The sequence below is a fragment of the Pezoporus wallicus genome, unplaced genomic scaffold, assembly GCF_028554395.1.
Source record: "Pezoporus wallicus isolate ANWC-B61680 ecotype Strahan unplaced genomic scaffold, APGP_CSIRO_Pwel_v1 contig_7293, whole genome shotgun sequence".
Taxonomy (NCBI): domain Eukaryota; kingdom Metazoa; phylum Chordata; class Aves; order Psittaciformes; family Psittacidae; genus Pezoporus; species Pezoporus wallicus.
In genome coordinates, this window is record NW_026637242.1 from 1,284,045 (window position 1) to 1,572,402 (window position 288,358).

At 39.5% G+C, this 288,358-nt stretch overlaps 5 protein-coding genes across 11 annotated transcripts; 1 reads left to right on the plus strand and 4 right to left on the minus strand.

Annotated features, from left to right (window-relative positions):
* Positions 1-27,373: 27,373 nt before the first annotated feature.
* On the minus strand, positions 27,374-37,573 carry CTXN3 (cortexin 3). Of its 2 annotated transcripts, XM_057404395.1 has the most exons (3): positions 37,440-37,573; positions 36,271-36,370; positions 27,374-27,983 (listed from the first exon to the last, which is right to left on the minus strand). In XM_057404395.1, exon 3 carries the CDS (start codon positions 27,937-27,939, stop codon positions 27,646-27,648), a length of 294 nt encoding a protein of 97 aa, XP_057260378.1. In that variant the 5' UTR covers positions 27,940-27,983; positions 36,271-36,370; positions 37,440-37,573; the 3' UTR covers positions 27,374-27,645. The 2 variants fall into 2 exon arrangements, with proteins under 2 accessions (XP_057260378.1, XP_057260380.1); XM_057404397.1 differs by lacking the exons at positions 36,271-36,370; positions 37,440-37,573 and adding an exon at positions 32,447-32,848.
* A 24,220-nt stretch (positions 37,574-61,793) lies between these two features.
* PRRC1 (proline rich coiled-coil 1) lies at positions 61,794-90,078 on the minus strand. 5 transcript variants are annotated; one of them, XM_057404392.1, is made up of 8 exons: positions 90,033-90,078; positions 82,754-82,900; positions 78,884-79,026; positions 75,159-75,261; positions 70,872-71,035; positions 69,441-69,544; positions 67,343-67,445; positions 61,794-63,724 (listed from the first exon to the last, which is right to left on the minus strand). In XM_057404392.1, exons 2-8 carry the CDS (start codon positions 82,878-82,880, stop codon positions 63,515-63,517), a joined length of 954 nt encoding a protein of 317 aa, XP_057260375.1. In that variant the 5' UTR covers positions 82,881-82,900; positions 90,033-90,078; the 3' UTR covers positions 61,794-63,514. The 5 variants fall into 5 exon arrangements, with proteins under 5 accessions (XP_057260375.1, XP_057260373.1, XP_057260376.1 ...); XM_057404390.1 differs by lacking the exon at positions 90,033-90,078 and adding an exon at positions 89,840-89,921; XM_057404393.1 differs by lacking the exon at positions 90,033-90,078 and adding an exon at positions 89,395-89,443.
* A 3,632-nt stretch (positions 90,079-93,710) lies between these two features.
* On the minus strand, positions 93,711-192,390 carry MEGF10 (multiple EGF like domains 10). Of its 2 annotated transcripts, none has more exons than XM_057404398.1 (25): positions 192,293-192,390; positions 166,012-166,143; positions 163,376-163,477; positions 161,868-161,968; positions 154,927-155,019; positions 142,389-142,635; positions 141,659-141,779; positions 139,648-139,784; positions 136,067-136,279; positions 129,793-129,967; positions 128,866-128,986; positions 126,590-126,753; positions 124,194-124,296; positions 114,553-114,699; positions 112,227-112,361; positions 111,727-111,855; positions 108,559-108,687; positions 106,770-106,898; positions 104,676-104,804; positions 103,911-104,147; positions 102,359-102,486; positions 102,078-102,201; positions 101,002-101,046; positions 97,363-97,569; positions 93,711-96,449 (listed from the first exon to the last, which is right to left on the minus strand). In XM_057404398.1, exons 2-25 carry the CDS (start codon positions 166,125-166,127, stop codon positions 96,289-96,291), a joined length of 3,393 nt encoding a protein of 1,130 aa, XP_057260381.1. In that variant the 5' UTR covers positions 166,128-166,143; positions 192,293-192,390; the 3' UTR covers positions 93,711-96,288. The 2 variants fall into 2 exon arrangements, with proteins under 2 accessions (XP_057260381.1, XP_057260382.1); XM_057404399.1 differs by having other exon boundaries at positions 192,289-192,361.
* A 34,320-nt stretch (positions 192,391-226,710) lies between these two features.
* LOC130596616 (uncharacterized) lies at positions 226,711-228,897 on the minus strand. The gene is made up of 2 exons (XM_057404426.1): positions 228,874-228,897; positions 226,711-227,508 (listed from the first exon to the last, which is right to left on the minus strand). The coding sequence occupies exons 1-2, from the start codon at positions 228,895-228,897 to the stop codon at positions 226,711-226,713; spliced, it is 822 nt and encodes a 273-aa protein (XP_057260409.1).
* Positions 227,634-235,776, plus strand: CUNH5orf63 (chromosome unknown C5orf63 homolog). The gene is made up of 4 exons (XM_057404400.1): positions 227,634-227,665; positions 231,716-231,836; positions 234,765-234,821; positions 235,564-235,776. Exons 2-4 carry the CDS (start codon positions 231,720-231,722, stop codon positions 235,741-235,743), a joined length of 354 nt encoding a protein of 117 aa, XP_057260383.1. The 5' UTR covers positions 227,634-227,665; positions 231,716-231,719; the 3' UTR covers positions 235,744-235,776.
* The last annotated feature ends 52,582 nt before the right edge of the window (positions 235,777-288,358 follow it).

Here is a 288,358-nt window from a genome sequence, read left to right on the forward strand (position 1 = left end):
AAACTTACTCATGCTTTTCCCTGAAATTTCAATGACTTTATAAAATTTCATATATTACGTGATACCAACAGTGTACCAACAATTACAATCGATTTAGCCTATGACCTTCCAGGGTAAAAATAAAGACCACACTTTATACCTATCTGCAAGAGCCAATTGACAAAGAGTAAAATTCAGGTTAAGCCTTTTGAAATGTATGAAAACATTTCATCTTTATGTAATACATGCTTTCAAAATATGAAGAATTCTAACAGTCTCTGTTCAGCCCTGAAAAACATAACTGTTAGAGCAGCAGATTAGGATGAATCTTTTCACAGACCAACTGCACTGCTTCTTGAAATTGGCTAATATCAATCTGACTCAATTTAGATCAAATGAGGAGGTATAGACATTTATTGTAATTATGTAATAAGTAGCATTTTCTGTCCAAAGAGTATCCAGCAAAACCTTTTCCATCGTTCAGTAGCCTGATTACTCCAAGTATCTGGGATACTATTTCTTAATTACAAATTATTAGAAGGGTCATATGCCAAATTAAAAGGTGATGAGGGATAGTACACTGAGGTGATATTTCATATTCATGTGCATGAGCTAAACTTGCCTTGCCTATGCATAAAGCAGTAACCTCTGTAAAAGTACTTAATCAGTTAAATACTCAGATTTAAAATTTTGTCTCAGATAAAGACTTAAGATATCCCAAATGAATCAAAGGGTCAGAGAGTACAGAGGTCTCTATAATTTGTCTTCATAGTTTAATTATCCTTCAGCGTACAGTTGTTCAACCTCCTGGTGAAAAGCAGAAGGCGAAAAGCGGAAGTGAAAAGCAGAAACTTTTAGAGAGGTCATGCATTTGAAAAATTATTTCAGAATTATTCCCAAGATTTTTCTGCCCTTAGGTTTAGAGGTCTTCCTTGGATAATTTTTTACTTGCTTTAGTGGGCTAGTAAGAAAAATACCCTGTAACTTTTAAGGATTTTTCCTCTGTTTATGGACTGTGGGAATATCCCAAGACAATAGAATGGCACTGGCATGAGTGCATGAAATATTGTTTCCCATGGGCTTCTGGGTGAGCAAGGACCATGCTGCTTTAGCAGAATACCCTGTAAGCATACACATTATTGTATCACATGGATGTTTGCTAGTGGTTTACTGTTCTGGCAGCAACTTGCATGTTTTAACTCGCTTTCATGCACAAATCTTATCAATCTATAATCTAAACATTACATAAATACTGGCTGTGTTAATTTATTCCGTCCTTGTGAAGCACTCCCTAACTGGGAAATGTTTATTATAATCTTACAAACACTTTGTGCAGACTGCCTGTGGCTTACTTAAGATGGGTTTGGGATTTTTTGTTTGGTGGCAGAAAATTAAATGCAGCATCAGTTCAGAAGGGAGCAAAGCCACCACACTGCTCACAGAAAGTCAGCAGGGTCCTAGGATGCCAGTTTTGGGGTTTTGTTTTGTTTGTGTTATTTTAGTCCATAAACAAAACATTGACAAGTTTGTTGAATACTTCTCAATACTAAGACTATTCAGAATTTTTCCTTTGATAGGTACCCTCTTCTACTTATTTCTCCCAAGAGAACTTCTGCAAGAATCATGCTTTTTCTGGAAAAACAGCTTTTTTTGGTGAATGCTTCAGTAGGAAATTCAAAACATATTTTCTGTCAGATTTTCTTAAAATATATCAGTATATATCTCTATTGACTCTGAAGCTTCATAATATGTACTTGAACTTGAACTTGTACTTGAACAAATCATTTTAGTGATTTGTATATTTTTCTTCAAAGATCTGGCTAAATAACACTGCAAAATTTGAGCAGTCGTAAAATGATCTTATAAGTTTGGGGTTGTTTGCATCTTAATAAGAAGACTGAATTCAAACTAACAAGCTGAAAAAGTGAAAATCTGTATAATAGATTCACAGAGAAAAATAAGGATTTGAGAGGCTTTTTACTTTATCCCTGCCCCTAAGCAGGATTATACCTAAACTATTTTTAACTTGTATAGAAATGAAAACTAGTGGGAAACCATTGCTGGAGGCACACTTTTTACAAAGTATTTTTCAAGTTATCACACTTTTCTAAGCTTTCTGAATTAAGTCTTTAGCAGTTTCAAAGTATTTCTTGTGCTGGTCTGAGTCAACAGAACTGGGTAAGCTACAGGGATTCGCTTGTTTGCAACTCATTGACTAAATTTATAGCTCCCTCAAAATAATGTTAAAGGGGGACAAGCATTTTCTCAGGTAGACTTAGTTCAGTTAATTGCTAAGAGGGTAATTTGCAAAAATTCCACACTAGAAGCAATAGCAACTAATTTCCCCTTCTTATTTCACTTCCATATTAAACCAGTTTCCTTTCAGGTACTCAGAATTAGTTTATTTTCAAGTCATTTTAGGCTAACACTTCTACTTTTTGCATGTGATCAACGCAGAATATGCCTCCCTATCTGTTAAACGTGTGCTTGTTTGTTTTTTAAAAACCCACATTCTTACAACGTTGTGTACATGCACTTGTCTGTTGTAGAACAATTTCAACTAATTAATCGGTTTGCTTTATACATGGAGTATCTACAACAGTTCAAACGAAATAATATTTTCAGATAAATGAAAGACAATAGAAAATAAAGCAGAACTTAAATGCATCCAAGTAAAAAACCTAAGGCATCCACTAATTCTCAAATTCTCTTTCTGCAACCAGTATGGAATCTATCTGTTTCTTACCATCTTCAGGAAGACAGCAGATCAGATTTAGTGACAGTTTTGTCTTTCTAAATCAGGATAGCAGTGAGGTCTTGGCAACACCTTGAAGGCATTTAATTCCTTTACTCAAAGGTTGTAAACAGTTTTCTCTCTTAGAAGCAGACACTATATATTATGGAAAAACTTCTGTAAAGAAAGAGGTACTAAAAAATTGCTTGCCTGCTACTTCAACTACTGCAAAAGACTACTATGAAACTAGAAGATTTGTGAATGTGAAGGGCTTACTTTTAGCTAGACATCACTCTACACAGAGAGGCGGATGGACAGGAGCAGGATTTTATTTGCTTGTAAATAGCAAGGTCTATTTAGAGCCATAGCAGAGATGTCTTTTCCTCAAATAGAATTGGCAGATGTTGTAGTAGCCTATGCAATGAAAATAATTCTTTTCTCTTCAAACAGCCCTCAGGTTAAAAAGGTGAGATTTTACATGTTCTGTCACATTAAATACTAAGAAGTTGCAAGAATTGACAAATGTGAATTTACCTGAATTGTACTTAAAATAAACCTGGGACTGAACTAGAAAACAATCTTAGTCCACAGCTTAGACCAACCTTAGAGAAAATCACCTAGTATTTTCCCTGAAATCTAGATACCTATACAGATAGGTATCTAGATGCCATCATTTAAAGCTTCTGAAAGAGCCAGTCTCCAAATCTGAAATTAGATTTTCTAAAGATTTACCCTCCTGTTCATGTTCTGGAATAAGCGACAAGATTTCTCAAGAGGGAGAGGTATCTGGCATTTGGTCACTATATTAGGTCATATAAGGAAATTGGATAAGACCTGGGCTTCAGGAAGCTCATTGAGGGCTTCAGGAAGCTCATTGAGGGCTTCAGGAAGCTCATTGAAACTTCCAGGCAAAGATTTTAATTGCAGTAAACAATTAAACCATATTGGGGGAGGAGTTGGTTGGGAGAGGGGAACATTTTGTCTTTGTAACTGAAAATGACAGCACAGTACTAAGTGTGCTATTTAGCTGCCAGAGCAAGTAGAAGAACATGGGATGATGATTGGTCATTATTCACACCACCTCCAGGCAGCCCCTGAAATTCATATTTAACTGACCTGGCATGCCACAGCTAAGATGAAAATATGCTTTTACAGAGTGTAAATAAGCACAGAAATAGAGAAATACAGTGTTCCTTTTGTCAGCAACTGAATCCCAAATAAACTTAAACAATAGCTTCTTTGAAATTTGGCTAATGCCTGTAAAGAAAAAGAGGAATGCAAGACCAAAAAATCCATCCACAGTCTCACAAGCTGATAATTAAAATCATACTTGTTTACAATTCCAATCTGGTTAACCTTTTTGTTTTGCTTACCCCTCCAGACTCCCACATATTTTATTGCAAAAACTGCTCATTACAAAGCTGATATATTAATTTAGATGGACATGGTTCTGCTACCTTTGAACTCAATATAAAATTTTCCATTTTATTCAGTGAGGGCAGGATTTCCCCTAAATCTGAGCTATGTTCTTTAAAATGTGATTTTTATGTGTGAATATATATATTTATGCACAAACACATAGCCACATTCCATTGGTTTTTTTCCAATCTAAATACTTAAAAAAAACTGTCCCTTAAGCTAATACTACAGGAAGTCAAACATATATATTGTGTTTGGTGTTGCCCAGTGTAAACATGACTGAGGTTGTCCTCTGAGGTGACTGTGAAAATATTTCATTTCTCAGAAGAAATTGAAATATATAAAGACATTCTGAACTTCCTCACCATGTTTTTTCTCCTCTCTGAATGAATAAATTCATACTAACTGCAATGAAATCTTAGAGACTAAGAATTCACTTTTTCAAATATACTTCCAGACAACATATGATGTGTAATTGCTGTGTAATATTTTTTTTTAAGAAAGAAGTGATAGAATTAAAATTGTGTGTGAAATGGGTATATCCACACTTTCAGCAAAGTCTGTAATGTAGTTGAAGGTTCTTGATCCAAAAGTTAGATTCCTAGTGAGTTACCATTTCTAAATTTTACCCTAGTACAAGCAGCTCAAGTAAATCGTAAAATAAAATTCCTTCATATATTAAAAGACTCAGGAACCCATTATAACTGTGCCTTGGCTGACACAAATTTCAGGGACTTTGAGTTGGAATCTATTTATATGAGATGGGTATGAACCTGAAAACAGCATCTGTTGGGTGGTAAATGATCATCTGAAAAATGGCTCATTTCTCATCTGCAAGTGCACAGCCCTAAACATGCACAAGCAAGGCAAGACAAGCTGCAATTTTGACAGACGGATCTAATTGGAGTGTTGTAAAATAGCTTCACTGAAAAAAGGGTAAGATAATAGCACACTCCAAAATTAGCCAGAAAGACTGAAAGAAACTGAAGAACAATTTAATGAAATCAAAATTGCCTGTTATTATGCCAGTGAGCAGAACTTCAGGCAAACAGCTAAAACTCTTACATTTTCTTCTTGAAATTAATAATTATCTATGCGTGATTGTTAGATGGCTTGTTTATGCTGAGAGATAGCACTTTAGCACAACCATAAATTACTAACATTAAAAATAAAGTACACTGAACACAGCAAAATAAAGTAGAAGCTTAAACGATTGATCCAGAAAAGCTGCATTTTGGGTTTTTTTAAATCTCTTACATTAAAATGTTATTCTGTATTATTTGCAATAGGTGTTTTAACTTCTTTTCATATATTTTACTATCATGATGAAAGTAATTTCCTTTTCCAGTTAAAATTAATTTCCCAAATCTGCAAATTGGAATCTTCTCATACAAACTGTTTTAATGAGCCTTTTATCTTGCCTTCTGTAAAAGAAGAGTAAAATATGAGGCAGATGTAGTTCCAGGTTTTGAAGGGATAATTATGAAGGCTTTTTTACTTTCTTCATATTCATTTTAATAATAATCTTTTATGTTCCAGAATAGTACAGCTATGGCTACAGAAGCCTTCTGCCAGTGAAGTAAATGAGAAATATTGCACCATGGATTGTAATATTTCTGATGGGTTTCGGATAAAGCCCTCATTTAGCTGAACAGCCTCAGAGCCTTTTCCTAGAAAAATAGGCTATTTCAATAGAATGAAATCAATGGTCACTTGCACTGTCACAGCTACAAGCCAAAAAGATCATTGAAAATACCTATTATTAAAATAATACTTTGCAAAATGTGAAACAGTTGGATTCTTGAAAAATTATTTCACTACTGCTCACATCCTGACAGCATGTCAATTCCCAGAGGAATTACAGCTCACCAACTGTTTGACAGAACCTGATTTTATACACAACACATTATGTGCACATTACAGGTGTCTAAGGTAATGCTTTACTTCTTGGGTCTCCTGTAACAAGAAGCTAAAAGGACACTCTTTTATATAATAATTACCGTATCTGACATACTGGACAGTGGCATATTATATGCACAATGACTTTGTTAGAATGTTAAGAGAAACATTCTCAAACGAAAGGAAAGTTCACTCTTTTAACTATTGTATAATCACGTCCTCTTGCTTTCTGACCAGCGCTTTGCTTTTGGTGTCTGCGTTTTTGGTATCACGGTGACCTTGCAGTTACAGCCTGTTACCACTGGAACTGCAGCTCCCATGCAAAATAACCAGACAGATCTGGTTAACAAGTCACCTTTGCTTTTAACGTCATTGTTTCAAAGTGTTATGGTAGTTTCTGATCTCCTAACAAACACCCAAGGAAAGACAGCAACTGTTATATAGCCAATGCAAGGTTCAGGCTCTTAACAATTAAATGTTTAGCAAGAAAAATGTCTTCCACTTCTCTGGGAGCCTCAGAGTTTCCTACAGAAAAGGAAAAAAAACAACCAAAACCAAGCAAGCAAACAAACAAAAACCCCCAAAACCAAAAAAAAAAAAAAAAAATCCAACAAGAAGTAAACAAACAAACAAACAAACAAACAAAAAAGAAACATAGCCCAAAAATGTTATTTCCTTGTTTAATGCTCATTCTCCAATCCTTCTGGCTCCTGCAGGTGAAGTTTTCTTCATTTATCTCAGGATATCGTAATTTTAAAACTCAATGCAAATTGTCCTCAATGAGTGATAAGATTATGATTTTAAACCAAGCAATACTTTGCATGAATCTTTGCCCTGTGAATCTGGGCAGAAACTATCTCCCATCTGTTCACAAACAGAAAGGAACCAATTGAGGCTATGGCTTTCAACCTAGCAGATGTCTCAGCTCCTCTCTTTCTAACGCGCTGCAAAAGGCAAGATAATAACTAGGCCAATTTGAAAGGTATACTTATTCTACCTGGGTAATAAAAACCAACTACTTTTCTATGTGGTGGAACTGAATTGGAAGGATAAGCAGAAACTGCTATGCATTACAAATGCATAGTACCTCTGTGGAGTAAGTCGTCCTGAAAAGGATTAGGAGAAAAGGTATCATGAGTCAGAAATATAGCTCCAAAGGCAAGCTGAAATTCAGGCAAATGCTAATAGCCAAATTGACTGCAAAACATGGTTTATTTAAAATTTAACCCATGGGAATAATATGCCAAAAGTGATTGTTTCCCCACAGTAGGTACTGAGAGAACATGAATTTTCATGAAGCAAAATATTTCTTTAGAACTGTTTTGAGCTTTCATAACAATGAGAAGAACTGTCATGACTCAACCCACACACACTCATAGACAGCAAAGCTCCTGAAGACATTCAGCTTCAGTATTATACCATTTTGCTTTCGGGGACAACATACTTAGGACTGAATATTTAATTTTGGCTGATCAGAGCCATGTGTCTTTCCATTTGATTCAGTCACTGATCTGCAGCATATGAATTCTCAAAATATCTTAGAATGAAAAAGCAATGTGTCTGTCTCCAGACGTGTTTCCAGACAGAAAATTTTTCATCATAGGCCTGAAGTATCACTTCCTTCAAATAAATTATGTAGATATGTTAATTTTTTATAAAATTGAGGTGTATTTTTGTATATTTTGTGCTTTGAAAAACCTTTTTTAATATTCATTTCTATTTCCTGTATACACTTTTTTAAAATTGTGTAGCTACAATCTAAAAAACACTGTAGTCCAAAATCTCACTTATCTTTAGGTTGCCTATTCTGTCACTTCTGGGAAAAATTATAAGCAATCTACCCTAAGAAAAGAATATTGCTGTTGTGGAAAATCATATTCTACCTTCTGTTGCTGTGGAAACTTATTTGTAAGTTTTTTCAACCTATTTAATTTCATTGAAAATTTAAATCAGATTTTAAAAGTCAAGGGAGATGGATAACTGCAAAAGCTTTGTTTCTTAGTGTCCTGGGTTCAGCAGTAGCAGTCATTTTTCTCCGTCTTGGTAGCTGGTGCAGTGCAGCGTTTTGACTTTCGGCTCGGGAACAGAGGTGATAACAATGATGTTTTGGTTTGGCCAAGGACTTTGTGAGCCTCATGCTCTGCCAGGGAGGAAGGGAAGCCGGGAGGAAGCAGAGACAGGACACCTGACCCAAACTGACCAAAGAGGTATTCCATACCACAGCACGTCATGCCCAGGATGTAACTGGGAGTTAGCCGGAAGGGCTGGGAGACTGCGAGGTTGGAGGAGGTATCAGTCAGTGCTTGGTCAGGCTGGGGGGGGCGAGTTACCGGTTGGCTGGTGGTGAGATGTTGTATTCTCTTCCCTTGTTATTCCCTTTATCATTGTTATTATTGGTGGTAGCAGTAGTGATCTGTGTTATACCTTAGTTACTAAACTGGTCTTATCTCAACCCGTGGGAGTTGCATTCTTTTCGATTCTCTTCTCCGTCCCTCCGGGAGTAGGGGGAGGGAAAGAAGGGGGGGAGTGAGTGAACTAGTTACCTGACTGGGTTTAAACCATGACACTTAGCTTAAAGTTTCTGCAATAATCAGGTGTATTCAGTCAAAACACTCTCCAAATGGCAAGCAGCCATTCTGGTTGTGAAACTTGGATTAAGCAATGTGTTAGCTCAACAGACAACTTTTTTTCTGAGTTTCTGTCTAAGGAGAGATTTCTGGCAAGTATGTGTGCTGGGCATAGTGTTTTTTCCATGTCTTCATAGAAATTTCTAAGAATACAACATTACTTTGTTTCCCACTCTTTCCTACCCCTTTTTTGGTTGACTTCTCAGGGGTTTTGTTCACATTTTAAGGAATTAATATTTCATTGAATTATACATAGTTAAGCTCTGTTATATTGTTCTCTCTAATTAATAGTTTCTCCCTCCAGCTTCAAGGCAACCAGACTGAAGTTCATTTTTAAAGCAGGGGCTTACGTAATAAATTGCATAAAACACAGGCAATTTATGTAATTTATCTGAACAGTTAGTGTCTGGATCAGCAATTCTTTCAGTCAGGTTGCCTTCCTGACCTACCTAAAACAGAGGGATCCCAAAGGTTCCTCACAGGCTTCTTTTTATTTCACTTGAAGCAAATATACAGTCTTAGCTAAAAAGTATCAGCATTCTTACCTAGATTACAGCTAAAGAAGCACAGCTGTTTAATTGCCTGCTTTGATGGCTGATTTTCCTAAATGACTGGAAAGAAGTTATAGCAATAAAACCAAAGAAGCCTAGTGGTACAAAGGAAGCAAATTGTTGTTTCACTTACTAAGGACAAAAGCAGCACTTACCTCATTCCTCTTTTTCTATGTCATTGTATTACGAACTTTTCAAAATCAGGTTTTAAGTAGCTAAACCACAACCACTTACATAAGCAAAATTGAGATTGAGCCTGCAATGGCAAGTTCACAATTTCTTTGCAACAGACAGGCATTTATAATATGCTTTCACAGCATTAATATTATTGCCTTTTCAACTTCAGAAAGCAAGTTTGGCAGAGTAATGCTACCTGTGGAGTTTTACATACGAACAGAGTTCAAGTAAAATGTAATCAAAACACCGGGTGACAGATAAAGCTTTAGCATGGCAGTCTTCGTTGCTACATAACACTAGTTTAACTATTGTTGAGATACAGCTCCAGTGATTCATTGCTTTTCCATTTCCCTAACAAGTATATTTATAAAAACTATAAGCACACGTTTGCAAAGCACAAACAGATTACAGGCCATATGGATGGGCATTCAATGAACCACCCTCCATGAAGGTTAAAAAAAATCACCTAAAAACTTTACTAATTTCAGTAGGTAAAGATCCCAGAAGAAATGGTTTTACATTCAAGCATTGGTGTTTATATTTTTTTATTGGAAGGCTTAGAAAATTATGTGTCCTCTTAGACTAGCTTGTATGTGTAGAAACCCTCTAATTTAAAAATGGCACTTATTGTTTGCAAATCAAGCAGGGATTTAAAATGTTTGCTCATTCATATTCCACCCTTGGAATTAATTATTCAAACTCTCTAGAGAAGCATCCTAACATGAATTTTGAAAGTTCTTTGGCTCTTCGTTTTAGTTTCATATTTTGGAAAAGAGGAAGACCAATAGCTACTTACAACACAAACACCCTCACTCACATACACCAGTTCTGCCTCTCCATGGGGCAACATAAGTAAACTGGGAACTCTGAGATGGAGAGTTAGGCACAGGAAGATTAAGCAATTTTGTTTGATAGAAACTGTATTAGTTTCAAGCTGCAAAAACTAATATGTATACATACATGCCAAGAATCCTGCCTGTTCCTGATGGCTGTGGGCAGAATGAACATTTTCCCCTCCAGCTTTACCTATTTAAGATTTACATAACTTATTAAGAAGTGCAGGAAAAGGATGGTCTCATGAGCTTTATGTAGAAATCTGACAATAGAAGTTATACCCAGTAAAAAGTCCATATACAGCACATTCCTTTGACCAAAATGCAGAATTCATCAAACGTGAAGTTCAGTGCTAAAAATGGCTTAGCAATTACTACTAGTAGTTCATTAAATAGAATTAAATATGTGCAGGGAAAGATAGATTTTGTTTTAAAATACTATTTGTGCCCACATCACCTTATTGTATCTTCTGACATCTTTAGGCATATTCCTTGCTGAAAGCTCTCTTTAGGTGACTTTCAACATTCCAGCATTTAGGTGACATTCAACATTTCAGCATGTCCAGTAGAATATGCATGTGATACATCTATTTTCTTTTACCATCATCATGAAAAAAGGATGCCCCATCAAATTCTTAATCCCTCAGCTTCTGAGGGAGATAGAAGAAGGATTGTGTAGGTAGATAAGTACTCAATGTTAAAAGAGTAGAAAATCTCCATAAATGTTTTAAACACAAAGAGGCACTTTTATAGTAATTATAATAAAATTTAAAAAACAGCTTGAAGACAAGCAACAAGACAGTGCTTGAAGAGAATACAGAATAGAAGAAGTATTTAATAGAATAATAAAATGAGAGAAGTTGTAAAGCACCACATAAGAGAAATATTGTACATTTAAACTGGAGCACAGTGTAGAAACCAGTGTTGAGCAGGACCAAGTAAAAACCTCAGCAGACACTTCTTTGTAAAGTCATAGCAGAGGCACCATAAATGATCTTCTACAAGATTGTCTGCTGGTAAGCATGGTAAGAATGTCGTTGTGCTAAACAAAGCTTGAAAGTTGTAAGTCAATTAAAAAAGCTAGAGACCTGTTCACTTGTGAAGAAAATGATGAGGATAGCAAAAATGGAGACTGCAGGCAGGTAAAAGAAGAATAAAATAGCATGGAGCACTACCCATGCACGTCACATTTCTACCCCTAAACCAACTGGGATTTGCACTGTTCTCTTATTTAAGGATAATTTTCACTGTTTAACAAGTGTTCACAGCTCAGTGGGAGATCAGTCACTCTTCCCCCCCCAATAAGTTCTTTTCTGTGGGGTTTATTACTCTGCCCACTGCATTGTAGTTATGTGCTCCAACAAAGATCTTTTTAAATCATCACCTACAGAAACTGTCTAGTTTTTTGGTAATTTGAGACAGGCTATTGCGAAAAATGTAGCATCCTTGTATAATAGAGAATACTCACACAGAGGAAACAAGGATTCATTGCAGACAAGGCAGAAGAACAATAGACTCACTGTTGAAGAAAGGCATAAATAATTGAGAACGTCTGCAAAGGGACTAAGTTCTGAAAGAAATTGGCTTTTAGCCACTTGTAAATTAATTGTGCAGCACACAGAAGTAGGAGGCAAACAAACCTGAAATGGTTAGGCAAAGAGCAGCCAAATACTAGCCTCGGTCAAGCAGTCAGCATGTTAGCCCTAGCTGTATGCAAGGCACAGCAGACATTTTGTATGAGTTCATAACAGCAGGCTACAGTCTTGTTTCACTGCATGACTTAAGTATCCATGACCTAAGTATGTGCATGTGAATACATATAAACATACACGCAAATGCATGTGCACACAGATGTATACATAAAATCAGGCACACTAAAGAATCTGTACATCAGTACAGGACACTACTTGTGGTCTCCAGATGGGTGAACCCCAGAATATTCTACCTAAAGGAACATATCTCACAATATACATTCAGTATTCAGAGTTCCTTAACATAATGCAAACCCTCAAGGTCCCATAGCCTTTTTCTTCCAAAAGCTGCAACTTGCCCAGTATCTAACACAAGGCACCATTTGCTGGGACCTTTATCACCTTAAGCTACAGCAAATACAGGACTGTCATTTCTCCTGGAGTTTATACCTCTTTTGCTGATGCTATGAAAATAAAAACAAACAAATGTAGATCAGTTCTATGTTTCTCAGGAAGATTCTTTGAGTGGGCAAGTCCATAAGCACTTTCCTTTCTCCTTGTTCTTCCTCCCCGTGTGGGAGGGAGGAGGAGGAAAAAGAGCACTCTCTGCAATCTCTGGGGTGACATATCCATTTTGTCTATGGGCCACAGTACTGCTGCAGATGCTGAACTTCCATTTTACAAGAGCAGGTGGAGCTTAAAATGGTGATCAGGCACTGGCAAGCCTCTGTCAATGAAAACTAAATGGTTTGCAATGATGAGAGTGATCCCTCAGTGTAACAACACAGTTTCCTATGTTTTTTTGTATAGAGGTATACTTCTTGTACTCTGCTTCCTCTCTTTTCTGTGTGTATACATTTCAGGTTTGGTCCTGTTGCACACTTCTCTGTGTGTAAGATTTATTGTTTCCCTTTTCTTTCAATCTACATTTCTGTTTCTGTTGTATGGGTTGTTTTGGTTTTTTTTCCTGACACAATGACATGGTCTTTTTGGCTTCTGTCTATCACTTTCCAAGACTTTGTAGTCCTTACTTCTTAAAGACAGGCCACTCACCCCAGAGTGTCATCCTGTTCATGTCCATGTTCCAAGTATGGCTGCAGGAATTGCTAGCACTGTTCTCTGGGTTGTGACTGGGAAAATAAATGTTTCTTCTTCTTTTCTGTTCAGCTTACCTTGGGTGACATATTTATGTGCCCTCAGAAGAGACCACGACAGAGAATTAATCATTTTCCTAAAAGCAACTCTGAGCAAAGGACTATCCTTCTCCTGGGATTTCCAGTACACTCCAGCCAGCCAGGAAGCAACCTGTGGCAATGTTGTTCTCCTTGCACCCAGGAAATATATGGTTTTAAATTAATCAACCTGCTGTCAACACACAGAAATCTATTTCACACACTGCTATGCATCTGCACCAGAACCTAACTAGTTCAGCATCTCATTGTTTAATAGAAATACATGCTTCTGAAGTGCTACAGACAAAACTAGCATCATTGTTTAGGAGGATACTCTCATTCACTTGTTAAGTTCAGCCACCTTTACCATCAGTAAAGCCTAAGTAGTACTTCCAGAAAAGGACGCCAAACCAATCTGCATGAGCCTAAGACTTTTTCCTCCATGCATCCCACACCTAACCTACTGCGAAGAGTAATTTAGGTGACAGTTACACTAGCAAGTAATTGGATCACTTTACACTGGTATATCTATCTTTCTATTTCTTAATTTATTACTGCTACCTTTTACTGAATCATAAATTGTGCAAATTGTTGTTTTTATTGAAATTACTGTACTGCTGATGTAACCATTTGGGTTTGAATATGGACTCTTCTGCTCAGGAAAGACTGAACGTTAGTTAATCTCATAAACGTCAATGACAGGCAAAGAAATTTTGTCTAAAAAAGAGCATTAGATGTCTCATACTTACAGTCCAGATGTAGCATTGTCAGTTTTATATTTTGTAAGAAGAGGCTGAAAAACAAGTAGAACATGAGGAGAAATCTGCCAATAATAGCACATATACAATGCATCCATCCCGGACAGCTTAACTACGTGTGGCAGCCGATGCCTGCTGCCTTGTCCCTCAGGCCAAGGTTTTCTTTCAATGATTTTGTTTTATCTTACCCTCAATTAAGCTTAAAAAGATAATAAAAAGCTCAGCGTAAACTCAGAGTATAGGAAACAAATATTCAGAAAAATTGCTGACATACACAGAAACTATTTTCCATGGCACAGTGCTACACTTCTTTCTGCAGCAGTTAGCGGCAAAGCAACGTGCTTGCTCTGCCCTCCCAGCTGCTCTGCTCTCCTGTCAGCTGAGTAATTCTAACCTGTTACTGCAGGTCTTTCCTCCCTTTCCTCAGGCCATGTTTTCAAGAGCATCCTTTCTCTAGCAGGGGGCATGCAGGGGAACACTAGTAGCAGCAGTGAGCCTCCTGGGCCTGATCCAAGCATGACACGTTTGATTCACCACTTCACTGCAGCATTCCCTTCACATGGGAGGATTAAGTGGGCGTAGGGCTTTAGCCATTTTCCTCATAGCCTCAAGAGGAAGGTGCGTGTCTGACAGTGAGGCACAGCTGACGCAGTATAGCATATGCTGCTCCAGCTACTTCTGACTGACAAAATTGTTCCTTAGGGCTATAGAGAGCTCTAGAGAAACTGAGGCAATCTACCTGCACTTCTGTGCACCAAAAGAGACACCAGTTAGTTCCACTATTAGAAAGATACAAGAAAAGTCTTAAATCACTGGTATTTTCCAACCCAGGTCTTAAAATTTTCTAGTTTCAAAGGATAAATCTGGAGTTGTTAAAAAAATTCCTGTACTCAGGGACTCAGGGACTTTACTGCATATTTAGCAAGAACAGGGAAGCAACTCTCAAGGAAATAAGAAAGGGAGTCAGTCATGAAATAACAGGGTCACAGAACAGCCTTGACATTTACACCAAGTGAGGTGAGCACCTCCTCAGAAGTCAACTGGGAGACCACAGACAATGGTTGCAGCAGCCTAATGTCTGCTATGAGTGTGTATTTAGTTTTTCAAAGTCTGTCCCAATCCCAAATATAATCCCACAATCAGAAAAATTTATAAACACCACCCAATTTTGAAAACCAGCACTGTGAAGATTGAAAGTTGGGCAACATTTATAGATTTATAGACCTATATTTTCCAATTTTTGCACAATATTCTAAAGATAGAAATTAGTTACATAAAAGAACACTGGACATTTTTTTTCTATTTCAGTTTCAATTTTACATTATCTAATTAGAATGGGTATATCTAGCACACCAAACTAAATGTTGCAGACGTGAAATATTGCACTGTGGAGGGGAAACGCATAGACTAACTGACAACATCATGTGAAATAGTTAAATGGTTCAGATATACTGGAAGTTTGGTTTTTTTTTAATCTTGTTTTCCAAGTTATCACCAATGTCAAAAGAGCTGTATTATTTGTAAATTTTTAGAAGCAGGAAAAATCAAATTACTGGGTAATAACTTGTGCATTGTAGCCACCTGAAGTGGCTGTTATGGCTGATATAACCTTTGATTTTCCCCGTTTACTTTCCACACAGAAATATTACAGTAGAAATTGTTTAGCTTGAGATTAATTGTATATTGCATGTCAGTGCAGCTAATCAAGCACAATAAACAAGTGTGATATAAGAGTGTTAAGAAAATAAACTGTACTTTGAACTGAATTGTTAGACAAGAAAAGGAACGATTTCCACAAGTTATAAGCTTTTTTTCTGCATGATTTTTACTGGTAAACTGAATAAAAATGAATGGTCTGAAATGGATTCCACTGCATGTGGAATGAGCCCATTAATTTTAAATAAAACAGACAGAGTTGTTTTTTTAAATTACACTATATATTCTGATCCCATCAAATCAGAAGTGCATTGCAATGAAGTGTCAAAGGTAACTGTATGCTCCTGAAGTCTTAGGTCAGCTAAGAGCAAAATAGTTCCCTTTTCCAAGGCTGAGTACTGCATTCAACACCAACAGTTCTCCATGATCTATCAGGTTGTATTGTTCCCTGCTGCTTAACGCCTCTGTAATGTCCATTGTGTGTAGGATGCAAGAGTTAGTATTTGTCTCTGTCTTTCTCATTTGTACATGCACTTGTCAGAAGAGGTTTTCAACTGTTTCACAGAATATTTTTCATCCTGATTCATGCTGCTTCTAATACGTCTGCTTTAAGTTGGCAGTTTGATAACGCACTCCGGTAGAGCTCTGAAATCATGGTTTATTGATATAAAGCTGGTAAAAACAAGCAATCAAATAACTGATACTTTGCTGTTATCAAGATGAAAAAAAAAGATTGCTTGATCTGGTATTGAAAGTTGAAGAAAGGGTTTTTTGCCTTAACAATAATGCTTAACTGGTTCAAATTATACAAAACCTTAGTTTTAATTATCAAGTTCCCAGCTGCTTTTGTAGGCCAGCAGTTTGTATTGCCCTCAATTCTATCATTAAGCACAGACGGATATTTGTGGAGTCCAATTTTGTTTTATTGTACGCAACTCAAAGGAACAGATGTGTGAACAAACAGAACAGAATATCAGTGCTCCCACCTCTACAATAACCCTGACAGAAAACACACTGAAAGCTCTACTGTATAAAAGCCTGAAAGCATTATAAACATTTTGGCTCTACAAAGGAGCAACCCTTGGCCACTTTTTAGAAGATAGGCAATCCTATCTGAAAGAAACATGGTACTCATGTCTTAGAGTCCTTCTTAGGCTTTGTATGTGCTATGAATTTCAGGTCTGTAACTGCCAGCATGTCCAGCTCTGCTTTTGAATCTGTATCAAGCAGGGCTCAGCTGGCAGAAGGTGCCTTCTATTCACCAGCTACTTTGCGTAAGTTCCTTACATGCTCCCATCTCTGCACATACTGTCCAAGATGGGAGTTCAGCCTCTAAAAATACAATTTGTATTCAGTGTGACACAGCCTGAAGCTGAAGGCATTCAGCCTTAGCCACACAGAACTGATCTTATGTGAACTTTCTTTACCCATAATATAAGTCCATTAGTTATATTATAAAAAATCAGTAAAAATCAGCTATAGTAAAAATCAGATATAGACCTGGGATAAGTAAAGTCAAAATACAGACCTTAAAGACTCTTCTTGATTTTGGAGCAAAATTTTGACAGTTAACAACTTTTTGAAAGTTGTCCAATGTTCTAGATCAATGATAACAGTTAAAAAAATAAGCTTAATAAAATTACATTAGCAGTCCACAGCTCATGAGCAGATCACCTGGTTCTGCTTCACAGTGTATTTGGTTAGCTTATTGATTTTTCTATGATTCTACAGAGATTACATTTTCTTGTCAGTGGTGGGCTTGCAGATTTCAAAATTCCATTCCCAGTCAAATAATGGATTTTTACAACTAATGAGGGAGAAGGTGGGTCCTAACTGAGACATCTCCCTTCAACCCTATTCTCAAACCTATGAAGGATTTGAGAAATACCCATCTCTTTTCCCCTCCTATTCCAAATTTTTGAAAGGAAAATAGCAGAAAATGACAGCTTCTCAATAAAATACATTGTTTTCTCTGAAAAAAATGCATTCTGGAAATCCATAGAGCAAAACCAATTAATTCTCCTAAAACTCAGGTATGTGGAACTAGCTTCACTTAGCACAAATCTTTCTTCCTAGTAAATATGCTATTAGAACTATAGATGGTAGCTGCATTTCTTCACATTCAAGAAATGGCACTTTCTCTGGGTGCATAGAATTTTTGACAGGGTGGGGAAAACAGCTTTACGGTTACTTCTAGGTGGATTTACATTCCAGCAGAGATAATGACTTGTCATTAATCCTTGCTCTCAAAATCTAACTCCTGAAATGCAAAGGTACATAGGCAACACCCATAAAATCATTACATGGGAGGCTCTGTTATTCTTCTGTGGAAGAGATCGCTTCTGTCATCAGTTGCTATGTAATACCTTGGCATTTGATAGCTTTAATGTTGTTTATGACAAAATGATCTAAGCATGTGCAGAAGAATACAGAAAGAGGTAATGAGCTATACTAAAGTAACATAGTAAAATACTCAAATTTTTTTAAAGAATTTACCCAATAGCTTTATGAAGAGGGAGTAAACTATGAATCAGTCCTCCTCCCTTTTTCAGCTACCAATACTAAGATAAGAACTATTTTTGCATGCCCACATGGTCATGGAAATTGATTGCAGAAAAGATACTTTTTTGGTGGTTGTTGGATTTCTCTCTGTGTTTTGTTGGTTGTTGTTTTTTTTTTAATGGGTAGGGACTGCAAGGAAGGTTTGAAAGAGACTATAAGTAAAAATGAAATAGATTTTTCTTACTACCATTATCGAATCATCAAGTAAGTTCTGCTGTACTTTTCCACAAAGAGAAAATTAGAGAATTTAGATTACCTACAATTGTCTCTCTGGATTTCTAATTTGAAAACTTACACATGAAAATTTCAAAGAAAAAATCCACTTACTATTTCATTTTGCCTATGTGAAAAAATAAAACCAACCCAGAAAATGATCTCCATGACAACAAACCTCAGGCACTTAAACTTCCAGTGTGATCCTTGCACTGCAAGGAAATGCACTTGAAATTACAGAACAGTGTTGCTGTGAAGAAAACAACGTAAGCCATCAGTGTGCTCTTGTGGTGAAGGCAGCCAACCACATCCTGGGCTGTATTAGTAGGGGTGCAGTCAGCAGGTCCAGGGCACTAATATTTCTCTATTCTGCACTCTAGGGAGACCATGTCTGGTGAACTGTGTCCAGTTTGAGGCTCCCCAGGAATGGCTATACCGGAGCAAGTCCAGCAGACTCCAAGCTGATCAGAGGGCTGGAGCACCTGGTGTGTGAGAGGAGGCTAAAGGAGCAATTTGTTCAGCCTGGAGGAGGAAAAGCTCAGCTGCTTACAGCTGATGCCCTTGGTGGATGCAGACAATGGAGGTGCAAAACTGAAGTTTGGCAGATGATAACACACATTTCAGCATGGAAAATTCCAACAGAATTTCTCATTTTGTTTTGTTTTGCTTTTTAAAGTGAGGACTATCAAATAATTATATGATTCTAATTGGTCAGGTTGCCCAGAGAGGCTGTGGGAACTCCATCTTGGGAGATACTAAAAAATCAGATGGAGACAACCCTGAGCAATGTGGTATAGCCAGAGCTTCCCTTGTTCTTTTTAAACTTTTGTGATTATGTAACTCTGCATGTTTGCCAACAATTTCTGCTAATGCTGATACTAACATTATATATATATAAAAATCCTTTCTTGATCTCCTGTGTTGATGCATCCTTTGTACACTAGCATAACTCTGTAATTCTCAGACACTGCTTTTGTTCTATGAGGAGAATGAATGGATCTTTTCAAGGTTTTTTTGTTTGTTTGTTTTTACATAATGACAGCCATCCAAATATACAACTATCATGGAGTGAAGGCACAGAGATATTTTACGCTGAGAGTTACAAGGACTAAGGCGAATACTACAGTCCAGAGGGATGAGGATGCTTGTGAGATTTATCCCATTTAACTGCAAACTCTGTATCTTAGAATCATAGAATAGTTAGGGTTGGAAAGGACCTTAAGATCATCTAGTTCCAACACCCCTGCCACGGGCAGGGACACCTCACACTAAACCATATCACCCAAGGCCTCGTCCAACCTGGCCTTGAACACTGCCAGGGATGGAGCATTCAGAGCCTCCCTGGGCAACCTATTCCACTCTAACAGGAAAGAATTTCCTCCTTATATCCAATCTAAACTTCCCCTGTTTAAGTTTGAACCCATTACCCCTTGTCCTATCACTACAGTCCCTAGTGAAGAGTCCCTCCCCAGCATCCCTATAGGTCCCCTTCAGATACTGGAAGGCTGCTGTGAGGTCTCCACGCAGCCTTCTCTTCTCCAGGCTGAACAGCCCCAACTTTTTCAGCCTGTCTTCATACGGGAGGTGCTCCAGTCCCCTGATCATCCTCGTGACCCTCCTCTGGACTTGTTCCAACAGTTCCATGTCCTTTTTATGTTGAGGACAGTAGAACTGCACACAATACTCTAGGTGAGGTCTCACAAGAGCAGAGTAAAGGGGCAGGATCACCTCCTTCGACCTGCTGGTCACGCTCCTTTTGATGCAGCCCAGGTTAACAGTATCAAATAATGACAAAACACTCAGGAAGGTCTGCTGAACCTATTCACGATCTGTTCAGTGCTGAGCCAAAACACAGCTTTTTAGTGCTGTGCCTGGGCTACTAGAAGCATTTGAGCTTGCTACTCCAGAGTGTAGCTGTGTTTTCCTACACAAACTGCAAGCACAGTAGACATACTATATAGATCTATGTAATAAAGGTATAGCTATAAATTCCACAATGAAGAGCAGAGGAGTGATTTCAAGTAGATATACTGAGGTAGCAGGCATTGTGTTTGTTTACATTAGGATTTTATGCTGTTCAATATCTTCTTAGAGAAACATGCTCTATGGATTATGTCATAGTGGTGATTGCTTCAGGTAATACTGTCACATGTTTAGTTACATGTGATTAACCATGTCTTTCTTTATGTAAACACAATGGATACTTTTTTGCATTTATGCAATCAGAAAAATTGAGTCTTTTAGTAGTGAGTTTGAACAGATTAAGAATTTCAATGAGTGTAAACAAATTTCAGCTCGCTGATGTCAATGGAGTGCTTACATACCCAAGATGATAACAGCTTTTTTTTTTAAATGTAGTAACTAGCAATTGTGAATAATTATTTTCTAAACACACAGGAGACAGCCTAGTCTTGATATGTCATCCTATATGGTATTTCTACATAATCCATTTGTTTTAGGCAAGAGCTTTTTCAGTCCACATCTTAATCTCCAGGCTATATTTAGCACATTGTGATTTTGTTTATTATTTCTGTGTCTGCTGCTATGTAACCAGCAACACATGTACCAACCAGTACTTACTGTCAATTAGATTTCACAAAATTCTACATTGTACTCATCTCAAAGCTTTCATTTTAATTGTTGTATACATAAGCAGTGTCCTACTTTAATCACATCCATTTTCCATATGGGCTAGAGAAAAGCTCCAGAAATGTTGGAAACATTGCATCATATGGCAGCTTTACCCTGTTCATTGCTAGTGAGTTATGTAGGGACAACATATTACAACCCTGCAGGGGAAGAAGCTACATTTTTGTACAGAATCCACCATCTTCTGAATTTAACAAGAATTAATGGAAGCTGTCAGTCAGTGTTTGTGGTGAGAGCTATAATGGCTAAAAATAACACCTTTGACCAGGTAGCCCATAAGCTATGTCATGAGGATATGGAAGACAGAGACAAAAATCACAATTTTTCAACTGTTTTAAAGCTCTGATTAATTTCTGCAATTTTTTTATTGTATATTTTGTTACCTTTGCCACTGCAGCGTGACTTCTTGCTTAATTACACCTGGCAATGACCCCTTCTGGGAGAAGTAAAGCTTTAGCAACAAGCAGACAGGGGCATCTGAGCTTGGAATCCCAAACAGAATGAAGAACAGAAAAAAAACCCCACTAAGGTAGAAAAATCTGAAATGACAAGGTAAGAAGAGAAAAAAATATCTTATGCCACTCATTTGTAAGAAAGAGAAACACTAATGTGTAATGCAGACTGTTGGCATCAAGAAATACAGATAGTAAAAAGACAAGATGTCTCATTTCACACAACTGCCACATACACACAGTAATGTTTTAAGGCAACTTCTTTCTGGTTATCAATCTTGGCACTCTGTTGTTCAACATAAAGACAAAATACAGAGAGTTTCAGCAATTTTTTTCTTGTAATAGATAAGATTTAAACAAGTGAGACATTTTGTATATATCCAAATTGATTAGAAGGCAGTATTATGTTCTAATAACCTTAAATCAGGTTATAGGAAACAGAACAATTTTTAAGTCTCTGCCAAAAACTTTTCAAAGTGTAAACAAATAAAAATGCAAACCAAACACCTCAACCAGTTGTAAAACTTAACCAAAAATAGAGTGACAGAATAGAAAGGATGCTATCAATGGTAAATTCAATGTCTGCTTTATGAGACTTTCCCCTTAATTAGCGGTCAGACACCAAGAACAAAGATATGTTCTGACACATCAGGAAGCCCTCACCATATTAATGCTATGGCAGTTATAGGACCTGTTAAAGCTTAACAACCAATGATGTTGCTACTAAAAATTGGTTAAAAAATAAGTAATAAATCGACGGCACATGTATTAAGCATCAGTGCAGCACTACCAATTCTTTGATGCAGCTGTATGTATTTAGAAATTTGGGGTCTGATTTTTAGTTACACTGATGTAAATCTAAAGTAATGCAGCTGAAGTCTATTGTATCAAGCCAAAGCCATAGGGAATCAGCTCTTAAGAAGGTGACCCTCCAACTACAAAAACTTCATAAATACACTTACTTTTCCAGTTGTAAGGTTACTGTGGCTAATGTTACATGATCAAAGTCCTTTAGGTCTGCTTTGATTTACACTAGAGTCTGAAGTTATTACCAGCATTAGCTATGAAACTATGAAGATAAGGAGTGTCATTATGTCTGAGTCTTTCTCCTGTCTCAGGCTGGGGCTTATTAAACATAGTTTAAGATGTAATCCCCTAGATGTTCTGACTCTGGCCTTTGTTGTTTTTTCCTCATATGGAAGAAGTAGTGAAAAATATTAGTTTTGGTTTTTTTTTTGCCATGGCTTCATTGTGTAATTCTGAGTATCACTTTTCTGTATTCAAAACTGTAATACCAATTCTAAAAGGCAAGTTAAGAGTTTAAAGCAACACAGATAAAAGTAGAGAATCTCTCTGAAAATCAAATCAGTAAGACAGAAGTACATTCTAGTCCAAGCACTGGTTATGAAGTTGGTGGGATAGCAGCACTGCACCAAATCCCCCAGTTCCCTTGGAGAACTTGCACCGGTCTAAATAGCAGGTTGGGTGCATCTGCCTCACCACCAGCTCTCCTACAATAAAACGGGATTTATACAAAGTAGAAGGAAGTGTGATAGGACTTACTATATTATAAAATTATATCAGAAGTGAAGGATGCATTTCCTACTCCTGTGTAAACTAGTACAGTGACCTCAACACAGGACAGAAACCTATGCTTCACAGATCCTACCGTAGCACTGATAACTTCAGAGATGAAATCTCCTTTGTCCCTGCCTCCAAAATGATCTTTCACTCTTCGCTGCTCCTTCTCATGAAGTTAACAATGTACCCAATGCATGATGGGGATTGATTAGTTGGCATGCCAAGAGGGAAAAAAGAAAAATTACTATAGTGTCAGCTGCTTTTACTGTGATCCTGAGAAAAGAAGAGCCATGAAAGCCTCACATATCAATGCTGCAGAAATGATACCAAATGTATAAAAAAAAAACAGTCCAAAACTTTGCTGCAGAACTCCAGAAGCACTGAAAACAGGACGCAATATGTGGGAAATCAACAGCTTTATCTTCACACAAATTACATCAGTATGATGCCACCTTTTACAGACTAATCACATTTCAATAAACCAGGATTAAAAAAACCAAAATATTTTATGTTGGAGAAAATACCAGTCATGGCCGCAGACCCAGTCATGCTGTAGATTAAGGGTTTTCAGTTTCTTTTGTGCAGTTTTGGAGGTTTTCAGGCTGCTTCTCAATGGTCACTGACATAGGCAAGTTTGTTGACCTTTGAACCAAATGGAGTATAAATTCCTACCAAATAGTCTCCAGATCAGAACAGAGTTGCAACACCTACGCTAGACTTGCAAGTGTCCTAAGACACCACATCTGAGACATGTAGACCTAGTATCTCTATGTAGAGCTGCAAACCTGCAAACCCCCTGTGTAACAATCTTATTAGACTCACAAGGCCATGGAGACACACATCAGATACCTCCAGGCTTTCTGGGGACATTTGTGGTAAAAGCTGACTATGCTATGCTCCACAGACGGCTCTCTCAAAATCAAGCATTACACATTTGCTCAGAATACATAGCAGGCAGGAAATAAAAAAAAAAAAGTAAAACCAAGATGAGTTTCTATTTACACTTCCTCGTATGTACACAAAAAATCCTCCTCTTGGAAACTTTAAACTCCATTCAACTGTATAAACCCCATCTCTGGCAAGGGAGAAGTTTGCTGCCAACTGCATCAGTTGGTTGGTGGTTCTTTTTCTCTCTCAGCACAGCTGTACTGCTGGATCCCAACTTCACCTGCCTTTAAAAGAGAGCCCAGATCCTGCTATTTGCATGGCAATGACAAATAAATTTCACTGGAGGTGCAGCGTGTGTGTACATATCCAGCAGTAACCCCTACATGGCTCTTGCAACGTGCACTGAACTATGGGTTTCTGTGGCTGTACCATTCCTGACACCTGAGCTAATTTAAAGATAGTTCATGTCTGCACAAGTTGCACACAAACCTCTGATTGCAGTGGAGAAGCAGCACTGGAGCTGTTCTTGCACACATGCACCCCAGATGTTGCTGAGAACAGATTCCCAGCTCAGCTCTATGCTGTTAGGTCAGCACTTCATTTAAGGGTCATGTCCAAGATGAAAAAGTCTTGAAATCCCCACTGGAGTAAAACAGCTTTAGTCCCTGGTGTTTACCAATACAGAGTCTTATCTCTGTCCTTATTTGGCTTTATCTCTCCCCAGTAGCCCTTTGACTTAAACTCCTTGTAGCTAGATTAAACAAACTAACATAAATGTATTTATTAAAAAAAATACACATATTCCTTCTTTCAGTGCAGTATATAAGAGTGTATTTGTTTGAAATGTATCAAGAAATATTCTTTTAAAAGCATTTTTTAAAGATTGCACAGGATTTTCTACAGAAACTGATATATAAAAGCCTATACTAGAGTGATACACAGCTGCAGAGCTGCCTTAGCAGATCTGCATTAGCACACAGACCCTCCCTTTCCAGGCTCATTAATATTTCAGTTCATTCCACAGTGAATACATGTTTTTCTGAGGCACAGTGATATGCCAGAAGCTACATTGTGGATTGGAATAATAGTCTTTCCATTTGAAGTCTGCTCTGGTCTCTCCAAGCAAATGAAAAGTGAGCTATCTTGAAACTGAATCACCAGCATGTCTTTAGAAATCATCTGTTAGCCTTTGAAAGAGCAAAGGAAAAAGACTACTGCCGGGGGGAAACTGGTCTGAACTTCCTATCTTTGCTATAGTCAATTTAGCAATATCCACAGATAGGCTGACTTAAAGTGACTGCCCAGCAGTATTAAATTCCCCTTAATAGACTGACTTACCCCAGTGGTTTACAAAAATATCTTCCTGGAATGCTTCCAAACATACCAGCGATGCTGGCTGGCTAAGCATCCAAAATAGTCCTCAGTTAGCAACTTCCAAACTCCACACAAGAATCAAATTGCTTCACTTGAACACTGTACTACATTCCCTTGATCAAAGTCATCATCTCCCTCTTTGGGTGCAATTAGGGAGGAAAGTCTTTTACTAGAAAATAAAATTTATGGAGTCTTCAACAGACCCTGACACAAGAGAGAAATATTAGAATCACAGAATCATAGAATACATACTCTTTCAGTGTGGCCTCATATTCAAATTCTTATAGGATCATAGAGCGCTTAGGGTTGTAAAGGACCTTTAGATTATCTAGTTCCAACCCCCCTGTCACCGGCAGGGACACCTCACACTACACCATGTCACCCAAGGCTCTCTCCGACCTGGCCTTGAACACTGCCATGGATGGAGAATTTACCACTTCTGTGGGCAACCCATTCCAGTACCGCACCACCCTCACAGCAAAGAACTTCTACCTTATACCTAACCTGAACTTCCCCTGTTTTAGTTTAAACCCATTGCCCCTTGTCCTATTGCTACAGTGCCTAATGAATAGTCCCTCTCCGGCATCCTTCCCAGGTCATACAAAGAAATGAAGTTACTGCTGCTTCATAAATACTGGCAGCACATTTAAAGACCACTGGTGCAATAGGAACCTGTCGTTACCTTTGGGAAGTCATCTGAAAGTTTGATTTTGCTTTGATCTAGGTGCCGTAGGACTGTAGATAAGTAGCTAAAGCTGATACCTCATGGCTTCTAGAGATCACAGCTGCGATCCTGTTCCCTTCTGCCCAGTCTACCTCAAAGGTTACGACCCCTGGAACAAGCTGCACTTGTATTTCAGCAGTGAGAGCACAGCCACTTTCATTCTGCGACCTGGCCAGTGAGCTGTGTTCGGGGGGGATGGTTGCCCTCCTATGAACTGTGATAACCAGTGTGCAGCGCCACCCCTCCTTCCACTGACTCTGCTACAAATAGCTGCAACCTTCAACCAGTGGACAGGACAAGCAGCAAAGGGAAACAAACAGCTCTGACTGTCACAGCTAGAGTCAGAGCTTCAGCTCAAATGAGTCAGCACAGCCCCAGCTGTACTAGCTGTGGGCTGGCTTTGTTTCTCCACTAACAGGCTGCAAGTCAAAGCACAAAGGAAAACTTCCCAACTGCTTGTCGTAAAGTAAAACAGCTAAATCTAAAGCCTTATCTGAAAACAGGCAGCATACACCTTCCCTTCCTCACTCCATGAGATGTTTAAGAAGTCTGGCAGCACTAGACTTTTTTCAAGACTCTTCTCTGTTCAGGAGCGTAGTCTTCTCCCTCCTGGCAGTACATCAAATGCTCTTACCACTATAATATTTCAATGCTGCTAGAGAATGCGTGCAAGCATGCACTTGGACAGTAAGCAGTTCTACCAAGTTTTGTGTAATCTTTAAAATCTTTCTTTCCTTGATCGATCACGTAGGTAGTTTTTTGTTTGCATTGACTTCTAGGTATGGATTTTCATTGTACAGATAAACTCAAAGACATAGATAAAGAAGGTGATGGCTATTTATTGATTCTTAGCACCAATGTTTCAGTGAGCCAATTACAAAAAAAAACAGTGCAGTGTAACCTACACACCAAGTAAATAGACTGAGTGAATGCTGGAAATCATAGCATCATAGAATCATAGAATAATTTGGGTGGAAATGCAGGGTGTGAAACACATGCAAGACTGAAATCTGTTTGCAAAAGCTGTTGTAAGACCAATGCAAAAGCCTATCTTAATAGAAATTAGTTTTAGCACAAAAAAAGACAAAGAAAAGCCAAAATCATTACATATTTTATTTCCAACAAAGATTACAGTCAGTTATTTGTCAGTATTTAAGCACTGGTTAATGCTATGAAAGATCATCTTACTGAATATCTGGGAAAACATGGAGGAATTTCTTTCTCCTGAAGTTCTCCAGCTCTTTCAATCTTATGGTATGGGAAACTTCCTCATTTGTTTTTAGAGCAAAGGAGATAGAGTAAGAAGAGTCTTGTGGAGCTTGAAAAGCTAATTTATTACATTCAGATCATAAAAACGCATTCTTACATCCTTTGTAAGACACGTCCCTCCACAGACTCGTGTTAATGGTAAAAAGGCTATGAAAGAGAAGATGTGCTCTAGTGTCTTACACTACATATTGTTCCAATGAATTCTGAAGAAAAGTTCTGCTAGTGCAACCTTCATCTTTTTCCCAGGGAGAAGATCCAAAAATTTAATTTGCTTTGGTATTTAATTAAAATAAAATTCATTATGTGCGCATTTGTATGTTGCAAGTCCTGTAATGTTTAAAAACTACAAACCAGGAAAAAAAATACAGACATTCCTGGATTTTTTTTTTTTTTTTTTTTAATCAGAGTGATAAATAAGCCTACATACTTTTAAGTCTCTAGGCAAGAGCACAGTCAAACTGGCCTTTCTCCAGCCCATCAAGTCCCTCAGCCCAGGTTGAGGTTGGCATACTCCTGTAAGGGTCAAGGAGAATTCGGAAGCAATGAGCAATGATTCCCAAGAATATAAATAATAAAATCACAAAGGCAAACGCTGTTTTCTGTTCCAGGGTCATGCTGGAATTTGGTGTCATGTTCCCAGATGGCACAAAAGTGGCAGTGAATACCTCTCCATCCGTCATCAAGAGAAGGTGAAATGAATAATCCCACAGTTGCCTTCTTTTCATCATCATTTTGCTGAGGTCAGAGTAGAAGCCATTTAGATGTACTCTGCTATCTGTAGGGCAAAGGGGAAGCAAAGTTAACTGCAAATAGCCCTTTTTTTTATTTACTTCAATACAACTTTCTCATAATGGAGAAAAATTAGATGAAAAGAACTTGACAGCAGGGTCTGTTTGCCTCTGTGTCATATTTGAGACAAGTTAGAAATTCTGCAATGTTCTGTTGGCAGTACAGAATCCAGCCACAAATCTTAAAAGTCGCCCAACCAGAGCTGGCCGTAACCTCTCTCTAACCTACCATGTAATTTGGACTGGAGCAGAACGTTTGTTTCCTGCAAGGGGAAAAATGAGGGGTTTAGCCACAGTGGATAGCACAGAGAAAAGACAAATGTCAAGCCTTGCTGCAGGACAGGCGAGACGTAGTTGATGCTACTCTAAGATGGGTCTGAAAAACACATGTAGTTATGGTTTTACACAATGACCAAAAATGTTTTGAGGTGGGATGGACCAGGACCCACTGCAAGCCAACAAAATGTGTGTGTCCCCACAATAGAAAGCAGCAATCATTCAATGCCTGAAAACATTGAAGCACTAATGAAGAAAAGCCATAAATAATTTGTGTTTCAGAGATTTAGAAAGGCAGCTTGAAGTAAGTCAGGTAGAAATTTATCTCAAGGGCAAATATTTCTAAATGCTTTCTGATGTAAAATCAGATTCAGGCTTACAAACACAGTTAGGAGAAAATGGTTTTTATGTTAGCAGCTCTGCCACATCAAGAGAAATGCCAGGATTTGGGATTTGTTCCTAGACAGCAGTATATACGCTGTGCTACTTCCTGCCTGGCACATCTGCTCCCTTGGCTGTCTATCTGGGTGTCTGTCTACCATTATTTCCTCCTCCTTTGCACACTGGATTTTCCTTCCAGCAGGAGGGAAGCTGGATGCCACAGCTTAAGCATGGTCATCAACACCACTGAAATTACCTGTGAAGTGTTCTTAGGAAAAGAAAGACTTCAAAATTGGTTGAAAGACAACACTGTATTGGCTGAACATGTTGAGTTAATGGAAAGAGGAAGAAAAAGAAATAGAAGAACACAATGCAGTATGTAGCACACACAGAAAAAAACTTCACATCATTATAGCCTTCATATCATATATGCTTCATATCATTTTATAGATGGAATCATTAGACTGATTCCATCACTGGACTGGGATCAGTAATTAGGTGTAAGTAGATTAAGAAAACATGGCAATACTGGGATATTTCTAGGATTATCCTCAAAACTGTACCTTAAACAAAATAGACAAAGTATTAAAGCAACAAAAAATTGGAATTGGGTGGCTGTTATTGCCTGGTGTAATTTATGATGGAAAAGATAGCAAGATCAAAACTGTTATCTTTGTCTTTTGAAAAAGTGTCTCAGCTACCAGCTGATAAAAAAGTGATAGAGAGGATTGTAACAGAGAGAGCTAAAACTTAGGAACAACTGGTTTAATAAAGCCAACATATATTTGGGGGTGGGGAGGGAGTAATATCTGGTGAAGGAAATAATGAATTCTGGCAATAAATAATCTGATTATAAAAAAGAAGAAACATATAAACTGAGTGTACCACTGTGGCACTGATGCTGCAGTGGAGGCCAAAGGTGATGGTGTCCCATTCTAAAAGACCTTTGGCATTCTGATTTTGGAAAGCTTTTCTGTACATACATTATGTCATAGTTTTTAATGTTTAAGCATATGTCCTCAGCTAAACACATATTATACACATGTAACTTTAGTCTTTCCTAAAACTGTAATTACACAATACAATAATTATGCTTGCTTCCACAGATCAGAGTGTTTTAGGAAAGGTTTTCCTGAAATTTTTCTAGGCATTACCTGAATACAGTTAGCAACCATGGGAGAAAATGAAAAAGAAGGAAAATCTGTGAATGTCAGGAAAAATGAACTTTTGATACATTGGTTTTAAATGCCAAACTTAGAACAGACAAAGTATTATGTACACAGCTTTGAAGAAACTTGATTTTGACAATGGATGAGCTTATTAACCACTTCTTTTATGAGAAAATTATGTTTAAATATCCCCACTGATATAAGCACATGAGTACTTGAAAGAAGAAGTTAACTAGCTAAAGACATTAGTTGGGCATATCTACACACAGAAGTAATAAGGCTTGGAAGCATCTTGACAACTCCTGGCTTCTGGTCATTCACCTAGAGCAACTGGTATAAGGGAGTCCACGGGTCCCATATCTTTCTGCCTGCCCATCATTTTCTATTGTGTCAGCAGACTGCCCTGGCACTAAGCATGAGAGTTGCTTTCCAACTGAAAACATTCCCTGTACCATGCACACTGTACATGGCAAACTGTATTTTCTTGTATGAGAACCTGTGCACACCTTGCAAGGGTTCCTCCATCCTTGCGTGAGCTCCATCCTGCCCTGATGGTAGTTATAGCAGGCTGACAGGGAGGACAGGAGCCTGGAAAAGGGTGTTGAGGAGCTGCAGAGAGAGGCAGAAAGGCTCTTCCCCATGGCATGAGGGAGAGTTCTGCTACAGCTCTAATGCAGATCCCAAGAGGCCAAGACAATAGCATGAGTGAGATGCACACTATAAATATACCCATTACAGCACAAAAGCATCCATGCAGCCAAAACAAATAAATAAAAAATACAGATCGTAACAAGGGAAGTGGTAGAAAGCAGATACTAGTAATAATAACAACACAACCTGACTGTGATTCTTTTCAGGTTGTTCCAATCACTAAATGCTGAGCCAAGTTATAGCAGGGGTGGAAGCGCCTCAAGCTTGTTTAAAAATTCATTGATGTAATCAAGATTCCTGTAGGTGCAGACCTGATGCTTTCTTTTTTATTTCACATCTCAAGTAAAATCATAACTGACAGAAAAAACATGTTATCCTTCACTTAAATGTCTAGCCCTGATTTTTTCTTTGTTTGTTTTTGTTGTTGTTGAAGGCAGATGTGCCCCCTTCAGTTACTTTCTGTAATGGATTCCTTGCAGATGTGTTTAATCCTTTGTTTAATGAGTAAACAGTTGCACATCACTACATCTACATCAGGTTGTTAATATAATTTCTCCTTGCTAGTGTGCACACATCCATTAGATAGCTCAATTATAGCTCTCCTTGAGGTGGTGCTTACAGTCTAAGATAGTAAATTTATACAGAAATGAAACAGAGTAAAACTTGCATATTATTAATGGTGTTAAATTGACAGGTTAGTCTTTGGCATATCGTAAACCTTTACAGCCTTCACAAAGTTTCAGGTATTCACCTGCAGCCCTGCAGCTGAACTATGACCACAGGGCCTGGTCAAATGCCACCAAAACATAACTTTTCTGGCCAAGCCACTATTTGAAGTTAAAATGTCACTGGATTAATTAGTTGATAGAGCTATATGCACATTCACCTGAAAGATACAGATTCACAGGACTCTGAATAGTTAAGCTTATTCAAAGATCCTTTAACTGGTTTTTCAGTTATTTTAGCATTTCTTTTGTTTCAAATTTGACTTTAATTGAAAATTGTTGCACATTAAAAGGATTTCCTCAGGGCTCACAGTTTAAAGCTTCTGACTTTGAGAACAATAGGACTGGCTTTAAGATCTGTACCTCTAGGAACAACATATTTACAATTAAACGTGGTTTTGTTCTGCTGTTTAAACTGCTCCCTTTTTATAACCATGTACATAAATTGCATTTTGCATCAATACCCATATGTTTATGTTCTTACTATAAAAGATTTGCATGTTGGTGAGTAGTCACAGCCAAAGAGACTGTAGGAAACCACATACCAGTTTGCTGAATAGAATCTTACTTCTACCCATTTTGCCAGGTTCTGTATTCTACCCGCTCATAAACTTGCGTTATCATCCCATCCCTGCAGCTGCAGTACTCTGAGACACAGAGCAGCTCTGGAGCTGACCTTCAGTTGCCGTAAATTGTTCCAAAACAGTTGGAGATATATTCAGATTAGAATTATTGGCCCTTTGTCTTTAAAAATACTGAGGAACTGGTAATTCAAGAAACCACTGATGACATCCAGGCTGAACTGTGACATCCACAATCTATGTGCACATGGATTCAAAGCAAATGTTTTAACTAAAAATATTAACAATCAAAACAACATACAGAATGACAGAATCTGTTTATTGCTATTTCTTGACAAATCATTCACTCTGTTCCATGTAAATCACATAAAACAAATAGAAAAGCCTCTGAAACAAGCAAGGTCAAAGGAGTAATTTAACTAGCAGAAAACCCTTTGAGTCACAGGGGCCTGCAGCCTGAATAACTAGACACAAGGCCAAGTTTCCTGCTACTGCAGCAAGCTATGCTGTTCTGTCAACTTAATCACCATCTTTCCTACTTACACCTTTGGTCCTGCAAAATTTGCTTGATAAAAATTACAGTTAAGCAACAAACAGCAAGACATTAAAGATCAAGACATTTAAAGAGATTAAACAAGGTATTTTTATCTCTCTTTTAAGTCAATACCCAGAGATTTTCTTTCGCCCTTCTTGTTCACTCAGGATTTACTGGCCTGATCTGTAAGGTCCTGTGACTTAACTGGGTGCTTCACCCCATATGCCTGATATCCAGGTATCCTATATTAGTGGAGCAATTGGTTTTCCATTATGAAATATCTCATGGAATGTAGCAAGCAGACAGCTGTGCCAAGACCATGTGCCTGATTTTCCTATACCACCCATACTAGTTTCAGTGATTACTCACTTCCTTAGCTACAAAAACACATGGCAAGTTTCTTCAGGCTCAAACATCTATACACAAAATATTTGAGAAAAGATATTTCCATGCACTCACAGCTCAGTTGCTGTGATTGACGTTTTAAACCTACCTTAAATAAACAAAATTTGATTACAAAAAGTACCAGGCTAGCAGATTGAATTACATGTGCACTTCTTTTGTACTGAAATGCTTCTTAGGTTCCTTCATACTGTTGCTTGCTGCACCAGAGTCTCTTTCCAACTGTATATATTTGATATATCAGCAATGCCCTTTTCACCTATACTTCATCTTTTTTTCTTACAGATTTGATACCAAGATGCCATTGCCCTTTCCCTGCAGGCACATATCTTCATCATCTCTCAACGGCTTTTAAGGACAGATCTTTGTGTGCAAAGAGCCCCGTGGTGCACTATTCAGTAGTTAATATTGCTAAAGCAAGTTGATGGGGTTAATTTTAGCAATAAAAAATGCTAGAAAGGGACCTGTTATTTTTTTCCATAGACCCCCTCTAATACCATGCACATCACTTTTACTTAATGCACCATGGAATGTTTAAAATGCAGGCTCACCTTTAATGTGTTAATGTACACAAATAATATTTTTAATTCCTCTACATAAGCTGTGTAAGGATGATTTATACAAAAAAAAAGGTCAAAGTTATTCTAAAAACTTGAATTACTCACTGCATTTTCTAGAGTAATTGACAGCTTTTCAGCAGTTACTGAAGGCATGAATCTGTGAAACATCAATATATTTACATCATTCAGGGATCTGTGCAATGGTCTTAAATATGCACCCAAGACTGTTCTCCTTCCTCAGTATACATTCTTCTTTCAAAAAGAGGGTGTACAGATACAGAGGTGACAGTAATGCAACCCTTCTCCACAGTGAATATTTTAAAGGTATAGCAGTAATAGGCTAGCCAAAAATGCTAAAGCTTGTAAAGCCAATAACATGGCTAATATCCTCATGGGCTGCATCCTACATGAATCAGCAAGGTGAAAAATTGTCACCATAACAATCATAAATCCTTACCAAAAGAAATATTTCCAGCTCAAAATGACAAGAAATGGATTTTATACTAGCCTGACATTAGTAAAAGATGAACTGTAATATACTTTTCAGAAAGTAAATAGGAAATACATAACAATATAGTTAGTATATAGTAATTTAATTATTGTTATTTTGAAGTCTAATGTCAGTATTCCTGACCTGGTATGGAGGACATAATAGAGAATATTAGCCAGGTATATGCAATATAAAGATTATAGCTTTATTAAATAAGAAAATTAGACAATCAATTTCTGTGAAACAAATACCTTCATCTAGTAGAGGGGAAACTTGACCCATTTCCCACTGCAGCAGTTAGAGGTTGTTACAAGTATCTTTAGTTTCCATTCTTCTGCACCTTTCTTGTATTTCTAAGCATAAAGGATCAGGGACAGCCAAGAAACTAGCGAATACCCAAGTTCAAAAGCTGCTGTTTGAAGGCTTAGAATTTTACATGAAAAACCACAAACTCGACTGAGAATCCTATTTGTGTGTTAGAAGTAATTAGCTGACAATACTATTGCTTTTTAAAGTGAGGCTATAATTTCAGTTCTGCCTCAGCAACACTTCAATGGATTCTGCTTGGCTGAGTACAGCAGTCGCCTTGCAGCCTGTCTGAAACCATCTTCAGCAGAACATTAACATTCAAAAGGTGTGCCAAAAAATAAACCAACCTAAAAAAAACCCTACAGGATACTCCCATGCCTTTGCAAAGTCAGACCTATAATCTGCTAGTGCTTCTTTCTTCTCTATAGATTGTTGTCACTAATGTGTTTTTTTAACTCCAATTAACACTCTTTTTTCAGTCATTCCAAATAATGATTATAATATCTTACTATTATAATATCTTAATCCTTTATACATCTCAAAATGTAGTGGATTCTATGAATGCCAGTGGTATACTTTCTTCAGAAAATAAACCAACATTGCAGTGGGAGAGGATATAGTCAGTAACATTTAATGCTTAACTTCTGAACTTGTATCTAGGGATTTTTGTCCTGGGAGTTGTACTTGTTTCCACATACTAAAGCTGCCCTTGATATAGTTGCTTTTTATTTTGAGGGAAAATATCTAACTAAAGCGAGAAGGTTCCTGTTTTCCTTTCCCATGAGAAAAATGAAGTCAGTTTTAGAATGTCAGTCAGATAGGCTGATTAAAAAGTGTAAGGGTTGTTTTTCTGAGAGTTTTTACTTCAAAACAAGCAGGCACACATATGCATACATTCACACTGAGACCCCAAACCATTTTAGTGTGATGGAATGTCATCTGTTTTGATTTCTTACAAGGAACTTTAGTTTTAAGATATCCCATATTTTCATAGACCAGAAAAAGAATATGCGATATTATTCTGCTCTCACATTTCCTTCAGGCTTCTGTTATGGACAATAGATTTAAAGCTCACAAGAATTATCTTCCTTTCTCTACCCCTTGAGGATTTTCCTGTGGAAACATTCTTTATCTTAAAACATTAACCTTGCCAACCACATTGTCTTTGGCAGGGTCAACATTATGGTTCATGGGACTATCGTTTTGTGCATGTAGTAGGACAAAATATGCTTGCAGGGATGAAGCAAAGCTGTCACCCAGATTACCACAATGCAGAGATGGTCATTTTGTGGACACCCATGCAGGCAACCCGAGATATCCATGCACTCTGGGTGGTCTGCCTTAAACCCATTGACAGTCTGGCTTTTCATGCCTTACAACCAAGAAGAAAGAAGGAAGCACCTCCTCTTGCTGTCACATAAAAATCTCCATGCAGGGCTCCCTCAGCACCTCGCTCATTGCAGGCTAAGCAGGTAACAAGGGTTATCCAGGGACTTAGGACTGGCACACACAAATATTCTGTATGTGGCAATTACTTGCCAGCAGGTTGCTTTGCAGAGTAGCTATACCTCAGTATAAGCCACAAGCCAGCCTGCAGTATGAATGCATTATGCTCACACCAGGGTATACCTCTGCCACTGAAGGAAAACATTCCAGGAAGGAATTTTCACCTCCTTGTTCTCCTTTGCACACATGGGCACAGGTCAGTCTGATGCTGTGTTCTTCACCCTCCAAATCCCTCAGGATCTATTCCTTTAGACAAGCTTTAAAAAGGGTGTCCTAGAACCCCTTCTTTACACTTCTCTTAATCCCGTCAGCATCTCTTGTTCTGTGACTTTAAAGAGCCAACTTGCAATTTCCCTTTTTAAATCTTTGGGGATTTTCCACTTTCCAAACCTGAGCTTCACACAGCTAGATTAGATCCACCCCATTACTGTACTCTGCAACTTTTGGAACAATAATTGACAAGGTTTAGTAACCCCTCCTTGTCTGGAATACTCATGACAAGACTTGACAAAAGAGGCTGGATTCCATTTCAAGAAGATTTCTGGCATAGGAATTTCATAACATCAGCCAGAAACTTTGTATTTTGTGTGTAAGTACTCTCAACCAAAGTCTTACAGACCCAGTAGCACATTACTGCAGCAGCATTGATCTGTGATCAAGGCAAGCTGGTGTGCTTTCTTGAGGTGTACCTTTTTGTCATGAAGAAACTCTTCATCACACTTTTCCCTTTAAACAATTCTCATTTTAATAGAAGTTGTCATCCACTCAGCTCCCAGAAACTGAGCAACTCTGCAAGAAAAGAAGGAATGATTCATTTCTTAGAAGAAGACAGATCATAAGAGTCTGAATCTGTAATTCAGCAATAAGGGAATTCCCACAGAAGGGGAGGTTTTCTCCTACCACTCTATATGCATTTTATGTTAAGTAGACATTAGATAAAAAAAAAACACAACATCTGAACCTCAGAAAAATCCACCTGGGTTAACACATAAAAGCTCAATGCTCAGTGCTGTTGCCACACTGTGTGAGTTGGACTCCAGAAGAGGCATATGCATCGCTTTTGCTAGGTTTTGGTCCCAGTAAGATTAAAGCAGGAGCCAAGAATCAAGTGGAAAATCTCAGGCATGTCTCTGACCAAGTCAGTCAGAGAGGGAAGACAGGAGGACAGCCTAATAGGGCAGCTATTGGCCAGGGACTACTTTGAGTGTCAGTTTCAGAACTAGATTCTGGTAGTCCCCTTAATGGTGCTTTAGGCAGTTTAAATTTTTGGGTGTGACTTTCGGTTTAATGGATGCTACAGGGTCAGTTCTTGTAGGGCTTGCAACGAGTGCATCATATCCTGGCTTCCAGCCCTAGAGGCTGCAAACTCCTAAATTATTTTATTTGAAAATGGCATGCTTCACATGTGCCTTTGAATGTAAATGATGTAAAATTCTAAATAAATATCAGAAATACATTGGTATTTCAGGTAATTTCCTACAGCACTAGTAATGGGATGAATTTGTATCTCCAGCTATTTAATAGGGAAGTTCCTTTAATTCTCTTCATAGGGAGCGTTTCTCAGCCAGTATCATTAAAATATTTTCCACAGCCTTGGCTTGCTTTGCTGTAGGGTTGTGTTTTAAGAACTTTTTGAAACAAGAAATATGAATATAATTATATATAATATTTAGTGCTTCAGTTCCAAAATTGCTGTCAATTTCAGAAAGTGTAAATAAGCGTAGCCTTTCAGAAAACTATCAGGTTTTGATTAAAAGCCATGAATGCAATCCTGAGACATTCACTGCAATTCAAAAGAGACTCCTGCTAACTTTTTTGTGTGCTTCTATTTTTGTCTACTCACAGATCTGTTACTTACTTTTGAGAGGTGGAGATGGGGACCCTGAAGTCCTGCATTGTACAAAGTCCATCATTGTACAAAGCAGCGACATGCCACACACTCAGTAGCTGGCATCTGTCTTGCAGGTCTTCTGCCACCATATTTAACACAGATGGAAGAGGATAGTGCAGACTTACTTTTTCCTGCGGTTTGCTCTCACAGATGTTTATACTGAGCTCCCATAAACTTCACAACTAATGTCAAGAACTGACTTTCTGAGTCAGGTCTCTAGAGATAAAGTAAGGTAGAAAGATTTCAGCTGATTCAACAGGATTTGCAGCCCAGCACAGCTTCCTCTTCTCCTGCAGAAAAGGGGGATAGGCCACGCATGTTTGGCCCAAGGGTCATGTGTTAAGTTGCTTAATACACTAAATCTTTATTTTCCCCTACAGGAGAATTTAATTGCCACCAACATCTCGAGGCATCCTTCCCTATGACATGTATTTGGCTGGAAGTATGGGCTGATCTTAGCAGGTACTGTGAACATTCTGACCACAGAGTCAGATCAGGCATCTCTTAAACAACGTAGTCTCCCATCCAAACTTTCTCTCTCAGGCCCTGCAGTTTTACCACTGGCACTCCACCACCTCCATCATGAAAGCCATCCTGCAAAATAAGCCTGTTTACTACATTCATGCCCCCACTGAAACCACACTGTGTTTTCAGGGTAACTCCAATGATTTTCTTGTTTTGTGCATGCATGGGGAAGTTTTCTTTGGCAGTCATGTGGCAGTGCCTGAATATCTTTCTTAACATAGGTCATTCAAAATAACAATGTAGTTTAGACATTTTCTGAGAGCGGTAGGCAAACAACATGACTGCTAACTTCTTCCTAGTAAAGCTATCTGGAGCACACATGGGTTCCTTATGGTAATCTCAGAGGAAGACTTTGACATGGCACAATCTGTTTCCCTGCCTTCTCTATTTAGTACAATTCTACACTGCAATTTCATCTCTGTGATCCAAATATTAGCCAGCGTTTTCCATAGCAATTACTTGAGCTCTCACATATATGTTTCATTTGGCACATCATTAAAACTATTTTTGTGGGACCAAGTAAACTGAAAAAAATAAAAACCTGGAACATTTCTAAATGGTGCCTCAGCCTAGACAGCAGGTATCTACCATTGCCAGGGCAAAGCAGGAAGTATAAAATGTTGGGGAGGGTAAAATATTCAGATGTCTGAAGGAAAAGTGGTATTATAAATGAGATTTACTTTGGAGACTGTGTGGCTTCCCTGCTTTCCTGTCCTAACATAAGTGGTTATCTCATGTTTGCATCTACTGCTGTAATCTTTAGCAACAATGGGTGCACAAACCGATGAGGCTAGAATCCTGGCTTGGCCAGAGAAAGCAATGAGAGATTTTGTTTTGCATTCAGTGTAAGTATTGTCCATATTCTGATGGTCGACTCTGACAAGTTTTATGATCCTAACCTAAAGAGACTCCTAAAATCTGGGTAAGAACAAAGTGAAAATAACAAATACTGGGGCAGGGAGGGCTGTTGTTTGTGGAGAAAGGAGAGGGAAAAGGGAACAAGGATAAGTTGTGGGGTGACAGCACCTTCTCTGGAGGAATCTAAAGGATCCTAAAAAAGCAATAGATTCCTAAAAGGAATCTAAAGTATGATACAGATAGCTCTAAATCAAAAGCTCTCACATTCCTATTTGTGTTGCTTACTTGTATGCATATATAGTGCTCATTTCAGGCATTCCATCCTGAGCATCTCCATCATTATTATACTCCGTTTGATTTGATGAACTTATGGGTCTTAACCTAGCTGATTATAGGATTCTACGATTGATTATGGTTTTGCCATAAAAGTTGACAAACCACATCCTGCTTCAACCTTCTTGGAAGTGCAAATTGAGTCACTCACTTCTAACTGACATTGAAGGATGGCAGGAATGGGGATCAGCAGAGTGCAGTATAATACCTATAAAGTGCAATATGCCATCAACTTAAACCAGAGGTGGCATTCACTTCATTAACTCATTGATACTTAGTACCTCAGAGGTGTTTGCAAATTATATTCATTAGTATTGATTTTTTATTTGTATTTCTAGTGTGCACCACAGCAATACCAAAAAAGGGGAAAATTCCTAACAAAATTTGCATAATTCACCATAAAAGCCAAGATTCCAAAATGAATTTACCTTCTCTGCATTTTTCCCTACTTCCCATTTTTCTCTTAATACAGCCTAGATGTGACACCTAACATAACATGGCAGCACTTCTGCTGCCAAAACATAAAGGTTTGCAACAACTTCTATTTCTCTTCCTACAGCTGATTTATGCAGGCAGCTGTGTAAAATTCAGATGGTGTCTGAACAAAACAGTACAAGATGTCTTATGACTGGCAGCTCCATAAGAACACTGATTTAAACTTACACATTACATGGACACAGGAGAATAAAAGTATATGGATAGTTATATCTTTAGTTATATCTATGGTTATATTTTTAATCCGTAGGCTTATTAGTCATTAAATAAGTGATGTGCGAATTTACTGCTATAACGCTGAAGATTAAGAGACTGGATTAGGATGCCTTTCAAAAGACATCAGTGCATTATTTAGGAATTGTGGTTTGGTGTAATGCAGTTCAGTAATGTCAGTTAAGGCACATTTTATGTCTAAGTATCATTAAAAAAAAACCAGCAGAGTAACACCACTGAACAGATTTTATTGTTTAAGAGATTATAAATGCTACCTAACATTCCCATTCCCACATTTGCTAGCTCGCCTTTAGAGTTACTTCAGAATAACATAAAGAAATTTAGAACAAGGAATATGAAGAGACATGTGAGAACTTAATGAGCAGGCTGCTGGCTCTCTTGATGCTTGATTTTGTCCTGATTTTCAATAACTTTGCAGAAATGACAGCTACTGCTGAGAGGGAGACAGGACTGTTTGAGCAAAGAGGTTGAATGTACAGGGATAGAACTGCTGACCTTTAGAGCAATTTGGGATGGTGAGTATGTTTTTCCCTTTCAAGAGCCCTGATTCCTTTATAAAAGCTGCCCCTTTTTCAAAATTATGTCAGCCTTTGAGAGTGTGTCATGAAAACCAGAGGTAGATCCCTTAAATAAACCCATACAGTTAAAATTTCTATACAATGTGTTACAGAATTCCAACCAAGGAAGCTGGTAATGCCCAAGTGATTCTTCTCCACTGTTTTGGTTAAATTAGGGCCTTAAAGGAATGAAAGTCATCTTGTTGGATAACCCAGAAATGCCAAAGGCAACAGTGTTATTCAGTAAAAACCACAGAAGTTCCATAATGAATGTTTTACACACCCAGCAGTGCAACAGGTCACACTGACACAACCAACATGGAACTTTTTTCCCCACAGCTAAATGTTGCCATTGATCTAATATTCTAAACAGACGTTATGTATTTACATCAGAAAACAGCAGAACACATTATCAGGTAATTTAAGGAAATGTTCATAAAAACAGTTATTTAATGCAAGATTATTTAATGTTATTAGTACTTGCACAAAGGCTGGAAACAATACAGTTCAAATATGAGCATAATGATTTCATGTGACAAAAGATTAGTTATGCAATTCTCTTTTCCAAACAGCATAATAACTAGCATATTGTAATGCTACCTCTTGCTGTCCTGTCTCATAGAATTTATAATCCTCAAAAAATAAAATTGGTCTCCTTAGTTAAAGCTAAAAGCATGTGAGCCCATCTAAAAAGACAGACAATAGAGCTATTGAATACTGCAGTTACTTTACATTCAAGATATGTTCACATTTTACATGATTGGGGCAACTGATTTAATCCTATTTTTAAAGGTGGTAACAAATATAATGGGCTTCATTTGAAAGGCCCTTAGCACATCAATTAAAATTAATCTGAAGGATTCTGTACAAAATGTAGCATGTTTTTGATCTGTGGCAAACCAGGCAGGAGTATGCCAGGTCCTCAAATGTGCACTAAAAAAAGGTATTTCAAAGGCATGAAAGCTCCCCAAAGTAGCTCTGCTACATTTTTTTCATGCCAACAAATTTGTCATTTAATAATAGAAATATACCTGAAAGTTCATAACCTTTAATTTGAACCCTTCTATATTCTTATTTTGGAAAGTGATTGGTTATATAGCCTTCACTTTTTTTATGCTGGTATTTCACAAATCATGAACTCAAATTACACTGGGGTTTTTTTTTCAGCCTTTTTCCTTAGATTTGAAACATTAATGAAACATTACCAGAATCACAAACAGAATCTAAGTTATTATAGACTGCTTTTGGACAGGCAGCAGCGAAAGGAAGTTAACGCTCCTCCTCTCCACACCCTCCTACATTCTCATTCATATCCCTTGGCACTTTCTTCCTCTGTAGCCACCAGGCATGAAGAGCTGATGACCTTTTCTGCTGGGAAAATCTGTAGCCAGCCATTTATCTCCCTACTTCTTGATTCAAGAGAGACTTTTCATACTGCAGCAAAGTCAGTGTGTGAGCTACTGCCAAAAAGGGGCAAATCTGCACACTCCCACCTTCTAGCCCTGAAAGTCGCCACCCCTCCCTTTGCATCAGATACAGCTATTGTGCAACTACAGCATAAATCAGGTGTGGAAAAATCCATCTGGGGAATAAAAAATTAAAACAAAAAAAGTTCTTAATCAGATCAGTTAGCATCTCAAGAGAGATGGGCACAGAGCGGGGAACCTGAAAGCAGAGGAGTAGGGCTGCCTCTTTCAGCAGTAGCTTATTATTAGATTGGCTTAGCCACAGCTTGAAATTGCATCCTAAACCTATCTGCAAAGCTGGGGAGGAAAATCTCTATGCAGTCATCTCTCCCTAGAGACAGACAAAGGGAAAGATTAAAACAGATGGGAGGAACCACGGGTGTGCCACAGCTGTGGTTACCTCGAGGAGCAGATATGCAAGTAGAACTGTAACAAATCAAGGTTGAAAGGGATTTGGTTACAGATGGACTAGAGTGATTTCAGCAGTTCACAGTTAGGCTGCACGTATAAAGAGAGGTGAAAGCAGCTGTAGAGGGAGATAGGGAGAAACTATAGGAAAGAAGGCTGAAAAGAGGGAAGATCTGAAGGACAGCTAATTGCAAAATTATGGTTTCAGTTAAGTGCACATGAAAGCAAGAGAACAGTCTAATGACTGAAAAGAGGGAACAGGAGTTTTCTGCATACCAGCATACTGGGAAAGAAGCCACAAGACAACATCAGCTAATAGGATGCGTGCACACATGCAAACACAAATATATATCGAGGTATTCAGATTGTAATCATGCCATAAACGGAAGACATTTCTGGTAAAGGAGCAGAATTCTTAATGCAAACTACAAGACTCCCAGCCATCCATGCCCACACCTCTCTACACTATTTGTGCATGCCCTGTCAGCACCAGCTGTCATACTGCCAACTGTAAAGTGCCCTGGTCCTGGTGGAGCTGCCTGTACACCAGTTCTCATGAAAAAGAGTAAGAAGATAGAAATTCAGCTTCTCCTAAAGGCCCTGTTTTAATTATATTCTCATTGTAAGGTCACAAGTACAAAAGTGAGGGGAAATCTCCAGTGCAAGATTTTTGGGAGGTGGCTTCTCTATCACATACCTTCAGAGTGAAAAATGGGAAGTTTCTTAATTTAATATCATGTGCTAAATCTAAAGCTAAAGAAGGTTACTTCATCCATTTGAAGAAAACTAAAAGGAATACCCAAAGGTTTTCCTCACTTCTCTATCCTTCTTCAATTACTTTAATAGGAAAGGGAAACCATTCCATCTGAAAATAAGTAAGAATTTTTCTACAGTGAGAACAATCAGCAACCTCCCCATGGACATGGTGGAGTCCCCATTGCTGGGGATTTTCAGGATGTGCTTGGATAGAATGCTGGATAATCTCAATACTCCCTTTCCCATAAAAGGATACACCAAATAAATTTCTAAGGTCCCTTCCAACCTGGGCTAGTCTGTGATTCTGATTCATTCAACACATCTGACATGTCAAAGGTGTAAAACAAAGAGACAAGCCTTGCTCTGGGATATTGCAGTACACATCATAAAGCTACAAAAATACCCACAATATTTTTAAAATCTTTCCAATGATTTTAAATTATTCTCATTAATCTCAACCACTACAAGATATAGTATTTTGAAAACCAACTCCCAGCACCTGGGCGCTCAGCCTTGTCAGAGGCAGACTGCAGTATTACTAAAGGCAGGCTCAGGAAAGGTACTGGGGTGATTTCTAACTGCAGATTGCAGCAATGAACACTGAAAGTGCTACCAAAACATTTCATTGCCCTCAGGAGCACAGCCTTCATGAGTACAAGCATTTGGCAATAAACCTTTCCAGTGACATTAGGCCTGTATAGCCCTTAAGGCTTTCCAGATGATAAAACCCCATTTAAAATGCATTGTATTTAAACCTAAGATATAACAGTAAAACAATTGTGAAGCTTATGAAAAAAGGTGGCTTAAAAGAACCGGAGGCTGCAACCTTTTGTCCCTCAGGCTCTGCAATGGTATGACAGTATCTCTCCCATGCTGCCTAACAAGATAACTTTGCTCTGGTTTCATGGGATATCCAATGGGCACAAAATAAATTAATATTGATTCATTAACTCTAATTCACTCTTTATTGACAGCAGACAGTGAGACAAATGAGATACTGTGCAAAATCCTTCTGTGACTTCAAACAGAAACCTCTGGCTTTTTGTTTAAAACAAAATGTTCACTGGGATACATACTGTATAACTAATACTGTGAATCTCACAAGGCAGTGCTGCTATAGCACTAATCAGCCAGTTTGTTTTACAAATTTAGTCTTTTTTCTGCTAACACAAATTCCTTGAGATATCTTTTTAAAGGGGTAAGCAATAACAAATAACTTAGCTGTGCCTGGTCACGTATCATAGCCTCTTCTCTTAGACTCAAAGCACAGCCAGAGGCAGTGCTTCTCTACCTTTTCTGAATAGTCTACATGCTTTGAGATCACCCGTCAAAGGGTTTTGCAATTACTCATTCAAAACAACAAACCTATTGCTTTACATTTTCTCCTTTTCCCCAGTCAATCTGAAAATCTGCATGCCTAGATATCTTCTCTAATCCTGCTGTCCCACCTTCCCTGCCATCTCAGAAGCATTTCCTGAAGTCCTATCAGAAAGCATTGACAAAGCTGCCACCCTTTTGATGAGTTTGCCACTCACAAGTGCATCTTCTAATCAGCAGAGACAACTTAGCACCCTTTTTATTTATACTTATAGTACAGAATCTGTGTAAATTAGCTGCACTAGAGTAATAATTTTCAAGTTAAGCTTAGCTTGACAGAGAGCAGCCATCATGTAAAACAACCAACCTGCTGTTTGTTAGTGTTGCACTGAGATGTGTGAGGAAAAGAGGATGCCTTTACAGGACTGACACAGCAATTCTCCTTGCGGTGTTACTCGAACTTTCCCAAGAAAGGCTCTGAAGGAGCTAGTACAGCTACTGCACTGGTTGCACTCCACCTGAACTAAGACTGTCTGCTTTTTAGCAATGCGATGCCCTCACACCACTAAATACAGCCTTTCTTTGCTACAGCTGCAATAATTTTAGATATTAGAAACAGCTGAAAAAAATCATTAATTTCTGTTGTTTATCCTGCTGTGTTGCTTCCCTAAGTGTCTTTCATTTCAGTGAATTCTGACTGCTCACATATTTTCTCTTTGACTTAAATTTAATTTCTTTAAGTTTCATCCAATTACCCATCACAGCTGAAAGCGCATGTTATTACATTCCCTGATTGTTTTTCAGCCGTAGTTCAGAAAAACCTGCTGCACATGTTTCTTGGTAGACTTCAGCAATTTCATTTTTCTGCAAACGATGCTAAGAAAATGTTACAGAGAGAAGGCCTCTTCAGTAAGAAGAAAAGGAGATTCTATTTAGTCAGATATTTATAATGACAAAATATAGGGAGGGAAGTGATACTGCTTTAAAGAAAGGAGAGCCCATCCTGAAGCAGTCTGTGAAGGAGCGCAGGTCAGACAAAATTCATCTAAGAGCAGGTATGTGGGCTGGAAACCCTTACTTCTCCAGAAAGGACATTGTTCTTTGATGGAAAGCTGGCTTGTTTGGGCACCACGACACCGTGGTTCAGACTCAGACTTACTTCACAGTTCTGGGGCAGCAGCCTTTTTTCTGTTTTGGTTTTCTGTCCCATGTGACCATCTGCTTAGTTTCCTTTTCCAGTCTATTTAAATCCACCAGGCATTTGATCCTTTCAACATCCTGGAAGGGCCCCAAAGTTCCCAACACTGGAGAACCCTCCAGGTATTTGTCTCTGCTCACACCCCAGCTAAAGAAGATATATCAAGATGACAGAGTCCTGCCCTGCCAAATCCTGTCCCAAGAAAGACAGTATCTTGCCTTTGTCATTAGTCAAAGGTGAAATGATGATCCTGTGTTCTGTGGAGTCTACTCCAAGATCACATGTAGATTACATCAGAAATTATAGATCTATTTTTATCTTTAGCTCAGCTATCACATCCCCACAAACCTCTTGTTCGGTCACTGCTGATGCAGTCAGAAGACAGAAGATATCCTTTTATTGTGGCAGCAAATGCGGGAGCCCAGGAGTCACAGGGGTTCAGCCAGTAACAGGGAATTGGCACCTACAACAGTCAGACAGCACTGATAAACTCTTCAAGGCAGGAATAGGTGGGACTTGGTTCCCCTTTCTCCAGGAAACACTGTTTACAAAGAAATTCTTTTGAGCCATGAGGAGAGAGCTGTGGCTGGCATTGGCTCTGCTGCCTTTTCCCCACAGACAATGCCCTTAGAGACTTGTGTGTGTGCAGAGATGCAGAGTGCCCCTGTGCCATGCAGGCTCAGTGGGGAGCCCATGGGGAGCTGCCACCGAGTTCTTTCTCTGACCCTCACTGTCCCTTGCCAGGGGTGGGCTCAGAAAGGTATTCAGACATGACCGAAAGATGGGAGGCAGAGCCTGCTACACACTCAGGCTTCTTGATGTGCTGGACCTTCCTGCATTGTTGCAGTTCCTGTCTTCTTGTCACTGCCTCTTCCTCTGACCAGGCCTCTTGTTTTTTCCTTCAGTTTTCATTTTGCTGAGGGGTCCTGCAAACCTTTCCATTCCACAGTGTGACCAGAAAGGTAAAGCCAGGATCAACTGGAATGCAAGGATTTAACCACAGCTGACCCATTTCACTTTCTTTCCTCCGAAAGGCTCTTTGACACATGCCAGCGAGCCTACCCTGCTCTTGGGGGTGGTCGAAGGCAAAGCAACGGGTGCCTAACCCCGAGACACTGGTGTCAGCAGGTGGCTGGGGATGCACTGGGGTGGTAAGTGACGGTGTGCCAAATTGCTGCGTCAGCTCTACAGAGAAGAGCCCTTCGGCTGCTTTGAGCTGTGCTCTCTGCAGGGATGGGCCTGGCTTTGGCACACTGTGTGCACACAGTGGGGTGACACTCCGTTCCCTGGTGGGGGCCATTCAGCAGGGAGCCTGCAGTCCCTCTCCAGGCCAGAAAAGGCCGGCACGCTCCTCTCTGCCAGGGTTTCTTCTGCCCTCCCGAGGCAGAGCCCTGAGGTTACCTCTCTGATGAAGCAGCACCGTCTGTGGTGGCAGGCTTTGCTTTTGAAATCTGTGTCTTGTAGGCGCTTTGTAGGTGTTTGCTTTGGTGGAGCACATAAGTCCTGTCAGTTGCCACACTGGTTTTTCCTTATTTGCTACTTCCTCAGAAGTCCATGCAGCTCTTGGAAAACACAAGATCGCCGGAGGAAAGCAGAATTGCAGCATTAGGAAAGAGCCATCCTTTCTAGCTCCTAACAGTCTGTCCTAGCAGCCTCTGCTTAATAAATTAATTAGTTTAATTTTTCCAGTTTTACCTCTGAAATTGGCTGAAATTCAGATTGTCATAATTTTAATACATTAAAAGTAAGCTAATGTAAAATTTGAGATGCAGATTGGTGCATTCTGATTTTATACTCATTGTAATCAATGGATGAGAGATTGAAAATTCTGCAACGTCAGCATGCTAGATATAGGTAATTTTCTGTTGCATACTGATTCCTTTTTTCTTTAAGATTCTTTTAAAACTGTTTCATTTTCATATTTCCCTATTTCACAGTATTGGAATACTTCCTGTTTAGCATTTCTTACCAGTACTTGTATGAACCTGTGATATGCAAATTCTAATGGCAAACTGAAGAAATATCCAAAAGGGAGTAGGCTGAATTCTTCGCAATGTTGTTTCTGGGCTGAAAGAAAGTGTGCATGATAGGGGATATACAGGTTTGCTACTGCAGATATATAACCAGCAGTAGAATGAATCTACTCATGGTACAAATTTCTGTCAGAATAGGAAATTTCTTGCAAAATTCCTCTGTCTTCATATATTTCACTTACTTTTATTTTGGAAGATTGCTGTGAAGTGTATTTTTCTTCCAGAACTTCCCTCTGTGGAGAATTCAGAGTCTTTGGTTTGCATTCCTATCCAAGACAACATGACATTCTCACTTGAAAAAATGCACTGGGGTAGGATGTGACTCCCATCTTCCTTCTCCTATCTTCCTCTGCATTCCAACACAGACACATGAATCTAAAAAAAAAAAATTAAAAAAGGCCAAAATTTGGCATGTAATTAAATTGTGTGTGTTGGGCATGGGTGTTCCCAATGGAGAGATCCATTCTCAAGCGCATGATCACTGGCATTTTCCCATAAGCATGGTTTTAGGAATAAGGTTTCCTCACAACCACTCTGAGATCAGGCAGCACCTCAGTCTTTGTCTGGAATGGACAAGAGCGATATTTCCTTGCCAGCTGTGCTTGGATCCAGGTGTTTCCTCTTGTTCAGTGACTGTATTGTGACTTTTTGTTAGCCATAACTTATATTTCCATGCAGTGACAGGATGGGAATAAATGCCACAGATAGTGCCTAAAACGTTCATTTTTGTGTTGTTTCCCAAGAGTCCCAGTCCACACTGAAGGAAGTGGAAGTTTTGTATCAAAGTGTACATTCCTGAGCATGAATAGGAATGGGGTCAATAGCAACAGAAAATAATCCAACATTTACTTTTTGATAAACAGAGAAATAATTAGCCTAGGCTAATGACTAAGCTCTGAATAACACTACCAGATACATCTGTCAAATGAAATGAATGGGCTATCTGTAAGCTAAATGCACACTATCTGTCTAAGTATCCTTGCAAACAGCCTCAACACTAAGATACTAAGTAACTTGCTTTTTCCTGTACATGTTTCTTAAAAATACTGAAAATTTTTTTATTTGATGGTTTTTTCTTTCTGATGGTTTTTTCTTTTCCATCTAGTTCACAATCTAAGAAAATAAAGTCCCTGTTGTATGAGAGAGTTTTGCAAATTTATGTGTATTATTTCACTTACAGGAGAGTCACTGCTCATGTAGTTAGCCTGCCATTGTCATAGCAGTTTGGAAAAGAAAGAAGCGATACTGATCAACATGATAAATATGATATATGATAAATATGGTTAGGGGAAGTAATGGGCATGAATTTTGTCTGCTACAGCATCTATTTAAGACCTCCCACTAAATAAGCTTTATCTCCAGCAGTTTCTCCAGAAGCCTGAAACAATGGGCTATATACTCTGTTACTGTAGATTAGCTATACTTTCATAACTTTATGCATATAAACTTCCTAAGGTTCTACAAGGCAGCACTTTGGAGTGGGTTAAATCTGAAATACAGAGGGCTATTAAAAACTGCCTTTTTAAATTAATTTCTTTAATTTAAAAATGCCTGTCTACCACTGTTGACACAGTGTGATTTTAAATTTGAGACGACATGTTAAAAAGTTAAAAAAAAAAAATCCAAGAAGGAAAAAGGGCAAGCAAAAACACTTCTGAGGCCTTGAAAACAGCTGAACTGAAGCAACTGAAGCAATTGACAGAAAAAAGATTCTCTCATGGAAGGAAGGATAAGAGACTGAAAGATCTCCTGCAGGAGGGAAGTTGTATCATCTTCGGGGAATTATCTTTTCCATTTTTTTAAATAAAGGAAAAATTAATCAGAGGTTTTGTGTTTGTACAGCTATAAAGCAAAACTGACTGAACACCCCCAGTTTTACTTATAAAACCTTCATGCCCAGATGATAATTATCTGACCAAATACTTTCAGTATTATAATGTATCTTCTCACTAAAACTTACTCTGTGGGCATTTCCAATACATTTAAGAGAAACATTCCATAGGGTTTTACTACATTCCCCTCAGACTGCAAGAGTACTTTTTACAAGTAGTTGATCTTGGTTCCACGCTGAAGGGCATAGATACCTGAGTTATCTTCAAGGTAATGTTTCAGGGGGCAACAACTCCAGTGGGAAACAACTTCTGAACACATGAAAACCTTAGGCAAATGTTACTGCAATGCTAGCATTAAAAGAGGCTAAATGTACTTTTCTATTACCATTATGGAGCATTTCTGTTCAGATCCATGACTGACCAGGAGATCTCAAGCTTTTAAAGCATGGTTAGCATGCATTTGTCACATTGCAGACAGCTCTTCTCCTTACTGGCTGGTTAAATGAAAGTTGTTTATGCCTCACAGAGCAAGACCCTGCTGACATCTAGTGCCATCATGTGGAGACATGAACTGTTACTCTCTGGCTGCCGAGAACATTGAGGAGTGTTTGTCCAAAGGCCTGCCGCTTTGGTTTGTAGATGCAGAGATCCTTAAGAAGCCTATCTGTGTATGGCACACCTCCCAGATGTATCTTTATCACTAGCCAAGACCCCAGGACAAAGTAGTACATCTACTTAGAAACTTCCGTTTGCAAAATGAAAGTAAGGGAGGGGGGGAGGGGAGTTCGGGGAAGGGGGAGTGTTCACATTAGTAAAATACTTGGCAATTAAGATCTTGACTGATCATCCTTAAGCCTAGATATCTGTTCAGCTAGCTGCCATATCTTCCCCCTAGATTAAACTACAACAATCCTTTCTCAAATGGAGTCTCTTTTGCTCTAATTGTCTAAAATAGTGTGAAACCATCATCCTCCGGAGTTTACTGGGTACTACACTTTTCAGTGGCTTTCCTCGAGGACAAGGCTACGGATTCCTTTCTCAAGAAGAAAAACACAAATCAGTTTTATCTTTCATTTGTATATAAATATGCACACGTATATACATATGCATACATACATAAACACCTGTGAAAGAAATATTTGACCTTCAGACAGAATTTAAGGGAGATGCTGGTCTTCTTGTGATCACCAGGCATTTCACTCAGACTTTCCTGAGCCAGGATTTCAGCCTATGTGGGTTCCAGAATAAATGGTGGCCTAAAAACATATCTGTACGAAGAAGTAGAACTAAACTAGTTTGTGCTCACTTCTGAATTGTCAGAAGTTTTGAATGATCAGCTGAAATGCTAACAAATACAGGTACAATTGAGTGTCCTATTAGCAAATGTCAGACACTGCTATAGACCGACTCTTTTTGGCCCATGTGTTTCCTGGCAAAGAACATACACCTTTGGCTGACAGCAAAGATTTCTAGGGAGGTCAAACTGACCTCCAGACAAGCAAGACACCAGTATTTCTTTAAAGCAGATCCAAGATGGGTTTTCCTGTCAGAATCCACTACTGAAAATAGCAACAACACATTAACTCTATTCAAGCCAATAGTCTGTTGTCTGCCTCCTTACTATGTTTCAAACATTCAATCTGAATATATAACACAAAGAAAATGAGTGGCTGTTTCATCATGTGTCAAACGCCCAGAAGATAACCCTGATTTGCCACATGATTTTAGCAAGAGTTCTTTCAATTAACTAGGGACTGAATTAGGGTCCAATCCATATGTTGGGAAAAATGAAATATGAAATTCCTGCTGCAGTGCTTTATGCTCCCCCAAGTGCATACGGCTGCTACACAGAACATGGTGTCCCCTGAGGGACACCACTTGTCTCTGGTCTCCTGCCATTTTTGCCCCATTTCCTTCTAGTCAGGACACAACACTCCTGTGTGGAGCAGGTGATCCTTGAATATCAACCAGCAGCCTTAGGCTCCCCTGCCCTCCAGGGCTATATCCCATGGAACCTTCCTAAGCAGGTTCCTGAAGAGGCCAAAGTCTGCTCTCTTGAAGTCCAGGGCAGTGAGCTTGCTGCACGCTCTTCTCACTGTCCTGAGGATCTCAAATTCGAGCATCTCATGATTGCTACAGCCAAGGCTGCCCTGGAGCGTCACATTTCCAACGAGCCCTTCCCTGTTGGTGAGCAGGAAGTCAAGTATGGCACCTCTCCTTGTCAGCTCCTCTATCACTTCCATCACTTCCTGATGAGAATACAATTTCTGCTCTGTTTCACCTAAGCTTCTATCAGTTAGGCAATTATAGCTTCTTCATTTGTTGGGCCAGTTTAAACCAGGCCAGTAACTACCAGTTGCCAAGGGTTGTGTCAATGGTAAATAGATTGGGAGGATTCTCTATCAAAGAAGCATCAGTAAACTGGTCTGTAGGCAACAGTTATATTAGTAAATAAGCAGAATTGAGGAAGATGCTCAGGCACAGCCCTGTAATGTGTTTAACCCCTAGAACACCCACAGACATCACTGGCTTATGCCATACAGTGCTCTGCCTCATGATGCCTGGCACAGTTTATGTCTAGCACATGGGAGCCAAAGCAAAGAGGTGTTTTTGATGGATGCTCTGTGTTTATCGATAACATTCTGTGTCCTGTTGGCTGCAGGAGGCAATCCTACCCTACTCATTTTGTTGTGGAAAGGAATAATTTGGGCCCATAACACAAGAACAACTCATCAAATAATTATGCTTCTTATGCTAAGGCCTCCAAATATCTGACAGAGGTAGTTTAAAGATACTGTTGTATCTGTATCTTTGTGATTAATGGCATTTTGTACTCCTCCATTAGTCTCTTTTTGACCCCAATTATACTTGCGGATTTACTACAGGATTTAGTTCACAGAAGACTATTTGTTTTGACTCTGCAGTTGATACGTATGGCTGTTAGTCCTGCTGGCTACTCAACAACAAAACAAGACTGCAATTTCTCCCTTTGTCTCACCCTTATTTTTCAAGAATGATACAAGAATCCTCCAGGAAATAACAATAGTTTTTCTACTTGTGTTTATGATATAAAGGACACGGTTCAAAAAAAAAATCTAGGTAAAGATATATATGCGTCTGCTCTGGACATCCTCAGGTTTTATCTTCTTGCTCACTTGGCAGGTTTGAAGCATGAAAGCCAAATGCAAGTAGAAAATGGGTGAACATACTAAAAACTTTCAAAATATTACTTTTTTAAATGAAATACATGTCTTTGAGTAGAGCCTCATACTGTCTTCTGTGCATACTCCACTCAGTGGTTACACCCTGAACAACACTGCCCTCCTCTATATGAAATCACAACTCCTTAGCTGTATGTCCCACTCTTGCTTTAAGCAAGTGACAGTGGTTCCTTAAAGACCTCCCCAGGTAGATGACAAAAAAAAAAACAACCAACAAACAAATAAGCAAACATCACACAGGAAAACAACATCAGGACAACCTGAAGCTCTATCTGTGACTGTCAGATCAGCCCTCCTCATTGGTGTTATAAGCTAAAGGCAAAGGCAGAGGGCCAATAGGGCATGAAGCTTTGACTGAGTTATTGAGTTGTTCCCCAAAGTATAAGGGTACAGTGAAGCACTGTCAAAGATTGAAGGAATCAGAAAGTCACTAACAGCATCCAAGGGGAGGATGAGGTGTACCACAGCATTAGGACTTCCCTAAAATGGAAGAAAGCCAATAAAACTAGGTGAAGAGAATTAAAAGAAGAAATGGAGGCGAGGTAAGGGAGCTTCAATGAACCAGACTAGACTGCGGAGAAATCAACAGAAAGATAAGTGTGTTTGGGTACCCAAACACAATAGGACGAGTATAAATAAATATATGGCAGATACAACTTCTCTTTGTTCTGATAATTTTGGAAGCAACAGTCACTTTTATGTAGCTACCTAGGTAGACTGTGCAAAACCAGACAGTGTTTGTGATTGCTTATAGACAACTGTTATGTTTTCTGCTTCTGAGCTGTTTTCCTACAGTTCCTGCTGCAGTGCAGATGTGAAGAATATGCAATTCTTCACATATTCTTTATGCAATTCTTCACATACATTCTTTACCAAGAAATGTTTTCCCCTGACTATACAAACCTAAATAAATAAAAAGATTTGCACTGAGACTATATTACTGTAACTGTTTTATTCATACCAGTCTATTAGGAATTCGATACAAGTAGCAATTTTGTGACTAGGTGATTTAAATGGCTTCAAAAAATTCCACAGAAATATGCCTTTCTTTTCAAAACTAAATTTAAACATAATTAGGAAGGGTATTAATGTTGGTAGAGGCAGGATGTTCTGCTCAACACTGACTGGAGACACCTGCTCTCACAACTCTCTGAGTGTTTATTCAGCTCTACTTTTTAATGCCAGATGAGTTCAGCTAGCAATAACTAGAAGGGTGGTTTTGATAACAGCCAATGAGTAGCCAGATTCATTTCTGAGGCTGCACAATAATAGCCAGAACATGAACAATCTTCAGTTTCAATAACTATGAGACATTTGCAATCTTAGGTTTCTTTGAGCTTCATCTGACTTCTTGATCTGTGGATTCAAATGCACTTTGTTTTGGTTTTGCCATAACACAAAAGTAAAAAAAAACAAACCAAAAAAACCCCCACCAAAACAAAACCAACCAGCCAAAAAGAAGAAAACCCAAAAAAAACACTGCAAAGAAAACATTTTTCCTATTCGATTATATGTATGGAAGCAATAGTTTTGTATTACTGAGTTCTGCAGAACTCTGAAAAAGTATCTTAGAACCTGCCATCTTTCAACAAAACCAAATCAAAATCATGAAAATGTGGTGCTGTTTCATCAACCTGCATGAACTGCTATGTTTCCACTTATGTTAAGAAAACAATATTGATTTAAACTAGCAAAGCATTGAGAGTTTGACTAAACCCTGCACATGCAGGGGCTTCCAAAGTTATTTTGGATAGGCACAGCAGCAAGAGAAGGCATTATCATGAGTGGCTGAATTTTGCATCAGCTCTGACCCCCATGCTTACACTTTACACTCAGTTCCCAAAATACATCTTCAGCTCCTCATCCTTACTGTTTTAATCTATACCCTCTTAAATCTGTCTTATATCCCTCCTTCCCTCTTCAGTTTTATGCCACGTGCTTCGTCATCAGCTAGGTCTTTGGAAGCTTCCTATGGCAAAAGTACTGTTCCCACCTTAGATGGATTGCTATAGAGGTACTGTGAACCAGAAACAAAATCTGAAATCTACCCGAAGAGAGCCATGGCATCCACAGGAATCAGCTTTTGTATCTTACTTGCACTTAAGAAAGTAGAAAACCAAAAGAAATTGGGAGCTCACTCCCAAGTTTACAGCCATGCAGAGCTGCTCACTTACTAATTTGTCATTGGCAGTAAGAGAACCTGCTCACATAGGTTCATAGGATTTGTAGCACTTAAAAAATCCCCAAACTAAAATACCTTATCCCTAGTAATAATTGTAATGTCTTAGATTTATCAATTTAAGACCAAACTGCCTATGTCTGGTATTACTGAGTTCCAACGTCCAAGAAAATAAGCTCTGAAGATACAAAGGACTGCATCTATATAGGACATAAAGAACCTGTAATGCTTGCAACCTTCTAAGGACAGGTATGCGCATTTTTATAAATACTCTCAGATCCACAGATTAAAAGACCCATGTAACAGTGGGTTATTAATTTAATTATTAAGTTATTAATTACAGTAGCTCCCATTACATTAAAAACAAATATCCTCCTGTCCTGTCCTCTTCAGGCACATTTTGTTGACTTTGCTTTGGTCTTAATACATTTTATGAGAAAACAAATTGCAGTATGTGACTTGCATGTGCATAACTGTACTCATTCATCCCACCACAATATATCTCAAGTATGTTGTAGATTGCAGGATAACTGTTTGGCCTATCTGGAAAGACTTTCTAAACCTGTTGCTCTACAAGATACTGGGTTTTATTCCTGTTGGGTGGCATAGCTATTTGAAAATCCCAAAACACTCTTCCTTACACAAGCTAAAAATTCCTGCACTTTTCCAAGAACTCATGGCACAATCACCACCTGCTTGCAATAGTTGCTCCTGCAACTGTAAGAATTAGATCATGAAAATGATCCCTAAGTGCTACGAGTTCATATGTGATTTATTACAAAAGCAAACAGAACAGCTCTCTGTTTCATATCTGAGGAAGAAGTGAATTAGGGTGGTTCTCACTGCAGTTAAATGCCGTTCTCTTCATGGCCTGTCCCAGGCTGACAAATTTGCCAGTCAGGAGAGTTTAATTAAGCCTGTATCTTTTATCTACTATCTCTTATCTACTGATTTTCTCACCAGAAGACATACTCTTCCCATTTTCAGCATAAAGCAGGGCTACAGCTATAGTCTTTTTAGTTACCTAGCTGATAAAAAAAAAACCCCGAGTTCCCTCTAGTATCCTGTTAGGTGTTTTCTTCCATTAGGAGATAGTCCTGTAACATTCAGAGTAGAATTGACTCAGGTGCTCACTATGGAAGGCATAAACATACAGATACTCAAACTATGAAAAGTGAAAACTTAAAACTCAGAGAATTTTTGATGGAATACAAGAGAAAATTGAGAGCAGAATTTGACTCAGTGGTTCAATGCATTGCTCAGAACAAAGCTACTAGTTAGTTAAAGTTTGGCCTTTACCAAATACATGCTGTTTACATTGATCTGACAAAAAATATAGAAGTCTGAAAGTCTTGATGCATAATTTCTAGCACCAGATCTCCATTAAAAGAAAAATATCACATTCACTCCTGTTGTGGGGAATACTTTTACATGAAGCATGTTTTTGTGATTAATAAAAACTCCAAAACTCAGACATAAAATAGAATTCTATGTAATTTTCTATTAAAGAAAACCGATATAACTTTGGAGAGCCAACTCATCTGCTTTCTCCCTAGTATATGAGGTACTTCCTTATTTTACAGGGAAGTCCATGGGTATGTTCACTTGCACTTGTAGAATGCAAACAGTTGGAAATCACTTTCTCAGCACAAAATATTTTAAACTGTTCTGTAACCTTTTTAAGCTCCATCTACTTTGATTCTAGTATATGAAAAATCACTGTGTTAGCTCAGAAGCAGTTAAGTGTTTTTGAATCTGTTACTCCTCTGCAGCACTGTGTAGTCACAATTTAATTGCCAGGTCATAGTCTGACTGCTTTACAAAGTCAACTGGCTGGAATATCTAAAGCTTTAACAAAATTCTGAACAATGAGATGATAAATCAAACCAATCGGCATTTTTTCCTTTTATGAACTGTAGCTCTATACACCATTACTCTTAAGCAAATAGTTTTTCCTTAATTGAATAACTATGGATGGAACAGAGCCATAAAGTCAAAGCCAAATGGCTCCAAGATCCAGGATGTCAAAATACAAGTTCCTGATAGATTACAGACAGATTTAATTATTAAAGCTAAACTCCACACTGGAAAATTAACCAAGTTTGAAACTATTTTATCCTGGTTTTCAAGTCTGTTGACAGCTTTTGATGGGGTACAGACTGTTCTCATTTCCTACTTGCTCCAGTGTCTGCTAACAGTAGGAAATGAAGAAAAGCTTTTAGCTTCTTGTTTTTTTTTTAATTTTCTTGGTTAAAAATTATTATTAAAAGTAACAGTAAACTAGACCCACAGAGTTCCTTCAGACTGAACACCATTCAGCAGTAAACATTTTCCATCTGCAAACACTACATCAGATCATACTACTAAGAAAAAAAAAAAAGGTTACTTATACAAATATCAGTAAGAATTTTACTAAAATTCTCTTTTTCACAAATTTAAATATGTAATTCTTAAAAATCCTCCCATTTGAAAAACTGCTCACTGAAAAACCTACCCTATGCTGCATGCAAGGGTAAACTTCAAAGGCAACTTGTAAACTTCATTGTATGCTAAACATCTCTACTGCAAGACTTGGCACATATGTGTTGGTGGTCTAAAGCTGGCCAAAGTCAGCAGTAGCAGACACACACAAGTTATTCCGTATTCCCATACAATTTTTCAGCCACCCTCTACCAACTCCTGTGGCCAGGACATTGAACAGAAGACAGTAAAGATGCTGTTCCTTCTCCTGCACTGCTCGCTAAACATTCTGACTTCTGTGGTACTCTCCTGATTGCTTTCACATCCTTTCATATTTCATTCTTGTCTTAGACTAACTTCTTCTGCCATTGTTCACTCTCTTTACCAAATTGAGCATGCGTCTAAAAGAGAAGACTGGTATTAGAAGGCATTTCTAAAATCCTTTTGTTAAAGGAGAACGTTCTGGAAAGTACAGGAGCAGCCACCGAGGCTGTTTTGTTTTTCATTTTGGATCAATATGCTCCACCAAACTCCATTTGCTGTTTCAGCAGGTCCCACATGCTCCATCCTTTTTTCGCAGATGTTCATGGCAAACCTTGAGAGGGGCAGCAGTGTGAAAGTTATCGGATTAGTTTCAACAAATGTGTGGGGAATTTTCCAACAGAACTGTGCCATTCCTAATGGTGCGGTGATGAAAAAACTGAGGCCAGGCCCCCAGCAGCAACTTTTCAACCCAGCCTAGCTACAGCCAAAACAGAGTGTGAGAGCAGCCCTAGGTCACATCAGCTGATTGTGAGTAGAGAGCTTATTATGCTAGAGGATCTGCAGGGGCAGAGACCTCCACCAACAGGGCTCTTCACCACCCTAAAGCCACTACAGCATAAGTACAGTACAGCTCCTTGTCAAGTCAGTCTGACTAAAGCCGCAGCATAAGAGCTGCGATAGGGATAATTATATACTTTCTAACTCAAAATCTGTCCAGACCACTGACTCTATGCAAATGAAATGCAGGAAAAAAAGGTTTCATCTGAGCAAAGCAGTTTTTGCATATTTGAATTTCTAGCCCTTCTCTACTGATAACACTGTCACACCCTCCTTTAGAATCATTATTAGTGACAGCATGCCTAAAATTCACCTATCTAATCTTGTAAAGAGTGCATGTCAGTGTATCTGTGGTAGAAAGTACTTCTATATTAAGGAGCTGGAAAGAGTAACATTATTTGCTGTTATTCATGGTGGGAATGCAGAACACAGCCTCGCTTCCGCCACCTGCACCTTGGCACAATTGGCAAGTGTTTTGAAAAAGCAGTGCCAAGGATTTCATTGCAGAGTATCAATGAGTACAAAAGTATCTAGAGCCAAAATACAGCCCTGTTTTCCCTTCTTTTGTCATCTACACTAACTAGAATAAAATCAGCACATGTAGGCTCATCTCTGCTGCCACCCCATGCCCACTTTGTTGCATGGGTACACCTGCAGCTGGTAGGCACATGTTCCTCTTTTTGAGGATATTACAGTTCGGGTTTTTTTGCACAGCTTTCAGCTTGGGCCTCTGTTGCATTACTTTTAAGCAGCCTACAGATACGTCTAAAAATACAGAGCATACTTTGTTGTTGTTTTTTTGGGTTTTTTTTTACAGAACAGGTATACTGACCGGGGGACCAGAATACTGGGAAAACACAACAAAACTAAGTATAAATATTGCAATCTCTCCTTAACACTCATTTTTTGAACCACACAGGCAGGCAAACTGAGTGAAACAGAATGCCTGCAGCACACCTTTGAGAAGCCTTCCTTTCTCATTTCTGGCATCCCAGGTTTCCAGTCATGCAGTCAGGTCCAACTTTCTCAATTCATTCATTCTGCTTCTAGGAACCTCTCAGCCCATAAAACTTTTAGCCTTATCACTGCATAGGAATATTTATGGGGATATTCCTCAGCTGAGCCATCCTATTACATTTACTGCTTAGTTTCTTTTAAACATTACCTTCTCTTGAGGGTGTTACTTCTTGTGAATTGGACCAAACTGAGTACTTTTATTAAAAAGAATAAATAAAATCGTAACTTCTTAAGCCCACTGACAATGAAAACTACCCAAAACTCCTATGACAAGGGGGAAAGCTTGATAATGGCCACTAGGAGTAACTTGTTACAGAAAGTACATGCGACAGGTTTTTAACTGTATGGCAGTTGACATAGCGCATCTTAAAGAGTCACTGCCTTGACATCTACAAATGCCCTGGGTTCAGCTGTAGCAGTCATTTTTCTCCTTCTTAGTGGCTGGTGGATTGATGTGTAAGGAGGGGCACAAGAAGCCAGGAGGAAGCAGAGGCAGGACACCTAACCCAAACTAACCAAAGAGGTATTCCATACCACAGCACTTTATGCCCACTATATAAACTGGGGGCAGTTACCCGGAAGGGCGAGATCACTGCTTGGTCAGGCTGGGTATCGATCGGTGGGTGGTGAGGTGTTGTATTCTCTTCCCTTGCTATTTCCCTTATCATTATTATTATTGGTGGTAGCAGTAGTGGTTTGTGTTATACCTTAGTTACTGGACTGCTCTTAATGTCAACTCATGGGAGTTACATTCTTTCGATTCTCCTCCCCATCCCTCCGGGAGCAGAGAGAGGAAGAAGCTGGGAGAGTTACTGGCTGGGCTTAAACCATGGCAACAAAGAGTGCACTTAACACTTAGCATGAGCCGGGCTGCACAAAAGCAGCAAATGTTGCTACCCAGGGCACCAGGCAACAGCAGAGATAATGAGCTATCTATCTCCAACATTTTAAAGACTGCCTCTGTTTGAAGATCATGGAGATCTCCTTCAATTTAATGCAAACACGGAGAATTTGGCTGTGTCTATTTACAATTTACTTTAAAAAAATGGTGGTCTAGGGGACAAAATAGATATTGTGGCTTGCACGCAGGCATGTGAAGGTTTTTAACCAGAACATCTTTGTCAAGAGTCATGAAATGGTGATTAGGCAATGCTGAGACATGCTGGTGCAATCATCTGTCACATTCCAGCCCCAGGGAAATGAACTGATCACACACTGGCAATGAATGAAATTACAGGATCATTACAAAGATGTGCAGCAAAAACCATCAGCATCACCAACACCATAACAGAGCATTGCTGTTATTCTTACGTTTTGGCTTACCTACAGTTGCAAACCACCTCTCACAGCCTGGCCTTCCGCTCCCTGGCTATTACAGAGATTTTACATTTGACTACTTCTTCTACTATTGTAGAAACTACAATAGAAGTGGGTCAGGCCAAAATATGTTCTTTTAACAAAAATATTTATCAATGTGCACTTCCTTGCTGAGGCAAGTACCTCTAAAATGTCAAGTACTAAACTAGCCATGGTCATGGGAAAATCGCCGTCAGTACCACTTGCTACAAATGATAAACAAAACAACAGCAATTCAAAATAAAAGACTGCAGGTAGCAATAACTGGTCAATTTCCTTATGGAGGTATCCCTGTGACCATTTATAACAGTCCTTGATATGCTCTGTCTTCCAATGTGGGAGCTTTCCTGATTTCTGTTCATGCTCCTATATTTGAGCAAATGTACCTATTCATAAAGCAGCAGAAATGGCTTCTGCAGCTGTATCCACAGTGATGACTAGCAGTCAAGAATTGTCCTTACATTTCCAAATGTGTTCTGATACCTGCTTTTCTACGCTGATTTCAATATAAGCTTAACACAGGGTGTTAGTGTCCTACCTGCCAAATTTCCTCCTCCCATTACAGCCCACATTACAGCCCAGCAGATGGTAAAAAGCTGAATGTCGTCTTAACTTGCTCCAGAATTCACCCATGCCAACTCAGACCCTAAGAAAGGCCTTCACTTAGGAAGTAATTTCAAATTTTATTAGCATTCCAGAGCATACTGCAGACATTTTTCCTTTCCTTGGCCTCTCAGAGAAGAAGCTGAACTCCTGGCTTTTAGATGAGGATGGGTGGGGATTTTTAATACATAAACAAGAAATGCTCAGTAAAGGAAGGAAACTCAATAAAGTTATCAAGATAAGCCATTTTTATTCTTGGGTGAGCTGTCAAAACTACATCAACAGATCTTTATCGAGCCAGAGATTCTGAATGGAGAAAGACCGCTTCACTTGACCATGTCATATCCCAGCATCCAACCACATGGAGAAAGCACGCAGAGAGAAGAGTGTGCAGACGCTCTCATTTTGGCATAAAGCAAGCAAGTTTTTACAGGAGAAAAGAGATGTAAAAGTTCTCTGAGGCAGGCTAAGGCAGCCTAGGAAAATGCAACTTTAGCAGCCATGCAAGATACCTGGAATGCTGGGCCAATGTCACCAAAATGAACCAGATGCTGCAAGAACAAGAAGCTGCCTTCTGTCTCCACTCTTACCACCACTGAAAACCAGTGAAGACCAAGGCCAGGAAAGAGAGAAAGAAAACACAAATTCTCCTTCAGTTTCTTCAGTTTTAATTTTAACTTAGGCCAGGGCAGATAAACCTATTGATGATTCCATGTCCTCTTCATTTGCATCAGGGAGGATACTGCAAGCAGAGGATAAAAGGGCAGCATTCAACATATTATACACTGCAAACTGAAATTACAATAAAAGTGAAGATGACTTTAGCAAAGAATGACAAACACAAGTCCCTGTATCATCCTTCTAGTTTACGATACAAAGAAGTGCTCCCAAGAGATCTCAAGACCACAAGAGTCAGATTCTGTTTGTTTGGGGTTTTCTTCAGACAAGACAGGCATTTAAGTATGTGCCAAATTCATAATTTAACCATGCAAAAATCATTTCAATAAACATATATTCATCACCTATATTAAAAAATAAACCTCTAAAATGGATACAATCCTGTAGGAAAATCATTTATTCAACTGATTTATGGAGTAAACCAATTAAGGCAAAATATATTACTTGGAAATAGGCTTTCACTGGGTACAAATATGAGCTGGCTTAACATCTTGTTATATATAAAAATGTCATTTGAAAGCATCAAAGAGCAGTATAAGATGAAAAACTGCTTCAAGGCAAACAAAAAGTATTTTTTAATTCTTTGTTTCTCAAAAAAGTATTATTACTGAAACATTTTCTTCACAATTACTTCCATATTTCTAAATACAGGTTTAAGATTGTGTAAGCATGGATAGAGGGCATTTGTAGCCATGAAAATAATCAGACACCAATGAAGCCTTACATGAGAAACAATGAGCTCATGATACCAGGAAGACATTTAAGATTTCAAAATACTTAGAAAACCCAGGAAAGCAAAGCAAGTGATACAGTTCTCACCATTTTCACATCAAAATGCTGACAACCATAACTTCATAGAAGAAATTACAGAAATCCGTAAAAAAGATGACATTTAGAAGCACTGGAGTAAATTACATTGTTGAAACTACTGAGATAATTTCATATGTATGTGGTACCTGATCTATGACCCACTGAAGCACTTAAAATTTGTCTAATGTTTTAATTGGACATGCATCTCATTACTGTTACAAAAAAAAAACACAACAGAAAAAAGATGGAGCATGGAACATGAAATTTCAAAATAATTTAGCAAAAATTTCAACTAATGAGGAACAGATTTCTGCTTTTTTAGCAGCTGACTGGTATGTGTTGAAAGGGCTACTCAGCGTCACTCCTGAGAACTTCTGTACTGACATGAAAACATATCAGGTGTTAAGTATCATCTAAGCACAGGCTCCAAGAAACCACCTAATACAGAAGATAGACTCTGGATTGAAATGCATATATAAAATACATTTTATGCTGTCAACATGTGTATATTACTAATATAACAGAAATAGCTAAACAATTATCCCCTTCTTTTAAAAAGTATACTAACTAAAATATCTCAGCAAATGCATAGTTCAGGTCTCAAATAACAACACATTCACCATACAAACTGTAATGCTATTTGTTCCAATTATAAATATGTATTTGTTCTCACTTCCCATTTTGTGAATCATATTGGAAATCATATTAGTTAAAAATTGCAATAGCTCATTTTTGCTATTGAAATTACCTTCACTTCTTAAAAAGTAAAATTCAGTTTAAAGTTAGATTACAAATGTGTGCTGCATCCACTGAGAATTAGAATGTGCAGCTTTCACTTCAATTCTAGAATCACAAAGCCAGTAGTGTCATGGATCAGCTTTCTTTCAAACAGTCCTGGGTGGTAACTGTTGTTTGTACATTCCTGCTAGAGCCTTTGCTGCACTGTAGATCATCTGTCGACGGGACATGCCAGTGAATACCACGTGCCAATCAGTCCTGTTGACATTCTGTATGTTCTTCTCAAGCACTTCACCCACGGTCACCAACAGGCCTGACCATCTCAGACTGTAGTCCTCAGGAGTGAGACTCTTCGCCTGTATAACATTTTGAGAAGTGATTACTGAAAGTTTAGAAGGATGTTTTGTTTCTATCTTCACCATTACCAACTTTGATACATAAACAGAATGTACATAGCAAACTAAAGGGTATCAAAATCCAAATTTCAGACTGCCCCATAATTTGCCTAGCCAGTTAATACTTTTTGGATTTGTATGTATCATGATCCAAACAGAATAGTGTAAAGCTAAAATACGATGCTTGAAAGAGTAAAGACATTCCACCATTACCAGGAAGTAGTTTTCTCTTTTGAAGCAGCTAACAGATGGAACCAATTATATATATTTATACAATAGCTCTTACCTGCCTAAGGTTTCAAAAATGGTTAAAATGTCCCTCTGAAGCAGGCAAGTAGCCAAATACAAGAAGAAAGCTGCAGCTGGCAGAAATGGAGGACTGAGCTATTTGCATGAGACATAGGATTACACACTTGTAATTCCCTGAAGCTGGAAGCAGAAGGGAAGCAGTGGGGGAAGTATCACTGCACTTAATGGCTCTGATGCTCATCCTAGGCAAACACCTCTGGCCATTGTCACATACAGTGAAATGTAGAAGACTTTTAGCCACACTAAGAGTGTTCTTAGTATTATTCAGTTCTTCATAGCATTGCATGTTGGGCCCAATTCTTCATACAGACTTTATTTTTACAAACACAGCCTGTTTCCAGTGCCTGTACAGCTGGTGAAGCTCATTACTGTGTTCCATGCTTCCTCAAACTACTGTCTTGCAACAATAACAGGATACGTAAATTTGACAGAAAACACAGTCTACTCCAATATAAAAATAACTTGTGATTATCAAGAGGTATGTAAAAAGCAGATTTCTGAAGCAAAGAAACAGAACTAGTGCTTACTAGTCAAAACAGTGGCAGCAAGAAGTAAATACAAGTGCACCTAGCTGCAAGTATGCAGTATATAAGCAAGTATCTCCACTATGATCCACAATTGCACATAACTTCAAAATTAATTATTTGGTATTTTTATTGCTAAAAATTTTAAGTGAACATCAAATAAAATAAAAAAGATCAACCTTGCAGTAGTTTCCCATCACAGCTGCAATTTCTGCCTCAGCTAAAAACAAGATGACAGCTGGTCTGTTAACAGAAAAAGTTTCTCAAAACAAGCCCTCCAGTCCACCTTTTTACCTTCTCAAATCAAGCAGTATTTTAGAGTTATTAACAGCCATGAGTCCCATTTTATGTGCTCAGAAAACTCCATGCTGTTGGTAAAGACATTAACAAAAGAGCATCAATTCTACAAAGACAGTTTTTTATCACTATTTCCTTATACAGAACAACAGAACACATAGCTAGCAAGAACTATGAGAAGCATAACTGGTTTTAATATTCCGAGAACTATGGAATGGCTGGGGTTGGAAGAGACTTCTGGAGATCATCTAGTCCAACTCCCCCTCCAATGCAGGTTCAACTAGAGCAGGTTGCCTCTATTAAAACTTTTGTACTGTGAATAAAAAAAAAGTAACACTGCCTGTCCAACATATTTATTCTCTGTTTTTAGTCTGAAACCCAGCTACGCAATTGTTGGGGTTTTTTCCCTGTTGTAATTTTGATTTTGCTTAAAGATACTGGACTGCATTTATACCAATGAGTGTTTCTTACACGCCCCTGAGAGAAATTCCCTCTGTTCATAAAAGAGATATAGTAGCAACAAAGGTATGAAACAAAGCTATGTTTTGCTGTTGACGTACATACAAGAACAGTTTTCTTTAAATATAAGAATTCAATCTAATTCAAATTTAAAGACTTACTAAACTGTGCTGTACACCAAGCTATACACCAAACGGGCTGCCTGGACATTTAAACAAGAATGTTTTCTGCTATCACAAGGTAAATACTAATTTTCAAAGTTACAAAATATGTTTACATAAGAGAAAAGAAATACTCAAAAGGTTACTATTAACTTATAGTTTTTAAATGAAAAAACAGAGTATTCTGTGAAACAAAAATTAAAAATACCTGTTGTGCTTTATGTTTAAAAAAATCATTTGGTTCCTATCGGTGCTCCACATAGAATGTGACAATAATTTAATTAGTAACTTCACATTGATTTCATAGCATCATAGAATGATTTGGGTTGGAAAGGACCTTTAAAGATCATCTAGTCAATTAAGTTGTATCTGCATTATCAATATTTTTTTTCCTTAGCTTCATATCTTTCCTGACTCCTTTCGAAAAGCATTCTGGAGAACTAAAGAGAGACTGAGCAACAACAGTATTTCTCCTTTTTCCACTTGTCAGCTTTTCAAAATTGTAAGAACTCTGAAATATAAGAACTAAAACCAATCCAAAAACATTCACTCTATTGGAGTAAGTAGTAACAAGAAAAAAAAAAACCACCATAAACAGTTACTATTTGTTTTCTCAAAACAGTCCCCTGAGGGTCAAAGCCCAGTTTGTTTTGAAATTCTTCACAGAAACATTTACTTAAAAATAATTCTCAGAGCAGAGTTAACTCATTTATGACTCATACGTTCCTTCAGGCAATACACAGTGACTGGAGTTTGGAATAATTCCTAGTGCATGTCCAAAGAAATGTAAACAATCTCACGAATAATTTCTGTTGGTGATATTTAAGACCTTCATACTACTGCATTATTTTAAATGGGATGAACCATGACATTTCCAAGATTAAAATCTCTCCATTTCAGAAATTTTCAATCCCTGTCAGGACAGGACAGTCAAGAAGAGGAAATCAGCCTTGAATTTTAGGTAACAGTCTGTTATGTTCATAGTGGAATTAAGTCCAAGCCCAACTCTGAAGAAGGGGTATCCTTTATTCATTTATTAGGGATAATTTTTCAGAATACTAATCAGTAAAGTATGCAGTCTGTTTGGTGGTAAATAACAACATAAATACCAAGGCTTTATGAGCTTTAGTAAAAATTGCATGGCAAAATCTCAATTTAAAAATTTCTGCCTAAATGAAGTGTAAGGTATGTCACTGACTTGCTAACATGTACATGTATGCACAGACAACTCACTATTATGCAGTTTTGTTGGCATTAACACTCTAATATATATGTGAAGTAAGTTAATTAAAGAAAACTAAGCCTTTGGATGGATAAAAGTGGTTACTGCACTTCTCTGTGCAGTTGCTTAGTGCATTTTGTAAGGTGCTCCTTCCACACCTGAGGAAGAATGAGTACTCTTACCTTATCAACATAAAGATTCATGAGGGTTAAGTCTAAGTCACTGAACCAGACTGATATTTCAATTCTTAAAATTATATTTCATTTTTCATGGAGTATTTCTTGGTGGTTAATTTCTTCTTAGATAATATTTCCTCTTAATTAATTTCTTCTTGGAATATTTCTTCGTTATTAGAAAAGTAAAACTAGTGCTTTCAAGTGCCTTGTATTTTAGAATGAGACTACTGAACAAAAATTGCTTTGCAACAAATGCCTGATGATTTTTAGGTAATACATAAATACGATTCAAAAATAGTTTTTATCCTAGTTTCATAAATTAAAACATTCAAGTGGGGTGACTGCAAGTACTGACATCTTAAGTGAAATTAAACCTTAAGTCTTATGTCTTAACTGTTAATCCAACATTTGTAACAACAGTGAAAACTCACCTGCTGAACGTACTGCAAAGGCACAGGTGTTGCTTGGGTAAAAGCTTCCAGATGAATTCCATGAATGGGATCCTCAATAATCAGACATCCAATGTCAAACCACCTGCAATGATATACAAGCTACTTTATTTCTGAGTACTGAGCATCACCCAATTGAAAAACAACATGCTAGCAGTTGAACTGTGACCATTTTACCAATTCTACCACAAATGTAGTAATAACGAGTTTCATCAGTTTTCTCGTATTTTTCAAGTAAAATTTACACATAGCTATTTTTATATATATAAAATTATACTGCATATGTATGCACGTGAAATACATAATATACTTTAAAATATATAAAATATATTTAAAATTTACAGATCAAAAAACCCACAGAAATTTGGTGGGGTAGGCATATGTGCAGATACATTCTTTTGGCCATAGTTACTATGCTTTTAGAGAATGTTTCTTATTGAGATAACCTGCCCTAACAATTAAGAAAAAAAAAATCTATCATTCATGTTCTATATTCAGAAGATTTTTTGGTATGTGTAATTTTATAACAACCATTTAAATGACTTATTCAGAGAAACACTTCCACATCTTTCTGAAAGGTGCCTGCTGTAGCATACACAGTAAAGGCTACAGAAGCAGTACCCAAAATGGTTCCCTATTTAGCCTGCAAAAACATTATATCATTTCTCCTATCAACAAGCTAACACACTGACATAATCCAAATAAAATCATGGACAATGCACCGACATTAACTCACTGTATTCAATTCCTGTAACAGTTTTACAGTTCAGTTGCCACAGGAGAAACATGCTCCAGGGAAAGCACAAACACAAAACCAAGGCCAAGTCTCAGACTTAAAAAGTATTATTGTAGGTTTTGTTTCATATATATATTATATACTGTATTTTGGGAAATAAAGGTGTTGTTCTAAAACGAAATGCAAGACTCTAATTTTAAGAAATGACTGGGTGAGCCATGTAAGTTTCATGTTAAGAGTTTAGTGGAGCAAGACAGGAAGAAGTATTTCACTTATGTCACCTATGTAGCAGGGAACAGAGCGATGATGCCCACTGAATAAAAATTAAAGCATCTGTTAAGTTATTGTTCGCTTCTATTGTAACTAATATCAAAGATCAAGGTGTTCTTGGGGCCTGTCATGTGTGGAGAGAAGAGTTATCATTCCCTTCAGTACACTTCAGTCATGGTTGAGCTCTTTCATGTTGAATTCTTTAAGCAACATTTTCATATTTAGGAATGACAGAATTCAAAGGACAAGAACAGCAATTACTCTGAAACAGAGATTTCACTGTCACATTTAATCCTTCCTGGTAATATGATAAAACATCTAAATCAGACTAGATGCAAATAAATCCTAAACAAAATCTAAACCACTTCCTAATTCTATTTACTGTAGAAAATTCACCATCTACCTTCCACTAAGGATACTAAATGTACCTTTAAAAATGCACAAAACATTAGAAAAAAAACATAGTTTGTATTAAAAACAACATGATGTTGTCCTTAATGTTTTGGAAATTAATTATAAAGCTACTTCAAGAACTGTCTGTCAAAAAGCACGTTATGAAATCAAGTTGTATTTGGAAACACCATTGTTACGTCTGTGAAGTGCAAATCAAAAGCAGTAAACACACTCTCAATGAAAGCAAACTAGATAATATATTATCTGATAAAATGATATTGCTACAAATGAACTACAAGTCACAGAACATCTCCCAGTGTACTTTCTGAACTGAATACAATTTTGGAGAAAGCAAAGAAACACGAGTTTTGCTCACAGGAGTGAGCAAACCACTAGCTAAATTCCAAGTTTTACAGCTATTTAGTTTTGTCATTTCAGTGTAACTTCATTGTGTTTTTATATTGTGAATCTTGAAAAAATCGATGAGGATTTTGTATGTTAAAGTCTCAAGGACAAAAAGCTGAACATCATCACCAAACTCAAGTCTGCCAGACCAATACTGAAGACAAACTCTCTCCTTTCTTCCGCTCAGAGTGATTCTGCCAGCAACAATTTTTTAGGCCCCTTTGAGTCCTTTCCCCTGCATCCCACCTTCCCCTGGAATGTATGTGAAGTTCTCACTTGTCAGGAAGCAATTCCTCAATGAAGCTTTCTGCTGATACAGCGGGCTGTTTTTCATGTATTACTCCTGTCCGACGCAAGCTGTCTATTCTTTCTTGGGCTCCCTAAATGATAACACAAGCTGTTAAAGACAACATTCTCTTTGAATCACAACATAGTACAATGCTTGCAGGTTAATGCAAAAAGAATACTAGAACATACTTTTCAAGTTAAACAGAAAACGTGATTTTTAAAACTTACTCTTATTTCAACATTAGAAAAATAAACAAAAAAAACCCAAACCTCATGAAAAGCCACAATGGAATCCCTAACAGCAACAAAAAATAGACAAACCTGATAAAATATTCTGAGTTTATTATTTTTCCCTGAAAAAGACCTAGATTCCTAACCTGTTACTGTGACAAGTTTCATTATTAGTTAAAGCATCAGTATGTATGACTGTTATTCATACTGACATTTTTGCAGATTTGTTGGGTCATTTAAGAGCACTGGACCAACTCTGGAAGAGTAAGGGAAAGAATCGCTTTCCTGTGTTTCCTATCCAACTAAGATGAAGGAAGCATTTGCTCCAAACCTCTCATTACTCTGAAGCTGTAATAGAAATACTACTCCTACCCTGCAGCAGCTAAACAGTTAAAGGAACAGTATACTCCTTACCTCAACATAAAATTGTATCAGCTAATATGCTGCTATGAGGATAGGTTTTACTCATCTGTGCGCACTGCCACAGCAGTTAGGAGAAAACTTTCTTTTTACTAAGTAAATGATTTGCTTGTATTTAAGAAGCAGAATACTAAATAGTTGTTTTTGAGGGTTTTAGTTACTGGCCAGGGAGGTAGTTACATATAAATATACCTGATGACCACGTACATTTTTAAAATCTGATGAAACAACTTTTGATAACACTTGCAGCCAGCACAGCTGTTTGCAAGGCTGCAGAGTGAATCCTCACTTTTAAAACACACCACAGATCTGGTTGAGAAGATACCTGACAAGTGCTGATCAAACTATTACTGATCTACAGAATTAGTGGGGAGAAAACTCAGTTTTAAATAAACTTTTAATTTCTAGCATTTCCAACATGTGTGCTAGTAAGTCTAAGAAATACCTGCTATACTTTGAAACTACAGTACTATCACAATGTATGATAGATGTGATGGCAATCAATGACAGTGTAAGAAAACTGACATGAATATCATTCGTTGTGAATGCCTTTGCAAAAAAAAAAAAAAAAAAACAAAACCCCTGAAACTATTTCACCAAGTAGCTTCAAACTGGTCTAATGACTCAGATGGCAATTAAAAAAAAAAAAAAGTATACTTATCTCACAATTGCCCTCCCCTTTACAGGAAATCAGATTTTTGTAGGTGAATGATTCTATGCTCTCTCTTTGCATTGGAGGTACTTCAGTGCTGTTACAGATCAACTTACTTTTAAACCTGCTGCATAGCCTACAGGTTGGGGTGCAATGTTAGACTGAGCCGCCTCTCCAGTAACAACCGCCATTCCAAAGACTTCTTGAAAGGCATCTCGAATTGCTGCAACTTTTACCTCTTTATTAGAAGTAACCACTATGTCCAGTTCTCCCCCAGTTTCTGTAAAATACATACATATATAATCATAGAATCAGCTAGGTTGGAAAAGACCTTTAAGATCATGAAGTTCAACCATTACCCCAGGACTGCCAAGACCACCATCAAACCGGTCACTAAGGGCCTCATCTACATGTTTTTTTGAATACTTCAGGGACAGTGACTCCACCACTGCCCTGGGCAGCCTGTTCCAATGTCTGATCACTCTCTCTGTGAAGAATTTTTTCCTAATATCCAATCTAAACCTCCCCTGATGCAGCTTGAGGCCATTATTTCTTGTCCTATCACTTGTTACTTGTGAGAAGAGACCAATCCCCACATCACCACAATCTCCTTTCAGGTAGTTGTAAAGAGTGATAAGGTCCCCCTGGGCCTTCTCTTCTCCAGACTAAACAGCCCCAGTTCCCTCAGACATTCCTCATCAAGACTTGCGCTCCAGACCCTTCACCAGCTTTGTTGCCCTCTTCTGGGCCCACTCCAGCATCTCAATGTCTTCCTTGTAGCAAGGGACCCAGAACTGAACACAGGATTCTAAGTGCAGCCTCACAAGCGCTAAGTACTGGATGCTCATGTATTTTTCCTCATTCACATTATAAACTAGTTCAAGTACATTCTCTCTTAAAAAACTATGCTTCAGAGTTGCTCTCCTCTTTCTTTGCCACTGTATCAAAGTAACTTAGGAAGTAGAAGTTAGGTGAAGAACTAAGTAATTCAAGAATGAAGGACAGACAACTGCAACTGATGTTTATTCAGCAACTGGAAAAAAAAAACCTCATACCACTCATTTAAGATGACAATGGATTTAGAAGAATAACTTGGACATCCATTCCTGAAGATATTTTGGTGTTCTGCAAAGGGGTAAGGAATGTTTATGTAACACAAAAAGTCTTCCTTATGAAAGAGATACACAGATGTAGTTCATAAAATCCAGTGAACAGTTATCAACCTTTAAAAGAAAGGCTCGTATTACTTTATAGGCATCTGTGGACTGTGAATTTTATTGCCTGTCTGCCTCCCTACAGCTTTATCCTGATTTAGACATTTATGGAACAAAATTTACGGAATATCTATAGAACAAAAAAGTTGTATTTCTGAATTACTTCCATATGACAGTACCTTCATAAAGAGGGTGAGTTTTCACTAAGCTTCTTTAGAATAAAACAGTTAATGAATTAAAACATTTCTAGAAGGAAGTAAATACTAAGGTTACAAATCTCTGCCCTATCTCCACAACCTGCAACTATAAAAAAAGGCAGTATTTTAATAGCCAAGATGTATACAGGTGCTTTCCCTAACAACATGACTTCAGAAAAGTTTGAGATAACTACTGAATTCACAGTATCACAGTATGCTAGAGATTGGAAGGGACCTCAAAAGATCATCTAGTCCAATCCCCCTGCCGGAGCAGGAATACCTAGATAAGGTTACACAGGAATGTGTCCAGGCGGGTTTTGAATGTCTCCAGGGAAAGAGACTCCACAACCTCCCTGGGCAGCCTGTTCCAGTGTTCCGTCACCCTCACTGAGAAGTTTCTTCTCAAGTTTAAGTGGAACCTCTTGTGTTCCAGTTTGTACCCATTACCCCTTGTCCTATCATTGTTTGCCACTGAGTAGAGCCTGGCTCCATCCTCGTGACACTCCCCCTTTATATATTTATATACACTAATAAGGTCACCCCTCAGTCTCCTGTTCTCCAAACTATAGAGACCCAGCTCCCTCAGTCTTTCCTCATAAGGAAAGCTCCCTTAATCATCTTAGTTGTCCTGCGCTGGACTCTCTCCAGCAGCTCCCTGTCCTTCTTGAACTGAGGGGCCCAGAACTGGACACAATATTCCAGATGCGGTCTCACCAGGGCAGAGTAGAGGGGAAGGAGGACCTCTCTCGACCTACTAACCACCCCCTTCTAATACACCCCAGGATGCCATTGGCCTTCTTGGCCACAAGGGCACAGTGTTGGCTCATGGTCATCCTGTCGTCCACTAGGACCCCCAGGTCCCTCTCCCCTACACTGCTCTCTAACAGGTCGTTCCCCAACCTATACTGGAACCTGGGGTTGTTCCTGCCCAGATGCAGGACTCTACACTTTCCCTTGTTGTATTTCATCAAGTTACTCCCTGCCCAACTCTCCAGCCTGTCCAGGTCTCACTGGATGGCAGCACAGCCTTCTGGCATGTCAGCCACTCCTCCCAGCTTAGTGTCATCAGCAAACTTGCTGATAGTACACTCAATTCCCTCATCTAAATCGTTGATGAATATATTAAATAATACTGGTCCCAGTACTAACCCTTGAGGCACTCCACTAGTTATAGGCCTCCAACTAGACTCCGCCCCATAGACTACAACTCTCTGGCTTCTCTCCTTCAGCCAGTTCACAGTCCACCTCACTACCTGATCATCCAGTCCACACTTCCTCATTTTAGCCGTGAGGATGCTGTGGGAGACTGTGTCAAATGCTTTGCTAAAGTCAAGGTAGACCACATCCACCGCTCTGCCATCATCCATCCACCGTGTTATTTCCTCATAAAAGGCTATGAGATTGGTCAAGCAAGATTTCCCCTTGGTGAAGCCATGCTGACTGCCCCTCATAACCCTCTTATCCTTGATATGCCTTAAGATGGCACCAAGGATAAGGTGTTCCATCACTTTCCCAGGGATGGAGGTGAGGCTGACCGGTCTATAGTTACCCGGGTAACTATTCATTTACTCTAACTGAATCTTACAAGCAAAGCATTTTATTAGAATTACTTCCTCTAGGTAATGTTATTCCATCCAATGAATAGTGTATCAAAACATCCAAACCACAACTGGATACTGTCAGATCCTATTTTAAAAAGGAATGGTCATAATTGCAATAGAAACCTTAAATACAGTTTGCCAAATTGTGCATAATTAACATTTACTCTGGTTTTGCATTGCATCCCTCTACTCAGAAACTTTCTCAGTTGCTGGCTGGCCTTCTCACTGATTTCATATCCCACTGTCTCCTCAGTAGTCAGTTGCTGAGATATTTTTCCTTAAATGTAACACAATTAACTACTCAATAATTCGGTTCTCCTCCTTTTATGCCACATATTGTCCACTGGATTAGAACAATAGTGCAGAAATGCAGTTAAACGGATCACAGAATAGGTCCACCTGAAAAACAGCTTAGAAAACAAAATGCAAGAACATTTTAATAGTTTGTTCTCAGTCTTATCAGCTTCATGACCAGTTTCACCTACATGCAGACAAAGGGCAGTACTGGCAGAACCAAGGAGGAAGACTGCTTACCAGACTGCTGGAAAAAAAAAACAAAACAAAACCAACAACAACAACAAAACCACCACCAACAACAACAAAACAAAACAAACTATCACACTGGACAATTTATGTCTGTTGCTTCACCATTATAAAGCAGAAATTTCACTTTGGCTATATGCCACATGTAATGTACTCTAGTAAAAAATGCTGAATACCACAACAAACTGTAACTGAAATACTGTGCTCTTCCTTCCTGGCTCAGTGCGTTTCAGACTTCACAAGACTATTTTAGAATTTTAAAGTTCCTACTAACTGAATCAGAAACTGCTTCAAGTTTGATGAATTTCTTAAAAATAGTGCAAATACCATTAGGTAGAAAAGTGCAACAGAGAAAAGAAAGTCTCAAAAGCTATGTAAATACCTCTGTTCTATACCTCTCAGAGTATGCCTACCTTTTGGCTTGTTTTAGCTCTAATGTGACACAGTACTATTTAAGCATGCGATCCAGCAGAAAACATACGGTGTGTTTAAACTCAGCTCCATAAGGCTTAAATAGAGACACAGTGGGAGAAAATAATATGCTGTAGAGGGATTATAGGGAAGTCTCTTGACTTTTATTTTTAACTTCATCTTTCACTATCTGAATCTGAATTAAAGGGTATTACTGTGCCATTATCTGAACTACAGCAGAATACAAAAGTAAAAGACACACATACAAAGTCAGCCTTCAAAATGAGTTTCAGCAGATAAATCACTTGATAAATCAATACAGTATTGTGACTGTGAATTAACACACTACATATAGAAACTTCAAGTGTAAAAGTAGTGTGCTATTAACCTCTCCAACATTTAAAGGTATTACTTAATGGTTTGTCATAAATACTTACTGATATATGGAACCATGCCAGGATCCAGTGTTGTGATCATGGTCTCCACTGAATGTTTGGTTTTGTCAAGAACAGACTTCACCATGGGATTCTCAGCTACACCCTAAATTTAAGCAAAAAATTTAAGCAAAACATCTTTTGTTTTGATTTTTTTTTTCCTTGAGAAACTCAAAATGTTACAGTTAAAAAAAAACCAAAACAAATAAAAAGCAAATATTAAGCTGCTTTGTGTTTTTCTTACTACATTTACACTTCATAACACCTACTGCATCTCACTCCTCAACACAAACACTACAGAATGTGGCTATCACTGCATGAGTTTTCAGTTAAAACATGAAGTTCAAATATCACCTTTACCATCCTTTTCTGCATTAATGCAGGAGCAGTACCACCGGTGATAGTGGGCAATAAACTTGATCTAGTTCTATTCTGGAGCATTTAAAAAAAATGTAGATTCCTAATGCTACTTATAGGTATCATAAGACTAAGTAGCTAGATTTAGACTGTGGTAACTCAAGCTGAACAGTCTCCTTTACTAATGTTCTTAAAGACAATAGGATCTATTTTTGAATGGCTCATTATTAACAAATATTTCTAGAGCAATTCAGCTGGAAGTCCTCAGTTTATAAATAGATTTTTAACATTGCTGGAAAAATGTTCAACATTCTCCAGCCAAGTCATAGGTGGAGCTGCTGACAGACCTAAAAATTCATTAAATATAAACCCAAACACTGCCCTGTGTCTTGCATAGTCTTAATTAATGTCGGCATCTCATCAAAAGCTTATCTGAATTCAGATAAGATCAACGGGTGAAAGAAGAAAAATACCAATGCTGAATCACTGGAAGATAAAGCACTGGAAACTATTTCACAGAAATCTTTTGGCAAACTTCTTCAGTAAACAGGCTGTTTTCAGTCCAATATTAAAACTGCACATGCTTGTATCTGTTTCATTAAATGACAAACATGACACAGGACAGCACTGTGCACATACATACATCTTTCCACTTGCATAATACACTACACAGTATTCCAGAGAACTGCAGAATCAGAGTAGTTTTAATTATTTCAGAATAAGTTTTGCTCAGCAAGCTTCTTTCCCATAAACAATACAATGGTTTGGGTTGGAAGGGACCTTACCTATTGCCGTGGTTTAAACCGAACCAGACAGCTCGTTCACTCACTCCCCCGCCTTCTTTCCCTCCCCCTACTCCCGGAGGGACAGAGAGAAGAATCGAAAAGAATGCAACTCCCACGGGCTGAGATAAGAACAGTTTAGTAACTAAGGTATAACACAAATCACTACAGCTACCACCAGTGATAATAATGATAAAGGAAATAACAAGGGAAGAGAATACAACATCTCACCACCAGCCAACCGATAACTCGCCCCCCCCAGCCCAAGTTCTGACCGATACCTCCTCCAAACCTGCCATCCTAGCCCTTCCGTGTAACTCTCAGTTACATCCTGGGCATGACGTGCTGTGGTATGGAATATCTCTTTGGTTAGTTTGAGTCAAGTGTCCTGTCTCTGCTTCCTCCCAGCTTCCCCTCCTCCCTGGCAGAGCATGAGGCTCACAAAGTCCTTGGCCAAACCAAAACGTCATTGTTATCAGCTCTGTTCCCAGGCCGAAAGTCAAAACACAGCACTGCACCAGCTACCAAGAAGGAGAAAAATGACTGCTACTGCTGAACCCAGGACACCTATCACCTAGTTCCATCCCCTCTGCCATGGCCAGGGACACCTTCCACTAGAACAGGATGCTCAAAGCCACATCCAACCTTTGAATGTTTTCTTTGTAGCAAGCTTAAAAACAACCCCAACCAACCAACCGAAAACAAAAAATCCCACACTTCTACAGACACTGTGACATCGTTTGGCTACTAATAATGATGATTATCTTATCCTATGTCTCACACTGAAACAGTTTACCACTGGGTTTAGGCACTCTTCTAAATGCTGTGCAGAACACTAAGCCTCACTGCAGAATTTGGTAAAGAAAACAGAACACTTACTCACTCATACACAATTAAGCTTTTTCAAACCAGAGCCCACTATAGCCACTGTTTATCATGAATACAAGACTTTTCTGAATGGCAGCATTCACTCAGTAATACATAAACTCTTGTGACTACTCATGTACCCACAGAATGCCATCAAGAACAAGGAAGTTTAAATTCCTCCTTCAGCTCTCCCACAACATGAAGTTTCTCTGTTGTTTTAACAAAAACAGAGCACTATGAGATCCTCAGAAACATTTAAAGTATGAATTTCCAGTTCTTGTATCATTCCAATAATGCAAAGCCAAGCAGTACTTCTTCAATCAGCAGTCTGCCTGCCTAACTAACACAAGGTCATTATACATCTCGCAAAGATAATCAGATTCCTGAGTAGCAAGAAGCAGTTGCTTCTACCTGTGGAAGATGCCTTTATGTTCATCAGCCTAGCACAAATATTGATAAATAGTCCATAGCTTTATACGAATACAAAACAGGACACCTTTTGGATCCTACTGGTATAAAGGCAACAGTAATATGGTTGAGATTGGCTTTTCAAGTAATTTGCAATGGCAAGCTCTAGTATTTTCAAAATGGCTACAGAATCATGTTACCAAAAAAATGTTCCCTTCTGAAACATTACCATCTATTATGAATATTAAGAGGTGCATAACTGAGAGGAGGATATTATTTAAAGGAAGACAGAAGATGTGTTTTTATGATCATGAAAACACATCTCTCCTTCAAAGGGGCAGCAAGACAACTTTGTTTTCACCATACTGACAGAGGATTATTCTTGCTTTTTAAGACTGTATCACTGTCAAGATGTGTATTCCTGGAGGAACAGAGGGCTCAGTCTGCCATAACACAACTGTTTCTCCCAGCTCTTCATGCTCAAAAGGGCTTGAAAGCCACTCCAAAATTCTGCAACCCCATCGAGATATCTTCTCCATTCTTCCTTCACTTCTAGTATGAGACAGTACAAAAAAACTGTTACTCTTGAAGACGTTTCAGTGTTCATTTGTAGCCCTTACACCTTTTTGCCACAATCTTTGACTCTACTTACATGTCACATTTGTCACAACTCCAAAAACGGTATAGGCTAGTGAAACTCTAATAAGCTGACGTTGCTGCTTATTTCCTCTGTATGATTAGATCATATCACAAGGAGTATCCGTTCTGCACTATATACTCCATGCCTTGCAGCAGAACAGAAAAATCCTACATCTCTTAAACACTTCTCAGGTAAACTCTTCTTTGATTGAGGAACTGAAGAAAATTTATTTTCCTCTCCTTGAAGGGACATTTTTGTTCTGTAACAGGCAAGACTGTATCCCACAGAAATCAAATTCAGCTCGTTAGAGAATAATAAAGAAACATGATATACAAAGAACTCTGGTGAGGTAAAACACACTTTTTCTACATCCAGTCACTGTAAAGTAAAAATTAGCCTTCAGATCTTAAAGGGGTCCTAAAGCTTCCCCAATTTAAGAACAAGTGACAGAACTTGTTAGGTATGCATATCTTCCTGTCACAGCAACATATCAACCTAAAACACCAGCATTTGTACACTCCTCCATCCTTCATACAAAGGAAGAGCAAAAGCATAGTTTCAGCCACCTTGCATATGAGGCCAGAGAGAGATTTATAGCAACATGCATTTAAAATATGTCTCCTAGTCAGCAAAACCAGTAATTCCTCATTAAGTGTACAGACAAACCCCCATACCTTTATAAATCCCCACAGCCCTCCTGTGGCAGTTGATACTCTGGGGTCATCATGCTCCTCAGGAAAAGTGATTGTAGAATCCGTTCCAGGAGCCAAAGCTGATGACAGATTTGCTTGTTGCGTAACAGGATTTGCCAAAGCACCTAGGAACGGGGGAAAATAACTCACAAGTGTTCTCTTATTTTACTGCATTTAATTTATTATACTGTAGGAACACACAATAGCTTAACAAGAAAATAAGCAGGAAGAACAGAACACTTGGCTGATTCACTTCATTTCTTGAAGGCCCCAGAACAATTCTGCTTATTAAAGGTTAGCAGATATAACTACTCTAAAAGACTTCAACAATACCTGCTATTAGAACAGAGACTGCCTGTACATTATGCATAAAATTAAACAGTGATTTTTTTCTTAGTAAGTTAGTCTAACAGTAGTGCTTTTTATTGTATTCAAATTTTCAGAATAATCCCTCATTAGGGATTATTAGAAGAAAAAAGAGGAATGGGTGTTGCTCTCTGAACAGAGATAAGAATGATCTCACACATAATAGAAGAAAGAGAAGTAGGAAATTTTCTAACCCTGAGTGCTGGAAATCAGTAGCAACAGAAAAAGAAGCAAGCAAATGAATAGCTTTACATAATTCAAAGGAAAACAAAAGAAACTCAAAAAAGGATAAAATTTAAGCATGAGCCTTTGCTCCATTACTCAAGTCTATTTTAACAGATTTTCCAGTCTGGCTCTCAACTGATCCTTAGATTAGCTAATTTTGCTCTCTAAGCCAAGTTTAGCTAGAAAATTATGTCAGAAAAATAGAAATGACCATTTTTTGTAGCAGTAACCTACTGGATCAGCTCAAGCATCTCACTAGTCTCAGCCAATGACAGTAAACTATATGCCAAGCTGCACTAATGCAGTGGTCTTCAAACTTTATCTCACACACTTATCAGTAAAAAAATTATGAGCATGCAAATCCCATGCAATTTCTAATTTATTTACACATATCACTGTAGTGTAGTATATTATGTGTATCACAAAACATACACAAATGTTAAAAGGACGTGATAAAGAGGAATTTTTTTTAATTATTTAACAGTACAAATCAATATAATAATATGTCAATAACTACTGACATGCTATATAATTATTATTAATAATATTTTATGTGAGTAACGTGATTGAAGAAGCCCCCTTATTTTTTAAACCTTGGTTTAACACCACGATGTGAAACTTTGGTTTGATGTTCAGACAATTCTGACACAGCTTTAATGGCTGCAATTGCTAGAAAAGATACCTCACAAAGGTATAGAGATCTAAATGGCAGAACTGCATCACTGTCTGTGCTTACTAAATCATGCTACTTATTTTCAACTCTCACTAACCAGTCATACAAAAAAATTTTCTTGAAATTCAGCTGCAAATTCCCATCTTCAGTGATATCAATCAATTTTCTTGCAACTAATCAGAAGGTAGTGCAACTTAGTATTTTTAAAAATGGGTTGAAGCCCCACTGAAACTCTTTGGAATTTTTTTACATAGGTCAGGAAGTCCTCTTTGCAAGTTTATGTAAACAGATGTGACAGCTTTTATATGACACTTGCACTGCTTATGGCAGTAGGACTGCATAATGTTGGAAACATTTCCAAGTACGGATTTTTAAAATGCTCTCTCAAAAGCATGACTTTCCTACAAAAAGTAGTTACTGCATCACTCTTTATTAAAATACTACCTTTACCTTGAAGGGACAAAGTACGAGTGCAATTTTTTTTTAAAACAGATACTAGGCAGCACACTGGTGACAGCTACTTGTCATGACAGGAAACATCAGCAAATCTGGGAGACTTCTCTTTATGTAAAAGAAAATTGTTCATGCCACCTTTAAGTCCAACAACTCTTTTAAACACCTTGCCATATGGCAACCAGCAAACCTTTATGCAATACAAAAAAAAAAATTCATAGTCTCTCCCCATCTCAAAAAAAAAAATTACTATTTAATTTTCATTAAATTAACTACATTGATGACATCCTGTAGCACTTTGTGCACTTTTGGCTCTTGTTTCTTTGTTGCAACAGCTTGCTAAAGAATGAGGCAACGAATAAATTTAACATATGGCGATACCTCTAACATTATTCCCTAGAATCTATTTTTATCCTAGTCAGAGTAACTGCTCCATCTGTGGTTATAATTACACAGTTTTAATAAAAACTTTGCATTTATTAAAGAAGTCATTTACTGTTGAGGATAAATCTTCTCTGGCACATCCCTCCTTTAGCATTTGACAATAAAATAGTTATTTCTGTATCTTATTACTGTAACAGAATTTAGCAAAAGCAGTAAGCTGAGACATGTTAGAAACATCTGTACTTCCAGGCAACTTTACAGGAAACCTGCCATGCTGTGTCATTTCTTCTAATACTTGTTTCTTCAAATCTTCAGCAACATTTTCTATGCTTCTTCCAACAGTATCTGCCGACGAATACATTTTAGCTTGTCACCATACCGCTTTCCATGTATTATTTCAGAAATTTTAACCATATCAGGAAGAGCAAGTATTTCCCCAATGTAAACAGCTTTTTATCTTCACTATTAAATAAGCAATTTCCAAAGAGGCTGATAAAGACTTATGAGAATGCATACTATTATGACTTGAAACATTTAAAAAAAAGAAAAAAAAATAGGCTTTCATATTCTTAGTTTTTAGATGTCTTGCTAATTATAGTGGCTTCATACTATCCTTACCTATTATCTCAAGACACAATGTACACTTAGAGTAAGGTATATCATTAACAATACCAGATGTAAATATATATTTCAAATAGTCCTCAAAAAATTAATATCTTTTTGCCAACTTTATGTCAGATCCAATTAGACTGTTAGCCATACTACAAGATAAAAACAATGGCCAAGAGTTCGTATTAGGAGTCAGAGAAGTCTCAATGTTTCACTTTCTTCCGGTTTGCCCATGCTTGCATTATAAGTAGTATTTTCAATGCACTGTCTTTTTGCAGGAACCTTTTTTGAGTCACTTGTCCATTTTGTGAGGGTTAATATAGTTAAAACTAGATAACGTAACCCCTAAATTGTCTTGAGCAGGCACACAAACTGCAAGGCATTGCAGCATAATGAAAGTGAGCAAACGAGTGATGGTGACGCTGTCAACCCCTTTGCATTGTGGAACACCCACTCTTCCCTCAGGACATGTGAATGTCCCAACATATGAATCGAGTGAAGACACTCATGTCAAGCTGTATATTAAATATCAGCAAAGCTTCATTTCTTATTTTTCAAATAAGAAGAAATACTAATGAAGGTCTAGTATTTTTTCCCACACCCCTGCGAATTGCTTTGCACACCCCCTGGGTTAAGGGCACTCCACTTTGGAGTCCACTGCACTTAGTGCAACTCATAAGAACAATATCAGGTGTGTCAGAAAATGAACTATTTGGGGTTCAGATTCTTGAAAAATCAGGTAAAGTGTTTTGATTACCACCCACAATATTAAAAACCAAGTGATTATTCATGTTTACTACAATCCCCTAGAATACTGTAAATTTCTTTGGTTTTAAATTCCCTTCTACATTGCCCATTCTAAATGTGCGCTGTACTGGAAGGTATTATTTGCCTTAAAAAAAACACAGGTGCATCCACAAGACTTCATTAAAAAGTTTCAAGAATAAAAAATTATTTAATATATTCTGTCAGATGTATGTCAGGTAACGAGCACACTTCTATGATTAAGAAACAATTTAAATTCTTCCAATTAGTCTGGAGAAGAGCACTGTAACTATGCTGATTGCAGTGGTTTTGGATGAACTGTTGTGCTTCAAAAAGCATGAATAAATGTGACCAAGCTGCTGAGAAAATTTTTGTACCTAATGAGACAGGTGTAGCAGTGGCAGCAGCAGCGGCAGCAGCAGCGGCAGCAGAATCCCTTGCTGTGCTTGTGCTTGGTGGGGGCGTGCCAGGTGGAGTCACTTCTATACCACTCTCTTCCATCATTTTCTTTCAGCTACAAAAAGCTGTGAGAAGGAAAAAAAAAAGACAAACAAAACAGCGTATCTTGAGAAACAAGGGAAAGATTTTAAATTAGAATGTAAAGGCCACAACACATTAATTTACATTCCTGAGCAGAGCAGGTGATTAAAATACCAACTCTAGAAAAAAGAAAAAAAAAATCTCAAGTACATAATTATCCACTATGTCTGATTTCTACTGTATGCTCCCTTTACTTTTAGCACCATAATAATACCTCAAACTCCAAGCCTCTTTCCAAAAACCTTATCGTGCACACCCACTTACTGTTTCCAAATATACACTGGCGGTACTTAGGTGAAAAATATCAAAGAAGTAATTACACTTCACAAAACCCATATCCCATCGCAAAAAACTTAACTATGGGGTAGTATTTTACTGCATTATTGAGTGGTAGTAACTCAAAGAACTGTTATTTTCAGTGCTGATGCATGACAGAATGCAAACTTGGCAAGAGACAAGACAGGGGACAGAGATCCCCCTTCTGACAGTGAAGAACCACAACTAAGCAAGAAGCTGTAGCCTGCTGAGGCTGAAGCACTTCAACAGATACTCCTGAGCATCACACCTGAGGGCAAACACCTTACTGAACACCACAGACAGCAGCATAGCTGGCAATGGCCCAGGCACCTGGACTCTGTGGCCTATGCTCTAACCATAACTTTGTCCACCTTCAAATAGAACTGTTTTGGGGCCAGCTGAATAAGCCTCCAGAAAACCTAAATGAAACCAGACGAAATTCACTTCCAACATAGATTAAATTACACTGAAATTAATTTACACTGAACAAGTTTTCCAGTACAAACACTTGCTGTAAAATGCCACACTGTTCTGGTGACATTATCAGAAGTGAAAGTAATTGAAAACTTTGGCTTTTATTTTGAAGGCTGGATTACGTTGAAATTATCTTCTAACATCTTTTGAGTAAACCCTTAAAATATACTACTTCCAGAAAAGTAAAGCTATATGCTTATTCAAAAACCTTAAGTACGCTTATTTAAAAACTAATGTAAAAGGGTATAGGAGAAGGGAAAACATTGAGACTTCAATGAAGACACAGATTTTTGTTTGTGAAAGAGGCACCTAACAAAACCCCATGCTTCCTCCCAAGCCTGTCAAACTAGACAGCAATGATTTGCACTACTCCAAGGTGACATTTCTTCATGAAAGAACAATCCTGTATGAAGTAATAATGTGTATGAAAAATAGATTCAAACATTTTCCACCATATCCATTACATCAGCAGCTACTGAGGACTGCCAGCTTTATTCCCTTCAACAATTTACAGAGGAAAAGGCTTAGATAACGTGTTCAATAAAAATACCCATATGTATATAAAAATAACTCCACTTAGAAAAACACTGGTTTTCCTCTTTCAACCCCCTCCCAATTGCCTCATTGTTGATTTAAATGTATATACAATTCAAGTTCAATATGGAGGAAAAATTACTGTTGTTGCCAAACTGAAAAATACAGAAAGGATGTCAATTTTGAAAAGCTTAGTCTCAAAACCAAATGCAGGTATCAAAATCACAAATTACATCTCCCTCTGACAAACCAGTATGCTTTGCATAAGCAATTCAAGCTTAAATGTTTCAGCTCAGCCTCAGAAAGCAAGTAAATGTGGTTTATGTGTATCACCCTTTATGAAAACTCTCATCACAGAGGGATTTTAGGTTCGGAGTACCTCTTCAATTCGTTTAAAAGCTTCTCCTCCAATAGGATGAAAAGGTCAGTAATTGCTTGTTGTGGCACTGACTGTCCTTGCAGAACGAGTACATCTCATCATCTCTTCGAAAAGAACTGCATGGTCTTCTGTTAAACTTCACTAAGTGAAAGATTATGTTTTTAATCAAGCTAAATGAGTTTACATTCCCCCTTGGACAAGTATTTCTAAAGTCATTCTTTCAATTATACACTGCAAAGCAAGAAAGAACTTTCCATTGTGCAGCTGAAATAATCACTGATCAAAACCTCCCAGACCCATTTTATTTTATCAAGGCTCTTTCAATCTGCCCCTTTATTTCACCTAATGCCATGATTAGAAACTGCTGAGAGGTACTTACTACTTAAAATAAATACTGTGGACATGCAGAATGACTGGAAAAGTTCCAGGCTTTTCAAAACACTCTGTACAAAGCTTTTTTGAAGCTTCACAGAGCTATTGGAAGGATGAGGGGCAGAACAGGGGAGGAAGGAACAAGCTACCCAAAATGTAATCTGACATCTGCAAAGTAAGGAAATAGAATAAATGGAAGTAACTCTATAGCTGCTTCACTCTATTAACTTTACAATGTGAAAAATGAAGTAACTATTAAACAAATACAGCAATCTTAAACTTGTACAAATTATGAGTCAGTTGCAGGAATACAGTTACCAAAAAAAAAAAAAAAAACACCACCCAAAAAACCAAACATGGAACCAACTTAAAATTTGAATCTCCTCTCACTTGTAAGCCTCTGGGAAAGCCAGTCAACTGTAAATCCATCCTGGACAGATGGAAGCCTGGGAGGGGAACCCTGCCAGTTGTAAAGCTTATTTCCATTCCCTCGGTCATTGCAGGCTCAGGTACACACCATTAGGCAATGTGTCTGAGTAAGCTTGATACTCTCAGAGTGATGTCCAGTCACAAGCATACTGCTGTTTCTCTTGTGTCTGGCTTAAATTCATTCTATGACACTAGTACTCTTTCATATATTGACCACTATAATCAACTGGCTTTTTACCACCAGCTGGGGAAAAGATGAACTCTACTTTTCACTGAAATAGTAGACAAATTCCTTTATCCTCTCACACAATGCACAACCACAATAGCCTGCAGTATTTTCCTCCCACTCTCAATTTTTCCTTCACTCTTTACCTGTCTATCCATTCCAATACCAATTAGAGAACCCTGAAGCCAAAATGCCCCCATATTCTTTTCCCTTTACGCCTCACACAACCACCAATCTCACTGTGAAGTCCTGACATTGCAGGGACTAACGTGAAGCCTGCACAAATAACAGCTTTCTATACACTGAGTTCTTAACATAAGCTAGTTGTAGTCTGCACGTGCTGGAAAAAAACACACAAATAACAGTAACAATAATTAAAAAGAAGTTTAAGGAGGAAGATAAGATATGGAAGAAGGAAAATACAAAAAGAAGAGACAGCAAACCGTTCAACAGGTGTAACTGGAAGCTAATAGCTCATTGCGTTGAAAGAATCCAGCACTATATATAATTAAAACTCATCCTACAGGATGTATGGTTTAACACTTGAATCTAAATGGCCTATGAAACCAGTTATATGTGAAAAACAGGGAAGCATTATGGTGGAAGAACAACATGGCAGTGGAACCCAAGCAATCCACAGACTTTTAATAGGATTCCATCCTCAGCAGTTTCCAATGAGAGTTTCTAACTGCTCTGCGGAGAGATGCAGGAAAACGTTCCCCAGTACGATCAACCTACCAATCCCTAATGCCTGACTGCTGGGTGTGGAACTGGTCTGTCTTCTCAGTCATTATAAAAAAAAACAAACAAAACAAAAAACAAAACCACATAAAAAAGAAAGCAATAATACTTCGTAGTCCAAGCCACAACCTCCCAATTTGCAGCAAGCGGCATCTGAAAATTCAGCCTAACTTCTTAAGAAAATGACATTTGTGCCCTCCTGCAAACTAGAACACTTTGTATTACTAAACTGAAGAAACAAAGGCGAAACTCTGAGACTAGCAAACTGAAGGAAGTACAATTAGGTGAAAATAACAGCAGTACTGCCATCTAGTGATTTGTGACCATAAATTAATTTCACCAATTTGATAATCTCACATTTAGCTAGAAGAAAATTCTGGTTTATGCAGATACAGAAAATAAAAATAGAGAAAAGCATAGAAAAAACACATTCCCAACGACAAGTCATTCTCAAAATAACCCACTGAAGATGTAGAAGCATGAATTTTGTTAGGCTTCTATCACTTATTTGGTTAAAAAATTAATCTTTGTAAGTACTAATGGAGACACTACAAGGATGATGTTAAACCTACATAACACAAAGAACAGGCAGCATACATAGTATATCACAATCACAGAACAGTTTGGGTTAGAAGGGACCTTCAAAGGACATCTTCAACTATCTCAGGGCCACATCCAGCCTGATGCTTTGGGATGTTGTTTCTTCTCTGCTCCTTCACCACTGCACTCTGGGAATCTGAACCTAAAAATGCATTATTGGGGTTTTGCTCTTTTTAATTACATTGACCTTTATGTCAGGAACATCTCTATAGCTTTCACTAGGGTTTGTTACTATATGAAACGTCAAGGCTTTTTCTCCTTTTTGACCCTGATTTTGTGACTTGCCAGGCATGCGCTTAATTTAAATCACAGAATCAGTAGGTCTATCCATAGCTGTCTAGTAACTATACTTTACAGACTCCTACCAGCTGAATCTCATCCATTAACCTAATTCCCAAATGCAAGGCCTGTGTATACTGAAAGGAAAACCAGTGTAAGTTCCAACTGAAAATTTTAACACGGCTCATGTTAAAATAGGAATAAAATAATTTGATTTAGAGACTAAAAGGCTGAACTGAAAAATTACTCATGTTTTGACTTAAGTTTAATAGGGAGTAATCACCTTTGCACTAGTCTTTTGCAATTATCTTAACAGCATAACCATATTCAAAAGCATTCTTCAGGTTATTACTCCAAAATATTCACAGTTAACAATATGATTACCTACAAATTGAGATTAGCAAATCTCACATGGATAAAAACATACTCTCTAGAAATCATTCATACTTTAGAATTTATAGTGAAGACATATTTTCAATCACCCTTAACCCCTTCTTGTATTTTTGAAGATGGTTCTGCTAATTAAAACAAAACATACACACACACACAAAAAAAAAAAACAAAAAAACAAAACCAAGCAACCCACTCCACAATACTTCAGAATTCTAAGAAGCAGAACTATTCTCAAACCCGAGCCTAAAGTGAAAAAAAACCTGGAAAACTAAATTCAAATGCTGTTAAACTTCTCCTGCAAATAGCTCTGCCTATTATGATTAATTAAGTGTAACAGTACTGGTTACACAAATTGTTAATGGCTAACCACAAGTTGAAGCTGCCTGGAATAAAGCACATTTATTTATTTATTTGAACAAATAAATTGTTTGGAGCCATTCCCAGCGCAACCAGATCTTCAAATAAAATGTTACATCAACTGATAGATTTACAGGCACATATAGGAGATTCAACAGGAGAGATCAAAGGAGAAATAAAGCCCAACAACTCACAGAGATACAAACAAGACAGAAAAAACAGAATGACTAGAAGAAAGCAAGAAAAAACATGACAAAAGTCTTCAGCTATTAAGCTGAAGCTGACACCTACCAAAAAGATAACACTCTAAACAAAACCAGAGTTGAACTGTTAGTACATTAAAGTTTCATCTGAAAAATCCTTCACATTGGTTTATTCCTTTTTAGAAAGGGAGAGCACAAAGACAGGGATAAAATTTTCATCAGATTCCAGTCTCCTAAATGCAGGCAAGTTCCAGAAGACAGTCTCCCTGAAGCCAAAAGAATGGCATAGGGGGATCATCAGTTTAATCACCTGGTGTTAAATGACTTGTTTTAAAGTCCAACGCCTTAAAGAGGGCTATGCAGGCAAGGAAAGAAAAACCAACCAACCAACCGACCAAGCAAAAACTCCCCCCCCACAAAAAAAAAAAAAAAAAAAGCATAAAAACCACACACACAAAAATAAAAAGAACTGCTACCTGTTTTATATTCATAGCATACTGTTGAGCCTTTTTCACCTAAAAAAAAAATTAAAAAAATTATCAAGCAGAATCTAGTAGATTCTGCCGCAGACCTTACACAGCACCAAGATACCTCAAAACACCAGACATGCCAGAAGTCGTTGGTCTTGAGACTACTGCAGTTATCATTGTCCATAGATATATTTCATAAGAACTAGGAAGTCCCACTGTTTTAAAAGCTTCCTCATAAATCCCTGAAGATTATTTTGTTTCCCACATTCTTAGTGCTACTCTCAACCATCAGAATTTGTTCTAGACCACATGCACCCTTCCAATCAAATACACATTTTCAAATATCACAAAGCTGATATAGTTCCATGGACTAATGAACCTGATGAAACAGCACTTCTAACAGATGCTAACAGATCCTCAAATGAGAGGATTTCCACTATGATGCTAACTCAAGCTCAGACCACAGGGGTTTACCAGAACCAGCATTTCCACCCATAGCTGCAAGGCTGGAACACAAGAGCCCTGAGGCCAGACATCCAACTTTCTACACAGTGCCTGGAAGAAGCTTGGTCGGTCTGAATGACTCAAAAGAGCAGAACAGTAGACATGGCCTAGCAAGGTACTAGAATCAGCCAGCTGTAAATTCGACGGAGTGCTGGCACATGCATTTGCTTGCAATGCCATCAGTCACTGAAGCAGTGAGTCCTGCTGTAAAGTCTCTTACCTGCCCACAATCCCCACCTTATGACAAACCCCAGGGCATGTTCCTGTCAGTAGGTAGGCCAGGAGCCACTACTGCCCTAAAAGGGCAAGATGGCTCTAAACATGCGGAATAAGCTGTGGTGCCCAGAGCAAGGTCAGGCTTCTGGCTGCCCTCCCGGTGAGGGGCATACACTGTGCAGCCTAAGCATGCCGCCCAAGAGGGAAACCTGACAGGTTACACGGCTACAGGAGCTCAGTCGGGGGCCTCTACGCGCTCAAACGCACGCACACGCCCGCTAGGGCTGGCAGTAGGGGGCACGGCCCCAGCAATGACAGGCAGCCGGAGCGACGCGGCCTAGGCCGGCAGGTCAGGCGGAGGGACAGAGAACGCCCCGGGAACACCTAAGCGCTCCCCCTGCCCCGCATGCCATAGCCTCCCACCTTGTCCCCGGCCCCTTCGCCCTAACCTCCAGAGGCGCCCCAGCCGCTTCGGGACCCAACGACACCCTGCTGCCGCAGCCGCCACCCGGGGGCTCGGGGAAGGCACTCTGCCGCCCGCCACGGCCCGGCCTAGCCCAGCCCTTCAGCCACTCCCTCCCCGCCGCCGGGGACGACGGGTGCCAGTGCGTACGTTTTGCCCACCACGACACGCGGCCTCACCGAGCTCAAGCACCGGAACCCGCCAGCCCTCCCGCCGGGTATCTCCCCGCGCCGCGGCCCACACGGCTGCGTTCAGTTTCGCAGGAACACCACAACCGACCCGGCCGGTGATTAATGGAGGCACCGACGGGCGTCAACTACAACTCCCAGCAACCCCAGCGCTCGACCCCGCCCCGTGCTGCCACGTCTCCGGAGGAGCTGTCTAGCGGCGTTACGCCCATACCCGCCCGTCCCGTGTCTTGCCGCCGTGCAGCGGTGCGCCCCCTGCCGGCATGTTCCTCTACCCCTGGCGGGGGTTGCGGGCTCGCGCTCAGCGTCCCTCGGCAGCGCGCTGCTCCCGACACCCAACATGGCGGCAGCACGGAGCGGAACGCCTCTTTTGCCACGTCGGCGGGCTGCCGCTGGGAGGGGTCGCAGAGTTGGCGCTCTCTGCCCGCCGCTGGGTAGCAGTACTGGTGCCGGTGCCGTGCGTGGGTTCCTTTTGCCCGCTCTCCCCCCGTTACATTTGCACGCCAGGTTAGAAGAGGGTGGGAGCTGGTAAAGGAAGAGCCAGGTGTGTGGCTGGAAGCCAGCTGGGCTGCTGGTGTTCAGTAAGCCGTCGTTCTGTTGCTGCAGGGCTGTGAGCAGTGGGATGGTTATGGAGCTCCTGCATGGCGGCTGGTGACACATGATGCCGCAGATGGTGTGACAACATGCTCCTCAAAGTCGTCATCAGCCCGCACAGAGGGCATGATAGAAACGATAGTCCTCTTGCAGAGGGGGCACTCAGGCTTACTTTCAGCGCAATGCAGGATGCATGGGTAGAATTGGTGGAGACATGGCAGTACACAGCTCTCCAGGCATGCTGGACAGCAGTTGTCCAGCTCTGCAGCCACGCTCTTCGTGGGCAGCAGTGAGCTGGGGCTGTGGTGAAGGTGGCTCTCATTGCCACTGCAGCAGGAGGCATCACACTAGAAAGGAAGAGACGCCGTGGTCACTGGCTGGCTTGGGGAGGGTGGAAGAAATGCCCAGGTCCCTCTAAAAAGGAAACACCCACAGCTCACCACCCCAGGTGAGGATTCCCCACCCAGCTCACCTCTGCTGCTGCTAGGTCAGCTCTGGGGGTCTACTGGCTTCCTGAACCTGGCCGGGCTGGGGAGAATCCTCTGACAGAGCTGGGGTCAGGCATGGAGAGCTGCACTGAACAGTTGGCATAAGTACTCCATGCCAACCACTAAGGCCTCAGTTGTGTCTTCTCAAACCATGTCAGGTCACTGTGGCCACGGCAGACATCTCCAGGCACATCTGATTCACTCAGCGACATCTGGTGCTTCCCTGGGTAGCTGCAGAACAAAGTCCCACAGGCCCTCCATACACTCCAGCACTGCTTGCCAGCCATCTGGGCTCCACTGCTCACTCCCACAGGGTGTCACAGGCCTGCTTGTGTCACAGACTACCTTCATCTCCTTCCCATCCAAACCACTCTATGTTTCTAGTATGAGTTCTTAATGTCAGTCTCTCATTGTTAAACTGTGATAGGAAAGAAAAATTTCCCACCTCATCTACCTGTAGCCGGTGTTGTAGATCCATGTTTGGGGGGTCAGAGTAATAAAAAAGAAATTATGTATGTTACCCCTTTTAAGTTGTGTTTGTATTTTGGTTAACTGTTTTTCTAAGGGTTAATCCAAGGCTAATATCCTAACAAAAAGGGAAAATACCTTGCTTTTGGCAACCCAGGTCTCCATCTTAATCAAGGTTAAAAGTATTCAAGGGACAGGCTGGAAAGCATCACCCTGTTCACATAACTAATTCCTTCAGGAACAGGCAGTAATCACAGAAGTTCTGTAGTTCAATATCAACCTTGATTTTCTGCATAGCATCTCATAAACTACCTGCTTTCTAAAAAAAAGGAAAATAAAATATATTGCTTGGTGGTCCAGCATGGACAAGGGTAATATTTTCTGTATTTCCCATGCTATTTCCATCCAAAGGAAATGAAAAACAAGGAAAAAAAAATCAAAGTATTTCTTTCATTAGAAACTTTATTACATTAACCTACAGGTGTGTGAAGTGAAATAAATGGAAGTGAAGGGCAGAATGATGAACATCAGTCATCTTTGGAAAATAGATATATTTTCACAACAAAACACTTTTTTTGTTACAGCTAAGAAAAAAAGCCAAGCATACTTTATAGGTTTTTTTAAAAATACATTACAGTTCAATCATATCAAAGTGAAGTCTTGTGGGCTAAAAAACTGGACATAGAAGAGTTAGGTTCAGTGCTCTAGCACTAATAAGAGTGTACCAAATTACATGATTTTCTATACATTAATTAACAAACATGCACCCTTGTGTCTTTAGTAATTTTAACCACTATATATATAATCTTTAATATAAAGCATTTTTGTCAAAATTAGCTCTGTATTCTTTAGTCTGGACTTTAGAGCTTCAGTTTAAGGATTATTATTTGGACACATATCTAATAAAAATTTCAATTGAAGTCACAGTACTTGAAAAATTCAGTATATTTTAAATAACATGTTCCCCACTTTTGATTTTATCCGAACTTCACTTCAGTATAAACTTGACTTTGCAGGTTGTCTCAACAGAAAGTACGAGTACAATGAAATCTTTCTCCTCTAATCTGCATGTACATCTCCAATTAAAATTAATGAGAGATAAGGACAAAATTTTATGTGTAGCAGTGTGTTGTGATTAAAAATCTTTGATAGAGTAAAAAGCTTTGAGGTTTACGATGCTTCTAAATGACCAGAATTAATATGCCTATATTATTTAAAACCTAAAGTTTATACTCACTACTTACTTTAAAACCAGCTATTAACTTTGTGCAGCATTTTGCACTTCATTAAACTGATAACAAGTTGCTAAGGGATAGCTATCTCCATTTTCAATGCTATGTTTCTTGTTGTAATGTGAATATATAGAGGCAAGGCATCTCTTTCCATTACTGTCTGTGGTGAAGCCAATTCTCTGAGTAGATGGTGTTTGCTAAAATTATTGTATCCAGGACAGTATAGCATGTATGTTCAAAGATATTTAAGTTCTCTTGAAGAGCATACTGTGATACAAAGAGGGCTGTGTGTCAGTCATAAGGATTGAGTCGGGGTTGTCTTAAATTGACGGCAGAGTATACACCCTAGCCATATAGGAAACAGCAGGATTGCTAATGTGAGTCCCATAAACTTTTTTCCTTTGGAATGATACACTGACATCATTTAACAAGAATACATTACCCCTGCAGGCAGTCTGTTTTCTAAGCGTCTACCAAAGATCATTCACTGAAATAAATTCACAAGCTATTTACTTCACCAATGTGTATTGCAAATCCTGCTCAGATATATGCAGGTATTGCTTAATGCTGACTATGCAGCAGGAGTTTAACCCACAAATAGAAAGGCAGACTTTGGTAATGCGTATATTTAGAACATATAAAATAGGCAAAATTATCAGAAACTCATCTGTTTTCACGAATATTTGGCTGAATATATCACTTGAGGATATGTGATATTCTGGAAATTTCCAAACGATTGTAGTCTATTCAGCTGTTCACTTTTTCACATGAAAAAGGAACTGGTTATATTATGAAGATCATCTGTGGTCTCCAAATTTTACACAGAGGAAGAAAAATAAGTTTGTTTGAGCTCACAGTTGCTAAATACAGCATTTGCTATTCATGGCTTGAGAGAAGAAAGGTTTTATTTTAAAGTCTGTTTCATAAGGTACAAACACAAGTATATACCAGTAGCTCTACATGTTATCTATATGCACACAAACCAAATCAATACTTTTGCCTTACAGAAGGATTAAATTGTAACTGGCTTTTGAAGTCTTGTAGTTAATTTCTGTACTTGCAAAATGCAAAGATAATCAAATTATTTATTCCAAAGATATATAAGAAATGCCCAGGGAATTGCAAAAGAGCCAGTGCTTATGGCTAGAAAGAACTAAGTATTTCACGGTGCACTTCATGCAGGCATATACATTCTCAGGCTTGGACACATCCGCAATGATGTCTTCAGTTGCAGATCTCTCATTTATCACCACTTCAGTGACAACAACTAAAAGCAAACTGTATTTCCATTTCAGCTCTGGGGTTCCTTTTAAAAAAAACAAAAATAATAATCCAATTTTTTTTCCAGTTTTTCTTCCAGTTGATCCTCTGTTGCATTTAGTATTCCAAAGGCAACTGGTTGTGATTTTCTTCAGAATATATCAATGTTCTCACAATAGCGATAAGACTTTGTCTCAGACTGTATTACAGTCCAGATGTAACAATAAAAATTGTGGCACTCTCTGTGCTAAGTTGGGAAGCACATACACAGAATTCTTAACCTATTGACTGCCTTTCCTATCATCATTATCACGGGTCTCATGTGCCAAAATGTGACCCCAAACGCAGAAAGAGGACTAGTGCTTTCCCTTATATGTCATATAATGCAACCACTTGTGTCCTTTCTTCATCAGTTGGGGATATACCAACCCCTAGGACAAGCTATTCACAAAAAGCTACAGAGTACCACCAGGGCAAGGTGAAAAAGCTTGCCAGGGTAACGTTACTGCCTGCTGGACTATGATTAGCAGGTAGCATCACTGACAGCAACAGCAGCTGAAATAATATTGCGACATCATTTTTAGGTTTCTAAAGGTAACTTTTGACAGAAAGAGAATGTCTAACCTGTATCGACCATTATTTTTTTTTAGGCTGACATGTCTGGGCAACAATTTTCCTTCAATACATGGATACCTTGGCAAATTTAATTTCCACTGAACTGTGCACTTAAAAAACAAGACTCTTTTGAAGGGAGAAAAAGGAGCCTTTTGGAAAGATTGTCTCCATCCATACAGTCAACAGAATGCGCTAAACTTCACAGAGGGACTGTTTTTACTTTTTTTCTGCATTCTTGTTATTATCCTCAAAAAAACCACCTTGTTGGTTTGGATTTTTTTTTTTTTCCTAGTTAATTTGTTAAGTTAAACTACTATGCTAACTACCTCTGACAGAGATCAGTATGACAGGAATTCTTACTTTAGTACTCTCCTCCTGCACAGAGGTGTCTATAACCAGATAAAATAAAGTCCAGTTAGCAAAAATGCAAAAGAAATGGACACACAGTGGAGTACTTTTGCAGTTACAAGACAGATCACTAAAAACACAGACACACAGCGTAAAAATGGAGACACAAGTTAATGAAGAATGGGGAGCACGTTATTAGCAATGCAAAAGACCAGCTTAAGCATGTTTCCCTACATCAACTATAAAAAAGAAAAGGTGCCTTTTGAGCAAATATGCACAGAGATTGCTTAGTTATTTCTAAGAAAGAAAACAACACTTTACTGTTTTTATTCTATATTACAGTCATTATTACTACCTGTTTATAAAATGTAAACCCTTCCTTGCAGTTAAGATTTACAGCAGTCATCACCTTTGTCCACTCCTTACATAAACAGTCCATGGTGACAAAAATAAACTGATTTAAGTTACATATTTCTGAAGTGATTACTGATATGTTATGGATTATTTGTATACGGCAGAAACAGTGGTCAGAACTGCAGCATATGAACAGTAGCAAAAGATTCATTGAAGACTGGTGCTGCAGTACCAAGAGATATTGAGACATGTAATATGGATGTACACAATGATTTTATCTGCAAAACTATTCAAGCATGGTATGCCTACCACCAGTAATGGACAAAAACGTGTACTGATGGATTTCCCAAACTGCAGAATTGTGCTTACTTATCCCCATCAGATCTTGTCTCTTAGTATTGTCTTGACTAAAGATCAGAATGGAAGGTAAAATTTGGCAAGGCAGTTTTTCTTATGCATAACTAGTAACTCAGATCACCTACATGAAGTGGTATTTGGTAAATTGCAGTGTCCTGGGAGTACTTCTCCTCAAACGTGACAAACATGAAGTCTATATTTAAAACTGCTGAAATGGGTTGTTATCAACACTGATCTGCAAACTAATGTTTTTAAGCCAGTATATTTCAGTATAAATGTGTTGCATACCTGTTTCTATAAAATTTACTGCCATGAAAAAAAAAGCGTGAAGAGGATCCCCAGAGTGTGGCATTTGTCCATCTGTCACTTGTATACACAATACAAACCTCATGTTGAGATTCTGTTTAATGTACAGCAATTGTCTGCTGGACAGATTAGGAGCCAAATATAATGGTAGAACTAGAGGAAGGAGCACAACCATGCCACTTTACCCCTTCAGAGTCCCACTGTGCTACACATCAGCTTTTGGGGTCATTCACTGCTGACTCCTTTTGCAGAGGATTTGGGGCTATCTCGAACTGGTAGCAAGTCATAATGACATGGAATATGGCTGTTTTTTGGAAGATCATAAGGATCCTGGCTGAAAGGTCCACTGCTGCTGAATGCTCCCTGGACAACACTCACCGTAGGTTCTGTGATAAAAGAAAGCACATTTAACACCAGAAGCGGCAAAAGAGAAGGCAAACACTGTATTTCATTTCAGTTCACATTAAAATATATCCCCTCCTTTCTGCATCAATATAGAGATTCCTTGTCAGGCTTAGTCCTGAAATACAGGTGTAAAAACAAAGGCTGATGTTTAGGGGTCTTGGCTTTAAATTAAGTTACACTTGTGGGCTTGCAACAGGGCCCTTCCATGAGTATGTTTACTGACAGAAGCAAGTGGACCAGCATCTGTTTTTTATGTGTGGACAAACGAAAAAGAAAAAAAAAAAAGAGACCTAAAAAAAAGGAAGCAAAACAAAACCAAAACCAAACAAACAAACAAAAAAATCCCAAAACACCCACAACTTTTATTCAAGATTTCATAAAAATCCTTAGAAACACCATTAGGACAACTACCTTTCCACACGAGCCCAAAGTTTTCTGTAACTATACTAAAACAGTAGCTAGATGGAGCCCATATCAATTAACTACTACGTCTGTCGGTGAAGATGCTGTTTTTTCTGACCAAGGGGAGGAAACAGATCTTTCCTATTCCTCCCATAAACTTAATCCAGCTGTATTCAGTACTTGACAGCCTAATCTAGCATTGAATTATATTGCAGTCAAATGCTAAGCTTATGTTATACTGTTGTTTAAACAGAGGTACATCCAGGTTACAAAACAGAGCCGAAGGTATTTCAAACTCTGTTCTTGCGAATTATAATGCTTATGTCAAAAGAATGAGATCGTTACAGCTTTTGAGCAGAAACCAGAATCTGAATGCATCATTTTTTTTTTCAGTAATTTTTCATGTGTTCTGTTTAGAATAATTCAAACAATAAAAACCCTGTGGTCTTTGTTCTTAGCCTTCCAACATCTGGAAGTAGATTTTGTACTCACCAACTTCATAAATGTTCTTGTTGGCTGAAGCAGAGCTGGCGATCTCAGCATATGGGGAGTCCCTGCGTGCTGGTGACTTCATTTCAACATATCCACATTCTGAACTTTTTGGTACAAGAGCCGGTGGGTCTTTTATAGTAGCATATGGGTTCTCAGAACTACTTAAAGAGCAATTACTTAAATTGTATTCTGAGTTCTTCACTAGATCTGCAAAAATTAAAACACGTTGTTCTCTCAAGCATGCTACATACTATGGACATTGCTGCTAACCAGGACATTCTTTAATTTTGAGTTCAAAAAACTTAGCCATAAATGATTATTTAAGTGGAAACCAGTTATAACACTTCAAAATTATTATAGTGCAAAGTACCTCTAATGGTATGCTTTTTCATGGGCTTGATCTTGCCAGCAGGAAATTTCTTTTACAAGGTCTGAGAACCTTCAGTTCTCATTAAAATAGTAGCCAGAATTAACTACAGAAAATGTGCAGAATCAGTTTTTAAGAGGAACTTCAGAATACTTTTTGCCTTTCTAATTGTTAAACTCAGGACACTATTAAATTAAGTGATCTAAGACTATTCCCAATGGCAGTGTCTGGGCAAATGGTAATGTGAAATTAAGGATGGCCAGTTTGATCATCTTAGGAAACTGAATGTGCACAAGCCCATGGGACCTGATGAAATCCATCCACAGGTCCTGAGGGAGCTGGAGGATGAAGTTTCTAAGCTGCTGTCCATCATATTTGAAAAATCATGGTAGTCACATGAAGTTCATGATGACTGGAAAAAGGGAAATATAACCCTGATTTTCAAGAAGGGGAAAATGGATGACCCAGGCAACTACAGACCAGTCAGTCTCACCTCTGTGCCTGGCAAAATCTTGAAGCAGATTCTCTTAGAAACCATTTTAGGGCACGTGAAAGACAATGAGGTGGCTGGTGACAGGCAAATCCTGCCTGAGCAGTTTGGTGGCCTTCTATGTTGGGGCTACAGAACTGATGGATAGGGGCAAAGCAGTTGACGTCATCTACATGGATTTGTGCAAAGTGTTTCACACTGTCCTGCTCATCCTTGTCTCTAAACTGGAGAGACATCAATTTGATGGATGGACCACTTGGTAGATGAAGAATTGGCTGGATGGCCACATGCAGAAAGTTGCGGTCAATGGCTGGAGAGGAGTAACAAGTGGTGTCCCTCAGGGATTGGTGATGGGACTGATCCTGTTCAACATCTTTGTCAGTGACATGGACAGTGGGATTGAGTGTGCCCTCAACAACTTTGCCAATGACACCAAGGTGCGTGGTTCGGTTGATACGCTGGAGGGAAGGAATGCCATCCAGAGGGACCTTGACACACTTGTAAGGTGGGCTGATGCCAATCTCATGAAGTTCAGCAATGCAGAGTGCAAGATCCTACACCTGGGTCGGAGCAATCCCAGGCACAGGTACAGGTAGGGAGGAGAAGAGATTGAGAGCAGCCCTGCGGACGAGGACTTGCAGGTGTTGTTAGATGAGAAACTGAACATGAGCCGGCTTCAGTGCGCACTCTCAGCCCAGAAAGCCAACCGTATCCTGGGCTGCATCAAAAGGAGTGTGACCAGCAGGTCGAAGGAGGTGTTCCTGCCCCTCTCCTCTGCTCTCATGAGACTCCACTTTTAGCACTGCGTGCAGTTTTGGTGTCCTCAACATAAAAAGGACATGGAGCTGTTGGAGGAGGGCCATGAGGATGATCAGGGGACTGGAGTGCCTCCCCGTACGAAGATAGGCTGAGAAAGTTGGGGCTGCTCAGGCTGGAGAAGAGAAGGCTGCGCGGAGACCTCATAGCAGCCTTCCAGTATCTGAAGCAGGCCTACAGTGATGCTGCCGGGGTGGGGGGGGACCCTTCATTAGGGACTGTTGTGACAGGACAAGGGTTAATGGCTTTAAACTTAAACAGGGGAAGTTCAAGTTAGATACAAGGAAGAAGTTCCTTACTGTGAAGGGTGGTGAGGCACCGGAATGGGTTGCCCAAAGAAATGCTCCATCTCTGACAGTGTTCAAGACCAGGTTGGACACAGCCTTGGGCAACATGGTCTAGTGTGAGGCATATCTGCCCATGACAGGGGTTTGGGACGAGATGATCTTAAGGTCTTTCCTAACCATAAGTGCTCTATAATCCTATCAGAATTTGAGTATGAGGCCACACTGGAAGAGAAACCAGCTTCTTAAAAGTTTCTGTAAGGTGCACATACAACTGAAAAGAAAACATCAGGTGGCTTGTTATTTCAGGATTTAACTGAAGAACGGATAACTGTAGTTTAAGAGATGATGTGTTTTCTTATGCTGGGAAGAGATTTTGTGGTGTCTGTGTTCCTTTGTTTTCTGTGTTGTTCTGTGTTATGCTATTTAAGCTCTGGAGCTGACACTTTCTCAGCTTGTTCCTGACTCTGAATATGTAGTATGAGACCAACCTTAGCGAACCTGTCAGTGGGTAGGTGCTTAACTTTGTGACTGCTTTAATATATTTTTAATTGGGCTTCCGTTAACCATATAATTGTTTAGGTTGGAAAAGACCTTTAAGTTCACTGGGTCCAACTGTTAACCCAGCACTGCCAAGTCCATCACTAAACCTTTCCATAAGCACCACATCTACACATCTTTTAAGTATCTCCAGGGATGGTGATTCCAGCAATTCTCTGGGCAGCCTATTCTAATGCCTGATCACCCTCTCTGTGAAGAAATTTTTCCTACATCCAATCTAAACCTCCCCTGGTGCAGCTTGAGGCCATTACCTCTTGTCCTGACGCTTGTTTCTTGGGAGAAGAGACTGACCCACACCTCACTACAACCTCCTTTCAGGTAGTTGAGAGAGCCCCATGAGCCTCCTCTTCTCCAGACTCAACACCCCCAGGTCCCTCAGCTGCTCCTCATAAGACTTACTCTCCAGACCCTTCAGCAGCTTCATTGCCCTTCTCTGGACCCACTCCACCTCCTCAGTGTCTCTCTTGTAGTGAGGGGCCCAGAACTGAACACAGGATTTGAGGTGCAGGTTCACCAGTGCCGAGTGCAGGGGGATGATCACTGCCCTGGCACTGCTGGCCACACTATTGCTCATACAGGCCAGGATGCCATTGGCTTTCTTGGCTGCCTGGGCCCAAGCTGGCTCATGTTCAGCTCCATCAGTCAGCACCCCAAGGTCCTTTTCCATGGAGCACCTTCCCAGCCACGCTTTCCGAGGTCTGTAGTGCTGCATGGGGTTGTTATGTATCTCTTTTAAAGCCTTTCAGAGGCAGCATGCAGCCTTACCTGGCTCTCTAGGCTGATTTCCAGGGCCATCCCTGTTCTGCTATTTAGAATAGGACTATTTTGTGACTCAGCTGTTACAGAAACATTTGATGGATGTGACACATAGGGAACTTAAAAAGGCTTGGCTTGCTGTTTTGTTTTTTTGTAGTTTGTTGGGATTTTTTTTTTTATTTTATTTTATTTAAACCTGCCACTCAAAAGAAAAAAAAATAAAAATTCATGCATTGATTTAATGTCTAGGAATAACTTAGTCCAAAATTATTTTATGTTTTCTTCACACAGAAACCAAAGATAAATTAGAAGAGTAAACTGACTGTCTACACAATTCACGTAAATGCATCAGAAAATCACCTCACCTTTCAGGGACTTTCCCAAATATCCCCTATCAAGTCCAAAAGCACCTGAGAAAAACAACACAAATAAACAGAATAGTTTTAGAAAAATTATTAGATAACGACTTCTAAAGCTTTTAAAATTGCCTTGGGACTAATTTCTACCTCAACAGAATAATTCTCTTATAAGCCCTGTGAAACTGCCTGATACAGGGGTACAGAAGCATTGTTACTACTTGCTTGCATGCTTTCAAACAGTAGCTTTCTGAACAGGGAAAGTGGTTAAGGTCATAAGGCACCATGGAATAAGCTAGTTCAACCTCACATACGTCATGGGCCATTACGTTTCCCCAGTTACTCTTGTATGAGCCTAATAACTGCTGTTTGTTTAAAGAGTATTTTTAGTCTGGATAAACTGTATCTACCAGAAAGGCATCCTGTCTTGACCTGAAGATAGCTCCATTTCTTGGTACTTTGCTTCCAAAGTTAACCACTCCCATTGTGTTGCCCAAAGTCATTCTGTTCCAGTCCCTTGGCCTGCACAAATGGCCTAAACACCTATTGTCTAAGTCTACAGCTTTGCAATTATCTGTTAGTAACAGATTTCTCTCAATATAAATCCCAATGTAAACATTAGCAGTCAGCAGTGCCTGACAACTGTCTTCAGAGACCTGGCACTTACTTGGTTACTAATCTATATGCAACCCCTAATTTATTTAAAAAGAATATGTAATTTTTGTACAATGTAAAAACTGTACAAAAAAACAGACCCTTACTGTACAGTACCCATTATTTTATGAAACTAATTGATAAGCAAATCTTTTTATAAAAATGAGATACTTTGCACATCTTGTCTCCATTGGGCATCAGACTGATTTGCTGTGACTGATTCACTGTTCCTCAAAAGGAGTTACTTTTTTATCTCTAAGAATGCTGCCTTAATGGAAGGTCAAATCCATGACCCGGAAACTCACACACAGTCTAAGAAGCCTGGCATTACTCTAAGTGGAGAACCAGAAAAACATCCCTGCTTTTCAATCCATCCCAAACACACTAAGTAACATTCACATTCTCCTTATTGTTTTATTTTTCCTTCTTACCAAGCTCATTGAGGTAGCCACCATGTTTCCAGTCTGCTGGCAGTGTCCCTGTGTAGTCCATGATGTTGCCTCGTTTTCCAGGTTCCACATTTTTAAGGTTCACAAACAGCTGGCTGTTTTTTGCCTGTATCAAAGAAAGATACTTTATAGAAACTGAAACTGATGAAAAGTTGCTGCATTTCCATGTGATAATCAGGGAAAGTTAAACTAAACAAGAAACATTAGGGAAGCAAATCAAAGGCTCTCATTTACACAAAAGGATCCAGATTTTTATGCTTTACCTTTGCCAGGGTCAGCCTGTCCATGTTGTTGACATGAGGTGGGGTAGTGCATTGAGTTAGAGTATGATAACTAGGATTAGAGAAATAGTGACTGTTTGCATTTCCGCCACTACCATGAGGAATGGTTTCTGAAATGGAAAAGAAATACGAATAAACAATTAAAAATAACATGGCATTTCTTTCTCAGGATATGTTTTTGACAGTACTGTCCTGATTTCAGAATCTGATACAGTTTCTTGGGGAAAAAAAAAAAAAAAGTTTAAAAATTTTGCATCCATTTGAAGAAATTAGAGATAGTAACTGACTAATCACTGCCTGAAGTTTCAAATCTCAATCTCTGGATTGGAAACAGATGGTGGAAAAGAGAGTATGTTAAAGATCTATAAAATCATAAAAATATACAGAAGGCAAAGAAAGAAGTACTCACTGTTCTTCCTAATAAAAGCAAGGGTACCTAATAAGTTTATAGTAAGTGAGTTTAAACCTAACAGAGCAAGCAGGTTTTTGCTCAACATACAAAGGAGTAGAAGCGAAGAAACAGAATAGGTAAAAATCTATTCTCAATTTACGGTAATAGTTATTAAACACTGTGATGTAAATACACCTTTTGGTTGAGAGGATTTCTATGCTGATAATTGTATATTTAGGAAAGTACTGAAGGCATATCTCTATACTTGTTATATATGCCACATAGTTTCATGTACCCATCCACATGCACTTTCATAGGTCGAAAACTCCTGTTTCAGGAGCATTGCTCCTTCTCTTAATTTGTTTTAAACTTAAGCCACTCTGCTATCTGCCTCTCTACAGAATCTTGCCCCAACTAATGTAAAATCCTGATTTTCTACAGCTGTAACAGTCTGTCTGTATTCAAGCTGTTGGCATTGTGTGTAGAAACTATTTTTTGCCACACTTTTCAATTCTGTTTAAAAATAAGCAAAGAGGAATAGAAACGTGCATACTTCCACATTTTAGTGCAGAAAAAACATTTGAGGGTTCAAAAGGTTACACAGTGTAAGCAAGGTGTATTGGCACTTGTTTTTTACAGTTAATTTATCTTACCAGGGTAAGCCATGTTCATAGTATCAAAAGCAGAGATTAAAAGACTATGATGCAGAACAAGCTAAGCAGCTGTAGATGCTGGCACAGACTCATTCTGAACTCAGGTGAAGTGTCCCTGATAGCTGAAAGGTAAGCACACAAGTCTACTATTGCATCCCACTGGTCTAGTGTGCTAGTTCACCAGCACTGCTGTCAGTTTGGTCTCAGGGGCTTCTCTCCTGTGAAAGGCAGGTGAGAGCAGTGTCTCACTCTTCCCCTTCCTAAACAGGGAACCCCTCCCCAGCCTCCCCTTCCAGGAAAGCTTCCAAGGCAGAACTGCAGTCATCCTTTTCTGAAATCGAGTATGTTCCTGCTCACAGCAGCCCTCACTAATGCAGAAACGTGAAGCATGCATAATTAAGCCCTGTTAGGGGCACAGCTGAACCACTTCAGAGCTCAGCTAAAAAAGCACAAGATCAAGAGACAAAGCCCTGTTCTAAATACCACTTACCTGAAATGGTGTAATCAGCATTGATGACCCTCATAGCAGGGGTATAGGTTACTGCAGGCATATTTGTTTCTTTTCCTTTCTGCTTTTGTCTGTAAATTATGAACAGCACTAGCAGGAAAAGCACAACCAGGACAAGAATAATGATGCCTGCTATAGCCCCTATCTGGTAAGAATCAGCAGGGATGGCGGTACTGGTACGGCTTAAACTGTTCAAGTTTCCCACTATAATTACACCAGCTGAAATACAAGAAGAAATGAAAATATGTGGCATAAATTCAGAGGCTTATGTGTCAGGAGCAGAAGACAATATTTCACTTCTAAACCTTTCTACTAATTTAACTGCATTTAATAATGCCAAAATAAAACTATGTCAGAAAGCAATATGAAGACAATCCTAGCCTTAAGGAAAAGCATTCATCTTCTTCAAAGAAAGAGATATTTTCATGGAGCTGAAAAAGTAAGAACACTCACTAGGCAAAAGCAGAGAGCAGGTAAAGCACATGCTCTATGAGCAGCCTGGGACAGCAGAGCACTGCAAAACATGTTACGAAATCTACACTTGAATTCTTTGCTCCAACAAACTATCACTGAGGCATTTAATATTTAAAAAAATCTACAGAACATGTATAATTTAATAGAATGGACTGTTTAAACACACATGCCTTACCAGGTTAATTTAATTAATAATATAGATATGGCATTTAATATATTAATCCAAGTTTTATATAAAACAATTACAATAATTTTATTGCATCTAGGTTTTACCTTGATCACACCTGGCCCCTTTCCAGCCTGGGCTGCAGTAACATGTTCCTGTGATGTGGTCACAAGTTGAGTTGTTCAGACAGTCACATATCTGCCGGCATCCATACCCGTATGTGCCTTGAGGACATTCTGCACAAAATAAGTGCAAATAAACATCAGACACAGTACTTCTTAAATGTTTTCGTGTTACAGATCTACAGCGCTTTACATGCTACCATACATTTCTAACCTCATACGTTTTTATACATGGCCAGCAGATGGCAATGTGTTATTAGTAGTAGACCTAACAGGGTGTTCCGGAAAGGTCCTGTCGGTATATGTGTGTATGCGTGGGAAAGGAGATTGTATTCAGAAGTGGTTTTCCTTTACTTGTACTGTTGCTGTCGCCGAGGCAATGAACTTAAGAAAGGAAAAAAAATAAAATAAATAAACCAAAACAACAACAAAATCTTACCTGTGCCCCAAACAAAGAACCCCCACAAACGCCAACATTTAAAAGGTAGAAGACCCTTTAAACTGGCGACAAAGTGCCAGTTTTACACCAGAATGTCAAGTCTCACAGGTTACTCAGATCCCTTCTTGAAATATCACATAATCATACGAGTGGAACCAGACATCTGGCTAGTGATATGTCATATGACAGATGTGCTGATGTAGTAAGAGTATGCCTACAGCATACTTTGGTGCTGCAATGTATACATTAAGGAACTACCTACAGGAGAAAAATGGTAAATTATGAAAAATAAGCTCATTGGAAGAGTTTTATGTTATTTTTTTCTCATGCAAAATGACTTCAATACAGTAATTAATTACTGATCAAAGTGTCTTCTACATCACGTAATCAGCATGATAGGGAATTATCCTACACTGATAAAAATTATTTCCTCTATACCACCACCTCTGTTAGTGTGTGGCTGGTTGCATTACTGTAGTTCTGACGGTTTGAGGAATTTGTGGTATTTCTTCACCTTCTGAGACTCAATTTTCTGAAATCTCTCAGGACTTTGTAACTATATTAATTTCGTTTTCATCTTTAAAAGAATATACCACATCTTTTATGTATTTCTAACTTAGAATAATTTACAAGATAATGTAACACATTGGATGCTAGATAAATATTCTTACAATCTTGGTAAATCTAGACTCAAGTGGAATTTTATGCTTATATACCTTCTCCTTCTCTTGGGTATACCCAGTAAAACAAGATTAGAAGTAATGAAGACAATGTTTGGGCAAACCCCATCACACTATAATGTATTTTGGCATTTTGAAATCTGAATTGAAATGAAAAGTCCATTTTTAAAATTTAAATTCAAATTCAGAAATGCAAAAATGTTTAATATTGTTAAATCATTATCAGATTATACTATGAAGTATAAAATCTATAAAACTTAATTATAAAGCTAGATTTCCTGAAGTATTCAAAATTATTTTTTATAACAGAGGAGGTTGAAAAGACTGCTTATTTGCAATGCAATATAATCCATGAAGGGTGGCAGCACCACTCTGTAGCATTAGCAAAACTTGGGCCAAAAGCCCGATTATTCTTTTAATATTGTACAACATTGTAACACTGTTGATGTCAGTGGTGTTATTCTTGTTTTCCTGGGATAAAGAATCACACACATATGAAAACAAAATGGTGATGCTTTTATCATCAAATTGTTTTGTAAAATCACATCATAAAATTAATTTTATCCTCTAGGATTGATGTACTTCTTTACTTTTCTATTAGTTTTCATTGTGGTTTATGCTAATGACAATTACTTCGATTCATTTGTTACACTTACAAGACAGAGTTGTTGGGTTTTTTTAGCACTATGTCCAAAGCAACTAGAATGAAGTACAAATGCCTCTTACATGTAGCTATAAATTGAAAGAAACAGCCATTCCAATCGGAACCAGTCTTAATAACTAATTCTGCAGGCTTTGATCTGTTTGGAAAAAGCTTAGGTCCAACTCCTGAAGCTCTTTCCCCATCAAAATTCCCACTAAAGTGAAGAGGTTGTATCACAACACCAGCCAAAACAACAGAGGTTTGGCTCAGGGTTTAATATTTGCTATCATGCATGGACAATTCCCATCCCTACTTACTCTGCTCACAATGCTTCCCCATGAACCCTGTGCGGCAGGTGCACTGCCCACTGATGTGGTCACAGTCAGCTCCATTCTGACATTGGCATATCAGTGCACAGTCCTTCCCGTAAAACCCTAGGGGACATCCTGCAATACAAAAAGAAGCAGGGGAAAAGGAGTGAAACAACGGCTCTGGAAATGAAATGCAAATATCCTTCTTAAGTATGTTATTGAGAAGTCTTATCTATAGCCCTACTATTCAGCATGGCATTCTATAAACATAATAGATCAAGACCTACCCTATTTTAAGTAGTTTAAAATACATGTTAGGCAAAAACTACATAAAAATGAGTTTGGGAAATTGCACAGACAGCAGATGTTCAGAAGAAGGCAGCAAGAAGGTCTCTTCAAAGAAATGGGTTTAAGATATTTGAAGGAGGAGAAAGAGGGCAGTTTGTGAACCAGAGCAGGGATTCTATTCAGTGACAAATGAACCCTTGGACATATTTTTGCACAGTTGATGTTGAAACATAAAAAAATAAAAACATATTGTATCTCAGCTCCTTGCCAAGATACCATTTCAGCATGAAGACATGTCACCACAGAGAGATCATTATTCATCAGCAGGAAGCAAAATAACCATGATAGCTGACAGCTGAACCAGTATAGTGAATGTCTTCCCAAACTGCATCCATATGGCCCTATAATACATCAGTTATTTCCTGCCACTATATTATTCACTTGAAAAAGGAGAGTTCTCATTATATGGAAAAGCGTACTTAAGAACTGAATGCAAAAGACGGCAGTCTTAATTTTCTTGAGTTCAAAATAACAGTTGTGCACAGATTACAGACACCAGGGGTGCCCAGATTGAAGGTAAACCAAATTGAAGCTGTAATGTGATAAAGAAGCCAACTTTATCAATATCTATCTCTAATAAATGCTTACTTCTCAAACTTAATATGAACTCTTCCCCAACATACAATGAGTTTGCAGGCAGCCACTGCATGACTAGTATTTTAATTTTAATTAAAAGTTCTTGGGAAAAAAAAATAAATATCAGATTAGCGTATTAATTACATGAAGAAAATTCAAAAATTTGTGAGTCTAGTGAAGTTAAGTTTCTAACTTCCAAATAAAATAACTTTATCAGTGTCTGAATTACAGGTGCTGAGCTAGAGCTGTTGTTGCAATTGATCCTGGAGATAGCAGTTACAGATACAAGATGTACTGTATGATCATTTTGCAGTGACAACAGGGACTGTGCCTCAGCAGACCACAGCCACAGCTAAGGTAGGAGCTGTTCTCATGGCTTCAGTCAGAGTCAGCTCTATCTTTTCTCACAACTCTTGGTCATCAGGTCCCTGCTATTAGAGCACTTGCTAGGATGGTTTCAGAGAAAGAGGAAATTAAATGTTACCATCATCCCACCCTGTGGGGAATGGTTGAAGAACTGACACTGTCAGTGCTTTGGACTGCAGCCAAACCACACATACACAGTGGTAGCATCTGAATGTCAGAGTCATTCTGTGTGTGCATGTGACAGACTCTTCCACAGAGATGCCCAGCTGCAGCCAAAAGTTGTCTTCTTCTGAAGAAATGCTAAAGAGGATCCCAAATGTAGCGATCAGCACTCTGATAGCGCTTATACAGGGCCTCCCCTGCAACCATGGAGGCAATGTGTTGCATCTTCTGTATCAAAAAAGTTCAGCAGCATGGGAAGAAATCAATGGTTAAAGCATGAAAATACTAAAGAAAAATTCTGTCAATGACTATAGACTAAGGATGGATAACAGAAGTCACTTACTTTGTGTACAGTAAAGGCCAGTCCATCCTGGCGTACATTTGCACTCCCCATCATAGGCACTGCAGTAAGCTCCATTATGGCAGTTGCAGGTGTGGATGCAGTTTGGTCCCCAGTGGGAAGGTGGGCAAGCTGAAACAACAATTAATCTCAAATGACAAAGATCCTTGATACCCATGAGCTGCTTACATTCATATATAACCACTGCTCCATTTGGGGTTTGCTTTTCTTTTAAACATATCTTTTGGGCTGCTGCATTCTGAGAAAAAAATACAGACTTTTTTTCTTTTTTAAACTAAGAAATCATTTTAGTCTAGATAGAAAGTGCTGAAAAATAGATAAAAGATTAGAAGTGTGAAAGAAACCAGTGATACATACTTGATACTCAGCACCTAGGACACGCATACCAGCTTTCACATACAGAAAGCCATGCAAGTTTCCTTTCTTAATTCATTTTTCAACCTGCAGACAGTTCAATAAGCACAATTAAGGGGATCAGCCCTTTAAGCCTCAAAAGTGAAGAAGAACAGAGAAGATTGAAACATCTTACAGCCTTAGACCCAAGAGCAATAGACACATCTATTGCTTTAGACCCAATACTAAGCTTACTTTTGGAAATAGATTGTACACAGTTGCCTAGACGTGGTACATATAATCAGGACCATACATTAATCATGTTAATTCAGTTGCTTCTGTAGGTCCATTAATCAATATAATATTTCTAAAACCCAAGTAATTCTCTATAAAATGGGGATTTTTTTTTTTTTTTTTCACAATCATTTGGACATGTTACAAGATATAATTTTACTGTAGATTTTTGAATGCTTTGAGAATGCCATGGTGAATTAATTTGATACTATGTGCTGCCATTAGAATTGTGAACGGTTCCAAAATGATAATTACTATTCAGACACAGCAAAAGATAGTTTTTTTCACATCAGAATATCACTAAATGCAGAAAGTACTCTCAAGAATAGTCCTTTTCTGCTGATTAGGATTTACATCCTGGGGTTTTTTTTTTGTTTCTTTAGTTAAAGAGATGCACAAGCTAAGAATAGCTTTATGGAAGTACAACACGAGTATTTCACAAGACATAAGAAAGAGATCAGACATCGAAGCCTTAGCTTTATACCTGCGTAAGTTTAAAAAGGCTGGTAACTCCTTTTGCTGGTACTGATTTTGTTGTCCAGAGACCTGTCTGACAGCAATAGGAGTTCCTGAATCCTTTAAATGTTTGCATAATGATTCATCTATGTGTAGGCTATATTTTTGCAGTGTTCTCTTGGTGCAAATTTCACTTTGTTAAGAAATACACTATGTTATATTGAAAGAAAAGTACTAAGCTTGTTTTTTTGTTCTTTCCATTTCAGTTGTGCCACACAATTATTTTTAGTATTGTTTTGTATTCAAAATTAATGGTCAATGAAGAAGGAATGTAAATCACATGCAGACCAAAGGTTAGAAGTTTCAAAAGGGTCACTCTTCCAAAAGAAATTAATGGAATCATTATTTTCCATGTGAACGAAAAGCCTTTATACAAAGCAAATAAACTTCCTCTGTTACGGTCCATGAGCACAGCCTCAGTAGACGCTTCCATTCATATTGCTGGCACCATTTTCTTGTTATTGATTCAGTAAGTCCCTCCTCCTCCTAAATACCCCTATTCTGCTACTCTCCCAAATACCTACTTATTTTACCATAAAAACAGGGACCTTTGTTGCTACTGGCTTTCACAGAAACGGGTCCAAGATTTATTTTGGTATCATATTGACTTGTGCATGCTAATCACTTCACGGAACGTAGCCAGCAAAGCTTTTTTAACAAGTTGACCAGATGTTACATCACACTACTACAGAGCCCGTTAACCTGGAGCAGTCAACCCATAAATGATATAAAGCAATGTTATTAGGCATGTTGTTAGGAAATGCACCTCCCTGGAAACCCCACCACAATGTCTTTTGAATTTTGACATATCAGGGTCTTGTACAGCTTCTTTTATTCATAAAAATGGGTTGGCTGAAATTTTGGCATGTGAGCCAGACTGTATGCATTTTGGTACCTTATGGATTTGGATATGTTTCTTGTGAGAATTTTCCTTCAGATATTTATTTCCTGTCATTAGTAATTTGCATAGACCAAGCAAGGCATCTGGGAGTGCCTAATTATTTAATAAAATATGAAACAATAAAATTACCCTTCTTTTTAAGTCAGGAGCAAAATAATCCCTGAGTTTAGCATACCAATACAATATTCAAGTGAGGTAGAATGACACTAAAAATATGTATCTGTGAAACAGTTAGAAAAAGAAGAAAGAAAAAAATCCATTAAAAAGTTGTAAGTACTTTAAAAAGTCATGGTGAAAAGTTTGTTAACAAGATGTTCAAAAGTTTAACCAGAATAAGGATGATCTTGCAGCCAGAGCAGTAAATTTTATCTGACAAAATCTTGACTCTGTTCTGTGCCTTGCCAGTGGCTCTATATGCAACTGTGTTAAGAAAAAACACTGCATTTAAGTGCCTCAGCTCCTAATTTGTAAAATAATACTTCTGTTAAACATAAGACTGTCCTGAGAATACAAGCCCTGATATCTTCACCTTACCATGGAAAGACTGAATAATTATGGACAAGCAAACTACAAGTCAAGAACCCTCTCTTCAATGCAAGATTCATCAAGTCACAGACTTTTTCATGTTGGAAGAGACCTCTAGCATCACCTAGTCCAACATCAAAGGATCTTCAACAGTGATAATTTCACAACCTCTTTCAGGCTGGAGACTTCAGAGCCTCTGTGGACAATTGCTGTGCTTGACCACTCACACAATAGGGATTTACTCTTTTTTTTTTCTTTTATCTAGCACAAGTAACCCTTGCTGCCACTTCTGAAACAAATTTCATGCAGCTTCTCTACAACTCTTCCTTGGACACGGGAAGAATGAAAATTGATCCCTTTCTGTCATATGTTCTAGCCCACTTGCTAGGAAAATCATAGTGCAGATGTGTTTCTGATAGTGCTGATGAAATGCAGAAGTTCAGGATCTCTTCATTATATAACATGAAGTCCTCATTTCTGACTTACACAGTGGTTTTTTACCAAAAAAAAAAATAGAGAATTTAAATAGCCAAACCTTGATCAATTGTTTCAAAAATAAAGGAAAAAAAGATGATACTTACGCTGAGAGCAGTCACTACCAATCCAGCCAGGGTAACACTGACAGGATCTATCAATAGGATTACACGTTCCGTTATTGGTACAGGTGCATATGCCAATGCAGTTCTTGCCAAATCTGCCACTGGGACATACTGAGAACAAGTTGTCAGAATTAGAACTCCTAGTCATCAGAACAAGATTTTATTTTCCTTATTTCAAGAGAAAGCAACTGGTACTTGGATCAAGAAATGTGTTGCTTAGTATAATGTTAAAGTAAGGCATTAAAAGTTCTGGTAAGACCAGTATACATACTCATTACACAAATAATGCAAACAAGGATACAACGGGTTTTATACTTCAGGATCAAATGTTCAAACAGCTTAAACCTGCTTAGGATTTCTAATTTATAAGCTGCACATACTAAACCAGAAACTATTTTTGGTTTCATTATTTCCAAATTATGACATTAAAATTATTACAGTGCTTGGTCTGCACCCCATAAAGTCTTTATTATAACATGTACCTTCATTACAGAGGGCTCCTGTAAATCCAGGTAAGCAGTCACACAAGCCAGTAATGTGGTGGCAGGGACCGCTGCTGTGTACGCACTGTGGGCATGTCTGGCTGCAGCGGTGTCCATAAAACCCAGGGGAACAAACTGGAATTAGAAAGAACAAATAGTCATTGCTTCCTGTATTTTCTCTGTGGCTGTGAACTACTCTTCAGTGCATGAGTTCCTAACCTTGAATTAGCTCTCCTTTCTAAATACACAAGAATTGCAGTGGTGGTTGTTATTTATAAAGTCCCCTGCTTTACTCACAAAAGGAGATTTGCTCATCTTCCTCAAGGGTTGACTATATTCTATTTAGTAATGATTTAGTTTCATTCCATTACCTGTCAGGCCTCAGTGCCTTTGAGTTATGTTTGAAATGCATGTATACTATACATATTATATGTATTTTGCTATACATTACATGTCCTCTGCAACATCAATGTCTTTTAAAGCACCTTTGAAGAAAAGCAATTTAAAAAAAGTAGAGTGGGTAGTTTTATCTTTAGATGACTAGGGTCATCTTAGATCTTGACTTCTGTATTTTCTAACTTAAAATACAAATAGCCATTACTTCACTGAGAAAAACATACAAATGTTTTCCATTCATCCTTTTATTTATATTCACTGTACTCATTACATGGTACAGACAGCTATGCATCATCTAAAATTTAGGGAACCTTAGAGCAGAAATACAGAGTCATCTACTTAATTCTTACACTAAAGTCACTCATTTCTTAAAAAAAAAAAAATGGAGGAGGAAAAAATTTAAATAAAAAGACTTGCATAAAATCTCCTTTGTTGCTTTAATCCCTTTTGACATTTATTTCCTGATAAATTAGAATATTAGGTAATGCATCAAGAGAAATACCTGTTTCACAGCAGCAATTAGCACTGATGAAAACTAGCTTGGAATCTTTTCCATTTTAATTTCATTCAAGATTCAGTCTTTTAATTATACACTTGAGAGAAGTTATCTGGCCAGACCTCTCTAGAGAGATTAACTTTTCGTAGTGAAACAGTGCCAAAAGGTCTTCCTGTTTACTGAAAAGGCACTTTCTGACTGAGATCCAAATTATTCATATGACCTTTGTCTTCCTAGCCTCCAGACCGTACATCAGAGAGGGACTCTGACAGCCACTGGACTGGAAGCCTCTTGTCCAGGTTATAGGCACAGTTCCAAAACACTGGGACCATTTTTATATGTAGTGTTACACTTAGTCTGCCTTTGGATTAACCGATTAACTGCTAGGCCTTTAGAGATTAGATAGTAACAATAATTTCTGCATTTAGTTAAAAATGCTTAAGGAATGCTAATGCCACACTAATGTGGGATTTAGCAGTGCCATAGGCAATTACATTTTTCAGCTTGAAATCTTGCCTTTCCTAGACTGTAAGACTTTTTCCTCCTCTGGTTCTCCTTCTGCCTTCTAGTAACCATATCATGTCATCTCCTGCCTTTAAGCCTCTTTTGAAGAGCCTATAAGCAACTCCACTTGGCCTACTACACCTACTTCTTGACCCTATTTCTGGAAGACCTCTCAAAACAGGGTTACCCTCCAAGTGCAGAGGACTCAGTTCCTCTTCTCTGAACACCTTTTCCTCACACCTTCAACAATTCAGACTGAAGGCAGCTAGATTGCTGACAAACTGCGACAAATCTTGGAAGGGTAGATATTTTGTGCATCAGCTTATTTTTGCCTCCCTGTTTTTGGTATATTTTGCCTCAGTTCACCTGTATCTCTTCTTGTAACATTTAAATTTTACAGAGACAATTTTTCCAAATGCAGCTATATGTACACATGATATCATCTACTTACCGTAAGGCCTTATCCCTCCGGCCATTCTTTGCTGCTTCAAAATAAGCGTTAAAAGAAGGTAGTAATTTAGCCAATGATTAGACTCAATGGGAAGCCTGGGTGTCTAGCTGCTGAATCTCATACATGTTTTATTTACCTACTAAAATATGTATTACGAAGTTAATGTTCATCAACGACATCTGGAAATGTTTGCCTTTAGAAAGGAATGCCGTACTGAATTTGTTTCTTTGAAAGTCATGTGCATAGAAATGTCACAGCACAGACAGTAAACGAAAGTTCTACAAGAAGAGCACTACTAGTTGGAAACACTTTTTAATTTCAAGTAACACTTATTTCTGCATATTCATACCCTTTGACACAATATCCAGTCAAAGAGTGCTTCATAGTACTTTATACTACAATTAAAAAAGCATTATGGTATTATATTCCAAGTAAGGGAGGGAGAAACAGAGATTTTAAAGCATTTATTTTGTCCTTACTTCTCTGACAAGTGGTGCCTCTGTATCCTGGTGCACACTCACAGATTCCGTCATCTGGAGAGCAGGATGCTCCATTTTTGCAGTAACAAGACAACGAGCAATTTGGACCCCACTGTCCCTCAGCACACACACTGTCACAGTGAATTCCTGCAACCATAAATAAACAAAACTGCCAGCCTTTGTAAAGAACTCTTACATGTAGTTAGTTTAAACCTTTAGTCCCCGAAGAACTCATTTTTAAAATAAAGCTCACAAAACTTATTTATTAAAATATCATTAACATAAGGAAAATATAACAAGGTAAACTTGCATCTCTGCTCCTGCCTTCCCCCAGAACAATTAATTTCTTTCATTTTCCAGTTTTGAAAGATGTACATAAGGGCTGATCCTGAGTTCTGTAACAGGAAAGCACTCCTGCAGATTTACAGGGAACATAAGAGCTCAATGGGATGCTACCTCCAGGCTTCCTGCTTGCAGATACTTTAATATCTACAAAGAAAAATGCAAACCTCTGAGTAGGATAAAGAGTTTGATAGTTTTCCAAGACCTTTACACATATAAAAATTTTAAAAGGTCTTTTATTTCTCTCACTTTCATCATTCGTATCAATAAAAAGAATAAAAAGAAGAAAGTAATTTAAATGCAGCAAAATAATGGCTTTCGCTTTCTCCATAATGGGTGTTTCAAAACAGCAAAAGCTTATTTTCAATTTTAATGTTAGGGAAATGCACGACAAAATGTTTTGCAAAAACTTTTCCTCCTCAATGTAAAAATACTTAAGGTCTGACATAATTTTATTTAATAATAGGGTGCAGGACATGGAATGATTTCTAATTAGTCATGAACTGATTACTGCTCAGCCTCATACCAAATGGAAAAATGTAGCACACACAAAGGGTTCCCAAACACACCATGTGAACATTCCAAAATGCTTAGCTGCAACAGTGTTAAGGATGCTGGTCAGTCAGTGCTTTGTCTAACCATTTTTGACACAAAATTTATTATAAAATGGCCACAACCTGAAACCCTATACATAAATCATAATACAAATTGCTAATTGCAGTCATCCAGTCATGTGATGTTTTATTTCTTTGCAATGCAGCAACATTAAATATCACTTTCCTGTTTGCTTTTTTCACTGTCTGCTTTCTAAAAGCATGCTGCATGCTAAATGCCAGCGGGCACCACGGTGGAACTCGGACCGTATTGTGTCTACAGTACTTTGGATTAACAATTAAGTATTATTGTAATGCTTCTACTGAATGAAGCCCTTCGCTAAAGGAAAAGTGGACTGGATCCAGCCACAATCATGTCTTGCTTTGTAAGGATTTCCAGCAATATATGCCACAGGTTCACTGGCTGCCAGTGTCATAAAAAAGCAAAGCAGTTTCACATGTTGCCACTAAAAAGTTCTTTTAACTTTGAAGAGCAAAACCTACTGTTCGTAACAATGCTGAAAAAAAAAAATATACTGTTTACTGATAGACCAGACTTAGAGATTATTCCTCAACCCTTGCAGCATTTGCTTTGTAAAGCTGCCTATATCCAAATACCTAACTCCCTAACTAGGGAGTTAGGGAAACTCTAGGCTCTCAGATTGTTTGCTTCTCTGCAACACAATCAACAGACTGAATAATCAAATATGTGGTTCAACAGATCGCACCAATTTATGCCAGCAAGGGAGAAAGGTACATGTCTTTTAGAATCCAGACACCAACCAGCAGCAGACAGTACATAGGCCACCTGAAAGCCCCAACTGTACAATGACCGTTGGTTAATACTGATCTAAACCAAATTTATTGTCAAGAAATGAAAGCTCTCTTATATCACTACTTATTTTTTTTTTTTTCATTTTTGCCTGTGTAAGTAATGTCATTCTCCTTTATTCATCTACATTTGAGAGGCACTGTAGGCTTGCTTCTCAGTAGCCTGGGTCAACCTTTTCATTAACTCCCTATTTGTGGATAAATAGATAAAATAGAGTGGTTTGATTTTGAGAAATGCTGATGCACATGAGCTGGATGAGATCACAGTGCCTTTTTTAGAAACAAGACCACTTACATTTCAATTTGTAAGAAATCGCTCTGCTTTAGGTTCCCAAATTTGAGAACTCAGGTTTGTAAGTCTGTGAAAGCATAAGTAGACACATGCAGAGCATCTCAGAATTGAGCCTAGCATTCCGCTCACGTGTTATCTGTCATATCATACATAGCTTCAGTTACTGAACCCTGCTAGAGAAAAGACATTTTTCACAGAGCTTTAATGGGTTTCAGTAGTGTTCAGTATACAATGGTCACTATTAACAAGTCAGCAGTTGCCAAGAGTTACCATAGTGCATTATCTGAGATTATGTAGACCAGTGACATACAATAACAACAGGCTCAATTATATCATCTTGATCTGTGAACAGAGGATGCTTTATGACAGCATGGTGTCAAAGGGTGATACTGGGCACACTAGGATAGAAAAGACAATGGGCCCCATACTGCATAGATCCACGATACTTAAAAGAGCCAACAACTACTATTAAAAATAAAAAGGAAAAATTTCCTCCAGTACACATCAGGGAAAATTATCCATTAGGGAAACTGAAAAAAATATCTTTTTTTTTTCCCACTTTCACCCCTTATAGTCAGGTGAAGAATGGTATCCCCCTACTTAGCAAAGAAACAGTGCATCCTGAGTATCACTGGGTAATAACTGTGGGAGTATAACATACTACAAGTGTGCTGAATACTACTTCTGTTCCCCTGCAGAAAGAATTCTATTCTATTCATTATTGATCACAAGCAAAATTAATTTCAGTCCTCTGTGTGCATGCCAAGAATGTATGTAGCAAAGCCGAAAGACCAGTACATTCAGTGACTTACTGCATCTCTACTTATAAAAAGATTTTACAATCTCACTCACTGTTATTTAGATAAGTTCACAAGGCACTTAAAGAAACTGAGTTTCACATCTTATAGGTGTAAAAATCAAATGTGTATTTTTGAGAAAGAATAGGTTAGAAATATTAAAAGGATTAAAAAATTGAAAAAAGAATTTTCCAGACTGACGCTTTATATGAAATTTCAGCAAAGAAAGGTATGCTTTTATAGAAGAGCTAAACGTTTTTGAGGAAAAAAAAAAACACTTTTACTAGAACTTACAAAGCAAGATTAGACTCAGCTTTTACAATAATGGCATCAACATTGTACTGGCAATTGCCGCAATTTCAAGCGAGTATTAATCTCTTATAAAATTAAATTGGTTTTTATAAGTTTTTTTCATGTTGATTTTGATAGTGATAAGGATATATGAGAGGAAATGTTTTTGCCAGAGCTATGGACAAAGAGCTCTTTGATGGCCTTCACAAGTTGCTAGGCAATAGCTGAATGGTCATGATAAACTTCAGCTAAGCTACTCTGAAGAAATGCTCATGCATTTAATGCCCAGTGCTTTATGCTGGGGGCCTCACATCTAAATCAGCATTCCCCCAGCATTCGTAATTGCATGAATGAAGTAAATAAATTCTTTAGGTATACCATAGTTTCGGCCCATGCCAGCAGAGTGTTTACATACTCCCTATGCTATATTTGCAAGTTGAAACTTAATGATCCATCCAATTCTGATCAATGGAGAGCTAATTTGTTTTAGCACTTGAAGGGGGAAAAAAATCTACCAATAATTTCTTACATTCTTCCCGATAATTTATTATTGGACTAAGTGCTATTTCATAGCTTGTTAGGTTTCCATTAGTCTGATAAGTAGCTATTCAAACTTTAAAAATATTTTTTTTTTCATGAAGAACATGTATTTGCTATACATATCTTCACAAAACATGGAGCTTTCCAGTAGAGACTCTCAGAATTAAAACCTATTTGTGTATTGGTATACTTCCCCTATATTAGAGCTAAACTGGATATACAACAGCCTAAATAAGAGAAAGATCAAGCCCTCAAAACCTGGGGAAATCTTTGTGTCATTAAAGCTAATGATATATTTACATTATGGTCCAAGACCTCACTCTTCATATTCTCCCTTTGTATGAGAGATAGAAACACTAGATCACATCTGCTCAAGGAAACTGAGATTTCTGGTGGTGGCAATTACTCCCCTCCTTTTCTGTCCATTGATGGAGGAGCAGCTCAAAGAAAGGAGAAAAACACTACAGGGATATGGTGAAAAACATTGTAGGCACTATTTAGCAGTGAATTGTCTTTAAGGGAAGTACCTTGCCCACTAGCTGAAGGCAGCCAGAAGACTAAAGAAAAGTGTCTTAAATTAAGGAGTTAATGAAAGGATCGAAGATATTTCTTTAGAAGTTCAGACTGTTGCTTCTTCGCTGCTGCAGCAGGAGAATTTGTGCCCATGAGTTCTGGTAGGAAGACAGCTACAAAAGCTTGTAAACAAAACCAGCACTGTAAAGACTGGTATTTCTTCCACATAAAGACCCAGCACAACAGATAGGCAATAGAGATACAGACACAGTTAAGTCCAGATGTAGGGTAGGCCAAACCTCTTATTGAAGAACTCATCTCCCTAGGTTTGGAAAGTAAATATGATACTTATCAAGACACAGTGCCTGCATATAGTTGCATTCTGTGGCACACTGAATATTCATCACAATGGGAGGGACCTCATGCATCAAGAGCCATGTGGAAATCAGCCAAGGGGGAGAGAAACCCATGTTCTTGCAAAAGGTTCTCCTCTTGGGTTGACCAAGGTGCCCGCACCACGCACACCACTCTAGCAGAGCTTGTTTCTCACTCTTAAGGAGAGGGAGACCCATGAAAAAGTACAGGTTTATATCTTTCATTCTGCTATGTAAGAGGGGAAGAAAATGCATTAGACATTAAAAGCTAGGGACCGAAGGAGAGTTGTGGTTAGCACTTCCCAGGGGACCTGGTTATTTGCATCAGTGTGGCAGGTGTCAGATGGCAGTCCTCCCTGTTATAATCCAGCAACAAATATGCCTCTTAGAAATAATGTCAGGAGCACATGGAAAGGCACAGCGCTTCCTCACAGAAACAACACATCTGGTGATGGGCAATCTGACTAGTGTCAGCAGGTGTTCAGCACAGCAAAAAGCCACCAACACCCTATCTGCTGTAGCATATGAATGAATACTGTGCACACTGGTAAAATGTAGGCTGATATTACTGCATCTGTCTTTCACACAAACCAATGCTATTGTTTTGTTACAGATAGCAGACTCGCGGTGTTTAGTAATCCCTGGCACCACCTAACCTTTAAATTGATTTTAAAAATAACAAATGTGGTATGACATGGCATTTCTTCACAGAGTAGTCCAGAAGAACTGCACCCAAAAAAGCACAACAGTAAGGTGTTATCACACAGATTAACAACCACATTACTATAATGCAAACTGTCTGGAGAAAAAAACCTTGTTCTTTTTACAATGATGTACTGTGAAATCTCAGTTTGCAAGAATGTTAATTTTCTAATCTTTTAGGGAATTTAGAAAGATTGTATTTTGACAGTTGCTTGCAGAATTAAGATATGAAATTAACAGTTAACATGGATTGTGGTCACTGAGAGAAATGGTAGAGGTGGCTCTTCAAAGTTATATAATGTTTTGGTATAAATTACTAGAAGAATTGCTAGAAGAATTAATTACCATTGCCTACTGCAGGAATACATTTTCTGTGTCTTTCATCTGCTTTCTATTTTAATGGTTCTTATTCTTCCCCTGTCTAACTATTGCACTCTCTCCAAATGAAGAAAAGTTGCTTATGAGATAAAGTGAAAAAGTCAAGGGACAAGAGCATTTGGGGCAGACATCATCCTCAGCGTGGGCAGTGTTTCTCATTTGTGCCATCCTATCACGTGGCTCCTGGAATGTGATGGAATGGTCAGATTGCCAGGAAAAACATCATCCTTAACTCTTGCTTTTTTAAGCAGAATAAGGCTGCTGTACAGGGAGCATTTGGTGTAAATCAGAAAGTGTAGGATTCCTAACAAGAGTCCCATAAAGGAAGTCACTTTTGTTTAGATGAAAAAAATCTGACTATCCTCATAGGCAACAGAACGTAAATTAAAAACAGAAACCCTAAATTAAAATAGAAACCAATGAAAACAAATTTTTTCTTTCATTTTATAGCAGCTCATGAAAACACAATAGTCAGTAACTGAACTTACGTGTTTGTTCAGAACTAGGACCTAAGAAGCAAAAGATAATATATTGGGCCTCTTAAAAATAAAATAACACACTTAAAACCGCTAAACTATATAGCATCTTATTGTTGTCCAAGTGGTCAGCTGCAGCTGTATCTTGAGATGAAAGTAAAGGGTAGGATATTAGCTAGGCTACCCCTTTGGTAGGTGGCAGTAGCACTTATGTCCACTTCAGCAGCTCAGAGATCCCTCCCTATGCAAGTGAGCATGCACAGTACTAGGCTAGTGACCTCCCTCCCTGTGCATCATGTTTCCTGTTCCTCAGCATTACAGTACAACTTTGTCACCCAGCAAGGGAAAAAGTCTTCCACCCTTCGCTTATTTTTGCAAAGTTACATAAACTATTCCCTCTGATTAAATTCCTTGGGGAAAGTGTAGACAACCGCTCTGTGCACAGGGCTGAGAAAAATACTACATTTAAAATATGTATTTGGAAACTTTATATAATTTTGGTGGCATCAAAACAGCTGAGGGAGTTCACCTTGCACTCATCAATTTATTCTAGTTGAAACAGAAAAGAGACTCACTAACTACATTTCTAAGCCTCTTCAAATGTATTTTTTAACATTACTCTCTCAATGTTTTTTAAACAACTAAAATCCTTCATTTGGGTTAGATAAGCATCAGACTGATCCAAAATCAGTTTCTTCCTCTCTTTGGTTCTTTTTGGTAGGTACTACTAACCACCAAAAATCTATTAAGTCTGATGTTTACTTTAACAAATTTAGCAGAAAATAAATTCTAAGCTATTCTAACATAATTTGTTTCATTTTAGTACCCTTCTATATTTTCACAAAGCCTCCATCTGATTCTCCACCTATTATGCACACAAATACACATAGCACCTCCCGTAATCCTGCAATCTAATTCTATCTCTCCAATGTAACATTGCAGTACAGCTATTTGAGAACCTGTTTCTAAAGTATTCTCTGTTTTTTTTAATCATTCTAAATATAAGCACCTACACAAAGACCGAATTCCTCATGGGTATTGCTCTGACATGTGAAGTGTGGGAGGAGGGTTTTTCCAGACACTCAGTATAAAGCTAACTATGCTGTTTATGTTATATTGTCTGTCTAGACATCACCAACATGTTGAAACTAGTCTGTTACACACACTGTTGTGATGGCATCATCCAGGGACAGATACTCAATTTTTATCTGTAATCATGCATGAAGTATCTTTCTAGTGAAATCTTTTTCCTTACTAAAAAATGGAGACAAAAAAAAATTTCACTGAAGGCAAAAATATTGTTACATTTTCAATACCTGAACTCAAGCACAGTCAAGGTTTGTGCTATGCTTGAAGCCGTTGTCACATCCTAGGTTAGTTGTAGCACACTGGCTAGGTAACTTTTATACCTCTTACAGAAAGTTGCTACATTTTTTTGTACAGCCTTTCTAAACTACTTATTTTAATATGGCTCACTCAGTAACATACTTTTGGTCTCAGTTTTAGAACACTTGCAAGATGTATTTTGAGCAGTACATCTGGAAATTGTGAACAGCTCTAACTGCCTACACCATGGTTGCTCAAGATTAGGAACTGTTCACATGTTTTTAATATGAGTATTCTGTGCTTAATATATTTGTTAATTTAAGGAATCAAATTTTGAGAAGATCCAAATACAAGTTTGAGAAAGTTGTCCAAACACACACTCACGATTACCTGAAACTAGCTGTGAGTAAGAATTCGTCAAAAGCCATTAACATCATAACAAAATAAATACAAAGTAGTGTCTCACAAAATAGGAATAGATGGCATAATGCTAATAGTATATTTTTACAATTCACTCAGATAACTTTTATTATTTTTGCGTTCTTGTGGTAGTAACTTCCTAGAGGTATCTGAGTGACTGATGTTAAGACAACCTGCAGCTTGGGGAAAAGGATTAAAACCAACAAACTGCTGGCACAGTTAGGTGAGTGCTGGCTCTGGAAGACTCTCTCTTTCACACTGGAAAGTGTGACAAGCAGGAGACCCAATGGTTAGACAGGCCTTCTCAAAGAACTTGGCAGAAGCTCAACATACAGACAAATTGCAGAAATCATAAATGGGTTTGGACTTTCAAAGCAAAGCAAGAGCCCTTTCTGCCCACGGCTGTGTCCCTGGGAGATACTTCTGATCCCCTTTCCCCCCAGTACTTACAAAAGTCACGTTTATCTGAACAGAAAGCATTAAAAAACACCAGGTAAGCTGTAATCAACTACAACTAATCAACCTGAACTGGAGACTGTAAGTATAAAATATACTTTGAACAAAATGCCTGTGATCCATCTAGGGAGCTATGGGGGTGAGGGGGAGAAAGGCATACAAAAATCAAAGTTGGACAAAAAACTTAGTAAGGACTGTTCCCAAGGAAGTCATAAGCTCTACACAAAATTCTGTGAGAATAATTATTTGCTAAACTTTTCAAATAAATGTCTGGAAGCAAGCACCAGAGAAAAAAGAAAACAATTATATCATGAACTCGCAAGTTACTTAGGAAAAATATTAACTTATAAATGAGTGGACAATAAATAATAGTAAATGATATCTGAAATCACAAAAAAAAGAACACATCCCTTTTCTTTTCACAGCAGAAACATGCTTTATTCACTTAATGTGTGTTTTTCATGCTAACTTCTCATTATTAAAGGAAGGAGTCCACGCAGACAGGTGATATGAAACCTGACCTATGCAACACTAACAATATCCCAGTGAGACAAAGTCACGAACACTTGGAGAGGGGCAAACTTACAGTGTGAATTAAACCTCACAGAAGATGGAAGAGTATTCCCAACACTTATTGCTTAGAAATCTAAGTGAGCACTAAAGCTACCTCCTAGAGATAAAGGGAACATTGCATGACAGCTTGCCCTTGCATAGATTCATCAGATTTAAAAAAAAAAAAATGCTTTCCACAAATTAGTCAGGGTAACAAGAGTGTCAAATTCAAATTTTGAATAATAATTAAATATATATAGTTCTTAAAACCACAATGAAAATGTTGCAGAAACTTTGTGAAAAAAGGTGCAACAATTTTACATACAAAAAATATGTGCAGAGAAACAATTTTTCCAACAGTTTGAGAAACTCAAATGGCAGCACAGTATCTGCAAGGTTTATCCTCTTCTTGGCTGCCTGAGCAAAGCTTTCTGAGTTCCTGGATGTGATGCTGTGCTTACCAAAGCTTCCAGCTCAACCTTGAATGTTTAGATTACACATCACTTTCATAAGAAACCATACGGTAGAGGTACCCAAGTGTTAAGATTTCCCCTTCTATTCCCAGTTATCCGTGGATCCCATGCTCAACAGATTTTCAACATGTGAATCATATGTAGAAGCAGCCACAGAACTGTCCCGTTTCTTCTTCCAATCCCACAAACTCCTCCGTTCCTCCTCTACCCACAAAATCAAAATACAATACCAAGCCCCAAACATGTTGGAAACTCTCTTGTCCTTCACAACAGTCTCTTTTGTACCTGACCATCCCGGCAGACAGCGACAGTATCCTGTGGTGGGATGACAACCATCCGCATGGCTGCAGTCACAGCGTTCAGCACAGTCCAGACCGTATGTGCCATCCTGTGGCAACAAAAGAAACCAAACAACCCAGAGATGATGACAAGCGGAAGTTAGAGGAGAACAAGTTCTGGTCAGTGCAGCCTCAAAAAGCAACCACTGATCATTCCTGCATCCATAATCTGCTTTCTTAATATAAAATGGCATTTGGAACATTCTTGTGGCCTACACCTCCATTCTCCATTTAAAAGGGAAATATAAGAATTTATTACATTCTCCTGAAAAATCCCAGACTAATGGACCTGGAGATAATGATTCAGAACACAGTAACAGGCTGCAATGAAAACTTTCTTGTACTTGTCCCTCTAATTTCTCCTACAGCTGAGTTCCTATTCCAGGACCATGATGTCCCTTGATGGAAAAGTAATTTAGTCTCCCTTCTGCCTCAGACCCTCAGCACTTTATATGTTGGTCAAAACTACTATTGCATAAAGCCACAACTTCTAAACAAGAGTAGTAAAACATTAGATTAAAATATGCCTTCAGTGTGAATTTTATTGCTTAACAATGCAAACTCCATCACTTTCATTTGATTAAAATCCTTCCTTCTGCATTACAGCGTATACTATGTAAAAAAAAAAGAAGCTCTTTGGCTATGAGACAGTGTACAAAATAAAATTATTTTTTGGCTATGAGACATTTCTTGAACCACAAGAGAGATTACAAAGTCGAACACCCGTCTTGGGGTATTCAGCTGTGCCAAAAGAACACAGCTGATTTTCATAGAACTACATCTAAACACTTAAATTTGCCTTTTCTGCTTCTTCTGTAGAAGACGGCACAAACGTTTGGGGGTAACTCCATACAAAATCGATCTGAGAAACTGAAAAGAGAAAAATCTTTATAATTGCATTCTCAAAACAAGGCAAAGTACAACACTAAATTGATTTTACAGAAGTGTCAAAACCAAATTAAAAAACTATGTAAAAAGCAAGTATAATTTAACATAATATATATATTATAATAATAATATAAAATAACATAATTTAACATAATGTGGGGTTATGCACAGCAAAGGCAAAAAGGAAAAAACATATGAGGTTTAAAACCCAATCATTTAAATTTGAGGTTAAAAATTGGTCTCACCCACATTAAAAATCAGAATAAAACCTGTATGAAAATGTATCTGCTGTTCTGCAGTATTTTTAGTCTGCTATGTATTTGGATTGAAGTTCAAACTTCAGTCAAATATTGGATAACAATCTGGGCAGTGATACTAATTTTCTGAAGTTATCAAAACAAACTGAAATACATTGATTTAAATACACTTTGTTCAACAAGAGAAAAGTCAGACAACAGTGGACACATCTGAGTTAGTTTTCTGTTTATTCTCCTGTTCTGGAATTTTGAGGCAGAAAAGGCATTTGAAATATGTAAATGCTTGGGACATCATTTGACACAGACAGAGCAAGCAAGACAGTGAATATGGGCGTGCTCAATTATATAAAATAAAAATGCTTTTAAGCATTATTTTGCTGAATTTGGAACAGCAAAGCCAATGCCATGAAATAATAACTATTTTTTTTTTTAATAAGGCAGTTTTGGAAGAGCTAATGGAGCTTGGGAGACAGAATCATTCTTCAGAATCAAGACACTAAGTGATAAACAAACCTGCTTTCGGAAGAAGAAAAATTAGTCTTCTGATGGAGATGTATTGTTGGAAACACTGCATCAACATGCACAGATGGTACTCTAATCAACTTTCCAGAATATTTTAGAATTTGCTTGCCACTTTACTCACTGGATCAGTGTACACTATACCTCATTTTAAAACAAACAAACAAACAAAACTCAGAGAAAAATATTCCTTCTGAGTATTCCAAGAGCAGTTTGAGAGAGCAAATTTTCATTCAAAACAGAGGTTCAGTTTCCAGTCTCACACTGTGCTTTGGTCAGCCTCTCCATATCATGTTACTGCTCAGTAAAGCAAGTTCAAACTGACAGAAGCCTGAATGTGATATGGGAGGGGAATTTAAAAGGTTTATGTTCAGGTAATTCCTGAATACAATCCCTAATAGAGTTATATTAAATCAACAGCCTGCTAAGCAGTAAGTATCGCAAAAGTGAGGAAAAGACAGTAGAGAAGAAAAGGAGAGCCAACAGAAGTTCTCTGGCATGCTGAGCAGCAGAGTTCTTGCAGAAGAATTGCTGGTGCGCATCCCTGATCTGGAACCCAGTTGTATATGGGCTACCAACTGCAGTGCTCTTAATTCCCATGAAATTAGAAGAACAAAAAGAGCATGACCATGCCCAGCATTACCCCCCAGTGCAAAATTCAGTGAAATTATTAAACTACCTGGCAAGGGAGTTCACATTTTTCTCCTCTCCAGCCCGGGGCACAGGTACAGGTTCCATCCAGAGCATTGCAAGCCCCTCCATTAAGACACTGGCAAGTTAAGTTACAGCCAAGTCCCCAGGTACCACTGGGACAATTTATTGAGCAATCTACACCATGCCAACCTGCCAAAATTAAGAAAGTGGCAAATTAATCAGGTTTTGCCCCATTCTTCTGTGAGGATGTTTGCCTCTGCCTACATGTGGCATCTCTTGGAGATCTGTGATACTAGAGTAACATTAACTACAGGCTAGTATCAGCAGTTTCAGCTTAGAATTTGCCCAGGTTTGAACAACGGTGCCCAAGGGCACCTTGTAACATCTGTGCACAGCACACTTTTGCAGATCAGTGCCAACATACAAAAGCAATTGATGGGAGATCTGAAATGAAAACAGAGACACCTTGAAATTTCACTAATAAGCATTAAACTATACTGAAAGTGTTAAGGCACAGCTTGAAAAAAAATTAGGAATATTTTCCCTAGAAAGCTGCTACTGTCATAATTCTTCCACCAGTGTTCAATACAGACAGTTCTGCAATATGATTTTAACAGAAATCTTAGACAAAAAAAAAACAAAAACATCGAAGTAGTGCATAAGTTGGATTTCTCTAAGGATACATAGAACTTTTAGATGGTTTCTGTACTGCTTTCCAAATACTGAGAAAAGAATACAATGGAAAAAGGTTCTAAAATGCAGCATTCACCAGTGATTATGCCTGATAGCAGTGATTCACAGACCGCCCACTGCATAGACAGACATGTAAATAGATTTTCTAAAATGTGATCATCTATTGGATACAAGAGGAATGGCATGAACCAGTCGTATGTTATCATCAGGAATGACACACACTGAGTTTCTAATTTTGTACCTTGTTTACAGGAAGCAAAAGGAAAAACAATTCCACCCTGAGCCTAATCAATAGACTATGCAAAACACATGTATTCAAATGAAGCTGCCTCATACCCTGGTTTGGTAATTTTGAATTTAAGGGTCATTTCAAGAAAAAAATATTATACTACCCTCACCGAAAACCAGGCATTTTTTCTCAAGTGTTTTTCCAGAACTTACGAACTTCCTTCACTTACATGACAAATATTTAGATTTAGTTTAATGTCACCATTTGCTGCCCTTTTCCATCACATTATGACTAAAACTGCGTTATGCACTAGAAGATAGGATTATGCATGGCTCAAAAAAGTTTTTCTCCTCATGACCTAGATACTTAGCATAGTTACTTAGCTACTTAACAGAGCTGAACCAGCTCTCCTGTCTATGGCAAAAGTAGAAACTGGAAACTCCCCATATTCCTACACAATAGATTTGTTACCAATCCCTCACAAATGTAATTGCTGTTTGTCTAACTCTGAACTCCTCTCACCTACTCTTAACCTTTATGTATTTTTCAGAAAAAACATTTTTAGATGGGAGGGGGTGTCTGTAACATAGGCTGGGCAAGGGATTTGTTTGTCTCTGCAGAACCAGCACTGGAGGGTGTCTCAAGTACCTTTGCCCCAGCCAAAGGCATGGGCTACTGGGAGATGGAGAGGTGGACAGGCACATACGGTCGCTAGTGGGAGGTATGATGACTATCGAAATTACTGTTAGCAGGAGAGAGCCAGGCAGAGGCACCAAGGAACACAAGTTTGCTCGCACTAATACTGGGAAATTCAGAAAGTTTCTCATGGAAGCAGGGAACTGTAGAGGGCACAGGCTGGGAAGGGGGGTAGGCAAGGTTTTGTCAGAGAATTGATGAAAGAAAGAATACTGAAATTAAAAAAAGAAAGCCAATAGATGTCAGTGTCAGTGCTGGACTGTCAGGAATGTCTGCATCTCTGTGATGCTGAAAGGGGCAAGGGTGACAGCCAGAGGTGGTACTCCCTGAGGCTAACGTATTTTGACTAGGAAGATTGACATCAGATAAATGGTGCACCAGCAGCCTTCTAGCAGACCATGGTGTTACCACAAGAATCAGTGGTGTCCCATCTCAGATTAAGCACCGGTAATTTGCCCAGCCAAAGTGTCCAGGCCACTAAGAACTGCATGGAGGAAACATGAAAACGAGACATGCATACTCTTCTCTGAGCAGATGTTCTTGTTTTCACCCCCCCCAGAGGAGCTGAAGCATAAAGTATCTAGTGATATGGTCTTCAAGATGGTCTGCTTTTTATTAAGTTTTTATTAATTTTCTTTCTCCTTCTCTATAGGAAAAGAAAATTAATCATAAGGGATACTTACCTGCTTTGCAGGCACAAGAACCATCTACTGGTGAACAGACAGCATCGTTTTTGCAGTTGCATACAGATGAACAATTTACTCCATATGTTCCCAGAAGACAAGGAGTACCACAAGTAGCACCCTGAATTACACAAAAATAAGAGTCTATTTAAGGAGGTTCAGACAATACAACTAATAAATGACCACGACTGACTCATATGCTACAAAAGCCAAAAAACTGACAGCCTGACTGTCCTAGGCTGTCACTAAGTTATCCTGAATTTAAGGGACAGAGAGTCCTTAATACTTTTTAAGTCTACACTAAGCATTAGTTTACTATTAGTTGCTGGGAGAGCTCAGGTCACATTGGTTAAACCAATGGACAGCATTTTCAGCAATAAAGAAGCCCTTTATGAAAACAAAACACAATACAGCAGCAGTTTAATGGAAAATAATATAGATACGGGAACTATTTTTAAGAATTAATTTGGCTGAAGTTTTCAGAGTTACTGTTCCTAGAGGAATGGTGATACTGTAAAATGTTTTCTGTCAGACTAGCATCCAGTGAAGAGGTAACAATAAGTGAGTTATAAAAGCTTCAGAATAGTCTGTTCTGAACTATTAAAACAAATGTCTTTGTCCAGAGTTTCTCTGTATGGAGCATGAGGCCTTGGTACAAGAAGATAGTGACTGAAAGCTATTGCTCTTCCTCTTACTTACACCTCAACAGCACACCCTCATTATTCTCTATGTCTTTTAGAGCAACTAACTTTTCTTTCTTCAGATGGCTTCCTTTCAGTACTGACAACCAATCACAAATTTCGTTTGTAAGACACCCATTGGTATCTAAGTGTCTTTACCTCTTTTACTGTGGTGGAGAAAGGACACTCACATCTTGAAGAATTTGGCACCTAACTAAAGGCTGTTGTGAAATCAAGACTTATTTACCTTAAATCCAGGGGCACAGGTGCATTTTCCAGATACACTATCGCAGTCAGCACCATTTTGGCAGCTGCAGATCTGCTGACATGACTCGCCATAGAATCCTGGAGAGCATGTCTCGTTGCAGTAGAGCCCAGACCAACCGGGCTTGCAGGAGCATTCCCCAGACATTGGGTGACAGCTGCCAGGGGGTATGAAAGGATAAATAATTCAGGACTAAACATAGCTTCTTTTTTTTTACCCAGATAAAAACATGTTGTTATAGATGGGTTGCATAACGGATCTTGCATAGAGATAGGTTTACTCCTCAAACCACAAAGCAAAGGGTTCTGTATATGTATGTATAAATGCATACCAATTAAAGAAATGCAACAACATACAAATTATAGACATTTTGGGAGGACTTGGAAAGAAAAGAAGTTTTTTTTCATAAAATAGATATCCATGTTTGCAAATATCAAGGTGATGAAACCACTACATTTCCCAGAATGCATTGTGACTCCAAGTATAATAGGATCACTTTCATAACACTCTTATGTTACATTCAGCAGCATATTGTCTGACAGATACTATGCTTTGGAACTATAGCATGGCATCCAACGCAAAATAACAACACAGCACCCAGTGAGAAGCAAGCATGCTCTTTTCTTTAAATTATTGGCCAAAAAGAGGACAACTGGCATTTTTCCGGGAATGCTACAAATTCATTTGCATCGGGTGGAAGTCAGATATACCATCAGACCAGTGACCTTCTGAAGAGTTTTCCTCCTGTGCTGGCCATACCTGGTGGCAGACCAGCTGTCTCTACCTGGAACAGCACTTTCATTGAAAGGCCAGACAGACAGCTGCTGTCTCGTAACAAATGGACATCATCAGCTGTGCAAAGATATATGTGCTGGAAAAGTGGACACAATGGGGTACTCTGTAGCCGTCTGGCAGACAAAGCACTTGCTTAATTTGCACCAGAGGAAAGCCTTAATATCCAAATCTAATATATTTACAATGGGAAGACTGTTTAAAGATATTTGTGTGCCACTGATTGAAGTTACTTTAAGTGTGCTGGAGAAAAGAAGTGCCTTCATCCAGACATATTAAATAACCCCTGACAAGAGCCTGATTTTGCAAGATTTGCTGACTTCTTGTGGGGGGCTGTGTTTGAAACTGAGTATTTTTCTGACCATTTGAAAGTCTGAAAAAATACCTACTGCACATTTAGGTGCTATAACATAAATAACAACAATGTGGTTAGAAAAAGTTGAAATGTAAGATGGGAATACAGTATTAGTTGCAACTGCATTTGGACTCGACAAGTATTTGTCAAACTAAGAGTTCCCTGCTGCTGAATACAACGGACAACATACTTCTGATCAAGGAAATTATTAATTACAAAGGTTGGAATATCATTCTGCATTCTTTTCACTACATATTATTGCATACGTTATAACATCTTAAGAATCTGGGGGTCTTGAAGATACTAAAATCTCTTTGACAGTATCAAGCTTGTTTACATAAGTGAGAGGAAAGGTCTTCTCAACGAGAGAACCAGATGCAGAAATGGTTCAAAACTCATGGTGTTCATAGTCAACAGCCCTTGTTATTTGTTCCATTACAAAAATACCTGCCATGAAGTAAATTGAAATGGAGCTATTCTCATATCAAATATATGCAAAATTATAAAATAATTTTCCTAACTTCCTGTAGGAGCTCACTGGCATTTTGGCTCCAATTCCCATGTTTCTTATCTGTGGAAGAATACAGAGCAGGGAATATAAAAAGATTTTTCAGTCCACAACTGAATAGTCACTAGGAAATGTATTAGAATATATTTATAACATAAAATAAGGAGTACTGTCATTTTAAGACACATACCCCTGCATTGTTTGTTGTTGGGTTTTTTCCCTTTCGGGAGAAGGGGAGACCACACACATGAGTAAGCATTGGGCATGAGGCAGAGGTATTGATATTCTGTGCCCCCCCCAGTGAGTGTTAATAAGGCGTACTTGCACATATATTGATTGACACCAAAATTAGTATTCTGTAATTTGTAATTAGATGTAGGAAGCTAAAGCACTTCTGAAGCTTTTTGATGGGTTCTCATGCAGTTATCTTAATTGCTAGCAACATTTATATATTAAGATGGGGAAATAAGAGATGCTTGAGAGATACTGCCAATACATCTGCTTTTATATCTGGTCTTTTGTTCACACTTTCTGGCAATACGACCCTACTCTGTACAAAGACAAAATAAGTACTTATGGGCAGTTGATATTATATATTTGAAGGACTTAAATGAACGCAATGATTATCATGTGATTTATATAGGTGTTTCAGTATTACAATTTCCAACTAAATTCTGTAGTACTCTTTGCAATATAAAATTTCCACAAACAGCTCTTGTATGTACATACAAGATCATTAGAAAAATGCAAAATTATAAGATGCCCTTATCTTGGCTTTAAAAACACACACCCTCAACTATACCAAAATAGTTGACAGAATGACTCAAGCTGATCTCACCCAATACAAGTGTGAAGCAGTGTTGGAAGATCACCAGAAAAAACTTACAAGAAAAAATTCAGGGACATCTCAAATTCAGCTTGGAGATCAACCTGAAACCACTGTGTATGCTGTCAGTAACACAGGTATAACAGATATCCTTCATAAACTTTCCAGATAAATATACAGCTACAATCTGCCCTTTTTATATTTTCTGAATGGTCATCAGTTGTCACTTGAGCAAAGGAATGACAAAACCCAGTCTAAAAGTGGTTTAGTCTGGAAGGTCATTCCTATACAAAACCAAGTGACCATGTTGATGAAGGCAGATCGAGGTCTGTTTTACTCATTCTTGCAAACTGGATCTTCAGAAGGACAAGTTTCTATAAGCCGCACACACTGTGGATGGCAATGGCAGGACATATGGGTCTGCTCATTCCGGTTCACAGCACTGTGGTTGTACCCCACTGAGGAAACATGGTTTACACAGCCTTAGTCTTAGCCAGCTTGCACTCACTCTATTTCTCTTGACTATCGAGTAAAAAGGGAAAACTTGACAGTCGCCTAGTCATGGAGAACAGAAGTCTGTGTTTGATTTGTACTGCAGTTCAAATCCTTTCATATATATCAAAAGATGCAATAGCAAAGAACCATGTGTGAAAAAACTCTTAGCACAAGAGGATTGTTACCTGCCACTGTCCTCTGAACTTCTCAAAAAGAATAAAATCTCTCAAGTGTATCTATACCTAACCCTTTATGAAGCTTTTAATAGAGGATGTTGATACCACTAACAGCAAGGATGGATTTGCCTTCCATACCCAGCAGCTGCCACCAACCAATAACAATGGCAAAATCCCTGTAGCTTAGCTAGCCTACCCAAAATGCAAATTATGAATTACTGCCAAAGCTGTTTTGATGCAATGTCCTCAATCATTAAATAGTATAGAAATTTGTATGCATTTTTAAACTATAATGTATCATGATGTTTTTGTATCTTCAAGTATTTGAAGAAATTGGGTGTACATACACTTGTATACTACAACATATGTACACATATATTACAGCATTATTTTTTGGTGCTAGGTTTGTTTTTTTTTTAACTAACCTTTAGTTCATTTCCATATCTATGAATACTAAGAACATAAGTAATAACATAGGGCTCTAAGCCTATCAACATCTCCTCTTTGAGGAGATCTAAACTAGTGGTCATACCCAGATGAAAGAAGCTTTTAACAATACCAAGGCCCCCAGAATCCTAGACCTACAGATACACAGAGTGTATTTGAAGAAGGGATTGTACCCCCTTTTTCATGCCCTGGCGTTACTGGTTGTTACATTGCTGCTAAATGGGTTAGTGCTATGAAGACAATCCTTTGGCTACTGTCAGCCCAAATAGTACCTGTGGTAGAGAAGTAAGCAATGAGCATATCCCTGATATGCTTAAAATGTTGTCTCCCAGTGGACTGACATGTAGTAAGAGATGAAGACTGCCAGATAGAACTGGCTTCTCAAAAAGTTCTTAGAAAGGTAAAGTGTCCCTTTTATCTTCTGTACCATTATTCAGATGCCCTTTGATTTCTAGTATGTGGTAGTCTAAATTACTTGCTGACCCAGGGGAAAGGAACCCATATACGAAAAAATACAAAAAATACACCTGTGAAATCATGAAAATCTTTGTTTTCCTTACAGATCATTGCAAATATGCTCCTGCGCCTTCAGAGCTGTTAAGTGCCTTTTGATTCGTCATACAGAGGGGAAAATGTTCAAAAAAAAGACCATCCATATGCAGCTGTTTACATGTGAACATTTGTGATCCGATTTGACCACAAGCTGTCTTCCAGTTGTATAAATGAAGCAACAGCTGTGTTGACCATGAATCAGAAGTAATCCCTGTAATATCAGAAATACTATACAGTGTAATATATTCCTGTTAAGCCTGTAGGGCTGCTACAACAGTCTGTAGACAAATTTTCAAGAAAGCAGCTTGCTGTAACTCTTAATATGAGTTATTATTTGGTCTACTAGCATGATTTGAGAGCTAGACAGGTCAGCATTATGGTGTCATTTATTCTTGAACACATTGCCCAGAGAATGAATTGCTTGATTTTATGTCAAAACCTGTATTCTTTCAAAAACCATGTCAAGTACACAGGATAAACAGAAGCACAAGTACACAACTGTAAAAGCATACGAATTGAAAGGGAAAAAAAATCGGTTTGCTGTCAACATGGTTTGTCAATGAAAGGTGTGCTGGACAACTCAGACAATCCACAAAGTAATTTTTCACAGAGGCCTAACGGCATAGATATTTCCATGTATGTGCTTGAGTGCTTTAACATCACTGTTAAATTCTGGCTAAAGGCTTTTGGTTTATCTATGGGGAATAAAAAATGCATTGTATATACATATAGCAGTATTCTATGTGACAGTCAACAGTCCCTCCAAATTTCTTTCACAGCTATTTTCAACAGCAGAAATTTTAGATAATGCTCACAAACCTGATAAAAGGTACTGTGATTAGTAATGCAATTAAGTGCAAATGAATGAACAAAATATTTCATCAAAACTGCATTTCGTAGCAGGAGAAAGCTGTCCAGAATTGTTCTATAAATATGTTGGGTTGCCTCAACTCACATTCCTCCCTCACAGCTGAAAGTTTGCCTGCAAAAAACTAGTATTCAGATTTTCATAACAGCATGATGAATTATTGCAAAATCTACAAAGACACACAAAACTCAAAAAATAGGACTCTCCACCTGAATAAGGAGAAATAGTAAAAGGTAAGCTAATTGGAAAACTATTTTCATTTGATTTCCAGGGATCAGATTTTACCTGCTTTCTAGAATAATCACTGAAATGACAAAAAATGTATTTTTCAAATCTAGATTTACAGATAGATTTACTACAGATTTCTCTATAGTTTAGAGAAGAGGAGACTGAGGGGTGACCTTATTAGTGTATATAAATATATAAATGGGGAGTGTCACGAGGATGGAGCCAGGCTCTACTCAGTGGCAAACAATGATAGGACAAGGGCCAATGGATACAAACTGGAACACAAGAGGTTCCACTTAAACTTGAGAAGAAACTTCTTCTCAGTGGGGGTGACGGAACACTGGAACAGGCTGCCCAGGGAGGTTGTGGAGTCTCCTTCCCTGGAGACATTCAAAACCCGCCTGGACACATTCCTGTGTAACCTTATTTAGGTGTTCCTGCTCCGGCAGGGGGATTGGACTAGGTGATCTTTTGAGGTCCCTTCCAATCTCTAGCATACTGTGTATGTACTGTGTATGTACTGCGTAATTGGTAGGGCTTCGGAAATTTTGTATTAAATAAGTCACCTACACCTATTCTTATATACTTATACACAGAGAGAAAAAGAGAGAGAAATAGATTCTCCCCTTACACCCAACTCTTAAGGCAAGTTCTCATCTACAGTACACCAGAATATGCAAGAGACATATGATTGTATACTGATTTTATATGGTGAACAATATAATGATTTATTCATGTGGTAAATATAGACAAAGATCACACTTTGTCTTCATGTTTGTTTCACGGGTCAGAGACCAAATACAACAGTGAATATTAAGATCAAATGTAGCTGCAAGTGCTAAAATTCAGAAGCTCTTTTGAGCTGGTATTTTATTTCTTGATATACCAAATACTGCTTCAGATTGTATGAAAGTACTATAAAAATCAGGTAACATTTGTTTGCAGATTCTATTCTGATTTCTATTCTCTATGTAGAAAAAGGAAACAGGCTAAAGCCTGTAAAGCCTACCTCCAGGTATTAGACATGTGGCAGGGACACTTTTTATCACACTTGAGACCATAAATTCCATCAGGGCAAAGCCTTGTTTCACAGTGCTCTCCAGTGTATCCTGGTTCACAGATACAGGCACCACTAATATGGTAACATTTCCCACCATTCATACACTTGCAGGTCTCAGCGCACTGCACTCCGTAAGTCCCCACTGGACACTCATCTTGGCATCTGTGAGAAAAACAAACAAAAATTAATTCTATTTCCCATAAACTACCAGTTTTGGGGATTTAAAGGAAATACAGTTTTTAATGAATCTCTTATACTGGCCTAAAATGTCTCTTAAGTAGAGCTGAAATTTACGTAACTTCATATTCAAAAGTGCCTTTCCCTGGTTTCTTTTGCTGTTCAGCTAGACAGGCTTAAAAACATTGGCTTTGCAAATTCCTTTGGAAAAATGAGACAACTTACATACACAGACATTTGCACTTCGCGTTCAGGAACCAGAACAAAACCAAACCCTTTTAAATCAAACCTGAAGTATGAAAGAATAAATTTTCAAGCATTTGGTTTCAAAAGCCATCCATCTGTAATTTTTTTAAGTGATCTAGATTCTTCACTTGGCAATAGTGTGAACAGCCAGCAGACACACGTGCTCCTGCAGATGCTTAGGCCAGGAAGTTCCCTGGCAATCATGCTCAGCAGTCTCTGAAGAGAGTATTTTCTAACTGTGTTTCCAAACACATGATGTTTCCAGAATACCTTTATTTTCAGAATTTCATTCTGAACATTTTTTTCTGTTTTTATTTTGGCCTTCAAAAATTCACAACATAATATGGAAAAATCTTCAGTAATACAAACCCATTCTTTTCATCTGACTTTTCCCATAGATTAAAGTGAAAATTAGTAAGGACCCATATGGGAGAATAGCAATGATTTTTGTTGCTCCATAAGGAAAATATATCATAACAAAGAGACTTCTTAATCCAACCTCTCTGCTTTCATTCACACAGATTTTAGAAGACAGCTACTTCGGGTAACCGTCTTATTTTCTTAATGTTATACATATGAAAGACATTATTTGAGTTAAAGATCACACTGTATGTTTAGCTGTCCAGCCTGACTAAAAGACAATTTTCAGTATCCTGCGTCTACTTGCAACTCATTTACTAAAAAGTTTCCAGATAGTAATTTCACTGACTATGTATTTAAGAGATACAATATGAGCTTGATGTTTTCACCTTTCTCTTTTTTTTATGTAACTGAATTGTTAAAATTTGGAACGGCAGTACTACTACAGCATTACTAAAGGCTCCAGCTCTAAGTGTACATAAAATATTTTATTGTATGTATGAGACCTCTCAGCTCAGGTTTGTATCTCAGGGTTTGTATCTCAGAGCCAAGGACTACAACATTTCATAGCTTATATATCAGGGAAAATCCTCATACTTTTCAATATAAGTATTCTATAAGCTCTGAATTATGCTGGCATGGACAAAAAGTGAAACAGCTAAATTTCAAAGCTTTGGGCCAGAACATGCTGACACTGAAGTCCTGAAGTGTGCTGGGAAATGAAAGGGCACAAAACATCTTCTGCAATTTGGGTACATGTATGTTTTGCCAAGTTACAGATTGTACAAAAATACTGTTTAATAATACAGCACATTATTAATGGTTTTATCAGTTTATAACCTGCTCATTTCTCCAGTCCTATAAAAGAATTTCCTTGGGGGTGTCTTTCCATTTTTCTTAAATAGTTGTCTTTTTTTGTTTGTTTTGGGATGGCTTTTTTTGCATGATTGGTGATTTATCACAGGAGATTTTCCAAGATGTGATACAGGTCACTGCAAAATGTACAGAATTGGGCAGAGCACTCTGACTGACATAAAATAGGTATACACATTAATTTCATGCTTCTTCAGTAACTGCCTCAATTTGATGCTGCTATCCAGAAGTTTCAAGGTATTCATAACTCTGCCCTGGCTGAAGCCAGAAGTAATATCCCCTTTCCTTCAGACATGTAGCGTAATAATAGAGCTAATAACCCTATTTAAATGTTTCCTAATGAAGTTATACAAATAAAGCTGAGACTGAATTTTCTCCAAATGACAATCAGGAATCCCAGCCAAATTAGACAAATTCAAAATTACAATTTTTATTTTATTTTAGTTGTATCCTCTGGAAGATCCTTTTCCACTTCATGGTGAGGACACTCATTAATCAAAAAGTATTAGACAGAATAATCATAAAGGCACTTTAAACTAGATTCGTTTGTGTTAACCCTCAAAACTATTACATGCTTTAAGAGTCCTCTTTTTCTTCCTGGATGAAGCAGTTCCAGGATTTCACCACCACGATGAAATCTCAGACAAATAATGTTGCAGTTACACACAGAAGTGAAGTTTAGGACTTTTCAAAAACATCCTTTCTGCTGCTTTATGTAAGTGCTAGCTAAGTCAAAGCCCACACATTTCTTTTAACCGTACCCTCCCTTGCCAGTCCAGTGACATGAAATAAGAACCAGGTCTAAAACCTTGCTTCTGACCCATTCCTGCCCTTGGAATACCTTGAAAAACAAAGGAATTGCAAATACAGCCTGTTTTGCAGGAAGAGGGAGCTCAGATTTGCAAAACTGATCAACATGGTGCAGCCAGTAAGGCACTTAAGATTAAAGTCAGATTTAAATTCCAAGTAAAAAAAAAAAATTGCTTCTAGAAACACCAGCTTAGTGCAGTGCATGGATATTCCTTCGATTTCCCTGCTGACTCGTTTGTGTCTCTTTAAATGTGTCTACTGCTGTATACACCGTTTCTTCACAGATGCGAATTTTATTCTGGCATCCAAATGGCTTTGGACTAAATGTTTCCCTTCTTCATGAGTTTTTTTCCCCCTTACGACTGGTACAGCTCTTGCCATGTCCTGTGAACACTTGTGTGGGAAGAGCATATGGTTATAATCCCTATAAATTGTTGGCAGAGGTCCCCTGGCTGACCCCAGTGATTAAGCTGCTGCTGACTTCAGCAAATGAGTTGCGTGCTGTTTAAAATACTTGCAGGAAATCACTTCTTTCATCACTTGCCACTGCCTTCAAAGATTATGTCTTGCAATGCTACCTTTCCAATCTATCAAAGGTGATTTTTAACAACCAAGTCAGAAAATAAAGAAGTTTCAATTCTTCATTTGAATGAAATACTTTAGGTAACACCTCTCCAGCCTGCTCAGTCTGAAGGGTTGTATGAGCCTCCCCTGCTACTATGATTGCCAAACGTCTGCACAAAACCAAAAGTCTCCCTTCTCATCCCTTCACCATACTCCAAAATGCGTCACTATGCAAACCACTCAAGTGAAGACACACAAGACACTGCCAGAGCATGGGCCACAGCAGGAAAATCCTGAAACCAAGCAGTTCCCCACAGAAGGCTAGTCACATAAGCACTTTTAACTTGTGACCCGGCATCAGCTATGTGACATGACAAATATTTCACAGGACTCTTTTAATAGTATCACAAGTATTTTCATTCTGCTTTCTGTTAGCTTCTAACAGCCACAGCGGATCCCTTGCAAAGTTCAGCAGTCCAGCAATAATATGTTTTCCTTACCGTTCCCCTGTGTAACCTGGGCTGCAATGGCATTGACCTGTGGCTGAGTCACAGGTCCCTCCGTTGTGGCACTGGCACTCCTGGGAACAGTTTTTCCCGTAATGACCCTCAGGACAAGGCTGACCACAGACCATGCCCTGTGTGTGCAGAAAACAAAATATCATAATATTAGATTTGGGATTACAGCTTCAGTGGGCAAAGAAGAAATGTTTGTAATCAAGGAAGATCAAGGAAACCTCATGTCACTTGTCTAGCGCTCATCTTGGAAATACCAGAGTCTTCTCCAGCTTTAAACACAGGCTATGTCTCGGCACCAGAGGCATAAACTTCTAGGATTTCCATTTGGAAGCGTAAGCTAATGAAAAATGCTATCTCTAAGCAACAGTGAAAACACTTAGACATTTAAGACTAATTGATATCAAGAACTTCCCAATTTATTTATGAGGAGTAGTATATATCAAGACATCCGGAAATGCCCTTCAATAAGTAGAGGTGTAGAAATCAGTAATTGCTGTAATGCCCCAATTATACTACTTTATGATAAGTTGTTTTTTTCTGATGAAAGGAGAAGCTGTCTGTAATTTAATTTAAAGGAGCATATCTTAAAAGCTTACATAGGATGCCTGCTTCCCTTCAACGGGTTTTGAATTTCTGCACTGCTGTTTACATCTTTGGAATTAATTACACCTGTGTAGTGAGGGGAGCATCAGATCTTTAGACTTTCTAGAAGCCATTTCAAGAAAAACATCTGCAGGCATTTCATCAGACAAAAGACATGCAGGTATTTCAGTTAACATAAGATACTGCAGAATGTATACCTGCCTACGTTAAACCTTCCTTACATGTAAAGCAAAAAAGGTTACATTGACAAAATTGTGTTTTACAGAATCAAAAAATCTGAATCTAATGACCTATGCTTAAATAACTATTTGGAATGGAAAATCAGCCAAAGGGTTAACCAGTGAGTTGTTAGTTAAGACACACACTGGTATAAAATTTCCATTGCAGCTTCACATGCACTCTCATCTTTCATTACCTGCATTTAAGTAAATAGAGGGAGTTAAGAATTTATGCAAAAAATTGTATTCTATAACAAATAATTTCATTCTTCTAACATGAAGTGGAATGAAAAATAAAAATGGCCATAAGCCAAGTTAGGCAGTCAGAATCTGTGGTGCTATTCAAACACACAGAGACTATCATTTATGGCTATGCTGTCTAGTTGGTGAAGACCTGACCTCTGCAATAGGTTATCTCAATGTAATATCTCAATTATCATGAGATAATTAAAAGCTCAGTAAATGTGGATTTTCACATAAAAGGACATTTCAATTAAAAATAATATTAGCAAATACTATTGATCAATATTATCTGTGAATGTATGTAAAGAAATTATTTGGGCTTTGATCACCTTCCAGCCTTTTGATCATATTCCAACTCCATTACTTGCCAGCTTGGAGTTGGCTGCATGGTAGTAGAGGTGAGTACTTGCAAAGCTAAGGTCAATTCTTCTTTCCCTATCCACTGGCAAAAGGCTAGAAAGTCTAAAGATAATGTCAAAGTTCTGATGTCCCGTTTCCAACAGCAACGTTTAACACAATATTTAAAGGTCTGGTGTTTTTGTTGTGCATATTATACATATGAAAACAGGCACAAAACCCACTGCTAAAACTGCATATAGCAGTGTCACACCTGTATAATATCAACTTCTATGCAGAAATTAATGACTTCCAGACAAGGTCTAAACAATGTTGCCTCATCACAGTATGAATCATATATTTTGCTTCTCAGAATCTGATAGTTAAAAAGGCAGCACAGAACCGGCGGATTTTCAGTAACAGATGGTTTTGCAAGTATTTTGTTCCAGTCATTTCAAATACGTTTCTCATTACTCCTGGCAACAGGCAGACTACATTTGGTATCTTCATTTACTACCCTTTTCTGGTGCTGCCTTAAATCTACAAATATGGAAGTTTTACAGGGTTGTGTTGATTTCGGGAAGTGTTTTTACCATCCATCCTGGTGGGCAGGCACACTCCCCGGTGACGTGGTGACAGATGCCTCCATTCTGGCAGGGGCACCTCTCCTCGCACTGGGGCCCATGCTTCCCGGGGGGGCAGAGGTCCTCGCAGCTGGGGAGGTGGTGGTGTACAACAGAGACAACTGTTACTTCAGCACACACTCCAGTCTCCAGCCACCTCTCTATTTTTAATGCAACCATTAATTTTTCCAGCCAGAAGTATAAAACAGAAAGCAGTCCGACAGAAACAGACGCATGGTGAATATTGTACAGCGTCTATGCAACAAATCTAAGGAAACACACCTGGCAATCTAGGAATTATTTCTTCTTGAAGATATTTCTTTCTACACTGGCTGATGCTCATTTGTTGTTACTGACAAAGCTCAAAATCTATTCTGGAATGACAAAGCTAATTCTATGTTTCACTGCGATTTCCCAAATTTCTAGTCAAACCATCTTCATGTGGTCATGACAAAGCTCCTGCTGCTACTTTCTGCAGCTTTTACTTAGAAGTACAGATTAATAGGGCTTTCAGCTACACATCTGAATATGCACTGCAACACAGTTTGCCCAACTGCTTCTTAGCCACCAGTCCCACTTCCCTGCACTACGCAGCAGCCAAACTGACAGCGGAGTATTAAGTTAATCTAAACTTAATTTCTCTTGTTAGCACTATTTAGGACTTGCATCTTTCCCCCATAAATAATATACCAATGCTCACAAGGCACCAGTGTATCCAGGAGGACATCTGCACTCTCCAGTCACGTGGTCACAGGTGGCTCCATTTTGACACTGACATCTTTGATGGCAGTCATTTCCATATGTTCCTTGATCACAGCGCTCCTCGCAACGCCAACCTTTGAAACCTGATGCACAGTGGCAGGCTCCAGTGATGGGGTTGCACAACGCTCCATTCTTGCACTGGCAGCGGCTGCTGCAGTGAGGTCCCCAGTGGTCACTGTCACATGCTGACAGGGTTGAAGGAAAAAGTTACAGCAGTTTTATAATAGCTCATGTTACAGCAATGAAGATACTATGAGTCAACTGTAAACAACCAACCAAAAAAGTTATAAAATGGAAATAGTCATGTAGTACATCCTCAGTTCTCTTTGGTCCTCAAGAATCTTGACAGGCAGAAAGAACTTAATTTATCCATAAAAATTGACTTCTTAAGCTGTGAACTAAATGCAAGTTATAGTTCCTTCATTGTCGAAACTCTTCATTATGACTCCCTACCATCAACTAGCAGTTACGGTTGCAGTGAGCTTCCATTTACACAGAGAAGTCTTGCAAACTTAAAAAAAAAGTAAAAAAATGCAGCCTAAATCCATAAACAACTGTCTGAATCCCACAAGGAAGTTGTAAAACTTACACAATATAAGATTATGATTTTATTTCAATTCAGAAGTTCCTACTTGTTTACACAAGTACAAGTATTTCCTCTTCAATATTGCAATATACTGATAGGGTGAAAGAGAACAGAAGAAATATTTCACCAAGCAACAGAAATTAAAGATTATATGGCTAAATTTCATCTGGATATTACATATTTGGTTATCCAGTGTGTCTTCATGATCAATCAAAAGCTTCTCTTCTTGTCTGCCCCAATGAAGCCCATTAAAACCCTATGAGCAAACCACACAGCAGTTATTTCAGCATCAAAAGAAAAACTTTAACACTAACGAAGATATTTTTCTTAAGTGAGAAACACTGGAGCTCTCTAAAGAGCTAGAAGATGAAGGTCACCTAGAGTTCAACAGGAATGCTAATCATATGGTCAAATGATCTGATTTTATTTTTATGTTCTGTTGATAACAGCAGTACTACAGGAAAGCCTTAACTGTGCCAACTGACTATCCTCTGGGAGACTGACAACCATTGTTCTCTCAGTCTTCTCCTGGGGCAAAAAAAGTCAGGCAGAAAACAGGCACACTTTCCTAGACTAATGCAGAGCAATTCAAGAATCCTCCTCAGGGCAGGCACTATTCAGCTATAGTAGCTGTTCACTCAGGCTACACAAACAGAAAGGGATTAAGTCTTTTAAGAACCTACTCCTTAAGATTATTTCTTTTTTCCAGGAGAGGTCACTAGAACATAAATTGATAATGGATATATTGCAAGCACCTAAAACCAACAAAATACAGAGCAACAGAAAGTACTGCATGTATTACAAACACCCAGTGATACTGTCAAACTGTCAGAACAACTTTCCATCTTATTATTGGCCTCTCTCTGAACACATTGCGGGTTTTGTTCTGGACTACACTACAATGCACTGCTGTCTACAGCACACAGTATCTCACAAGTTGCCTTTCCCCATAATAACTCACATTCATTCAGAACTGCTATATATTTATTTTAAACATGTCTGCATGGAATAGAAAGTGTAAGCCTCATGCTTAACCAGTCCTCAAATTATCAGGAAACTAGCTATTTTGGGATCTATATAAATACATGTACGGGTGGTGAGATGTCTGAGACATTCACATATTCTGTCTTGATTGGGCAGACACCCCTACGTTTTCTTCTGTGCTTAACACATTAGTCTGGTTTCAGATTAACAGTTGCCCTCCTGCTTCCAGACAAAACAGACAATTTCAATTTCATCCATTCCTAATGGAATAATTCTAAAAAAACAAACAAAACAAAACAACAACAAAACCCACTAACAACAACAAAAAAAAACCTGCCCTGGCATGTCTGACAAACAGAACAACTCTGACTGCCAGACCACGAGTATTCCAGTGCAGAGCTCAGTCAAGGGTGAATGTGGCCTGAACACACTTTAGCTATAAAACCAAGACTTCATCTTGGTTGCTAAGCGCGAGTTTCTGCTCTTCCACCAGTTACTGGAAATGGAATATTTGCTGCTGTGCAACAACTTTCATATTAGCTGCTTGAAGACCCAGCATAATGAGTCTCAGAGCCACACAGGCCAGAAACACTTACCACCATGCATCTGCTATTGCATCCAACACCCAGGCCCCAAAACTGCCTTGCTAGAAACCTCTTCATTTGTGAAGCAGCAGAAGCCTTTTACTTTCTCTGCTCCTTTTACAATCCCATCACCAGCCTGCCTCCCAGAGATGTGCCTGTCTCCTAAAGATTTACTGACATCCAGGATGAATGACATTCACATGCTGTGTTTGTGAACTTGAACCTTTCTCAACTATTTTACTGTAAGAGCATGTACCACAGAGTACATAATAATATATTAGTTTCCTGGTGTGATCTTCTCATGTTTGCAGGAAATCATTAAAATAAAAAGCATCAATACAGCTGCTGATAGGATTTCCAGTCTCACAACCATTCTCCTGGCAACGGCCAGCTGGATGACAAATGCTGACTATGCAATTTTTCACTAGAGCACAACTGCGAAGCGTTCCACCAGGACAAAACCATAGTACAACCGCATAATAGTCTTTCAAGAAATTCTGTCACCAGCCTGGCATCTATCTGTGAGTTATGGGAAGAACCACGGAGAAATTTGCAGCATTAATGGGAATAAATAATAATTTGGAACAAGATGGATAAATCACATATTTTTCTTCTCTGTCCCCTGACTGATAATCAATAATGTTCCCCATAGGAAATTAAAGTTATTTGTCAGAAACCAGTGCCCAGTTTACTATTAAAAAAGAAGAGGTCAAAGCGTAGAAATGTTTTCTGTGGCAAGTTTGGTTTATTTTTAATTAGTTTTGGAGGCTAAATTTATGAACTATTATATCAGACTATTTCTATTGTTTCCTAGTATTCAGACACTAAGAAAGCTGGGCTGGAACTCACACAGCTGCTAATCTGGTGGAATGGGATAGTCTTTGAGTTAATGACTATCATCAAGTTACACACTGTCAGCTGGAGTTTAATCAGAATAGCTGCTCTGACTGTCCTCACTGGACTAAGGTCACAGGCACATGCACATATGCAAACATTACATGCATACACACACAAAAGTACCAGCTTCTGAACAGATTTGGGGCTGTAAATCATCTGTCTCAGGACAGGATATATCTGAAAGGGAAGCAACGTATAGACGAGAGCCCTATGTTCAGCAAAGTTTTGACACCACTACAAGGGCAATACATCTCAGCCTCAGTAACTCCTGGAAGCAGTTTGAATCATGCAGAAATGCAAAACTCAATTAAGTAAACCAAAGTTAACTTTCTGTATTGATCATACAGAACTGGCCTAATGCTGCCCTGTTTTACACAGAGCACCTTCCCTACAAAAGTAATTCTTCCTCTTTTCACATATATTCATCCTCAGGTTCTGCTGTTTTAAACAGAAGAACCAGGTAACTGAAAAAAAATTAATCAAATGAAATGTTTTACAAACACCATGGTATTAATGGCACATCTTGTCATTTTTCTTTTTATCTGTTCATCTGGGAATATCTTTTTTTTTGTAACCACAATGAACGCTGTGCACATCACACAATGCTACAAATACAGGAGAGATACTTCCGTGAATGCAGAAGTTTGATTTGGGAATAAGGTCACTGCATTATATAAACCCTTATTTTAAATGAGCATGTATGGTATGGTATGAAACTCTAAGACAATACGGTCTATCCTCATAAAGAAACACTCACTGAAACTAAGGGCCAAACAACTTTAGAAACAGAGAAGCTCAAGGATTCAACAGTGAAAAAATCATCTTCATGAAGCAATTGAAACCTGTGATGCAAATTGCTATCATTTCTGGGCCTTTTGTAGCGTCTTTGAAGATGTAAAGTTCTGTACCTCCTAGTATAATAATTTCAAGGCACACTGTTATTCTGCTGGGCTAGATGTGGTTTCAGGTATATGGTTTCGGTGAGTGGCTGGTGATTTGCAAATTAGAATGGTGGGAGCCCTGATATTTTATAGCACAAGGTATGAATTTTTATAACAACACATCTGAAGAATTTGTCAACTCTTTTATTTCTCCCTATAAACAAAGATATTTTTAATTAAATGTGGTCACATAATTGTTAGGGTTTTTTCCTGCCTTTTTTTTTTCTCACTGATTTCATTAAAAGGCAACAAAAAAAGTGCAAATGAGTTTGAGTTTATTCCTGACAAACCCACCTTGATCACCTACAATTCTGTATTTCTCTAAAGAATGGCCTATAATGAGAACACAATAAGGCTATCAAATCAAGTCAAAGAATATTTCAGAAGAAAAACCTCCTCACGACTTCTGATTTGCAACTACTACCTTTTAAGTGTGCTACAGTTTCCTTTATAAAATGATATTCAGGCCAAACAGCGTATATTGCAATGCTTTTTTTAACATTTTTTCTTTTTGTCTTTCTTTTCTTGCTAATGGGGAGGTGGAAGTAAAGAAACACAGCAAAACTAAGATTTATTTTTCTTGCTATCTTTTGTAGCTGTCTGAATGCAGCACCAAGACAGCAGGATGACATTTTATTCTGGCATACACATCTTTCTGTAACAAACACTGTGTGTTTCTGGAAATATGTACCACTGTTGCCAAAACAGAAGATTCTTATCGCAGCATTAGGCTTATGTATTTTTATGGTCCTTTAGAACAACTGGAAACAAAAATCTGCACCACTGACAGCAGAAACACAGTGTACGTTCCCTCACTTGTAATGAAATATTGGGAAGTACAAATTTAAAATAAGCAAACAGTGATAAACATGCAGAATTCCTCTCTCTCTCTCTCCATTTCCTCACAACTCCAGCATGATTTCCAGATAGGTTCAAGGAGCCACAGCCTTTGGTAAGTGAAAATTTTCCTTGCTACAGCATGTATAACCGAAGTTGCCCATAACTTCAACATCAACTTTGATTGACCTTAAATCCTTTCTAGGTTGTCACATCAAGGACAAGTCTAAATCTGTGTGCCTTTTTTTGCATTCCTCCTTTGACTCTCAGATCTTTATTGCCTTGTCCTTTCATGGCCTTTATGGTGTAACCGTCATCTATCATTTCTCATCCAGTATTCAAATATCAACCCCCACATTTACATCGCCCATGACATTAGCACCCTTGTGGCATTCTCAGACTATCATCTTCCTTGCTGCTCTTCAGGTTGCCTCTACAACTTGGCACAGCTCTCCATACCCCAAGCCATAAAACTGCCATGATGTCCTCCTCTACATCCCTACCTTATAACTCCTCTTTCCTGTGAAGTCCACAAAAAGTTGATGCAGCAAGTATGTCAAACCACTACCTGCCATGGTCATTTATTAGTGTTTGTTTCCTTCCTCATCTCTTATGTGTTTCATCTTTTCTTTTCCTTCAACCACAGGTTCTCTGGTGCAGAGGCAACTTTCTGTTGTGCACTTTTACTTGCAGAAGGAGTCCACAAATCCCCAGGAGGGACAGCCATGAGGTCCACCAATGAGCAAGAATAACCGTCACCTACAGCTAAAAGTAGCCCAACTGTAACATGCTTTGTTTAAAACCTATTCCAGTCTTTTGGAGCAGAAGATATAAATAAGAGTAACATTTCTAGGAAGGCCCACAAGTGACTTGCATTATCAGGGAATAACCACCGCTAATAGGCAAGCATAGTCAGTGCAAGTAAAATAGGTCAATATTGAAAATTACAATAGCCAAATAGGTCCTATATTACATTAAGGCATCACACACCTTGGTCTACACAAAACTAAACTTGTATAATACTTTATGGATCTTTAATTAACAGTTAATAAGGACAGGAAAAGTCATAGCCATGTAGATGATACCTATAACAATCTTAATTTCTGAGAGTGTGTTCAGAACAACATTCACTTATTCACTAAGCAAAAACTGTTAAAAAACTATGAATGTTGCCATTAACCTAAAACCACAGCATCCTCCCTGGAAAGTTCAGAGAATATTTTTGAAACTACTCTCTGTTATTATGATTTGCTTAGCTGCAGATCTAAACTGATGGCATTTGTTTCCTATAGGATATTTGTGCAGGACAGGAAACAGATAATACTACTCCCACCTGAAATTTAAGCCAAATAAAAGTAAAGATGCATTAAGCCCCTTGTGACATCAACCTGTATGTCAGCCTGGATTGCAAGATAGTAAATGTGGATCATGGCAAACAAAAATTTCAGAGATGAGTCAAGAAAGCTAGAAAACAAAGCCAGCTATTCTGCAAAGTAGAATAAAAACATCCTTTAAAAAAAACTTCAAAACCTTATTTAATAAAAAGATTATTCTCCATGTATTTTTTTTTTTATCTGCTCAGGATGTGATGAAAATATGTGCACATGTGTATCAGAAAAAAAAATCTTTTTCCTTCATAGAATAATTCATCATAATTATAAAACACCAATTCCTTTAGTAAACACTTATTTTACCTACATCCCAGACAAAAATGCTTAGCAGTGTCTGGGTTTTTTTTCACAATGCACTTTCTGTTAAATCTGGATTTTCTTTCAGTCTTTTGTTTCTATCTGACTTCATTTGTCATACTGTAGGCTTTTTACCCCCTGGCATATTTTTCATTCTTACTTTTTGTTTTGTGTATAAGAAAGGATTTTTATTCAAAATGTTAAGCTTTAATTTAATTTAGGGATTTTTCTTTTTTTTACTTTGTAAAAGCCTTTTGATCCATGAAGTGGAAGAACAATGAAAATGTGTTTTTCAGATCCTGTAAAAGACTGGAACTATATGCCTTTCACATGCCATAAATTTCAGAAAACTCCTTAAAGTGCTTTGGACAGCAGAACACAAGGTTGGATAATTGCTGAGAAAACACACACAGATGGTCCTCGGTGTTCATTTTATCTTGCTACAAAGATAATATCTATTAAAAATATTTACTATTTAAGGAAAAGTTACAAAATTGCAAGAATCTGATTATACTGATTATAAAATGGACTGTTGCCCATCATCCTGATGTTGCGCAGATCTCCTTGCAGGACCATAAATTAGCCTTTTTATTTTTTTACAATGACTTGACAGTCATCTTGATTTTAAATTGGCAACAAATTTTATTCTTCACATTCTTGAAAACCTGCTAAGTGAGCCATTGACAACATGTAAGCTGGCCAATATATAAAGCAGATTGAAATTAAACAAATGCTAAAAATACTTTTGCATTGTTACCGGAAGAAAAAGAATTACATACATATCATTTAGGAAACCAACTTAGGTAAATACCACAATACTGAGTTTCTGAAATCAGAAAAGCAGAAATGAAAAGAATCTCTGAACTGGAAAATGTTTACAAAACAGTAACACTAACACTCTTTCCTGCAAAACTTTCCTTCAGTAAATCTCAACATCAATAAATCCTATTTTGTAGAAAATACTTTTTTGTTTCTGCTTTTGCTTAAAGGATTGGAACTGTAATTCAGCAAAACACTGAATCTACAAATAATCCATAAAAATCTATTAATTACCCTAGAACTTCAAAACCAAAATGCTTTATAGGACAGAAATTATATTAAACATAAAAATATTATAATTTCAAATACATCTTTGTAATGAACTCTAGAACTAAAGCACAGCTGCTATGTAGCCCTGAGGATTTTGATACCACCTACAACAGGGACACCATAGTTAGTGACTTTGCCAAAAATGATGGTGATGGTAATTTCCATTAATATCTATTTTCCCTATTTTCACCTGACTGAACTTGTTGGTGGGTTAGTTTCTCAACCTAAAGATACTCAACCTTGTTAAGCTGGCAAAACTGAGAAGTTAGGTAGGGGAATCACAAAAGTAATAATTACAGAATTAAGGGTAGTGAAGATTTTGGGAAAGACACATGTAATAAGGCAAGGTTAAATTTGAGACTGTTTATGACCTGCTGTCACTTTTGCTAATAGGATGCATTTGCATGTGGCCATTTGAGAGCCGTGGTGGGTGGCAGTTCTGCATTAGTTGAATGAGCTATCTCACTGCATTTCCAATGAAAGCAAGTAGATCTCTTTAAGGATACTCCGCAGTTTCACTTGTGCACTTTCTGGTGCAATCAAGCCTTTCTGGTGCAAACCAGAACCTATTTCTACAGCCTGTTGGATGGCTTGGAAAACATAAGCGTAAGCTAGCTCTTCATGCCTATCTTGTAAGCGCTGTTAATCAAAATGCTTTCAGCAAATAAAAAGGAAAGCATTGCCTTGGCCACAAAAGCTCAATTCCAGATCCACAAACTGTGCCATGAGATTGTACAAGATGCTCCAAGGCACCTTGCCTGGTACCTGCACAAAGGGAGCTGTTTCACTTGGGAGTGCAAGTGTGTCCACGGAAAACAGTCACAAATCTATCTCTGCAGGGTTAATGGAAATTATAAACTCTACTGAGAAACTGGCAGTGCTTGTAACTCACGTGAGTGTCTCACACCAGCTGTGCCAAGGGATCCAGTTTCTGCCATACTCTGCATCTGCCAACTCCCATGAAGAAAACAGCGAGATTTTAATGGAATTTGCGAACTTTACAAACACCCATGGCAGTAAAGGAAATCTGACAGTAGCAGAGTGACTGTACTTTAAAAGTTTCCTTAAGAAGTGCATTTAAATGTAAGAAAATGTTCTTCTGAGATGCCAGCTTTAAACACTCTGCTTAATGTATTGAGGAAAAAGGCAGTCCTCTTCTGATGCTTTATGAAACTCTGGAGCCAAATTATGCCTTAATGCCACTTGTTCTACTCCCATTCCCTCAGATTATAGTCCCAATGAAACTATTAATCACCAACAGAATCAAAGTACAAATTAAATTCCTAATATACTTGTCATAAACCAAAACCATGTAATTCCCTTTTTGCTTTCCTACTCTGGCCAGCTTGGGGGTCACAAAAGCTATGACCTTTGCAGATTAGTCAGTGTAATATTGATTTTGGCCTTTTGCCTCTGCTCCAGCTTATTCAGAAAGTGTTCTATTGATTTTGAAGGAATTATTTGTGGACTACTAGGCATAAGAAGAAAAACAAAGTGAATGTCCTGATTTCTTAGTGGGGCTCCACATTAAGCTGCACGTGTTACCTAGCTTGCATACACATTCAAAACTGACAACCTGATCCATATATTGTGTATTACAGCAAATATTGTTACATGACTGTGAGCAGAAAAAAAGCAGAAAACAATCTAAAAATTTAAAACATCATTTGATCATCTCTTCATATCTCAACAGTCAACTATCACTATGGGTAGCAACATTTACGGAAGACTGCTTTATACACAACCTGTATTCACACTCTTGCAATCTCTAACAATCCAACCTGACACACGCAAGTTAAAAAATTGATATGAACAATGATCTAGTTTGAGAGGGAAAGGTTGTGCTGGTTTGTTCATTTCTCAATAAATTGTTTGTTTATATTTTAATTTAAAAACATACCTATCTTTACAGCTGTGTCCTTTTTATTAAATTTTGTCCTATCCCCAGCCCAGAACCGATCAACTTACACTCCCAAAGTTCACAGGCACTTCTTCAAAGGGGTGCTGACCGCATGTTAATTATGCTGATTTGCTCACTCCAACGGACAGGTTCAACACATCTTCTGTCCACTCATTTGTTACTGACCTCACTAGTGTGTTAAGTCAATAAATCTTTATTAAAATAACTTGTTCTATGTGACTGTCATTTCTCCCACTAGAATGGAAGTGTTCTGTGTATGAGTGATGTCTCAATCCAGGTAGCATTTCTTTTCAGATATATGTACATTATCATAATCCCCATCACCTCCCACTGAAATTCACTGCAAGCAAACACTGCCTTATACAGTGTATTTATCTCAAAGGAAAAGACCTTTCCTTTTACAGAAAAAAGAAAAAAGACCTTTCCTTTTAAAGGCAAAAGAAAAAAAATAATGTCACATTGGAAATGTTCCCCAAGCGGGTATTATTTCATTAGCCAAATTCCAAGATCACCACTCAGATTTTACTGACAGAAGAATACATCCATTACTATTTTACTCTCATGTGTGACGCAAGGTTTCCAGAAAGGCAGGTGGAGAAGAGTTATGAGTTGAGCTAGAATTAAGCACTGAAAGAAGAAAGCCCTCCTCTTCCTAAACAGAAAACGGCCATTAGCATAGGCTATTAGGAATTGGGTAAAACTAATCACAAAAAGGAGGTAATGTTTGCTACAAAATCAAATGGGAGTCTCCTAAATAGTTTAGTCCCTGGAAACGTTCTTAGGCAGTAACACACAGTGGTGTGCAAAGACACAGAGGAAGCTTGCTGATTCAGCTTTTACTGCACAACACATGAATTTAGTCCATGCAATCACTATGCCATTTTTGGAGGGAACACTACAGCGTTTAGGAAGCACTTGTCTGCAATTACCACCCACAAAGTCACTGTCACATATAAGCTGTGGCATATGGTTTAAAAATTTATTTTAACACAGTGAATAAATACAAGCAAGAAACAACTGATAAAATCAAGCTGGGGGTTGGCAGATGGACAAATGCTGCAACAGGACTAACTCTGTTCTCAGATACTTATGGATGAAATTCCTTTTGTAAGGAGAATAATCAGTCCTAATAGAGAAAAGATAGTACTTTGGAAGAGAAGCTTAGTTCTGCAGCTTTACAAAAAGTTTCATGCTTAGGTAGAACAGTTGCTTCCAACAGGGTGGTGTCCATGAAAATAAACAGATTCCTAAACTGGAAGTTTGCCTAATATCCCACACTTTGAGAATAATCTCTCCCTTTCAGTCACAGTATTTTATTTGATCACCAGTAACCATTAAATCACCAAGTGTCTGCTTTACAAAAATACTGGCCTGTCTTGTAATCATCGTTCCTTCCCCATTATGCAACTAAATAGTTACATACTTAAAATGTTTATATGATAGACATTATTACAATATAGCAATTTGCATGTATTTTTCTTGTATTAATAACTTGCATGTCAATAAAATCACTATTTTTCGAAAAAGGATCTCTTTATTTTAACTTATTGTACCTTTCTGTGACTAAAATTAATCCACTTGGGGATCATGCAGAAAATGCAGTTAAAGGCAAAACGTGAATGTCCCCTATATAGGGCAAGCACCAATAAAACTGAGTGCCAGAGTGCCCAAACCCTATCACTTACTGTCTTTCCAACATCATCCACTGCTGTTCAATTCAATTTGATTTGTGCTATAGCTCTCAGACACACGGATAAGGAAGTCAGGCACAGCTAGCAACAAACAGCTGCACCCAAACTCTGAAGGATAGTCTGGTGAAAGCCACATTTTTCTTAAGTTTGCCCATACAGAATGGGATGAATTCCAAAACAAATGTTGCAGCAGCACATGCACAAAAGTATCCTCTTCCTCAGCCTACCCCCCTTCTTGTAGGACTACTCTAGTGGTCCGAAACAAATTTCGGCAGTTCCAGTTAGCTCTAATGTCACACAAAAGCCTTTAGAGGATCACCAGCCCCTCCAGAGATCATACTGTTTAAAGGTATGTGAATAAAGGCTCTTTCAGTTTTGGCCTGTTGCGTACACAGACCAGAAAGTATTTTTGCCATTGAGGCTGCTGTTAAAAGCAATCAAAGGCAACCAGATGAAGTTGAAGCAGAGGAAAAGAGCTGCACATGCATTCAAAATGAATTATACCAGACAGGTAAGGGAAAAGGATTCTAGAAAATCCTGTGAGAGGAAGGATTATTTCCAAAGGCAGATTTAGAGGTTCCTGTCTTGCCTAAAGAACCCTTTCAGCAAGTTTCAAACTTGGAAATCTCAACAAATAGCAGTATTCCCCATTCTATGTTGTCTAGTGATACACACTTCTTCACAGTTGATTAATTAAAGAAAAGCTCAACAAATAAGCTTTTTGAAAGAAAGATAACATTTTTTGACGATTTCTTTGGACAATCCCACACCCTAGATTAAGATTGTTATTATAGTATTACTGCATTGCTAACTCTTTCAGTTTTACACTTTACAAGAAAGTTGATGTTTCTTTAGAGCTGTTTAGGGAAAGAATCACATTTAGGTATATACAAAGACTATACAACAAATGTAATCATCTTTAAATGGTTAAATTTTCCCTCATGTAATTTATTATTATATTTATTCACACACACTCTGTGTCAAATTTCACCAAATATGCTGCCTGAACAAGAGATTTGCATTACCTGCATGTTTCTGAGAACAAATTAACTCATGACATTTAGCGTTGCTGCTACAGGATAATACTGTTTACAAGTAAATGAAAAAAATCAGGTCACGCAGGTGGAACCTGATAACTCAGAACAGCCATCTGACCAGAAAGCAGGAGCCCAAGCACAGGATCAATGGTAATCTGCCCAAAGGGGAGGACAACATTGTGGAAAGAGGATGAGACAGGCAGAAGCAGGTGAAAACTCACCACTGGAGCAGTTGGGTCCTCCCCAGCCAGGCTCACACTGACAGGTGTTTGGAGCAATACAACGACCGTGTACACATTTATCAGCACAATGAGCTGTCATAGAAGGAAATAAAAAAAAAGAATCAAAGAAGGATTATTAATAGGAAAAAATATTCTAAACTTACTACTAATCCAGACCTTTCCTGTCTCACATATCTTTTAAAAGTGAAACAAACATTTGTGTATTAATGTTTGATGGCATCTCTGCAAAATAAATTTTCTTAATACACCTGTCTCCTATTTCTCCAAAGTTTGAAGGCTCTGACTAAAACCATGTCTGTGCTACTAAAATATTTTGGCATTTAATGAAGCAAAATCATCCACATTTAATGAAAAAAGAGACACAGTAGGACATAGGCTGGAAACCCATCTGAATACGATCCTGGGCTAGAGGCTGTAGGTTGCTCTGCCCGGGAAGCTAGGGAAGATAACTTCCACAGGTCCTTTCCAACTGCAACTACTCCCTGATTTTCTCAAGCAAACTCTCACATTAAGAAAAAGAGGGAAACTTCTGCACTCATAAAAAAAAGGGATTCTTTTGCAACAGTGTGGATAAAATACAATGCACAACAGATCAGAATTTTAATATTGAAGCACAACAACACAGTGATATTGATTAAGGTGAGGCACAAGATATAAATCATATGAATCACTGTAACCTTTAAGTGCTAAGCAGAGCTCGTGGGGTTTTTTTGTTTGTTTGGTTGGTTGGTTTGGGGTTTTTTTTGCAAGCATGTACTTCTACAGTTAAATCTTACTTTGAAATAAAGCTTTTATTTGAAACTTTTAAGAACAATTTGAAATAGTTCTGATAGCTAGTACATCAATGTAACTATCTCAGAATACAACACACTGAAAGGAAGAATCTGCAACAAGCAGCAGTTCACTAGCTTCATATTCATCACAAAATACCCTTAAGCTTTCCAAAATATACACACTGTAATACTTTCCTTCTAGCTTGAACAACAATAAAACCTAAAAAATGTACACAGTATGAGAATTTTCTTTGTACTAACACTTCCACAGAAACTACTACAGGACCCTGATTAGTATGCCAATGAACACAAGGTGAATGATGGGAAAAAGACAAAGTTGGTGTTTACAATACGTTTAATGGGACTATACATGAATCAAATTGGTTCTGAATGGCTTGGAAATGCTCTACATTAATTAGGAAAAATACTTGAAAAATGTCCCGTTTTTTTCCTAATTAAACACGATGTAGCACATTAGTCATTTATGTATTTTGTGTAGCCAAGAAAAAGGAAAGCCATACAGCAATCAATCACATATATTATTAAAATCTTTCATTATCTAGTATCCCAGCCACTAGTTGCAGAATTGATTTTTGTTCTCAGTTTTTATTTCTACTATTTTTCAGATATGCATTGGAATGATCTTCATTAGAAACGAACAGAGAGAATATGAATTTTTAAATGTCAGATGAGACAAGAAAGCTAGTTCATTGTTTTCTATTATGAAAATAATGACTTTTAATAATACATAACAATTTTTAATTAGTCTTATATCTAGACATGAATTACTTGTATCTTTGAAGATTCCTGCCTAGTAAATTCTACCTTGGGAACTGAAGCTCTTGCTAAACCAAGTGTGTGAAAAATCTTACCAATAAACCGTTAAGACATTCCATCATATAATCTGTGAAAAAGATGGAAAAAAAAATACAAAAATAAAAACAGTATAAGGAAATGGACCCAGTGCGAGGTACCAAAGAAACTCGTTGAGCATCGCTTTGCACTGCCCCTCATGCCATGCTGAGCACAGAGGTCCTTCCTACAGTCCCTGTGTTACAGCACATACTATGAAACTGTGCAAATAATCATCAATTACTACAAATAATAAAATAGAGTTGTCTTAGAACAAATGTATAACAGATGAAACTTTGGGGCAGAGTCTTCACCATGCAAAGTCATCTCACAAATTAGAGCTGTATTCTTTCCTTAGCCACAACAGCATAAATCAACAGCAGCTGCTCTTCAGACACTGAAAAGGTGTTTCAGTTTTCCAGTAGTAGAAGGTAAATCTAAAACAAATCTTCAAAAAAGGCTGTAACTAGTAAGCCTCTACATAAGTTATCTATAGGTAGCAATGTTGGGAGTTTTGACAGCCAAAACTCTGCTGACTTTAATGATGAAGAAATATTGGATAATGAGCACTGACGGAAGTTATATAATACAAATATTGCTGCTTCCAAATAACTTCAATGAAGATCAATTAAAATTTTGTATGAGTGAATATATATGAGACACACAAATACACTTTACAGGGTAACTGATTCATAGCAGCTGAATCACAGTTAACAACCCTAAGAGACAGCATCTGTAAAAAAAATTATTACACTGAACATTGGAATAAAAGAACCTGTATCTGCACATAAACTACATTCAGATCCGATCAGAAAGTCCATCAGATCTAAACTTTTTTTTTTTTAAAACTCACGATGACTGTACAGGGGTGGTCTTTTCCATAAAACTCTTAACAGGTATCTATTTCTACTGCGACTGTCATCTTCTTATCAATTGCATTAGTCAATTTTGTATCAATTTGGACAGTTTATAGTAAAACAGTTATCTTTAATTTAAAGTAGAACAAAAAAAAACAAAAATCTTCATATGAGTGATGAAAAGGCCTGTTTGCATATTTTCCATATATGCATATATTCCACACATACGTATTGTATATATATATATGTATATATACACATATACGCACACTGAATCCAAAGACAAAACACAAAAGGAATTTTCATCAAAAAGTGAAAACATAACACAAGTTTCACCCACTGAAAGTTCTGAGGAACAAGTATGGAAGTCAGAGTCACAAGTCTTGTATCCTAAGTTAAATCCAAATTCATCTGTTCAGACTGGACTCCAAAAGACTAAAATTATTCCCACTTAAATTTCAGCTAGTGCTTTTCTCTGGTTGTTATTCATTCTTTTCTCTTTGCAAATGTAACATTTACAGACTAGCAACATGGGTCTGCACATTCTCACAATTCTTTATGCAGTGACAACTAATTCTCTTCCCACTATAGGCAGTGAAGTGGCACTGCAACTAGTAAGTAAGTACTACCTCTAGCGGAACAGTGAATGGTGAGTATTCACACTGTAGATTTCTGTTATTTTAAAAAAGGAAATCATAAGATTTCAGTGAAGTGTTAAGTCATACCAAAATCATCTACCAGTAGAATTTTCTAATTGAGCTTTCTGAATTGAGAAGTCAAATAAAGGAACAAATGAACAAAACACCAACACCACCATAAATATTATAGCCTTTTAGAAACATCCTACATCTTCCACTAAGAAAATAATAATCAAAACTACATGTAAAATAAAATTACCCTAATGGTAATGCTGTGCACATTGTGGAGCAATAGCAGCATAAATGAAGGTATCTGCAACACTTCAGAAGGCTTTGATTCTCTTCTCTTTTTGCATATAAAAAAGGGGGAAGGTGAGTATGTGTTCTTCAGTGGGGGTGCCATTTTCTTGCAGGAAGAGATATTGTGTTGGCTTTCTGCCATAGATAGTTCTGCCGTGATGACATAGAAAAAGAATCCTCCCCATATACTATCTCTTACATTTGATCTCAGCTGTCAGCACCACACTTGCTTTCAAAGTTCAACTGGATGACTAGTAATAATACTAGCAAATACACAGCGAATGCAGGCATCATCTATTATGTACAAGTTTACTACAAAGAAAGCTGGTTGAAACAAGGGAAAGCATGAAATATTTGCTGCCTTCCACTAACTGCTGAGCTCCTTCTCTGCCTTGAATCTTCAGCTGTACTTGCAGATCATGAGGACTGAAGGTCTCTCAATGCCTTCCAGGGTCAACCGTTACAGCACCAAATAAATGTAAAGTTAGCTCCACTGAAGGATCTTTACTTTCAATGCAATTTGGAGCCTGAGGCATTCAAAAATTGTATCAAAATTCAGAGCAGGTTATGTCCTGAATATCAGCATTTGGCATCTTCTATGAAACAAAAATAAAAATATTGCTCTCATGAGACCTCACCTGGAGTGTTGTGCACAGTTCTGGTGTCCTCAACATAAAAAGGACATGGAGCTATTAGAGCAAGTCCAGAGGAGGGCCATGAGGATGCTGAGGGGGCTGGAGCACCTCCCGTATGAAGACAGGCTGAGAAAGTTGGGGCTGTTCAAGCTGGAGAAGAGAAGGCTGCGTGGAGACCTCATAGCAACCTTCCAGTATCTGAAGGGGGCCAGTAAGGGTGCTGGGGAGGGGACTCTTCATTAGGGACTGTAGTGACAGGACAAGGGGTAATGGGTTAAAACTTAAACAGGGGAAGTTTAGGTTACATATAAGGAGGAAGTTCTTTCCCGTTAGGGTGGTGAGGCACTGGAATGCGTTGCCCAGGGAAGTTGTGAATGCTCCATCCCTGGTGGTGTTCAAGGCCAGGCTGGACAGAGCCTTGGGTGATATGGTTTAGTGCGAGGTGTCCTTGCCGGGGGGGGGGGGGGGGGGGGGGGGGGGGGGGGGTTGGAACTAAATGATCTTAAGGTCCTTTCCAACCCGAACTACTCTATGATTCTATGATTAGTACAACCGATGTGATCTGAATTTACTGTTTTCAGTAGTACTAAGTTAATACAGAATTAATTTACTACATATACTATATCTATGCAAAAGCTGTAGTCACATGAGGCTCATCATTATACTTCTCAGATGATCAGTCAAACTATTAGATACTTCAAAAATAATACTCCTTAATTTAAAATTAAATATGATCATTCAAATGCTGTGCAATAACAAAATGTAGTTAGAAAATAGTTATTGTAAATCTAATATATACACATTAAAAACAAAAAGGTTAAAAAAATTGCCAATATAGATGCATTTTTCAAATATTTTTAAATATTTTTAAAAATATAATTTTGATCCTGCTTTTCCATGTGCAGAAAACAGCTTAAATCAAAGATCTTACTATTGCATTTTTAAATTCCAGGAAGTGCTGTAAAGCAAAAATGTAAATGGGAATAGTGTGATGTGTTATGACATTCACAGGTTATAATTGCCAGGGATACAAATAAATCCTGTTGGTTACTTCCAGTATGCACCTCACAACAAGCAAAATGGTGTAAATTAAGGAACAATTTTGTATTTGTATTGAATAAATACATTTAGTGTACATATTGATATTGATTTTCAGACTGATTTATTGGTAAAAAACAAAGACTTATCCACTGCACTGCTGTCTGCTAAACTGTGCAAAATCCAGTGGCAATGACAAATATTATCTGCCATTTCACAGAATGTTTTCCTGGACAAATTTCACCACACTTTGAATGCTGTGCTTCACCACTGACATCATAAGGCAGACAATAATGCAATGAATGTATCTCCGTATTTCTCAATCTCAACTGAGAAAAAAAAAACACCAGGTAAAGCAGTGTGCCATAGAGAGTTACACAGAGCCAGTCTTTCACATATGCCTCTGTCCAGGTCCTGCTGCAGAGGGAGCCTGCCAGCAGGACCCTACCCAGACCAGCCAAGCCAGGGTTTGACTCAGGCGTGACACAGAGCTTCAAATGCAAGCAGCCACCAAAAGAGCTCACATGTCATGGCTTTCCCAATAAACTGGGGGTTTCCCTTTTTTTCTCCTGGCAAGTCTTGCCACCTGGTTGCTTGTCCAGAAACTAGGCAACAAGCCCAAGGGCAGCCCCTGCAGTCCAGAGGCTGCAGACCCTTTCTGGTCTGCTCTTAGAGACTCACATTTCCAGAAAAAAAATGAAGTATCTTCCCTCAGTCCCTCTGACATTGTTCAATAATGTTTCTCAGGTTTTTTGAATCTCTACTAGAAAAGCTGAAGCCAAGGAAAGGATATAGTATTTTTTTCATTATAATGCATGCCTTTTCTCTAAAATTAATGAAATTATATGTACAGGTCAACATCACAAATGACGTTACAGAAAAAAAGATTGCCCCTGATGAGCCCATTTCTAAAAGGAGATGAAAAGATGAAGAGATTTGGTTCCCTGGCTTCTGGAAAACTTAACACAGCAGTCCATGCTGCACATTCACAGGGACAAATAATTCGAAATACTGTTGAATCATTTCCATATGTAGCCCTACACATTTGCCTGCCTCCAAGGATATGCTGTCCTTCTGAACTGCATGCCTATCACAAGCTGTCTGCCTTCAGTCCTGCTGACATGAGCATGTAGCTACCCAAGCTGCTGTATGACTTTGAACAGCCCTACGTTAAACTATTAATCATACACTTCTAGGGCTCTGGATTCTATGGTTCTATGATTAACACCTGCTCTGTTTTCATTCTGCCTTTTTGATATGCTTTTGAGCTAATACCATTTGAGGAATCAGACCTTCCTAGGTCTTTACAAGGCTGCACAAGAGAAAGAGCTGAGCACAAGCCACCACCAGACTCTGGACACAGCTTTTCCCCCTTTAGACTTCAGAAGATACGGAGTAAGGGATGTGTCACATGAAAAGGTGGTGCTACCACCTTTAAACAGTTGTTACAGATCTCTGTATCTGCAAGACAGACCAAGCATAGGGATCAACCGGAGCCCGCACTAAGGACAAAACCTCATATTTCTCTTCTGGTTTTGAACATTGTATTTATTTACTGTGCTGGAAAACGTACTGACACTTGTGCTGTGCATTTTCCACATGATCATTACTTAGAATCACATCAAGGCTGGTTACTTAGACATCTGAGATCCAATCATCCTGTCATTTGTGTATGTGCAACACCAACTGACTTCGAGAGCTGCACGTGCACCACTGATGAATAACTGAGCCCCAACAATAGCTTCCACAAGTCACCCATTAAAGGAGAGTCAAACCAGCATTGTGATAAATGTATGGAATTTCAAAGCAACTAGAAGCTAAACTTACGGACACACATTTCCCTGCTTTCATAAAATCCAGGACAGCACTGGGATTTACGCCTGTACATCGTTTTTTCACCATGTCTGTAGGCAGTACGGTAACTGATCCTAGAGAAAAGAATGAATGGTTGTTACATACAATTCATGGTTCAGAAACAAAATAATAAGTATTCTTATATATTTTATAAAAACATTCTGGTATCAGTAAGAGGAGAGAAAAAAGGTTCAAAGAGACCTTGATTTACCTGTCGCTGAGCTCAAGAGTCCTACTGGTCCCACAACAAGCCTTATGTCTGTGGGTGGCCAGACAGTAGGGAAAACAGTTAAGGATTTTGACTACTTAACTAATATGCAAACCAGAGCATCACTGCCTTTGCCATTAGCACTCTCTATGGAAGCTAAAGGCTGGCAATACAAATCAGTTTGCTGGATCATTGCAGGTATCAGTTTCCACGGGGAAAATTTCTTGGGATCATCCTCCCAAGGGTGAGTCAGGTTTTCTAGAAGCATAGATGTGAGAATAGTCCTTTTTAAGGCAAGAGACAGGAAGGCTGAAGGAGAGCTTGGGCCCCCTAGGCAGCTGGCAGCACAGCATGCCTCCGGCCATGAGGATGACTGTGTTTTGTCAAATGCAGCCCTGCAGGGCTATGGTGAGCAGTACACAGAGTATCAGCACAAAAACCCATCACGAACTGCAGAAAATACAGCTTCCTTCTGACATGAGCAAGTAGTATTTATCAGAAGTGGTGTATCTCACCATTCTCTCCTCTCTGCTCCTCACCGTGTCCATAAATCTCCAAACCTGCCTCTTCTGGCTGCTGACTACATACTCCACCAATGAGTAAACGCATCTCCACAACATCTGAGACAGTCTGAACTCCCAGTAAAGAACAGCTTGTATATAAATGTCATAGGTAAAAAAAAATAAAAATCTCTCTTTGAATGCAGCATCTGCTTTTTACGTACTATCTGTACTGATCTGTCTCCTCCAGCTGTTGAGCTCCAGGGAGCCTTTCCCGCTGCTGACAGTTAATACTTATAAGGACATTCTCTGAAGAAAATGCTTTTTATAGCTGTCACCAGTTTTTAATCATTTGCCCCTCGCTTACTTTCTGCAAGCACAAGGAGTTCTCTTTAACAAATATTTTATTTTCCTGTCAAGTAGCATACACTTGCCCCAGAACATAAGGTTGCAAGCAGCAAAAGGTCTTGCATGGTATTTTTCTACAAATACACCTCACAGGGTCTGAGGAATTTAATTTTGTACATTGCATGCTTTTTCTCAAACTGTCTGTTTTCTGTTAGCACTCCATGGGATGTTACTCCCTAATCTGCTGATAAAACATATGTGATGCTGCTTGGACAAGCATCTTCCAGTTGGTACAGACTGTAGCAGTTAGACAAACTAGTCACTAGAGCTAAAACATCCTACGTCTGCTTGAGTTTGCCAGACACAAAATCTTTACAAATATCTATAAGATCAGCAGTTGGACAATGTCAACAACTATACATCACCTGTGTCGTGTGCACTTAAACCAGTTTAGGATGTCAGTACAGCTGGTGTAGTAAATTTGATCAAAAGGATGCGGATATGACTCTTGCACTGTAACTGAGTAACTGGGGAGAGAAAGAGAGCAAGCAGAGAGTTTATGAAGCAAGTCTGATTTAAGTATCTTTTACAGAGTAAAAGTACAGAAAGGAATAAATATAACAAAATATTACAATAAAAATAACAAAAATTCACAGAAAGTTCAAGTAAAACACAAACCAGCTAACTTCACAATACAGAAGATATCAATTAAAAGTTTTTTCTTCCATGAAGCAAAGAAACAAGTTTATGCAGAGAGCCATCATGTCTCTACTGTGTAATACATTTGATAAAATGGTACTACTAAACATCTGAAGAAAAGTAATGTAAGCCTAAATCTAAAAAAACCAAACCACCTGTCTCTCAAATGAGCAGCAAATTGAAGTAGCATGTAGTACATGTTCTCCTGTGGCAATAAACTTTTACTAATCTCACTGGATATCTGGAAAACTAGTTAAGAGACAGAAAATGAGGATTCTTCTATTATACAACATACATATATGTTGTTATTATCATAAAAACAATATTATTTTCTGCCAAATTATAAGTACAGTGCCTTAGAAATGAAGCTACACTCTGAATTCTAGAGCCTCCAAAGTTGTCAGTGCAGGAAGAGGAAAGCAGCCCTGTTGCAAAAGGGAAAAATACTGAATCATCCTAGAAAACTCTTCAGCAGGCTGATTGTGCTGGCAATCAGTCAGTTCTTGATTGCACAAGAGGGTTAGAAAATAGAGGAATGCATGGCAAGTTCCTGCTGTGGGACTAATTCACAGGACCAGCCAAAATACTAAGTATGTAGCCCATCCGGCTTTCACTCACACCCTCTTTGACCTTTGACCTCTTACCACCTTTTGTAGGCTAACAGCCACAATCTCCTCTTCCTCCTGTCATCACCTACACTAAGTGAAAAAACATCTAGACCCACTTACTCTAACTGCCTGGAACTTACTCTGTTTTTCCTATGTCCAATTGAAGGTAAACAATGCTAATCCATCCAGCTGTCCGACCTAGTCTGACAAAACATTGATGGGGTGCCGATGCCTGCCTGAGGCTGTGTGCTCTCTGTTCGAGGCAGGGCACAATCTCCCCCTTCTTGCTGTGATCATGGTTCATTTGTAAAAAACAATTTATTACTGGCTGGGGTAGATTTATTTAAAGCATGCAGCACTGCCAGTGACAGCAGCAGTAAATAGCTCGTAGCTGGGGTATACTTTCATATTTATGTATGAAATATGTATACTTTCATACTTTTTAATGTATACTTTCATACTTATGTACCTTTGTCACTTGTTCTGAGCTACAGCATGAATGTTTCAATACGTTTACTTGGAGTTCCTCCCTATTCCTGAGAATCAGCAGAAGGAGAAAGTTCATGCAATAAAATGGGCCAGGTATATTTCGCTTTCTGTACATCTAGATGTTTGTTTTTAAATACATCATGCAATGTAAATAGTTATATTTGGGGCTTTTTTCCCATTTTGCTTTTGCTACCTTATAGCTTCCCTCAAAACTGCTTTTACCACTAAAGCAGTAAACAAAGCCTATGGGGTGAATACTGCAAGCAACTATTTGTATGGTTTGTATGGTAACTACTTCAAATACACATTGTTGTATAAATCAAATTGTACACAACAGTAGGGGCAGAGACTCCTAATGCTTCACATGAATATCAAATAAATTCCTGGAGAATTTTTTTTTTTTTTGTGGAAAGACTTTATTAAAAAGTAAATAGAGTTTTCCATTTTCTTTGTAAAGATTCAGCCATAACAATTGCAAACAAATGTACAGTGTCTTTGCAACACTCCCAATGATTAAACCCAAAATACAGTTTACTGTAAATGCAGGAAATACTTGATGTCCTCAAGTGAACAGTTAGACTGTCTCAAGGACTAGCTGATCAACCATAATAATAATAATAATACATAATAATAATAAGACCATAAAGCTTGATTTCACTACTATAACCTTTACACAAGAAAAGAAATGCCTGTAGCTCAACCTCCCCTACTCATTGTGGTGTGCTATTCATGTGAAACTAGGTGAAAGAATGGGCCAACTAAATTGATTAATTTCTTTCTGTATGTCAAAAATCTCTGAAAAAAAAAAAAAAAAAATTAAAAAAAAATAAAAAACCCAAACACAAACCAGATCTTAATTCAGATTCTGTGAATGAGAAATTGAGTTAGAAAGAATCAACATAATCAAATTTTGGCCAAACTCCAATATGGTTAATTATCTTTTGCATATGTAAAAGCTTCTTTTCACTTAAATTGAAAAATCTATTTTTATTCACTTCTTATACCCAGGTGGTTGTGTAACATTGCTGGTGCCACTGTAGTGGTTTTCACATCCTAACACCCTACTGCAAAAATGACTGCATTTCAGCCCAGTGTGAAATAGTCTTTTACTTCTCCATGAGCTTACCTTGCCTATGCAGTAATGTGAATTTTTTCCCCAGCTCATTACTCAACTAAAAGCTTTAAATCATTTAAAATCTGCTAAGTAAAACCAAAATTATTACAATCAGAATTCATGTCATGTATTTTCCAGAAGAAAACATTACCTTTCCCAGTGGCTACACACATTGGGATCTTCCAGATTCAAAGATAAAGTTGTCCCCATCCAATGGTACAGGAGTATGACAGGGAAGCCAAAAAAAGACCTCAAGTGAAGAGTCATCTTTCCAAAAAGGTGGCTGTATGAAAAAATATTTACAACATGTTATTATACAGATTATAAAGGAGGTAAAAACGTTGACCCATCTATAATCAATATACATGATATCAAGCAACAGGTACTTCAAGAAACACACACTGCTTATCCAGCAGTAGCAGTACCATGCCTATTTTGGAAGAACCCAAATGGAGTAGTTTCACATGAATGGCAGGGCAGCCAGGTGGTGAACAAACTACATTTTAGAGGTCCCACTGTCCCATCAAATTGCAAGCAGCCACTCTCAGAGGCTGTTTAGTGACAGTTTGTCCACACCAAATGACAGAGCTACAATTTAAAATAAAGGCTGGCATTTGCTCAAGAGAGCAAGTGTAGAAAGGTTCAGCTGATGACACACCACTGGAAATCCTGCACATCACTTACAAGGAGGGGTCTGTGCTACTCCATTGTCAGCAGCATCCCCAACTCCTGCAGCCTACACCGGCCTCCTGAAAACACCACATAACACTCCATCTCAAGCAGCATCTTTCGTAAACAGCTCTTCCCCAAAATTACACACTGCCTTCACTATGTGGCCTCCCTAAGGAAGCGCTAGTGCCTGGGCCCAGGCCACCAAGGAGAGGTAATGCCCAGGGTCTCCTTGGAAAAGCCTGTACCCTAACACCTGGGCACTACCTTGACCTCAGTATCTCCATAAACTACCTTCCTACAGGACCCAGGCATCATATGGAGACATGCAAGTCAGAGCAACAAAATCCAGTACAAGATACTCCATAGGACTCAGGGAGTGGTGGTGTTCTCTAATGCAAATGTATAAATTAAATTATATCTGTGTATGAATACTTATCAGTACTTCAAGATGCCACACTACTGGAAGGTGCAATGCAAGGTCATGACTTGCAAACAATGGCATGGTTCTTTTATTAAATAACATTAATTTTATATATAGTAATTTTTATGTAAACAATCATAGGAAGGGCTAAAAGACTCTTCATTGTTAACAAACAGCCTCACATCATCCTGCTCTTTATAGATGAATTCCCAATACAGTTTTGCAAAAATACCCCCTCCTCTGCCAGCTGTACAATTTCCAAACAGACTAAACACTTTGCTAATAAAAAAGTAATAGCATAAGAATCTAAAATATTGTCCCAACACTCTGACTAGGTCCATGTTTCTTTTCAAGCAAACAATTTTAGTTTGCATATTGAAATACTTTTAATCCAACCTGCCATTAATCCACAAATGCCAGACTGAATGCTAGTAGAAGGTAATTTGTAACAAACTGCTACATTTCCCTTTCAGTGAACATTTGACTTTATATCCTTGTTTTCACATGAAATTTAACAGCATGTGGCTACAGAGATTTTTTTTTTTTAAAAAAAGATATCATTGAGTCTAATCTGTAGTTAAGAAAATAAATTCTAATAAATATGTCTGGTTTTAAATAATACAAGTATTTTTAACAAAGTAAATTAATCAGAAGTAGAAATTTCTTACTATAAATATTATGGAACAGAATAAAGCAAACCACACCAATAACTTTATTATAAGAAAAAATGTCTGCTGGGCCAGAATAAAAATAAAAAAAAAAAAAGGGAGACAGATGAAATAGTCTTACTTTACAATACCTTCTTCAGAAGTCAGCATAAAAAAAAGCATACAGAAAGAAACTATTATATATAAGGTACCTGAGTATACAGAGATGATCCCATTTTGCTAAATCCCTCTTGAAAAATCAGGGCTGCTGAAAGACATTTCATGGTCTGTAACTGTTTCTCTGCATGCACACTGCATAGCAAAGTAGTTAGTGTGCAGTTGTTCAAAAAGCAGTAAAAGCAGCTGTGTTTTCAGCTAATAATTTCAACAAAGTGGTGATTTCCCTCATTGAGAATAGTCACTTTGATTATGCAGACTGTAAACTGTATTTCCTTTTTTTCTTTAATTCTCAATTTCAGCAACTTTCCTATTTGGATGCACTTAACAAAATTTAAAATAAAATCCTATTTAAAAAAAATCATTTGCATGAACCCCCTAGTGTAAAACTTGATTGCATTCCAGATCTTTGGCTTAATTATTAAGGAAAATCAAAACAGAAAATCAGTACAACTGATTAGCATTGCTAAAGTGTTTACATTAGCAATAAAAAATGTAGATGACTCATTTAATTCTTGCTGTCTACAGTTTGCACGGAGATGCCCTGCTCAGAGACTCACTTTTCATATTATATATTGCTTATGTCACTCAATAATGCATCAGTATCTTCACTACCTATATATACCATAGAACCTGTGGTTTGAGTACTGAAAATGCTATGTTGGAGAATGTATTCTGTATGCAAATTAGTTATCAGCATATGCATGAGAGAGTATATACCTCATGCTAAAACTGAAAACTCCTCTGACCTCCTACACCACATTGTATAATTTATGTTCCTGAGCAGTAAACAGGAATTTTGCTACCGGGCATTGAGCTTTATACCATGAGTAGCACTGTTAATCTCCATGAAAAAGAACTTCAAAGCAGCAAATGGTTGTCCCCAAAATACTTTCCAATATCCAGCAACATGTTTGCATATATAGGGGGCAAAGAAAAAAACCAGACTTTTTTAAGCTTCACACTGGAGTGAGCAAAATACATTTTCCCATCATTTTGAGTGTTAACCAGCATGTACGACCCCCTCAGCACGGGTGAAGTCTCTGACTTTACAATCCGTCTGAACACACAACAAATTCAAACTAGCCCACAGCGTTTTACTGCCAGGTCTTTCTTCCACTAAAGTACACCACAAAACACATATGTTTTAACAGAACACTAAAAATCTTATCATCCTAACATTTTTTATGCTATTTGAGGAAAAAAAATTTAGTTGGCAAAGCTCCAACATTATTTTCATTTGGGCAGGATCTTTAAAGAACGTTCTCTATTTGGAAGGTTCTGAAGATTCTAAACTAAGAGGTCTGTTTAGCTTACACACTTCTCTGTTTCCCTAGACTTTAAGGCAGGCCCATGGTTTAAAAATATTGACAGGAAAACACTGCAATTGCATAAAGCAGCCACAGACTACTTCCTAAAACTCTGTAATCTGATTAAGGAAAATTAACTCATTATATGCTTACTTCATCAAAGGAAGATATTAACAGTCATCAATAAGTCATATAAAAAAATTAACCTGATCATCCTAAGGCATACTATTAATTACTAACAAGCTCATTTTAAAATGGAGTAACAGGTGTGCAGGTATCCCAAAAATATACTCCTGTAAGTCCCTCAAAATACATTTTAATGGCAGTAACTACACAAACTGCATTTGTCTCACTAGTAAGCAGTTGAAAAAGCCTGTATGTGCACCATACAAACACAAACAGTTAACCATTAACTACTCATCATCTGAAATTTGTAGGCACTTCCTGTGCCACTACTAAATATGTTAACAGTTTTGCACGTTTTGCTTTGGTTTCTTTTCCTATGGAAGTCAGGATCAAAACCTGAGAAAGAGTAGGTAACTATAAAAAGCAAACAAATGCTTCTCCTTTAATCGGTGAAAACTGAGACACAGTTACAAATTAATTTCTCCACGTACCCACAGCAGAGCAGTAAGCAAACTTCTGGACACCCAGCTCTCCCTCAGATTTGTCATAACAAAAGGTAAATACAAGTGGAACTGGGGGAGCAGGGAAGACAAAACAATGCAAAATGTAAAAGAAGTGAAGATTGCTCAAGGGTGAGAGCCAAGTACTTTTGGGCCAGCAGAATCAAATGGTGCTGGTGAATTAAGCAGGATTAGAACTGCATGAGCAACAGAGAACAGTACAATGCAGTTGCTAACATGACATAATAGACCCAAGATCAAGGGAAATGCTGATGTAGCTTTCTCATTACAGTCACAAAAGCATTTTTTACCAATGCAACATAAAAACTGCAGCAGGAATATGCCAGCTAGTTATAAGATGAACTACAGAATAGTACTTTCCGTATTCTGTCATGGTACCTGTATGGTTTTACTTGACGCATTTCTGCTTTCTGCAGTGATACTGAGTATGTTGATGATGAGTATGTTGAACAGCTCTCTGGGCTGTAATCCCGTGGGCTGGTCTTAATTACAGTGCATTGCATTCATCAGCACGTACTGCAAATGCTAGTTTAAAAAATCTTCATTCTGTCCATCACAGTTAAATTTCCAGACTGAACTGCAAACAACACAGTTGTTACTGCAGAGCCCATTGCTGATGCCCCTGTCTTCATGCTCTCCAGAGCATGATCAAGCCGGTATCCCATAACAGACTTTGTGATTGATACCTTAAACTGGAAATCATGGCCCCAGAATTTTTTCTCAAGATTTTCTGGGGAAGATTTGTTTGGTCCTTCACTTCCTGCACAGTGTTTTTCATAGCACTACACTCTTCTCAGTCCTGAGTTTCAGATCCTCTATCAGAGGCACAGTTTGTTTATAAAAACATCCTATACGCTACCAATGTCAGGCAAAACAAAATTTGAATCTGACCTAATCTTGTCAAAGATGATTAGTCCCATGTTAACTTCCATGAAAAGAACTGATTGCTTTTATTGATTACATTAGAGAATTAATGGGTGGAGAGCATAAGGCGTTTTTCCTTTGGAAATCAGTAAATCGGTTTGATGCTGTGTCACATGAAACCTCACTCATAAACCAAATATGAATTAAACTGAATAGGAGCGTTATCATAAAGACCCTAGACTAGCTGATGAACTACCTAAATAAATGACTAGCCACAAACAATACTAACCCAATCACTGGGCTCTCCTTCAAAACATATGATTAATTTCCTTATTTCATACCCCACCACACAAAATAGTCCCTCCAGTTTTCCTTTTCACATGTTTATTCTTCTACAAGCTTTTTCACTCCTAAGGTCCCTTAGAGGGTCACAGCCATTTATGCCAATTAAGTCAAGTTTAGGCACACAAGGCAATGCAGCCGCATCTCAGGCTTCCCTTCCCAAATACTAGCCCATCTTGCATGAAAAACAAAGTACCCCTAAGTCACTCAAAAACAGTTACAATGCGAAGTCTCAAATTCGTTAGTTACTGGGATGCAAAGTGAAGCAAAATGACACATTTGAAGAGTCCAAAGGTATTTAAAATGGACTAAGTGCATGAAATGGAAAAGCAATTTAGACTGGTACCTGAAGTATAACCAAAACAAAGGCTAAGTGTGCTGGAGCAAGTCTCTTTCATGGAGACAGATACACTTCTACTTTTTCAAAGTGCCATGTTACTAACAAAAATAAATCATTAATGAATTGCCATTTTTCTTCAATTAGTAGATTAGATCATTTTTATTTTTCTAACTATCAGATATTTCTAAGAAAGTTAGATTTCTGTAACCACAATGTTTGTGTATGTGTTCTGGCCTTATGCCCAGTAATTTCCAAATCCAGTGATCATTTAAACTGGAGTTTACAGAAGTGAAGAATTCTTGAACTTTAAAGTTTCAGTGAACCCCCTGATAACCCACAAGTATGGAAGACAGCCAGCTTTATTCACTCATAAGTCATGGAAATACCTGTTTTGAAATCTATGGCATCACGATCCTTTAAGCAATGTTATCATTTCACAGGCGGCATATCTGCACTATTCTTCTAAATGAAAATGCAACAGTACATGATCTGATTTTAAATAACAGAAAGCACCTGTTAATCTGTATTTTGGACTAAGCACCTTCTACTTGAACAGGAAATCTTTCAGGTGGAAGCCTGGAGAGACTGGGAGCCATTACACTATATATTGTTTTCTAAGTGTCAAACAACCTTTTGGACTGCAATTATAAGGACAGTTCCATTTCCAAAATGAAACAAGGTTAATTCCAAACAATGGACAAACCAGAAATCTCTGACTCTCAGCAAACATCTAGCCTTATACTAGCAAAGCAACCCAGCACCATGGCACAGTCTTAGATGGCTGACCCCTCCATAGCACTACACATCTGAGCATCATGCTGCAATACAGACCCAAAAGCACAGCAATATTGCACAACCAACACAAACAGGGTCCTCAAGGCCTCTGTATTCACTTGCAAGTCACTCAGCAGTACCTTTTACAAGATTTTTTTCTTACTGTAAATGATCAGATGAGCGTTTCCCTAGGAACTTCTGGCCTCTTGAAAAGCAAGACACCTTTTGGCCCATCAATCTCACCTACTGCCATGCAACACTCTCATGATACAGTGAGATTTTCTATATCCACTAAACTGGCAGGGAAGATATATCCATTGATACATCCTCTTCTCCCTCAAATTAGTATTAAAAGGAGAGGGAAAGAAAGTTCAGTGGAAGTCAAGTTTGCACAAGGCAAAGAGGCATGGTAAAGACAAACGCCAGCATGCCAGATCCTTTGCAGATGGACTCATTATTATTCCTCAAAGGCAGGCTGCCAAACATCACAAGCATGGGGTCACTTCACTGTAGCTGTCATTGTCCACTAAATCAGAGCACTGTCCACATTGAAAGATTTTATTTTTTTTTTCCAGGCAGATAACTAGTATAGGTCTTGAACAAGCAAACCTGTGATCATTAAGGTTATTTACAGCACATGGTACTGTGTGTTTATTTACATGGAAGTCAATTGGATGAACTGTTAACAAAAATCTTTTGGCTAAACCAAAAGATTATCCAGTTACTTTCCATTCAGATGAAAAGTTACAAAATAAGACAGTTAAGGCTCTCTAGAATCCAAATCAAAGTATCAGAAAAGCATGCTTTTTAGAAGATGCAATAACAGCAAGAACATAAACCCTGATAATACCTCTTTTACACAAGACACTTTAAGTGAACCATGTAAGTATACTTATTACATATTTCTGGTCTGGGTATTACAGAGCAATATTTTATTGCTTCAGGCTCCCATTAAAAAAAAAAAAAAAAGGGGAAATTCCTCAAGATGCTTAATGCTGCTTCATCCCAAGATAAATAATGAAACAAGAGTAAGCATTGGAACAGAAAAGCTATGCATGAGGTGAGAAAGGAGAAATAAAAGGAAACTTTTTCTAAAAAGAGTTTGTAATAAACCAATTTTGTAAAGACAGACCACTGGAAATCTGCGCAAGATGTGTCTGTATTGTGGATGGTACCATTGCCTCAGAGTCATATTTTGGGATAATGGCAATGTTCTCCTTGTCACTGCAGGACAACTTGAAGCCAAGAGTAGATCCTCTTCCACACACAGGGAATGGCATATAGCAGCCTGGTTTTAGAAAGGCCGCACTCAATCATCTCTTCAGTGTGAGTAGATCTTTGGAGGCTGCCATTCCCCAGATGACTGCCTGTTTGCCAATGAACTATTGCAGCTGTTTGCTGTCTGCACCCTCCAGTCAGACCCTCAGTGTCTTCTTCCTCCCCTTCCAGCCCCTCTTCCACAGCTGCAGACTGCCCCGGGGCTGGCCAGCTGCCCCAAGGGAAGCCACAGGCCACATTTTGGAAGAAAACATTGGTGGGATGCAGAGACATGCAGGAGCCAGGGGCTGCCTGGTGACTCACCCAGCTGGGACAAGGCTACTGATGCAGGGACCAGCAGCCTTCACCCTGGGCACAAGCAGCACTATCAGCCGTGAACATCTTTCCAGGGTAGCTGTTGTCAGTTAACAGTCAGTAGTGAAAACAAGTAACGCATATTTTAAGAACGGTTACATGATACAGGATGTGATACAAAAATATCCATATAGGCTTTTTTTCCCCCCTCTTGCCCTTTTCTTCTTAATCAACTTACTGAACAAGTGATATTTTATATTAATTCCAGGGGTGTTTTAATAGTGCAGGTGAAGTCTAGAAGACTTAAGAGTAAAAAACGGCTGCATACATATGTTTAAGGAAAGTTCTTTCTCAAGTTAGATGTGGCAGGACATAAGTGGCAGGACATAAGAAATCTGGATTGATTTTTTACCATAGTCCCTTAAGCAGACAACACTGCCAGACATCTGCTATTTCATTTTTTCATTGGGAACCGTAAGAAAGGATATTGTGTTCATGAATACAACTGTGAAAACTCTGTGGTTGCTGACAAGTTGCCCGGACAATCCTGTGGTTGCCTAAATACACCAATGCCCTGGTTCCACTGCTGCAGAAAGTCTCATTCATGGTTTTCCCCTCTCTTGACTGTAGCTTTTGTAACCCCTCTTTTCCTATTATGTCAAGTATCAGCCTTCCAGACACTGTGCCACTTCCAGTTTATTGCCAGCATGTAAAGGAGTACAATCACCAGACTCAGACAATTCCTTTAGCTTGCTATGTAATTTAGGATCCATTTCAAACGGGCCCAACTTCCTTTAAATATCTTCTACTTTCTTGTTTCATCTCTCTTCAAAGACTGCCTCTGTTTCTTTTCTTCCCCCATTACATAAACATTCTTTTTTTCCACATACCTTTCCATCATAGATTAGATTCTTCCCTTTCCCAGACACAGCCTCCATTATTATTGGCAAATTCTTCAGTCTGCAGCTCCCCACACTTGTCACAGCCTTTCACCGAACCCTTCCATTATGAAAATCGGACATATGAACACCCTCATTTGTTTACATCTTCTGATACCAAGTTGTTAAAATTTGTGAACAAATTTGTTGGTAACACTGTTTCAGTTTTTTTATCTTTGTATATCATGCAAGGAAATGGCATTTTGCATATAATGCCCACAGAAAATAAAAGCTGTCATTCCAGTCAGCTCCCATTTTCATGAATAAGACTGAGCATTTATTTCATTTACTGTGTACATCCTTATCATAATACTTTGTTAAATCTTCCATTTTCAAATTATCTTTCTTTGGGAAAAAAAAGTTAATTAACTCTGATGCCACCTCATTTTAAAGCTTCTGAATATTTCAGTGCATTACTTACCAGCTTTTCTTTTCTACTCCTAGCAATATAGTTCAAAGCACCTATGATTCATTGCATGAGCTTTCGACTCCACCCCCTCTCCCAGTAAATCCAAAACATTCTGGTAGAAGAATGGGGAACCCAGAAGTGTTTTCTTAGACCCTTCATTCATTCATTCAATTCTTCCATCTTTTATTTTGGCATTTGCAAAGGTTAGAATGAATGTAGTATTCCTGCATTCTTTCCTCAAAGGGAAAAATGGAAAACCGTAATGCAAAACTGAGAAAGAGTGGTCAATTCTGGATTTTTAACCACAATTAAAGGGACAAATCCTATTCCCATTAAAGTTAAAGGGAATTCTGCACTGAACACATGATGTTAGTGAGACACTATAACCTGATGAGGCCATCCAATTAACTGAGCAACATATAAGACTCTGGTTTTCAGTAAACAGGCTCAACAGCATTGGAAGATCCTTTCAGTGCACCTTTCGGAGTTGCTACTACTTGGAATAAATGGAAGGAGCTCTACAGAACAACACATGCAAGACCAGAACCATCTCCCCACCAACTCACTTCATTTCTCACCCATCTCCCTGTCTCTCTCTAACACAGTTAATTTACTGCTGCAGAAGGCCATAATAAGATGCCACTAAGTGCTCATACTGTATCCATTTACACTTTTAGCAGCTGTGTATTCATTGCTACTGCTCCAGGAGAACTGGGGCAAGACTCAAGTTTTACTCTATACCTTTCATAACCATTCTAAGAATACGTAGTTATGGAAACTGCTTTTCTCTGGGAGCCTTCTCCCCCACCTCTACTTACCTAGCTTGTTTGATCTGCTCTGCTCCCAGACATTACAGGGTGACAATTTGGCCTCGTTATCCCACCTGTGGCCAGTAATATTTACTGACATAGTATGATCAACAGATTAAGGAGTAGCTGAACATTTAAAACATCTGAACTCAACCACAGAATCATAGAACAGTTAGGGTTAGAAAGGACCTTAAGAGCATCTAGTTCCAAACCCCCTGCCATGGGCAGGGACACATCACACTAAGCCATGCCACCCAAGGCTCTGTCCAACCTGGCCTTGAACACCGCCAGGGATGGAGCATTCACAGCTTCCCTGGGCAGCCCATTCCAGTGCCTCACCACCCTCACAGTAGAGAACTTCTTCCTTAAATCCAATCTAAACTTCCCCTGTTTAAGTTTGAACCCATTACCCCTTTTCCTATCACTACAGTCCCTAATGAAGAGTCCCTCCCCAGCATCCTTGTAGGCCCCCTTCAGATACTGGAAGGCTGCTATGAGGTCTCCACACAGACTTCTCTTCTCCAGCTTGAACAGCCCCAACTTTCTCACCCTGTCTTCATATGGCAGGTGCTCCACTCTCCTTACCATCCTCGTGGCCCTCCTCAGGACTTGTTCTAACACTTCCATGTCTTTTTTGTGTTGAGGACACCAGAACTGTAGACAATACTCCAAGTGAGGTCTCACAAGAGCAGAGTAGAGGGGCACGATCATCTGCTGGTCATGCTCCTTTTGATGCAGCCCAGGATACGGTTGGCTTTCTGGGCTACGAGCACACATTAAAGGTGGCTCATGATAAGTTAGTCATTGACCAACACCCCCAGGTTCTTCTCCACAGGGCTGCTCTGAATCTCTTCTTTGCCCAACTTGTAGCTGTGCCTGGGATTGCTCCAACCCAGGTGTAGGACCTTGCACTTGGCATGGTTAAACTTCATGAGGTTGGCATCAGCCCACCTCACAAGTGTGTCAAGGTCCCTCTGGATGCCATTCCTTCCCTCCAGGGTATCAACCGAACCACACAGCTTGGTGTCATTGGCAAACTTGCTGAGGGCGCACTGAATCCCACTGTCCATGTCAGCGACAAAGATGTTTAACAAGACCGGTCCCAATACCGATCCCTGAGGGACACCACTGGTCTCCAGCCGGACATTGAGCCACTGACCACAACTGTTTGTGTGCAGCCATCCAGCCAGTTCTTTATCCACTGGGTTGCCCATCTATCAAATTGATGTCTCTATAAACTTACAACCATGTTTGCATTCCTGTAGTTTTAGTGCTTAGTCTTCCTGTCTGTTAGCAGAGAAAGAAAGTACTCCTAGGGAGAAATTCAGCTTGCCAGGTGCCAATGGTGTCGGCAGGTTTTCTGTGTGTGCATGTGTGTGTGCACGCACAGCGGTACATATATATATACATGCAAGTAAATGTACACAGAGACTGACAGATTCCATGTACTCCTAGATAAATAGTTGAATCCCTTAAGACAAGGAACTGCACTTCAGTGAAAAGATAAGACTTCTAAAAAATAAAAATGCTACCAACACTTGTGATGGGCAGTAAAAAACATGTTCTTTCCAACAATGACAAAGAAAACAACTTTGTATTTCATGCATAAAACCACTTTGATACTAAAAGAGTAAGTCCATATCAAAGTTTCCAGTTCTGATTTATACCAGCTTCAATTTTCTTACCATAATTTTTAACATATCTCAAATCATTAAATTCTTAAACTAATTTATTTTAATAATGAATCATACTCTCCTTTCAAAAGAGTGCCTTGTACATCATTAAAATAAACTAATGAAGCCAAATGCTCTAGAAGCTCCAACAATCAAAAGGAGACTTTTCTTGGTTGCAATTAATATATTTTTTCAAGATGATTTCTCTTATTAAAATATGTTAATATACTTTGGTTACAGGTTATCTGAAACTTTTCTAAATGTCTGATGCTAATTACAGCTGAAGGCAGAGTAACTTGAACCCAGAAGAATCAAGATCACATTTTTATTAACTTGAGCACAAGGCCTAAATCCCTCAAAATGTTATCCTTCAGGACACATGTTGCCTTCTTTAAACCTGTACCTCTTTGCAGTATGGGCTGTAAAAGGACAGCAGTAGCACAAGCAAGTATCTGTCATTACAAAAATGGTCTATTCATAGCATTGTCTGACAAAGCACCTTTAATAAGTATCCTATTCAGAGATCTAATTTTTGCAGACATTTGTATGCCAAATTTGAAAAATCTCTGTGATGGTGGGTTTAATGAGGTACTTAGTTATTCTCTGTAATAAAAATTAAAAGAGAGACAGAATTCTTCAGCTTAATTGCCACATCTGTTATTAGGCATTTTACAATGATTGACTGGAGTGTATGCATCAGAGACTGTGCCAGAAAACAGGCAAACTTTGTTAGTAGACGTATAACTTATAGCCCAACTGGCATCAGCAGCATCTCTGTTACAACTTCTGCTGCCACTCAGTTAAAATTACAGGAACGTTGTTGGCTATGGTTCAGTTGTTCATTAAAAATAAAAACAAGTATTTCAAATTGTGCATGGGCTTTTTTAAAGACAAATAAAAAGCATTCACTATTTTCAGAAGAAAATTGTCATATGAATGTGTGAATGTATCATCTCTCATTAATGGATGAGAGACATAAGCAATCCAGTATTTGGAAACTGCGCAGGACAGAATTTCACGTTCAGTAGCACATCTGCTGCTTTATTGTGCTAACAGACAAGCAACCAGCTAGGAGGACACTGAAAAACAGCATTTGCAGAGGGACTGGATGGTCACAGTGAGGGAGCTTCTGGGAAGAGCCAAAATAGAAAGGATGCTCTCTCATCTGTGCGGAAATCCTTGGTGAAATCTGAACTCACTCATGAAACTGCTTGCCCTCTCTGAAATCCAGAGCTACCCAACAGCTCAACGCTGCCTGCCTAGTCATCTTGTTGGCATCAGCAAGGACACTGCAAGCAGTTTAGCAGAGTGTTTCTCACAGAGATAGCAAACTCAAGTGCAGCTCCCTGGCAGCACACAGTACAAACAAGGAGAAACAAAGCCAGTCTAAGAGTAAGAGATCAGAGGGGCCACCCCAAAGGATTGTGTAATGTCAAGAGGAAGCACATCCCTCCTCCTGCCCATGGCCCTATGCTGGGTGCTGCTGCAACCAACTTGATGACTAAAGACTCTGATTCATGACCATGACACCTTGTGAAACTCCATGCTTGGGATGGCCAATAACTACTATTGAACTGTTTTTACTACCAGCTGATCTTCTTTTGGCTCTAAACCCCAACCTTTTAGCATCTACCAGTCCTGACTTAGCAAAACAACTCTAACCTTCACTCACATTCTCCCTTGACTAAGTGTTTTTTTTCAGTTTCATAGAGGCTTTCTACTAAAAGCACAGAAATGTATGTAGCTATTGTCAGCAAGGAAGCAGACAGACCAGCTGCCATACTGCTTAAATTTACTTCTTTTCATCCATTTCACCCAGTAAGCAGCAAGGGATTACTTGACCTTCCTCACCAATTTTCTGCTTCTCTAGAGAGTGTGAAGGAAGGTAAGAACGTGTAGAAGAGCAACAAAAACTGTAGATACCCACTGCATCGACTCCTGAAAGGCAGAAGGATTCCCTTGCGTTTGAAAGCCAAAGCAAAGGTGTCTACCAAAGTCTGGGGCAAGCAACAGTCTCTTTGTCTGACCCAACAGATCAGCAGACCAGTGAACTAATCCATGAATAAATCTTTCTTTTCTCTGGAGAGCAGAGTGGGACAATCCAATTCCCTCCCTCCATGACAGCAAGTGACCAATTTTTTGGAAGGAGTCTCCCTCGATGGGTGAGATGAGCCAGGGCAGATGCTATCTGTCACTGTTCAAGGGTCTTTGTTGTGCCCTCCCTCAAGAGTCCAAGGCTGCTCCATGCAGCAAGGGGTTTCAGCAAGTTTCCATGTGGCTATCTCTTGGCTCTCTTTCCTCTCATGTGCCTTTTGCAAATACCTGATCTTCCTCAGACTCTAATTCAGCAAAAAGATAGACTTCACTTAATTAAGCACACTCACTTTTAGGTATATGCTATGTCATCATCTCACATACAGTATTTTTATCAATGTCACTCCCTGTAAGATCTACAGCACTTTTTCTAACACCGTAGGGTTTTTCGGTTTTAATGCTACTTTTCAGAGGCACACTGTTCTTAGGCTTCTGTCTAAATGTTTCATCTCATTTAAAAAAAAAAAAAAAAAAAAAACAAAAAAAAAACCAGCAGAGCTGAAAACAGAATTTAAGTCTGCTAGTCTCCATTTTCAGCCTACCCTTAAGACCCACACCTCCAGCTCAATATTTTGCCACAGTGGCAATTACATGCACATCATGCTTATAGTACTTACTGTGTGTGTAGTATCAGCATCATGAAATACAGACTTTGGGGTCAGAGACATTTAAAAGGAATTGCCACGCACAGTACTAGAAGTGAGAGAATTTTTAACACATTTGGGTTACCTCTGAGGAAGCCAATAATGCTCTCTTCTCTGTCTGTTTTTTTATTTATTTCCCATTGGTATTCTTGTTGTGAACTGCAATGAAGAGAAGCAAGCATATATGCTGAAGAGAAGACCTAGTTGTACTGAAACTTCGGTATATCCCTGGAGATGGGCAAGGCAACAGAAATCAGTGTAATTTTTGGAAGTGTAGCAAGAGACTACCACAGGAAAATAAGAGGAAGCTTAAGGTACATCCTAGGATACAGCCTCCAGAGACATTTCTGAATGTCACTGGACATTTTCTGGATGACTGCAATGGATTTCTATTTAATTGCAAAATCTTCCTACTGCAGACCAAGAGCCAGTAACCTCAGATGTTTTATTCTTACATATTCTCTCATTGCCACATTCCTGCATCCCAGCAATACTTCAGCAAAGAAAAAGAACCCTAAAATTTATTTTCTGAAGTTGATCCACTGTCAAAATAAAAATCAACTTGTCAAAGGGTGTTGTAAACACAGAAAGGTTCACAGTCTGTGAAAACACAAATAAATTCCTCCGTGTTTTAGTGGTGCAAACCAGAACCCCAAATCACTGCATCCTTTGAGGTTCACTTACCATGAATGCATATCCTGGATGTTGTTATTCATACATAATGCAAATTGGCATGAACTAGCGTTCAGCAAGAAAGAATGGAGCCTATGTTAGAAGTGCATTAAAGTTGCAGAGAAACAATATTGTTCCAGAGAGGAGATTAAGTCTCCCAGCTCTCTGAAATGTGTTATGGAGACTGAAAAAAATCTACTACACAGCAGCAGGGACACTTCAGGCAAGGAAGCTTCTCTCTTGCTGTGCTTTTTGTTTCATTCTTCAATAACTGCTCTCCCAATCTTCTTTTTCAATAATGAAAACTTCACTCTGTTGCAGGATCAAAGTTTAAGCAACTTCCCCGGAACTTGTGAAACTTCTCTTCAGTACCATCTCCCCTCTTAAAACGATGAAGCCCTGTGGCATACCTGCATAGCAGTATTTGCAAATGGTAGTGCCTTATCCAAAACAACCCCAAAGCATGAAGAGCACTAATGCTGCCATGCACTCTCAGCAGAGGCCATTGCAGAGGTTGCAATTCAGCTTTTTTTCTGAAAGAAAATTTAATAATCTATTAAAAGAGGCCAGTTGTTCTGGCTTTAATGGAGGCAGGTTTGGGATAGCTGGATAACAAAGACATGTATATGTTCACAGGTCCTACAATACATTTTCCAGGCAATGCACAAGGGATCCGTGTTCATGCACCTCACCTCAATACTCTGGAAGTCCCCTGATCTCACTTGAATTATTCCTAGTTTACTCAATGCAAGTAGGAAGAACATAATTCTGTTCTCTTATGCCTTTTATTTTAAAAGGAATGAAACTAGCTGTAATAATTCACAAGAAAAGAAAGCACGTTCTTTGCACACAGCTAAAATCTTCATGAAATCTAGCCTTCAATTTAAAATATGCATTTCGATCCCACTGACAGGTACCTTTCAGAAACAGTTGTTATTTACAATATCAGTCTGGAAAGTAAAAAAAAAAGGAAAGAAAAAGAAAAGATTAAAAGATCAAGTTACTCTTCACTTCCAAACAAGACCGTCCACAGCTGTACATCAGCTTCCGAGCAACTGCTCCACAAACACACAACAGGGCTTCTGTTTCACCGCAGGGTTTGCTCGGGTCACCCGCATGTGGCGTGGATTAAAGCAGCAGTAAAGCTCCGTTACAAGGCAGGCGGAGCCGCGAGTTCCATGAACCGCTGGTGAATGAATGACCCCGCCCGGCGCTGTGCCCGAGGGGTCTGCCCCGGCGCCAGGAGGAGCCCGCACTCGGCTTCGCACGGCCCACGAATGGGGCAGAAAAAACAACCCAAGTGATTTTCTGCTTTCACGGTTTCAGTGTGTAAGCAGAAGAAAATTTGAGGGAGGGAGATGAGTGTGTTAAGGGGGCAGAGGAGGGAGATTGGCGCAAAAACACAATAGTGAAGAGGTGGCCTATGATTTTGGAGATGACAGAGCAATGGAGTCAGGCAGCCTTCAGGCAGCCTGTGCAAATTGAGAAATATTCTTTAGAAACACCATTGCCAAAACTGAAAACTAGAGGAAGGAGCAGTTCCCATGGCAAACACCCGAGTACAGAGTGCAGAGGTTCCCCATATGGGCATACCTCCTCAACCCACTGGAAACAACAGCTCATCCCCCAGTCCCAGGAGGGCTACAGCTGGAGCACCCAAGACTACATGAAGCCTGTACCCTTGCCAAGGGTTAAGACCTCAGTCCTCTACACAGCAGGGGAAGCAGTTATTTTGACTAGGGCTGTTTCTTACACTTGGTAGACCACCGGCCTTCCCGCTTCTCAACAGGCAAGGGAAAGAGCCAGCAGAGTGAGGGAGGTGTTTTCTTTGCTACTGCACTTAACTTCTCTTCATAAACATGACACTGAGAACCTGCAGAGTGCTACATACTTTTTTTTCCTCTGGGTCATGCCAGGAAGACAACCAAGTACAAAGCAGCAGCAGCAGCAGCCTTCTGTCCACAGGTGCCCCAGATCTTTGACATGGCAGAAAAAAAATTCCATGCCTTAACTCACATTCTTATTCATAAAAAGCAATCATGTGGTTAATCAGAATCCACTAAAATAAATTACATAAGAATAGTAATAATTACATCATCATAATAATAGTGTACTGCAGCCAGTGAAACACTTCTCAGCTGCTGTGTATCAAAAACTCCCACTAGCAGGAAAGCAACACCACCCTGCAGGAATAATGGCACCAGGCATTTTATTCTGCCTCTCTTACATGCTCTCTAATCAACATACAGCCAGTGTGGACAAATATTAATTACTGAACTGCTTCACCTTAACTGCTTTGAGGAATGTGGCCTCTGTCTGGCAGAAGGGTCCATGAAACAACATCAGGGGACATGCAGTCTCTGATGGAAGAACTACCCTGGGTTGGCTTTCTCATGAAGCACATAGGAACTCATAGAACACGAGTAGTATCACAAAAATCACAGATACGACAATGGTACCAATGGGCAAATCAGAGTTGTGTTTAGGGGCTGACAAAAACTTGGAATAAACAGACACAAGCCTGAACATATTACAATTATCTAGAAAGGATATAAGCTAAGACTTGCTGAACACAAGTGACAAACCTCCCTCCCATCTTTCCACAGAACCTTCTTCAAGTGATGTTTCAGATTCCTGAAAGTCTCCTAGTTGTACCGTAAAAAGCAAAATTTCACAAGTTTTAAAGTTCCCATGTTTTGAGGTTTTGTGTCATTGAATACCTTAATTTGGATGCATCAGAAAGTAATAAAAGTGTGGGAGGTCCTGAAATCATCAAACAGGACTGTAAAAGCTTACATCATGAGAGACAGCAACACCTATACCAAACCATATGTAGAAGGCAGGAATCACATAGCACCATCTCTGCAATTAAGTCCTGCCCATAATTTTTAAAACATATACTCAAATATCTATGTTTTTTGTGGTCCCCAAAACAAATGTGGTACAGCAGGATGTGATCTGAACAGTAAAGCACACCCGTGACATGAGTTCATTTGTACAAATCCAAACATTATTACTTGGAAGCAATAATTTCCTTTCCAGGTTTTTACTTGGGCCACATAAGAGATGGGATTTCAGATCTGGAGAAGCTGTTTGCTTTGCTATCTTCAGGAGACGACAATGTACTGTTTCACATGACATGTGCTTTTAGAATGCTCATAGTAACTTTAGAATCAAAGAGATTCTCATACAAAAAAAAAAGTAATTATATGGATAATTAAAATCTACTACTGTCATTAAGCTCTTCAGTGGCCTACAAACATCCTTTAATAGCAGCACATACAGAGATCACAAGCATCACTTCCATAGAGCTTGCAAGAGAAAAGGAAATACTTACTTCCATGCAGTCTAACAGAGTTAAAAAAAAAAAAAAAAAAGTACCAATCCTTTTATTCAGGATTGTTTGTGAAAAACAGCCTGTCTGGCCCAGCTGTACCCTTAGCAAGCATTTATTCATCTGATGTATTGAGACTTAGGCTAACAGCTCAGTCTCCTTCTAACACCAGTTGGGCTATATCCTTGGATTTCTTTCTATTTAAAAGATTCTCTAAAATATGTAAGGTAAACTCTGCAGGAAGAAGCTGGTCAGGAGTCTAACTCTGCCAGCTGTGCTCCCAAAACCAAGCACCATCCTGGCTTTTTGCCAGAGGCAGTGAGACTGTTCGAACGCACTGTTAAAGAAAGAAGTAACAACAACCAAAACCCCATCAAGTGTCAGACCAAAACTGGATGGAATTTTTACCGACATGTAGAATTCAGACAAAACCATTAAGCTTTCTAGTTTTGATCCTCAAGCACCAGCAACTTGGCATAAAAAGGAATTTGCGAGCAAAAGTGCCAAGTTCATACAGAGCTTGCAACAACTCCCAAGAGACGTGTTTTTGGAGTGGTGGGGAGTGACCATGCAGAAGGGCTGGCTGCTGGAGGCAGCCCTCAGCACACACTGGATGCAGCATGACTGAACTTGGCCCTTCAATGGTGCAGGTGAGAGTAACAAAATCATCAGCTCTTTGGGCATTTGTATTCTGTATTTAAATAGAGCCACCAATATGCTGTGCTTCTTGATTTATCAGTTGCACCTCAAACACAAAATACAGCCTGACCCTCTTCAGAATACTTCTTGACTCAAAAGTAGACACAGAAAAAAACCTTCAAAGAAAAGCCTAATGACGGAGTACTGAATAAATAAAAATATGAATTATTTAATACTACTCCATCACCAGTCGCAAAAAAAATTATTTCTGTTCCTCTTTACACCTCAAAAGCTTCTCTAAAATAAAATACTCACTATAAATATGTAAACAAAGTAGGAAAAAAGTGCCAGTATAAACAAAACAATTGCAGAATATAAAATCATTTCATATTTTGAACTTCTGTATTCAGCAATCGTAACAGAGCAAAATGAAAAAAAAAGTGTATTTGAACCTTACATAAAGAAATTTAACTCACAGTGCTTTGGTTTTATACCAATGCCAGTATATCAACAAACAAGCAAAGACTGCTCTGTAAATGTTCTTCCTGTAAGCTAAGTGTTTAGGAGTGAATACCATTCAAAAGCAACCACTAGTTTAGTAAGGTCCTCGATCAGAATAAGAAAAAAGAAAAAGGAAGAGAGAGAAAAAAAGAGAAGAAGAAGAGCAAAAAAGAAAGAGGAAGAAGGAAAAAAAAAAAGGGGGGGAGGGGGAATACAAAGGGAGAAAAAAAAAAACAACATACAGCAGTAGATGGGGAATGAGGCCAAAGCGCATTTGCCACCACCGACTCTGGTCATCATCAGGTGCCACCTCCTGCGTGCTGGAGAAGATGGCTCAGCTCTCAGGGCTGCAAAGGTGAAACTATTGTTTTTAACAAAATACATTTCTCATTGAAGAGCTTTCCACTCCAGCTGCGGTATCCTATATTTTAAGTAGATATACAATGGCTGACACAAGTCTGTGGCCTCTGCTCACAAGCTGTCAGGGACATTTGTTCATGTACCAAGTGCTCTGATTCTTTCCACTGGTCTGGAACCCTTTGAAGATGATTTATAAGTCACCAAAAAAACGCTTCCCACAAACACACATAAACATTGTTTGTGCTTAATTTCCAGTGATCATAACATGTGCACTGACAGTCCAGTGCAGTCCAAATTTTTGTAAACACTGTAGAGGAAACCAAAACTCAATCACACTTGCTCCAAAGCACACTGTGGCAAGCAATCTTGTAGCAGGGCACAAAAGAACTTAAGATCTACTTGTTCTGTTGACATACTCTGTCTTAGTCCCACCTGGTCTGCCCTCAGTGTAGCATTACATGCAGGTTTTTCAACTTCCACAAAAACATAAACAAATCAATTACATCATTTTGTACTTACAAATTAATCAGACCTTGGTGCACACACACTTACACGCATGTGCATGCACACACAATCTTTTTCTTCTTTTTTTAACACGAGAGTGCTTCTAGTGCATTCACGTTCTCGGGGCGACCAAGCTTAGCCTGACTGTTGGATTTGGGAAGATCTGATGCTGGCCAGCCGTACATAATGGCCTCTTTGTCTGGCTGTCACATGAACAGTGTTGTATTACAATCACTGTCACTCTGGGTTTAAACTGCAAGGCATGCTTTCACACAAAACATTCACTTTGTGGGCCCTTTTTGGCAGAGCCCTGTGATTGAAACTCTTTTGCTCAGCAGTGCCGAAACTTTGAAAGTCAGGATTCAGAAGCTCTCACCCAAATAGACTGATTCTGAAATTTCTTTATAGACCACATGAAGAAAGGGGCAAGCAACGTGACATAGTCACCATCTGAATCACTATGCAAGAATCAACAGCAAAATCAACTGTTGAACAACATGGTTAATAAAAAGTAGACTGCCATAGTATAAAGGGTCTGAATGAAGCCAACAGTAGTGAAAACGTAGAAATAAGTTTGATTTAGTTCATCTTTGCTGTATGTGATGTCAGAAGGATACTAGCATGGTGGTGGGTTCCTCCTAAAGCCCATTTTAGGAGAAGACAAGCATCACAGCTGCAAATTCCTCCCTATTGTTCCACCAGCTAACAACCTCACTGTTCCCACCTGTATCTACAATGCAAAGGAGATGCACCCTGTAGCCCTGATCGCTGGATGTGAATTATGACAGTCAAAACTGTATGTCAAAATGAGATTTCAGTGTAGAGCTTCCTGAAGCACATGCTGGCTCTCCACGAGAGTATGAGCAGAGCCGAAGCTGAGGAGCTCTCACGCAGCTCCCACACCCCAGGCTGACACGCCTACAAAGCTTCGGCATGACTGCAGAGTACAGGCACTGCCACATCCACTGTGAACTGTGGATGAGGATCTCATCATGACTTTTCCTGAGCCCTATGACAGCAGAGTATTTTGTTCCAAGTAGCAGTTGGGAATAGAAAAAATCCCAAGTCAAAGTTGTCGACACCTGGAGTATTTTAATCCTGTACTTCAGAAAACTGTCTGCAAGATAAAAGTCAAAACATCTCCATAAGATAAAGATGAGCAACTTACCAGGTGGCAATATTATTATTTGCTATGTCAATCCTTTAAATTTATCAAGTACCCTAAAAAAGTCCTGAAAAGTAATAAAACAAGATTTCTATATAGGAGAAATTTCAAAAGATTCTGCATACACACCAAATTCAAGACCCTGTACGGATGTCTTTGTTTTCATTAGTGAAAAATATTCTTACAGATCTAAGATAAAAATATGTTAAGAACAACATCCTCCCACCCTTACTGCCTCTCTGTATCATTTTCTGTTGCATGTATTTTTCTTGTACTGTTACTTACAGAACACAGCGGTACTCACTTTGAAGAGAGCTTAAAGGATCTACCCTTGAAGAACGTAAGCATGATGTGGCAAGGTCTCATAGAATAATGCTTGCAGTGTATGGAAAACTTTACAAAGCAATGGCTTTTTTCCAAAAGAAATGGGTTTGTGCATGGAATAACTACCAGCTTGCTTCTTGTTTTGTGTCCTGTCCATTTTTCGAGAGAAAATCCAGCTGCAGTCCATCAAAGTAATATATTTTCTCTGGTTTAGTATTCCACCCTGCTATTACTCATAGATGTGCCAGTTGCCCAAAACACACATTATTACTGTCTCGATCATCTGTCTTTCTTGAGCAGTCCTGACCATCCCTCCTTCTCTATGTCCTGCACCAGTTTTGATCACACCCTTCCAGACCAGCACCACCTATGAAAGACACCACCAGGCTGGGCCAGGGCTTATGCCTGCACAACTTTATCCACACCACAAAACCCTCTGAACTTCTCTTGTCCAGCCTGACAAATCCACCTGCTAGTCTAAAGCCATGACTTCTCTGAGCCTCCCCTTGCCCTTCATGGTCTCTTCCTATGCCCAGCATTTCTTGAACTTATCAAGATGTTGACCTCTTCTTCAGCAAGGCCATGGTACCAGCCCTCACTGGTAATACACTGGCGTTTCAGAGAAGCAATTCTACATTGCCTCCTATTTGAAGACTCTCCCCTGAAAAAAAAACTATTATTAATCCCTTTAAGTATTTTAATTTCCATAATTTTTGATTAATAATAATGACTCTGCTTGACAGCTGTTTTAACTAGTTTGCTGTCCTTCCTTGTTTCTTATTGTCTTTTGTCTTAAATTGTAGATTGTAAAAGGCAAGATTAATTTTGCTATTGTTTTCTGCTGTTGTACAGTCACTCCTGTGACTGGAGTGGTGGGACGCCAAAGCCATACAACCTACAGCTGTCAGTGCTGGTGTTTCTATTTTAAACATGGCACATTAATATGAAGTTTTTATATTCGAGTTTCTTTGCAGAAGTTAACTTTCATCTTTGAGTGTTCAACAAAAATAATTTTGTAGGCTTAGAAGAGTGTTCTTGTACAGCAACAATAAAAAGATTAAATTTCTTCCCTAAGGTCACACAGTAAGTCAATGTCAAAGGTAAAATTATGCTTTTTGTTTCCTAATCTATATTCTTTCATTGTCTTGCACACCAAAAGAGGTCAGAATTAGCACCACATTGATGACTATTGGCTAATTTTTCTGGCAATCAGATACAAAACAGAGATAACAGATGAAAAGCTAGCTGTCTACATTTTAATATAAACCTAATGTGTACATCCAAAGGCATGAACTACAAATCCTTACACAAGCAAAACATCAATTAAAGACCAGACAGTTTGAATAGGTTAACTAACAAGAACACTGACACAATCAATAAAGCTATTATAGTAAAGCAAATCCCTCCCCGGAATACTCCTCCTGGTTTTTTGACAGATGGCTTTAGATGATATATATCTTTTTTATAAGAAAAAAACATTTGGAGTATCAAGACACAGATTCTCCTCATAGATTAAAGAATAATGCAGTTATACCCAAGTTCATGATATGCTGATTCTAGCACATGTTTCAAATCTTTACAGCTTACCAATTACTGTCAAATGCATCTCTTGATATTAAAAATCAGGGTCAAGTGCCATTGCTGATAGTGAGTTGGTAACATAACTACTACATAGTCAAATCTGGTGACACTGGCATCAATCATCAACAACGACACCACTTAATGGGAGTAAGGATGTAAAAACTTTGACTCTAATTTCACTACACCATTCTACCACCAAAGAAAGGCTTACAATGGACTTTTACTGCTCTACACTGTGTTGTATTTAAAAAATTAATTTACTGGATCACATCCAAGTTACACTATTCTCTATGGAATAATCAACATATCTTTGTTTTGACTAAGATTGTAGTACCTATGCAAAGAATCTGCTTATGTTTTCTCTTCCTCAAAAGCCATTTACTTCCCCAATGAGTAGAAGTGAAAATACCTAGACAAGAAAAAGGTATGTAGAAACACATTACAAGTCTCCTGCCAACTAATCTGAATATAAATTCAAGGGATCCTTACCAGCTGGAGCCAAAAGCCCACTCCAGATTCTGTTAGATGTTAATCAAACTTAAGTATGTTAATCCACAGTTTCTGTGTTCTTTGCATAGATGAGTTAACTGCTTTTCTTAAACTGCATTTGCCTCCCCAGGTGTATGCCCCCAGACTGCAGAATACATTCTTTCATGGAAAACAAGGTTATGAGAATCACCAAAGGACTGCTCACTAGGTCAAAATCTTCTGTTCACTTGCAGGGCAGGAACAGCTCATTTAACACTGTTAACCTCTGGACAGGTCCACCTATGAGGACACAACCCCACACTTCCAACTGCATTTTGTTGGCATTAGCTATGCATGTTTGAGCTAGATCGGTGAAACAGTAAAATTTAGGGTAAATGAAGGACTAAAGCATCGAGTTATTGAGGCAAAGGAAATACAGGTTCTGCCTAATAGGAGTGTCCAAGGGGGGTTGAAACTGGCACGCAGAGGCCCGACCCTGGAGAACAGCGCAGACTCCAGACCTTTTCACCACCTGGTATTCGAAATAGGGTAACTCTGATACATGATTTCCAAGGAAATTAAATAGATATCACCAGCTTACTACACACAGGCCACTGAGCAACCATCAGCTGAGAATTTTTTTGCAAGATATGGATTGCAGTCACTGAGATGCAGAAAATTCATTGCCAATCCTGTGAATGGCTTATCTTCTAGCAGAGACTTTTAACACTTCAGACTTAAAACTGCACCATCTTAAGAAGCCAAACACAAAGCCATGCCTTCTCCACAGCACATTAACTATGAACACTAATATGATGCAATTGATCCACCTCTTGTGGGAGTGATACCATTTAAATTTGATTGTCTGACAAGGCCATGTGGTGATTATAATTGTCTGTGTAAGAAAAAATAAATTAATTTTACGAGATAAGGTCCCACATTTTGATGCTATGCAGGTGACGACTTGCATGAGCAAACAAGTAGAAATGTGAGCCTAAATTACACTGTTTGTCCAGCTTATTAAAAACCTGCAGCACACCTGCCTGGCTGACCTTTCTGTCTTGAGACAGGAAATAAAAGTAGGCTTCCTAGTACAGTTTCATTTGCAGAGCCACTAAGTAGCAATTGATACAGATAATTTGGACACCCAAGCTGTTATTTTCCTAAATTCTGTCTCCAGCTCTGACAGTTGGATGCCCCCCTCCACTTCAAGAGGAACTCACATACCTAATTACGTATGCTTTCCTCATGGTATTGTGTTATTGGGTACAAATGTCATTTAGGGGTGTTGACAAGGCAACTGAAGCCAGCTTTCAGCTTCAGTCTCACATCAGACATGCTGCTCAGTCAAGGCATCTAAGGCTTTTCACCGTAGGTCTGCAGCTTATCTGCTGGGAAACTCTCCAGACTTGGCTTTTCTTTTTCTTCCAAGTTGCTGGATAAAACCATTTTTCCTAAATAGAGTCATTATGTTAATCTGCTTTCCGAACTGCTGCTGCCAAAGCTCAGTTACAGACCTGAGGAAGTATGCCATGGAACATCTTCAGTACTGACAGCATTGGTCCAAACTGAGGTTTTAAACTTGCTCTGTAACCGAAAGTTGGTACTTGAGAAAAACTTCAGAGCTGTATATGATTCTGCGAAATACATGAATACTTGGACTACATTTGATTTCCCAGTGACTGGCAGCAACGTTTAGGTAATCCGTAAGATTACCAAAAAGCCTGCATTACTAGTTCATTCTAGGAAAAGGAGCTGCCTATTTTTCCTAATTGATTTGTGCCTACATTTCCAGATCAAGCCTACTTCTTGGCTGGAACGCAAAATAGGAAATATTTACACTACTATAACTGTCTTCAAAAGAAAATCTGTACAGGATACCACACAACTGAGAATTTCTCTAGGCAGCCTCTGCTGAAGGACATAATGCTGGAACAAAGTCAAGTTATGTAACAGATGTGCATTTTCACGTGCAAGTCACGCTTATTTACATACATATACAAACATCCCTCTATATCAGTATCTGTGCTCGATCCAGTCTCTGTTTAGGACTGTCAAAAACTTTCCTTGAAAACGAACGGCAACCCTTAAGAAAAAAAGATCTTTCCGCAGCAATACGGGAAAGCCTGAACTGACTCGTCCTGGGAGACAGCGGCGATGCGGTCTGGGGAGACGGGGATAAGCCTGCCCGGAGCCCGCTCGCCCACCAGCCTCAACACGGAGAGAAACACGCACGGGCGCCCGGATGCTCTGCAAAGGTGACGGTACCGGCTTATCGGACCAGGGGGCCGGCATCACACCGCTATCTCGAGGCCACCTTTGCCCAGGGCAAAAACCCCGCCCCGTCCGCTCCGCTTCGGGAGCAATGCTGCTTTTGCCGCCGCCTTAACAGGAATGCCGCCGCACTGCTCCGCGGCATCCAGGCACCGCGGCATTCCGACACCTCGGCATCCCGGAGCCGCACCTGCGGAGAGTGGAGCGATGGGACGGGGTGGGATGGGATGGGATGGGATAGGATTGGGGGAGACTGAAATGGATGGTCCGTACCTACCTGTCCCGCGGGCGCCCTCCCCGTCCGACCCGGCTCCGAGAGCCCCTCCGCCGCTGCGCCGAGCGAGGGGCGGTGAGTGCAGCGGGACCGGCGGGGTGCAGTTCCTCCTCCTTCTCCTCCTCCTTCTCCTCCCCCCAGCCCGGCGCTGCCCGACCCGCCCCCGACTCCGACTCGGCCCCGGCCCTGCCGTCGCGGCGGACGGGGAGTGGCGGCGCGTAGCCACGACAGCTAGCCAGACAACTTCACCACTTACAAGCTTTGCAGGGGCGCTCCCCAGGGGGGATGTTGCCTTCACCCCCTTCTTCCGAAGCTGTCCACGCACCCCAAAAATAGCCTTCCCCCCCCCCAGTCACTTGTAGGCTAAGTGAAAGCTACACAGGAGTCTCAGAGGTTACTTCGTTCATCCCAGAGAAGGATGGGCTCCCACCCAGCGCTGCCCGAAGAATAGCATAGTCAAAGCTCCTTAGGTCCCGAGAGCAGGAGACCCAGATCCAAAGAAAAGTAAATGTCACGTGCTCCACTCCAGTACTGCTTGAGAAAGGATGGAAAGCGTTGATTTCGCACTTACATATATATTTTTCATGTTGTAGTAGAGGTGTACATTAATATTCCCCTAATATTTCAGGTCAGTCAGACCTGTGAGCCTGTTTTGTGACTAAAGTTGCAGCATGGAGCAGGGGAAGGAGAATGTTCTGTGAAAGCAACCACTACTTAGAACCATAGAATAGTCAGTGTTGGAAAGGACCTTAAGATCATCTAGTTCCAACACCCCTGGCACGGGCAGGGACACGTCACACTAAACAATCTCACCCAAGGCTTCTTCCAACCTGGCCTTGAACACTGCCAGGGATGGAGCATTCACAACTTCCCTGGGCAACCCATTCCAGTGCCTCACCACCCTAACAGGAAAGAATTTCCTTCTTATATCCAATCTAAACTTCCCCTGTTTAAGTTTTAACCCATTACCCCTTGGCCTGTCACTACAGTCCCTAATGAAGACTCCTCCCCAGCATCCCTATAAGCCCCCTTCAGATACTGAAAGGCTGCTATGAGGTCTCCTTGCAGAAAAGAGAGACCAGAAGAGACTGACAAATGGCATGTTGTGTGTATCCCTTGTAAGACAGCCTTTGCACGATAAACAAATGTTAGTATGTTTAAAACACGAAAAGCTATCACAAATAGTAAGGACAGCAGCTAATCTACTAAATTAGCTTTCCAAGGGGGAGTCAGCACCACATAACTGGTTAAGTATTATTTTGCCTATAGATCTATTTTTGCTCTTTCTTGCAATGGTTGTGCCATTACAGCATCTTCTTTACAGAACAGCATGTAGGGCCTATTACTTATTGTCTCTGCTACCTCAGGTGGGGTGTGAAAACAGTGAGCAGGGTACACAGGACGGGCTGGGGGAGCCGGAGCCGGGGCTAAATCCGATACGCGGGAAAGCAGAGACACCTGCTGTTAAGAAAAGTATTGTGGGGCTGAGGAAATTCTTCAAGAACAGTACTGCAGCTACACAGCTGTAATAGCTGTAATACTGCCTGTAGAGAATATCTTCCTTTTACCAGAAAAAATTAAAAAAAGAGACAACCCCCCCCTTTTTTTTTTTTTTTGACAGATGTATTCCTAATCCATGTATCTAACCTTATAAGTAATAATAGCAGTTTTGCTCTGATCTTTAGCCTAAATGATTAAAAACCACTAATAGCACTAAGACTGCAAATAAAAAAAAGGGAAATATCGAGTTGATTCAAATTAAGTGTTCTAATTACAGGTTTTTAAGGCAATCCAGAACGAAATGGTAATTGTCTGCACAAGGAGTTGATCTAGCCAACTGAAGACCACCAGTGTCACTTGTATGCGTGTTGCTTAAATGTGGTTAACTTTAGTATCCTTCTTGGGAGCATGTATCTGTTCACTCCTTCTCAATGTGTGTGCCCTCAGAGTTACTAGCGTATTAAAACACAGCAGTTTCTCCAAAGCTTATAATTTATTCCAATCACTATTCCTCCAGTTTTGATGTCAAAGATACATTCATTCTGAGATCCTCGATTAACTTCATATCAAATGAAGAAAACTGAAAATGAACCAAAAATTTATGTTCATATCAAATGAAGTTATGCCAGTTGTGTGTTACTCCTTTTTGACATCTCTGGCAACTTGAACAACTTCCTTTCCGTTTCCTTTTGGGTTTTTTTTTGGTTGGTTGGTTGGTTTTTTGTTTGTTTGGTTGTGTTTTTTTGGCACTGAGAATGACATTCTTTTGTCATTTTCATTAAGGGAAGTTGTGGAAGAATAAGGAACTCTGTTACAAGAGTATGGCCCTAAGTGTTCACTTGCGGAAAATGTAGGACACTTGTAATGGAAATCCACATACTAGGTAGAAAACAACCGTATCAGCAAATGATGCAAAGAGAAAATGTTGTGCCAATTTCCTGGATCACCCTTGATAAGAATCATAGAATCATAGAATAGTTAGGGTTGGAAAGGACCTTAAGATCATCTAGTTCCAACACCCCTGCCATGGGCAAGGATACCTCACATTAAACCATGCCACCCAAGGCTCTGTCCAACCTGGCCTTGAACACCGCCAGGGATGGAGCATTCACAACTTCCCTGGGCAACCCATTTCCAGTGCCTCATCACCCTCACAGTAAATAATTTCTTCCTTATATCCAATCTAAACTTCCCCTGTTTAAGTTTGAACCCATTACCCCTTGCCCTATCATTACAGTCCCTAATGAAGAGTCCCTCCCGAGCATCCCTGTAGGCTCCCTTCAGATACTGGAAGGCTGCTATGAGGTCTCCATGCAGCCTTCTCTTCTCCAGGCTGAACAGCCCCAACTTTCTCAGCCTGTTTTCATACAGGAGATGCTCCAGTCCCCTGATCATCCTCGTGGCCCTTCTCTGGACTTGTTCCAACACTTCCATGTCTTTTTTGTGTTGAGGACACCAGAACTGCACACAATACTCCAGGTGAAGTCTCACAAGAGCAGAGTAGAGGGGCAGGATCCACCCTCCTTCCACCTGCTGGTCACTCACCTTTTGATGCAGCCCAGGATATGGTTGGCTTTCTGAGCTGCAAGTGCACACTGAAGCTGGCTCATGTTCATGTTTTCCTTGACCAACACCCCAAGTCCTTTTCTGCAGCGCTGCTCTCAATCTCTTCTCTGCCCAATCTGTAGCTGTGCCTGGGATTGCTTCAACCCAGGTGTAGGACCTTGCACTTGGCATGGTTAAACGTCGTCAGGTTGGCATCAGCCCACCTTACAAGCGTGTCAAAGTCCCTCTGGATACCATTCCTTCCCTCCAGCGTATCAACTGACCCACCCAGCTTGTTGTCATCAGCAAACTTGCTGACGGCGCACTCAATCCCACTGTCCATGTCACCGACAAAGATGTTGAACAAAGATGGTCCCAACACCGATCCCTCAGGGACACCACTCGTTACTGGTTTCTAGCTGGACATTGAGCCATTGACCACAACTCTTTGTGTGCGGCCATCCAGCCAGTTCTTTATCCACCAAGTGGTCCATCCGTCAAATTGATGTCTCTCCAATTTAGAGACAAGGATGTCGTGTGGGACAGTGTCGAAGGCTTTGCACAATTCCAGGTAGATGACATCAACTGCTCTACTCCTGTCCATCAGTTCTGTAGCCCCATCATAGAAGGCCACCAAATTGGTCAGGCAGGATTTCCCCTTAGTGAAGCCATGCTGGCTGTCACCAAGCACCTTGTTCTTTTTCATGTGCCTTAGCATGGCCTCCAGGAGAATCTGCTTCAAGATTTTGCCAGGCACAGAGGTGAGACTGAGTGGTCTGTAATTTCCCAGGTCATCCATTTTCCCCTTCTTGAAAATGGGGGTTATATTTCTCTTTTTTCCAGTCATCGGGAACTTCACCTGACTGCCATGATTTTTCAAATATGATGGCCAGAGGCTTCACAACTTCATTTGCCAGCTCCTTCAGGACCCACAGATGGATCTCATCAGGACCCATGGACTTGTGTACATTCAGATTCTTAAGATGGTCTTGAACCAGATCCTCTCGTACAGTGGGCCCAAGGTCTTCATTCTCACAGTCCCTGCATCTGCCTTCCAAGACTTGGGTGGTTTGGTCAGAGCCTTTGCCAGTGAAGACAGAGGCAAAGAAGTCATTAGGAACCCAGCCTTCTCCAAATCCAGGGTAGCCAGTTCTCCTGACAGCTTCCGAAGAGAGCCCACGTTGTCCCTAGTCTGTCTTTTATGTGCTACATACCTATAGAATCCCTTCCTGTTATCTTTAACATCCCTAGCCAAGTTTAATTCTAACTGGGCCTCAGTTTTCCTAACCTGGTCCCTAGCTTCCAGGAAAACATCCCTGTATTCTTCCTAGTCCGCCTGTCCTTCCTTCCACCTCTTATAAGCCTCTTTTTTCCTTCGAAGTTTCTTCAGCAGCTCCTTATCCATCCAAGGAGGTCTCCCGGCCCTCCTGCTGCACTTCCTTCTAGTTGGGATGCAACACTCCTGAACTTGTAGCTACGCTCCTGAGCTTGTGAAAACAAAAGCTTGCATCGATTGCTGATTCTACATAGATTGCAGCGAGGGAGCTGCTCTGCTACGTGCGAAAAACTCTGACCCAGAATCAGGTCATCTACGAATGATTTAGCGGCGGGTGCCCCACGATCATGCGGTACGTGAAGGGGGAGAGGCTGCGCATCCGTCCGCCCCGCCGGTCTCGACCACACGCGGCGCTCCGCACCGGGCCCGCCCAGGGAGGCGGGCGGCCGGCTTTCTAGAGCCCACCGAAGCGCCGGCGGTGCTGCGGTATCGCTGCGCCTAGGGGGGATTCTGACTTAGAACCGTTCAGTCATGAACCCGCAGATGGTAGCTTCGAGCCAGTGGCTCTTCAGCGAAGCACATGCACCAGGGGTCTGAACGTGTGTTCCCTCTCTTACTGAGCAGGATTACTATTGCAACAACACAACATCAGTAGGGTAAAACTAACCTGTCTCACAACAGCCATAGAATGGTTAGGGTTGGAAAGGAACTTAAGATCATATAGTTCCAACCCTGCTGTGATGGGCAGTGAAGCCTCACATTAAACCACGTCACCCAAGGTTCTGTCCAGCCTGGCCTTGAACACTGCCAGGGGTGGAGCATTCACAACTTCCCTGGGCAACCTGTTCCAGTGCCTCACCACCCTCATGGTAAGAATGTCTTCCTTATGTCTAACCTGAAAAAAGTTCCTTTTTTTTTTGTTGTTGTTGTTGTTTTGGGTTTTTTTGTTGTTTGTTTTTTTTTTGTGGTTGTTGTTGGTGGTTTTTTTTTTTTAATTGTTTTTTGTTTGTTTTTTTTCTTTTGGTTTGGGGGGTGTGGGGTTAGTACCTCTTAAAACCGAACTCTTCAAAGTAGTCTGAAGCCAATAAGCCTGTCTTACTGTCAGGCTAAGAATTAGCTTAGAGATGCACAAGACAAACAAATCAGGGCCAGAGCCCTGTTAAATGCTCTAGAAGCCAGTTTCCACATTCTTCCTTAGTCTCAAAGTCCACACTCTTTCCTGGTTTTTTGGAACATTATCCTCACTGGTAACAAATGGTGAACAACAGCATGTTTTCATTTCCACCATCCTAAACTAATCTCCTTAATCACACAAAGCTGAAAATACTGCTCGGTGAATGTACTCTCAACCAATCTGAAATACAATTCAAGTGTCTCTAAGAAAAATTATGAACCTGTAGAGGATCAAATATTATACTAATATGTAGCTGTCCCTAAAAGTTAAGCATCAGATTAAGCTAGTCATCATTAAAAAGGGAAATTAAACTTACCAGTGGCAAGACACCTGTCTTGGGATGGCCTCTAAGGTTATTTGTCCATCACTACTGACTGGCCATGACTAAGCTATTTTAACTCTTAGACTTCTAGGTAGGTGGTGAGAGGTGAAATCCACCCTATGATGCATACTCAGGTATGTGCTAGGCAGTGTATCCAGATTGTTGACCAGAAACAGACACTGAGCTGCAAAGCCTTTCTACAAAGACGCTGCAGTTGCGAGGTCATAATTCTCAACAACGAATTGCAATAATCAAGAAGTTAATTCCTGTTCTGAAAGAAGGGGATACGTATCTTGAACATTGTGAGATTATAAAAATATCTGACTTGTTAATGAAGTCTGAACACTCTTAAAAATTCTGAGGACTACTGGACAAAGAATGACAATATGTCTGTACTTTGCTGTTATCACTACTGCTTTTCAATTCACCAAATAAGGCTTAATTTCAAAATACTCTAAATATTTTAAAGTCTTATGATGCCTATATATAGGCCACGTAATTTCTGCGTAAGTGCTACTATTTCTGCACACAACACTGTAAGTAATAGCCAGTCTTGCTGTCTGACTCCCTAAGAAAAATTAAGTGTATGATGATGTCTTTGATCTGGTTTCTCTCCAGTATGGAAAACTTTTAAATTAGCGTGTGGAACATCTGGTTTCTAGACACTGAGAAGAAATAACGGGGGGGGGGGAGGTTTGCCTTTGACCATATGAGTATGTCAAGGCCTTTGAGTGCATCCACAAGAGGTTATGAACAAGTGAGACTGGGTAGTAGTAAAGCTTTGAAAGGAAGAGTGTAGGTTCAGAAGAGGAAAGGTGTTGAACTCTTTGTCTGCTGAGACAAAGAGCTATGTAATCATAAAATATGCATGTGAATAAACAGCAGTGGAAGTGTTATGTACAGATACACCTATCCAGTTTTTCACACTTCTGTTTATTATCCAAATTATTTGATCTGAAATTACCTAGCTGTGCAAGCACGTAACATGACTGATCCAAATGATATACAGAAGTACATCTGCATTAGAACACAAAGTTTGCACTCACAGTCTGACTTGTATCTACAATTTCACGCTGTCAGGATTTCAGGATGAGCTATTCCTCTGAAATTCCCTCAGAAAATGAGGTATTAAGGAGAGAAGTGATGTGATTATGGGTAACAAGTGGTTTCATCATTCTTTAACTTTGAAGGGATGGGAATACAAAGTAACACTGCTGCATTCCTTGAGTGACTCAGGCATACGCTCTTTTTCAGTGATAAAGGGACTGCTGTTTGCTTTCAAATTGTAATTTCAGGGGAGAGAAAAAGTGAAAAAAGGGGATCACTGAAATCAGGATGATTCAACTTGTTTGTGCTTTGGCCTTTAGGAGGCAAAAGTGAAATGAAGGGGTGATTGTAGTCTGGCCCTAGACTTGAAAGTAAAAGGTTTTGTGAATGGAAACAGAAGACTGAAGAACAAAGTCTAAAAAAGCAAAGAAGCAAGTGGGGGAAGATACAAAGATAGTAACAAGTAAAAGCCAAAGTAAGTAAAAGCCAAAATAATAAACAGAATTTAGAAGGAGAAAGGAATAAGCAAAATTATATGAAAGAGATGATGCAAAAATGGGTTTTGAATTGTTCTTCAAAGACATCCATCCTGCATTTCAAGATAGGCAATATATTTAACCACTAGCAATGCAGGAATCTGGACATCCATAAATCCATGGGTCCAGATGGGATGCACCCGTGGGTGCTGAGGGAACTGGCGGAAGTCATTGCTAGACCACTCTCCATCATCTTTACCAAGTCTTGGGAAACGGGAGAGGTGCCTGAGGACTGAAGGAAAGCAAATGTCACTCCAGTCTTCAAAAAGGGCAAGAAGGAGGACCCGGGTAACTATAGACCGGTCAGCCTCACCTCCATCCCTGGGAAAGTGATGGAACACCTTATCTTTGGTGCCATCTTAAGGCGTATCAAGGATAAGAGGGTTATGAGGGGCAGTCAACATGGCTTCACCAAGGGGAAGTCATGCTTGACCAATCTCTTAGCCTTTTATGAGGAAATAACACGGTGGATTGATGATGGCAGAGCGGTGGATGTGGTCTACCTTGACTTCAGCAAAGCATTTGACACAGTCTCCCACAGCATCCTCACAGCTAACTTGAGGAAGTGTGGTCTGGATGATCAGGTAGTGAGGTGGACTGTGAACTGGCTGAAGGAGAGAAGCCAGAGAGTTGTAGTCTGTGGGGCTGAGTCTAGTTGGAGGCCTGTAACTAGTGGAGTGCCTCAAGGGTCAGTACTGGGACCAGTATTATTTAATATATTCATCAACGATTTAGATGAGGGAATTGAGTGTACTATCAGCAAGTTTGCTGATGACACTAAGCTGGGAGGAGTGGCTAACACACCAGAAGGCTGTGCTGCCATCCAGTGAGACCTGGACAGGCTGGAGAGTTGGGCAGGGAATAACTTGATGAAATATAAGAAGGGAAAGTGTAGAGTCCTGCATCTGGGCAGGAACAACCCCAGGTTCCAGTATAGGTTGGGGAACGACCTGTTAGAGAGCAGTGTAGGGGAGAGGGACCTGGGGGTCCTAGTGGACGACAGGATGACCATGAGCCAACACTGTGCCCTTGTGGCCAAGAAGGCCAATGGCATCCTGGGGTGTATTAGAAGGGGGGTGGTTAGTAGGTCGAGAGGTCCTCCTTCCCCTCTACTCTGCCCTGGTGAGACCCCATCTGGAATATTGTGTCCAGTTCTGGGCCCCTCAGTTCAAGAAGGACAGGGACTTGCCGGAGAGAGTCCAGCGCAGGGCAACTAAGATGATTAAGGGAGCTTTCCTTATGAGGAAAGACTGAGGGAGCTGGGTCTCTATAGTTTGGAGAACAGGAGGCTGAGGGGTGACCTTATTAGTGTATATAAATATATAAAGGGGGAGTGTCACGAGGATGGAGCCAGGCTCTACTCAGTGGCAAACAATGATAGGACAAGGGGTAATGGGTACAAACTGGAACACAAGAGGTTCCACTTAAACTTGAGAAGAAACTTCTTAGTGAGGGTGACAGAACACTGGAACAGGCTGCCCAGGGAGGTTGTGGAGTCTCCTTCCCTGGAGACATTCAAAACCCACCTGGACACATTCCTGTGTAACCTTATCTAGGTGTTCCTGCTTCGGCAGGGGGATTGGACTAGATGATCTTTTGAGGTCCCTTCCAATCTCTAGCATACTGCGATACTGTGATACTGATCATCATTTTATAACAAAGGTATTTTGGGCCTAGCTCTGGGTATGAACACTGGTGGTAATCCTGCTATGACATTTGATAGCAGAGAGAAACAAGACAAGTGTAGAGTTAAAAAGAGGTATGTAAGACTGAAATATATTTAATGCAAAAGCATTAAGTCCATTTCATTAAAGTTTAGTATTCCTGAATACTAAAAGACATGCATTAATTTTTGCAAGCTAAGCATCTTTTAACATCATATATTATTTTCTGTGCTAGATTTAAACTAGTTTCTGTTGTGCATAATAGTCAAGTCAATGTAAGCACAGTAGGCTTGTATAAGAAAGAAACTTATCTCTAGCTTATGCAACCAAAAAAGTTGTGTCCTTTGGAGCTATTAGGCCATAAATAGCACACAGTCACTGACATAATCAATTAGATGTGCCTTACCACATGTTGACTTGTACTGTTGAAAGTAAAACTATCATATCTTCTTCATTTAATAGCTGGGACTATGCCTGTAGTGTAATAGCATTAACTATCTATAAAGTCCAAACATTTACAAGAATTTATTTTAGTCCATCAGAGCCCACAAATATATATAAATATATATTAATGTGTACATATGTTATTTGTAATATTATATATGAATATATGTGCAACATTTCTGCAAAGAATTTATTCCAATCAGTGCAGCATCCATGGATTTCAAATATTCTTTTGAATTCAGAGTCCTGATACAGAAAAGGAATACAATACAGTATCACTTTCACGGAAATAGCTACTTAAATAGCAGTTAACTACATACAGAAAAGAAAACCACGCACAAAAAGAAAAAGAAATCCAAACAAACGCACACACAAAAAAAACCTCCATACAGCTGCCTTCTACCTTTTTTTGGTAATCTCCTATTTTGAACCTCTCAGTTTTAAAGTATGTCCCTGAGGGTACTTTTAGCTAAAATCACCTTTTTTTAAGACAGTAAATTAAGAGACGATTGAGTAGAAAGAAATGCGAGTACCATCATTGCAGAAAAAAAAAAATACTGAATTTTCATGTCACAGTTTCCCGGTATAACTTCTTAAAAATAGTTTTTATGCTCATGTCGTGGTTTAAGCCCAGTCAGCAACTCAGCCATGCAGCCGCTTGCTCACTCCCCCCTCTTCCTCTCTCATCTCCTGGAGGGATCGGGAGGAGAATCAAAAGAATGTAACTCCCATGGGTTGACATAAGAGCAGTCCAGTAACTAAGGTATAACACAAAACCACTACTGCTACCACCAATAATAATAATAATGATAAGGGAAATAACAAGGGAAGAGAATACAAGCACTCACCACCCACTGACCGATACCCAGCCTGACCTGAGCAGTGATCTTGCCCTTCCGGGTAACTGCCCCCAGTTTATATAGTGGGCATGACGTGCTGTGGTATGGAATACCTCTTTGCTTAGTTTGGGTCAGGTGTCCTGTCTCTGCTTCCTCCTGGCTTCCCCTCCTCCCTGGCAGAGCATGAGGCTCAGAAAGTCCTTGGTCAGAGTAAACCTTACTAAGCAGCAACTAAAAACATAGGTGCTATCAGAGCTGTTCCCAGGCTGAAAGTCAAAACCACAACATTGCACCAGCTACTAAGGAGAAAAATGACTGCTACTGCTGAACCCAGGACACTCATTACAAATACATTTTCCTGCTTCAAAAAATTATTGCACTAGGTTCTGATAACCTGTCACTGCAAATTCTTCAAGTTTGATACTAAAGTCTTCCAATTTGTTTTTTTAAAAAAATGCTTGCACTCCGGTATCAATAATTCCAGGTTTTCAGCCTGACAGATTACACATTATTGAAAAAAATAATTATGTAAATGTCAACCATACCAAGACACAACTCCAGTCCCAGAAAGTAATTTTCATTTGGTGACAAGAGATGAACCTCTGCTCACCCTAGTTAGAATCACAAAATCATCTGGGTTGGAAAAGACCCTTAAAATCACAGGTAATAATTAAATGTTGTCTGCCCAATTATAAACCAGGGACTTCTTGTATGTGAGACAAATGTGATGACAACTACATTACGGAGATGCTCCCTATCTCCTTGCTCACATACTCTGGGAGAAATGCCTATATTCAAAACAGTTATGGCATACAATTTTATTTATTCAATATCTAGTGCAAAATTATAATTTCTTCTATTCAAATACTATATCCTATGTGTATGAATGGAATATATTAATATACTTGTTTGAGGTGACAGAAATACACTTTAAAAGTTCACTAATGTGGCTCAATACAATTTTCAACACAAAACATGAAGTTAGTGTTGCCATACCTTCATTTAGATCCCACTAAGGAAAAAGAAAGGGAAAAAACATTCACATAAATAAAGAGCCTTATTTGAAGTTAGATCTGATTTGTGTAACATTTAAACACTTAATGTTTGTCACACTACTGTCCTAGGTTCAGCAGTAGCAGTCATTTTTCTCCTTCTCAGTAGCCGGTGTAATGCTGTGGTTTTGACTTTCAGCCTGGGAACAACAGTGATAACACCTATGTTTTTAGTTGTTGCTAAGTCATGTTTACTCTGACCAAGGACTTTCTGAGTCTCATGCTCTGCCAGGGAGGAGGAGAAGCTGGGAGGAAGCAGAGACAGGACACCTAACCCAAACTAAGCAGAGGCATTCCATACCACAGCACTTTATGCCCACTATATAAACTGAGGGCAATTACCCAGAAGGGCTAGACCACTGTTCGGTTGGGCTGGGTATCAGTCGGTGGGTGGTGAGTGGTTGTATTCTCTTCCCTTGTTATTTCCCTTATCATTATTATTATTATTGGTGGTAGCAGTGGTTTGTGTTATACCTTAGTTACTGGACTGCTCTTATGTCAACCCATGGGAGTTACATTCTTTTGATTCTCCTCCCCCTCCCTCCAGGAGCTGAGGAGGAAGGGGGAGAGTGAGGGAACACCTGCGTGTCTCTGCATTGCCGACTATGCTTAAACCACGACAGTTATTTTTTGGCACCCAACGTGGAGCACGAAGGCTTGAGATAATAACAGATCTGACTGGAGTGTGTCTAACTGTATTTGTGATAAGCATTTATTGTTTTGGATTAATAGTCACTCGTCACAATGCTGATTTACTGGCTCCCAAAGTTGTTGCTCTTGATCTCACAGTTTTAGCATGTTGTACCTTACTTACAACCAGTATTTTCTGTGTTAGTGTTTATTGGCTGGGGGCCTTGGGCTAATGTTCCTGTTTCATTGTACCTTATGGTAATAACCTGTAATACAATAGAATCATTGATCATGAAACTGATCTGGCTTGCTTTCCCAGTGTGGTCACCACCTCTATACCTTGGGAAGTACATAACAGAAGGGTTTAACAATTACACATCTTTTTTTCCCTCCTCAGGTGGTCAGCCTCTGAGAGAGACATTCCCACACACCCTGGTGACAAGTACAGCAGGTACTCAAACTCCAGCCACAGTAGACAGCGCAGCTACTCCAGGTCCAAGCACAGCAGCTACACCAGCCCCAGTGACAAGTACAGCAGCATTGTTTGAGAGTTCTGAAGGTTTTGAATGGCCTTTGGGTACCCTTGAGACCTGCCTGCTGATTGTGATGGGGATCAGCATGTTGGCACACATACAGACTGTGTTTCACCCACAACCATTTTGTCTGATCTCAAAAGTTAAGCAGAGTCAGGTTTGGGTCTTGTCTAGGATTAGACGAGGATATAGGAGGACCGAGAGATTTTTCCCCAAGGCTGGACAGTCATGAGTGGCAGGGTGTGTGGGACAGTATGGGCAAGTATCTAGTCCATTGGGCCCCTCCAGTGTTTTGGAAGCGTCAGAGATGGAAGGCAGCTGTATGGAGTCCCCAGCAACAACCTGCAGAAACTGCTGAAGGGAACGGTGAATTACTTTGAGCCTGGTGGGCCCATGGCTCTTCAGGCCATCAGGGCAGAGATGTAACATAGAGATGGACTCATGGTCGAGGGGTGGACTTAGCAATGGACACTATTGCCTAGGTTATTCACGAGTGCGAACACTGCACACAGTCTCTCCCGCTCTGAAAGACTGTTACAAGAGATGGAGCCTGACATCATGGACCGGATCGGCTCAGCAGCTTTATAGGGACTGGTCCATGCACCAAAGAATGATCTCTCTCTCTCCCTCTCTCTGTGGACGTATATATATGTATATTTATAAGAGTGATGGTATATTGAAAATGTGGGATCTGAGCATGACGTGAATGGTATGGAATAAGGGGTGGATAATGTCCTGGGTTCAGCAGTATCAGTCATTTTTCTCCTTCTCAGTAGCTGGTGTAGTGCTGTGGTTTTGACTTTCAGCCTGGGAACAGCGCTGATAACACCGACGTTTTTAATTGCTGCTCAGTAATGTTTACTCTGACCAAGGACTTTCTGAGTCTCATGCTCTGCCAGGGAGGAGGGGAAGCCGGGAGGAAGCAGAGGCAGGACGCCTAACCCAAACTAACCAAAAAGGTATTCCATACCACAGCACTTCATGCTCACTATATAAACTGGGGGCAGTTACCCAGAAGGGCTAGATCACTGCTCAGGTTGGGCTGAGTATCGGTCAGTGGGTGGTGAGCGGTTGTGTTCTCTTCCCTTGTTATTTCTCTTGTCATTATTATTATTGGTGGTAGCAGTAGTGGTTTGTGTTATACCTTAGTTACTGGGCTGCTCTTAACCAGTGGGAGTTACATTCTTTCAATTCTCCTCCCCATCCCTACGGAAGCTGAGAGAGGAAGGGTTGGGGGAGTGAGTGAACAGCTACATGGCTCTGAGTTACCAACTGTACTTAAACCACAACAACTACATAAAGGCAAACAATTTTCTTGATCCCCCAAGAAGATATAGGGCTTCTCTTGCAGTCTTTAGTACTTTATAAGAATAGAAAATTAAATTTTTCCAGTTCGTTGTGACCACTTGATAAGGTAGATCTCATTTGCATATAGAAGCAAAGGAAACTGAGATTTGGTGACAGAAGTATTAATGTGAAAGTCTTGATATACAACTCTGCTACAAAACCTCCGAGGTTGGCATGTTGAGTATTTTAACATTAAAGGCAACTTAGAAAAGAGATAAATGAGGCAAATCCGTATGTAAATTGGCTGTTAAGAATTTCTTCAGTTTTTGCTCCTTTTTTTTCTTTTAATCCAATCTGTTTTACAAAAATTAAAAACAAAATAATAAATTATACCCTTTTAGACAAATTCATCCTCAAATTTCAGAGCAGAAAATTGAGATGTTCAGAGCCTCATTAAACTAAGTGCAGTGTAAATCCATCACATATCTTACAGGTAGCAAACAGAAGAAAAGCATCATGCAATTATGTCCACAGTCTCTGGAGCCCTATGTGCTGCCTGGCGCTGAGTGCTGGCCTACCAGCTTGCATTAGGAATTGTCAGAAATGCCTCATATGTCTATCTCGGAGTTTAAATATAAAGATTCTGTAGCATTCAAAAGAGTGGAGGGTTTAATTAACCCTCCTTAAGCATTTAGTGCTTTCTTACTTAGTTTTTTAAGAAAATCCTGGTTTGGGATTACTTCTTTTGAATTGCAAATTTAGCTTAAACAGCTTATGAGTCTTCCTTACCAAACAGATGTTCTTCAAAGTTAATGCAAGCTGTAATAGCAGCTATGTTTTCTGACAGAGCTGGGAATTTGAAAGACTAGGAAAGCCTGCCAGGCTAGGAAAACAGAAGTGGGAAAAAATGCCACATTCCTTCCAATGTAATTCAGTAGCCTGAAGTTCAGTTGGAAGCCACCGGTTATTTGCTGCCAGCACTTTACTTTATCTCAAATCCTGAACAGTCATTTCATTATGCAAGTCCTATTTTTTAACATGGTGGGCATCTGGAAGTGTGGCCTGCCCCAGTGAATGCAGCCTATTAGGGATTGTTGCATTGCAAAGGGTATATGGAAATAGGATTGCCAAGAAAACATGCAGATGTTGCCTGCAACTCCAAGACATTGCAGATGTGTCTGTGTTTAGCACAGCTCCCCTCTACTGCTGCACACATTGATACCTAAGAAAAGAGAAATCAATAAGGCAAATATATTTGCAGCTATGTAATCTTGCTGTCAAAATTCCTATATTGTTGAGGAGAATAGATTGAGCACAGAAGCTTCTGTGTGTCTCAGACTGGACACAGCAGCTCAATATGTATTTATAGCATTATTAATTACCTTTGGGTTTTATTTATGGTTGGTTTGGTTTTTTTCTTTTTTTCTTTTTTTTTTTTTTCTTTTTAATGGTGCAGTCTATCCTCAAATTCCATTCTTGCTTTCTTCCACATAATAAAGCAGAAATGACAGATTTTTACACTTCAGCATTTGAAAGATGCAGAAGCCGATGTGGTGCCTGTTAATGTGTGGTCCATCAATCACGTTATAGATCCACAAGCAGAAAAGGCATAACACAGTAGGAGGGGAACACTTGCATGGTAGTTTACTCTGTAGTTCACTGCACAGTCTCAAGAATAATTGCAGCCACTCCAGACGCTGTAATGTACACATAGCAAGCAAAGTAAATGAAAACCAGAAGTCCTGGCAGCAAAGGAGACTCTTTCTGTAGGTTTTTCTAGGCAAAAGAAGTCAAGATTATGATGCAGTCTTAGACACTCCCAGAGGATATATCACTTCATATCCATCAGTGCAATCAATCAAAAGCATCTAACAGAGGTAATAATATCAGCATGAATATCTTTGTGTTGAGTTTTAGGTTGACATGCCAAACTTTAAACCGAAATTGTTCTCCTCTGCCTTTGCAGTGCACACCAAGGAGCCTTCTGGTTGAAAGGCAAAATAGTGACGTAACAGGGTGTCATGGTTTAAATCCAGTCAGGCAACTCATTAACGCACACCCCACCCCCCCCCCCTTCTTTCCCTCCCCCTACTTCCAGAGAGACCGAGAAGAGAATCGAAAAGAATGCAAATCCCACGGGTTGAGATAAGAACAGTTTAGTAACTAAGGTATAACACAAATCACTACTGCTACCACCAATAATAACAATGAGAAAGGAAATAACAAGAGAAGAGAATACCACACCTCACCACCAGCCAGCCGATAACTAGGCCCCCAAGCCCGACCAAGCTCTGACCGATACCTCCTCCAACCCCGCAGTCTCCCAGCCCTTCCGGCTAACTCTCAGTTACATCCTGGGCATGACGTGCTGTGGTATGGAATACCTCTTTGGTCAGTTTGGGTCAGGTGTCCTGTCTCTGCTTCCTCCCAGCTTCCCCTCCTCCCTGGCAGAGCATGAGGCTCACAAAGTCCTTGGCCAAACCAAAACATCCTTGTTATCAGCTCTGTTCCCAGGCTGAAAGTCAAAACACAGCACTGCACCAGCTACCAAGAAGGAGAAAAATGACTGCTACTGCTGAACCCAGGACAGTATCCACCCCTTATTCCATACCATTCACGTCATGCTCAGATCCCACATTTTCAATATACCATCACTCTTATCTTAGTGCATGGACCAGTCCCTATAAAGCTGCTAAATCCATCTGGTCCATGATGTCAGGCTCCATCTCTTGTAACAGTCTTCCACAGTAGGAGAGACTGTGTGCAGTGTTCACATTCGTGAATAACCTGGGCAACAGTGTCCATTGTTAAGTCCACCCCTCGATCACGAGTCCATCTCTATGTTGCATCTCTGCTCTCATGGCCTGAAGAGCCATGGGCCCACCAGGCTCAAAATAATTCACTGTCCCCTTCAGCAGTTTCTGCAGGTTGTTGCTGGGGACTCCATACAGCTGCCTTCCATCTCCGACGCTTCCAAAACACTGGAGGGGCCCAGTGGACTAGATACTTGCCCATACTGTCCCACACACCCTGCCACTCAGAACTGTCCAGCCTTGGGGAAAATCTCCTGGTCCTCCTATATCCTCGTCTAACCCCAGACAAGACCCGAAACCGACTCTGCTTAACTTCTGAGATCAGACAAAATGATTGTGGGTAGAACACAGTCTGTGTGTGTGCCAACATGCTGATCCCCATCACAATCAGCAGGCAGGTCCCAAGGATACCCAAAGGCCATTCAAAACCTTCAGACCTCTCAGTTGATGCTGCTGTACTTGTCACTGGGGCTGGTGTAGCTGCTGTGCTTGTCAGCTCCCACCGCCAGCTTCTCTTTTCCTGAGTCCAGCTCTTCCTCCTCTGCCTTGCCGGGAAATGCTGCGTGGTCTCCTGCATCCTCCTGGGGCTCGGCGGGCGGCTTCCGGGGGATGCTCTCGGCCGTCACGGGGCTGGGCTCAGCTCCTCCGCGGGACTCGGCTCCTCTGCGGGGCTCGGCTCCTCCGCCGCTTTCTCCCGCTGCTCTGCAGCCGCCTCCTTCCTCTCCTCGACCGCCCCGACCTCCTCCACCGGCAGCCGTCCCCCCGCGGCCTCCGGTGCCCCTCCCTCCGCCGCTTGGTCCCCGGGGCCGCTCTCCCGGGCCGGTTCGGCTGCCGCCGGCTCCCCTCGGCCGCTCCCCCTCGGCTCCCCGCGGCCTCACGAAGACGGAGGCGAGGGCGAGGGCCAGGACGGTGAAGAGCAGCCGGACGGCCAGGTACAAGTCCACGGCCACGTCCGTCCCGCCCTGCTGCTGGAGCCCACCCGTATTACAAGTCATGGCCATAAAGCACAGTGAGACAAGAACCTTAGCCCAAGCCCCACACTTGATAAACACTAACACAGCAAATACCGGCTCTAAGTAATGTACTGCATTCTGAAACTGTGAGATCGAGAGGAACAACTCTGAGAGCCAATAAATCGGCATTGTGACGAGTGACTATTAATCCGGACAGATCTGTCCCTTCGTGCCCGACGTTGGGTGCCAAAAAATAACTCGTTCCCGAGCTGAAAATCAAAACACAGCACTGCACCAGCTACCAAGAAGGAGAAAAATGGCTGCTACTGCTGAACCCAGGACACAGGGACACTGTCGCCATACTTTCTTTCTCCTGGCCACACTCTCGATGTGAGTTTAGATGAGGCTAATGGAAGGCTATTCAGGGTGTGACTGCACAACATCTTTTAAGCATTGTGTAGGTGTAAAGCAGCCTATGCACATCAGAATAGAGCTTTGTAAAAGGCATTCTCTCTAACAGGATGTATTTGTCTAAGCAGAGCTTCAGGTGAAAATGAAAATTATTAGTATGCAAAACTCTGCCTAGACCTATCCCAGGTATGTATGCACAGCCCTGAACTGACAATGAAAAAGATTCCTCGATCTGTGTACCTTGCTAGGTGACTAATTAAGGCAACAAGTGTGGGTCAAGCACTTGCAATAGCACTTGTCATGTAAGGATGCCAGCAGCACATGTTCTCCAAGACTCATTTTGTCACAGTCTTTTTCCATAATGTTACCAGAAATCTGAATTTTAAAAGTTACCTCATGTCCTGGTCCTTTGGGCTGTATAGCTTCCAAAATGGACCTTGAAGGAGATACTCCTGTTTTACATGGAAACCGAGGTGAAAAAAAAAGGTATTTGAGTGCAAGAGTTCTTATTTTGAAAGATATTTATTTAGCATTTTAATACCTACGGCAAGGGTAGTAACACAGCTTTAGTCTGTTCTCTGCAACAGTTTATGAACAAAAGATTGTTACTGATAAAGAAATATATTAATGCTTATAAAATCACTGTTATGGTGAAGCAGAAATGAATCTATAGATAGAATTAGACTCTATTAAGCAGCTATTTACATTTGACTTTTACAAAATAAATTATTTCCTCTTGAAATTTCTGAGTTACAGTCATCTACTGATTAAAACTCTTATGGAGAGATCTTTTAAATTAAGACTTTTCCAAACTACCAGATTTCAAGGAGTTTTATTTTCCTCCTTCAGAAAAGTTTTTTATGCTGTACATGTATACAAGAAGAACAACTGCTTCTGCCTAAGATGTTCCTGTGCTTCACATGAGTAGTTTCCATTGAAACCTCCATCTCTTTCATGCAGTTCATTGTTAGCTTTCCTAAAACTGGATGCCCAGAAAGAATGAGATGATCTACTCTCCACAAACTAGTATTTGCAAGCATCTAGAGTTTTTCCAGTTATAAGGCATACAACACATTATAGTAGAATATATTTATGCAATCACGTTGGTGAGATGGTGATATTTTATATAGCTCAATATTTTTTCCATAGAATAATGTGTTAAAAAACTACCTGAGATTATCAAAGAAGCAAAGGTAATACTTTTGCAATTTTATTATTACAATTTTTTCAGAGATAACCTAAGAGAGTGCAGTTTACAAGTATTCTTTCTATTATTAAAAAATACTTGAAGGTTAGAAAGAAACTGTTATGTTTATGGAACAGATATGTATATAAATCAGATTGTCTTAAAATATTTTTTTTTCCTCAAAAAGTAAGTTTATATGTTAGACTGTTTAATATTCTTCATTTAAGTTTCCAAAAATTTTTATGATAACCTAGCCAGACTCTAGGCTAGATACCCCTTGCATGCTGCACAGCAGAGGAAGCTGTGCATGCTTTTAAAATATCTTTCAACATGAAAAAACACATTTTACAAAAAAAATAGCATATATCCTATATTCTGTATTTTGAGTATTTGGATTTTTTTTTTTTTAATTTTGCTATCACCTTTATACAATTTTAAAATAAATACAAGCAGATTTGACCTAAAAACCTCTCTATACCACTTACAGCATTTTCAAACTTTTGTTAATATTCAAAAGACCTAATTATAGAAGGTCTTGAAACTGCTAACAGCTCCATCCAACACTAACTACAGACAGGTTGTAGCACAGTTACTGAAATGTCATACTGACAGATTTCAGTTGTGTTTTCTTCTAATGTGTCAAAATCATTACTTTTCTTCTGCATTAGAACTTAAATGGATAAATGGGTGCAAATGTACTTATGAAACCTGACATTTGTTTCAAAGACCAAAATTACGCCTGCCTTTTGCAAATCCACTTGAAAGGTCAGGACAATGAAACATTTTCTCAAGATCTCTTCATTATATTTCCTGCTATATAGTTCCGCATCATTCAAAAGTAGTTGGTTCCTAAGCCTTTGACAGAATATCTAACAGCTCAAACATGAAAGATATTATTGGCATCATTCAGTATTGATAATATGTACCCATTAGTACTGTTGATAACAACATTAATTAACTATTAGTACCTAAATGTGCCAGTTAAATTCTCAGTAGGGCAAATTCCCCACTGAGCTCTACAACCTGCTAGGTATTCAATGCACTTTAAAGCAAGCTTAGGTGTCTCTACTGTGTTGCTGTCCATTTTTTGCATGGAAGGATAATCTGATAGATAGCTGTCAAAAATTAAAAACAAAATAAGAGGATCTTCTTTGTTCGCACATGTACACCTACCAATGTTTCCTCTGCCCTCTTCCCTTTGTTTTCTTACATTTGCCTGTCAAGTTGCTCTGAGATTTCTTGCCTCAGTTCTGTGGCTTCCATCTCAGCCACAACCAGACTGTCAGTTGCTCACCCTGAAACTGTAGTTCTAATTTGAGTATATATGAGAAATAATGTCATACACAGTTGTTTCAATCTAGGGCAAACCCCTGAAATATGCATGCAAAATTAGCATGCATGGGATGTGGTGTGTGAAATGAGCACCTCTGGCATTACTGGTATGTTAATTGCAACAACCAACAGATACTATTGGAGGTGTTTCTCAGACTAGTCTGGTTTGGGGCATCATGCCCTAGTTAAGCCCTACTTTCACCTATGTAATCAAAATTCTGCCCAAACTCAGTTCACCTAACATCCTTTATACTTCTCTGGGTGCTTTAGGTATACTTAATTCACCAAGAAACACTGCTTAGTGTTCATGTTGCATTGTAAAGACCTGCAACAAAACCTATTACCTGAGATTTGTGTCGCTGAGTCCAGCTGAGCATTGAAAGTTTAGTGGCTAGCAAAATAGAACTACAGCAATGTTTCCATTTCCTTCCAAGTAGACAAGGAATATCATTATGTAGGCTGTGAAACAACCAGTAGTGATATTAGGGTTAGTTTGCAAAGAATAAATAAAACAATAAAGCAAGAGTGCAAACAGTGGCTTCACTGCCTCACTTCTGTGACAGGGTTTTGTTAAAATGCCATAAGTGACACTCAAAGGTGTCAGAGAGCTCCCCTCTGTGCCCCTCCCCACCCAGCCCTGGTCCCAGCAGCCAGATGCACAGGGGCTCAGTAGGTGTGATGCTGAAATGTGCTCAGAAAACTGGCTCATATTAAGAGTACATTGCAGTAGCAGAAAAAAGGGGTAGACAAAGCCTTCAGAAATTAGTAACAGGGGTCTTACTTCAGAACTGAGTTAAAATTATCCATATTAAAAAATTAAATAACTTTTATTTAATATATATAAATATTTAATATATAAAAGTATATATAAATAAATTAAATAAATAATTTTAACTTTAAAAAGTTAAAATATCCTGATATTTAGGTTTCTAAATATCAGGAGAGAGGGTTGGCAAAGCCCTACTTGAGGCTCTACTTTAGGTCCAGGTCAATGTGATTCAATGTAACCTGTGCTGTTGGATATATACATACCTATATAGGTATGAGCTGAGAGATGGCTTCTAGCTTTCTGTGAAAAAAAAAAAAAAAAAGTGTAAAAGCTATTGGGTTTTAATAACTTTTCAAAGATGAAATAACTTTTCATAGTCTTGCCCCAAATACATTCTATCTCCTAGGCAGAAAATTAAGGTTTCCGAAAAAAAATCGCCGTCTTTCATGAGCTAGCATAAATTACTTAACTTCCACGTGCATTATAATAATAACCAGCCGTGCATCAATCAGAGAGATTTTACTAGATTTTAAATGTTGCAAAATCAAGCAGAAGCCACAGGGTGCCGCTATTCTCACTGTCAAATAACCAACATTCTCTGCATTTTACTTGTCCAATAAATTTAGGACACGAAGAAAAGTTGTAATGATGCCTGTAAATGCAGTAAAAAGAGCCAAGGAATGATTTTGCATCCTGATGACTCTCCTTGAAGAATTACTAGGTAAGTTACAATTGTTTCATTGCAATCAGACCCATCAAAAAGGAATGAAATTCAGCGAGAACATAACAGAAGGGAGTACAACGCAGAGATGCAGCCAGACAAACTCCAAATAGCTCTTTGCTTCTTTCCATCCCATCATCACACAAAATTCTGATCAGATGCTTTAGTCTATGGTGTAATTAGTGTGTACCGTATTGAGACATGCTCTTAACATTTTGAAGTTGATCTCCCAAGATCATGGTGCTCCACCTGTTACGGTATTATGCACAGACTTCTCACTAATTTAAAATCTGTCTCATTCTTCAGCTGCAAATGCCTTCTGGCAATCTACTCCTTTTGTACCTGTGAAGTATATGAGTTTAAGTAGTTAATGGCTCTTTTCAGTGCTTGCTTCAAGAAAGACTGGTCTGCACTGATTGATTTAAAATCCATAATGAAATGGCCTTGGCAGAAATTAGCTCTCCTTGATCAATAGAAATTATTGATTCTTTTGCTTTGTAAGGAAAGTTTTAAGTACTTTGTTAAAAAACTATAATGCATTGGAACTGCTTCTTTTACTAACCCCAAAGTGCTGAAGTCCCTGATGAAAGATATGCTGACTTTGTAATAGCTTGCTGTGATAATCCTCAAGAATTAACAGATTATCCAGGATTTTAGTAGCTGCCTTGCTTCTTCTTTCTCCATCAGCTGCTGTAGAAGCATAACAAACAGAAGACTATCCTACTTTGGCTCACTGTAAATTTTGATTTATTAATTTCTGTTGTTTACACTTTTTGTCTTAGTTCTTAGCTAAGAAGAACTATTTTTGATGTTGCAATTTATGAATGGAAACCAGACATCTGCATTTTGCATAGCAATACAAACCCAACAGCAAGCAAAATAAAAAATAATACAGTATTTCCTATATATCATGGTATAAAGTTACCCAGACCTCCAAGGCTGCTAGATGATAGAGTACTACTACTAATAATAATAAAAAAAAATAACCTATTAGAGTTCCTGTGTGCACACCATTTCACTATTGAAAGTAATAAGGAAGAACAGTCACTTTGAAAATTTATGCCACTGGAGTGCTTACTGTATTAGCAGACAAGATCAAAGTATCACTAAGAAAGAGTGAACTGTAGGTAATTTATTCTTTTTTATTTAGTACATATGGTATGATATTCAATAGATTTAGCATCCAGATTTAAAACAGCAAGTTTTCATAGCACTTAGGCTCACTTCTTAGATTTTTAGAGTATATGTGGTAATTCTTACCATACAGTAAAACCACCAAACAAATGATTAGAAAACAAACAAAAAACAAACAAACCAACCAAAAAAAAAACAACAAAAAAAAAGGGAAACAAATGAGTAGGAAAAAAAAAAAACAAACCCCAAAAAAACCCAAACTCAAGGAAAAAAGAAAAAAAATAAAAAATAACTGATTTAGAATGTCCTAGTTTCAAACTGATCTGATTTTCAGGCAGTCTGTTGAATGCATTGTGGAAATCACTCTTGAAAACCTCCAGTAGCTCCACAGAATTCAGGAATTCTTTGTGACACAGCAAGTGGGGGTTTTAATCAGTAATGGATAATCATCAGCTGCAACGTGAGATATCCACAAGCTCCTCATGAACATTGGGTGTCTCAATGCAGCCAGTGTAATTTCTGAAGATTGTAATAAGAGTTTGAATTAAAAGATTGCAGAAAAGCTGGGAATAGAGTAAAACTGACTGAAATGTTGTCCTGAACTTACTTTAAAGCCTTATGATATCAAAACATTTTTAGGCATATCTTTTTCTATATAATAATTTCAAAAGGATCAAGCACTGGATAGTTCATCAGGTTTGCAAATGCATTTAAACTTTCACTTCTGCTTAGGCTACTTTATGCTACTTTGGCAAGGACACAAATATTTGCTGATCAAATGTCAGGGTGAGAAGGCTTAACATGAAAGGAAAATTATGAGACAGCTACAAACTTCTGCTACATTGCCTATACAAACTGAAGTATATAATTAATTTGTCTCAGCAACAGATTATTTTATCTTATACTGCAAAATTACCTTTCACAAGATCATCTGCATGGCAGACTGACCTGTAAATAGATTTGACATATAAAAACCATTATAAAGCTACTGTACAAATTCTGAAGTTGTAGTAAGTAGGTCCTGCAGCTCTCAATAGGAAAAAAGATGTAACCCTTTTGAAGTTGTACAAAAGATTTTGTTTACAAACACTTTTTATGCAAATAGTCTAATTTTAGTAGAAGAACAAAGTAACACAATGCCATCTATTCTCTAATAAGCAGTGTTAGAGCAATACTCATGGTATTCATGGGACCAGCAAGTAAGCTGAAGTTCAGACTATCCACAGCTGGTCCAAAGAGAAGACAGCAAATGGCTGAAGGCACTTCAGGCACAAGTAACAGTGATGAAAACCCTTGCTCAAAGAGTTGGAGTGTTATAACCAGAATATCTTCTTTCACAAAACCGTTTTCAGAACTCTTCCTATTTCTGTTTATATAGCTATATTTTTCCATAAAGCTGACAATATATCATGTGTCCAGTTAGTTTCTGAAATAATGAAAATAGTTGTTTCCAACACATAGGCTGTTCTGCAGAAAGTGTTAACTCCACCATTGTCTTGAGCAAAGTTGGGCTGAACAAAACCATACAGGTGGCATTATGAAAATAATAGACAGAGGACATTTTATATTCATGGAGAATATACGCATAGGAAGCAAGACTTCATTTTTCCTCTTCTCAAGGACAAAGAAAGGCTTTTGCAGCAACAAAGCTGTAAACTGGGATCTCAGACAAGAATCTTAGCTCCATAAATAAATAGGAAAGACCATAGATTAGAGATACTGTATGAGAAGAGCTAGATAGATGAGAGAAGTAACAACAGAGAGAGAGGTCTGAGTTGAAGAGTTTGCTCAGTTATCACCCTGAACAACGCACAATATGGTGACATTCCACAAGAGACAGAGAAAAAAAGGTGGCAGTGAAGAACCAGAGTTGTTTTACCTCAGCAGAACAAACAACTAGACAAACAGACAAACAAAAAGTACTAAACTAGCTGCATTTTCATTTGGACTGTAGAGAGAGGTCCAGAATAAAGAACTTTCAGGTTAAAACAGTTGCTGAATCTGTGTTGGAGGATCACTCTCAGAGAAACAAGTTGTTGAGAAAACAAGGCAAAGCCAGTGGAAACCTTCCTCCTTTACCTATTTTCAACTTGCTAATGCATGCACACTTGCATAAACACACAAGTTGCTTAGAAGTTGAACTGCCCAATGCTGAAGGAGTGATTAGAAAACAATAAATTCTTTCTCCCATTCTCTCTAATGCCTACTGAAAAGTACATACTTTTGCTAAATACTTTGGGATGAAATCTTGACTTTTGTGTAGATCAGACAAAAAGACCACGCTGAGTATACGCGTACTGTCTTTTTAAGCTGTAGGATCTGCAGTTTAAGCTAACAGTTCAAAGAAAGTACTGAATGGAATCTCAGAAATACTGTTAAAATTAAATCAAACAGAAAGGATAGGGCATTTTGATATCTCTGCATTTGATTAGGAATAGAACAAAAAGCTCATATTTGAGAGTATCTGTGCACAGATTAACACGGAATTGCTTTAACTGGGCAATGGTGCTGAAATAAAGCTGCTATCCTTTCTGGCTATGCATTTTGTGAATATCCCAGGGCAGCTGATAAAGCACAATGAGAAGCTTTACATCAGCAGCAATAATCAGATGTCACCATCACTGTTACCTTACAATTTTTGTGCCATGGGATCATAATTGCAGCAAAACCCAAGGTGTAATTAGCCCATCATGTGTCTGTCTGTAGTATCAGAGGCAATACTGCCCTGCATGCTAGGGAGATACTCATTATTGGAATTTTAGCTTTAAATATTGTTTGAGATCAAATCAACTCAGTGATCCAAACCGCATAATGTAACTGATTTTTGCTGCCATCAAACCAAATCCTTGAGATGTCTAGACAATGAATATCATATCGCTTAACACATTTTTGGTAAAACAAGCTTTACACAGAAAGAGACCTTGTCTACGAAAAGAATCATAGTAACGTCATGTTCAGTTAGATCACATTATGTTGCAGAGCATGAAACCAAAAGCCTTTTCATCTCAGCATTCCAATAGATAATAGAGTCTATCTGTATGGCTGTCTCCAAAGTCAAGAAACAGAAGAAACCAGAATGGGCTGAACTCATGCTAGTCTGCTACAAGAGCCAAACAGCATGTCTAAAGCTTGTCTGGGCATCCTTAGGCTAAGGAAACTGTTACTGTGAGACATGCCAAAAGACAGAAATGTCCATGAACCTTGAAGCTAGCTTCTCTATTTCTAGTCTCCCTGATCTGACAACAATACGTTAATGGTCCCCCAGATTTCTGCAACAAGGCATCATCACCCTGAGATCTTAGCACACTAAAACAACTGCCAAAAAAGCCCCACCCAGATTTTACAGAAGAAAGGCCAAGTAAAGGGCCCAGCATAGGATGATGAGACACTTTTCCATGCCTTTAGGTATCTATTTAAGAAAAGAACAGTAAATCCATAATGTAACCATTCTCATGCCTTGGAATAGTCCTATTGAGGAGACAGGATCAATATGGATTTTGATGTTGGACACTTTTTCTTTTGATTGTCTTCCATCTTGGTGTTGAAAGCAAAAACTTTTACTATAAAAACTATGTTTGTCACATCCCTGGACCTGCAAGGCCCTTTTGCAGCTAAAACACACAAATAAATGGTTTGTTCCCATTACTTCATTTGAAAACAAAGGACTGCACACTCCCTAGCTTATGTACTCACCTGCACATACTTAGCATTATTCAGAAAAGTCCTAGATTTTTAGTTCACTGAAAAGTTGAAGGGTGCAAGCTAACAAAATAGTATAGACACCAGTGTGCCAATACTTGCTGCTGCTGTGGCTCAGTTTAGCTTAATGGCATGCCAAAACCCAGTAGCCTCACAGGAAGGCAGCATGTGTGGAGCTGGAACAGAGCCACGGCTCCATGGTGCAGACAAGACTGAGTGACACATCCATGGATTAAATGTTGAAGCACTTTGGGAGGGGATTTGTCTCGTCTTGACAAGCATAAATGGAATAGTGAGAGTACATCCATCCCCTCCTAAGGATCGTGATGTTGTGACAGCTGCATGGTGTCTTAGTGACTGCAGTTTGTATGATTCAGTAATTTTATTACAAAATGAAGTACACCTTGGATGAATTTTTTTCTGTATCAAACTCCATATTGGTCCTTTATATCATGCAGTTTTAAGTTTGTGGTCAGTTTTTAATTGATTTTAAATCAACACAAAACTGAACATTGCTACTGCTACCAATTCACACAAAAAACCTCTCTAGAAAAGTCCATGGCATCAGAGGGGATGGGTTATAATACAGGTTATGCTATTAGTGAGTCAATTATTTACTGTGCAGCAAAGGCAACAGTAGTTAAGAAACAAAATATCCTTGAAAAACTTCTGTGAATAGAACTTGTGTGCTGCATACAGTTTTTAATCAGATAGATTTAAAATAATTATAATTTCAACTATAAGGCCACTGTTTTACTTTTTTACTCAAACGGAATTCAAAATAGGGAAGAATTTTAACGCTTTCTAACATTTCTTTTTAGCTTTTTAGGAGATGGACAAAATATGACTTTGTTGTGTTTGATTCTGAAGTGACTGGAGTAACGACAGAAATCAGCCTTTGCATGACAGTAACTATATATTTTATTAACAGTGTAAATGTATGAGGAGATCCACTTCCTTTAGAAACCAGTATCAAGAGGAAGGAAATAAAAGCAATACATTGTGTATTAGATAGTACATCATCACTAAATACATCATTACCCTGATAAAGAACCTCTCTTTTTCATTTGATAGCTGAGAGAAGGATACCAGAGCCTCACATTCAGTCTTCTTTTTTCTCATTTTCTTTCAAACTCCAAATGTTTTTTTCAATCCATGGTGCTGCAGCATGATAAAAGGAGAGGATCTTTTGGTCTTAAGAGGCAAATCCATGTAAAACACTGGAAGACATTTCTAGGAAAAAGATATGAATGTACTGATGTGTTTTGCAATACATAATAGCTACTTCTTCAGGTAGCTGAACAATTTCCAGTAGCTGAACAGTTTCCAGTAGCTGTAGAATTTCTGTAGCATGTTTAATCTGTTTCCCTTGTGTGTTCAAAAGTCCTCGTTCTTTCCAGATAGCACCATGTGCATGTACCACACCAAATGAGTATTTAGAATCAGTCCAAATATTTATCCTTTTATCTTTAGCCAATTCCAGGGCTCTCATTAAAGCTATTATTTCTGCCTTCTTTCTGAAACCCTTAAAGTACAAATTGGGAAAACAAATAGGAATGCATAAATTTTTATGCATGCCAAATTCTCTAAAATCTTTATTAGGGCAAGAAGCAACATTTAAAGAAGGCAAAATGGAATTTAGAGTTAAAAAACCCAATCAATTAATTGCAGTTTTGAGTTTATTTTTAATTCAACAGAAAAGCAAAAAGGAGGACTCCCCTGAAATAGAAGAAATCCTTAATCAGGTATATCTGGGAGTATGGGCATATGCTCTGAGATCTTGAACCAATCTGCAACTTCTCCCAGCATATTTCTTTACTGTCCAGATAGGAGTATTAGATTCCAATTCACATTCAATTAATAATCTTTATTTTAAAATTTATCAGTGATTTTTGATTCCCTTTGATCTTCTGATTTTAAGGGGTATTGTTTTACTCTAATTGGGCAGGCTCCCCCCCTTTTTATTTCCACTTTAACGGGCAAAGCATTTTTCACCTTACCTGGAATTTCAGATGCCCATACTCCCAGATAATACATTAATATAGTAATATACTATAATACATTGTTACAATTAATGTTGTTTTGAGGCCGCAAGGAAAATGGGATGAAGTAATGTATGCAGATATGTTTTTCACTTTAAGAAACCACACGGAGTGACAGACTGAATGCAAAATTAATATAGCTCCACCAGATTCCTTAATTTTGGCTTTGGAAAAGGACAGGGAAAAGCTGAAAGTTAAGATGGAGAGATGTTGTTCAGCCTGTGATATTGGGGAAAGATGTTTAAAGTTAAAAAAAAAACAGTAATCAGGAAGATAGGTAGGAAAAGTATGTATCACAGGTACCTCCGAGAGAAGCAGCTTCTGTATCCGTCCTATTTGATATTGATAAGGAGGAAGAGATTGCTGTCACTGGCAACAAGCGGCACATTCATGTTCAGAGTTACGAAGGGGTTAAACCATAAGTGCTGTTGCAGAGGCAGGCATCTGCAGCCCCTGCAGAGCAGGGTGAGCAGCTGTGAGAAAAAAAAAAAGGGAAAACCAAGGGGGAAAGGAGGGGAGCTCGGGCAGCTCCTGTGTTTGAGCACGGGATAGGTGCTGGGGCAGGCAAAGAAGTGGGAACAGACATGTTGACAGACGGGACTGAGGGGTTGTTGAATAAATGTGGACGGGAGTGAAGGAGGAAGCAGGGAGAGACACACATTAGGAGGAGCCATCCCCAGTGTCTCGCGGCACCGCAATAAAAAATACCTGCTTGTCAGCTTGAAAACTTTGTTGGCAAGTTTGTTCCTGGAGTTTTCTCTGAATCAGTGCACAAGTAAACCAAAATCTCTGCTATTCACTTTATAATGCCAAACAAATGCTACTTGTTCACATGCCATTTAGCTGCAATCAAAGGCATAATATATGATGAGAAAATTTTGGTTAGAAAAATTACTTCTGAAACTTCATATAATTTACTGAAGACATGTGGACCAAAATTGTATACCTTATTTCACTGTCTTGTTATTCTTCTGTATGATCTCAGAGATGAGGGGAGTAAGATATTTGCAACTACTGTTTATCAGAGTGGCCTTAACATTTGTTTGAAGATAAGGCTAGTACTTATCCTAGCTCCCATATAAACATCTATGTTCCTACAAATACTCTCCACTGAGATAGAATTTATGTAAAGGAAATGATACTATTAAAAAGGTTGTTAGACGCAAACATACTCAACTCTTTTTTAGCACTTCAAAGAAATGTACAATTATTTCCCGTGCTGCATGCAAAGGAATGGTCTGACCCAAAGCTTTTTAAAGAGAAAAGAAACAATGACATTTATTTCTAAGTGCTCTATTGGTACTTAGTGTGCAGTTAATAGTCATCACAGCAATGTTCCAAGAAAAATTATTAGATATAAGGTCAAAGTACCATCCAAACCACAATTACACAGTATGTCATTTATGTGTCAGTACATCTAATGTTCAGATGATCACTGGGCTAACAGACAGTGAAACTTCATAGGCAGGCTGTCCTCTCGCTTGTGTAGTCCATTTAGACAAATGAAAATGTGCTTCAACTGACATTCATCATTTAAAGAGGCACACTGTGTTTTTTTTTAGCATATGCCTCAAGGAGCTTTGCCTTGGGCTAAGATCCCTAAGAGCCATACCTTGCAGTTACACCTTATTACAAGAAATTGTTTTATTCTTAGAACCAAATTTACTTCTTTTTTTCCTGATGTTCCTCCACTCCTTACGTAAGTTATTGAATCTGTGATACTGATTTTTTTTTCTTTCTTTTTTCAGGTTTTTAGCTTTTTCATATTTAAGTTACTTGAGCATTCAGAAACCCACATTTCACCCATACAGAATTACTCCCTCCTTTAGGCAGCCTGTTCCAATGTTTGATAATCCTTTCAGTAAAGACATTTTTCCTATAATCTAAACCTCCCCTTGTGCAACTTGAAATCATTTCCTCTTGTTCTCTCTGCACTGATATGAGTGCCATTGGTCACCTTGTTTCATCTTTCTGGGCCCTCTTTCCCCTCACTCAGGTGCTACAGGGATGTGAGCCAAGAAGGAAAGATGTGCTGCTGCCCTTGGGCACAGGCTTTCTTCCCACTCTCCCACATCCAGTCTTGGCACCGACATTTCTTCTCCTTCACTTGGAAAGTTCCCATCTTGGACAGATGGGTACCACCAGTTCTCCAGCACCCCTCACTGCCACCACCACCCCTCCGCACTGCATAATCTCTGCAGGATTCCTCCAGCACTACTCTGTGCTGCACGTGAACCTCACAGAAACAGCAGCGCATCTTCTCCGTGCTCCCCAAGGCCCCTTGCTCTCCTCCTATACACTGCTCCATGATCCCTCTGCAGCCAAGCTGGCCATGCAAGGATAGAAGGCAGCTGCTGGGTTTGGCAATAAGAGCTGCTGACAGGCCCCAAAGAGAGACAAAAGGCCAGAGCTCAACTAGTGTTGAAACTGGCCAGTCTTGTGTCAGACAAAAAAGGGCTTTTTAAGTATGTTAATATCAAGAGGAGGAAAATGTTGGGCCAATATTTGATGGAGATGAACTGAGACTATTCTATTTTATTGTTTTACTACCTATAGATTGAAGAGAGGAATAGAGAATTAATATTTTAATAGTGTTATGCAGCATTTAAAATACAGTATTTGTTCAATGTCCAAATAAAACATACAAGGTAATTAAAAGCATATTGTGATATACACCAGATACAAAAATGAGAAACAGTACAGTAAGTCAAAATACCAGGGAAATAACAAAGAAATCTGGAAAAGAACCTATTTGAAGGCTATTTGGAACAGCAATTCATCACAACATATATTCTTTTTAGTCCAAAATTGTGTAAACATTCCCATACTTCATTTAAGATATGTTCAAAAAAAGACAGGAAGACTTGTGCACTACAGCAGGATGTCTATGCAGCAAATTTAGCCATTGAGTCCTAACTGCTCTTGCTATTTAAAGCATATCCTGTGTGCCAGAATGAAAAATACAGTGGATTTGTGTTACTTTCAGATATTTTTTAAACAGGAAAATTTACAGCAATTCATCTTATCCTCAGCACAGCAGTAGTGTCATGTGTTCTAAGGTAATAATTCTTTCTGCATCTGTAATATTATATTTTCCTCCTCAAATTGCTATGAACATTGAAAAAGATTCATCACATAAGTAATGTATTAAAACCAAAGGTAGTTTTGTGCTGAAATATCCACAATGCTGTACCAATGCTACCAAAGCGAATCTGGTCAACTACAAAGCATTTTAAACAAGTAATACTTGTTACAGAAGTTTGTAGTGTAAGGAACCTTGGCTTCCCCCCCCATATTTATCCCAGATTATAAACAACCTGGTTTAAGGGTGAAACCTGCCAGCACCAGATAGACCCAAACACAGAAACATGAAAGACTGAAAGCTCTTGAAAAATATTTCTCTCTTGCAAACAGTAAACAGTCAAATGAATGCCATTTTGAACAGTTACCTCAGCAAAGCCTTCTAGTTGTTTGGTTAGTAATTGAACTGGGTTAGGTAACATGACAATCACATTGGAATCAGGAAAGAAACATGGCCAGAACACCACTTAACTTCAGCAGCAATTCTGTTTGAATAAAGTTAACAGCTTGGGGACCGTGTGCCTATCTCCTCTAGCTTCCTTTGGAAATGCTGGATGGATATCCCAGAGTGGGCTAGACTAGTTTTTGGAGTAAGAGTGAGAAAACTAATTTTGAACATGCTTATTTCTTTACTTACCACTGCTTTTCAACCAGCCTCTGCTGAAATTGCTCACTCCCTAAATGTTTTCCTTCAAACCCTTCTCAGAAATTAAAAGCCAGGTGGGATCCAGTTCAGTGATTCCTTCGTGTGAGGCTTGACAGGTCTAGTGTATACCAATGCCAAAAGCCAGTTTGATACTGGATTTTCTGATTTTGATACCAAAATGAGCAGTGTCAGCTGCCACCATTACATCTCTGTTCAACAGAAGGGATTAAGATAGTAGTTGAAAATGAGTCAGTAGGATCCAGAGCTGACTAATCCTTGTGTTAGTTTAGTCTGCTAGTTAATTAGATTCATCATGTCAGCAGGGTAAGACTGCTCTCCTGGAGGGCCTTCCTACTACATGCTGCTGTACTTCTAAAAGCACAGATGAAGAGGTGAAGCTGGCTTGGGACTATACCCCAGAAGATTTGTCTCTCACTCTAAGCCTAAGAACAACTACAAAAGCACAACTAAAATCAAAAGAACAACCAAAATCCTGATGGAAATGCAGCAACTAAAAGAACATGAGCCTACAGCTTTCATTCCCCAGCAGCGAATGCTTGCTGGGTTTTATTTAAAAAAATAATAACCTTTCTTTTCTCTTTTCTGGAGAAAGGAAAATGAACACAGTTAACAACTAAAACATTGCACAGTAGTCAAACAGAGTATCAAGAGCAAAGAGGGGCACACTACACGCTTCTTTAAGCAGGGACTCTCTCCTGTGGCCAAATGTCTGTCACAATGGAAGGGACAAATCAGAGTTTCAGACAAGAACGTGGCTATTCATTTCAGCATGGAAAGAGCTCTTCCCTAAGACTGTCAACTTGGTAACTTCTTTAAATCAGTACTTTTCCTGCTTTTATTGAATCCCATTATGTTAATTTCAGCCTCTTTAATTTGGATTTATTAATATATTTAATTTGGATTTATCCATATGCCTCAAAATCTTATTGTTTGAGCCCAGCTTCACATCACCCACTAATTTGCTTAGCTCATATACTGTGTAATGCCTCAAGCTGTTAATGAAAATAGCAGAGGATCATGTTTGAAACGGATGTCTGCAGTCTCCCACTCTTTTGCCCAGTGTTACACTCAATTATGACTATACTTGCTGCCTGCACTGAATTTTAAAATGTAAAAATTTAAAAAGCAACATATAATGTCTTCAATAAAAATCAATTTTATCTACATTGCTGCTGCTTGAATCACAGGGAAGTGGAAAGTCTCACTAAAACTGAAATACATACTGTCAAAAAGACAATCTAGGTCCATTACTTTCTTCTATTACGTTAAACTTATTGCAATTTCAAAGGAAAGAAATTAAGTTAAAGCCCACTTACTCCATTTGAAGTCAACAGAAGCATCATGAGCAAAAGAACTGAACAACTGGTGCTTTGCTTTGGAGAAATTTCTGCCTTTCTACCTTTGTTGCCTATAATTTCGCAGTGTATTTTCCCCATATTTTCCCTTATGATCCCTGTGTGCTTTCATTGTTGTGACCCATTGTGCTTTAATGCTGCACACTAACAGGTAGGCAGGGTTTGCCTACATATGTCTGGAGATAACTCCTTTGTCAGCCTGAGTGGGTGGCCAAAATCGTGGTCCTGCACACCCGTCCGGGATGGAGAAGAACATGGTGAGGCAGATCGGTACTGTTTGATACACAGCGGAGGGCAGGGAGTACGAGAAGCAGGGTAGCTCAGGGCGGCACGGCTTGGAGGCTGCAAGCCAGAAACCCTCTCCGCCGCTGAAGGAAGGGGCGCCCAGTTATAGCGGAGCTCCCAGCTCCTAGAAAGCCGGGGCCAGCTGCAGGGGCTCCTGCGGCCCCGGGGGGACACCCGCAGGAGCCAGAGCAACCGCCTCCCGCCGGCGACACTCATGCAGGGCTGCCTCTGACGGAAAGGAGGTACACCTGGGAAGACGGAGGGCTAGGGGCAGCTGACAATGCCCCTTTGGAAGGGGCGCCAGGAGGCTTGGGGGCAGAGGCGGGCTGGGGACGGGCCCGCTGCTGAAGGGAGGCGGCGGGCGCCGCGGGCAGGCCACCAGCAGGGGGCGCGGCAGTGGCGGGAGGCAGGCGGGCCCGCCGAGGCTACGCCTTCGTTCCTCATCGGTGCCACCGGAAGCCCACGCCGTGGCCCCGCGAGAGGTGGGTGCTCGCAGCCCCGGCTCTTGCCGCAAACTGCTGCCGACGCCCGGGTTAGCGCAGGCTGGTGCGGCGGGCCGGGCCAGGCCACGCCAGGCCGCGGTCCTAGGCAGTGGCCGCAGGGGCCTCCTCGGCGCAGGCGCGACGGTCGCGGGCCTTATGTTGGGCCGGGGCTTCTCGCCGGTAGCGGGCCGGAGAAGGCCGAGAGCAGAGAGCCGGGTGCGGTGAGGTGCGGTGAGGTGCGGTGAGGTGCGGTGAGGTGCGGTGAGGTGCGGTGAGGTGCGGTGAGGTGCGGTGAGGTGCGGTGAGGTGCGGTGAGGTGCGGTGAGGTGCGGTGAGGTGCGGTGAGGTGCGGTGAGGTGCGGTGAGGTGCGGTGCGATCTTTGGGCCGCGAAGCGGGTAAGACTTGGAGTCTCGTTTTTTTTAATGGGCTGTGACTCTGTCTGTAGAGGGCATTATTGCTTTAGAAAATGCCACCAAGAGAAAGGGGGCTTTCCCATTACAGGAGGTGATGAAGAGAAGACCGCTGGGTGCACTTTTCACCCAGCTGGTGAAATTGGCTGTGGGAGGTAATGGATCACTCGGCTGGAAGGTTTTCAGGTGGAGATGCTTAAAATAGGCTTTTAAACTATTATAATTCCACTGTATGGTAATGGTCCCTTGTATACATGGATTCTTCAGGCTTAAGAAATAGGCTCGTGGCCATTACAGCAGCCTGTTGAGTGGGTTTTAGTTATGAAATTTGGAGTACAGGTCTCGGACCAGAGTCTAGAGTGAATACCACTGGAGGGATCACTAAACCAAATTCTTTGCACACTAGCATGAAATCATACTTTTAATCTTTTCTGGGATGGAGCACAGTGGGTTTGTGACATTTACCCCTTGTTTACTATAGTAAGTAGTTTGGAGCAGAAAATGCCTAGAAATATGTATCAATTCATAGACAGCAACGCCTCACGGAAACAGGTATATTACTCATGACATTTTTGAATTTTGAGTTGATGTAAAAACCTGATTCTTCCCTAAAGACCTGAGGAGTTAAATGTGTTTGCAAAAAGAAGTTCAGGATTTTCCTGTATTTTGCACACCTTCTCTGAACAGCTGGTGGGGTAAAAGCCTAGGTGGAATCTCAACAGCTCTCACACGTGCTCCTTGGTCTCCTGCTATGTCAGCGTGTTTTCATGTTCAGCTTTTCTCTGGTAAGGAATCAAACTGGCAACAGGAGACTCCTAGCAGGTTTGCTTTCCTTGAAGACCAAAGATGGTTTTGAATGAGGGACAACAAAATAAGGCTGCTTTAAACCACCACTAACTTGGGTCCTCAGGAAGTGTTCTTGTATTTGCATCTGTTTACTTTCCCCCACTGTCTTTCACTTGATACTCTTTTGTCAGACTACACCTAGGATTAAATGGCGGATAGGAGTCAGTTTAATAGACACAAGGTTTCTTTAAGATAAATAGGTAGAAAATGCCTAGGACATTTTCAATGTCATATTTTCCACGTTCCTGATGTGTTACTTGCAGAAAGAGGTGTGATATGTCCATGTGATCCCCATATTCTGCCAAACCCAGGTTAGGGTTCCAAAATCAAATGCTACATGAATGTAAAGTATATGCAGACAAATGCCTGCAAGTTTATAATAATTTCATGTTTGTGTATATGTATACAGATCCATGGAAAACACAACATAATCCTGTCCAAATATGTTGGTAATTATGCATATAAAACATTCAGAACCACAGAGCAAGAATGTATTGGTGTCTTGAAGATGAGATTATTTAAGAGCATGTAGCATCATTAAAATTTACATAGTTGGAGAGGAAATCAGCCATGCTTGTCATTCCTTGATTGATGTTAAGATGAGGTTTATGCAGGTAATTATCTAAATAATGGCTACTTTTAGTGTCACATCATGTTTTTCCAGCAGATGAGGATTTATTAAGTGATGGAAATTCTATTAACAGGAAATTAGTCCAATTTGGCTTTGCAAAATACAGCATGGGAAACGTCCAGACTTGCAAGCATCATTTATTAAATCATTCTGTATCACTGTAGTGTAGGGAAGGGTAAGTTCTGAAGTTCACAAGCATCCTTTTTTACGTTTACGTATTAAATTTGTTCTGCAAAGAAATTGTTACAATTACTGGGGGGTAGGTTAAATTGAGCTCCAGAACAACTACATCGAAAGATTTTGTGTGTGCTTTTAGCAGTTTAGTTTTTTCATAACAAAAGATACATATGATACAGATGTGAGCTGGATGTGAATGCCTAAAGGGTGTCAGTGGGACAATTTCTTTCTCTCAGCAATGAAACCAGCATGGAGGTGACCTCTGAGGTTGGAGCTCTGCATTCCAGAAATGTTGCTCAGCTTAGAACAGGCCAGTGTTGGGAACCCACTTGTTTACATGATGGTAGTGTGTATGCACTAAACACCCGTGTGGCCCTGGGGTGCTCTTCAGAGAAATGGAACTGCTGCCGTAGATTTGCCTAGTAAGTGATAGGGTATTTGCTTTCTTCACCTCCTGATCAATAGCAACTATACTTAACCCTTCACTATGTTAGCACCCTTCAGTGTTTGTGCCAAACCACTGTGATTTGGTTTTATCTGCAGCCTTTTTATTTAATCCAAATATATAAGATTAGTAAATTCTGCTGATTTAAAAGCAAGCTTCTATGAGGGCAGAGCCTTTGTTGCAGTCATGTAAAGCTGAAGTTGCACCATGCTATAGCCCAGGTTAAATTCAGCAAGCAGGTCTGAGTGCTTCCTAATGATGCTGTCTGGCAGCTGGGCTTCAGAAGCTCAGGGAAGTCAAGCTGTGTCATCTGTACTGTGGGAACATGATGCCGTCTGACAGTATCTCATCCTCCCTCAGGGCCAAATGTCCTAATCTGCTTTATGCTAATGGATGAGCAGAGCATGACTAGGGCCTGGATGGAGAGTGGAGTCATTTTGAGTTGGGATTAGTCCTTTGAGTCTTTTTGGAAGTGGCATCACTGTGTAGCCTTAATATCATTCTACATAGGTGAATAAATTGACAACAGGACTCTGTTTTCCTTAACTTATTTACAAAAAACATCCAGTCAGTCTGAAGATAACTCTGGAAACTCTTGCTTTAGTAGAAATACTGGTCAGCAGAGATTTGCTCCTGAATTCCAAAGGTAGTGTTGCTTATAATTATTTAGAATTAGTAAGGAAGTAAGACAGTGTGATACATTATTTCTTTTTGTGAGATCTTGAAGTTTAGGTTCTGATATTGTCTTACTCATTCCCCATCAGCTGAAGTTTTGGTGGGAATCAAGAGGACTCAAATTTACCAGAGGGTAGAGGGATGGAGCAGCCACAACTTCTCTGGGCAACCTGTGCCAGTGTCTCACCACCCTCACAGTGAAGAATTTCTTCCTAATGTCTAATCTAAATCTCGCCTCTTTCAGTTTGAAGCCATTCCCCCTTGTCCTACCACTACCTGCCCCAGATTTCTTGTAGGCCCCTTTAGGTACTGGAGGGTTGCTCTAAGGTCTCTCCTGAGCCTTCTTCAGACTGAACAAGCCAAGCTCTCTCAGCAGCCTGTCTTTACAGGAGAGGTGTTCTAGCCCTCTGTTCATCTTTGCGGCCATCCTCTGGACTCGCTCTAACAGCTCCACATGTTTCTTATATTGGGAACCACAGAACTGGACACAGTACTGCAGGTGGCGTCTCATGAGTGTGAAATAGAGGGGGAGAATCACCTCTGTCAACCTGCTGGACACCCTCCTTTTGATTCACCCAGGATACAGTTGGCTGGTCATGCCTGAACGGAAACTAAATAGATGCAGTTTGGCTTTATATAGAAGGGACTTGATTTGCCAAGTGTAAATTCTGATGCCAGCTGTTTGTGCAGACTCCCTTTTGCTTCTGTTTTTTGCCTTTCAGTCTTAAAATGCCTCGTAAAGGTCCCATTAAGACACAAGCTTGGAGGAAGCACTGTTAACTATAAATACATGACTTCAAGACTCCAGCATGGCACGCTTCAACATTAAGTTTACTTAAAACTCTCTCAAAGAAATTGCAGGCCTGTCAATATCTTTGAAGAAATAATTTGCTGTTGCAAGAAGGACTTGGGGCAATGTGCATGCTTTTAATATTACCAAGTTAAATTGTCTTGGCTGCAGCTTTTTTTTCACTGCATAAAGCATTATATTAATGTTCTGATTAGGTAGAGATTAGTTTCTTGATGGAATAATTTGAGTAAGTAGAATGCGTCAAGTGCTTCAGCAAGATTACTAGGTTCAAAGCACAGCACTTTGCGTTTTGTTAATATCGTAATTTTTACTGACATCTATGCAGTTGAAACAGCATAATGCATTTATGTCAGCATTTGTGTTAGGGAATTTGGAAGAGGCATTTCAGTAAGAAAACACAGTGTTGGGGTTTGTTTTTTTTTTTTTAATGGAGCTACATTTTTGAGCCAGAGCCACACAACAGTTCTGCTGCACTCCATAGTAAACTGTTTCTCTGATTAATGTGTAGATACTGTGAGCATAAAAATCTGGGGGAAATTATCCGATTGTGTGTATTTTAGAACTGCAACTGAAACATCACATCTTAACGTTAAATTTCATGAGCTATAATTTGCCACAAAACAATTAAAGATTTTATTTTTGCCTTAACAGGACAATGATGCTCTGTGCTCTGAGCAGAACATTACAACTAGCAAGGCATTCGTACAGTCCACTGGGGAGACCACTTTGTTCCGCCAGTGCAAATAAGCCAGTGCTGACTTTATTCACCAAGGTAAAAGTTGTTTACAGAATAAAGCTAGGCAAGACTACATATTTATCAGTTTTGATATATATGAATCCCACATGAAAGGGCTTTGCTATGCGTTTTGTCCACATATTTGTGTAGTATCCTAATACTACACACTTAAGTTTGGTGGTGTCTTTTACACTAGGCTTTACAGCGTAGTCCTGCTGTCACTGTAGCAAGAAAGTAATTATCAACCAGTAAATGAAGATTTCAAGATAATTGTGTCTTAGTGACATTACAGTTTATTTACTAGTTGAAAATTGTTTTCTAACAGCCAATGTTTCATTCTTGAAATGGAGAGCAAAGATGAGTTGTTATGCATAATCTGTCCAGGACAGAAGTAGGCTCTTCAAAACATTCATGTTTACTTTCAGCATCACCTGTGAGACTGAAAATATATCCAAGCAGTGTTAGTAGCATATGAGGAAAAAGCAGGTTGTGCTTTATCCTCTTTTTGCTTTACTGGCTGTAATGTTAGTAGAAATAAAATGCAGGTAAAGGTTTGTGTGTGGCATGAGCAGATAGGATTCTTAAACATGTTTATAAAAGAGAAGCGATGGGCAGGAATTGTCATTTGTGAACTGTTATCAAGAGCCTATATTACCTGCAGAGTTCTTCTGCACTTTTAGATGGAATGGCACATGGTGGGCTGTACTGCATTTGTATGGTTTATGTAGTCTTAGAGAGCAGAGTAACTAGAAATGCAGAGCACTGAATGTTGACATCAGTGTGGTCATGTTTGTTGGAGATGGTTGTAACTAAAATAATTTCCTCCTCTTTCATAATGTTTGTTCAAAAAACCACCAACTTTTGGGGGGGGGGGGGGAGGGAGGCTGTTAACTCATCAATTCTCCTGTCTAGCTCTACTGTACAGCCAGCACAAAAGAAGCAGTGACAGGAAGATGTGTTTGCTTCCTTCAGCATCAGTGCCAGCTTAGAGTGACCACAAAACTGCAGTCTAAGTATGCAGCATAAACGGCAATTATCTGTAGAAATAAAACTGTCCCTCCCGCTGTGTGCATTGTCTAATGGATCTAGCTATCAGCACTGCATGTCCCTTAATGAAGGGGTTTTTACTACCTCAGCAGTGGGAGTCCCTCCTGCCATTGTAACATACATCTAAGGGAGAAGGTTGTCCAAGACAGCTTTATCTAGGCAGCTCTATTACAAATTAACATAAAGCAAGTGATGGCAGAAACCTACTATTGGACCGTTCTGTTGAAAACTATGTACTAATATAAATGGACTTTTTGAACAGATTTCACTTTTAGTTAACATAGTTCACTGTCTGATTTTAAAATAGTTCCAGGAGTAAAAATGTATTCCTTGCTAAGAGTCAGCTTAGTTTGTCACATGCTTTTAGTTGACTGTGTCCTGGGTTCAGCAGTAGCAGTCATGTTTCTCCTTTGTGGTAGCTGGTGCAGTGCTGTGTTTTGACTTTCGGCTTGGGAACAGTGCTGGTGATACCGATGTTTTCGGTTGTTGCTAAGTGATGTTTACCCTGACCAAGGACTTTGTGAGGCTCATGCTCTGCCAGGGAGGAGGGGAAGCCGGGAGGAAGCAGAGACGGGGCGCCTGACCCAGGCTAGCCAAAGAGGTATTCCATACCACAGCATGTCATGCCAAGGGTGGGGGGTAACTGGGAGTTACCCAGAAGGACACGGGCTTCTGGGTGGGACTCGTTTCTTGGCCGGTGGTATTGTATTCTCTTCCCTTGTTATTTTCTCTTGTCATTGGTGGTAGTGGTGGTGATTTGTGTTGTACATTGGTTGCTGAACTATTCTTGTCTCAACCCATGGGAGTTGCACTCTTTCAATCCTCCTCCCCATTCCTCCACTTCCTCCAGGAGCGGGGAAGGGGAGAGCCCGGAGAGGGGGGCGGCCTCGATTGCTCTCAGCCCGGCACCACTCACTGGGAGTGAGTGAACAAGCTGTCTGGCTAGGGTTTAAACCACTACAGACTGTTTTAGTAGAAAGCTCTTCACAGACCTAGGGAAATCAAGTATATCCTACTTTAACTGTTAGGAGCCTGGCATGTTACAAAACTGATGTGGAGGATTGACTCCATGTTTAAACGAGCCCTAGGAACACTTTAAGTGGGAGGAAGAGAAGGTATTTTGTGGCAGTGAAACAGAGCCATCACCTTCACCACTGTATGCTTTCCTATGTGAATTATAGGCCAGACTCTGGCATTACAGTCATGGAAGCAGCATGCCTTCATGTGTTACTTCTTCATGTACTCACTAATCTACTAATCATGATGCATGCCCAGCAGAAGTCAGCGGTAGAGTAGCTTCCTGTAGTGGAAGACTAAGGAATTTTTAAAAATGACATGTTTTCTTTGACCCCGTAACAGGTCAAAACACTGCAGCTGTTTGCCAGTTCTTCCTGCAGGTTGTAGGATCATGCTTAATTCCTTTCAGGCAAAGATAACCATCAGGTCATCTTGAATCACCATCTTTAGATACTTGAACTGACCCTAGTGACTCAATCTAATTAGAAAGTACTTCCTCATTCCCCTTCTATCAAGGGAAATTCTTCTGTCAAGACTGGTAGCTGCAGTTGTTTTCAGCTTTGAATATCCATTGCTGCTGACCAAAAGAAGGGGTCTGTGCATGACCTTTCAAAATATGCCCTTGAATCAGCCTTTAGAAAAGCCATTGAAAGCTGTTCATTTGCACCATGAGCAAAATAATAGCAAATAAGAAATAATTGAATTCTTTGGCTGAATAGTTTTTGTTTTATCCATGTTGCACTGATAAATAAATTTAGAAAGCATTAAGACAGGGTGGTACGGGGGGAGAACCCACATTTACAGTAATGATCATTCCTGTCAGTGTATGTTACTTTACAGTACAAATGATCTGTGTGGTTTACTGTATGCTTTAAGTTGGTCTGAATTTTTTTTCTTTAGAAACCATGCCCTCTATGTGACGAAGCAAAAGAACTGCTTGAACCATATAAGAGAAGGGTAATGTATTGCAATATTGCCTACATTTTCTGTATAGAAAGGACAGTTAATCAGGATTCTTTATTTGTAAAAGAAAATTGCATGGATTTATTTGCAGTGCTTTCATGGGTGACTCTTCAAGACAATTTCAGCACTTATTTCAATAAAACTCATTATCCAAAAGCATTTTGCAACAATGCTACTCAAATAAGTATCGGCAAACTAAACCAATATGCACTTTGTCACGATAGTTTTTAAAACCACAGCTTTTGTATGCACTATTGCCTATCTGATAGAGGATTTTTCAATTTTCATAAAGCAGATCATAATTTGTGAAGGATGTTAGTAAGTGGGGCTTCAAATATTTGAACTGTATGTGACTGTAGTTTTTTGCCATTCTTCAAACAGATTTTGGTCTCTTTCTTCAAGAAACTGTTAACAGAAGCATTAAGTGGTCTTGCACTCTGCTAATTAGCAGCAGTGTGTTGCCAGCTTCACATTTATTGTGGTTGGTGCTCACAGGAGAATGGCTCTGCACACAGGACCAAGAATATCATCCTCTACTAGGGAGAGAGTCCTTTGCAGACACATGGCCAAGGATTGTGGCTACATAGATTTTGTACCCACAGAATGGGTAGTTGTGTACAACATGGAAGAATAAATCCAAAAGCACCAAGAAAACAGCCTTACATTTACCAAAAAAATAAAAGCAGGTGTTGTTTCTCAGTGTTCAGTAGGTACTAACCCTTTTTTTCTGTGGCAGTTTATTTTGCAGGAGGTGGATATTACCCTTCCAGAGAACTCGGCATGGTATGATGAATACAAATATGACATACCCGTTTTTCATTTAAACGGAAAGTTCCTAATGAAGCATCAAGTAGACATTCAAAAGTTTGAGGACCAGCTTCTGAAGCTGGAGTTGCAAAATGATGGAAAACAGTAAAGAAAATGCATCTGCTATGGTGTGAACCTGAAAGGACTGTACAAGATAAATTGTGTGAAAAGCAGTATTCGTCATCTGGTGTTACATTTCTTAGAACATATGGCACCACTGTCCTAAAAAACTTCTGTGGCTTGAATTCTATTTTTGTATTAATCATCCAGCCCCACTGCACCAGTGGCAGTTCTGTATCCTAGGCTGACTTTTCACTGAGAGAATAAATGCTGCTGTGGAGTAGCAGATAAAGAGAAATGTGTTTATATTGGGTTTGCATGGCAAGGTTTTGGTAGCAAGAGGCAGTGAGGTGAGGGGTGGCTATAGAGTGCCTTCTGTGAGAAGCTGCCATAAGCTTCCCCTCTGTCCAATAGAGCCAGTGCCACCTGGCTCCAGGACAGACCCGCTGCTGGCCAAGGCTGAGCCCATCAGTGAGGGTGGTAGCACCTTGGGGGTAACACAGTTAAAAAGGGGACTGTAGGGTGTGGAGGAATCTGAGCAATTGCAGCGAGAGAAAGGCGTGAGAATATGTGGAAGAAACAGCTCTGCAGACACTAAGGCCAGTGAAGAAGGAGGGGAAGAGGTGCTCCAGGCACTGGAGCAGAGATTTGCCTGTGGTAAGGACCATGGTGAGGCAGGCTGTCTCCATGGTGGAGCAGATCTCCACCTGCGGCCTGTGAAGGACCCCACACTGGAGCAGGGATATGCTTTAAGGAGGCTGTGACGCCGTGTGAAGTCCATGCTGGAGCAGGACCTATGGCTCCATGGAGAGAGGAACCCATGCTGGAGCATGTTTGCTGGCAGGATTTGTGACCCTGTGGGGGACCCATGCTGGAGTAGTCTGTTCCTGAAGGACTGCACGCTGTGAGAGGTACCCACGCTGGAGTTCATGAAGAACTGCAGCCTGTGGGAAGGACTCATGTTGGAGAGCTTCATGAAGAACTGTCTTCCGTGGGAGGGATCTCACACTTGAACAGGGGCAGAGTGTGAGAAGTCCTCCTGAGTGAGTGGCAGAAACAGTATGTGGTGAGCTGACCACAACCCCCTCTCCCCATCACCCTGAAGTACTCGTGGGGAGGAGGTAGAGAATTTCAGAGTAAAGGTAAGTCCAAGAAGAAGGGAGGAGTGGAGAGAAGGTGTTTCCAAGATTTATTTTTGTTTCTTACTGTCCTACTCTGATTTGATTGGTAATAAATTTCCTCAAGTCGAGTCTGTTTTGTACCTGGTGAGTGATCTCTTCGGGTCTGTATCTTGACCCATGAGCCTTAGGTTGTATTTTCTCTCCCCTGTCCAGCTGGGGAGGTGAGTGATACAGTGGCTTTGATGGCACCGGGCATCCAGGCAGGGTCAACCCATCACAGTGTTTTGAGACTGTTAATACATGCAAGCTGCAGGTCTGCAAGAGACTTCCTTGCAGAAGTCTAGGAGACTATCCCAAGTGTTCATTTGAAATGGAGAAGATGGCATTTACCATAAATTAAAAGGACACTTGATTAGATGGCATACTTTCACTGAAGCTGAGTCATATCTATAGAAAAGTCATCACAATTTGATACAGTTGTTACCAACACAAGAACACTGAATAGTTTATTTTCATAATGGCATGAACATATGTTGCATTTAAGCCTATTTTATCTACTACAGAAAACCGTGAGCTCTTTAGTGCTTGAGATACTCTTAGTGACAAGAAAAAATAAAAATAGCGTGAACTACAATTGAACCAAAAGAACCGAATCTGCAATGAAAACAGCATTTATTAACTCCAGACATGTCTCTCTGAATGCTACTAATTTCAAAATATAAAATGAAAGTAACCCCATGAATGTCTTAAAAAATTTCCTTGCCTAAGAGATGCAACTTCTTCCTTAGGCTCCAGTTGTCTTCTTGGAAAAGTCAGTATTAATATATGGTCTTTTTACCCTGCTTAGGGATGCTTGTGTCATAATTCATCATTACAAATACACTGAATAGAGAAAACCTGTTTTTCTGATGTTATGGGAACAGTGGTTGGTCCTATGGACTAAAGTTCTGTGTTATTTACAAAACAACTGCAAATCTATTTTATCATGTGGCAAGAGTACCACTATATCAAGGGTTACTACAGTTCTTTAAGTGCATAATTGGCAATGTAGGGATGTGAAGTAGATAGGCAGACAGAACGGCTAAGTTCAATGTATTTGCAGGAGAAGGAGAAAAGTAGGTTAAGGGAAAGTTAATTGGTTTAAGTTAAACAGTCTGTAATAAGTGCTGGAGAAAGATGTTGGTATTTTTTATCTAATTAATAGATCCTGAAGCACAGAAACTAATCCCTACCTTCTTCATTTATGTTCTTTCTACCATGGTGATACTGAGTCTTCACTGGGAGATTTGTGGCACAGTACCCAGTTAGAATAGCAAATTGAAATTCAGCAGGATTGATTTTGGACTTTAGCTTTTGGAGTATGGTTCAATAAGAAGCCAGCTGATCTGTGGTGAAGATGGGCAGTTCCTTTACAGCCTATCCTACATTGTCTTTAGTGTTTGACAGCTCATTTGCAATGCAGTTCTGACGTATTCTGCAAGATGAAAATTCTCTGGACAGTGGGCAGTGAGAAATAAATTTTCTTCTAGTTCCGCAACTAAAGTCCACTCAGAAAATGGTGTGGAAGTATCCAAGAGTTCCCGTGGGAGAGAGCTGTGCCTTTTTTATAGCAGAGAGCTTTAGGTAAGTTCAGACACAGCATCTAACTGTACCCTGTGATACAAAGGACTTCAACAGCTTTGATTTCAAGCACTCATCTTCCTCTGAGAGTGCAGAAAGAGGGGAGAGGTCAGCAGAAGAGAGTGTGGTATCCAGCAGAATGGATTTAGTAGAGTTGCAAGAGCTAAAGAGAAGCTTAGAAGTTTAAACATCTCCTTAAACATGTTTAGGTCTTTCTATCAGTAATTCTGTAACTGGTCTAAAACCAAAATTGCAGCCAACTGCTGCTTCTAAAGAAAAACACTCATCCTGACTTGAAGTAATTAGTTTATTTTTTTGCAGCCTTACTTTACCTGTAGAGCCTCTTGCTTTACCCTGATAGTGGTCATTTACATTGTAGAGGAAAAGTAAGTTGAGGAGATGTTAAAAAAAAAAAAGTGAGTGACCTGGAGTAACCTGGCAAAGTGTTAAATGTGATGTTTTCCCCAACGTGAAAAAAAAAAAAAAAAGGCAAAACTTGAAATAGCAAGATGCTTCTTGGATTGTATGTTGCAGTATAGCTTTGCCCTACTCACCATGCTTTTCAGCACCATTTACAGAACAGGACCCTGTAGACAAAACCTTTACTTTCTGCAGTTCATAATGCTACAGTCAGATTCCGAACTGTACCACGAATTAACTGTTAAATAGGTCTGAATTACCTCTGTATTGGCAAACAAGTGCCATTTGCTTTCCTTCTATAAGCTGAGATGGTTTCAGGGGGGCCCAGGTTTTTACTTTACTGAGATTTTGTAATGAGAACGGGCATTCGGCATGTGTCAGACATAGCTCAAGTGCTTTTCTAAAATATAACATCATTATCTCAAAGATACGGAGGACAGAGGTTATGTGGACTTGCCCCATTTCCAAATACACATCACTGACAGAGGCTGGAATAGTCATTGGAGACCAATTTGTCTTTCTTTTATTTTTAATAAGGTCTGATTTGGAAAGAAAAAGGAAGCTAAAAGCAAACTTCTTAATCACATAACATACTATTAATCCCTTGTTCCTTATTCATTCAGACTGTGGAGGTTTTCTTCTGTAGCCAGAGCCAGAATTCCTTCCCCCCCCCTCTTTGTTTTGTAAAGTGGGATTATAAAAATGGGATTTTTATAATAAGTTTTGCATATGGCATAGCCTTTATCTGTGAGATGCAGGTTTTCCATTAGTTCTTGCTGTGGGTGCACGCTGTGTTTAACGTACAGAGAACAGGTGGCTGCTTCTTCTAACTCTTCTGGTGTATAATCAAACAAACCGCTGCCTTGTGCATGCCTCAACCCTATTTTCCTTGTCAACACAAGCAGCAGGTTCAGACGTGTGAGAAAGGTCATTACAGACTAAAGTGCAAGGAACAGGCTTGGACTCTGAGGTGACTCTTCTGTGGCATGAAAAGACCACTGCCAGCCATTTTCTCTCCAAACGCCACCCTGTCCTTCCAAAGCCAAAATGGATACATTGCCAAAACTTTCTCTGGTATCTGAGATGTTACCATTCTAAGGTTTTAAGGGAGTGGAAGCCCTGTTCTCCTGAGCTCAGATACAAAGACAGAAAGTTGAAACATATCAATGTAAAGCCTTGGTAGCACACCTCAAAGAGTGAGCTGTGCTACAATAGGTTCTAGATAAAAGCGCTGCAGGATGAGATGATGGGAAAGAGTCTGACAGCTCATTTGGACTGTAGGCTACTGTAGATTTCTCATTGCAAAGTTAGGTTGTGTCAAAGTTGATGAAGATGTTACTACCTTCTGTGTTACCTTCTCCAAGGAATAAAAAATACTGAAGAAAGTACTCCAGGAGGCCACCTTCTCTTCTGAAACCAGCAGCACTACTCATTGGAATAATAAGGCATTTGATGACTATCTTCACATGTGAACACCAAGAGTTCTAAGTAGTGCATTAGACCGGAAAGTATTTCAGTGTCATCTTCCATTTAACTGCCATTATCAGCTAAAAATAGCTAAAAATAGCCATGTGAATTTGTGATCCCACAGGAAAAATAATTTATTAACCTCAATGGGACCAGAATTTTATCTCAAATAATTAATTATTTTCCATTCCTCTGACACATGAAGAGACTGAGCAAGTGCTTGTGTGACTTAGCATGACAGGCAGGTCAGCCACCTTCATTTTCAAAAATCAACAAAGGATGTATCCTACGTAAATTTAAAGGGGGTTTCTTTTTTTTTTTTTTTATTATTAGAAATGAAGCAGGTTTCCAGCACAGCCATCTTTCTGATCAAATGTGTTAAATTATAACCTTACAACAAGAAGGCATATGCCTCTGCTGAATATATATGTATGGAGGCATATGCAACTATGTGAAAACTGGCAATTTACTCTTTTGACAGTGAACATTGGCAGGAATGCAAAGCTCCATGATGTACTATCCCTATAATGTTAAATGAGCTTGAATACAAGATGAACTTACTTCCTATTTCTGTCCAACTAAAAAGCACATACACAAAGTCCTGTCTTCTTCCAGTAACTATAAATAACAAATACCCACCAGGCTTACTTTCTTGTATTGTTCTACTTCTCTGACTATTTACATCTTTAAATTACACACAGAACACATCAGAGGTTGTATCTTTAAGCACAACACTCCTAGCAGTGTCTTCTCATAGAAACTTGCCTTTGACACATAACTTGATTCCCTCCTTTCCTTAAAGAAAGCTCCTTCTGTAAAGTATGGTTCTCATCTATTTAATAATTTGTATCTCTCTTATTAGTCTAACTTCCCAAGTTAAAAAATCTGCATGCAGGCTTAGCCAGTTCTGAAGGTATTAAACTCTACTTCAACTTGTGTGCATATTCATCCTTAATCACAGGGCCATCTGGATTAGCTATGAGTGCAGCAGCACATGGAAGTAAACAAAGCCACATGTGGAAGTGGCAAGAGCATAGAATTTTTTTTTTTTTTTTGCTTAGCGACAGCATCACTTTCCAGTCAGCTTTTCCAGTCTATGCTGTACCAGTATCATGTCTCCTTTCTATCACGTCCTGCTGGCAAGATGTCTCCATCCCATTCCTGTGAAGCTGCTGGACCCTGGCTACCCAAACCTGAGTTCTTGCAGGTCAAGATGATCTGTGAGAATCACCTGAACAGGAAATTTTCAGCAATTAGGGAATTCCAACTGTATACTGACTTGCACTGCCTTGGCAAAAGGCATGCTAAGAACAATAAGACCACTCTGCCCTCTACCCTCACCTCCTATAGCATTTCAGATCAAATTTGAGGTCTTAGTCATCTGCAGGTAATGCGTGACACATGCCCAAGATGCCTTGTCTGTCTGGTCTGTGAAATGAACTGAAGGGACTGAGGGCACTCCAGACCTTCCACATTTTGCCTTGATGCTGTCTTCTGGAGTGCATATGGTTGATCAAAATTCTACAAGCAGGATGTGAAACAAGTCCCCCCCAGTCATACCCTACAGCTTGGAGACAGAACTACAGCCACTTCTGGGGAGAAGATGAAAGAGCAACGTGCAATATGCATTACTGGAATGCATCCAGATACGTTGGTGATCAGGGCATGTAAAATTGTCAGCTTTAATTCAGGACCTTAATAAAGAGGAAATATTTTTGGCCTGTCTTCTACAGCAATTAGACTTGGAACATGTAACCCTGTATTAGTCCAGTTCTTTTCCTTCCCTTATCCATTTCCTCTCTGACTCCTCTTGTTCCTTCCCACGAACGTTTAACTCAGGGAGCAGTTCAACAAAGTGACCCAACTGTTGGGTTTTTTTTGGTGGGCTTTTTTTTTTTTTTTTTTTTTTTTTTTTTTTTGGTTTTTTGTTTTTTTTGTTTTTTTTTTTTTTTTTTTTTTTTTTTTTTTTTTTTTTGTTGTGGGGGTTTTATGTTTGTTTAGTTTGTTTGTTTGCTTTTCCCCAGTTATTACATTCCTACAAGTTTCCTCCAGAGACAGAAATCTCTCCATCCGTTTCCCCAGTGGACAGGTAGCTCTGTACTGGCAGTGACACTTAACATCTCATCCAGAAAGGTGTATCACAGCAAATATGTCAAGGAGTCATGTTGCTGCAGTGGAAGGAAGCTTATGGGATAAAGTACATAAATCGACCGGTAAGCAGGTTCATTAATTCTGTGTCTCATAAAGCAGTCTATTTAGTGCTTGCGAACTATCACTGCAGAATTCAGTTACTTAAAGACCAGAAAGTGGTCTTTTAACTACAACGATGTTCTTATGCGTAGGTTTGATTTGTGTAGGTCAAGATGCATATTGAAGCTTCTACTCTAGAAGATGAGGCATCCATTGCAGCAAGGTCTCCATGATGGTAAGGACTGTCACCACAAATCTGTTTGCAAGACTGGCTTCCAAGTGGCTTTATTAATGTCCCACGTCCAGTGAACATCTACTTTCTTCTTAATTTTACTCACCTGCCTTCTGCCACAGTTTGCAGAGTGACTCCAACAACCACTGTTGGGCCCCCTCCTTTTATTTTAGTACACAGGTAGCACCTACATGCAGCTTCTGTGTCCTTGTGGAAGAGCACCAGTGTCACAGGGGTGAACACACAGCCAGGGGAAAATGTAGGGGTGTTTTTTCTCCACTGAGGGGAAAACAGACCACCTCATTACGCTTCTAGCAAAATTTAAATTTATCTTGGTGTTCTAATGTGCAATTATATAAAAAGAGCATAGCAGTTTTATTAAAATATGGCAAAATAGATACTACCACAGCCCCACAATGCTCATTTGGTTTTGATCAAGGAAAGAAAGGTTGCTTGAAATGGAGAACTATAATGAAGCAAACAAAAATATTGGCCTCCAGGTTTCCTTTAGGTCACTTATTGCTATCTTAGGAACTTGGAGCTGTCATTTCAGGTACATCTTTAACTGAGTTTCAGAGGCTCAAACATTCTTAATGACATCAACGCAAGCTTCGCAGGGTCCCAAGTGTAGTAGCAGGCTTCAGAAAAGCTTTATGTATCGGAGTACCAAGAAATGGGTATTTTGAGGATTTAACTTCTTTGTGACAAAAAAAAACTGATTGCTTTTCCATGCTTGTGTTGTAGGGTTTTTTGTTGTTGCTGTTTGCTCGTTTTGTCTCCATGTTTGGTTTTGGTGAGGGTGGTGGGGTTTTTTTCTCTCTTTTTTTTTTTAGTTGTATTTTGTTATGGGGATTTTTGTTTGGCTGGTTTGGTTTTGTTTGTTTTGGGTTTTTTGGTTGGTTGGTTGGTTTGGTTTTTTGGGTTTGTTTTTTTTTTTGGGGGGGGGGGGGGGGGGGGGGAGGGGGTGGGGGGAAGGCGTGTGTGGTGTTTGTTCTGTTTCGTCTTTCATCCAGACTTGGGGCTCGCCCTGCTCCCGTTTACACTAAGGCTCACACGCGGCTGCCGCCAGCCGGCGGGTTTTGCCCTGCCTGCCGCTAGGCACGGGGTGAGCCCCGGTTAAAGGTGCCATAGGCGCTGGTTCGCAGGCAGGGCAGAGGAGAGAGCTCGTGGAGCCGCTGCTGACGGAGCCTCTGCACCGGCCGAGCAGAGTCGGGTCGAATCCGTCCGTGCTGTGCAGGCGGCGGCGCTGCGGGGCGGGACCTGGGCCGCACCGCGCCGCCTCCGCCACCGTGTGGGTCAATGAGTTGCGGGAGGCGGCGGCAGCGCCGCCGGTGCGACCACGCGCTTCTGGCGCGTCTCCCGCAGGCCCCGCTCACGCCGCTGGTGTCCGGCCCGGCAGCGACCCTGAAGTTGACGAGCTCCCGCCCCAGCGCTCATCCCCGCAGCCCCTTCACAGTCCGTCTGTGGAGACAGACCGCGACAGCGCCGGAGAAAGCAGCATCTGGAGGAGGAGGAGAGGACGCGTCCCGTCTCCGCGAGAAGGAGGAGGAGGAAAAGGAGGAGGAGAAGGAGAAGGCCGCCCGTGCGTGAGCGTGGGCTGATGGCCGCGAAGTGCCGTGGAGCCAGGCGAACGGGCGGGACGGTACGTGAGTCACTCGGCGGTTAGCGGCTTCCGGCCCTGGCTTGTTTGTGGGCTGCTTGTCTTGTGTTTTGGAAGGACAGCTGGGAGTCCGAGTGAATGAAGAAAGTATAATTTGGCACGTGGAAATAGGAATGGCTGTCTCTGGGAGGAGTGCATTATCTGCACGGAGATTAATTAGGGGGAATACCTTTAGAGTGAAAGAGGGTAGATTTAGATGAGATATTGGGAAGAAGTTCTTCCCTATGAGTGTGGTGAGACGCTGGCACAGGTTGCCCAGAGAAGCTGTGGCTGCCCCATCCCTGGCAGTGTTCAAGGCCAGGTTGGATGAGGCTTTGGGCAACTTGATCCATGGCAGTGCAGTTGGAAGTAGTTGAGCTTTTAGGTCCCTTCCAGCCCAAACTGTTCTATGATTCTACAATTTATTTTAACTCTATCGTCAAAAGAAACAAAAATACCTACTAAAGATGTCCAGGTTAAAGTGATCCATCTGATGACTCAGCCATAACCACCTTCAGGACTTTTAAGTGGTTGGGAGAGAAGGCAAGACGCAGAGTTTCTTTCTGTTAACAGAAGTTACGGCAAACCCTAGCCATTTGAGATTCAGCCACAGAGTTTCATATCCTTTTGCCTTTTTTCTGTTTTGTTTTATTTGGTTTTCCTTTTCATAGCCACAGATTGTAACACTTGTAGGTGTAAGGGATTATGAAACTGCTCAGGAGTTCTAGTGTCAACAAGTCTTTAAAAATTTTAACCCTGTGTTTCACTCATCATTGGATGTGGGCTGTTGATAGCACATGCAGGAAGTGCACTGAGTAATGTCCCAACTCTGACTGCACAGAATAATCTAGCTAATTCAAAGTCACAAAACCCCTGAAAGCAGAGGATATTTATCTATTAGAAATTACTGATTTTGGCAAGGACATTTACAGCCCATCCAATGCCCATTGAGATAAACAGAAAAACTCATTGATGATGACTCATGACAGTGGGCTTCAAACAAGGCTGCCAGCACATGCTGTTGGCCTCATCTGGTGCTGATCCTAGGAGCAGTCCTGTAGGTAACCAACTCTCCTGCATCTCCACTGTCTGTAAAGCAGGAGGACAGAGGGAAGCGCAGTAGCAGACAACAACTAACAGGGTTATGGCTTGCTTTATCTTATTTGATGATTACAAATGGTCTGAGATATGCATTCTTTAGATTTTTAAATGTCATTGATCTTTAATTAATTGCTAATGGCTTAGTCTGTTGCTGCCCATTATGCTGATGAAGCAGCTGGCTTGCAACTTGTCTTTCCATGTTAATGACTACTGTGACAGTATCTTGGGTGTATAATGTCTGTTTGGAAAATTCCAGATGAGGGAGTACTTGTGAGCAGCAGTTACAGGCCTGCTCAGGTGATAGACCCATCTGTGAACATACAGATTAGCTAGTAGCAAGATTTCCCAACAAGAAGGGCCCTTGTCTATAATTTGTTCTGATCTCTTGCTTATTATAGGACACAGGATTTCACAAGTAAATTTTGTATCAAGCCCATAACTTCCGTGTAGCCTTCACTTCTTCATTAAAGACAGGCTCTGTCCACAGCAGGAGTTCAAGTATGTTTCAAACTGCCTAGCAGGTCACAGGCTTGAGCGTTAAATGGGTGAGTAATACCTACTACTTAAAATGTCTGTAATTAGGATGAAAGCTATTTTGGTCTATCACAATATGATTTTGCATATAATACTTATTAAAACACATCAGGATATTTATAGTTCTTGTGGTGTATGTACTGACAGAGCTGCCTTCTCCTCTTTGCATGAGGATGAAATGCTGTAGAGGGCTCCTCAAAGTGCCTTTGGTCTTGCCTTCGTAAAGTTCTGTATTCTCTCTGAGGTGTGGTACAAAAACAATACCTTGGTTTCTGCTGGTTTCCACTGTTTTCTTCCTCTTTCCTGAATGTGCCTGTTGTGCAACAGTCTGGTGAGTCTTTGTGCCTTACCTTCTCATGGCTACCTGCAGAAAGAAGGGAACATGCTTTGGGTCCTGTCTGGACTGCTTAGCCCTGTATAAGGCTGGGAAGGTGGGCTGCCTTTTGTCCCGTAGCATGCTGATGGTCACGTGGCTTCCTGTAAGATGTAGCTTCTAAGATGGTTTCTGCTATTTTTCCCCCTTCGATGAACCTCGCTGTAGAGTGTTCATCAGAGCACCGGTGTGGTGTCACACCACCTCTGTGTGAGCAGGTAATTAAGAATTCTGGAACATGTTGAAATGGCATAGGGCAATGCATATCATGGTACCCTAGAGAGCTCCTCCAAAGATAGCACAGCTAATTATTGCAGGTATGATAGCACATTCTGTGTTGCAGCCACAAACTTTCTTCTAAAATTCCTCCTTCCACCACTGGTTAGCTGCAGATACTATGGATACTGATCCTCAGGACCCTGTCTGAGTGCAGTCTGTCTGAAGGGGCTGGACAGTAGAAAGGAATGCTGTTTATTTTACATCCTTTTTTGACACTACTGGAGTAGGGTTAGCTTCAAATGCTCTATATGCAGTTGAAGATTAAAGAGGTAACAATAGCTGTATTACACAGCCCTCTGACAGAGTTCCACCACAAGAATATCACAGCCTAGTATCACGCTGTTGCAGGGGACAGGAGAGCAGCACTGACTATATGGAATACAGGAGGAGAAAACATGGACAGCAATGGGGAAATCAGGGGTATGATTTTCTAGCTTGCTCAGTTGCTCTTCCCCACTGTTGGGGGCCACTGTGGCATATGGATGAAGACCTCATGGAGAAAAAAAAACACAGTCCTGCTTTGCCTAACCTTTGGGTGCAGCACTGGGCAAACTCAGGAAGAGGTTGTGCTTTGACTTTGGTCTTCATACATGCTAATTTATCTTCTGTGTTAACATGCCTACATTGTTTCTGGTGCCTCAGCTCTCTTGTAACACTAACTGTAATATATATGTTCACAGCCTGCAGGGTTGCACTGTTGCACGTCAGAAGGAAAAGCAGGAGAGAAACAGAAAACAACAAAGACAAAGACAGTGGGGAAGAAGGAAAATCTAGCATGTTGTTGCTGAAATATGCAGCTTATTTAAAAGGAAAATTGACATATGTCTGCTCTCTATTTTCCATCACTTCCTGAATTTGTATGGAGTATTAATTCTCTGCAGTAGATAGAAATTCTTTCAGACATGTGCATAGCATTAGAAACATCGTCTACATTTGAAACACAGTTAGCATCTGCATAGCTTGTTCTTTACAGTTACTTTTTTCTCTGAGTCCCTTGATACAAATTCAGAGGGGTTGTTTTTGCCAACATTCTGAATGGATTCATCCTCAGACCATCATTGATCGAATGACATATTACCCTAAAGATGACTGCAGCTAGCTAGAGCAAGCCCAAAAGAGCCAGAACATAGATTATAGACTGAGGAAAAGTATGTGAAAGCATTACAAAGGTAAGCACAGCAGATTTCCACTGCCAAGTGGGAAGCTTTCTGCTAGGTTCCTTTCCCTGTGGAAGCTGGCAGGAAGAAATACTGCTGCTGTTTAGGGTCACAGTCTTAAAGGTAGGAAAAATATTACTGACAATGTGCAGGAAGGCTTGTCACAAAATTGAAATCCTGAAAATTACCAAAGTGATAATACAAATTATAACGCTTATCACAGAATTTACCCATAGGTTATCCTCAGTCCACTCAGTGCTGTGCTGTAGTTATTCCTCACTTCCCTTACTATGATACATCCCTTCCCACAGCACAGTGTCTTTTGTCTCACTCTTCTGATTACCTAACCTGTTTTCACATTAATATAAAATAACAGGAAGGGAAAAAAAAAGCTACTATCTCACTTTGCTCTCAGTTAAGCTTCCTGAAAGACACTGTAGACCAGAATGAATTACTAATTGTAGTTATATTTTGTCTCTTGGAGATATTGATGAAGTCCAGATTGATGCCTCTTCAACTTCCTTTTTGTGACTGCAGCAACAAAGCCAGCAAAGCTCTTAAACACATGCCTATTTTTAAGCCTGCCAGCAGTCCCTTTGCCTTAATTCAGCTGAATAGCCCATAGTGCCTGAGGGTATTGTTTAATATAAAAATCTTGCTGGCCTGATGATGGTCAAAGATAGGGTTTTGTTGAGGTTTTGAGGGAGAAGGAGGGGGAGAGAGGGAAGAGCTGTTTCTTCCTGAAGCTTAGCATGACTATCAGAGCTCTCTTGGATAAACTCTCAAAATGGGAATTTTTAGTAACATTAAAAATTCTGGTATCTTGGTACTTGATTCCAATCTGAAATTAAAGTCTTTAGTGGAAAATTAAAAAAAAAAAAAAAATTTCCCTGGAAGTGTCAGAACAAAATGCTTGGATGTGGTATCCTTTGTGTGGACTTCATGTTGAAAAACTCAGTATTTGATGTAAGACTTGTTAATTCTAAGTAGTTTTACCAGGCCTTTTTATTGAAAAATATGAGGAATGGCATTTGAAGATGGAATTTAAAATGGTAACAGCCACATCACAATTGTAACAAAACCATGTTAAATCTGTTTCAGGCATGTCTGTTTCTGATCTGGAGTATGTCTACTTTGCTAGTCTTGGCACCTTAGCATCCTTCCACATTTCCTTGTCTTCCTCTTTTTTTATGCCTTGAAGTCTTGCACTTCTCTGTTCTTCCATTTTTCTGGTATTTACGTCACACTTTTTGTTTCCTTGGCAGCCTTCCCATTCTAAAATACAGGTGGTAGAACCACTGTATTTACCGACATCATCATTCTGCTTTTGTGTTTTCCTTTTCTCTGTTCACTGCCAGCCTACACACCCTAAACAATTCAGGACAAGGATTTCAGTCACCCTTCTGTGTTTCTACATTGCCTGGTGCAGTAGGTCCCCATGCTTGAACATCAGCATGGGGTGCCTTTGTAATCATGGTGATACCTCTTTGGTTATGTCAGAGATCAATAAAGGAGATGAACTTCCATGTTCCAAGTGTGTTTTCAATATTTCCTCTTATTTACAATTAATTTGAATTGTGTCCCTTTCTCAGCAGTGTGTTTTTATTTGTTCTTCATGTAAAACTTTTATTATGGGGAGAAATGGGAAACACAGACCATAATTGTGCTTGGGATTACTGAATCATACAGAGAGCTTTTCAATGCCCAAGAAATATGTACTTGTAAGATATGAAACAGGAATGAAACAATTCAGCTGAGCATCCCGAACTGAATGATGTCTTTTCTACATCACAACAGAGGTGGGCATCTGGGGATAGGAAATGGGCTTCCCAAGCTGCCTACTTGAGGAATATCTTCCCCTGCTGTAGGGAAGCACACACAGGATACACAGTGATGAAGAAACTGGTGGAAGATATTTATACTACAAGAGCAGACTAGGGCTGTTCCTTAATCTGTTCCCCACAAACTCTGTTGTTCTGCTGTGATGAAGCCAGTCCTGAAGCTTTGTGGGATTTTGAATGGGGGAGTATGCCCAACTTCAGCTCCATACTCTGAGTTTGTTTCCTCTCCTGTGAGCCAGGGGAGCCTTCAAACGTCCTCCTATTCCAGGACACTTCCACCACAGCTGTCTGGAAGGAGACCCTCCTTCCTTTCCACCAGGTGATCAGTGGAGCTGAAACAAACCTGCTGTGCACAAGGCTTTGCACAACAAGTCAGAGGGCTTGAAGCATTGCTTACAAGCAGCAAGCTGGTCCCTTGTAAGCGGGAAGGAGCCTAGTCAAAGGAGCTGATCTGGAGCAGTGGGCCAGGGCTGGTCCTCAGGTGACTCAGACATGAGCTGGTTCAGAGAGGTACGCCAGCAGAAAACTGCTTATTTCTTTTCTAGTAAGACTAATCTGGGGATAATTCAGCACCCACAGGTGAATCACTGTAAGTTAGTAATGAAACGGAGGGAAGAAGAATCAGTCAGTACCAGGGTTAAAGGAGGACAGAAAGGAATCCTAACACTGCTGAAATTTGGCTTAAATGGGGGAACCAATGTGGTTTGCTGAACGTTGCCTAGAAAATGTCTGTCTCCTGGGACAATGGCACTTTAATCACTAGCTGCACTTTCCTGTTCTTACTGTTCCTCGGAGCAATGATGTTGTTTAGAGTTGAGTTGGTGCATGCTGCCAGATAGAAAGTCTGGTTTTAAATTTGTATTGCCCAATGCAAAGTAGTGGCTAATAAGATCATCTGTATGGTATTCGTGGATAAGACAGCTAGCAACTTGGCTGCTGAAGTTTAACGAGCCTTGCCATTTCCAAATAGACACAGAAAGCAAAACTGAGTGGTTATAGCCTCCTACCTCCACTCTACAAACAGCAGCTATTTAATGAAAGTGAACAAGCTTCAGCCCTGGGTTGGGGTTAGGCTGGAAGCAACTGCAGTGTGCACATGAGCTCCTGGATTACTCCTGATGTCATTTAGATTTTACATAAATAGGAATGGAAATAGTCTTATTTGCAGGTGAAAGCCACAACTTGTTTAAGGTATTCTGCAAGTACAGCATGCCTATGAGAGTGGTCAGTATGGGTATATCCTTGGCTGCAGGCAAGCATCTGTTCATTTTCTCTATGCTCCCAGCTGCAAAAAGAAGCCAGCTCAATTTCAGAAGCTGTATAGGTGTGCTAGCATACAGCCCAGCCCTATCTAATGGATCCACAGGGTACGTTTCAGGAGTGTTTTGCAGGTAGGGGCAAAATTGTTCTGCCTTTATTCCAGGCTGCATTAGGGTTATTACCTTTTATTTGTCCACGTGCCAAAAATCAGTCATATTGTTTAGACTTGGATGGGAGCATTAGGCAGATTGAGGTTCCTCTTCGCTCATAAAAGCTTGTGTAAGCATACCCTATTTTGGCATCAGCCCTGCTGTGGTGTCCCATGCTGACCCCAGACCGGAGCTTTTCCAGCTCCAGCAGCACCAGTGTGACAAGCCATTATGAAGGCCAGCCTTTCCTTGGGTTATTTTGCCCTGTTGTTATTGGTTTGCTACTGCCAGCCTGGCTATTATAAGCTGATTTAAAAAAACAAAAATCCAAAACCCAAAACAAACCAAACCAACCAAACAAACAAAAAGAAAAACCACCACAAAAAACAAAACACACACACACAAAAAAAAAAACAACACACACACAACAAACAAACAAAAAAAAACAAAGCCACCTAATCAAACCAAACAGAAAGAAAACCCAGGCCTCAATTGTGTAAATGTTATTTCATATACTGGTGCTCTAACAAATTCCCACCTAACAGCAATGCATCTGTTGCGGTTTTTTTCTGAGAAGTACCGATTACTAACCTGCTTGTTTCCTGCACAATCAGCTTTGTCTTCTAGCTGCCATTCAGTTTGATTTCCTTATGCCACAGATAATGATTAACACTATCAGACTTACTCCTGCTGGTAAAACATGGTGCTTGACATCATGATACCTGACAATGAAGAGAAAGGATGAGGGGTCTGTTTATAAAATAGATTATAGCAAAAAAAATTGTAACCAGTATGGACTAACAAGGAAACATAGGCATACTTGCAAGAAGCAATGGCAAAAGTGTCTATTGTTTATCAGTGTTTAATTCATAATTTCCATAAATGGAGGTTATGAACAAATCATGTCCCTGAGAATTACGCATATGGTAATATGCATGAATACCTGTAAGTCTTTTGTCTCATTTGTGATGTTCTTCTATTTCTTTGTAAGATCATATTCAGGCCTGAATACTGAAGATAAGCATAAGGTATCTGTATTAATTTTAAGAATACATGGATTCATTTTAACAAACTGAGCCTACTTTTGCAAATGGAAATTACTCTTCTGGGAACATTGTTCTTATCAGCACGGAAACTCAGGTTTTACCCTTTTATTTCCCCCACAATATCTAGCAGACTAAAACCAGTTTTTGTGACAGAGAATAGCAGATACATTTTTCTAGATCTTGACAAATGGAGTGTTTTCACTTATCCCCAGGTTACTGAGTGTCCTTCCAGAAATGATTGTACACATTTCTTACCATGTCTGTCAGAGCAGTATAGGGAACATCCTCTTCCTTATTAAAGTTGTAATTCTGGGAGAACTGTAGTTTAGAAATCTTCCCTCCTCCTTTTCATGACAGGAAAGGTTAGAGCAGCTTGTCTCAACCCACATATTTTGTGTCTGTGTAAAGAAAATTTCTTAATCACCCCGATTTATTTTATATCTAGTTATCAGAGCAAATTTAACCAAAAGATATTAGAAATGTATTTAATCTGCATAGGTTTCCAATCAGAATTTCCAGTCAGTAAGTATGTTATGTAAACAGTTTTAAAACACCTTTTCCTAATGAGTTTCATTAGAAAAGGCAGATACTGAAGCACTGATAAGAAAAATGTTTTCCTGAAGATGAGTCCAGCCACGACATACTTGTCTGTGTTTCCATATCTGTTAAGATGGCCCTGTAAAGTTTGATGGGAAGGCATTTCTACTGTTTAGCCTGTGTGGGTGGGAAACAGCAGAGCTTAGACAAAATGTGTAACAGAAGCAGTTGCAATTAGAAGGAATCAGTGACGGTTACACGCACACAGCTGAATCAACAGGAGTGAGTCTGCTGTGCTGAAGCCAGAGCTCAGCATGAGCTTGCGATGTGTGCATGGTGTGATTTGAAGCTCTTTTGTGATCCAGAAGGACAGTTGTTCATGGCAGAAGTGGCCCTGGAGTTTCTGAAATTCATTTAAATCAGACGTACTGCAGTCTGTTTCCATCTTGTTTTGAAGGTTTGGGAGAGTAGAATTCTGGGGATCTGTTTGTGCACTGGCAGCAGTGGCATGAGAGGTACAGTACCGTTACTCATTCATAGCAAAGTAGTCCTTCCTCAGCTCACTGAGGGTCTGTGGAATAAAAATAGCAAACCCCCCCCAAATTCTGAGTAGGCTTCACCAGATAAGTAATTAATATAACTTCAGCAAGTCTTCAGGAAGGCAATTTGCATTTAACCACATATTTTAAAAGGGGAGGGAGATTTTTAAACTACAGTTCTTTAAGTATCTCTGAGAAAAGTATTGGCACTTAATTCAATTTTTCAATCTAAGTAATTAATTAAAATTTTTTAATATTTTCATTTTGCTTTCCAGGATTTTAACTGTTCCTTTTATTTGTACTTCTGCCCCTTTGGATTGAATTTTGGTGTCTGTATTTCCTGTGAGTGCACAAGGAAGTTTTCTTTCTTGCACCATGGCTAATGTAAAACAGTTGAGATTTTACTACAGTTTTGGACATTGTACCCATAATTTTTATTATGGACACGTATGAAAATTGCAATTCTGCTATCTCTGTGAGGATGACAATAGCAGAGTTCTCATCATCTTTATACTGTGCTTGTTTGAGTTTTAGCTTTGTATTAAGAGCTCTTGTGGAGGCATTCCATAAAATTGAATGGAGTTTAAAACTAATTGGTTTCTATGTAAGCCACTGTAAAAAATTAGTAATAAGTTGAAGAATTTGTCTTTTTTTGTATTTTTTTTCCTGCTATTAATAAACTTTGTCACAAAAGAGTTATTTACCTCTCTCATTCTATAAAAATTCTCATAATAGGAAAGATCATAGAATCATAGAATAGTTAGGGTCGGAAAGGACCTTAAGATCATCTAGTTCCAACCCCTCTTCCATGGGCAGGGACACCTCACACTAAACCATGTCACCCAAGGCTCTGTCCAACCTGGCCTTGAACACCTTCAAGGATGGATCATTCACAGCCTCCCTGGCAACCCATTCAGTGCCTCACCATCTTTACAATAAAGAACTTCTTCCTTATATCCAATCTGTAAACAATGGAAATAAGAAACAATATGATTATTTAGCATAATTTATATCCCTAAAGTTTCAGTGATGCAAAAGGAAATTACAAGAGCACTTCTGGTATTTCTGGTGCAGATTTTGCTGATACTAGTCATAGTGGGTTTCTGGTCAAGAAGCAGGGAAGATGTAAAAGGCAGTTTTCAAATTTCAGATCCTAACATAAAGCTTTGAAAATCCCAGTTTTTCACAAGGAGGTTACATGAGATGTGAAACATGACAGCTTTTAAAAGCCAAACCAATGCATGTTGCCACGCTTTCCATTGCCCATTGTGTTTATGTGAAAGACTCTGTGGGCCGAACTTCTCAGCTTAGGAAGAACTTTGGGAACAGCTTTTAGGAAACACTGGGTTTTTTTGTTTTTCCCTGTTGTCTCCAGACTGCTTAGCTGAATAGTGAGAAGAAGTAAGAATGGTGTAGGTTTGTCTGCTGATGACGAGCTCTCTACAGGAAAGTTTTCATTGGGCCTTCTCTGAGTTTAATCATAGAATCATAGAATGGTTTGGTTGGAAGATCATCTAGTTGCAAACTCTTGGCCACAGGCAGGGACACCTTCCACTAGACCAGGTTGTTAAAAGCCCCATCCATCCTGGTCTTAAACGCTTCCAGGGATGGGACAGCCACAACTTCTATGGGCAACCTGTTTCAGTGTTTCACCATCCTCACAGTGAATAATTATCTTCCTAATATCTAATATAAATCTACCTTCTTCCAGTGTAAAGCTATTTTCCCTTGTCCTGTCACTACATGCCTGTGTAAAAAGTTCCTCCCAAGATTTTGTAGGCCCCTTTTCAGGATTGGAGGACTGTCACAAGGTCTCCCCTGAGCCTTCTCTCAGCCTGTCTTTATAGGAGAGGTGCTCCAACCCTCTAATCATCCTTATAGCCCAGCTCTGGACTTGTTCAAACAGGTCCACATCCCTCTTGTGTTAGAGGCTCCAGGGCTGTATGCAGTACAGTGTCATGAGTGTGGAGCAGAGGGCAGGATCATCTCCCTGGACCTGCTGGCTGTGCTCCTTTTGATGCAGCCCACTACAATTGTCTTTCTGAGCTGCAAGTGCACATTAAAGACTCATGTTGAGCTATTTGTCATTCAACACTCCTGAATCCTTCTTCTCGGCTGCTCTCAGTCCATCCTCCAGCCAGACTGTAGTTGTGCTTGAGATTGCTCTGACCCAAGTGCAGGACCTTGCACTTGACCTTGTTCAAGTTTGTAAGATGAGTGTTTGCCCACCTCACAAGCGTGTCAAGGTCCCTCTGGATGCCATTCCTTCCCTTCAGCATATCAACCGAACCACACAGCTTGGTGTCATCAGCAAACTTGCTGAGGGCGCACTCAATCCCACTGTCCATGTCACTGGCAAAGATGTTGAACAAGACCGGTCCCAACACCGATCCGTGAGGGACACCACTTGTTACTGGTCTCCAGCCGGACATCGAGCTGTTGACCACAACTCTTTGTGTGTGGCCATCCAGCCAATTCTTTACTCACAGAGTGGTCCATCCATCAGATTTATATCTCTCCAATTTAAAGACAAGGATGTTGTGTGGGACATGTTGAATGCATTGCACAAGTCCGGGTAGATGCTGTCAGTTGCTCTTCCCTTGTCCACCAGTGCTGTGGCCCCATCATACAGGGCTGCCAAATTTGTCAGGCATGATTTGCCCTTAGTGAAGCCAAATTGGCTGTCACCAACCACCCCCTTATTGTTATGTGCCTTAGCACAGTTTCCAGGATGATCTGCTCAATGATCTGGCTACACACTGAGGTGAAGTCTTCTCATCTTTGCTTTTGTTTCCTCGTGAATTAGCTGAGTCTCAGTGTTCCAATCTGAGAATGCATTTAGAAGGGATTAGTTACTGGAAGTCAAGACAGTGTTGAAATGCATAGCTTTACTATCTGAAATAGTTCTATGGCCCTGTTAGGAATAGTTTTTAATTTAATCTACTCATTATGTAAAGTATGGAATATGATATCAACAGAAAAAAATACTAACATATAATCAGGTAAAACCCCAAGTTTATGGCTCATGTGCTAAAGTTGAACATGATGACTCTAAATAATTTGTCAGTGTTTTGTTTGCTCACTGTTTAATCAGAGAATCCTATGACTATTCAGATGTTGTTTTCTTTAAGATGTATCTTAAATGGAAATCCTTGCTAAAATATTATTATATTTAATTTCTATAATGGATTACAAATTGACCTATGAGCAGAAAAAGAGAGGCAAGAGAGACATATTTTCACAGATCCATGTGAGTCATCAAGCCCATATAGGAAGAGAAAAACACCTAACCCAGTTTATCCTTGAAAACTTTAATTCTTAAAAGAAAATAAAAGAAAGGATAAAAGAAAGGAAGCTTGATACTAACTTAAGCAGAACTTTAGAGCAGAATAAAAGAATTTTCTGCATCCCATTTGCTTATAAGAGTACCTTTAATGGTGCCAAACTGAGACCTGGCTTTGGTTACTTATAGGAACCATCCCTTCTTAATAGATTAAATAGTTGAATGCATGCCCAAATAAGCCTGAGGTTATTTGGGTGAGTAGATAGAGTCGTGCAGCGATGATTGAATTTCTGTCTGTTACAAGAGCAAATACTCATTCACTAACTGAAAGTCCTGAGCAGGAGTAACATAAGCTTACAAATACAGGGTACACCATGCAGATGGCTGCTGTAGTAATGTGCAGAAACTTCTAGGCTCACATTTTCATGTACAGTTCTCTGGATTAAACATTTTTAACTTTAGGCAACAGGATTCAAATTATTCTCTCATGGGGGTTTGAAAAGAGCAATTGAGGGGACATTTTTCTCACCAGGGAGCTTCCAATGGCATGTGACCTCTTAGTTATTTTCAGATCCGTAATCTTTGAGAGGTCTATAGGCATGACCTGGAATTTCCTCCCTCCCCACCCAACAGATTTGGTTTAGGACTGTTAGAGGGAGTTTGATATCTGACAGAAACCAGTGTTGTACAAGATGCTGGTACAGGCCATTAAACTGCAGTGGGATTTTGCTGTGTGTCTGTAGGAATCAGGCTTCTCTTGGAGAAAATAGGAAGCAGGTCAATGGTGCTGGGCCTGTGAAACTCATGTATGGACTGCCACTGCATTGCACCATTCTCTGTGTGGTGCAGAAGTGTGGTGTATGGTACAAACAGTGCTCTTTGGACAGAATCACTCTTAACTGGGAGGGGGCTACTGTAAGCACATCTGTGGTTGGCTAGTCAGCTGCGGTGTGTGCTGCTTTTTATGTTTGTGCTGGGTCTGACTGGGATGCAGGTAAGTTTCTTCATAGAAGCCCCATAAGGTATTGTGTTTTGTTTTGTGGCTACAACAGTGCTGTTAAGGCTTTCACCCTCCTCCAGTGCTACCCCCCATTCTCCCCTCCTACCCTCTCATAGAGTAGGTTGTTAATTTTTGTGGGACAGCTGACCTGAGCTGGCCAGAGGGATTTTCTGTAGCACGCAGTGTCATGACCAGCAATAGAACCTGAGGTATGGGAGAGTGGAGTGTGAGTGTTGCCCTCCAAGGTGGCCATTACTGGGCATCTGTCTGCCTGTGGGAAGTGGTGACTGAGGTGGCCTTTGCATCATTTCTTTTCTTTTTTAAATTTCCTTCACATATTCAACTGTCCTTACATCTACCCATCAGTTTTCTTGCTTTTGCTCTTTGTGTCCTCTCTCTTGTCCCGCTGGGGCAAGTGGGGTGGGGACTGAGTGAAACTGTATGAGCACTTGGATGCTGGGCAAGGTCAGCCAACCACAACACTGTACAAAGGGACTGAGAACAGGAACGTGGTGCAGGTAATAGGATTGGTCTCCCAGGAGGATGCTACTCTCTTTGCTCGCTTTTTTTGTTAGAAGGACAGAAAGTGGTACGGTGATCATTTAACTTGTGTGAGGTAGAAGGCTCATAGATCCTCCTTGAATGCAGACATGAAAGTCATTAGTGGAGGGATAGGAAGCACGTGGGGAATTTTTTAGCTCTGTACTGTGGTCCAGCACAGCCTAGAATCTTGCTGGCCTTGCCAGGTGACACCTGGGAGTCACCCTAGGAATATGGAGGCAAAACAAAATTTTGATTTTGTTTCCTTGAAGTGTTACCAATAAACAAAAGCTAAAATTTGTTTCTGTTCTGTGAAATGAGGTAATGGAGGACAAGTAGTTAAATAGATGAGTTAATTTGAATGGTGTCCTGCGTGGTGCAAATACGCATTTCGCAGTGAGGAATATACAAAAGTTCTCCCTTTTGTATATACTGCAGTCATGTTTATTACAAATGATACAGCAATTTTGAGTAACAGTGGCTATTTAATCAACTAATTTTTTGATTTCTCTATTATGAATCTGCTCAAAAGGCAAAAAAGTCTTAGCTCGTGTGCCTGCATTCTGAGGCTGCAATGAAAGAGTGACTGGATCAGTGGCTTGTGCTGAATTAGTGATCTCTCAGATACATCAGTGACTTAATTTTTTTCTGTTATCCAGTGGGAAATTTTACCTTAGCTAGTTTGGTTGTTTTGACCTCCTAAAAGATTTTACATTGTCCCAGTCCTAAAAGCAGAGTTGCTATAGTTAGCCATAGGCATTTCATAGTGAAAAATTTGTGCCACAGTGAATGAAAATGACAAAGTAAGAAAACTAGTTAAATATGACCGAGCAGGCTCAGCTTCCTCACGTAAGGGAAGAATTAGAAATTAAAGTCTTGTGTGCTTTTTTATTTAAGAATACACTAAACCAAGAGTTAACAGTTTGGTTGGATCACATGGAAGAGGTCCCCACACTTGAGTTTCTGATGTTGGTATCACCAAAGCCTAGGAAATCACTGAGTTTTAAACCAAGGTCTCACATGCATTTTCTGGGCACCTTTTGGTCCTTTCTGCTTCACTGAATGATATTTATCTTCCTCATCGTATTGATACGGGTCTCTTCGGTCATACCAGCATCTTCTAACAGAATTTGATCTTTCGTTTTCCCTTACCTCTGCATATTTGTCAGCACTCAAGGACAGACTTGGCTTCCTTTGAAAGAAAACTGTCTGCAGGCAGGAGGGTACTGCAGTTAGCTCCTAGAGGTGCCCCAGGGTGACTGGCTAGGGTGGCTGTACTATGGGTGGTACATGTTTCACTGTGAGTACATGCTGGTGTGTGTGCAGAGACAAAAACTGCAGAGCAAAGGGAAGAGCAGTTCTGGTTTGTTCTGCAGACATGGGTCTGTTTTGAGTCCTTCATGGTCCTGTTCCTTAACCTCCACCATTTTAATTTAGGTGACCCCTGAAGTTGTCACTAGTGAGTAAAAATTAAAACTGTCTCTCCTTTCTTAGCATTTACCCCCTGCTAATTCCTTGTTTAGCACATTCCCCTGAGGCTTCCTGAAAACTTTCCAAAAACTTGAGTGCAAAAAGTAAGACCCCTTTTCCCTTGCACATACATTTGGCTATTGTGATTGCTTATTCCTGTTCTCAGTCTAGCTTGCCAGAATCTGACCTGTAATCTTCTGCTCAGCCATGCTGCATGCTGAGAACAGTGTTTTAAATTCTTTTTTTATGTTGTCCATGGCTGTTTATTTCCTTTCTGACCCTGTCCTGCAGTCAATTAACTGTAGGTTACTCTAACCTTGTTCTTACCAATGACCACAGCTGTCTTTGTTACTGTATTGTTACCTCTTCCTTGGATGCCTCCATAGAACCAAACTAAAATCCACTTCAAATTCCCACATAATTTTGCCTGTTTGGTGCCTGCCTTCTATAGTATGTAATAGCCACTTCTATAATCTGTTTGACCATTCAGACCTGCCTCATTATGCTGTTTGACTGAGTCATATGTAATTGTATCTGTGTTTTCATTTGTACTCCAAATATGTGGGAAGCTGTTCATTCCTTTGTCCTCAGAGGTTCACGTCTCTCCTCCTGCAGACTCTTCTGGAAAATAAATGCCTGCCACAAGGAAGCTTGCTGACTGATAATGACATGTGGAGGGTAATTGCGAATAGTTTATATATTCCTGCTGGAGTAGGGGGGAAGGACAAGGTGAGTTCCAGAAGTCCCTTCCAGCATCAATTCTTTTGTGATTCTGTGATTCCACTTGGAAGAGGTAGTGTTGGTCACTTACCAGTAGTTTTCAAACTTTTAGAGCTGACCATCCATTTCAACTAAGCAACAGCCCTGTCTCATAAATAATCACTGAATCACTATGAAAGTTGAATTATCTAGACGTGACCGCCTTTTTCCTAAATAACTTTTCTTATTCTCCTCTAATTTATATGCTATTGCTTTACTGAATTTTCAGGCCAAAGAGTTTACCTATTTTTCCCTGTTTGGAAAGTAGTTCATATAGTAGAACAAACATAACCGACAAGCAGCAAATCACCTTTGACTGTAATGCCGCTATCAATACCAACTAATTAGCTTTGGCATTCCAGAGTAGTTTTGCTGTAATTTTGCAAGTGATGTCCTTGTTATCCCATGCTGCTAGATTCTGGAAAACCAGAACAAAACTGCAGCTTCAGACCTAATAAAGGCTGAAGGTCTGCAAATGCACTGTTACCCATTACTGTTAGATAATAAACTGCTTCAAACCAACTGGGTTTTTTGAGACTCTGACTTCATACGTTACCAAGAGGAATGCCAAAGCAAACAAAGGCTGATATGCACTTCTGCAAGTGATAGTTTCCTCTTACTGCAAAAGATGTAAGAAGGCTGTCTAGAAACTTGACAAGTCATTGTTCCAATACCTGACCACCTCTTCAGGGAAGACATTTTTCCTAATATCAGTCTAAACTTACAACCTGAGCATGCACCAACAAAAGCATAACATTGCTTAGAAATACAACTTTCAAGGATGTTCTGTTGACTTCCCAGCAGCCTGTGCTCAGTAAGTGTACTGCAAAAGGCTAAGAATAGTTTGTTCATTGAGGGAGTCTGTAGCCTGATGGTGTCTAAAGGTGATCAGTTATAAGAGTATTCTCTATTCTTTGAATATTCTGTAGGATATGTACAGTGATCTATAAACATTTGAACACAGCTTTTCCTTTTTTTTCTCCACTGATTACTATAACAAAAAGATAAAATCATGACCTGTTTTCATTAGTTTCTTACCACTTCTTACCAGTAATACTAAAGCAATTTTGACTCGGTAGAGTTTGTGACTAGATTAATTTTTGAAGGGGAATCCTGACGAGAAAAATGTTAGTACTGGTCTTAGGATTTAATATATTTCTCAGTTGCAGGTATAATGCTAAAGAATTCTTGCAGTATGGCCTGACTTTAGTATGAACTGTGGATCCCAGACAACTTTTAGGGCTGCATTTTGATTTATCAGAGTGTAATTGGTGCTGTCAAGTAGAGATCAAAGCTTTTCTGGGCACTTGTAAATGAGGCAGTGTTCTTTCATCTTACCTAAGCAGTTTGCAGTGGAGCCATATGTGAAAAATCTGTAAGAATTTCAGCAACAAACTTCTACTGAAGTGTCCTTGCACCTGTGTAAAGACGAGTTTATGGCCAGAGTTGCAGACATATTGAATTCACTGTAGCGGCATGTTACAATACAAATAGACCAATGCATCCTACCTCATTAAATGAACAGTTTAGTGTGATCTAGATGATCTAGTAAGCAAAACGTGAAACTCCTCCCCTTTCAAGTCTGTTCATTTTTGTGCATTGTGTTGGAGTAGCCAATAGAGAGTCTAGTACCAGAGATGATGCAGGCTTTTCAAGTGGGATAGAAAATCTTGATCAGAAAAAGTCTCTCAGGAAACTGTTAATTAGTACAATAAGAGAGATCCAGTGAATAAAACTGCCCTACCCTTTAAGGAAAATTAAATTCCACCTCACTCTGATCTTCCCCACAATTTGTTTTTGACTTTATAGTCATATTGTGGGAAACAGCAGAAGGCAGGCATTTCTCCCCTAACTTGTAGTATATAAATATTCTTAGCCTGTGACAAAGTAAATTGCCAAGACTGAATTCAAAGCCTTTGCAAATTTCTTTCTAATACACAAAGAGCAGTAGTGGACATTTTGACTTCTCTAGCCTCTTTAAGTTCTGAAAATGAAACTTCCTGTTGAAAGGGCTTCAGATAAGACACGTGTGGTTTCATCCTAAAAGGAATCTGAGGAAGCATATATGGGCAGGCTGGCATGGAAACTGGACTTTATGCTTAGCAGCAGTGAACATGAACTGTGTTTATTCTCCCTGTAATGCACATGAACTGCGCTCAGTAGTATTTTAGGTGGAAAACAAGGCTCTACCTAGAAATGCTTTGGATTTGATGTGTAACGTTTGTTTCACAACTGATCTTGGTAGGATCCTGTGCTAACATTTGGTTGTGGTGTTTGGAGTGCAGGATATGTGTGTGGTACATGGTGCTCAGAAGTGCAGCCAATAAAAGTGATGCAAAATTGTCTTTGTAAGTTGACAGAACCCTGCCTATTTTATAACCAAACTTACTTTTACACTTCGGTTGTACTGAATATTGCTACTGTGGCAGCATAGCCTTTGGGGAGAGCATGTTCAGCCTAGAAGCTGGAAGGGGAAATTCGGCAGGCACAGCTTCCTATTCCTGCCACTACCATTCCTTTTGTTTGCAAGCAGGAGAAAGCCATGAAGTACTTCTTTCCACCTCATTTTATTATCTGTAAAATGAAAATGACTGCCTTAAAATGATGATTTGAGTAATATTTTAGTACTGATACCCTCTGCTAGAATGGTGTGGTAGTTTTGCACGGTACATGTAACTTCAGTAAACTGACAATATCAGTGTTCCTATACAGATTCCTTCAGGCTATCTTCTAAAGTTGTACCAAGCATGTTGATTTACTTCAGGTATCCTGTTGATATATTATTATCCCTTTTGGTTGTGATCACCAATCACTAGATTTTCCTTAATTATAGCAAAAGGGAATAGTGATTTGTCTTTTCTCTAGCTTTGAATTTTACTTTCCTATGCTTAAGCATGTACACACTTCATTCTGCTTCAAAGTTTCTTCAATCTTCTGTGTAAGATGATTGTGATCAAACTTTCACTTCAGAAAGGAGTTTGAAAAGGTCATTAACAAGGACAGAATAGCATTCATTGATTTTAAACTTTGCCATCTCTCAGTTTATTTTCCTATTCTTACAAAGGTATTCTTCTTTCCAGAAAAAGCTTTGCCTTCTATTTTTTTTTTCTTAATTCTGGTTTTGTTTTTGTAATTGATGAGTTGCTGCTGGTTGATTACCATTTTGTTCTCTTCCTTTTCTCTCTGTATCTGCCTTGCATTGTTGCCTGCTTTCTCTACTGTTGCTCTTTATCTTCTCATCCATACTGTTCAGGGCTTCTTAGCATCAGCTGCTACTACCATCTCTCATTTCTAACTCCAGTAATTCATGTTGTCTAGGTGAGCACTAGAATTAAAGGCTGTCTACAAAGCCTTCACACTGCATCACACTTCACACTTTTCACGCTGACAAAGAGGTTCTTCAGGTGAACACAGCACTCACCCATAAAGTCAACTGCATATGTGATAAGTAACAGTAGATAGCACCACGGCCTCAATGTCTTGGACTCTCATAAGCAGAGCTCTGCAGCAGTACACAAAGGCTACTAAATTATACAATAAACAAAGAAACTCAAATTGAAAGAGGTAATATTTTATCTCTGTTTAGCTGAAATGCGACAAAAGTCTTTGAAGGTTTAGGAAAATCTGTTGGTGAATATCCAAGGTAGCTGACACTAATGGTCTGCCTCTTTAAGAGCTCAAGATGTTCACAAAAGTTATTGGTGTGTTTTGGGGTGTTATGTGGATAGTCTGTGAGAATAAGCTGGCAAGATGGAAACCTACTCTGAAATATTTCAAGCCTGATGAGTAAGCCTTTTTTGCAGTATATGCTACTGCTTTATCCTATGAGAAACAGTGCTGTAAGCAGGATCTATTTCATTATCCATTGGGCAAAAAAATTGTCCTCTGTAGCTGTTTGCTTCTGATAAAATACAGTTATGGATCTGTGGACTTTTCCAGACTGAGGAGTTGAAATATAAACACAATGTCTGCTTCATTTACTGTGGTCATGGATGCAGGCTACCATCTGCAGAGAATTCACTATTATGTATGCAAAACTCCAGCCATCTGCAGTAGGTCTGTTCACAGTGACAGCAGATAAGACTGTATCATCACAGAGATGTGGTCAGCTAGAGAGGAAGCCTGTAGATAAAGGAAAGCTCTCCTGACAGACCTGTTTTTTGTCAAGAGGGATGTGTTCCTGGGAAGCTGCTTGATATGCAGCTGCTGCCCTGAACTGCTCTTGAGCTTCAGAACTATGGTTAGATATTTGGGTCCTTTTACTTGAAGGGAGAAGCACTGTAGGTAAGGAAGCAATGATATCTCTTCTGTCATGAGCATATACTGAATCCTTATGCGAAAGAGCAAGGCTTTTGGTTTGTAGGTTTAATTATTACCTCTCAGCACATGCACAAGGTGAACTCTGGATGGCCATGCAATTGAGTTCACTATCCCATTGCAGTGAGCAAATGGAAATATTTGTGTAGTATTTGGCATGTTTTCAAGGCCAATTATTTTCTTACTTCATTTTGAATATAGTTTCATAAAAGATGACTTTTTAAGTAGTGATCCACTTCCTGAACCTTAACCCTGTATGCCTTTCCTCGTGTCTTATGTCATTGTCATAATTCATACATCAGAACAGAGGGCACAAGAGCAGAATCCCCTGCACCAGAAGGTGTGACTTAAAGTATTCTGTGTACTACTCTACTCTGGTGCAGCTTGGCTAATGGTTATTCAACACAGATTGTTGAAATATACAACTAATTACCAAAGGGAGATAAGAACACTGCTTGGAAGGGGTCCTGAGTTGTTTTGAGTTATTTACAGGAACAAGCGTAACACTTATAAATTCTAGGCTTTAGAATGGTAAATAAATACTAGCATGCACGTGATAGTTTTTAGTTACATCTCGTTATGGATTTCTAACTGTAAGTTTGTAGTAGATGTCTAAAGACGCAAAGGTGGAATAATTAGCCTTGCACAATACGCAGACGTAAAAATAATTCCATGCTTGTATTGACCATTCAGTAGCAGGAATAGAGCATTTTCATTACACTGTAAGTGCTGGATGAGGAACCAATGATCTTTTTTTATGCTGAGTAAACAGCTTTTCTAAAACTGTTACTGTTGTCACAGGAAGTTAAGTACATGGCTTCCCTACATACCACTGGTAAAAGCTATAAATCAATTCTGAATGGTTGTTGGTACACAGAAAATCTAAGATTTATGTTAGTTTAGTGGGTGAAGCCTGTACTCTGCTAGTCACCTATGTCATTCTGGGGAATGTATTTAACAAGGAACATCAGATAGCACTAATGAATATAGGGGAAATCAATAATGGAAGTCAGAAGTTAATTTTTATTATTTAAGAAAGACAGTTACACCATATTAAAGATTTTTGAAGTGTTATGTGATAATACAAGGGTATATAAAAGTGTACATGAGGATGCTGTGCTGTGGCTGACAGCATTTCCTTGGCAAAAGAATTTTTTGTCCCCTGTGTATTACGGTTTATGGCTTGGTTCACTTTATCAGCACTACTGGCAGCTCTCCAGACCCTGCACTTCATCCAGAAGAAGCAGCCAAAGTGAAGCTGTGCCAAGCCACAACTAATGCACTGTTGATTTGTTCAGTTTTCTTACAGGTACAATTTACAGTATTTAGCAAGCAGTCAGTCACTGACATTCACAGTAGTGTCTGAGTTTCTCAGTATATGTGCTGAAATGAAAAAAAAAAACAACAACAAAACACCACCAAAACACACAAACAAAAAAAATCAAGGAAGGCCCAAAGCAAAGTCTAGCTTGGCAGAAGATGATAGCAGATTTGTACACTACCAAAAAAAGTGGAATTCTCTCTATGCTTAAAGGCAAAAGAAAGAGATTAATTTTATGTCTTCACACATTATATGCCTGAAAATATTTTTACTATGTATCTCAGGTGTAGATGTGGTATTTCTTTTCAGTCTCCTTCTTGCATTTTTTTTATTCTCACTGAGGTTAGCAACTTTAAATTTCTTCTAATTTTGTGATTTGGAGTGGTCATGCAGTCATCTGTGTGATACGCACAGTTCTTAGTACAGTAGATAATCTTGATGACTACCGGATGCACAGTAAGCTGTAACAATAGGCTCCAAAATATGCTGTAAGGCTTTACAGGTGTATTATGGACAGGGAAGAGACATTGTGAAGTGGCTAATGGAAAGCAGGGAGGATTGCTATTAATTTGCTGTTCAGACTGGATTGCACAGGTGTTCTGTTGGGCTGGTATGACATGGGCAGTGCTGGTGTAATAGTTTGGGCATGGTATGACATGCAAAATATCTAGTGGTAAAGGGGGGATCTTTTCTGATTTTCCTCTTTCTTGATGGGAACAAAAATAACCAAGCTGTATAGACAGAGCTGTAAGAGACACACTCTCTAGGACAGAATGCTACATTTGTCTTTTTTCTTTTTTTATAGCTCTTTTTCTGGCCATGCAGTTTTCTTAATGGAGTCACACATCTAATCCTTTCGGCGGAAAGATAAATTGCAGCACTAATGACTAACAAGGAGATAGGGCTTTACGTGCAGAAGTGAGAGCCTTAAGAATATTGTGAAAGGCACCTGTAAATGCCCAGATGATTATGTCTCTACTAAAAGGATGAGAAGTCTGTAAAGATGGAAAAGGATGACAAATTTATACATTGTTTAATGAAATAAATCAAGTTTATAGCTAACTTCTGTTCTCTTTAGCACGTACATGGGTGCAGCACAGAGATCTTTCTTTGGTGATGTTTTATTTTTTGTTCTGGTTTTGTTTTTTTTAATGCTAATGCAAGCTAGGGAACCAAAAAAGACCATAGTAAGTGCTCTCAGCTGAAAGAATGTACTCCGTTGTTTCATTAGCTCTGTCCTTTCTAGGTCACCTCATAACCAAACCTACTGAGCTTTTAGTTAAGACATCTGAGAACTAGAAATAGTGGAAAAAGTTATATAGTAGTAAGCTGTTTCAAACTTCTGAGTTATTTGGGAGAGTGATGCAATTCAGACTGAATTACTTTTTCTCTGAATACCTCCACGTGACGAAGTTTGCATGATGTACAGTTTGTATACACAATTAGTCATTGCAGAGGATTAAAGGTATATTTTCCCTAGTTTTAAAGGTCCTTAATTTATAAAGCAGTGTATAGGAAGTTATTAAAAGAAAAAGTTACCAGAGAAGCACATATTTGCTTTTGAATTGCTCTCACAGGTGCACAAGGTACTATAGCACAGGAATTGTCACTCTGGGTTGAGAGAAAAGGAACAAAAATAAATCCAGGGTGATGCCTGCTTCTTGATTTTTCTTTGCATTCTTTGCTTTTCAGATATTGATGAATGTGACTGTGGTTTGGAGAGCAAAGGTTTTGTATACAGAATTTGTATTTGTCCTTTTAAACCTTCACTATATGAAAGAAAATGGGTTATACACAGTCTACCAAGATATCTGGGAGAGAACAGGAAGCTGTTTCTGGCAGTGGAAAGTACTCTTTTTTTAGGCATGCTAAGCTTTGAAACCTCCTTGCAAAGTCTTCATGTTAATTGTGTCAAGATTCTGTGAAAGCAGATGTAGTAGCTTTGAAAGACAGAAATCACAATTACTTATAGCTGCTGCATTTGAAAGTTCAAAGCTGAAGACCAGACAGAAATAATAGTAATGTATAAGCCTATGTAAATTTGACTACCCGTGTATCATGTAGTTGTTGTCTAAGTTTGTTAGTGTAAAGGCTCCTATATCTGCTCATGCAATGTGCATAACTGCAAAAGTACATTTCTTAAATGCTTAAAATTTGGGTGGGTAGGGAAACAGTGACATCATGATCCATTTCCTTTATGCATTTGGTTAGAATTCTCTTATCAATCTGTAACACTGTAAAATGGCTGTGAGACTGTGATGCTTCAGGGTTTTTATCTTATGTTTCCTTTCAGGTTTTTCTTCCTTGTATTTCCTTCCTTTTTTTTTTTTCCTGCCTTCCAGGATTACAGAGCAAAGTGGGGAATTGGTTCTCTGAGAATGGAGAGTTGATTCTCTTTAAGTATGAACAGTTCATACCATAAAACCTCAGCCAGTGGAAGAAATTATTTTTCCCCAACTATGTAAGTGAATGTTGAGACATTGCACTAAAGCAGATTTTTCTTTTGGATCTGAAAGATCCTGTTCTCAAAGTGATGGAGGCAAATAAAATTGCTTGATAATAATCCACTGGTAGTCCTGCCTTTTTAAATGCCTCTCACTTTGATTTTTCTTTCTTTAGCTAGGAGTTGATATGGCTTGCCATGTCCCTGTCTGAACTGCTGAACCATGCCTAACTGCAGGTATCTCTCTGTAAACATTGATTTTCCCATCCACATCTTGTCATGTTTGGCAGTAAGCTTTCTTTCCTCCTTACAAATACTTAACCCACCCCAAGCAAGACCAGGATCAGAAACAAGTCTCACTGCAGGAAAGTTCTGAACTACTGCAATAAGGCAACCCATGTTTTCCTGAGATGTTGTTTCTTGATAACATCTAACCAAATCCACTTTGAGATTCCTCAAAGAGTAACCAGACCTTTCCTATCTCTCTTCATGGGGTGTTGCGCACAGTGCAGACTGTTCTGACTCCAGCAAAAGCTGTTTCTAGATGTTCTGTCCCAAGCAGAGACAATGTCTGCTGAGAGGATGAAGCTGATTTGCCACATAAAGCAGATGTTCTCATTTTAAGCTCACAGAGATGCAAGGTGCTTTTGGGCTTTTTTACCTTTTAGAAAGCAGTTGCACTGTCCTCTCTGAGCATGTAGTACTGCCAGAAATGCTGTGTAACATTGCTTGCTTTACTTGCATTGATCTCTGTCTATAGTTTGTGAGTGCCTAATCTTGAAACGGGTGGCATGGATACTTATTAATTCCATAGCTAGGACAATGTCACAGACATACTTTCTATTTAATAAGCTTCAGCCTTATCCGTCTTAGAAGCATTTATGGTTAGTTACTGCCAGCATTTTAGGAACACATGCATTTCTTTATTTGTGTGGATGTACAATTGAAACAATTAGTTTCTGTTCATTATCAGTGTAGAATAGGATACCAGAATAAGTTCCTGTTCATTATCAAGTGTAGAAATATTAGTGTAGTAAGTGCTGACTTCCTGCCCAGCAGGTTGCTTGCAAACAGCATTCACATTCCAAGCTTTCCAAGTGTTTCTTGATTATTTCACTGATAAGACACATTTGCAGCATGCACTTCCACTGTCTCTAAACCTATCCTTGTATGCAAATACCACTGAAACAAGTGGCACAGCATAACTTTAATTTTGCCTTTCTGTAATCTCACCTGAACTGCTTAAAAAAACTTGCTTAGTCTGCCCCAAGACTGATATGAGCCATTTCTGACTGACTTGAAATTTCTGTGGTTTGAGGTAAAGTAAAATTAGCCACCAAATATTTGACACAAAATAGCTGCATACTAAGTGAAGAATCAGAAACAGCCTGATACTAATTTTGGTATCTGGCACCAAGGAACTAAGTTTACTTGGTGTACATTCTGTTTCTTAGTATTACTAGCATTTATAACAAAATTACTATTTTGTAAACTGGATTTCCAAGCCTGCAACCATGGAGAATATTTCATATTGCCAAGAGCCTACAAAGACGGCCCTGTCAGGAAGCAGTAAGATGATGATGGGCAATGCAGTGGGGCCTCACTTAATGGCAAACCTCTCCTTAACATCAGTAGATTCAAAGGTCAGTTGTATGTGCTGGATCAGAGTTGGTGTTTTCTGCCTATTCCAAGAGAATGGAGATTAAAGATTTAAGATAATGAGGCCTCAGCGCAAGTTTTAGGAAAAAGAGATGTTGAAGCCAATGAAAATCAGAAACCAGCTTGGTGGTTTGATCTAGTGGATGGCTGGGGAGCTGACCACCTTGCAGTTTGGATACAGCTCCATGTTCTATGGGGCAGAGCTGTGTGAGCATGTGGAAATTGAATTAGTAGAGTAAAGGTGAAACTTACTTCTGGAGAAGGTTTAAAGTGCATGTTAATGTGTGGTGCACCAAAGATACCTGAATGTCTCACTTGGTCCCTCATGTCTGGTCCAGAGTAGATGCAGTGCCGAATCCATCACCTCAATTATAGGCTGTAGTGACAGCAAGTGTGTTTGTTAGGAGACTTACTTTTTCAAATGCTCACAGTGGCAGATATGCCAATGAGTAATGCCAGGGCTTGATATCAGAGCTTCTTAAATTGACAGCTTTCTGCTGTGGTGCTCAGACTGCATCCCTACAGGAAAAAACAGCCCTGAGAGGTGCTGGAAGAAGATGGAAAGCTCCTGGTGAAATACCTAAACTTTGTATGCTGAGAAGGTCACCAGGAAAAGATGGTTTTCTTTGTTTCTTTCTTCTGCTAATCTTACTTCACTGGATTTTTGCCTGACTAAAGGGTTTCGTGCTGAGCATGCCGCACTGTCTACTGCTGTGCTTTGTTCTTGCCACACACTTTACAAAAATCTGGCGGAGGTTTCCAGTCTGGAGCTTTAAAAAAAGCTGTCATTCTTTTCAGGTCTTATGTCGCTTATGCTGCTCCTGGGCCAGTCCAACATCATGTCACAGGACCAAACTGCAGGGCCTCATTCAGTTGCAATAAACTTTGTAAGCAAACATGCCTGTTGTTCTGTATCGCTGTTTATTGTGTGATGCCTAGGGATGCAATTATGTAAAGATTTGAAGTCTGAAATTAAAAATAGCATAATTTTTTGTTAACTTCAGCCCTTGTGGAAAATAAGTAAATACTTACAAATGCAATCAGGTCAAATACTGTTCCTGTGTATACATATATATATATATATATATTTTTTTTTTTTTCAATAAAATAAAATAAAGACATTAGAAGTGTTTGCTTGGCAGAAGGACAAAAACATGGGATTACACCAGACAGGCTTAAGAGAAATACTGGTATGTACAGTATTACAAGTAGCCCCCCACAAAACCCTACCAAACATTTAGGGTGAAAGAGATCAAAAATTGTGTGCCACAACTAGTCCCTGCCCAATGCCAAAAGTCAGGTACTTCCAACACATGCTCTAACAAGCACAAAATGTGGATGGAATAAAGTTTATACCTCCTTCTCAGATACTTAAGGAAAAGCTCTATGTGATAAGTTATAGTCCAAGTTAAATTAGCTGTTCTGTCTGCTCTTTAAGCATCCACAGAGGTATGCAAACATGAAATGCCTAATGCTTTCATAAAACTTAGCATACAGAGATTCCAGGAAGATCTAAAATTGAAGTGCATTAGTAATTTGATGCAACAGTTACGTGTCCAGGTCTTTGGATTATCCAGAATTTTCAAAGAACACCTGTCTTCTAAAACAGTTGCATTAATATAGGCAGCACTTTAATGTGACTGCAAATCCTAGTTTTGTGTCACATTGTTGCTTACAATTAATGGTAATTGCTTTTAAAAAGTACTGAAAAAGAAGCATAAGCCTCAGTTCCCTATTGAGAAAACTAGCCTTCTTCCTCTACCACCCTTTCAGTAGAAACACTGTTAATTTCTACTGATTAGTATGAAAAGAGCAAGTGTTAGTGTGTTGTAAAAACAGGTTCAGAGACCTGAGTGAAAATCCCTATAGCAAAGTCAAGTCCTACCTGCAGGTCATTGCACACAGCAGCTCTATAAGCACTGGGTTAATGCAGACATGCAGCTTGGACAAAGTGTACTGATGCCCTGACTCAGTCATGAAATGAATAAAAGACTCTCTCAGTTTATGCCCAAACATTAAATTTTATGGGAGGGACCCAATCTTTTCCTCTGTAAATGCTTCTCCATGGTTACATGGCAAAGAAGCTACTTCACGTATGTCCAAGAAGCCCTTTCAGACTTACTCAGAATCTAGTTCTTTTCACTGCAACATCATTAGAAAAAAAAGTAAATAAATAAATGTAGAGAATAAAAGGCTTTATGGATCTGGGATTTTTTCTTTTCGGTAATTAACAGCTCACTGAAAAAAGGATTTGGTTTTCAATAGTGTCTGTTCTTTGTGGAGGAATAATAAAATCGGTAATAGTTGCCATTCATTTTTATTTAAGAGAGTGATGGGTTTTTTTTGTTAGCAAAACTCGGGAAATTAATGATCTTGTTAACCTGCCCTGCTCTCAAGTTGTTGGTTTTCATTGAAACATTGCTTTGCCAAGAACAAAATAATAGAAAATAACTTAGGGTGAAGTAGTCTATAAATTACTTTCACCTGAAGAGTTAGTGTATTCCTGTGCTGAATGGATCCTTTATTAAAAGCTAATGTAAAAGAAAGTGTATCATGTTCCAACCCTGCAATGGGATTTCATTCTACATTTTAAGTTTTATCCAATGATCAAGTTGTAGCACTGAGTAATGACTGCGAGTCTTCACTGGAACTGTCTTTATTTTTCCTTTTGCTTCTCTTTTAAATCCCTCTGAAGGAGCAATATTAACAGTTAATGCTCTTGGTGCCGGGGAACCAAACATCCACATGTGCAGTTGGGTAGAATAACTTCTGGGGAGAGCAGCAGCTAGGGATAAGTTTTGAGGACAATCAGGAGGTGTGATACAGCTGCAGAGATTTGTTGTTCAGTTCTTTTCATTATTTTAGTAGACACTTAGCTGGGGATTACAGGTCAATGTGCAATTCAGAGTTAGCACCTATTAAGGGTTTGAAATTGCACATTCAAAAACAGTGACTGGTGCTTTGGGATGATCAGTGTGTGGTGCCTGCCTGTAGCTTGGTGTTATTCACTGATGATTAATTCTTACATTAAGCTGCCATCAATGATGTGAAGAAGGAGGAGATAATCCAAGATGTTTGGATTGCAGATGAAGTGCAACAGACCTTCATTTTCTTTTGTTGTTAAAATCCCAGTTCTCAATGTAGTGGACCAGTGCTTTATCTCAGGAGAGACAGCAGGATGAGGTGAAGTTAAAGATGCGATACTCTGCAATCTTTTTTCATCCATGTGGTTCTCTGTATTAGTGTATGAGCTGCCTTAAAGAGATTTTGAGGCCTTTTTGAAGTTGTGTCTTCCCCCCCTCCCCCCCATTTTATTGACCAGAGAAAATGGCCCTTTGCTGAGCTTGAGTAATACTGATCATGTAAACTGGGGACCTGATCCATCATTTAGTATCATTTGTGTGATCCTTTGAAAATGCAAACTGCAGCATAACTTCTGCATGTTCTTCCTCTTCCATAATAGTCCAGTAGCAGTTCCCAATGACTGGTGGTGATTTTATTGGCAGATTACTTTTGCCAGGGCTGGAGCGACAAAATGAGAAAGAGCTTGTTCTGTGGTTGGCACATCATCACACTCAAGGGCAGTCTTGTGTCCCCCTCAGTCAGATGCTTTACAAGCCTCACTGGGCTGAAGACCAGAAGATAGTTTTCTCCTAACTAGCTTAAGGTTTAGGTAATTGGTTTTCTGAGGGCCTAAAAAATTAAAAATTGTAAATCTGACACAAGGTCAGTGTTAGTTGTTTGCTTATCTGCTCTAGGCTGTTTGTCAGAAGCATCAGATGCATTTATCTGTACAATGTTTGGAAATAAAATGCTGTAGTAGTTCATGTTTGTAGCTGGAACTAGTAAATATACAGGGCTTGCTTAAACTCCCAGTATTGACAGAATCATTGTAGTATCTTTACACAGGATAGCCTTACAGCCTCATCCTTTGGGCTGTTTGAACCATCAAGTTAATCTTCAAGGTCCAGTTGCCTCAGAATTGGCAGAAACATAATAAAATACTTTCTGTGGATGCCACTGAAGACCTTAACAACTGTTACAGAAATCCACAGACTGACTCTTCCTAAGGTGAGCAGTGCAAGGGCAATTCGAGCTGAAGAAGCTGCTGGTGCAGATTGTCAGCTGATGGACACCATCGTGCATGGAGCACTTGGCTGGGCACTACAGGTCTTGAAAGCGGGCAGCAGCAAGGGAGTGTGGCCAAGCCTAGATGGGGGCAGCTGGACTGTGAAGCTTGCAGGGGATTATCTTCCTGGATGCTTCGCAAGGAGCCATGCTGAGCACTGACTAGATCCCAGACCTCTGCGCAGGCCTGGCATGCATGGGGAGCTTGACTTTGGGACAGACTTGTGGCCATCACATAGCATGTTTTGTATGATAGTCCCTTTCTAAAGCATAAAGAAATAAGTTTGTAGTGCAACAATTTAAATCATGTCTGAGGGAGAATGGTGCAGCAGGGGGAGAATTACATAGTGTGAATGGGAGTATTCATATGACAGAGAATAAACTCTAGGACCAGCCCCTGAAGGTGATGAAATTTTAAGAAGCTGGAAATTGAATTCCTATGCCTTTCTTTTCCCCTCCCAGCAAAATTCAGAGCCACTCTTTCATGACTGCTGAAGTTGTAGTTTCTCTGACTTACTTCACGGGTCCATGCCAAGGCGGACAGGAAGATGAATGTGTTAGCTAATCTTCCCATTCTTACTTTCCTCCTACATGCACCTATAACATTTCAGTTGATGCAGCTCAGTTGCAGGATAAAAGGATAGGTTCCCTTATAGCAGCTTATTTAGGCCACGCTAAAACCTGAGAGATCAAAGTATTTTCAATAGCCCAGGAGAAACTCATCTATAATAAAGCCCTTAAAGCTAACTTCCTAGCTGTAAGCTGACTTCATTGCACAGGAATGGTTGGTTGGTGACTATAGGGTTGTGTTGCAGTGGTTTAGTAATCCTGCTTTTAGAGATGCATATTGGACTGGAAGTAGTTGGCAGCTGCAAGGCTAGTGTGGGCTTTCAGCTGTGACCTACAACATCGAGTTAATTCCTAATTGTTGTTTGACTGCCCGCCATTCAGGTGCTGCCCTTATGAACAGCCACCATTTTACAGGAGCTGCAGAAAGTGCAGCCAGGAAGAACCAGAAGTTCTTCACTGAAACCACTGTTGCAATCATGCTTTGCTGCCATTAAGGTCTAGAAACTAAAAGGCAACTCTCTCAGTCCTTTCAGAGACTTTACACATGTGCAGGTTATGCTTGCCTGCTTACTCCTGCTCTTTCACCCACTTGTCCATATTCCAGCCATTTTACAGGCTTCAGATAGAGTTCGGCCTGGCTAGTTCAATTTGAAAGCCTCTACTGACTAAATCAAACGGGAATAGTGAAAAATTACAAACTTAAGTGACCATAGCTTGAGTTGTGCCATGGGAATTAACATTTTGTGTAGCTGTCCTGGGTTCAGCAGTAGCAGTCATGTTTCTCCTTCTTGGTAGCTGGTGCAGTGAAGTGTTTTGACTTTCGGCCTGGGAACAGAGCTGATAACAAGGATGTTTTGGTTTGGCCAAGGACTTTGTGAGCCTCATGCTCTGCCAGGGAGGAGGGGAAGCCAGGAGGAAGCAGAGACAGGACACCTGACCCAAACTGACCAAAGAGGTATTCCATACCACAGCACGTCATGCCCAGGATGTAACTGGGAGTTAGCCAGAAGGGCTGGTAGACTGCAGGGTTGGAGGAGGTATGGGTCAGTGCTTGGTCAGGCTGGGGGGGGCAAGTTATTGGTCAGCTGATGGTGAGATGTATTCTCTTCCCTTGTTGTTTCCTTTATCATTGTTATTATTGGTGGTAGCAGTAGTGATTTGTGTTATACCTTAGTTACTAAACTGGTCTTATGTCAACCCATGGGAGTTGCATTCTTTTCGATTCTCCTCTCTGTCCCTCCGGGAGTAGGGGGAGGGAAAGAAGGGGGGGAGTGAGTGAACGAGTTACCTGACTGGGTTTAAACCATGACAGTAGTCTATGTGTTAAAGCCAGATGATACAAGGATATCTTCATCCAAGCTCATATGAGTAGTGGTTGACAGACTCTCACTGTTTGCTTGTTCACGCTTGGTTAGGAGCACAACATGTTCAGGAGTATAAGCAGGTACATCTTTTTTTTGCCTCCCTGAAGACTCAAATGGTGATGAGTCAGTTATTGCCTTACATTTGGACCAAAAATTTAAACAGGCCAAATTCACCTCCATCTGTACTCCCTCACCTGCTCCCGCACTGGCCTGTTGCAATTATTTGCTTTCATTGAATGTTAGGCTCCTGCCATTTTGCTTTCAACAAGACACCTGAGCTGTGCAGGGGCCAAGATTGTTCATTGTTTTGGGCTGAGACAGGGAGTTTTCTGCCTCTGTTTTTCATCTTTCAGTTCTGCTTGGTAGTTGTAAGGTGATGGCTATATGCAGTGAGACAAATAATCTCAGTTTAGTTTCTGGGAACACTTAGTCACAAATACCTATCTGTAATTAGTCCATCCACTGGCTGTATCTACAGTCAGAAATGTAATGTGCATGATATAGATACTGACTGTCAGAAAGGGCAAATCTGTCAAACATTAGATGCACATATGTGTTTTGATTACTTCAAGGGTGGAACTATTCAGATTTGGAGAACAGCTGCACTGAGGAGGGGTTTGAACAAGACTTTGGCTTACTCTCAATTGATTTTTATTACTGTTTTGAATTAATGTTCTTTGTTAGGGTTACAAATAAACTGTGCACCTGGAGGTTGATACATAGACAAGTATGTCAAAAGCATTAAGATGTATTTTATAGAATGATACAATACCAGAAATTCATTCTGCATCCACACCTGTAGTAAGAGATAAACAAAGAGGTGGAGAGGACAAAGAGTTTGGGGGGGGATGTAAGTTTCCTAACAAAAACACTGGGGATACCTTTGATGGAAAATTGAACAAAGTGAAGTACAAGTATGACTGAGAACAGTGCCCAGATGGTATGGAAAATGTAATTAACCTTTGGCAATGTGGCAGTCTTGAAACAGTAAGACAAAAATTCACTAAGATTCACTAGATGTCAGTACATAAAGTGATCAGTATTTCTGCTTCAATATCAATGTTAATATAAAATACAAATGGAAAAATATATCAAGACCCAGAAGCAATGACTTAAAAATACAGTAGTCAAAGACAAGAAAGGTAAAAGTGATGGAGATAGCCTAATGTAAAACAGAAAATGATTGACTCCTCCTTATCCAAATTACAGGATGAAAAAATGTCATTCTAGTGACAGTGAAAAACTAGGGGAGACAGTACTTCATGAGTAAATTTGTGTCAGTGCTTCCCTCTAACAAGGTGTAATTCTTTTCTGGCCTGACAGTCTGATAAGCCTTGGGATGCCATTAAACTGATAATGAAGCACCATGCTAAAACTAGTCTGCCTGCTTTTTTTATTTTTGGTTGACAGAACCAGCAGAATCATTTGCGTAATCAATTTACTACTGAGTTTGGGACATCTCTGCGTGACAGCCTCCTGGGATAAGAAGTGTCACCTTTTCTCTCTGTCACTCAAAGCAGAATTTAGTGCTTATCATGTACTAAAGAAGAAGATATAACTGGAAACTAGTAATTTGATTCTATTTGTTTGTTCACCATGATTGGATTATTGTTAAATGTGCTTTAAAAGCTTAAGCCTGAGCATTAATTGAACCAAGGGAAGTGGTTTTCATGCAAAATGTGGTATGCTTGTTTAGTCTTTGAAATAGTATCCAGTTTTCTTCAACCAGATCCTCAAACTTCATGTTTTGTGGGCTATGTAACTATAAATGGGACTCAAGAGACAGACCTAGAGTACCTAGCTAGGGCTATTGTTTAGCCTATTCTAAGGTTTTCATTTTTAGGTTTCATTGATAATCATCTCTAGCTATACTCTCCTCAACTGCTGTGTATTGTCACTGGACCATAGGTGTCACAACAGAAGATAGTCATTGAATAGTTTTTAGAAATTTCCACAGTCTTAATGTGGGGTAGAGCTGTCTGAAAGTACATTGTTCAGAGTAGTAAAGTGAACAGAGATCCACAAAATTTTCCATCTTCCATGTTGCGGAGTGGAAGTTAATGATGGAAGTAAATCAACAGGTTATAGGAATCGCTCATCCTAAACTTCTGTCACTGTTCCCGCTTATCTAACTCACCAGCAAGCAAGAACAGGAGGACAAGTCTTGTCCTGCTGGAGATCTACAGAGGAGAATATTTAGTTACTTGTTTTCTAAGAATGGATAATGTTTTGGAGGGTGAAGTAGGTTGGCATAAAGCATTGCTGAAGACAGATAGTGATTTTATCTTAGCTTTTACTTCTGGCTGTTCACAGCTTCTCCAGAAACCCCAGAATTTTGCAGCCCCTGAGGTAAAACGTGGAGCTTTTTAGTTATTTTGCCCATTGGCAGCAATTAATTTCATATAGGTTCACCTGCAACAGAGCCAACATGTTTAGCCAAGTTCTAGTGTTTCCAAACTCCTGGATGCTTTCTGTGCCATCAGCGGTGCTTTATGATATGCAAACTGGTATATGTGTACACGTTTTGATGAGACATAAGTGACTCTTTAGTAAGATACTGCTTTAAAGGGATGCCTGGAGGAATATCATAATCATCACATCCTCAGACCTAATGAGACTCGGTCTTCTTATGGAATTTGGCCAGAGTCCCTTCATTGTATCAACACATGTAGGATGAATTCCATACCAGAGCATGCTGTCAGCAAGATAGTGGCCCACGGCTCTCTAATACCACTCTCTGGCCCTACATGTATTAGGCTTGACAGACATTCTTCATCTTTGAGAAGGGGAAGCTACCTTTTAAACAATGAATAAACTTTGAAAGAATTCATGTTCAGTATACATTGATTATGGGTTTGAATATTTGCTGTGAGTTGATTAATGTTGTCTCTTTAGATGTGGATATGTGTTGATTTTTTAAATTTGTTCTGGCCAAAGTAGTATAAGTAAAATTTTTTATGATTGTGAAGTGGGGTGTATTCCTGCAAAGTGTGAGCATGAAACCTGATTAAAGAGGCCCTGAAAGAATTTTTTCAAGGCCATTGGATAACTACATATTTCTTACTTTAGAACTTTTCAGGATGCAAATAAGGTATTTTTCTGAAGGACCTGGGATTTGCTGGATACAATTTCCTGGACTGATTAGACCCCACTCAAAATTCCTGCAGCTGTAGAAGACATTAGATGAACATCACAGCTGATGTTATCTTAGTGATAGGGGACCAAAATCTGCCTGTGATGGCTAGCTGGGAATTTCACAAGTTGAGAGAGCCATGTAGTGGTATAAATCAGGTAAACTATACCATGTGTGTAGTCCCTGAAGAAATCAATGTCAATAGTACAACTTAGACAACAGTTCATTTAACTGCTGCAAAAGTCTAAAAGCACTGGCACAAACTGAGATGTCACCAATAAGCTGTTTCACTGTAGCAGTCCTGTACCAAGCTCATTATGGGCATGTAAGAAAATCTGCATCTCATGGCTGATTTCAGTGCAGAAGTCACAGTAACACAGAGACTAAAATCACAACCTGCTCCAAACTTTCATTGCCTGTATTTCTCTCCTTCACTAACTCTTGTTCTTATTATTTTTCTTGTTTGTATTTCTCCAGGATTTGGATAAAAAGAATAAAGTTGTTCAGCCAGATTTTACCTATGCCATTTTGATTTAGTTGTGTCTTGTGGGTTGGATTCACTAGTGCAACATTTCAGTAATTTGCTTGAAAATTACTGACTAGAAATTGGAATTTGTTTGCTTTGTTACAGCAATTATTTTTCATTTCCAGGTGTGCATGTCAGGTTTCATTTGTATGACATACCAAGTTCATTTGACAATGACTAAAAGCATTCTTGGTGTGCTTGTTGCTGGAAAAAGGAATGGGACTGTCTGGTCCTGGTTGCACACGGTTTTACATGGCTCAACACATATGCATGTAAAACCAGTTAGTGTAGGGAACTATCCTTGTTTATAATTAACTTGCAGTATTCCCATGTGCTTGTCACATCTGGAATGATCTTTAGAGTGCAAGTCTTGTAGTTTGATGAAAGACTCTTTTCCCCTAGAATTCAAGTTCAGAGAGAAATCTTTATGTAAACATTGTAGAAAACCAGAGTCTATATTTTGCTCCTGCTGAGAAAAATAAACTCTTTCAGTTCCCATATTAGCATGTCTTCCTGTTGGAAGAAAATGCAGTGATATTATTTTTAGCTGCTTTTGTCTGCAGGGTAAAAAGAGAAAAAAGAAAAGGAAAAAAGCTGAATTTTGAGTAATTTTACTTTTAAAAATGTTATCTTTTTTTTTTAACAGTTCTTTGGAAAACTATTTCCTTTGTCAGTAGACATCAAAAGCTCAACTACTGCCACCTAAAACACTAAAGATAATACAAAGTAAATTCTCTTCAGTGAAGAAGAAGGGCTTGTTAGGTGGCACCTTTTGAAACACACGGGATGACTACATCCATGACAAACTAAGCTAAGTTTCATGTATTAACAAAGTATCATCAGCTGATTCATTGCTAAATAAAGCATTAGAAAACTTGAATCTACCCCACGGAGTCTGCAGTCGCATTGTAGTACTGACACAGCATCTAGAGAAGAGGTAGAAACCTTCCCTTCCTTCAGCTTAAGTTCCCGTTGTACTTAATATGCAGACTTTTAATACACAGTTCCAGATGGTTTATTTACCAATGCAGTTACCCTGCATAGAACACTAATGGAAGGCTTCCCAGAAAAAGATGTTCGGGATGCATCGCATACGGACAGAGGTGCTCCATACGGGAAGTAAATGTTAATAATAAATATTTATTCAGATAAAGGCTAAGGGAAAAAAAAAAAAAGTGTAGGTATCTGAATGATTTAAGTTTAAATTACTTTGCATGAAAAAGAGATATTCAGGGTAAGATAATCTTTGTTTCTCTATTTCAAAACTGAAATCTTAAAGAGAAGTCATACTCACTGAGCTTGTAATGAAGTTTTTGTTAGTAAGTGTAAGACTGACATAGCCAATATTGCTAAACTCCAGAATTTAAAGCTGTCAAATCCAGAAATATTTTTAATTTTCTACTTATTTTAATTCAAAAGTGGTTTTAGTGTATTTTTTAACTTTCATATATCCACCTATTTTTCCATAAGTGATGAGGACTATAAATGTTTTTAATGAGATATTTGAAGATATTTGAATAGAAATGAGCATATTTGAGTCTTGATTGCAAAGGCTGGAAGAATCAAATACACTAAAAGTAGGCAAATAATTAACTTAGCAACAATGAACAGAAGAATTAGCATTTTAGTTAAGGTATGTGAGGAAATGGTGTGACCGCATTTCTCCAAATATTTCCTTTTAATAATGAAAAACATTTTGGTTTTCATCCCTGGCTCTCTTTGCCCTGCAGTTTTCAGAATTTGCCTCCATCACCAACCAGAGCTGCCTGTATTCTCTGTCATGCAATTGCACAGAGAAGTTGCACAGTCCTTGTTCTGCTCAAGATGTATGCGGGCTGGACGACCATAAGCCATGTAAAACCACAGGTTTACAAACTGCTCCTGTTTGTCAAAGAATTCAGTTACACAAGTTTTACACAAATAGGAATTCATACAAAACCCAAGACAGTAAGTTATTTACACCATTTGCAGTTTAAGCAAATAATTTTTAGCTTCACTTTACCTGTTCAGGAATAATCAAACAGTTGAATTCAGCTGATATTTGCCTGTGTGAGTAGAAAATGATGCACAGTTAGGGATTTATTTTGTGGGACAAGGACTATAATTCATATGATGTTAGCAGCCCTCCTTTTAGCCTTGCAATGGAAATGGTGAGAGCTATTTTTGAATGGCCCCTGGGGAAAATACAGCCTTGGGAGCACATAAAGATTTAAGTTTGTGCATTTTCTCCTGAGCTTCATCCTACAGTTGAACAGTGACTTTGAGTCCAATGTAAAGCTGCAGGAGGTCAATAATGACGTTTCTGCCAAATGCAGTACATCTGGATTGGGTCTGACTTGTTCTCTTTAGAATTTGTGTTTAAGAAAGACTTAAAAATTTGCATTTAACAAAGACATTGGTCTTGATCCTTACTGTACGCTGAAAAGGCAGTTGGCTATAAAACATCAGGGTGTAGTAAGCGTAATTTCTGTTACGTTTCTTTGGTGCACTTAGCTGCCCCAAAGTGCGCAGATGCAGTGTGAATCCCAGAGGGCACAATGAGATGTGCTGTGTGGAAGAAGCATACCAAACTCTTAGATTATGCTTTTCCTAATAAAACAAGCACCAGAAATGAAGGATCTAAATAAAAGACAGGTCATACAGAGTGAAGAGGCACTGAGTGGTTCGGTTAAAATTGCTGCTATTGGAAATAGCAAAAGCCAGGATTTCTGATAAAATCCTAGATACCTGCAGAGAAGGGGATTTCTAAAAGTTTTATAGCCCTGTGTAAAGGAAGTGCAGTATCAGTAATACGTATTGTGTAAAAAAAAGATTGCCACTCTTCAGACCATAGAAGGAGAAAGAAGCTGGAAAATACCTAGTAATTTTGACGACTCCACTCATGACTGCCAGCAAAACACCTACATCCTTCTGCACTGAGGGTGGTTATTTTGGAGCAGCATATCTTTGGTACCCCATTCTGAACTAACCTCTGCCACTCTCACTCCTGTCCTCCTTCCCTGATGCATCAGGCACAATGCACAGTATGTTACCCAGCATTGGAAAGCTGGGGTATGTCTGTCCCAGGGTGCTGTGCATTCATGGGACCCTCAGACCCGAAGAGACTCTGTCAGCAAATAGCATCTGGAGTTGAAGACACAATGGCTGGATGTAATAGGAACAGAGTAAAAGGAGTCCTGGATAAGCAGAGAGAAAGACATGCTTGAGCAGATCTTGTGTGTATGTCCAGTTCATGATATAAGTAAGTGTAGATTAAGTGGCTATTCTGGGAGTCTGGCTCACAATACCAACCCATTGCCAGGAATTTGCAAATGCAAAATTCGCAGCATATACAGAAACATTCATTTATTTACCAGATTGTGCTTGCTAAGGGTGCAATTAAGCACATTAGGCTGTTTTATTCATGCCTGTGTTCTACCAGGTTCTGTAGGTGCAAGGAGCCTGTTCACACAAAGGGCAGTTGTGGACATACTGGTTTTCTGCAGCCCACATTACTCCAGGGTACCTGGAAGCAGCTTGCTCAGCTCAGGAGGAGTCTGTTGGCAGCACTATTCGTATGCTGAATCATGACTTCCTCCTGTTTGTCTAGTAATCCAAAACGTTTTCTAGGAAAAACGGGTCTTGAATTCTAACTGCTATGGCAAACGGTTTGGAACTAAATGATCTTTAAAGTCCCTTCCAACCCAAACCACTCTTTGATTCTACGAGGAAAGACATTTCCACTAGGAAAGACTAAAACTAGAAGAGAAAATTTATGTCTTTCTTTATACTTTGAAATAAACTATCATTACGTTCCAGTTCACTTGTAAACTGTATTTGCATCTTGTGATTTTTATTATTATGCAAGACTTAAAATGATACCAACAAAAGTACTTGTGGTATATATTATCATGTGACATCTTCCACTTTGACAACCAACACAAGAAGAAAAATCTAAGCAAAATACTTAAGTTAGTGTCTGTGCAGACATATAAAGCAATTTAGTAAAGTCCGTGGTACCGAAAAATAGGCTGTTGCTCTCAAGAAAAGAGGTTCAAGGTTCAGTACATAACGAAAAAATGCATCGATTTATGGGTGGGCAGTGATTTTTTTAAAGGCGTGGGAAACTCTTCAGTACTATTCATGCTGACCTGCTTTGTGCTACTGCCTCAGACTAGCACTCAATTCTTTGATGTGCATGTTTATAAAATTACACTTTACATACAGCCTACTGCATGGTAATTTTTAAGAAGCCCCAGAGCTCTCTGCAGTCAGAGCAGCTGAAGCAGAAAATGTCATCCACAGCATGAAAAATTATGAAACTGTGGACTGAAACAGCAGAACTAAAATTGCCAATTATCACTGAGGTTTGGTAATGCACTACTTTCTGTACACTGACATGCTTTAAAGCGAAATCTTCCAAAGAGTGTAAAGTTACCACTCTCCTCAACTGGCAAACAAGTATTACATCTGCTTCTTTCAGCGTTCTATTGTCCTCACAGCTCCTTGGAAGGGTTTGATGGTGGTGGGGGGGTAGTTGTTACAAACTGAATGCTGTTGATCAGTGCCTGGACCTTTTTCCTGGGGCAGGGACAGGCAGCAGACCTGCCTGTACACGGTGTGCCCAGATGGAGGACTGTATGCAGTGGCTGCTGGGAAAGTTGCGGGAGGCAGTGAGGTGACTGTGTAACATCAGGGAAGCTGAGGAGTTAGACAGCTGGTTTGTAGTGCAGGCTTCAGTAAACCCACAGCCAAACAGCCAAAATCTCCCCTGCTGACACACACAGAAGGGAGGGGACTAATAGTGCAGAAGCATGGAAGCTTGTGACAGCAAGGACCTGCAGGAGAAAGTGGCTTCCCCACAGTGCCTGAGGTGCCTTTGCAGATCCACTTCATTGCTCTGCAGACCAAAGAAGAAAGACCTGTCACATCAGGAGAGATGCTGGAGCCAAGGCAGCCCGATATGCTCCCTGTATAACAACCAGAACAACCGAAAAAGGCAATGGGTTTGGGTTTGCCTGAAATGGTAAATTCTCCATCCCTGGCAGTTGGAAGGCCAGGTTGGACAGAGCCTTAAGCGACATGGTCTAGTGTGAGGCATCCCTGCCCATGGCAGGGGGGTTGGAACTAAATGATCTTAAGGTCTTTTCCAACCCTAACTATCCTATGATCCTATGATTCTATGATAGTAGCAGCAGGCTTTCTCCTGAGAAGTAGAGAGGCACCCATTTGCTGACCTTTGGGCCTGGTCAGCCTGGAGAAGAGAAGGCTCAGGGGAGACCTTACTGCAGCCTTCCATTACCTAGAAGGGATGTAAAAAATACCTGAAGAAGGACTTTTTATAAAGGCAAGTAGTGATAGGACAAGGGGTAATGGTTTTAAACTGACAGAGAGTAGATTTAAATCAGATACTAGGAAGTTCTTCACTGTAAAGGTACTGAAGCACCTTTGGGAACAGGTTGCCCAGGGAAGTTGTGCCTGCCCCATCTCTGGCAGTGTTCAAGGCCAGGCTGAATAGGCCTTTGAGCAACCTGGTCTAGTGGAAGATGTGCCTGCACATGGCAGGGGGTTGGAACTAGATGACCTTTAAGGTGCCTTCCAACAAAACATTCAGTGATTCTACGATTCTGTGACCAGGTTGTAGGGATTTTTTTTGCAAGAATGTTGAACATCTTTTTCTTGTCATCGTATCCCAGAACTGCTGTGACCTGGTGGTGGTTCCCCTCTGCCTTTCTCACTGATGGCTTGATGCCAATGAGCGCTTTGCATTTCCATAGTGAACAAGTGTCCTGGGTTCAGCAGTAGCAGTCATTTTTCTCCTCCTTGGTAGCTGGTGCAGTGCTGTGTTTTCACTTTCGGCCTGGGAACAGAGCTGATAACAAGGATGTTTTGGTTTGGCCAAGGACTTTGTGAGCCTCATGCTCTGCCAGGGAGGAGGGAAAGCCAGGAGGAAGCAGAGACAGGACACCTGACCCGAGCTAGCCAAAGAGGTACTCCATACCACAGCACGTCATGCCCAGGAGGTAACTGAGGGTAACCTGGAAGGGCTGGGAGACTGCGGGGTTGGAGGAGGTATGGGTCGGTGCTTGGTCGGGCTGGGGGGAGGAGGGAGTTATTGGTCAGCTGGTGGTGAGGTGTTGTATTCCCTTCCCTTGTTATTTCCTTTATCATTGTTATTATTGGTGGTAGCAGTAGTGATTTGTGTTATACCTTAGTTACTAAACTGTTCTTATCTCAACCCATGGGAGTTGCATTCTTTTCGATTCTCCTCTCCGTCCCTCTGGAAGTAGGGGGAGGGCAAGGGGGAAGGGGGGGGGGGGGAGTGAAGGAGCTCTGCCTGGTTTTAAACCACAACAGTTCTTTTTGTCGGCCAACATGGGTCAAGAAGGGTTGAGATAACGACAGATCTGACCTGATTAATAGTAATTCGTCACAATGCCAATTTATTGGCTCTCAGAGTTGTTCCTCTCGATCTCACAGTTTCAGAATGCAGTACATTACTTAGAGCCGGTATTTGCTGTGTTAGTGTTTATCAAGTGTGGGGCTTGGGCTAAGGTTCTTGTCTCACTGTGCTTTATGGCCATGACTTGTAATACGGGTGGGCTCCAGCAGCAGGGCGGGACGGACGTGGCCGTGGACTTGTACCTGGCCGTCCGGCTGCTCTTCACCGGCCTGGCCCTCGCCCTCGCCTCCGTCTTCGTGAGGCCGCGGGGAGCTGAGAGGGAGCGGCCCCGGGAGCCGGCGGCAGCCGAACCGGCCCGGGAGAGCGGCCCCGGGGACCAAGCGGCGGCGGGAGCGGGGCCGGAGGCCGCGAGGGGACGGCTGCCGGTGGAGGAGGCCGGAGCGGTCGAGGAGAGGAAGGAGGCGGCTGTTGAGAGCGGGAGAAGACAGCGGAGGGGCCGAGCCCCGCAGAGGAGCTGAGCCCAGCCCCGTGACGGCCGAGAGCATTCCCCGGCAGCCGCCCGCCGAGCCCCAGGAGGATGCAGGAGACCACGCAGCATTTCCCAGCAAGGCAGAGGAGGAAGAGCTGGACTCAGGAAAAGGGAAGCTGGCGGTGGGAGAGCCGGCAAGCACAGCAGCTACACCAGCCCCAGTGACAAGTACAGCAGCATTGTTTGAGAGTTCTGAAGGTTTTGAATGGCCTTTGGGTATCCTTGGGACCTGCCTGCTGATTGTGATGGGGATCAGCATGTTGGCCTACACACAGACTGTGTTCTACCCACAGCCATTTTGTCTGATCTCAAAAGTTAAGCAGAGTCGGTTTCGGGTCTTGTCTGGGGTTAGGCAACGATATAGGGGGACCAGGAGATTTTCCCCAAGGCTGGACAGTCATGAGTGGCAGGGTGTGTGGGACAGTATGGGCAAGTATCTAGTCCACTGGGCCCCTCCAGTGCTTTGGAAGCATCGGAGATGGAAGGCAGCTGTATGGAGTCCCCAGCAACAACCTGCAGAAACTGCTGAAGGGGGCAGTGAATTATTTTGAACCTGGTGGGCCCATGGCACTTCAGGCCATCAGAGCAGAGATGCAACATAGAGATGGACTCATGATCGAGGGGTGGACTTAACAATGGACACTATTGCCCAGGTTATTCACGAGTGTGAACACTGCACACAGTCTCTCCTACTGTGGAAGACTGTTACAAGAGATGGAACCTGGCATCATGGACCAGATGGACGCAGCAGCTTTATAGCGACTGGTCCATGCACTTAGATAAGAGTGATGGTATATTGAAAATGTGGGATCTGAGCATGACGTGAATGGTATGGAATAAGGGGTGGATACTGTCCTGGGTTCAGCAGTAGCAGTCATGTTTCTCCTCCTTGGTAGCTGGTGCAGTGCAGTGTTTTGACTTTCGGCCTGGGAACAGAGCTGATAGCGATGTTTTGGTTTGACCAAGGACTTTGTGAGCCTCATGCTCTGCCAGGGAGGAGGGGAAGCCGGGAGGAAGCAGAGACAGGACACGTGACCCAAACTGACCAAAGAGGTATTCCATACCACAGCACGTCATGCCCAGGATGTAACTGGGAGTTACCCGGAAGGGCTGAGACAGCAGGGTTGGAGGAGGTATTGGTCGGTGCTTGGTCGGGCTGGGGGGGGGAGTTACCGGTCAGCTGGTGGTGAGATGTTGTATTCTCTTCCCTTGTTATTTCCGTTATTATTGGTGGTAGCAGTAGTGATTTGTGTTATACCTTAGTTACTAAACCGTTCTTATCTCAACCCGTGGGAGTTGCATTCTTTTCAATTCTCTTCTCTGTCCCTCTGTGAGTAGGAGGAGGGCAAGAAGGGGGGGAGTGAGTGAAGGAGCTCTGCCTGGTTTTAAACCACGACAAGAAGTTAGGCAGCATCTTATGTCCTCCTATATACTAAGCCACATGTGAATATCAGATATAGGAATTTAATCTTCTCAGATTCCAGAAATTATGTTTTTACTATGGAGTACTTAAGGGACTTACATGCGCTGCTTTTGGAGTTACTTTTTTCTGAAAGCTATCATACCTTTCATTTTCTTTATTTTTTCAACAAACAGAGCACGTGTACTAACTGTACTCATCCTTATGTCTGCTAAGACTGCAAGAGGGATGGCATTTCCTATTATAATTTCTGGGCTTAGCTGCTATAAGGTCTAGCTTCAAAGAAAAACCCTGGTCCACACAGGTTCATGAAAA

What these genes read in the sequence shown, in the direction of transcription:
- CTXN3 (XM_057404395.1), bottom strand. Translation starts at nt 27,939, where the DNA reads ATGATGATGAAAAGAAGGCAACTGTGGGATTATTCATTTCACCTTCTC.
- PRRC1 (XM_057404392.1), bottom strand. Translation starts at nt 82,880, where the DNA reads ATGATGGAAGAGAGTGGTATAGAAGTGACTCCACCTGGCACGCCCCCA. An exon ending in GGCTGTGGGGATTTATAAAG is followed by an intron (nt 75,262 to 78,883) that starts GTATGGGGGTTT and finishes GCTTAAATTTAG; the next exon opens with GGTGTAGCTGAGAATCCCAT. An exon ending in TGGCATGGTTCCATATATCA is followed by an intron (nt 71,036 to 75,158) that starts GTAAGTATTTAT and finishes TGTATTTTACAG; the next exon opens with AAACTGGGGGAGAACTGGAC.
- MEGF10 (XM_057404398.1), bottom strand. Translation starts at nt 166,127, where the DNA reads ATGACTCTTCACTTGAGGTCTTTTTTTGGCTTCCCTGTCATACTCCTG. An exon ending in CCAGGTTACACAGGGGAACG is followed by an intron (nt 136,280 to 139,647) that starts GTAAGGAAAACA and finishes TTTTTCTCACAG; the next exon opens with ATGCCAAGATGAGTGTCCAG. An exon ending in TGGTAGTGACTGCTCTCAGC is followed by an intron (nt 108,688 to 111,726) that starts GTAAGTATCATC and finishes TTGTTGTTTCAG; the next exon opens with CTTGCCCACCTTCCCACTGG.
- LOC130596616 (XM_057404426.1), bottom strand. Translation starts at nt 228,897, where the DNA reads ATGGCTGATTTCCTCTCCAACTAT. An exon ending in CTGATTTCCTCTCCAACTAT is followed by an intron (nt 227,509 to 228,873) that starts GTAAATTTTAAT and finishes TGCCCTCTACAG; the next exon opens with ACAGAGTCACAGCCCATTAA.
- CUNH5orf63 (XM_057404400.1), top strand. Translation starts at nt 231,720, where the DNA reads ATGATGCTCTGTGCTCTGAGCAGAACATTACAACTAGCAAGGCATTCG. An exon ending in TGCTGACTTTATTCACCAAG is followed by an intron (nt 231,837 to 234,764) that starts GTAAAAGTTGTT and finishes TTTTTTCTTTAG; the next exon opens with AAACCATGCCCTCTATGTGA. An exon ending in TTGAACCATATAAGAGAAGG is followed by an intron (nt 234,822 to 235,563) that starts GTAATGTATTGC and finishes TTTCTGTGGCAG; the next exon opens with TTTATTTTGCAGGAGGTGGA.